Source organism: Tachysurus vachellii, chromosome 6, assembly GCF_030014155.1.
Source record: "Tachysurus vachellii isolate PV-2020 chromosome 6, HZAU_Pvac_v1, whole genome shotgun sequence".
Taxonomy (NCBI): Eukaryota; Metazoa; Chordata; class Actinopteri; order Siluriformes; family Bagridae; genus Tachysurus; species Tachysurus vachellii.
The window spans coordinates 20,211,368-20,493,919 of NC_083465.1; the positions used below are offsets into that span (position 1 = coordinate 20,211,368).

The 282,552-nt window shown below is 37.7% G+C and overlaps 13 protein-coding genes across 26 annotated transcripts; 6 read left to right on the forward strand and 7 right to left on the reverse strand.

Moving 5' to 3' along the window:
• Positions 1 to 3,867: 3,867 nt before the first annotated feature.
• On the reverse strand, positions 3,868 to 45,664 carry cpeb3 (cytoplasmic polyadenylation element binding protein 3). 7 transcript variants are annotated; one of them, XM_060872783.1, is made up of 11 exons: positions 45,532 to 45,664; positions 42,789 to 43,597; positions 37,114 to 37,267; positions 24,682 to 24,735; positions 20,785 to 20,808; positions 18,181 to 18,348; positions 16,707 to 16,796; positions 10,320 to 10,438; positions 10,091 to 10,205; positions 9,776 to 9,957; positions 3,868 to 7,166 (listed from the first exon to the last, which is right to left on the reverse strand). In XM_060872783.1, the coding sequence occupies exons 2-11, from the start codon at positions 43,584 to 43,586 to the stop codon at positions 6,939 to 6,941; spliced, it is 1,932 nt and encodes a 643-aa protein (XP_060728766.1). In that variant the 5' UTR covers positions 43,587 to 43,597; positions 45,532 to 45,664; the 3' UTR covers positions 3,868 to 6,938. The 7 variants fall into 7 exon arrangements, with proteins under 7 accessions (XP_060728766.1, XP_060728764.1, XP_060728767.1 ...); XM_060872781.1 differs by lacking the exon at positions 45,532 to 45,664 and adding an exon at positions 43,845 to 43,915; XM_060872784.1 differs by lacking the exon at positions 45,532 to 45,664 and adding an exon at positions 43,777 to 43,879.
• Positions 45,665 to 46,129: 465 nt separating this feature from the next.
• marchf5 (membrane-associated ring finger (C3HC4) 5) lies at positions 46,130 to 69,818 on the forward strand. Of its 2 annotated transcripts, none has more exons than XM_060872785.1 (6): positions 46,130 to 46,531; positions 60,082 to 60,284; positions 66,428 to 66,558; positions 66,662 to 66,845; positions 67,337 to 67,521; positions 67,898 to 69,818. In XM_060872785.1, the coding sequence occupies exons 1-6, from the start codon at positions 46,488 to 46,490 to the stop codon at positions 68,012 to 68,014; spliced, it is 864 nt and encodes a 287-aa protein (XP_060728768.1). In that variant the 5' UTR covers positions 46,130 to 46,487; the 3' UTR covers positions 68,015 to 69,818. The 2 variants fall into 2 exon arrangements, with proteins under 2 accessions (XP_060728768.1, XP_060728769.1); XM_060872786.1 differs by having other exon boundaries at positions 46,132 to 46,531; positions 67,355 to 67,521.
• A 1,068-nt stretch (positions 69,819 to 70,886) lies between these two features.
• Positions 70,887 to 92,457, reverse strand: ide (insulin-degrading enzyme). Of its 4 annotated transcripts, none has more exons than XM_060872776.1 (26): positions 92,300 to 92,440; positions 91,451 to 91,582; positions 90,951 to 91,124; positions 90,206 to 90,413; positions 88,556 to 88,725; positions 87,083 to 87,205; positions 85,760 to 85,872; positions 85,455 to 85,617; positions 85,169 to 85,261; positions 84,905 to 84,996; positions 84,465 to 84,545; positions 83,757 to 83,860; positions 82,031 to 82,133; positions 81,391 to 81,513; positions 81,070 to 81,152; positions 79,824 to 79,968; positions 77,400 to 77,510; positions 76,759 to 76,879; positions 76,021 to 76,112; positions 75,210 to 75,321; positions 74,613 to 74,780; positions 73,994 to 74,266; positions 73,785 to 73,846; positions 72,465 to 72,537; positions 72,300 to 72,367; positions 70,887 to 72,209 (listed from the first exon to the last, which is right to left on the reverse strand). In XM_060872776.1, the coding sequence occupies exons 3-26, from the start codon at positions 91,108 to 91,110 to the stop codon at positions 72,114 to 72,116; spliced, it is 2,937 nt and encodes a 978-aa protein (XP_060728759.1). In that variant the 5' UTR covers positions 91,111 to 91,124; positions 91,451 to 91,582; positions 92,300 to 92,440; the 3' UTR covers positions 70,887 to 72,113. The 4 variants fall into 4 exon arrangements, with proteins under 4 accessions (XP_060728759.1, XP_060728757.1, XP_060728756.1 ...); XM_060872774.1 differs by having other exon boundaries at positions 90,951 to 91,129; XM_060872773.1 differs by lacking the exon at positions 91,451 to 91,582 and having other exon boundaries at positions 90,951 to 91,129; positions 92,300 to 92,457.
• A 4,232-nt stretch (positions 92,458 to 96,689) lies between these two features.
• Positions 96,690 to 100,535, forward strand: dennd10 (DENN domain containing 10). The gene is made up of 9 exons (XM_060872788.1): positions 96,690 to 96,936; positions 97,030 to 97,226; positions 97,526 to 97,605; positions 97,687 to 97,835; positions 98,065 to 98,176; positions 98,641 to 98,741; positions 99,135 to 99,242; positions 99,383 to 99,477; positions 99,558 to 100,535. Exons 1-9 carry the CDS (start codon positions 96,888 to 96,890, stop codon positions 99,723 to 99,725), a joined length of 1,059 nt encoding a protein of 352 aa, XP_060728771.1. The 5' UTR covers positions 96,690 to 96,887; the 3' UTR covers positions 99,726 to 100,535.
• A 10-nt stretch (positions 100,536 to 100,545) lies between these two features.
• On the reverse strand, positions 100,546 to 106,391 carry sfxn4 (sideroflexin 4). The gene is made up of 14 exons (XM_060872789.1): positions 106,198 to 106,391; positions 106,030 to 106,095; positions 104,697 to 104,759; positions 104,542 to 104,568; positions 104,337 to 104,391; positions 104,163 to 104,188; positions 103,929 to 103,982; positions 103,775 to 103,837; positions 103,520 to 103,588; positions 103,335 to 103,425; positions 102,564 to 102,679; positions 102,323 to 102,408; positions 101,607 to 101,724; positions 100,546 to 100,925 (listed from the first exon to the last, which is right to left on the reverse strand). The coding sequence occupies exons 1-14, from the start codon at positions 106,234 to 106,236 to the stop codon at positions 100,848 to 100,850; spliced, it is 951 nt and encodes a 316-aa protein (XP_060728772.1). The 5' UTR covers positions 106,237 to 106,391; the 3' UTR covers positions 100,546 to 100,847.
• A 2-nt stretch (positions 106,392 to 106,393) lies between these two features.
• Positions 106,394 to 110,230, forward strand: prdx3 (peroxiredoxin 3). The gene is made up of 7 exons (XM_060872790.1): positions 106,394 to 106,510; positions 108,295 to 108,394; positions 108,508 to 108,649; positions 109,226 to 109,361; positions 109,517 to 109,620; positions 109,790 to 109,955; positions 110,038 to 110,230. Exons 1-7 carry the CDS (start codon positions 106,475 to 106,477, stop codon positions 110,086 to 110,088), a joined length of 735 nt encoding a protein of 244 aa, XP_060728773.1. The 5' UTR covers positions 106,394 to 106,474; the 3' UTR covers positions 110,089 to 110,230.
• A 373-nt stretch (positions 110,231 to 110,603) lies between these two features.
• Positions 110,604 to 129,258, reverse strand: tm9sf3 (transmembrane 9 superfamily member 3). Its single transcript, XM_060872787.1, has 15 exons — positions 129,054 to 129,258; positions 121,028 to 121,223; positions 119,314 to 119,436; positions 118,884 to 119,044; positions 118,609 to 118,686; positions 118,338 to 118,469; positions 117,728 to 117,894; positions 117,534 to 117,628; positions 117,104 to 117,234; positions 114,144 to 114,283; positions 113,965 to 114,033; positions 113,720 to 113,866; positions 112,670 to 112,753; positions 112,432 to 112,508; positions 110,604 to 112,334 (listed from the first exon to the last, which is right to left on the reverse strand). Exons 1-15 carry the CDS (start codon positions 129,147 to 129,149, stop codon positions 112,267 to 112,269), a joined length of 1,764 nt encoding a protein of 587 aa, XP_060728770.1. The 5' UTR covers positions 129,150 to 129,258; the 3' UTR covers positions 110,604 to 112,266.
• A 3,195-nt stretch (positions 129,259 to 132,453) lies between these two features.
• si:ch211-117n7.7 (Monoacylglycerol lipase ABHD12-like) lies at positions 132,454 to 139,955 on the reverse strand. Its single transcript, XM_060872792.1, has 13 exons — positions 139,741 to 139,955; positions 138,809 to 138,930; positions 138,624 to 138,723; positions 138,421 to 138,540; positions 137,075 to 137,105; positions 136,946 to 136,991; positions 136,249 to 136,378; positions 136,035 to 136,072; positions 134,511 to 134,593; positions 134,270 to 134,355; positions 134,082 to 134,160; positions 133,701 to 133,825; positions 132,454 to 133,375 (listed from the first exon to the last, which is right to left on the reverse strand). Exons 1-13 carry the CDS (start codon positions 139,821 to 139,823, stop codon positions 133,348 to 133,350), a joined length of 1,071 nt encoding a protein of 356 aa, XP_060728775.1. The 5' UTR covers positions 139,824 to 139,955; the 3' UTR covers positions 132,454 to 133,347.
• Positions 139,956 to 142,460: 2,505 nt separating this feature from the next.
• On the forward strand, positions 142,461 to 150,822 carry polr1b (RNA polymerase I subunit B). The gene is made up of 15 exons (XM_060872793.1): positions 142,461 to 142,676; positions 143,325 to 143,492; positions 143,584 to 143,730; positions 143,859 to 143,991; positions 144,708 to 144,844; positions 145,166 to 145,389; positions 145,534 to 145,705; positions 146,013 to 146,181; positions 146,278 to 146,559; positions 146,897 to 147,030; positions 147,368 to 147,538; positions 148,328 to 148,484; positions 148,592 to 148,788; positions 148,890 to 149,140; positions 149,310 to 150,822. Exons 1-15 carry the CDS (start codon positions 142,500 to 142,502, stop codon positions 150,190 to 150,192), a joined length of 3,402 nt encoding a protein of 1,133 aa, XP_060728776.1. The 5' UTR covers positions 142,461 to 142,499; the 3' UTR covers positions 150,193 to 150,822.
• nanp (N-acetylneuraminic acid phosphatase) lies at positions 150,791 to 152,597 on the reverse strand. The gene is made up of 2 exons (XM_060872794.1): positions 152,405 to 152,597; positions 150,791 to 151,541 (listed from the first exon to the last, which is right to left on the reverse strand). Exons 1-2 carry the CDS (start codon positions 152,492 to 152,494, stop codon positions 150,906 to 150,908), a joined length of 726 nt encoding a protein of 241 aa, XP_060728777.1. The 5' UTR covers positions 152,495 to 152,597; the 3' UTR covers positions 150,791 to 150,905.
• Positions 152,598 to 181,612: 29,015 nt separating this feature from the next.
• LOC132847483 (cytochrome P450 1B1) lies at positions 181,613 to 187,007 on the forward strand. Of its 2 annotated transcripts, XM_060872797.1 has the most exons (3): positions 181,613 to 181,893; positions 182,229 to 183,233; positions 184,248 to 187,007. In XM_060872797.1, exons 2-3 carry the CDS (start codon positions 182,230 to 182,232, stop codon positions 184,771 to 184,773), a joined length of 1,530 nt encoding a protein of 509 aa, XP_060728780.1. In that variant the 5' UTR covers positions 181,613 to 181,893; position 182,229; the 3' UTR covers positions 184,774 to 187,007. The 2 variants fall into 2 exon arrangements, with proteins under 2 accessions (XP_060728780.1, XP_060728779.1); XM_060872796.1 differs by having other exon boundaries at positions 181,613 to 183,233.
• A 4,015-nt stretch (positions 187,008 to 191,022) lies between these two features.
• On the reverse strand, positions 191,023 to 223,941 carry LOC132847484 (regulator of microtubule dynamics protein 2). 3 transcript variants are annotated; one of them, XM_060872799.1, is made up of 11 exons: positions 223,807 to 223,941; positions 219,721 to 220,143; positions 208,563 to 208,737; positions 207,019 to 207,121; positions 205,066 to 205,126; positions 197,862 to 197,937; positions 197,374 to 197,451; positions 194,715 to 194,813; positions 193,267 to 193,320; positions 193,090 to 193,170; positions 191,023 to 193,000 (listed from the first exon to the last, which is right to left on the reverse strand). In XM_060872799.1, exons 2-11 carry the CDS (start codon positions 220,140 to 220,142, stop codon positions 192,953 to 192,955), a joined length of 1,197 nt encoding a protein of 398 aa, XP_060728782.1. In that variant the 5' UTR covers position 220,143; positions 223,807 to 223,941; the 3' UTR covers positions 191,023 to 192,952. The 3 variants fall into 3 exon arrangements, with proteins under 3 accessions (XP_060728782.1, XP_060728781.1, XP_060728783.1); XM_060872798.1 differs by lacking the exon at positions 223,807 to 223,941 and adding an exon at positions 223,493 to 223,621; XM_060872800.1 differs by lacking the exon at positions 223,807 to 223,941 and adding an exon at positions 222,299 to 222,416.
• Positions 223,942 to 246,978: 23,037 nt separating this feature from the next.
• Positions 246,979 to 254,322, forward strand: cdc42ep3 (CDC42 effector protein (Rho GTPase binding) 3). Its single transcript, XM_060872801.1, has 2 exons — positions 246,979 to 247,246; positions 252,544 to 254,322. The coding sequence occupies exon 2, from the start codon at positions 252,767 to 252,769 to the stop codon at positions 253,736 to 253,738; it is 972 nt and encodes a 323-aa protein (XP_060728784.1). The 5' UTR covers positions 246,979 to 247,246; positions 252,544 to 252,766; the 3' UTR covers positions 253,739 to 254,322.
• Positions 254,323 to 282,552: the final 28,230 nt, after the last annotated feature.

Sequence of the window (282,552 nt, forward strand, 5' to 3'; positions counted from 1 at the left end):
GCACAAAGGAAGGTTGACCCTCCAATAAGCTACAGCAGAATAAGGTGAAGGTTCTGGAGGCCACCACACGTCTCCTGACCTCAATATCATTGAGCCACTTTGGGTAGATTTCAAACGTGCAGTTTGTGCAAGACAACCAAAATATTTACAGGAACTGGAGGCATTTTGCCAAGAAGAATGGGCAGCTATACCACCTCTGAGAATTAAGGACCTCAAGCACAATTATTATAAAAGACCGCATGCCATCATTGATGCTAATGGGGGCAATAGATGATATTAAGAAGTAAAGAAATGCAAACTTTTGAACAGGGATTATTTCCTTATTTTCATTTTGTTTTATTTGATGACTGTCATTCTGTTATGCCTTATATAGTAACCTGAGTCCTATAAGAAATAAATTTGTTTTGCCTTCTCACTCATGTTTTCACAATGGTACACATCTTACAAATTCTCCCGAGGTATGCAAACTTTTGAGCACAACTGTATACTAACCATGACATACTGGAAACACATCACGAGACTTATGTTATGTAGATTCTCTGATCGTCTAGCCATTGGATCTTTTCACTATGAAAACCGCTGCATAATATATCCCACCCTTTTACAGGTGGCGTCATTGGGTAATTATTTTACCAGGGATTTTAATGTTATGGCTGGGTGGTGTTCTAGATTATTGGTAAATAAGTGCTGTATGTGTGTATGGGAAGGATCAATGTGTACTCTGTTTAGATCATCTTTTAGTGGCGCCATTTCAATGCCTGGCTGCTCATGCTTTATCCCTTGAGACACATTTAATGTGGCACATTTAATCACTTATTTATTTATTTTTGTCCAATTCTTGATGCCTTGATATAAGGTTTAAATAGTTCTGTCTGGGGATTTACTGTATAATGGCCTGGAAGACTTTGTTTTCAGGAGTGAAGTCGTGGTTTTTTTTGTTTTGTTTTTTAATAGAAAAAGCCAGACTTTTAAACAATTTTCAAATGCACAGTGACCTCTGAAAATGTTAATTAGTGGTTAGTGTGTGTGGTTCAGCCTGCATTATACTAAATACACAAACATTATAAATTTATTTGTTAAAAATTTACATGATGCAAATAATCCATGTTGTGGTGTAGAAGGTATGTTCATGCAACAGAGTTACAGGAGAACACTGAGGCCATGCTAAAGATGAGCACACGTCGCAGCATCATACAACTATGTTTAATAAGATCTGCTTATTAGTACAGAAAAGAGGGAAATAATGAAGGTGGGAATTACAAACTCTGAAGCAAGTTGTAAGCAATAGCAGCGTTGCCCTCCATCTTTTTTTTTTTTTTTTAAAATCACAGTTTAGCTACAACATTAGACAAGCACATGTCCAAGTCAACAATCTCAAAATCTTGTCATGATCGAACCTGTCATTAGTTCAAATTAAAACATAAGTTAGAAAAAGAAACCAATCCTCCATGTATATAGTTATAGTTGTTGTTTTTTTTTTTTCAACATGACAGAGTGGGCTGCAGAACCACCCATGAAGAATGAACATGAAGCACAGGTGAATAAATAACTACCCAAATCTAGTACAGGAAATATATAGACATCTACAGAGAACAGTGTGAAACAGTCACCAGGACACGGCTTCGCTTTTTCTTCTCTTCGTTCCTCAGCAGCTGTTTAGTGACATTATTATATCTGAAGGTCCTTTTAGAACAAGGGGTACCAAGTGAGCGCAGTGAGCTAATGGTGAAATGATCAACAGTCGCAGTGAGAGCAAAAGAAATGTTCCAGGAGGATGACATTAGGAGGTTAGTATGCAAGCCTGGGTTTAGTAACAGACCAAAACAGATGGGTAGAAAAAAGGCAAGCTAGAGAGGACATTCGTTCTTATTTTGACTGTGACGCAGAAGAGATGACCGCAACACCAGAGCTGGAGCATTTACATCTGAAAATGGCGACTGGGTGTGTAAATATGTTTCAAATATTTATCTAAATTTGGTTAGACTGTCAGGGTGAGAGCGCAGGGTGAGCTGATGGCTGAAGAGCATTAAGAGGCTTTTCCTCAAGACCTCTGCAACCGTTCTGTTAGTAAAGCCTGGGTCACATTACATGATTTATTCACTCTTAGTGTTAAAATTGAGAGGGGTGAGATGGCCTGAATCATGTTTCAGGTCATCAAACCCCATATTAGATTTGACCACGAAATAAACCCCTTCAGATTATTCTCACAAATCAATGACGCCAGCTCTCAGAACCAGGAAATTTTCTGAATTCGCTCATTTGTCATGGTCTTTCATGCATGATGTCAGGGTTGGGTTTTTGAAATGAAACAGCGAGTCTTGCCCTACATTACTGTATAGTGAGCCTTAAATATTGCATGGTTCATAATTATGATTAATCACAGTACTCTGGAGAACTTGTCAGAAGGGGTCAGATTAGATTATATTATATTATATCTTGGCACAAAAAAAACTTGTGCTATTATCAGAACAAAAACTCAAGTCCCAATGAGCAACCTGTGCTGAGAGTCGAGAGTGAAACTGACTGTGTTCTCTTGGTCATATGTGGCATACACCCTTTCCCCTGTCAATCAATCACAGTGACACTAGCCAACTCTGGGAATTTGTGAGCTCACGTATGTGCTAGAGGGTAGATATCGGACTCCTAGGAGTGATACACTTGACTGAGAGGATGGTTTCTTGTGTCTCAGCAGAGGTACGTGTTCACCTTCACCCTCTCTACTTGGTACAGAGTGAGCGAGCTGGTGAGTGAAAATTAACAGGACCAGAAAGAAAATGGAAAACAATTTCGACTTGACTATGCTCTAATGTTGCCCAGGCTTTAAACACTGCCCTCTACTGTGTATATACACCAGTCTAGCTCCAGCTGGGAAGCAAATCTCCAGAGTATCTGTGAGTGAATGCTCTCAGAACGGTGTTGTGACTCTCTTCTGCCGCAGCCATATTGCTTAAAGTTCAGCAGTGGCAGCGACTCGAGCAGCAGTCGTTAAATCACTGTGCGGCTCCCATCGTATCACAACATTCAGCTCACATTCGCTCCTTTCTGCCATTTCGTTTTATTGCCCATTTAGTCGATACATTACCAAATCATTTTTCATTCCAAGCATCAGTTGCTAGTGAGAACTGTTTCCACCCCATACTTGAGATCGCTCTCACACTAATGTAAGCAACATCAGGGAGTTAACACAAAGCTTTGCATCAAAAATCTAGACACTAGTAACATTACAAAGGTTCTCAGCTTCATCAAACAAAAACAAAAAACAAAAAAAATATTTGTTTAAAGAATTAGCATCATAAAATTAATTTATTCCAAGTAAAAATACAAAATAATATTAAACGACATTGACCAGATATGAAAGTCTCCCCCAGAAATAGATCATATTAATGGTTGAGAAATAAGTCTGTAAAGAAATATGAAATTAAAAAAAAAAAAGAAGAAAAAATATGTAAATGTTTTAATTCCTTTCTTCTTTGCAAAAAATCTCTAAAAATAATGAAAATGTTTTTTCTCAGTATAAAGGCTACATTACCACTGGAAGGTACTAGCATGTAGAGTAGGTAAATACACAGTAGAAAATGATTTTAGTGAATCACAATGCAATGAAAATAAATCTGCAATAAAGATTTATGCCTCTTTTTCTTTTCATTTTTTTTTTTCTTTTTTACAAACAGTACAAACAGTATTGCACATTACAACAAAGAATCGAGGTTATAGCCTTAAAAAAATGGGACTAATTCAAGTCTTAGGTGAATAGAAGGCCGCCACGCTGCTGATGCACCTTGGGGGCTTTCGATCAAGTTACAGCTGAAACTGTTTGGATCTTTGTGAGTGTGCATTTTTTTTTTTTTTATTTAAAAAAAAAAAAAAAAAAAAAAAAAGAACAATCTTTCCTTTTTCTCCATTTAATCAAGAACCCTCAAAGATCAGTTTAGCTTAAATTAGATCAGGTTAACAAAGTAGGGCAATTTGCTTTTACAAAACAAACAGGCTACACTTAAGAAACATAAAAAAGCTTTTTGTTTAAAAAAAAAAAAAAATCACAAAAACAAAATAAATTTCGGTTCACTGGTCAGTAAATGACTGATTATAAACATACAAAACCAAGGGAAGTTTCGTCAGTTAACTTTTTAAGCACCTAATGGATGTTGACTTTTTTTTTTTGTAGAGTAGGATTTTGTATGAACTTTTTCTTTAAATTTCTTTTTATTTAACACTGTGGCGTGTGGGTGGCGAAGCGCTCTCTCCGTTTACGCCGTGTTAAGGTCGTCTCTCTACTTCAGCTGACTCTATAGTTATAAAGCTCTAGCTCCTTCAGTTGCAATTTTTTTTTTTTTTTTGTGTCTTTTTTTTTTTTCCAAAAAAATAAAATTAAACATAAAAGCAAATAAACATGACAAAAATAAAATTAACCATCTGTTAAATCATTTTCTTGCAAATTTAAATTAATATATATTTTGTTTTTGAATAAACTTACTTAGAAAATATTGATTTCTCTCCTATTATATTTCAAAATTGAGGTATTGCAAAAGATCACGTCAGTCAGAAAGCACACAATTTTCGATTTCTCTCTCTCTCTCGCTCGCTCTCTCTCTCAACAAAAAAATAGCTGACTGATAGCTAACCATCTAGATACAAAGAGTAGTGCATAACAAATGTCTATTACAGAAAACAACAGATCTAGAAAATCCTTCTGGGTTGGAAGGAAAATCACAAACCCCCAGAATTCACGTCCATAAGGATCCTCATTGCTATTCATGATTAGTTTTCTGTTGTTTTTTTTTTTTTTCCATCAGTAAAAAAAGTAGCTCTTGTTTACATAATTTTTTTTTCCCAAAAGCGAACAAAGTGTTCCATCCTAAAGGTGACGGTTTAGGATTAAAAACCCAGGCCACGATTGCTGCAGCCTTTTCCGGCGTGACGTACATCACTACAGGAAAATGGGACGGGACGATTTACGATTCGTTCCTTGAAACACCGCTCTCACTCTCAAGACTTTCACGGGCTTGTAAAACCCCATCTCGCTCTTATACGAATCACATCAGCAGCCAATACTTGTGTTCTCCTAAACTCCCACTCGTCCTCTCTCAAGCCCATACCGTAGTCTTAAAAAAAAATCCACCACGGTTATTAGCAGGTTGGTTCTAGTCTTCAAGCTTTGCAGGAAAATCTGTGTATATAGAGATATATAGATATATAAACGCAGCAAGCACACAATGTTCTGGTGATGTTAGTCCAATGTGCTGCAGTCACACTGTCTGTACTTTTTATGTGGGTCTTAGAGGGAAAAGCACACACACACACACACACACACACACACACACACACACACACACACACGTCACTGCAGTATTTTCTTTTTTGTCTACTAATCACTTCACTAGTCAGGCAGAAGCGATGAAGTCTGACGTGGTCTTTAGTTCTAGTGAATGCAGTTGGGAGTTTTTAGGGAAGGGGTCGTTTGTACACATCCTGTGTGAGTGAGAACTATTGAAAGTGTGTGTGTGTGTCAGTGTATACAAAACAGAGGGACAGGGAAGACTGTACGCAAGTGTGTGTGTGTCTACTGTCTACACTGAATATGAAGTTTTCACAGGACTTGTTAGACATCAAGAACAGTTAAAGCGAATCACAGTTCTAGGCATATACTCAAATCCAACTACATACTGTATAAAAAATTGCACAATTATAACAATCACTGAAAAAGAAAAATGTTCTTCACCTACTAGTCAGAGTTTTAAAGGCTTATCCTACATCTAGGCCTTAGAAATCAGAATTGCAGTTTAGTCGTCTGTTCATGCGTTTAGCTTTTGACGTGAGATGATCATCAAGGTAGAACACCACCGGCGAGTGAGATAAGCGCTCACCTCGGTCTCCTGCACGCTTTCCTGCTCCTCGTCTACCCATGTGCAAAATGGGCCAAGATGAATAATAGACTTGATACTGAAAATTCTATTGCATGCAGCGACCTGATTTGGATAAACATGCAGTTCAGGGGCGAATGCTGACCGCACCGAGGCCGACGCTCGCGCTCATGCCGGCCTGTTCACCTCCCAACCAGGCGCCGAACCGACTCTCATCCACTCCCCAGCCTGAATAAAGTACTATGGTATACATCTATATACCATGGATTTAGCAGCAAAAGCTATTGCAGCATTATATGTACATAACACTAAAAAAATAAGATTATTAAAAAAAAAATAAATAAAGGCCTAAATATTATATGCGAAGGAAATTAAATCTGATTGTGCACATGAGGTATTAACTGGACTATTTTCAAAATGGGAGCAAATAGGTGGACTCAAATTTTAGATTATTTTTTTTTTTTTAACTAAAGGTCGTCAAATATGATTTTCACCTTTGGTAATTTTGATCCCTCACATTTTCTACTCAGGGCAATGATACAGGTTTTCTGAAACAAGTGCATGCTCTGTTAAAAAAAAATACAAAATAAAAATAAAAAAAGGAATTATTTAGGCAGATATATAGATAGATAAAAAAACAAAAATATAATCTTTTTTTAAATATATATATATATATATATTTGCGTGTGTGTGTGTGTGTGTGTGTGTGTGTGTAGTCTCACTCTTGTCTAATAATGTCCTATTGGGAAACACTGACTGACTAAATCAAGAGGAAATTGAAGTAAACTTGAAAAAAGATCAGTATTGTCATGACCTAACTAACATCAAGTGTGTAGACGAATGCCAAAGTGCAAATTTCTGAGCAAAAAGACTCAAAATTCTTACTGAATGTTCACTAGCAGAGAGTATGATGGACAAAGATATTAAGAGCTGTGTTTTTTTTTTTTTAAATAAAGGATAAAAGAAGACCCATGTTTTCTTCAGTTGTAGTCGTGGTGACGGTGATGGTGGTGGTTAGTCGGTTTGAAGGGGATGATGGGAGTGAAGAAGTGGTGGGGAGGCTGAGTGACTCCTCCATCAGCTCCAGCGGAAGGAGACGTGGCGTGGTCGGTCTCCTCCCTCCTTCACCAGCGGTTTGTGGAACTCGCGGCCGGCGCGCGAGTGAATGCTGGCCCAGCAGTACTCACAGTAGTACTGCAGACACGTGACATTGGCACAGAAGAACGGGGCGAACTTGCCTCCGCAGCGTGCACCCTGGCATTCGTCACACATCTGATCATCCAGCACGTACGGCTTCACCTCCACCTGCAAGCAGCAGAGAGCAGTGTGAAAGGAAACAGGTATGGATTGTGAAGAATTTGTGCTTAAAAATGCTGTTTTATACCAAAAAAATAAATATGTACAGCCATGTTAGTGACTTTCCTCTTTCACATTTTAAACACAATGCCAAAGCACTGCCTCTCCAGCACATTCATGAAGACTAAAGAAAAAATATAAACATAAGAAAACTTAAATATAAGTTTATATTACTATTATTATTATTAGTAGTAGTACTATGATTGTTACTTTTAATACTAACAACCCCTAAAAAACAAGAACTTGTGTATGCGCTCTTGTTTTAGGGAATATTATTATTAGTAGTAGTATTGTTGTTATTATTGTTAGCTATTATTATTGTTGTTATTATTATTGTTGTTGTTATTGTTTTATTATTATTATTATTATTATTATTATTATTATTATTATTATTATTATTATAGCAATAATAGAAAAAAATGCCAACACATTTAGTTAATTTAGTTTAGCTGTGATGCTAAAATTTAAGTCTAATCTTGGCTTTTTTTAGTAAGAAATTAGTATTAAATTTAAACATTTTTATAAATATGACATATACAGTAATACTGTAATGTATATGTAATTGTTGTGCTGTTTCTTCTTTTATTTCTAACTTGAGATCAATTTAAAACAATGAAATCTTTACTTAAGCATTATTTCTGCACCCATTTAATTTAGGCACAAGCTGTCTCACTAGTAATATTATTAGTAATAATAACCAAATGTAAAATGATCAGTAGACTGTCCAACTCTATATGTAACTGCATACAGTATGGCTTATATTTGTCCTAAGACACGGTGATAACTACGAGCTGGTTTCACCTGTAAATGTTCTGCTAATGTATGAGGATGTGATGTGTGAGGAAAGATCATGAAGCACTTAGCCAGGATCACTGCAGTACATATTCATGTGAGAGGAGTGAAAAGCCTATTATTTATCTGCATTATAGATTCTGTGTAGCACATGTTCCAACTTTCAAAACTAAAGACTGAAAGTTTTGAATGAAGTATGAAGGAAGCCCAATTTTTGCGGTCACACCACTTCTGAAATCTGCTCTCCAACCTCTAATCCAATCCCTCTATAATTACAGGCTCAGAAACCAAAAAACTGTTATGATATGATTCCCAGACATGAACCTTGTTTCAATGTCACATCACTTGGCCAAATCAAATGTCATGGTCACCTTTGCGACACACAGCTGCGATAGTAATTACACCCAGCCTTTCCTTAAATATCATACCTCAAAGATTAAATTCAGCCCCTGAGGAGATGGATTAATGAGGAGAAGCAGATTATAATGTGCTGCTACACTGACCCTTAATACTGCATGTACTGTAGAATGAGAGTAACTTGCTGGTAGAAAGCCATAATACAGTGGAAATTAACACAAAAGTGTAAAAGCGGCCAGTAGGTGATCAGATACACACACACATAAATCAGAAGACATCATTACTGTATATGCATGCAAAGCTATAATTAGCCTGACTCTGTGTGTGTGTGTGTGTGTGTGTGTGTGTGTACAAAAGGTTGTCAGTCATCCAGGATCTGGTGGTCAAACTGATTACATGCCTGCTTCATGCTTTCCATTCGTAATGCTGGAATAGGAAATGATTGTGAGGTAATGAGAGTGTAGCAGATGCCTGAATAAGTGGCTCCACACACACACACCCACACACACGCACAGCCCACACACACACATGCATGCACCCACACACACACACACACGCATGCACCCACACACAGGGTCAAAGCATGATCATTGCCAGGGACACACCCCCAGCAGCACCACTGTATAACATCAACCCTCATAGTAACGTCATGAATTTTGAATATAAATTATACAATACAAATTCATTCATTCATTCATTCATTTTCTACCGCTTATCCGAACTACCTCGGGTCACGGGGAGCCTGTGCCTATCTCAGGCGTCATCGGGCATCAAGGCAGGATACACCCTGGACGGAGTGCCAACCCATCGCAGGGCACACACACACTCTCAATCACTCACGCAATCACACACTACGGACAATTTTCCAGAGATGCCAATCAACCTACCATGCATGTCTTTGGACCGGGGAGGAAACCGGAGTACCTGGAGGAAACCCCTGAGGCACGGGCAGAACATGCAAACTCCACACACACAAGGTGGAGGCGGGAATCGAACCCCGACCCTGGAGGTGTGAGGCGAACGTGCTAACCACTAAGCCACCGTGACCCCCACAATACAAATTATTTTGTCAAAATAATAAAATGTTGCCTGAAATGCACAACTGCTGATGATCACTACTCACACACATATCTCAGATTCTCTGAGGAAACTGGCTGGTTATGGGTTTGTAATGCTGAAGGTTGAGTGACTGGGCTGGTGTGTAGAAACATAAAGCTTTATGTTTGTATCAGTTCTTTTGTCCCATCAGTACATGAAGCTGTGTTTTATGTACAAAAAACACTCATACAACGTGTGATGTAATTCATAAACAAATAGAATACAATAAATGGTTTTCTGCTAGTTCTGAGAAATGACCTGAAAGTAGAATATTACTAGAGAAGATCAGCACAATGCACTCGAACACTCACCCGCTTGTCGATGTCGTTGTGCTGCAGCTGGACAAATCGAGCGCTGATGGCAGCAATGTAGCTCTGCTGGTTGGAGAAAGCCACTCGACCTGCTCCTTTCGGATACTTCAGCTCAGGGTCAGTATCAATGCCAGCATAGCACACCCCCCCATACAGCCGGTCCATAATCATCGCCAGCTCCACTACACACACATACAGAAAGTTTAAAAGTCAGCTCCCCATAGGTTGCATCATATCAGTTTATGGAAGCACAATATATCTATAAATATTTGAGTATAGAGACACATCTGGAGAAAATCAGACTCCTCCCCTAACCTGCGCGCAGAGGTCGAGGGACTCCTCCCACAAAGATGGTCTTTCGAGGGTCCAGAGGCTGAGAGCCGTCCATCACAAAGTCACTGTCGCTCAGATTCCATGGACGGATCTGTACCTGAACAACAGAGAGAGTCTGAGTGCCTGTACTGAGTACACACACAGACACATGTATACACACATACACGACACACATATACACACAAACACACTGTAAGTGATTTTAACTTACTGGTTTATCTTTAATGGTGGGACTGGAGACGCACAAATAGAGTTTCCCATCTTCCTCAATGCAGGCATCGATGAGAGCCTGAACTGAACTCTCTTCCTGGAATAGCAGGAAGGCATAACCTGTATAAGAAAGAAAGAACAGGAAAGAGAGAGAGAAGAAAAATGTAAGTTGTATTCAAATCCAAGAAAAAAATACTACTGAATTATTATTAATTACTTCCATTACAAGTACACTATATGTGCATGTATATTACCAAATATGATAGATAAAATAGAAACATGACCAGGAACAAGGAAGAGCGGAAGGAAAAAAAAATTGTCAAAAACTACTCGTATCTTTGTAGCCATCTTCCAGTTAAAAAGCTTGATTTGTAAGTGATCATGTCAATATTTAACAGCAAACCTCAGGCTCATGTGTATGGTGTAAAAGTGCAGAATGTGCAGGTTTGTGTTTATGGCAGACATGCGAGCGGAGGAATACACAACCGTCATGTTTTACTCTCCGCATTCCACAGCAGAAGCACCAGCAATGCAGAAACATCACAAGATCACTGTACTAAGAAAGAGGTGAGTGTGTGTGTGTGTGTGAGTGAGAGAGTGAGAGAGTGAGAGAGTAAGAGAGTGTGTGTAAGCACTTAAACAGTAGTGGATATGAGAGATTAAAATAAATAGAAAAGAAAGGATATTAAACATGTTTATTTATCATTTATAGTCTTGAGTAGCTGAAGGTGTTCAGTCAAGGCAGAGACCTGATGACAGTGGAGTTGATGCTTTCTTGTTAACTTGACAAGTTACGTTTTTTGGGAAGTTTATCTTTTGCCTTATGTTCAAGAAAGAGAATATGAGAGATGCTGGTTACAGCGTAAGTGTTTTTAGTTGCCATAATGCAAGGAAGAAGAAGGAAGAAGAAGAAGGAGGAGAAGAAGAAGAAGAAGAAGAAGGGAGGAGAAGAAGACTTTATTTTGTCACATATACATTACAGCACAGTGAAATTCTTTCTTTGCATATCCCAACTTTGTAGGTCAGAGCACATGGTCAGCTATGATACAGCACACATGGAGCAGAGAGGGACAAGGGCCCAGAGCCTTAACCACATGAACCACCTAAGTCTCACTGACATGTATCTGGGATATTAAATATTAAATGGAAATTATGGAAAATTTTCAACTGCATTTTTCTGTCCAAATCTTATAAAATTCCATAAAAGCTACATTCTGAACAACTCTTAAACCTGAGAGAGACAGAGAGAGAGAGAGAGAGAGAGAGAGAGAGAGAGAGAGAAAGAGAGACAGACAGACAGACAGAGTGAGTGAGCGAGACAGAGTGTGAGAGACACAGAAAGACAGAGAGAGAGCGAGAGAGAGACAGAGAGAGAGACAGAGAGAGAGTGAGACAGACGGAGAGAGAGAGAGAGAAATAATACAGAGAAAGTCAGACAGAGAGAGAGAGAGAGACTTTGGGTGTATGTAAGTGATTGTCCTCAAAAAGCTTGCAGTCTGAGAACGGGGATCATGGCCAAGGCAGCAGGGAGTCACTTGGGAAGAAAGGAACACCGTGTTCTGTCCAAACAAGAAAGGAGGCAGGAAGAAGAAATTAAATGAACACAAAATACATACAACTTTTAAATAAGTCAGTTGAAGAGTGACATGGACCCCAAAATCAGCCCAAAGCTCTAGTGTAAGAATTACACTAATATACAGAGAAGCAAAAGAAGGAAAGTAAAAAATAAAGAACAAGGGAGAAGGGAACAGAGCTGAAGAGAAGAGTCTATAAATAGAGAACATGTTTTTTATCTAATTCTCTCAAGTGGCGCAAGATAGTGTCCACCCTCAGCATGTCCAACTGCCCTGTGTGTGTGTGTGTGTGTGTGTGTTTGTGTGTGTGTGTTTAAGGCTATGGTAAAGCTTCTAAATGTGTGAACATGAAACCCACAGGCTATTTGGTAAGAGAGAACAGCTGTGCTACTGTGTGCAGGGTGGTTAGATGATCCACCACAGAGTCCCCTCTCTCTAACACACACACACAAACACACACACACACACACACACACACACACACGCTCATGCTCACACACACACACTCACGGCAGTGGCGTGTGCTTGAGATTTACAGCTTTAACACTCAAGAGCACACATTTGTACACATTAGAAGCACGACAGATTTTACATCGCTCTGGTTTTCTTAATACGTCAAAACACCAAAAAAAAAAAACAAAAAACAACAACAACAAAAAAAAAAAATCCACATTCAAATGTTCATGACTAAAACAAGCAAAGCATGTGTCCTGAAAATGATACTGTATGTGTAATAAGTCGTTTATTTTTACCAAGCCCCTAATGAGGGGACTTATTTCTGTGCAGGAATCTCTCATTCTAATTTACATGCAAAACAGTGAGTAAACTTTGTAAATAGGAAGCTAAACTATGCACAGATGTAGATGAGGGCTCTGCTCACTATAAACCTTTTCAGATTTATAGCATGGACGAAGAAGAACTGGAACTAACACACAAACACCACAAAGCAAAAAGCCCTTAAAGTCAGTATTCTGTGGCAGACAACCTGATCACACGACTGTTATAAAACACAGCCACGTTGACAAAGTACAGAGAGAGCAAGCATGGCCTGACTACACAAACAGGCTGATAATGAAAACATGGCTTCTATAAGAGGAGAGACAGCCAGTGGTGCAACAGGGACAGCGTCAGAGAGAGCTGCACTGTTAAAAAAGAAAAAGGAAAAAAAAATATTCCAGATTTAGTGGTAGTTCTTTACCATCTTAAACTGATATTCAAGCAACTCTGAGAATGTGTGACAGATCCTCTGCAGACTCTGCTTTGCTCTTGCCTTTGTTTCTATATGACGTTTTTTGTTATTTAAAAAAAATAGTTATTAATATTACTTTCATTAACATACATAAAGGTTCATTTAAAAAAATAATGCTAAAATGCAATATGCAAGTTTGCTCTTTCTATGATTTATTAATAAAAATACAAAACAAAATGTTAAAAATTAAAAAAGAAATATTATAAAATAAAGTATAAACATAAAGATATATTATTACATATCATTCTACTTGGGTTCACAAGGGAAGAAATTATACCTAGACAGACTAATGCAGAAAATTACATTCAAATTCAGTCTGTAATATCAAATAATTGAAATATAAAATTCATGTAAATGTTATACTGTCCTGTTTAAATAAAACTTATTTTAAACCCCTTATATATAAAAGTAGATTTTAATGTTGAAATAGATTTAATGTTGATCTTAATGTTGAAACACACACACACACACACACACACACAGAGAGGAAGTAACTCTAATCTAATGATCTGGGTGTGTAATGAACTGAGACGTTTAACACTGGAAACCCAAAGATAAAGATAAGTACTATGATAATGGCACACAGCTCTAAAGAAAGTTGTGGAAATGTTGCCATCTTTGCCAGTGCCTACAGACGCAACATATTGAGCTAAAACTGAAGTAGCCTGTTGTTAGTCTCACACCAGTCTGTGTATAGGGATAAAGTCAGTTAGCATTTTACTAAACACTGCCTTCTATTTCAAAAGTGATTTAAAATACACACACACACATATCTAAGAACCATATGGCAAGTTGGCTATTGCTTCTGCTCGAGTCCATAACCGTGAGTCAGTTGCACTGGAGTAGGTAGCTTGACGCAGGCACAGAGACAGAAGTGATTGTTTTACACTGCATGTCATAGATAAGTCTACAGGATCTTCCATTCGCTAAGCCTGCACTTTTTATTAAAAGAAGAGATTAATGACCGCTGGATGACTCCTACGTCTACATGGGACAGACTTTTGCAAGATACAAAGGGAATCAATGCTATTGCAGATTCTACACAGCTGTGCAATCTGCATATAATACAAACCTACACACACTGGTTACACAATCACTCTGACATAAAATAGTTTTAGTCAAAAAACAGAGGACACACTGCAAATCACTTGACGCAGAACTGGAAGATAAAAGTGTTTAAGGGAGTTAAAGATGAGGTACAAATCCATCACAGTGGACTAGCCTGCTGCTAGCCTCAGGAGGGCAGGGGAACACTTTCCTATCACACGCTTCCTGATCACATGACTCCACTACCAGGATGCTTTCTGTTTTCTCTATAGCTCCAAATACGCAGTTATTTTAGCCACATGATTTTGAATTCCTAAAAAGGAGCAATTGATGGAAAATAGAGATAGAAAGGAATGGGAACAGGAATTCTTTTCAGGCCTTCCCCAGATGCAGCACATTAGTATCAGGCTGAGGAATGCAAGTCACATCCAGGACTGTGTTAATAGTTTCCTTGATATGACACAGGGAGTGTTATGGCGCAGCTCTCTAAGAGATGACGTAGGTTCTGGCACATGAGCTGAGCTCTGATCATCTGGCCAAGCCAAACTCTCGCCCACTGAACCAATCACTCAAGGTACCCAGCACAAACAGTCCTGCTTACGGGCTACACCTGCAGTGTGCGTGTGTGTGTGTGTGTGTGTGTGTGTGTGTGTGTGTGTGTGTGTGTGTGTGTGTGTGTGTGTGTGTGTGTGCGCGCGTCTGGAAGACAGACAGCCTGTGTTTTGCCGTCTGAGCATGCTTGCCTAGTGCTGTCTGTGCATGCTACTGCCATAGCTTAAGCTTTCTTAATTCACAAGATTTATACAAGGAGCATTAATAACTGTGAGGGGAAAAAAAAAATCTGTCATTCCGTTTAAAAAATGAACATGAAGTGTTATATAATGTAAATAGTCTTATTTCCATTAAAATAGAATTCCTGTGATCTAGTTCCATATTCTGTTATCTGATCAGTGCAAATTTTGAACTCAATTCCGTTTTATTTATATAGCGCTTTTCATAATAGATGATGTCAAAAACAGAAACAAAGGTATGCACTGAAAAACTCGACATGAGAAAGAAACTTTAAGAGGAAGTCACAGAGTCAAAGAGAACCTTTCCTCTGTATAACACGATTACAGTTCATTAGTCTACCACAACTAGATGCCATGAAGTCAAGTATTTACATGACTTTACAATTTTTACATACTGAATGTCTCTTTAGTATGAGCATGATATATTTTTATATTTCATTAGTTCAGTACAACAATACAATACAATCTTTGTGCCATATAATTACTTCTGAGGTCTCTAAAATTTTTTGTAAGCTTCTGTAAAGATATGTGGGGACCCTGAGCTTCTTGTGGTTTAGAGGTACATTTGGGTCTGGGTACATTTGGATTCTTCACTCACTCATGGGGACCTGCTACCCTGCAGAGTTGAAATTTTTCCCTACTGATACGAAATTTTTCCCCACTTTAACGAGTGTTCAGCCAGTTGGGTTGAGGGAAGAACTAACAGAACATGATAGGTGGTACAGAGGACTGTAACTAAGAAGCCCAGGTGTAGAGAAACAGTAAGTTTAGGTGGTTCACTGTGTAGAGGGATAGCAGGTTTCGGAACAGATATGGGGATTATAGGCTTCCATAAGCTTCTTGCTGTGTAAACTGTCAGCATGCCCTGGAGAGGGGTAATAGTGTAGCTTGATGGCAGGCTCAAGCATTGTTCTGGTAGGTAACTATTTACAGGAAGAATAAGCTTTTGTGGGTAACATTACAAAATGTTAGGAGGCTCTGGTGGGTAATAGTGTAGATACATTGTTGGCTCATGTTGTAGAAGAACACAGTTTGGCAAGAGTGTAGAGGAATGGTAGGTTCTGGACGGTAACTGTCTAGAGATAGTAGAGGCTGGTGGGCTTCAGTGTACTGATGAGATAGACAGTTATGGGTAAAAATATAGAGGGACATCAAGGGGAGGGGAGGCTCTGTTGACTAATGGTGCAGAGCAAAAGAAGGATTGGGTAGATCAAGGTACAGAGGAACAATAGACTCTTGTAGTAACATTGTAAAGGAAAAGCAGGTTCTTGGGTACGAGTGTAGAGGATTGGTAGGCTGTGGTAGAGAATGCTATAGGGATAATAGGGTCTGGTGGGCAACAAAGTGCTGGGAAGGTAAATGGTGGTGGGTAAAGATGAAATTGGTGCAAGTTAACAGTTGGGAGGGACCCCCTGAGATCCCACTGTCCTGCACATTTTATTGTTTTCCCTCCTTTAACACACCCGATTCAACTAACCAGCTACTTACCCATACAACCTGAGTTAAAATGGGTATATTAGAGTAGGAAAAACAGAGTTTGGTCAACGTTGGTGTAAGAGGATGGCAGTGTGCAGGAAAGTTAAGATACAATGGCTATGGTCAAACATAACTGATGGATTTCTGCATCTGCTGAATATCATGCAGTTTATTACAGAGAGACCTTAAGGTCTGTTAGATGTTGGAATACAGTAGGCTCTAGTGGCAGCACATTATGTTTCAGTTCTTACCTTTGGGAGGAAAGTAGGATTTGCTTTCTGCTTTATGGGGCCAGTCAACCACCAGGTGTCCATAGCGACGGAAACTATTGGTGATCTCATCTATGTGGAGGGGAAAAAATAAAAGGAGAATTTAGGACAAAGCCCATGACTTAGACATCATAAAACAAACTATGGTATCTTATGAAGCCATGTCTGTGACATTGACATGCGTTAGACTTGTTCTAGTCACTCTGACCAAAGTTTAGTGTACCGATTGCGTGTTTAATAACAACCCGTGTTCTCTGTAGGCGCCTCCAGAACTCGGTGCCCTGTGTCACTATTCACACTGGTTGAGTGAAATGTATCACATCTGCTGTGTGTCTGAGAGTCTGCTTAAAAGTGTCAGCAAGAGCTAAGAGCTGACATGCACACATGCATACAAAATAGGACTAAAAGTGCTATCACTGATAAAAACATTCCACCAAAGAGAAGGGGATTATAAAATATATTCCCTTTTCCCATGCCCTTTAGTCTAATAGTATGTCCCAACACAATGCACAATGTTACCCTCAATGTGGTGCCAAGTCTCTGTCCCTTTTGGTACAGCAGATCTACTTAGAGCTGCCATGGTGTTTTGACCACTAGTGAAACTAAGGTCTTGCTGCCAGCTTGGGACCTAGTTGTTATTTAATAATGTATATGCTGAATTGTCTGCAATGTGAAAAGAATTAGCAAGAGACTTTGAAAGGTGTATAATAGGTGGGAAAGGAGTGAATGGAAGGCATCCCAACTCCCTCTGTACTAAGTTAGCTGAAACCAGCTAATGCAAATATAGTCAATTTGTTGCATCGTCTCTGCATACAAGCAGGTATTTAGGTGATTCATATGTCCTCTGGTGGTAAGTGGAAGTGTCAAACACTCAATTTAATTAGTTTTATTTATATAGCACTTTTAACAATGGACTACCAGAGGAAGAAACCTTGCAAGGAGACTCAAAAGGGAACCCATACTCACCTGTGTGAGCAGATATAAAATCTAGTTACAGGATCTGATGACTTTCTTTATTAAACTAATACCAGGCATGGTATACAACTGTCAGCTTAATGTAATTCATCCATTTTCTTTACTGCTTATCCTACACAGGGACCACGCAATCACACACACAAACACAGCATTCACACACTATGGACGATTTAGAGATGCCAACCAGCCTACAACACAGGACTTTGGACTAGGGTAGGAAACATGGTCAGATAGTTCATGTGGGTTGTTCTCATGTTTGGCACACCTTTGGCAGCTTGCCAGGTTGAGCTAATCTTACTTTTCCTTGATAAGTTTTTTTATAATGTCTACAGAGCAATTTAGAGAAAAACAATTAAACATCTACATAATAAATGTTATTTATATCTCTGCCCTCATAGGCTGACTATCATTTTCTATCATTTTCAAAGGGAAAAGATGAAAGTATTTTAAATGACGTAACAGTAGTTTGTATGCCAAATACCTTCATCGATGTCTGGAGGCAATCCACCAACAAAGACCTTTCTGGAATAGCGCTCCATCCTCTCACCGTTCTGACAGCGAGTGGGGGAGTTCAGCCCTGGAGTTAGAGACTGATCTCCATGAGCATCATCCAAAAAGCCATCCTCGAAAGGAAACAGTGATGAGCGACCTATACATATACAGAGAAAGGGAGACAAGAAGACCGAGACAGAGGAAGAAAGAAGGACAGGGAGCATAAAAGAAAGCATGTGAGGTTGAAAAAAGGTCAGAAAAAGAAAAAGAGTACATTGTGGTTGTTCATTTTCTTTGCAGTTAGTCCATTAAAGAAACAACCAATAAGGATAGTGTTATAACGTGCTAATGTCTTTCCAGAAATATACATTAATTTAGTGAAATTAAATTACACACAGACTCCTGATAAAGCTAGGTGAGATGCCAGTGTGCTGAATTATTGGATTTTTTATTTTTATTTGCATTTCATCTGGAACTGCTAGCTTTCAGATTCTGAATACGACATCAGAGTTCACAGCTGAAAAGCAGAGCAGAGAAAAAACCCAGTCCACTGAGATTTAGCAAGAAAATTACACTGTGGGTTGGGAAACTGGGTTTTGCCAGGAATTGATTAAACACTGCAGTGCTGGATAAAAGCAAATCACTAAATTAAATGAATAAAAGAAAAATCACAGCTGAGAGAACTGTCAAAAAAATAAAATAAAAACAAATACATACATACAGTGATTTATTAAATATAAATATATATTATATGAAATATAAAAACTTGCACAATTATGTAGACTACTTTAAGCATTATAGGATGAAACCCAGTCAAATCAGTGTGCTTTCATGGTCAACAAAACGTGTGTGTGTGTGTGTGTGTGTTTGTGTATATGTGTGTGCGCGATAGATTAAAATTTTAAGAAGATCTTGAAAATAATACCAAAAGTGTCATTAAGGGCCGCAAAAAAGCATCATTTCATTAGCAGCCTTTTGAAATTCTCCCACATGCAAATATTCACTCTTACAATATAAGAGTCCAAATGTTTTCTGTATCAAATATGGCTTTGGCATGATCCATTTAGTGTCACTACAGGTTCATCAGCTTGTTTTAATAGATTATAAGGATTACCCACATCCCACTACGCAGGAAAAGCAACATGGTATTTTTGCCCATACTCTGCAGCCCTAGTTGTGATTTACATTTACTATAATAAATGACTCAACAAGGGAAAATAAGTGAATAACCTCAAATAAGCTAATAGTCAGTCAAATTTACAAAAGAACTAACGACACGCCTCATTTATCGAGCTGGAAACGTACTGATTCATTTGTGACTCGTCGCATTTATACAAGAAATTTGATATTTCAGGAAAATCAGAAATTGTTTTTCTGTCCGCTTATACGTTTTGTTCATATTCTAAATTAACCAATGTCTAAAAATGAACATAAATTAAAGCAGCCATTCAGTTAATGTTTAATGTGCTGTATAATAAAAGGACGTGGTGCAATGTCTCAGTGTATAAAATGGATCTTTCACAACACTATTAGAGCCATTATTGGTGACCGATAACGCCGCAATGTGCCACATGATTATTAATGTGCTGCGGACTTCCTATGACAGCCGCCTGCTTTTCTAACATGGCATTGGGTGCGGTGCTAAGGATTTATGTCCAAAATTTGATGAGACATTATGCTTTGAATTTAAAGAACATTATAAGTAGCAGTTTCCTTGTGTGTTTTACTCGATGTCAGAAATCCCCAGGGTAAACTATATAAATATATATATATATTTTTTCTTCTTTTTCTTTTGCTTTTAGACCTTTTCATAAGCTGTAACATATTGTATATTATATGCCCTAAGGTTTGTGGACACCTGACCATCACATCCATACGTGGATCTTTCCCAAATTGTTTGCCACATAAGTTGTATGCTGTTGCAGTATAACTTTCCTTCAGTGGAAATAAGAGGCCCAAACCTATCCCACCATGCTAATGTCTCTGTGCACAAAGCAAGCTCCATAAAGACACGGTTTGGAGCGGAAGAACTCAAGTGTCCTGCACAGAGCTCTGGCCTCAACCCCACTGAACAACTTTGGGATGAACTGAAATGGTGACTGCACCCCAGACCTCCACATCAGTGCCTGATCTCGCTAAGTCTTCCCAGAAGAGTGGAGGTTATTATAATAGCAAAGGAAGGAATAAATCTCAACATATTCTACATATTAATATGAAGCACAGTGTTTTGGTGAGGTGTCCACAATCTTAATCATAATTTACGGGTAATTTACAGGTGATTGGCATTTATTGACATACACACCTGACAATGAAAATCAATGACTAAATCAATGACAATCAATGATTGTCCATTCATTTTCTCTTCTTAGAAACAAAACAAAATACTAAACACAAAAACCAGGAAAAACTATACTCATGACCCATGGAAATTACCAGTTAAGTTTCCTTCCCACACACATGATTGCATGTACTGACAATATTATAAACTATAATCCAGGGAAGGGCAGGAATGATTAAGGCATCATCCAACCACAGCACCCTGGTACACAGACAGCAAGCACAGATAGAAAGAGGAGAGAAAGCAGAGTGTTACCTCTTCTGCGACCATAACTCCTTGCTGTTTGGGGGCACAGAGGGGAAGAGAGGAAAACATATAGGGGATGGGGAGGAGAGAAAGAGGGATTAGAGAAGGAATGATGGAGAGAAAGAAACAGACAGGCAGAGAGGACAAGGAGAGAAACAGAGACATGGGTTTTGTGGGCAGACATTGGGAACAGTCACTAAGGCAACAGTGTGAGAGCACAGGCCCTAACACAGCTCTAACATTTTTGGCTAAGTGTATTTGGGTTGAGCTGAAACTCAGCTTGGCAAAAGTAGGGCTGGATAATTATCTATAATTTCCTTATGAGCCGAAAAGTTATCTCAGGAATGTAGTGGGGAATACGCTATTTACCCTCTTCTGCATACATGAGAGCACAGATACCCACAATAGTCTAGTGTCACTGTGACTCACATTTGAAGGAGAATGCCATCCCTCCCATACAGACAGCATTGCCTATTTCGCTCTCTTGGTGTCAAAGCCATCTATATCCGGGAGTTCATCTGGATTTAAATGCACGATCTCTGCACAACTTAGGAGCCCTGCTCAGGCAACCATTCCAGTAAACATGGCACTATTCCCCCTTATTAACTCAGAGCCCAGAGCCCATGCTACACCACATGACACCATGTGGGCACTTTTCCAAATTGAGTTTCTAGAGAAAAAAAATGGCCCAAATGCTCACTTGTAGTAAGAGGGAACACAACACCGAAACTAAAGCGACAAATTACAAACAAACTTTCAGCTGCTAGTGTGACCGTAGGGTCGGTGGTTTTGAACGATATTCTCAATGTGAGAAACAGAAACTTCTCTAAAGTAGCAACTAATTTATAAAAGAAGATTCAGCGTTCTATTTAGAAGCTATATTTAGCTATGATTTTCCATTAAATACTTTGGCAAGCATGTTTTGTCTATAACAATCTGAGCGGCTGAAGGCTTGCTTAGAGATGATATCAACACTGCCCCTATCTAAATAATAATTATTTCTCTAACTCAGCCCTATTGCATGAAATCTACCAAACTAGAGCAGTGAAGGCTAAGACATGCTTCCTGTAAGGCAGACTGCCTTCCTGTGGCCTTGATCGACATGGGAGAGAAGTTATGGTTATGTTCTCCTGGAATCTACTCATGGTTTTAGTCATAGTTGGTGCTGCCGGCTTTGAACTTGTGGTTTCCTGCCAATCAGATGAAACCTTAAACACACTCCCATTGGTTGATTTGCATTTCAGAAATTTTTTGCAAATTCTGTGAAAATGCTGGTGGTTAAGCCGTTGTGCTCTGGGCTGAGTTGACACTTTTTGGGCTGCTTGTTGTACTTACACATGGTCCACACGGTTGCACTAAATAAAGTTTGGCATTTTATCCTCCGTAGTACAAAATAACAAACACTTATTCTTTGAGCTGTGACACAAGGTAGTATTCAACTAGGTAGCGTTTCAAACTCTTTTCCCAATAGCTCTACTCCCTAACTCTATTAGCGTGTTAATAATGCATTAGTCATTTCTGTGCGAAGAATAGTGTGGCCCACATCATCCTGTTCGAGTGGTAGGAAGGGTGTTAGACTTGAGTAAATCTCACGCAGGGTCTCGTATAACAGAGCATCCAATGAGCTAAAGAATCTCTCAGCATGCTCTTTTATAAACACCCCCTCCTCAAAGCAAGGCCTCTAACGTCGCCCAATTGTGTGGCATTTTCACTGCAGGAGAATATACACTCCAAACTGGATCACCCCACATTTTGGCCTTTTTCATTTAAAGTGTCTGTGTGTGTTTAACTGCTAAGAGCAGACACAGGTTGCCTGATGAGAAGAGGTCAGGGAGTCTAGAGTGCCTAGCAACAAGAGGGAGACGGAAAAGTGTCCGAGAAAGAGATATGTGTCTTGTGAAACAATATTAAGCAAGCCGGTGAGAGTGAGAGTGTAAGGGAATGTGGTCCAAAGTTTAAGTGTTTCATAAATTGGTATTTGCTTCTGGCCAACTGGTAGAAGGTTAAGACAACAAACTGGTGAGCTCATCTCTTTGAGAATAACTGCTGACTCAATTTAAGGGGACTCTGTGAGAGAGTATTCTGTGGCGTGCTGAGGTTGAATTTGGCACGGTTTGAACAACAGTGACTGTGCAAGTCACAGGATGATTGATAGGAATTTAGAGATTTATTTATATATTTGCGTACACACTACACCCTAAGTGTTCTTGAAATGCAACTTAGCATGCTGATAATATCGCATGAGTGCTGTTCCAGATCATTCAACCATGCAATTATTTCTCTCTAAAATAACGGCTCTTCTGCTAATAGACATGTAGAATCACAACAATACAATTTGGAAATGTAGTTTAAATAGTATCATTGTACTCAGATATTTCGATGGATGGTAACCCCTTTTTTAAATGAAAATATTCACATTAATGAACTGTGGAGGGATTAAAATCCAGCCCGGCACGCCCAGACATGGTCCCATTACATACAGGCATGTGTTGTCATATTTGATTTACCTATATATCCATATCTATCAAGTTAAATCTATATCTAAGAGCTATCAGTTACTTTATATGCCTCTCTTGTAGTTAATAAGGCATTATTTGTCTTATTAACTACAAGAGAGGCATAGAAAGTAATGATAAAGTTTTGGTGTACCATCTTTTGTATCTTTAGTATACCGGAAATATAAATATATTGTATACGGTATTGTATATTTGGAGGTAAATAATATTGAATTTTATAAACCACCAATGACACTTGAATGCTTTACATGATTCACATCAAATGCACCTTCCTACATACTCACAGTGTTCATGCTTAAAAACGTGTCTCTAAATTCTACAAATAGTACAAATAAACACATTTTGTAATCTTTATGAGAACGTGAGAAACTCAATGGAGTATCCAATATTATATGCAGTTTCCTTAAGTCAATATGTGGTTGCAGGTTTCTACTTTAACCAAGTAGAAACTCATCAGACCATTACAGAAGTAAACTGCATGCAAGCTCCTGCTTAGCAGGAACGGAAGACTGCAGAATTTACATTATAGCAGTACAAATGCTACAAAAGCAATCAGAGCAAACAGCGGTCCATATGCTGTCTGTCCACAGGGTAATATTCCCTCTGAAAATGTCAGTAAGGGTCCTTCTGGAGGCACGGCAGTTATAGAAAAAGATTTGGCTCTGTGCTTACCCACTAAACATGAGCCCTAAACCAGACTGATGCAGCACCAGGCCACAAATATGCTCACTCTGCCTGACAGACACACAGACACACACACACACACACAGCACCGACAAACAGAAAACAGCAGACACCTACTGGGTGCCTCAGGCACTGTCATACATTCCAAACCCCATGCTAAAGCACGTCAAGCACACATGGGTGTGTTGATCAAAACCAGCCATTCTCTAGGAACCTTTCCACATGCTTAAGGCCGCGTCCCTCTCTGGAGGCCCCCTGCGGCTATGACACACCTGCTGAAGTGGGCAGAAGTGCGTAGTGTTTCAAGGCTGTTATTTCAGTGCACATGCATGCAGGCTCATTGCGCCTCTGCTCAGCTGGCACTGGTGCTCTTAAAGGACTTGGAAACAGAGCCACAAGCCAGTATCGTGAACTATGAGACACACAGCCGGGAGTTCAGGCTATGTAAAGGTCAAACAGACAGGGAAAAATGAGCCAGTCTTACAGCCAGCTGTTCTAAACAATAACTACTTGAAACTAAACAGGGAAACACACAACACCAGTATTTATAGACAGATCGTTTAAAATAGTCTATTTATAAGCATTTAGAGCAGATTTGCCATTATGATGAGTGCATACAACTATAATCACACAGACATTAATGAATACAGTAAACGTGTATTACAGTGACAGCACATATGTAGAATAAAGTACATTTATTACTCACTCAGTGGCATTATGTGTTCTGCTGCTGGGTGATGAAAGTTCAGGCCCATGCGTCCTGAGAAAACACACACACACAAAAAAAAAAAAGATGTGGTCAAATGGTCAATGCTTAGATAAAACACAGCAGAATCACAAATCACATGATACTATTAAACTATATAGTTTAACACTTACCTGACTACTACCGCTGTGTAATAAAATTATTCAAACTTTTTACTTCTCATATGTACACAGAAACAAAGTCAGACCAGGTTTATATCTAATATCCTCTATATTTCTTTCTAATGTCGGAAGAAATCCTCTAATATGTGCAGGTGTAGAGAGCTTGAGGATGGGTGTGTTTACAAAGAGCCCGAAACGAAAGGGTTTATGTGAAATTGCAAAAGACGTGCACATCTCTGAAATCTCATCACATGATGCTGCTCATGAGGCAAATGCTGACTAGTTGTGCAAGGAAGTACATCCGATAGCTGCTGGGACTGGAACAATACGCAGCCAGAATTCAACTAAATACAGTACGCGCTAAATAGACGTGACCACAGAACAACTGCTTATAAACTGCTTCCTGCAGAGAACAGTGTAGCGACAAGGTCAAGTGAAGTAGCAGTGAGTTTTTGTTTTTAAAAAGGCAGATTTAAAGGCTAATAGGGAAATCCTTTGTTGGGCAAATGCATTATTGCAGGAATATGTTAGAGAACAGCTAGTGAAATACTGTAGACTGTGCCTGCACATTCACAAAGGCTTTACGTTGAGTACAAGCGAGCCTTTAGTATAATTCAGCTGAGGCAAAGGCATAGGACTGTGCAGCATAAAGAGAGCTTCATAGCTCAGACAATGGAGAGGAGAATGCTGGGAATTTGACAGAGAATGCATTCTGTGCCTGGCTCAGCCACCCCAACCCCATTCCAGCCATTGAGAGAGATGTGCCATCTGTAGAAAGAATAAACATCTGCCTCTATCTCTTTATCCGTGTCTCTCTCACACACACACACACACACACACACACACACACACAATGGTGTGGTATCAAGCATTGCTCTGACAGTAAAGTGCATTATGGTTTGTTGTTGGATTGCTCACAACTCTCATCAAAGCTCTGCACTGTTGCCTCGCAGTTTCTGCCACAGTAAAGTGACAGAGTTACCAACACACCCTGTGGTGTCCTGTGAGATTCTCACAGAGACACCTGCAGCTTCAACAGGCTCTGACTGGATTGTATGCAAAACACAGTGTTGATAAGGCACCTGTGTGAATTTGCACAGTAGGGCCACTGTGACACAGGCGCTGCCTCAGACGAAGTCTTCGAGTCTCAGAGCATTTAACATGACAATTTTGACACTTGCAGCTCTCTCGCTCATCATACCGCAGGTTAAACTGACCTGCCGTAATAACTGCATTTTATCAATGGTACAGACTTTTACATCTATACAGCTACATCTCTGTAACAGGGCTGCATTATTTACTAAAACTTACCTAAAACATTTTGTAGAATGACCATTTTGTCTGCTTGATTTAGGAAAACCCATTTTAAAAACACACTCAATGTTTGGCTAGTATTTATTTTCTATTTATTATAAAGAAATTCAGTAAATGCATAAATATGCAGATTTCTTTTTTACAGTTTATTTTGTTTTTAATTGATCATACATTTTCCAAACACAAAAACTGACAGAACGTATCCTAAAACTTTTATAAGACTGAAGAAACCAGCACATATTATCTCTGGCCACTTTAATAGAAATGTCTCTACTCCTGATCTTTTATTCAACTATCCAATCAGCCAAATCAGGTGACAGCAGCGCAGTGGATAAAATCATGCAGATTTTATGTTGTCTGGTGTCTGATGGGCTGAGCAATTTTTTACAGTTGTTAACACTATAGTGATGATGAAGCAGGTCAAAGCACGATGACCAAACTGACTCAAGCTACCAAAAAATGCAAACAGTAACTCTTTACACTCATAGTGAGTATCTCTGAAAGCACAACACTTCACACAGGCTACAACAGTTCAGCTCAACTGCAACATAACAGATTATAATATAATAATTGTCTGAGGTAGGAATTTGCTTACTTACATACTAACACCTATAATAAGGCCTACATTTGTTCAGGTAATAACAATAAAAGATGACTATTATAGGATAACCGCAGAATACTGCGTGTCTCCAAACATGATATATGAAGGATTTCTCTCACTAGAATGACACATAGAAACCTACCTTCATGACAGCAAACGCCAGAGGGTTTTTTTTCCCCAACAATTCATTCTACAATCTTTGTTACCACATGTCTGCTCACCAACCATCGCTGAACACTGAATCACTATAACCACAATAAATCCTGTAAAACTGAACACCCAATCTTGCATCAATGGCAATCTGACTCTGAATGTAATAGTACTTATTGCTTCAACAGGACTGTAGATAAGTTTGGCATTCGCAGGCCAGGTTCAGGAAAAAACTGATTCTTCTGATTTTCCAATACATCCCCAATAAATCGAGTGCATCTGTTATTGCTCCGGTTTGTCCTAGATGCCTGCAGATCTACTGATCGTATCACACCGTCTATCATAATGAAGATGCTCTTAAACCCCATGGCTGAATCTGAGTTAATTACTCTGGGCCAACAGCTGAAGTGTTGAGAGTTAAGTTCAAATCTACTAGATTTGAGTTCAAATCTACAAAACTAGATTGTGTTTTATTTTATATTTAAAAGGTAGTGATTCATTTTCTAAAGCAGCATGGCTCCTTAACAGTTCCAGACGCAAAGTCTATATTAACGCGCTCATTCTCGTACATCTCCATACTAACAACTTACACAGGGACTTGTATGACCAATGCTGCAAACAAACAGATTAAAAACATGTAATTTTGTGTGAGGTGTGTATTTAATATTGAAGAAAGCGCTTTTATTTTCTTATTAACATTGAGAGAAAAAGGGACGACAAACAGTTTACAGCTGCTACAAAGTAAGTGGTAACAAGATCTTGTTTCGTGGACATGTACGTAAAACTATACATATAAAAACAGAACAATATAATTCTTTGCGTATATGTATAAAAAAGGCATCAGTGGTAAACTGCTGTGGAATGAGAGGAATGAAACACTTTGGGCTGTGCTGTTATTAGAAAACAAGTATAAGCTGTTTCCCAGTCAATAGCAAATGATGTCAAACACACGTTAATGTGTGTATGCAAATGCCCACACAACCAAGACCAATTTAAAAGACATCATCCAGTGTCAGCATCTGTTAGCCCCGCCCCTTTTCCACAACAATAGCAAAGATGGCAACTGTTGTGTGCATGAAAGTGTCTGACATTCCACACTTTGTTTATTTGGTTGAATAAAAGTTCATCACCCCGGTCCTGGAAGTGCACTGCTTCCTGTTGGAATTTTCAGTGTCAAGACACTATTCACACTATTTATACTATAAAATGGTGTAATATAGGTACATGTATGTGATCTGGGATGCACCTGTTGATTCATCTGGCATATAAATGCTGAAGAGGACCAGGACCAATGCAAACTCCATTCATCAGTTCCTGTGTTCCTGATTTTTACTTGTGGTCACATCTATCTATCTATCTATCTATCTATCTATCTATCTATCTATCTATCTATCTATCTATCTATCTATATACACACACACACACACACACACACACACACACACACACACACACACATTATATATATATAAAATAAATATCTCTAAAATTCATCTGGTTATGTTAGATATGTTCTGAACATTGGTGTGTCAGTGAGATTTCCTTTTCAGGCTCTGGGACTATGCTAATTTAGAGTTTCCTCTTCCTTCTTTGCCATTTGATCAGATTTCAACAGACATAAACGCCAACCTCTTTCATTTTGCATAATGCCCGTGACCATCAAAAAAATTTCCTGGATGTGGAAACAACAGTTAATGTATAACTTTTGAGGACCGAGTGTCAATGACCCTGTTCACTAGCTGTGTATGAAACCATGTCCATTACAAATATATAAATACACACCACTATATATACACTCATTATATATACACACACACAAAAGGGATGAGACAATAAGGCAGACCAAACAAACCTGCTGAATTGGGAGATGACAAACCTGTAATGGAGGGTTGACACATTAAATGTGACCTGAACTACCGTGATGGTGTCAGACACTGAATATACACTCTGATTAACTTAAAAACCATGAATTATTGCTTAGTATATGTGTGAGACTCCATAGTAGATGTAGACTCAATGGTAGACTCCAGCTACATAGTAATCTAATTAATACAGAAAAACAATAAACATTACTCAGTATGCGCTCACAATTTATTTCCATTTAGAATGGGTCCATAACCAACTCACTAACTCACCAGCAAAATAAATAAATAAATAAATAAATAAATAAGATGTGTTCAGAGTTACTTAAACGCCAAGCAGAAAGGTATGAAACGCCAAACCTGGCAATAGCATGCCAGAGAATGGCATTAACACTGCTAATGGAATGGAGCAACTGACTCTCCAGATTTTCCAACTCATCTCTAAAGTGCAGCTGTTATTCCTCAGTTTTATGCCAGTAAGCAAAAAGCCGTTCTTCGCTCTTACATCTGGGCCATAATGATGTTCTTAAATCTTGCTGAAAGGATCAGGCTAATTCATGCAGTTCACTCAAATCAAGAGCCTCAGTTAAGCTCTTCTTGAACAGGAAAACTCTGTAAATGAACTGAACTCTGATGTTCAGTAGTGAACAATCCAGTACATGATGAAACTGTGCATCACAAGTTTTATGAGCACATGTGCTAATGTGAAAGGCTTGATGTAAATATAATGTGAAATACATTTAATTTCTCAAACATGTGATGTCAAAACTTTCATAAATCCCCTTCATGATGGACTTCAACATTTTACCACAGCACTGGTAAATTACTGAATCAGAAGGCGTGGGTTAATTTTCTTTAGACCACAGCACAGCTGAATGCTTGAATCTGACTGGTCAGATGATGTGCATTATTTTTACATGAAAGCACAGAAGGGCACACAGAAGGTCAACACACACACACACACACATATATGTGTATGTAGAGAGAGAGAACAGAGCAAGTGATACCAAAAAGAGGGCATGATACTAAAACATAAGTTAGAACAGAAACTAAATTGTCTCTCAGATGTTCCACAAACATTAACTATAAACTGTTAAAATGTACAACATTTCAGTTGTCAAATGTCAGAATAACACCCTCCAGAATGTGCGTTTTCATTCAAATAATGGGCTTTGGGGGTAGAGTTAAGTAATGCCCCAGCTGTACAGTATTACTGTAGAACATTATGGTTTATCGTGATTTTTCTTATAATCTCAGTAGGTCTGACAATAATTCCTCATAATCTAAGCATAATTATAAATGGATTACAAAAACCTGTTTTTTTATATAACTCAAATAACTGTTGATATGATGAAGCTTTTTGTTAGGAAAGGATTGGCATGATGAAGTGGTTGTTGGTTCCAACAGAGAAGTTTGCACATTGCCAGTAACACGACAAATGTTCTTAATTTCAGGAAATAAAAAGAGCTGGTGAGGAACTAAATGTGTCTAGATGTTAAAACACGAGTGATAAACTCTGGATGTTCAATATTCTTACATGTAACTATAAATGGTTAAAAAAAAAAGCATGAGATGAAATGCATGAAAAATAAATGAAGAAAATTGCTGTAGTGCACAAGCAATAGCCATCTTCAGGACATGATGTTATGGGGAAAAATAATCTACTTTGTGGCTGTAATGGTGTGGATTATCTTCCTATAGCAAAACAGCCTGTTGTGTGTTATTACTTAAGTGTAAAACTGCAAATCTCTGGAAATGGTTGGATAAACACTATTTTTCCAAAACATTCTCTCAGTTTGTGTTTTGATGGATGTGGTGGAGAGTACTGCTGCCTAGAGTCATTTTAAAACACACACACACAAACAAAAAGTGACTTTCCCTGAGGGTCAGGACAATCTGACTCAAACGCTCATGTATGACGGTCAAAGCTGAAAGTCAAACTAGCCCAGATTTTTCACAAACGCTTCTTTTCCAGAGCTGAGCCGAACAGATTTAGGGACACAGCGTTCCACCTGGACACACCCTGCAGGGTTAGACAGCTGTGCTTAGTGCGGCACAAACGTTTGGCTCGAGCGATTTCATGACGTTGGTATTTGCTGATTAGTTTTACATTGAACTCGCCCCACCCCGTGTCATTTGCTTTCTCTTTCAGCGCTCACTGACAGCTCGGCTCCGAGAACATTCAATGGGCAATGAGATGAGCAATGGGTTTGATTAGCACTTGCACTAAAGAGTACAGATACTCATACATTTCAAAATCCTTCATATCCTTAGTGAAGGAAAAATACCTGCCAGATATCCAAGATGCATGAGGCCACTTCTGTTTGTCTCTATAGTTTTTCCTATTCTGTTTTAGCTCCACAATGAGAAAACAAAATGTACCTATTGAGAAAGTTTGACATGCATATCAAATTTGCACTGAACAAACTGGATTTTCAGCAGTGTGTGTTCACTTTCCGCACATTCATCTTCAGGCCGAGAAAAATTGGAACAATGTACTGTATCAACAAGAAGTCATCTTGACAAGTGTATGTTAATGAGCCTGTATTACTGGAAAAGGAAATACATTCAGTCTTTCTTTGGTAACGTGTTTTTAAGTCGCACTATTGCTGTGGTCAAAAAATAATTGGGAAAAGTCTCTGCTCAGAACCCTTAAAGAATTTCATCAACGACTCGACATGTCAGAGCTTATTTTCTAAGCAAGCACTGAGTAAGAAATAACTGCTTCAGTTAAACTCATTAGTCCTGGGGCAGAAGGTGGATCATGTGAGAGGCCGGTATGTGTGAGAAAGCGAGAGTGTGTACGCGCGTGTGTGTGAAAGTGCGAGTGTGTTGTTGTTGTGTGTAAAAACACAAGGCTGTGCGCATGTAAACACATGAGCCTCTGTACAAGGCATCTTTGTGTTTAGTAAAGAATCCTCCAACAGTGTGTCCCTGTTTGTGGCAGCAGTGAGACTTTAAGCCGAACCTCGTTGGGGGTTGACCATTGCCACAAGCGTGTTGGAAAAAAAAAGACTATGTTTGTTCAGGATTCCTCTCTTTAGCTGTTCTCCGCCCTCTTCTCCTCCTCCTCCTCTCGCACTCTGCCATTCAGAACATGAAATCCCTACACATTCCAGTTCAATCAGATTAATGTGTGAGAGCTCGATCACGAGAGATGGTGAGAATAAACCAACCCTTCTCCACCTCATACAGCCAAAACCTCTTAACACAAGAGGCTTCGTTCATCTTGGCACTTCAGCTGAAGGCCCACAGGACTGGACAAGCTAAAAAGACTCATTTTAGCTTTTTCCAGGCTTTAAGGAACAACATGGGTTTGTGTTACAAAAAGGACGGTTGTCAATGACAAGTTGACAGCCTCCCCCTCACATATTTTTATTTTTGGGTACCTACTCACAAGCCTTTTTTAGCAAACGTGGTTGGTTGGTTTTATTTGCCAAAATAAAGTCATTTAAAGTCGTTAGTCATTTAAACCACAGCACCCCTGACCAGAATAAAGCATTTAATGATGACTGTATGAATGTGTCACACAGCACCACACCAGTTCATGTCCAGTTCACTCCCATGTTAATGACCATCACCTTTATTTGTCCCTCAAATTCTGTAGGTCAAGATTTTCATTGGGTCTTTTGCACAGACTCGGTACTGATGGTTATATATGATTTCGTGTAGGTTTTAGTTTTTTGGGGTTTTTTTTGCTAACATGACCTGACAGAATTTCTGAGAGTAGTGTAAGTCTTATAAATAAGACATAGTAATAAGTTAGTCGGATGTTTTAGGTCACAAGCATAAAATATTTAGAATTCTGCTGTTAACTTTGACCAGTTGGCTAACACGAACTAATCTTATCAAAGCAATAGCCATCTAGCAAACTTAAAAAAAGGTCTGATTTTTTTGGAGATCTGGTTATAATATTTAAAGACCTTTGTTAAAAAAATACAACAAACAAACAAACAAAATCAATAGTGTTTATGATATTTATTTTAATGATAGCAAGACGGCTAATATTTGTCTGTGTAAAATCAAAGCGTTGTCATAGTTTGGGTTTTGGGGGAAAGAAAAAAAACACCCACTGGTCTGCACAGAGATCTTTCTTGACTAAGGGTGTGCAAAGGTATTCAAATAACCAAGAAGCCAGTATGTTAATACTGATATTTGTTATGCTCTATATCTCAAAAGAGTCTATTTATCTATAAAAAGAATCCACAGCTCGCAGATGATTTATAACGGCAGTGTCATGGTGTGCAAGTAACAGGAACTAAAAAGAAGTCTCTGGAGCATTATTTTTTTTTCCTCTCATGCAGGCAGGAGCGGGTGGTCAGATATTAACCGTGGACATAAATCAGGTACCTAGGGTATGCAGATTAAAACCTATTTTACATCAGGAGTGGCACTGAAGGCACAGCGCATCTCGGCTGCTTCACAATTCTATCCACAGTGTACTACTATAGAGTGAAGCATTCCTCCCTACAGTCATAGCTTTGTGAATTTTACCCAATTCTTCTACAGCACTGCTGTAGAGTCAAACGCTGACATTCAGGCAGCTTTTATACTGCTAGTTTGGTCTGAAACAGAGCACGAGTCACATGAAAATTTGGTGATGTGAAAGTTGTCATTCGGTCTGGGAAGCACACCGTGATACAGAACTCAATGAGGCCTGTAGGATGCGGTCTGCTGTATTCTGCTGTGATTCCTGAGCACTCGAGTCAACAGTTTGTTCAGGAATTAAAGTAACCTGCGTATGTGTTTTAGAGGATGTATAACAATAAGAAAATCACATATGAGTCACTCGTCTTCTCCGTGGACATTTTTGATAATGAATGATGAATGTAAATACACAGAGGTTCGATAGATTCAAGTGAGGGGCCTTGGAAACAATCACACTTGGATTCAGATGACATCCAACGTGCCCAGTGTGAAAACCACTGTTGTCAACAAAAAGTTTTCTGTTTATTATTCCTCTGTATTACGTCTGTCAGACACAAACCAGTGCACCGCCACAGACAATAGGAAAATTTCATTACAGTGGAAAAATGCCTCTTGATTATGCACTTGAAAAAGAGCTGACCTTTTCACACTGCTTTCTTAAATACGGCCTGTATAATAATGACCAGCAGGTGACAAATACTTTCAATGGAACCTGCCAAACATGGAGAGATGGTGGTAATGGAAAGCCCAAGGAGTTTCCCTTTCAGGGTAATTACAACTGTTTTTTTTTTTTTTTTTTTACATACATGTCACACACTAGGAAAGGAGTAAAATTTCAATTCCAGTTGAATTGTGTATACTTTTAACAATAGACATTAACCCAATGCAGGCTTTACTGAAACCTCTCGGTAGGTCCCTAATGAGAAAGCCAGAGGTGACCGTGGCAGGGAAAAAGTCCCTGGGAAAACATGAGGACGAAACCATTAGAGGAACCAGACATGAAAAGGAATTCTTCCTTTTCTAGTTGCCACTTGATAGCAGGATTATGAATCACAGTATAGTATAAATCACATGTAGATAGACATAGAAATTAAAACTTTGCTCATCACTGACAATTTCTAGCAAATCACATCATTTGTACCAATGGAAAGATCAATGGAAACAGCAAATATATCTTCTAAATAACCTAAGAACCCTCTACAATGCTGCCCTTGCGTATGGCACCTCCAGCATTAGAATAATCCCACGTCCTTCATAATCATTCAGTTTCTCTTCAACTAAGCCAAACAGTAAAACCAGCCACAAACACATTAAAAGGACTGGAAAAACAGCTCCATGAAACAGAAACAAAAGCTTATAGTGCACCAACTGCCTCTGTGGAAAAACCAACATAAAGTATACGGGCCACCAGAAACTACCAGAACAGCTTCAATGCACATTGATATAGTGTTTACACATTTCTGGAACTGCAACAGAGAACAAAGTCCACCCTCTTCCGAATTGATATACCCTCAGCTGGTATTTTAATGGTGATAGACAGTCTTATCTAAAATGTCATTCCAAAATCTCTGTTGGGGTTCAATTGGGTTTACAGCTGGTGACTATGAAGGCTATTGCATATGATTTCCAACACGGTCATCCTCCCATCAGAAGGGTTAAGTGATCAGTCAGACTAACTTTGTATTTATTTGTTATAATTCCTCCCTACAAGAGAATAAGTAGATCCAAACCATTGTAAAATACCCCAGACAGCATGTACACTGGGGTCCAAAAGTCTGAGAGCACTTGCGCTTCTATTCTGCATTCTTTTCTAATTTAATTGACAACAAATTTCATTACAAATGATCACTGACAACAATATAAATGAAAAAAAGAATCCGTAAAAGATTTCCATGAATTTCTTCTCACAAGGACAAAACCTTATGATCCATTTTAGACCAAATCCATCACTGTGTCGTCTGAACACGTACTTCTGTAGAAGAGATTAAGCATGAGGAAAATCTGTCCAATTGTGCAAAGCACTTAACATGGTCACCATCAGAAATTTAAATAAGAAACCAGAGATACATACAGGCTCTAGGATATTAAATATTCAGAATATGAAACACTTTCATTTTTAAATTTCAAAATTCTTACACATGTATATTTCCAATTTCAACTAAATGAAATTTAATCAACCCACTCTGATCAGGTAACTACGAACGTGTTAACTCTATATATACGCACACAGAATACAGCAATGAAGGGTCAAAGCCCCACAGGCGTGACCTGAATTGCAGCTGAAAAGGACGTTTTTAAGGAGAAACATTTTCTTGACAAACATTCTGCTTAAAATCTACTTCATCAAGAGGGCTCAGTGAGGCAAGAGCGCAGCAATAAGAGCATCACGAGGCTCATGAATGCCCATGTTGTTTCACACAGTGCTCTTCGAACGTGTGAAAGCAGCTTGCTCAAGATTTTGGCTTCACACTTAACAGTTTTGCCTTTTATTTGCATGACAAGAAGACTAAAAAAAAAAAATCTTCTCTCTCCCCAAGTGCTAATTCAAAGCCACACTTCAAATCAGACTTGAGTTATTCTGGATGCTCCAACTGCTGAATAATGGATAATATCAGTCCACGGTGCTCATGTTGATTAATATTTGCTGGTGTTGATAAATATTTTTTTTAAAAAAAGGGCCTAATCAACAGAAAGAAGTGCTGTTATTTAACAAATTAACCAAGAATAATGTATAATCGTTTCCATTCTTTTAACATACATGGAAGAGTCTTTGTTTCCAAGTACTTTGTCATCAAGTTTTCCGCAACAGGAAGACTTGCTGGGTTTTTTTTATACCTTATTCTTCAAGAAAGAAAAGGGGAAAAGGTTGTTGGAACAGCAGCAAATAACGTGATGTTCCATGAGATTAAATGTAACTATAAATGAATAAAAGTCAGTTCTTTCATTAATAAATACAAAAAATTGCCGAAAACATTTAAAACAATTCACAATGTGCTGTTATTGGAAATTATACAATTCAGCTCAATCATACAAGTCGACTAGTGTGACTGGCCGAGTGTCATTCCAAGAGTAGTTATATTTAGTTGACCGCACTGGTTATATTTAGTATAGCTGCAGTGGGACGATTCACTGAGTGTAACACTCTGCTCGTTTGTGTTCGCATGTAAAGTTTCACTTCCTAGTTCAAACATTTTTAATTATAGCTTAAGTATAATATTTCTTCGGATGAACAAGAAAAGGCAGAAGGAAATAGAAGCACCTTTAACAGGAAAGAACAAATGAATGTGAGGTAGCGAACAAGCTAGTTGACAGGCTATAAAGTGTGACTTCTACAGGCTCTAAGAGAAAATTAAACAATTCTTGCCTATCTCGTTTTCAAAATGTCATTTACTTTTTTTCATACCAGTTCTCATACCACTCTGTCATTGATTATTTCCTGTAAAAGAAGTCTCCTTTTATTCCTTAGAAAAGAGATAAAAAGTTTGCAGGGTATCTGAATTCCAGGTCTCTCAGTCTAAGCCTGGGGGAAGAGACATAAATGCATCAATCCATGACTTCTAGTACTATTGACACATACAGACTTCATTTCCTTTGTCTGCATTTGTCACACTGTAAGTCACAAGACCGATAATCGGCTCACATCAATGAACAGTCAGAGATTTTGTGCTTTGCGAAAACAAAAGGAGGCATTAAAACCGGATTAAATGAACAAAATGATGCCAACCAATTGTGAAAGATGGACACGCATACAAGCTGAACTTATGTAAATATTTCTGATTTTGCAGGTAAGGTGATGGTTAATTTACCAAATAAAGTCATATCACATAATGCAAAACAAAACCATGTCAATCAGAGATGATCTACCTGAAGCTTTAAAAAGAAGCAAAAGAAGCATGGGTGTATGAATATTCCTAACCTGCAAAATGATTCCTCCATACAATATCAGCGATAGTCATTGGTGGGCCCCCGACAGGGTGGTGTTTACCTTTGTCGTGGTCAGTCCTTATCATATCCATTAAGGAATTCTCCAAAGTTTGCAAGTTAAATGGATCAAAGGGCCGATTCCGGTCCTAAAAAGAAAAAAAGGGGTTAGATGTTTAGATAAATTACATCATCTTACTTTTCTCAAATCCATCAGTACTCAATAATCGTAATCGTTTCTCTTAGGATACTGTTTAAAAAAGTGTTAATGCATACAGGAAGAGCCGATCTAAAGGAGCCATATGCATTCAATGAAGGGGAAATGAAGTGAAGTGAATAAAGGGCAACGTAAATCAATTGTCCCTGAGGGCATGAGACCAAGAACAAGCACTCATCTGTCATAACTGGCAACAGTGCTGACATGTAAGTCTCAAACTCTCAAAACCATGTATGCCTTCAAGGAAATATGTGACAATAATGCATGGTCATGACATGTCTGAGCAGATAACCATTCCAGTATCGATGCCAAAGATGAGACACGCAAACCAGATCATATCCAAATGTATGAGTACAGCAATAGACAAATGTAGTAAGTCTATTCTAATTAATATTTCAATTTTATACTTGGGCCTGATGCTAACACACGTTGATAGCAAACTACAGACTGAAAAAGAAATCCGGTCATCAAGATGGCTGCTACAGTTTGTAGTTCTGCTTCTGTACTGTTTACAGGTAATTGTCTCTGAAACTGTGTGAATTTCAGCAAACAATTTGCAGTGATAAACTAGCTTTCTTTCTCTGTTGCAGGATGTTAGCAACATTAGCAATGTACCTCCAATGTGGTGACAAAATAAGACACAAATATTATACAAATTTCCTTTTTCTTTTTGTTTTTAGGAGAAATCCATAAACATAAAACACTGGAGGAACAAAACCTAACTGCTTGACAGATCTGGGCAGTTTTACCTCAGGGTATGAGTCTCCTCTAAAAAGCTACCTGCAATTCAATGCTAGCATTTCATGTTAGCATGAAATAAGAAATAAAGTTTGAGTTTAAAGTCGATGAACAAAATATATAATGGATTATTAGTCATTAAAATAATTTAATTTAATAATTTGATCCTTCTGACCGAATCGAAAATTTTACCACAACACAGAGTTAAAAGGAATCAATTAATCGATCACAAGAACCTTTTTTTTTACTTCTGACACAATTTTGCACAGACATTTCAATTTAATACGAAGTTTAATATGAAGATCGCTAGCTGTGCATCATGACTCTTCCACAACTAAAATGTCAGTGTGTTTTTCCATTTCACTTTGCAGTAGGAATCAGTTGTGCTACGAAACGGTTTTTAATCTATGCCTTGCCTCAACTCACACAGCGTTTGTTTTGCTCTGGTTAGGTTTGCTCTGAAAGGTAAGGAGAAATCAGGGTCATATTTGGGTTTGATTAAAATTTAATCGGCATGAGCAAAGTTTGTGTCATTCTGCAAACCCACACACACTACAGCTGATAAAGACTTCATGTTTTTGGTGCATATGTCATTTTTTATGTGCATGTGAATGGCAGTTTAAATATTTGAATATTATTCAAATAATGCCTTGAAAAATTCGAATAGTAATTTTGCCTTAAATAGCCATGTCTAATATTGATACTCTGTGTTGGACCAGTTTATCAGTAACTGTTATAAAACCCATGAGCTACATCTTATCTGAAATTGTAGAGCATGGATGGATAAGTGTGTCTGTGTGTGTGTGTGTGTGTGTGTGTGTGTGTGTGTGTGTGTGTGTGTGTGTGTGAGAGAGAGATAGAGAAAGAGCATCACCCTGCCCAGCAAACAGCAACCCAGTTTGCTCAACACCACAGCTATTGTCATGTAACTGACAGAGCCATTCAAAAAGTGTTATTTCCCCTCTCTGAGCTCAGATAGGAATCTGTCCACTTTGTACTAATCATCAGCGTTCAAAACGCTGAGCTTCTCACTTCAGTCAGGGGTTACAACACACAAACACACAGACACACACACACACACAGCCACACACACAGCCACACACACAGCCACACACAGCCACACACAGCCACACACAGCCACACACAGCCACACACACACACACAGCCACACACACACACAGCCACACACACACACACAGCCACACACACACAGCCAGCCATAGTGTCAGGAAACCCTGTTAATTAACTGATCTTGTTATCTTGACCTATGACTAGCATTTCCTTAAACATTTTCAGCTATTGAGTCATCCTAACACTTACATAAGCAGTAAAATGACACATGATCCATGTCAAACTGACAGCTCGGTGATAATGTCAGACTATGGGGAGAAAAAACATGAAAGGTAGCTTAAATTCACATGTCTTTTTATAACAAAGTATTCACACCCCTTGAGAATTTGCATCTCAAAACAGAGACACACCGCTGGGAGTTCCAGCAAATTTACATAGCCATTCTGCCTGGTTTGACTGTTGAAGATCAGACAAGCACCCGAATGTAAAATTCCACAGTATGGAGAGGTGAGTATGTGTCTGGGGTCTCAGCTGATGCTGAAACAACAGTATTTCCCACCGTTTCGAAATTCAGTCACAGTATACTGCTCTCTTACACCACAGTGCTGTTACTATTTCAAATCTGATTGCTCAGAAACTGTCGAGCCTGACAGGAATATCGGCTGCAAGGCTTTATTACTACGTCTACAGCATCAATGTGTATGCCATATAATCTGTGTACCCAAGTCTAACTAAGAAAAAATTAAAACTTATTTAACAAAGAAAAACACAGAATCTCTTTATGACAAGAGAAAGAAAGAAAGAAAGAAAGAAAGAAAGAAAGAAAGAAAGAAAGAAAGAAAGAAAAAGAAAGAAAGACTGTAGAGGGAAGGACTGTGTTTAGCTATTGTAAAGTGATAACAGGACTTGTTCCATAAACATTCCACAAAATTATATATATATATATATAAAAACTGGTCAAACATTCAATTTGCTAGCCAATAGAATAAACAAAACATTTGAGGATGTCTTATTCAAAGAAATAATTTACAGAAAAACATGTTGTAAACTGTAACTGTTAACTGTGATTATCTTATGATAAGCAGTAACCGGCTGTGTGTTACACCACAAAACAGTTAAATACTGCCATAACCTAGAATGTATGGGGAAGAAAAAATCTGAGAATATTCCTTGTCAATGATAATTAATCAACAAATCACTTTGCTAACAGTAAACAATTAATGTGCAGGTTTCTTTACAGGATCAAACTGGGTAGCGAGTTGTAGGATTATGTGACTAAAGGTCTGCAAAGCCATACTGAAATCAGGGAATGGGTGGAAGACACAGGGAAATGACAACACCAAGTCAATATGGCTTGGTGGATGTCCGTTGGAGATCTGGCCCAGTAGTTGGCTTGTGTAACTGCTTTCTGACTGTCCTTCCCCCTTTTCTGCCTTTTTTGTTGTTGCTTAATTTCATCACACCAGACTGCTGGACCGTCCCCTTTGACCTTGTGTAATCATTAGTCTACTTTGTAATGCCATGTCTATTGCTCTAAATCGTTTACTATTACCTCAATCTCAAATGGAGAAAAGGTGAGGTTCACTATTAAAAATATTTTTAAGAGTTGTAGGAAAACACCCCTTCTTTAGGGTAAGAAAGAGTATAGCTAACCGGGTCTAACCTGGTCACTTCATTGCTTTCTAATTTTCCATTAGAATCTACTTAATTGAGCTAAAAACACTTCTGTATTATTAAAAATACCAAGATCTAGAAATACTTCTCTCTAAATATGGATGGACTTTTCCATACTCCATGCCATTGCTAATTGAGCTCATGTATAACACTTCCTATATCCCAAAAAATATATATTTTAAATGGATAGTGTGGATTTTAAAACCTTATGGACATTTACATGACCCAAAACCCAAATGTATATAATCAGAATCAACCACCTAAGAAAATATAATCATTTCTGTATGTAGGGAATAAACATGTTAACATCCAGGCGCTGACCGATGCTGTGCACTAGCGTAAGTGCTAGGTATTCATCCAACACAGGCCGTCCTCATCGCTGTACACAAAAGATGATCTCACAGCATAATGAGACAAGAAAAGACAATTGAACTTTATAATCTGTTTCTTTTCCAGAGAAGTGCAACATAAATATTCTTGCTTTCTAAGCAGAATTGTGTTTAAACGAAACCTGTTCTGCCTTCCAGTTCATGTGCAAAACAACCAAACCCTGCATCACTGGTGAAGAAGGCACAACTCGCACAAGTCGTCACTGGAGACACAAGGCAGAACCTGTCGCTTGGTGGATAAGCACCTACATGACTCATCAGTTTTCTCTCTCTGCCGCAGTGCTGACCTTTTCCACTGGTGTAAAAGTGCAGCTACTCTGGGGTTAATCCATATATGGGAGAAGTACACAATACAGCACTAACACATTATAGGGAGGCTTAAATAAGAGTCTGAAACAAGATATGAGCCTTCAGGTATATAAATATAGTATATATTATACTTCAGTTTACAGTATACTGCATTATAAGCATGCATTATAACCGCCAAAGTGCTCATATCTTTTTTTTTTTTTGTAAAGTCCACAAGCTAAAGGGATGTTTTAAACATTTTTTTCCTGAACAAGCCACAAACTAGAAATTGACTTATCTATATTTAACTTTATTCCAGAATAACAGGGCCCAGTATTTCCATTCATGACAGCAGTGACAAACAGCTCAGACATGCCCAAGGGGCGGCGTCTGAATGTACCGCCCCCTTTACAATCCACCAATCAAATTCACGTGCTGGTACCTTTAAACGCCCCTGAGTGAGCTGGCAAAACAGCATGATGGAAATTAACCATTTACACTCACTGGTACAGCCTGTTTTTTATTAATCAATAAAGCATTTAAAAATTAATATGTATATAGAGAAAGCTATGACAGATGTCACGGGCTTGAAGGGAGGATAGAGGACGGGATTTGTGAAAATGATTTGCCCGGATGACGTGCATTCAAATTCATGTTGAAAAGGGTGCAAATGTATGGAAGAACTGGTGCTGGGTAGATTTTAAAGTGTTGTCATGAACATCAGACCTTCACTGAGACCCAGTGGAAAATGGTACTGATAAGAGAGAGAGAGAGACAGAGAGAGAGAGAGAGAGAGAGAGAGAGAGAGAGAGAGAGAGAGAGAGAGAGAGAGACAGACAGACAGACAGACAGACACAGAGAGAGAGAGAGAGAGAGAGAGAGAGAGAGAGAGAGAGAGAGAGACAGACAGACAGACAGACAGACAGACAGACAGAGAGAAAGAAAGAGGCCGGAATGGTTATTTGACCTTCGTGTAAAGGTTAGAGAGTTGTTGGCCATCTCTGAAGGTCAGACTCTATACCTATCAGTTCCTTATCAGCACAATAGGAATGATCATATATTACACATATAAACTAATAAAGAAACAACCCTGAAACATCACCATGAAACCAACCCTGTGAGTTTATTATAAACCCCACATCATTCTGCAGTGTGTGTGTCGCCCTGGTACATAATAAAGATAGACATTTACCTGAATAACAGGTCACACAGCAGAACCATCAGTAAGTATTACAGGCAGACATTTGGTGTTTAAAACCAGACAGAATGTGCAGACAACACAACAGTCCTCACCTGAAAAGGTAACATATTGTTGCCGTTGTCCGTCCTGAAGGCGTTGTCCTCCAGCCAGGGTTTGGGGGTAAGCGGGGCGGCTCTGGGGAACTTCGGCGGGGCGATGACATTAGTCGGGTAGGGCTTCTTCATCGGAGAGATGGGGTTAAGAGCCGAAGGCAGGCCGACACCGCCGGCCCTGCGCGGGTCCCGGCCGGCAGGCAGCCCGCTCCATGGGTTAGAGCCGGAGCTCCACACGGCGCTCTGCTGTGCGCTCCACGCCGAGGACGAGGAGGATGAGGACGGCGAGACCTTACTGTTCACCACGGCCTGGTGGCTGTATGCGTTCCGCTGAGGAAAAGCAGCCTGGTTGGGACTGACCGGAGATCTCCTCTGCTGCTGCTGCTGCTGCTGTGCCAAGCCGATCTGCGGAGAAAATCCGCCTCCGAACACCGGGTTGACGTGGTGCGGGAAGTTCTGAAACAGCATAGCGCCGTTTACCGAGGGGATTCCTTGGAAAAAACTATCGTCCGCCGTGTTCGCCGTCCCCGATGACCAAGTGCTGGCGAACGACGGAGACAAGGAGTTGCCACCGGCCTCCGGGAAGCTCAGCCCCGGCAGGATCGGTGATTCCATTGCTATTTTCTCTTTGCTGCTCTGGACCGAAGGCGCTTGGCTGCTCCCGCTCGACGGGCTGCTGCTGTCCTCGGAGATCACCGGCTCGCACGGTGACGGAGTCTCGACGCTCGCTGGGTCTTTCTGCTGCTGCTGCTGGTGAGGCTGAGCTTTGTTTTTGTCCATCAGTAAATCATCCTGCATGGCTTGCTGAGCTGCAAGAGGGAGAAACAGAGACGAGTTATTATTGAGGATATCGTACACCACCACATTCGGACTGCTGCGGTGTTTGGGAGATGAAAACGACCCGAGAGGGAGACTGTTATAGCCGCCGCCACTGCTGAGGAGAGCCGACTGTAAGGCGAACCCGTATTCACCCATTTAACACACTCACTCTCACACACAGGGACCGCTCCAAACCTCAATACACGAGAAAGGAGCTCTGAATGCACCGATATTCACCGATTTTTTTCGCCACGTCTCTTTTTTTTTTCCTCTCACCGGAACTCCAGACTGCAATGTGAAAGTGATTCTTGTTCCTGTTTTTCCCCCCGTGACCCCGCCCCTTTTTTATAAATTTGCATACGTCAATAAATATAGCCGCGTCCTTCAGCAAGGTTAAAGGGGACGCGCAACATTCTGCTCCTTTATCAGATACCACCTTAAAATCAAACAACCTTGTATTATCTTAATAAATCCTATTTTATACTCTATGGTAGTCTGGATTTTTTGAAACATTCATAGTTTATAGTATATGATCAATGTATAGCTATACATATATACATAGATCATATACTATAAGCTATTTATACTAGTGTAGGATTCAAGCATGGCGAGTCTTAAAATGGCTGTATAATGATCTAATCTTCACACATGACCTCAGTAAATCATTACAAACATTAACTATTTCCCTGGAGAGTGCTTTTGTTGCAGACGAATCTGGTTATATAACTTAAAACATCTACACATTAGTCATTCTACAGAGACAGGAACCATACAACTAGGTATTAATTCTATATACATATTAAGACTACAGCATTATGATCTACATAATGTTCACCTTTATCCTTTTTGCATTGTTTTTGTGGATTTGTTGTTTCATCTGTCGTTCGACATGTTCCCAAAACTTCATGTCTTTTCCGACACTCTGCATTTAAAAAGCAAGAGATGACAATTGAGGATTATTTGAATGCAGATATCTCTAGCTGAGTTACACTGTATGCTTGTTTAGCACAATATCTGAGCTTCAGACATATCACTGATCAACAAAGTCTCTATCTGTTATATAGTTTATGACAGTTTGTGTTTATGCTTTAATATTAATCAAATATACACCCTCAGGTACCTTTATTATGTAACATGTACCTGGTCAAAGTGCCCAGTAATATAGTTAAAGGTAAAATTGTGGTTTATTTTTGTGGCTAGTACCTCGGTAAGAAGAATAAGTACAGTTTAGTACCTTTTTTCTTTCCTGAGAGGAAATAATGAAGGGTTTAAATTTGCCTCATATGATACTGCTGCAGCAGATGGCTGACCAAAATAACCTGAAGCACTAAACTAGGCTGAGCCAAAATAGAAAGTACCCTATCGATTATTATGTGATATTAATGTGTAGATTAAAATATGACTGTAAAAAGATCTTCAAGTAGGCCAAGTGTGCTATGCGACACTTTTAGATCTGGACCAAGAGTGCCTTTTTCTCAGGAAAGGGTGGAATTTGAATATTACACAACAAAAGGTTGGGTTTTTAACTAGAATAAATGATTCTTTTCCATGTAATAGAAGTATGTACGAAGCAGCTGCATTTAATCCTGGTCTTCAAGCTGCTGCATAAGAACCGCCCATTCAAGGTCAACAGAGTGATCAATACAACTGGCAAGTGGGCAAAGTATAGGCTACAGTGTACACACACACACACACACACACACACACACACACACACACACACACACACACACACGTGCATGGCCTATGCGTCAAAGCTTCTACATCTCCATATATTTTAGGAGAGAATCATATACTATTGGGGCAATCGGAAGGGAGTCATGCATCCTGTTTCACTAATCAGACATCAAGCCACAAAAATATGCTACAAAAACATACATGCGTTTTTTTATTGCACTGGTAAACTACACGAAGCAGACTTTACCTTGTCGTTCACCTTTTTGGATTCTGTAAATAAGTCTATTTCTTTTTGCCTCGTCTGGCTATGGATAATGACAAACCTTTCTACGTTTCTACGGCGAGGTCGAGTCAGCAGTTGATCCAACAGCTGATTGACTGCGGCGCATGGACGGTGGACGAGGGATTATGGGAAATGTAGTTTTTTCGCCTTGTAACAACCAGAACAGTAAACACTGCAATATAGAGATCTAAAATAATTGTAAAGATTGAACAGTAAGCCTCAATAGCCACTCTCATAATTATTGCCACAATACAGAACGGATATTAAAATACACAGAAAACTATTATAAGCAATATAAAGCAGGTTATTAAGAATTTAACAATATAGTCTGCTATTCTATATAATGTTCAGCCAATTGCCTTGAATTCCAATTTCTTACCGCAGTACGAAGTGTTTTGTAGCCATATGTGTATCTTCATGGTTCTTGCCTTCTCTGCGTTAAAAGACAACCCAAACTTAATGTTTTAGCTACATGTATGTGTGAGGTATGAATTCAGACTACATATCCCAGAACACCTAGCGCGCCGTGCTTCTGTCACTCGCCGGTGTTGTGATTTGTTCACGCATGCGCAGTGCGTCTCCTATTTCAGCGCACAGTCAGGAGTTGTAAATGGAGTCAAGCGGTCATATTGACGCGATAACGCCAAGATCATATAAAGTATTAGTTGTGTGGTGCGAGAACGTTATCCGTGAGCTTTGGAGTAGTGATAGTGTGAGTTATTAGGTTATGTAAGAGTTTAGCATAGCGTTGTGCGTCCTAACGCAGCTAGTTAGCTAGCATAACTGCTACAGCGTAGCGAGGTGTTAGCTTAGCTTAGCCTAGCCTAGCTTAGCTTAGCTTAGCTTCCGCTATAACGCTTAACAGTTTGTAAGAAAGAAAAAAAAAACACGAATCCTGTGTGATATTAAAGGCTACAGCTATGGCAGAGGAGAACTCCGTTGCTATGCAACAAATGTTGGACAGGTATGTAAATTAACAACGTAAATTAAATCTAAGCACCTATTAGCTAAGTTAGCATGTTTTTAGCAATATTTTTTTAAGCACGCGCTTAATGACCGATTATAAGTTTGGCCGTTTTCTTTAGTTTTATTAAAACCCGTGAGACGTGTCCTTTATTTTGTAATGTATTTTCAATCTACCTGAAATGTTATAATTTGGACTTGCGATAGTGTGTACAGTCAGCGCATACAGTTGAGTGCAAAAGTTTACACACCCCTTAAGACAAAACTGGAGGCAACTAACTGTTACCCAAAAACTACGTGCAAGATTTCACAAATGTCTATTAAAGTAAGGGATATCAACTGCAAAACAACTCGGTGTATTTGTGAGAATTAACAACCGTTTACAAAAAGTTGTTAAAAAAAAATGTAACATTAAACCACTTGTTTAAAAATACAGTTGTCTTCTATTTAGTTGAAAGGATGTACAGAATTTTGCACCAAGCTGTCTGCGCTCTCTGGGTACCAGGTTTTTCAGGTGTTTAATGACCACAAGTACTAAAAATTTGTAAACAATCAAAACATCATCAGTTCAAAATTTGTACACAGATTGTTGTAGATGTTTTTGACGTTGAAGTTGTAATTGTAAGTTGACTGTACAGTTTTGGTTAAAAAGTAAATTAATAAGTTTTCCAAACCGATCATTTTATCTAAAAAGTATGTGCAGTCATTTTTTTTAGGGCACCAAATATATTTGGATTACAAACATAACATGACAATTGTTTTAATGTTATATGCAAAAAGCTGAAGTAAAAGTGTAAAGGGGGAAAAACAGAAAGATGATGTAACTAAACCAAAAAGATGATGGACAAAACGCTGTACATGTTCTGTTCTTTCGATGTATTGCCATCCTGTCCCCACACACCTGTCCTCAGGATACGAAGGATTAAATTGATTTATTCAGATTCACACTTTTTAGAATTTAAGTGTCGTTTTTGATGATATAAGACAGATGAAGATGATATAAGACAGAGTGATGAGAAAAAAAGAAACAATGTTTTATACGAGTAATGTTGGATGCCACTGGTAAGATTGTTAGAGTATCTATGAACAAATCTAGGTTCTTATATAATTCCTTCCTTTTCACTCACTCGCAGCTTTCCTCAATGGGCTCTCTGCTGCTTATATAACTGCTCTTCTAGAAAACTCCTGTCCCTATTTTTTCCTTAAGGTACACCTGTTCCACTATTTTTATTTTAAATTGCTTTTTTTATGGACTAGGTCATTCTGTTTGTAGTCTTCAGGGACGCATTTCTTCTTTTTTGTAGTTTTTGGGCTGTTTGTCACCACAGGAGTTAAAAATGTGCTGTGTATATAGAGCACACAATTATTTATCACCGTTATGTTTTTGCTGTTTGTCTAGCGTGTACAGTGTAGACAAGGCCTATTGAATTCTGGCATAGTTTAATGTTATAGATAAAGCAGTTGGAGGTTATCTCTACTGGCAACAACCTCAGTCAGACAAGCTTCAGCATCTTCTTTTGGTCTAGGCCTTGGGGCGATTTCAGACAGTTTTATGTAAGGACTAAAACACTTTTGGGTATTCTATAGGAAGTCTTTTAAGCCTTGTATAACACATCAAAATAAATTAATGAATAAGACATTATGCTTTTCAACTATTTATAGCTACAATTAAGGGTAGGTAGGTAAGTCAAATACCCTTTGAGATACACACTTCCCCTGCAGCTTCTAAAGCCCTGCTAGATAAATAATGGTGTCTAGTTGATAAAGTACAGCTCTATATTTTTGTAGCTTAAAAAATAACACCAGCATCACAGCAAGTTGATTAATCTCCTTCACTGACCGATAGCAACACAAAAGTTAGGTTATTGCTCCAAGATTGAGAGGGTTGTCTATTTGTATTCCGTGTTTATTAGGCCTGTAATTATTCCTCAGTTAAATTCAAGTATTTTATTTAAACTAATGATCATCAAGTATGTAGGAGCACATTAGATACGATTTATAGAGGTAGATACGCAGTTGTTTTTTCCCCTCCCTTACACCTGTTTTAAGCACAAGCCCAAACATGTGTATGATGTATTCACATCACATTGTGTTTTTTCTTTTTACCCCTTACACACCTGTCACACCTTTTCACCCTTTACACACCTGTCAAATGTGCAATGTTTTTTTTTTTTTAAGAGAAAAAATCATGTAAATGCATCAATATTATTTCAAAAGTTCACATTACTGTTCATTGCATAGTTTATAATAAGGTCATAACTCATGTTTTCATGGTTGCTTATTATGGATGCATTTATTTTTAAAGAAGGTTTAAAGACTATATTTGTAATTGCACCAAGACATTATTTTAAGTCCTTTTAAAGAATTCTTTTTTTTTTTTAACTAAAAAGTATTTTTTGCAAAAAGTATGGTAAGCTCATGTTATTGTTCTCTTAAGTCTTTTTAAGTCTTAAGTTGGCAGAATAATTGTGCTAGAACTTTAAACAGTGCATCTTTAGTCCAGACAACTGACTTGTAATCAGTGCCATTAAGGTATAAAATATTAGAAGCAAACAGACCTCTTATGGGTTACAGATTAGTTTTCATATTAAACTTGAGCTTGAGTCAGAAATGTATGTGTTTCTACAGTACATCATACCTCAGCCTTCTAGGCACTTGTGGAATTTAATTTCAAAGATAAATATCCGGCACAAACCTAACTCCACGGTGGTAAAGGTTTCATAGTAAGTGGACAGTTTAAAATGTACCCGAGATAAGCAACCCTGCAGCTACATTATTATCCAGTGCTCTGCTTGCTTGTTTGTCATCTCAGGTTGTTTAAATATAGCAGGCTTTTGGCAGTGTGGCTGTGACTCTGGTCATGTTGCAGCAACGAGTTATCGATTTGCTGCATGTCTTTTTAGCCTGTTGTGCTGCAAGGCTCTTCTGCGTCCTGACCTTGGCTGTGTGGTGGTGGGTTTTTTTTGTTTCTTTGTTTTTTTCCCCCCCCTTCTTCCTCTCTTCTTTCTTTTCCACTGAGAGTTGCATTTGCCTCACAGTCCATGCTCAGGTCCAGCTTGGGACTGGACAGAATGCACAAGCAGCCAAGTTTACTGTTAAAAGTCAAGGAAATCCAAGATTGTGTTTTAATTTGTTCATTACACAAGACTTTCTCTTTTTTGCTTTGTTTTATTGATTTGAGCCGCTTCACTTCTGCATTAAAAGGAAGCCAAATCCATGAGATTAGTGTAGTTGTGTCTGGCAGAGAATAGATAAAGAGACGGAGAGCATCTCTGGTATAATACTAAAATTAAACCGTGACCACAAAGTACTTAAGTAAATCGCTCTGTATGAGGAAACAGGGAAGAGCAAGAGAAGGAAGGATTAAGGACAGATCAAGTTTCAGCTTATTCCTTGCTTAACAGATAAGGCGTTTGTTTCTGTTTTTGTTTTCGAAGTAAGTGAATGATCATCTGATTTCATTTTGCTTTGGAATTTGTATCAGTAGCAAGTCGTACAGCTGTTTTATATGGAGCTCTCAGGATGGCCTACTGTTGGATAATTGGATATATTTGTGTTTTGTTGTGTACTGTGTATTTTTTTTTTTTTTTTTTTTTTTTTTTTTTCCATTTGTTTATTTAGACCAGCGCAAATTCAGTGAGATTTCGCAGGTCTGCTTTGTGCTTTTCTGTGCTTCATGCTCCTAAAAGTCTGGGGGAAAGTGAGTCGGAGTCAGTCAGAAAAATACCCCTGAAAGACAATCCCATGCTAGCCAACAACAAAAAAAAAAAAATGCAGCTTGTCATGTTATTGGAAAAAAAAAAACAAAAAAACATGACACCCTCTGTCCTAAAGACTTTCTAAAATAATCTTAATGTCTTAATATAAAACTTAGCTGTATTGGTTATGCTGTTTTCTAAATATATATAATGTCAGCTGTTCCTCTGCCTCTGCTCCAGGGCAGTTCTAGTTGTACTGCCTCATTGCTAACGCTTGCCACATGCAGCAACAGATAACAGCGTGGTGCTATATGTCATAGGCAGTGAGTGATCGGTTAATGTGTAATGGACTCTATCAGCTTAGGGCAGAAGGCTGAGAAGAGCTTTTATCAAGGCCTGCCACCCCCAGCTGCTTTCCTCCGCAATGCAGTCTTTCAGTTCTAGAAAAGTGAGAGCCACACTTGGATCCTCTCTGACCTTTCATAGCTGCTCTCGTCACTTACTGTCCTTCATTTTCTTTTATTTAGAAAGCCATCTATCGTAGTTTCGCTTTCTGTCCGCACTCCCTCTTAGTCACAGCGAAACACTGTTTTGTTTGCGGGCACAGGAAAGATACTTTGTCGTTAAGCCGCACGGGCCCGGTCTAGACGATGAACTCTAATTGATTTTTTAAAAATAAAAGGAAACGGTGCAAGGTGTTTTTTTTAAATATTAAAGGGATTTTTAGTTGTTGGGTTTTGCATTGCCTTCAGTGGTTTTTCTTCAGTAAACATTTTGGAAAACTAATATGGAACAAGAATCAGTATTTGTTCTACGCTTTATGCTTTACGCCAAAACCAACATAAATTGTATTGTTTTTTTTTTTTTAAAGAAGGAGCACAAATATCAGTACAAACATTAGTCTGTTTTGCTAGACCGTGTACATTCAGCAGGTTTTAGCTACTGAGTTGAGCCACTGAAAAGCATACATGATGTAAGAAATGATCAGGATGTAATTCCGGCCCAGGTGTGTCAGTAACAGCCCTGAGAAACCAGTTGGTTTCAACCGGCTATAAATAAGAAACAAACAAACAGAAGAAGAATAAAGAGCTAGAACAGATAAAGCATTGTATAATGTTTTAAACAAACCATGATTTTATTTACCATCTAGGTTTTCATGTCCAGCCACACTAAAAGTGGCCAGACAGGGATAACATCAGAGCACCGATAAATAAATCACAGTAAAACTTGCATTTGTATGGGTCATGCGTCCTGGCTGGTTTAAAAAACAAACAAAAAACCCCCTGTTCGACACTGCTCAGGCTGTATAATACGAAGATGTATTTTAGATAGAACTATACACCGTAAGCCAATGAGCTAATCTCATTCATTAATCTTTTTGTATTTGTAAAGAGATTTAACAATTTTTTTATTGGCAATAAATCATGAAGTAGTATGGAATTGAAGCCTTTTCTTCTTAGCACAGTATGCTGCGTTTTCTTATGACAGCCCAGTTGACGTTCTTGTTGGCTTTGCAGGTGGAACGTGATATGTAGTGGGTCTTGTGACACTCCCATGCGCTCGTGTGTGCAGGTTTTGGGGGTTGGGCCCTTCAGGAGAACACAGCTGTCTCTTCGAGTCAAATGTAGACAAATATCCAAGTTCAGATTTGCTTCCTTGACTGCAAATGAAAGTTCCATATCCCCCAAAAGCCCCCACCTAATAACCGAGGCAATCCTACAAGATGGTAGTTTCTGCAAGGAAGTTCTGTTCGTTAAATACCGTTATTGACATATGAAACACAGTGTTGTATTTTGGTGTGTACGCCTGATTAACCTGTGCTCTAGAGTCGAGTTTGCTTTAGGCATGTGAGATTGGATGAAATATCCCCATTATCCTACTGTGCCATTAATCTGCCAAGGAAAGAAGATGGGCAAACTTACATGACGTAGGTTGTGTTCATGTTACATTGTGACAGCAGCAAACAGTGGAAGCTGGTTTCAGGCCAGCTATGGCTGCTAATCACTAGAATAATCGTGCAGTCCTTTTTTAACCCATTAATTGGCCATAAGCAGGTTCAGCAATGGCTGCAAAACTAGTCAGGGCTGTAAGTACGTCTGACAAAGTTATTGGCTGTAACTAGACACGTTTAAAAAGATATTAACTACACATGCATTTTTGTCTGTGTGTCATACATATTGATTTCTTGCATAGCAAAGTCGCCTTAAAACACTTATGTTTAAGCTCTGATTCATGTTTTGCACGAGAAGACGTTGATGGCTTTATCTATTTGGCAGCACAGACAATGGATATTAAGAGGCATCCGAGAAAGATGTTTTGTTCCCTGTTCTGAAGTCAGACGGCAGCTACTGCGGTTCATTCAAAATAAGCTACAAATAAACCCAGTAATTAAAGACATCCTATATAATAATCACTTTCTAATGATCATTACCATTAATGTTACCGTAGCGTTAAGTTGACAGTAAATATTGTATCCTTTTAGATCATTTTTTAAGCTATAATGTAATCAATTAACAAATGTTAAATAGAAACCGTTCCAGTACCTGCTGGATTGTTGATTCTCATTATTAATAAACGAATGCTGTCTAGTGATGAACAGCTGTGTTTACTTTTCCACTGGGAACTCGATCCTGCTTTAAAGACGGAAGTCGCTATACAGTGCAACGGAAACCATTCCTTTATATTGAGGAATAGTAAGTGACTAGTAATGTTTGTTTCCTGTAATGTCATACAGGGTTATGAAGCACCATTGTATGGAACATCCAGCAGGTTCTCACAGTCACATGACTTCAGCTGTGTGAGAGAAGCCTTTGTCGAGGTGACTTGAATCCCTCTTTTTAAGAGCTACATCTAAATGGACTTGTACAAAAATGGCAAGCCATCAGTGGCATACATAATGACATGTCTGGTGTTCCCTGGATCAGTGCTTTCTGGATGTGATTTGTTTAAGCTTCTGTGGGGTTTTTATTCACATGATGAAACGTGGATCTTCACACCCATCAGTTGGCTGAAGGTATTTGGGTTGCTGTCCATTTCTTTGTTTGGCAAAGTTCTCAAATACTTAAAACACGTCGAAAAGATTACAAAGCCGCCTGCACGGTTGCCCGGGTCAAGTTCAAAGCGGACTTCAGACATAAATGCTTGTGGATTGTGTCTTTGCCTGAGGGGCATGTCGGAGAGGACAAGGGGTTTTAGGGAAGCTCTTTTGATTAGGTTCTGTATTGGTGTAGCATATATATATATGAAGTGGTTTTATTTATAGGTTGTGAGTTCAAATCCCACAACTGACAAAGAGCCACTGTTGAGCCCCAGAGAATGTTCCCTAAAGCTCAGCTGCTCAGATCTGTGGACTTGCTCAGATTTAAATCATGATTGAAAGCTTAAGATACACTCCCAGATTTCATTTGGTAGCACCATAATGCATTTGAAGATGAGCGTAGTGTTATGTGTTCATCAGGTGGAGCTTCTCTATCTGTGTAGTGTAACTTGGCTGCAGTCGGACAAAAAAAAAAAAAGGTGAGCAGGATCATTTTCCTGGCCCGAAGATGCTATCTAATGGACCCTTAGGGTTATATCCTGCATACTGAAATGTTAATGGTAACCCAAGGGTCTGGGATCTTAATTTTGAATGCCAGAGTGAGATTGCTCTTCTCAGTAACAAAGGTGATTGTAATGAGGTTTAGCATCACAACAGAAAGTAGAATTGTTCTTCAGTGGGAACCCACACACACACACACAGTCTGCTACATTGCTTATTTTAGAGGCTGTGGTTCTCAGTTCTTGCCACCTGATCCAAGACTTGAGAATGACAGCTGAATGTGTCAAAGGGGAAAACATGCCGAATCCTGTTGAATTATATAAAGCAAAATAACATTTAATTTGCTCTTATTAAAATGTTGCCACTGACTGTATGATACAGAAGATGGCCAATGGTATTCTGTTATGAGCCCCTGTTCCCTCATCCAGTGTGTTTTGGAAAAGTGGCAAGGTGTGGTGTAATAAAGCGTACTCAGGTTTTTGCCTATGGGGAATAAAGTGCTTGAAGTCGGTTCGAGATAAATTGAGGTTTTGTTGAGGGTTGAGTCCAGCACAGGTTGGTTTGTTTTCTCAAAAGCACCCATTAAACCTGCTTATTATCTGCTGAGTTAAATTTTTAAGCAGGGAAATCACCCAACACTACTGGATGCCTGCTTGCTACACACATTGAGAGAGGCAGAAACTTTTGAATTCTCAGTGGAGAAAAAAAAATCTTGAATTAACCTATTGAAAATGTGAAGTTAAGACTGATTTGTTCTGGCATTTGATTCAGAAAGTGACCTACAACATTGAAAGATCTGATGTTCTGTATTCACTCCAAAGCATGACCCAATCTTTAGCATTACCTAAACCGCCAATACGGCATCTGTGGACCTTCTGTTTTAAAGCTAAAAACATTTCATGCGTCAAACCGCACAGGTGTAATATTGCATTTATACAACGGTTCTGTAAACAAAAAATTGTTCCTTTTCTGATATTTTTGGCACAATATGACCAAATAGATTTTTTTAATTTTTACTTTTCTATTGGAAATACCTCCCAAAGAAGGCAGACTCACCAATAAGCTGCTGGCTAGCTAGCTAGCTCACAATGATTTGCTAATGATTTTTCACTGCTTCTTTTTTATCTTCCTCTCAGAAGTTGTATTCATGAAAAATTCATGGTTTATCTCTGATGTCGCTAACTGAACCCGGACTGTTGCTAGATTTGAAGTTTTACATTGAGAACACAGACAAGCAGGATAATAATGAATAAGAAGTTTCAGTGCTGATATTTGATAAAAACACACTCTTTAAACACTCAGAGTAAGGACCAGAACTAACTGTAGTAAAAAGCAGTTTACAAAAGTAATGACTTATGGAGCTTTGTAACGTTTCAACTTGAACTAGTTTTTGCAGTAAAAATTTAGCCCCTCACTCCATTTTAATGTTCCACACATTTTATTGGGGAAATGTGTCGGTGTTTCCAGAAAGAAAGAAGCAAACCTGTCATTTTAGGTAAATTTCTTCCAACCTGGTGATTTTTGAATAGGATTTCCCCAGGTCATACATGTCGTGTCATGCAGCAATATTCTAATAAACATGAACATTTTCTAGCATATTGCAGCATTTCTTTATCTCTGCTTTGAACACAGGAGATCATTAACTTTCTCTTCTCCTTCCTTGCCTTTCTATTTTCATTGTGTTGTAACAGATCCAGGTCTTGGGTAGAACACTGTGTACTGATCTGCTGCAGTAAAGCCAGGCTCAGATCCACAGCAGGAAGAGACGGTTCCCCTTTTCTGGCGATCTAAGGCTCGACTCAAGGCTTGTGTCGAAACGGATAAAGGCTTAGCTTTCAGGTCCATGTTGATGAGGAGAAGTTTGTTTTAGTTGCTCAGCTGGTCTTCAGATCATACTTTTTAGGCTGTAATTTGTAGTGAGTGGAAACCAGAGGACAGGCCATGTGTCTGTCCTGCTGTTTAACATTCTACAGATATCCCACAGTTCCCACAGCTATTAAAGTTGTAATTTCTGATTTAGCACAGTGGCCGTGACTCTAAGAAGAGCCGTTTCATTTTTATGTGGATTTTTTAATCTATGTCCATTATCCTGAGGCAAGACGTATAGTATCACAGGCTTTGTGACAAGCTTCAACTATACCATATTGCCTGGCTTTTTTTTTTTTTGGTAAAGCATTACCAGGCAACAGAATGCAACTGAATTGTGACAATCTTAAGTCTGGCTTAGACTTTATTATTCCAGCCAACTTTTAATATTATTACTCGATCAAGTTAGTAGCAACAAAACCTTAAAATGCGTTCATGTCATATTATATAATGAAGATTTCCTAATGATATGATATATACGATCACCCAAATGATCATGAGGTTCCCTTCTGAGTCTGGTTCCATTTAAGGTTTCTTCTTTACATCATCTCTTGTCACCGTCACCTCCGGCTCATTCGTTACGGATGCATGTCAGAAATATATAGTAACTGATTAACTTAATTGAATTAAAATCAAATTGATTATTCTTGTGATAAGATAATTATTGTGTTCTGCTTACACCAGGCATTGACTTTTGGACCTAGAATTTTTTAATTTTTTTACTACTAGAACTTTTATTAAACATCGTGTGTATCTGGTAATAAGGCTATTTTTCCTGTCCATTTCTGCTTGTGGCCTTCAGAGCATCGCAACAGAAGTCGGTCTGATTTTTTTGTTTGTTTATTAAAGTTTGTTATTTGTGTATTAAGTCAGTCGCTCGTGAACATGTTGATTTGTCCCACACCCAAAGAATTCCATTATATTTTGTGATTTTTGTCTGTGATTGCAAAATCCAACATTGTAGTGTAAAGCCAGCTTAACACTACCACATGTTTTCAGAACGAGAAACTGGAAAGTTCTGTAGTGGTCAACCGTTTCTCCAAAAAGGAGCCTAACCGTACAGTAAACAAACAAAAATGAAGGACCCTGAAGAAAATCCCAGAATGGAACAGGAAGAAAAAATGCCATATTCCTGGCAAAGCATTACGCAGAGAAGAGTTCTGTTGGTCAGGACTGAGGCAGTCTGGGCCGTACTTTTGTAACGAGAGGTGAAGTATGTTTTGTTGTAAAAACCTTGTCTACCTTGGCCGAGACTGAGGCATTTTCCCAGGCATTTATAATGCATGTAGATGCATGTAGACTTGATTTCTATTTTATATTTAATAAAAATGCCAGCTCATTGTAAAATTTCATTAGTCTTCATTCAATTTGGAACTTCTTTTAAGCTGGTTTTAGACCAGACCGCATGTCCAACATGCTGTCATGATAGTCATTGTGTGAAATGGGCTTTACACTTGTTAAAAGAATGTTGCGTGAATTGCAGCATGGGAACCGGAACACAAAAGAGCTTTTAAAATGGGGTCACTGGCCAAAAATGCTGAGAACCCCTCCCTCAAAGACTTGAAATAAATGGCTTTTCTCTGTATGTTTGTATTATGTCGTGTCCGTGTGTTCTCGGACAGAGGTTTGAGTTTCACGGAAGTGGATTGCATTTCCGTTCTTCTCTATCAGCGATCGTTATGAGGGAGGCAGAGTTACAGAAACAAAAGTAAGAGAAGCTTGGGGGACAAAAACCTTTCCATCGTTCCTCATTCTATATCTGTTAAAAGTTCAAATTTACCTGGTGGGTTTATTCATTTGGAGAGCTGTTTGTCTGAGAATTTCCCCGGTGATTTATAGTTCAGGACAGTGAGTACATGCATATCTCAGGTGACCTGAACTTTGGTATTTTCTCTTATTTAGTGGTGAATCCTGTTTCCCTATTTGAGAATCATTAGACGTCATTTACAGCTTTTCTTAATAATCTAAGGTTCTACAGAATGAATTTATGATGTTTTAGCAAGTGTGGTGTCGCCTTATGGCCTTTGGACCCAGCAGTACTAGAGGTTAATAGTTTGTCAGATAAGACTCAGGGTTGTTCTCCTAAGTTATTTGAGCAGCTATGCCATTCATGTTTAATTCAGAAGCACTGGATGGAAAGAATTACCCGAGAGAATGGTCGTGTGAGATGAAGAGCAGTGTCTGTCCTCCTGCCGCAGCACACACTGGGACGGGCAATACTGACAGAGGACCAGAGATTTGCCCTGCATTATTTATAGCAAGGCTGAGCTTTGAATTATAAATGGAGTAGTTTGCGATTGGGCTGCGGCATGTTTGACTCTCCACTAACATCCTGTAGCAGGCTGTTGCAACCTCAGTCCAATGTGAGTGAAGCGCATAGAGAGAAAGTAGACTCCCTGCTGACGAATGACCTGAGACTCTTTTATAGCTACACTGAAAAGCGTGTGTGTGTGTGTATATATGTATGTGCATACATAATATATAAATAAAAGGGTTTAAAATGGATTAAATCTAACATTAAATCTGTTGTCATTCATGCTGTTATTTTTAAACCTATCCAGCTATGTGTAATCATTAATTGAGATTTTTGGCATATCGGACGCTTTCCTCTTAATAGGGGTCGTGTGGGCGACATCCACGCTAGAGCTCAAAATAGCGTCCGTCTTATCGCTTATCAGCAGATGTCTCATTATTTACTCGGTTTCAAGTTTTCTGCTCCCGTGCGCTACAGTAATTATTGTTTCGCATAGATTGTTTGCACTCTGGAAATTAATCATTGTTTCAGTGGACCAGTGAAATACCAAATGCACAAGTTTCAGTGCAATTAAGGAAATGGGACTATAAATGTAAATGTGGGAACAAATATTAAAAAAGCTCTTGGGAAATCGGGGCTGTCTATCATTTGTTGACAGGTTATCGTCACGGTACAAACCCTTTTGCTGGCAATCAATAATGGAAATATAGAGGTACCTGGTTGGCCTTATTAAGTGTTTTATTTCCACATACAAAGGAAGGATGTGGTTGTAGATAGTCAGAATAGGATTGGATATGAATCAGTAGTGAAGCATGGTTGAATATTGATGCTTTCATTTTTCATTTTCTCTGTAAACCTCACTTTTTGTTGATAATAGTTCACTCAGGTGCTCGTGGTGGTTTACTTACTTGAGATTTTGTCCCATACCCAGTCGTAAATTTTACTACTCGGCACAATGGCCTTCTGTACCATTATCCAGGTTATGTGGTCAAATGTGTTATGGCTGAGTAATGTATAGATTAGGAAATAAAAAAACACGACCTAAAGTGGCAAGAAAATTGCATGCGAAGGACTTTAGCTCCGAGTTCCTCACACAACGTGGGAATTTGGGTTGGAAATGGTGCCTTTTGCATTTTACATTTTGCATTTTTTTGGCTGTGCTTTTGTCCTCATTTTGGTGGATTATTATATTTTTAATTGGATTGATGTTTGACCTCTATTCTTTGTTCAGAAGATGACAAAAAAATCTAATTTATTAAGTGGTAAACCACAGTACTTGCCACATATGCTTTGACGAGCTTAATGGGCTTTCCTTTGTTTTTCATTTCATCGAGTTTCTTTTTCTGATGCTGAGCTAATGATATTTTTTAACTTGTGCTTAGTCACTGACGCAGAATGCTGGGCTGTCCTTCCTTTGCTGCTCTGTAATGATTCTTGCTCTCATTCTGTCTTCTGTTTTTATTCTGCCTCCCTCCTTTCTTGCTCTTTTTTCCCTTCTTTTTTTAAACAGGCAGGTGTCAACGGTAGTCTTATTTTTACTGTTCCAATCACTCATTGAAGAAAAATTTTAAAAACTATTACGTGACATTTTTCCCCCTGGTTTTCTAAAGTGACTGCTGTACTGCTATAGCAGACCAACACCTTGGTTTTCTCTTTCTTGCATCGTTCTGAAACGAATGGTTGTGTATAAAGCTTGTAAAGAGGAACAGCTTTTCAAAAAGCTTTCAGACATTTCACAAATTAAAATGCAAACGTTGCTAAATGTTTTTGAATCATGTCCTTTATAATGTACTGTCAGGTCCAGGGTCAGGTTCTACTGGATTTTCAAGGTAATGTGCATCTGGAAAGGAGTCAAAATACCAACACACCAGCAAGACAGTACTTTTCCCTCTCCTCCCAAACTGGCTGTGTAGTGCTACAATTACACTTGGGTTTGTTCATAATAAATGCCGCTAGTGATTCACAGGCGTTTAAATTTTTCCTTTTCCAGTATTCGGTTGTTTAGGTCATATCTAGCTTCTACTAGCAGAAAATTACTGGTATAAACGTAAGTGTTTTATTATTTAGCAGAAAGCAGTGTTTAATAGTGCTATTATTACCGGATGTTCAGTTTGTCCTCTGGAGCTTTTTTGATGAATAGAAATTGTAACAGAATGTACGTTCCTCATTTTTCTTTCAACCTCTGTGTTGTACAGGAGTTGCTGGGTGTGTTTTGCCACAGATGAGGATGACCGCACTGCTGAGTGGGTGCGGCCGTGCCGATGCCGCGGCTCCACCAAGTGGGTGCATCAAACCTGCTTGCAGCGCTGGGTAGACGAGAAGCAGCGGGGCAACAGTACAGCACGTGTGGCCTGTCCTCAGTGCAATGCCGAGTACCTCATTGTCTTCCCCACGCTAGGTATGTGTAATGCTGCTACTGAGTTTTAACCTCTGATACCAACAAGCACAGGACACTTACATAAGGCTATCTATGACCTATCTGTCGAAGAGTCTTTGCAACCCTGAGATTTATTTTTTGCTTACGGGGGGAGATTAAGTGACTTTAATGATCAGAACCAGCAATCATGCCCAACAATTTTGCCATTTCACCCTGACTAAAGTCCTGTTCTAAATAACTTAATGTTAATCTTTTCCAGAGCTATAACCTTCGTTGTGATTCTTTATTAGGATGTTCAGTAGGAATCTGCAACAGGAATTTGGCCTCTGTCTAACTTCATATTTATATAAACACTGTCATAGATGATTATTCAGCAATGAATAAGATTTTTTTCCCCTTGGAATAAATTTTACACACAAAATCTTTATTTTTTCACCTATGAGACTCATAGCTATTTGGTGGCAAGGGAGAAAATGGTCATTCTTCATCTTAGGGCTGTGCTAAAAGTTTCAACTGTCAATTTGGAGACTCACGAACAAGACGTAAACCAAGACAAGCTGAATTCTTTTGATGGTGGAATGAAAGCATGGAAGCGCGAAGTCATTTCACCTTACAAGACTGGGGGAAGAATGTTTGAGAAATGTGTATAAAACACAGGTTCCAGGAAACATCTGAAAATAGAAAGAATAGACAAATCAAACCTATAGCCTACCAACTATTAAGAATAATTCCAGTGGCCACTGGAGATTACAACATGGCAGCATAGCACTGCACAATGAGATATTGCTATGTTATGAAGCCCTAATCCCATCCTCTATGGGTCCAGGGACTTTCCCACAGGGGGTCACTTAGTGATTAAAGAGGTCTGTGTGTGTGCTCCAGTGCTTCATTTCCTTATCCTTTGTGAGGAATGCTGTCCACATGGTGTAGCCTCCAATCCTCCTTTTTTTTTTCAACTTTAGTCAAAATGTGACTCTTCATGTTCTTCACTTCCTCTTTTCCTCGGGTGGCTTTTCCCTCATTTTCATTTGTCGTCTCAGTTCGATTCCTCAGCTAAGAGAGTTCATACTCAGAAACAGGGTGATGATCTCAGTATGTTTTTAGAAACAAGGAACCTTCCTAGGAAAGGGTCATCTTTTGTGTCTATGGTGAAGCTTGCTGACACAACAAGGTTATTAGCTGTCTCTGGCCCATATCAAACAACCAATATACCTGTCAACACATTCAAAATCCCCCTGTGTAGGAAACACAAAGGTGAACGTTTTTTCTGGTGGATTCTAGTTGAGTTGGAGCAGGAAATTATAAAGCTTCAGGCAAGGTTGCCTAATCCACCCCTGCTGCTCATTTTGAGGTTAGGGGCAGCTCTTATTGAGAGTGAGCCATGACCAAGAGATAGTGTGTGTCTGATGTGGCAGTAAACAGGCAGTGAGTTATTTATAGTGTGTTTGCTGTGCTGCCCGACATGATGTGCTGTATCTGCTGGGCGCAACTTACATCTTCATCGAATGCACAGTCTGGACTTTGTCACACTGTCTAACTATTTGTCTACCCAACTTTTTGTACCTGTCTTTCCTATTCCCTATGTCTCTCTCGCTCTCACACTTTCCATATGTGTCTTTTTCTCTTGTTCCTTGTCAATGTAAGTTTCTCTCTCTCCCTCTCTCCCTCTCTCTCCCCCTCCCCACCAAGGTCATAGGACTTTGTGTAAGGACCTGTTCTAATGAGTTAATAAAGGCCAGTTATCCACATTTATATTAGTCCTTTTCTTTCAAAAACACATTTATTTATGCAGTGGCGATGATTTTTGATGTATATCATCAACTAGAGACCTTTTAGATACAAATAGGAATTTTATTCTGTAGTGAGCAGATGTCATTTTGGAGTCTGCTTGTCAGTGATTTTTCTCTGTCTTTGTGCTTCTAAATGGATTGAATAATCTTCAGAAAGTCTTAATAAAACCCTTCTTTTTGTTCTTTCTCCATTTCCTCTGTTCTTGCCTACTGTCTGGCTGTGTCGGGCTCATGTTGGTTTATTTCTGGATAATGCTGTCTGTATCATTTCACCTCCTTGTCCGTGGCCAACTGTGAAATTGCACTGTATGTGTGCTTCATTCACCTTGCAAAAGAAAGAGGAAGGTGGGGAGAGGAAGGAGCCGGAATGGGCACAAAGACTACCTTGGTCTGTTTTTTTTTTGTTTTTTGTTTAAAGTTAAGCTTTCCCAATCCATTAAACACTTCCTTCTTCAAACATTCTGGCTTGAATGTCTACCAGTGAATATTTGATTTGGGACTTGAGCTGAATTTGAAGAAGGAGATTTCCTGTTGCTATGCAGGAGTACAAGTGGATGGACACACATGAAGGAAAAGGCAGCTTCACGTTTAATGAGAGAAGAGGCACGAGTCCTGACCTTAATTGTGTTATAATGTCTTTGATGAGGTCATTGTAAAGAAGAACGGATCTAGGAGCAGACAGTCTGACAGGGCTTCAACTTTGCTCAACCTATTTCCTTTTTAGCCACATGCTCTTGTAGGAAGGGAGGGCAAGAAAGAATGTCAGCAAACATCTCCATCTCCTGCTTAGTCACGATATGAAACTTCTCTCGCACTGACGAACCATTTAAAGCCTAAAACTTTGCTGATTGCATAGGTGTTGCTGATTTATTATTTTTAGGCTTAAAGTAAGCAAACACAGCTGACCTTACCGCTCAGAGTGCTGACAGGAAGAGAAAAGGCCGCAACCAGCTCTGTCAGCTTTATGCTTTATTACTGTTCCAACGATGCATGATGCATTAACTCTATGCTGAGCAAGAAATGACTGGACATGCAGCAGTTACTGAGCATATAAAATGTAGAGAATTTATATTTACTTCATTCTAAATCCTTTCATTTTTAAAATTTAAAATGGACCAAATGGACCTCAAACTATTGTAGAGTATTTCTTTTTACAGTGATGTTTTGAGTGCTGGTGTGTGTGTATGAGGAGTTGAACACTGGAGCGACACCCTGCAGCAGATCCTGGGATGTTTTCAGTCATTACACAGCAGTTTACACATACAGTTAAAGTGTACCTAACTCCACTTACCTGGCTACAAAAAGTACATTTTGTTCGCTTGAAGCTCAAAAACAGGCCACAGAAGAAAGCACCGTAATTCTAACTGCGTTAATGCATTTTAAAGGTACACTATACTTCCGAGTTTACTGGTTATCAAAGTGTGATGCATTAAACTTAACCAGAGAGCCTGTAATCATTTGTTATTTAGTTATTTTATTTAGGTTTTTTGTCGCACTGGTGGACTTTACTATAATTATCAAAAGTAATTATATTTGATTGAGTTCTGGGGAGAATTCACTTATACGAAGATATATGGCTGCAAAAAAAAGTGACCAAACTATTACTGTATACAGTTAAATAATCAACCTAATATTTAAACCTTTTGCAGTCAATACATTTCACACTTCCAACTATTTAATAACTTTGGCTCTAGGTTGTTGTTTTTTGTTTTGTTTTTAAGAGCCTGATTTGAAGTTCCACAATGTTCCTCTTTTGCTATTGACAGTTTCAAGCTGTACTGCGCAAGTCATCCATTGCTCGCGCCAGTCCGGATGAAGTCTTTGGCACGAGTCTGAATTAAAGGCCTAACACTGATGGGGATTCTTCAGTGAAACAAACGACTTTTCATTCTCAAATTTACGTTTAATTATGAGTTGCGTCACTCGACCATATTTTTTTTGGTCAGGTTGAGCTTAGGATTTATGTAAGACCAAGAAAAAAAAAGACACCGAGGTTTCATGTAGCTGTCGTCAGGTGGCCAACAACATGGACAAAATGTTTTTGTAGACAGCCAGCTGCTGGCTCAGAGTGGCTGGAAACAGTTATTCCATCAGGCCTGGAGCTCAGGGTAGCTCAATTTGCACCCACTTTTAAAAATTATCTTAATTATGGAATATGTGGCCGGCAGTAGAAAGAAATGGGTCAGCTTTTCCTTTTTCCAATAACCATTAGGGATGACTTCCACCCCCAGCCTCCCCACAGTGCCATGCTGTAATGCTTAGACAGGGAGAAAGATGTAGGGGTTCCGGCACTGTCATCAGAGACGGATGGATCTTCTAGTGAGGGATATTGATGAGCTTGGCACAGGCAGGTATGGCTTAAAGCAAGCACTGCCCTGCAAAGTGGCTGCATTGTTGATGTCTAAAACGCAAAGGCTCTCCAAGTTCAGAAATGCTTTATAAAAAAAAAAAAAACTCAAATTTAATCTCCTAAGTGCATTAACATTACAAATGGAGGACACTGTGTTAGCTTTGGGTGTTTAAGTGTCCATGTTTATCACTTTTCCCAATGTGTTTTTTTTTTTGGGCTCTTTGACCTTGTTGAATCACATGCTTTCAATAAGGTTTCCCAAGTTACAGTGCCAGTACCAATACATTAAGTGACTCATGGCAGTGGTTGGTTTATGTGACCACTCATGTTAAACGCTCATAATGAACCACTTAGACATGATAAATATGTTTGTGTTCTTACTCTGGCTGGCGGTGAGAATAGCTGTCATTGAAACTGTAGACAGGTCTTGGAAACCAGCTTTTTAATCCTGTAATGTGAACTTGTGCATGTGAGTAGAGTTGACACCGCAAGGCATTTTGTCACCATCGTAGGAGAAAAGAAGGATATGAACTGAAAGGGAGGCGCTCACCAGTGTCTGGAATGCTCAGTACTTTCCTTGCCAGTCTGCGGCGCCATGGCAACAGTGCCACACAGTTTGCTTTTTAAAGGGAAGGGAGCAGTCAGAGTTTCATTCAAACCAGTCTGCGTAAGATTAACAGCCCTGTCCTTTATTAAATCACACCATGTCCTTGCTTTCACTTGAGTTGAAATGATTCTTTTCTTTTTCTGCCTCAAATACATTATTTATTTATTTTTTAAATGTTCTGCTAAAATCTTAAACCCTTGAAGGTCAACTTCCAGTAGCCTTAGTGCTGTTTCCAGACACACTGTTTTTAAGCATATTAAGAGGTTATAAACGTGACAGCACGGAGGGAGGAAGTCAGGCATCCCGGTGGTAAAATGTTGTGTGTCTTATAAGCTGCTCAAGAATGTGAGTCAGAGAAGAATAGACAGAAAGTGAAAGATGTATAAAGTGAAGCTGTGAATTTATTAATGCTGAGATGAATGCATCCTTCCTTAATAAACTGCTGTAAAAGTGACTTTCTAGTCGGTGAGGTTCGTTGTAAACATGCATAAGGATAAATAGCAAAGTAATAATAGACAATCAAGGAGCAGCAGTCAATCAGCTTCAGCCTAGTTTCAGTCAGTGCCAGTAAACTGACATTCCGTGTGTGGAATTCACACAGAAGTATGCTTCATGGGTTTCCCCTATTGCTTTCATATTCAGTGATCACAATCTAATTAACTTAATGAATGGCAAATTTTTGTTTCTCTTTTTTTGGGTGTGTAGGAAATGTATTCAGACACACCTACTGTACAACCATTCACGGAGGACATGTTAATTAGCGCATTATTTCTGACCAGTGTGTTACAGCAGGGAAGCAGAAACTATGCAGGGCAGGGTTGCCAGAAATTGGTCTAAAGAATGTAGTAGTGAGAGTGTCTGATCACACGCTAGAGAACTTCTGCATCGTATTTTCATGTGAGCTGGTCGTCATCCTGGTAATCGCTTATTGCATAGTAATGTATAGCTTTAATGATAGCTGTGTTCTGTTCCCAACCCCAGTGCTGCAGGAAAAAGTTCAATTCTAATCAGATTTGTTTTTAATAGATTATGAAAGGACTGTGCAGCCCTGCTTCCTACCAGGGCTGGAGTTTGCAGAGTGAATAAGTTTAGCATCAGCTGGTAAACAAGGGAGAAGGGACTAATGAGGATGCACCAGAAATTGATCTGCTGCCCCCTGCTGGAGATGCAGCCCCTTGTATGCCCATGACTTCTGATTGTTCCTTTTCTCTTCCTTTAGTCCTTTATTCCTTTATTCAATACCAGTTGTGTTAAACCTGTGCTTTTTATACTGATGTAGTCGTTCTAAATCCTTTGTAATGAACACCTTAAAAATCCTGAAATGCTGTAACATGTATTTGTTGAGTTAAAGATCCTGAGGACTAAATAGATCTAACTTTGTCTCTGTCTTTGTCTCTCTCTGTCACTCCATATACAGGACCCATTGTGTATGTGCTGGATTTGGCAGACAGGCTTATTTCCAAAGCATGCCCATTCGCTGCAGCTGGCATCATGGTGGGCTCCATCTATTGGACTGCGGTCACATATGGAGCAGTCACAGTAATGCAGGTACACACACACACACACACACACACACCTGTTAAATTTCATGTTCAAGAAAAAGTGTACAATTTGATGGCTAACTTTTTTTTTTTTTTTTCCCCCCCAAAAGGTGGTTGGCCATAAGGAAGGGCTGGACGTGATGGAGAGGGCTGATCCGCTGTTCCTCCTTATCGGACTGCCCACCATCCCAGTCATGCTCATTCTGGGAAAGATGATACGCTGGGAGGACTATGTGCTGCGTCTGTGGAGGAAGTATTCTAACAAGCTGCAGATCCTCAACAGCATCTTCCCTGGTTAGAGTCCCATCCATGTCTGTTGTGTTTTGGGTGTCTGCTTTAGAGTTTTCTTGCCCTAGTTTACAGGATGTCTGTGCACTGTATCGGGGAGAGTGCTGTACCCGAAAATGCTGCTCTGGACTGAAAGATTAATAACTCATCTATTTATACTAATCACCTGAGAGCAGCTGGGTGAAGAAAAAAAAAAACTGGAAAATAAGTGGAATTACTGTTGATTTTCTGATGACAGCAGCTCATATAGTGTCTATTCCTCTGTCCTAGTATTTATAAAATGTCAGTGGTCATGTTTCCACCAGATGGAAAAACATGCTGTTACTGTAATGTGGTATAATTAAACTTACTAGATGTCAGCACTTTACTTACTCACATGTACTTATGATTAGACAAATTGTCTGACATACTATGACATTTTCAAACACAGCATTATAATTAGCGCTATCTGTAAATCCATCCTCCTGCTGTTGATGCCTTATTTATTTTGAATCCAGACCACCCATGTTTTGTAGGGATTGGATGTCCAGTTCCCAGAATCCCTGCCGAGGCAAGTCCGTTAGCCGATCACGTATCAGCCACTCGGATCCTGTGTGGAGCGCTGGTGTTCCCCACCATCGCCACCATCGTAGGCAAGCTCATGTTTAGCCGTGTCAACTCCAACCTGCAGAGGACCATCCTGGTAGGCTGCAAACCTTTATTTTTAAAACGCTAAGGATGATTGAAATGTGTTTGAGTCTCAAAGATTTTGTCCATGAGAATTAAGGAGGGGCAGCAAGGCATATAAAAGGACAGCATAAGATACTTGGGGAAATTTTCCCCACACATACAGCATGTGAGGAAATGCAGTTACAGGAAAATATTCTACTTCATGGGGCTAACAGTAATAATGCCATGTGGCAGGTGTATTATGCCACCCCATGGTTGATTATTGTTCTTTATCAGTGACCATGTCATGTAGTATGATTGCATCTGTACAGGTCATTGGTTAGACAACGTGTGTGCAAAAATGTCTCAAATTCAATCATAGTGCATCACGATGCTTCCTCTTTCTGCAGGGTGGCATTGCATTTGTGGCCATTAAAGGTGCGTTTAAGGTGTACTTTAAACAGCAGCAGTACCTTCGCCAGGCCCATCGCAAGATCCTCAACTTTCCAGAGCAGGAAGAAGCCTGAGGGACAAAGAGCGAATGTCCGCAGCCCTTTAAGACACAGATCTCCATGCCATCTGCACCATGTTGTGTGTGTGTATGTGTGTGTCGGTGTGCGTGCATGCTGTGGAGCGAATACAGACGTCTGCTGCTGGAACAAGCTTAAACCTGGTTGCTACAACTTAAGAAATGTGTATTTGAGAGTAGGGGAGTGGACATAGGGACGAACGTTGCAGCACCCCAAAGCATTTCTGATTCACGCAAGCTGTTCGGTTTTGTCTCTCCCTGAGAATGTGATTATTTTTACTCTCTTCCATCTGTATGTACAAGTAAAGATTCAGATTCTTCTCATGTTATAATCAGAGCTGGCAGAGGTTCCTTCTTTTCTGTATTTTATAGGTTGTAGTATTTTTAAGTTAAGAACATGTTGAATTCTAAGAGTTTTATGTGAATAAATGACTGATTTTTTTTTTATAAATACTATGATTTTGAGATGGATTAGAAATATTGCCTTTTGGTGACTACTCTTTCAGAGCTGACATTACATGCTGCTACAAATATAAATGTATACAATCAGAGACACTGATTTACTCACCCTACTTTATATTTTAATGGAGATCATTTGGGTTTCTGGATCTACATTTATTCTAGTCTGAGACAAGAATTTTAACCTACTATGTATTTGCAGTTCAGACTAGTATTAACACGCATCCAGATCCCTGTCTCGGTTGTAAAACGATGAGGTGCTACGGGAGTATCATCTACACCATGACTAATGCAAAATCTTTCTATAAGCTTGAAAAGCCTCTATCAGTTTGGTACAATAATGAAGTTAAGAAGAATTGATTTGAAAATGAATTTTCTTGACCATCCCGAGAACGTGCTCACCACAAAAAGGTCAAAAATTTCTTTAAAAAAAAAAAAAGTCTCCAAACTGACTAATTTCTTGCTCTGTTTAACGGTCTAAAAGAAAATGACCCACTGAATAAGATTACTCGGTGATCATCAACAAGTGGTTTTCAAAATCTAACTTCCGGAAAAGCCATTATCTCTGATCACTGTCTCATCCTTCACTCATTCTTAATGAGCCCCACTACATTTAATCCATTTCATCCACAGTAAGCCTGAGACTTTCCCTCTGATGTGGTGACCAGGTCACTTTCTCCTGAAATGTCTCCAAACGAATAGAGAATAAATAAGATGAGCGTCTATGGTTAACTACAGGGAACATTGCCTGAGTGCTTTATAATAATGGAAGGTGTGTGATGGTTATCATGACTAACAGATGGATCGATTTAAGTGACTTTCTGTCCATGTGATCACTCCTAAGTAACTGCATTTATGATCGCCCTTTGTATAAGAAACTTGGTCAGAACTAAGAGATGTAAGTGTATTACATTTAAAAAAAAAGTGAGGGATTTTATTTCCTTGGGAAAATCGCATGTAAATAACAACTGACTGCAGTGTGAAGGACGACAGCGTTGTGCTCAGCTTTTTCAATGCAGTAAACTTCAGCCTTTAATGCGGAGTAGCTACCGTGGCAGGTTTTAATATAGTGCCAGACACAGCTTTTGTTATACACTCAATACAACCAATGTAATTCAGAAAACATGTCAAAATTGTTCATGCACATGAAAGGAAAAAAGCTTGATGAAAGCCCCAGGCTTATCTTTACCCAAATGGTTACTGCCATTTTCAGCCAATAATCAATTAATCACTGTGTCTAACCAGTGCTTTGAATATATTAGAAAACTCACTATAAACACATGACTTGTATATACAGATATTGCTTCTGGTCGATTTGTCAATAAATGTATTTTTCCACTGCTTGACTGACTTATGGGCCTTTTTTTAAAAGTTTAAATCCCAAATGAAAATGCCAAATATCCAAAACCAGTTTCCTGTGATGGTGCACTTTTTGAAATGTGTTTAACACTGTACAATTTAACATCTATAATCTTTAACAAGAAGCAACCCGGAATTCATTTGATAAGTTTTAATTGTACACCAGTCTCACAATAGCATTCACTAGAGCTCAAACATCGCCTGTTCTAAAGGGGTTATAATGTTACTTCACAGCAATTCTTTTAATTCATTTAATTTGTCATCACTCATTTTTCCTTATTGAACATCTAAATACGTGCGCTTCGAAACTTCATTAGTTAGCTGTAAAAACAATGCGTCTAATTTGTTTAAAAAGGAGCCATTCCCATATAGCAATTTTGGTGCACAAAAAAAAAGTGCATTGGATAAAGTAGCTGTTTTAAAGTGAACTACTATACATTTGGTTGATTATCTAACTAGAATGATGAGATACCACTGTTTCTTACTCGTAGTGGATATGATTATGATCCATGAAGGAATAAAACTACACCAGCACAGTTATTTTCTAGTAAATGCAGCATTATAGTAACAGGCCTGAGTGTTCTAGAGGTCTAAAATAAACCTGGTTTTGCCATAGACAGAAAACGACAGTGCAGTGGTTAGGCTTAGCAAGGCTAGGCGAGACCTGAGAGATGCTCATCTACCACCACCTTCACCATGCAGAGGAACCCGATGCAGATAAAAAGCTCTGAAGTGCTTTCTAACATTCCAACATCACCGACCTGATTGAGACTTAACGGCATGTTCAGGCCGTCGACCCTGCAATATCGCTCTTAACGCGAGGTGCTTATTTCTGCCAGCGAGAACCGGCATGATGAGCGTCACATCTGAAACCTTGTTTTCATAATGAGCTGAAAGCTGAAACCAAAGCTAAACCTATTGAGTGATTTTCTCTGACACACAAACACCACACCAACTACAGAAAAGGTAGAGTCATTAAACTTTGCATCTTTTGGCTTCATAATCACAAAAAGATAATGCTCAGTTCTCAAGAAACTTTAACAAAATGAAAATTATATTTAAAAATGATTTATTAAAGTTCTCCTTCAACTTCAAACAAAATAAAAAGCCATAACAATCACTTTGAGTATGATCCTTAAGAAAGCAATCTAATAAAACTGCTCCATGCCCATCTACTCAGTAGCCTAAAACAGCTCCTCCAAATCATTTAACTAGCGAAAATAAAATACCAGATTTTTAAAAACCTGTTCACTGGATTTAAAATATTTTTTACTTAAGGCCAAAATATTTCTGGTACAGAAACCATGTGTAGACAGTTTGTTGCATGAGCATCTTCAAACTCAAAGTGAAACAGTTCTGGGGAAAATGGGCTCAATGGGTTCAACATTCTAGCAATTAAAAACGATTTCTCTATTTACCCAAAATCTGACAACGCCAATATCAGCATTTTTATGAACTGCACTGTTTTAACTATCAAAGCATAATAAATTGATATCTCCAGGCTTAGCAAATAAACATGTAGCAGAATAGCTAATAAGAGACACTGTGCTGTTTGTAGTGTTCTAAAGCTGAAGGAGGCGTTCAAATGACCACACACACACCGTGTTACTGTGGTGCTGTAAGAAATCAGAAAGCGGCAAAACCGTCAACAGATCGGTGATGACTTTTACGTGACTAGATTAAGGTAAGGCAAAATGTGCAGCTTGATAAATTGAACAAAACAATTCTGAAACCTCTTCCATTAATATATTTGTAAAAGTAATAAATAGAATAAAAAATGCAAAATATCGAATTGAATTCAAGCATGCAAATGGAAAATAATCAGTGCTTTTCCAAGATTCTGGGTAAATAAGAAAAAAAAAAGATTGCTAAAATGTTGACTCTCTCTTCAAAAAGCACAGTAAAGATGATATATCCAACATGTTTTAAATGAAAAATTTAACCCTTTTATAATGAGGCAAACACAAATGTAAAATGTCCCTGTGGTCAGCACTCAACACCTACATGAACTATTCCTGATTAATCAAATCATTTTTGTAATCTCTAAAACAGCTGTGTGTGTAAAGTGATTTTAAATAGCTCCTCAGTGACCAGGCTGTAAGTGTACAGTGTAGCCAACACGATGACTCGACACTGCTACACCTCAGCCAAGTCACACACACACGCACACAAACACACACACACAAACACGACACAGTCAGAAGACAGTGTTACTGGCTCTAAACTCAAGAGTGCTGTGTGTCTAGATCAAACCCAGTAATGCACTGCAAGTGGTGTGATCACAGTTTGGCAGCCATGAAGTTGATGTGAGGTTTAGCGAGAGGGAAAAGAGGCAGACTCCTCTTAAACTCGGTCATGTCCTGGACCACCACAGGCTGAAAACACAAAAAATACAGAATATATCAGTGCAGGAACAGAAATTTGACTACACGCACATATGAGTGCTGTTGATTGAAGTGTGTTACCTGAGGCAGAGAAGGAGCAGGAGCGAGATTGACGTCATTCTGAGCTGGGAACTCTCCCACCACTGGACCTGGCATTAGAACAAGCAGCAATATATTGAGCATTCCAAATGTTATCCATCCACATGGGCAACACTATTCTATGCACAAACTTGGGCAAGTACTTACAGGAGTCCATCTCCCGAGACAGCACATGCACAGACACCTTGTGCCTCTTATGAGCATCAATAGACAAAAGATCCTGTAGAGCAAGATCAGGAAAGGGGAACAGTGAGAACTTGATGTCAGGGATGCCGCCTTCAATTCTAATACTTATTAGTACCTATATGGCACAATATAATCTTCAAATCTACTTAAACAATGGATTCGTTCAGTATTTAACTACAAAATCTAATTATTTAATCTGCTGCATACAATGATAATGCTATATAAATCCTACAAGTGTTCAAGCACATGTTCTTGAGATTCATTATGTACATTGTTCCTATTGCTGAAGCTGGTCATTGGTGTTGAGGATCTTGACCTATAATTCCCCATAATTTTAGATTTTGGTTGGTGTCTTTTGCCCCTTTTCCACCGAGGCAGTTTGAGTGCTGGTTCGGAGCCTAATTTAGAACCAGTTCTTTCTTTTTCGACAGCCAAAGCACCGGCTCTGAACCAGGAAAAGTGGTTCTTAAGTAGCACCAAAACGTTGCTGGTCTAAACTTAAGAACCGCTTGTGTCAGGGGCTGGGGGCGGGGCTGGGGGCGGGGCTACTGTTAGTGCCTTTGATAATGTAAATTATCAGCACACATGATAGTAGGTAGCTACATGCTAAGGCTAACTTTTTTCTGTGTTAGACAAAATAACGTTATGTACTTTCTCGATTACAATCTCCGTTTATACAAATTACATGGAGCTGCACGTACACATTGGATTCGCCGCGTTTGGATGCCAATGTAGGTTCACAAAGCCATGAGCATTAACAGTAATGCAACATCCGCCATTGTTGTTGTTGTGTTTGCTGCGCTAACGTTGCTGGGAAACGTGACACGTATACAGTGACGTCAGACTCGGCTCTGTGATGCTCTCTAACCGATGGAAAGGCAAACCGGTTCTTAGAAGGTTCGCCAGTAGAACCAACTTTGAACCAGTACCAGTGCTAGCTCTGAACCAGCACCCGGTTCCTTTTGGTGGAAAAGGGGTGCCAAACCATGTCTTCATGCCATACTAGACTGCTACATCCAATGTGATGATCCCTGCACTCTGGCTGGGGACAGAGCATCGTATGCCTACCCCTTAAATGGCTAGCATAACTTCGTCCCTTATCAATGGAACCAGCTTGCAAAGAGAAGAATGTTTGTTCGGCTCCTCAGAGTGTGAGCAGCAATTCAAACAGAAGAAGCCTGTGTAACCTGGTTTAGCCTTGAATTTCTCAGTGTTAGAGAAAACTGGATACGACTAAAATGTATGAAATCTGGGCATTTGTCAGAAATACGAGAGACTTGCCTTGTAGAACTGCATAATGTTGTCCTTCGTTAACGTCTTCAGATAGGCAACTTCAATATTATCTGTGTGGGAGAGTATACTGTTAATCCTCTTAAGAGATCTTTGCCTCATTAGCAATTGCTTGTTAAGCTTAAAACTCAGTTTTGGGGAACACTCCATATCAGTGTGTGTCTAATTGAACACAGAACAGCCGAGTGTTTGCTGCTCACCCCTGTCGAAGTTGTACTGCTGGGATATGATCTCGCCCCAGTACTTAGCGCATTCAGCCGCCAGCTTCTTGGGCTTGTCGAGACGACGGATGGCCAGGGCCTGAATGTGCTTGTGGAAGGCTTCGTCGCTCATCTCCTCAACATTCTTCTCCATAGTCTTGAGAAAGGCCTCCACTCGTGACTCGAGGTAATGAGGGGCTTTCTCTGACTGGATGATGAAACGGAGCCCCTGCACACCATTAGCCCTACGTGGACCACTGAACACAATGTAGCCTGATGGAAGAGAAAGACTGAGCTCAGTGGGATGTTGGAAAAAACATAGTTATCAAAAAGAAATAGCTGGACTATGGATTCAAACTGGGATGGACAGACAGAAAAACACAATCCAAAAAAAAAAATCCACCTAAATAGTCACAATCTTTATAAAGAAAAGCATCACAGAGACCAATAATGTTCTGTTAGAATTTATTTCAAAACCATTTTCGTACATTAAGCATCTAAGGTAAGTTGGGCCCTAGGCATTGTTTGTGCTGACTAAAAAGATAACAGTGTCAAAAGAGGATTTTTCTTGCCTTTTAATATTACAAACATATGCTGGTGTTGTGTGTGCGCAACGTACCGAGCTGTTCCTTGGTGCGCAGTGTATTGAAGCAGGGCTCGTGGATAATCTGACAAAAGAGCTCTAACAACATATTGTCATGTGTGGTCTGCATGTCCGTCTGGTAGTAAATCTCTATACCACAGTTATTATGGACCTCGTTCCTCTGCTGGTACACGTACCAACCACCTGATAACCACAGAGAACTGGACTTAGACAAGGAGTCATGACAAACACATATAAAAACACGGACCTCTTGTACACACACACACACATGAACTGAAGCAATATTCATGACAACACCTTAAATGATTCAAGGATCCAGTTAAATAAAATCTATAATAAGCAATTATTGAACTACTACAAAATTATTTTCGTGAAACAAACCAATTAAAGAGCTGGAAAATGTGCAATTCAGACTGTGTATGCTAAAGAAATGTGTGTGGTGCAGCTGATTTTGACTTTGGAGCTTAGAGGGGGGGCGACACAGCTGCAGGACACGTAAGTATTAGGCAGTAATTCTAGAAATGTAGGCGAGGGTTGCATGCATGTGCTGCTGTGAGGTTATATAAAGAGTGTGTGTGATGTGCGTAGGGAAAGAAACGTCCCGGAACTTACCATCAGGCACCTGCACCTCCCTGTAGCGAATCAGCTGGCTTGGGAGGAGGGGCTTGGTGTGAGCATGCTCGATTAGCGTGTCCTCCAGCATCTGCATCATACTGAGCGCAGACTACAAAAACAAGCACAGAAGGAGAAAATTGCTCACAAGCTACTGAACGTCCAAATGCATCCATATATAGTAACTGATCAAATTACTGCTTGCTACCAAGATCAGCTCATACAATTACCAAGTGGTTTGCTGTAAATAATTTAGTTACTGAAATAAAGAATCCATTAATCTATGAACCATCTGTATACCATTTCAGATTTTCCTATTCTATAAACCTCTCGCTTCTAGTTTGATGATATAGTTTGTAGACACCCGTTTTCTTCTTGGCGATAAAGTATGGGAGACATTTCAGATGTCGACATTCGGTGATTTGCGTAGCCAGACGGTTCAAATTAGACCATAATAAGTCAGTTTTATTCACCACTAATATTAGCCAGAGCAGGTTCTGTAACTCGGTTTCCCGTTGTTTGTCATATTAGATATGATGAGCTTGATGAGAACACAAACTGAGCTCACATTTCACACTTTGACACTGTGCTTAAATTAAAGAGCGATTTAGACTCAGCCACCCAAGTTATTCATCATTAAACATCTGGTTTGTGCTCTATTGCATTTCAGCATTGCAGCTCTACACATATTTATTTTTTAGATCAGCGGTGAGTGCCACATTTCAGGAGACTTTCTGCCAGGAAGTGAAAAGCTGCCTTGTTCTTTTTACTTACACACACACACACTTACTTTCAGAGGTTTCAAACCAACCTGTTTGGTGATGTTGCCATGCAGCAGGGCTTCAATATGTAACCGTGACAACAGCTGAGGTATAAAGGCCTTGAGGCGGAGCAAAGTGACATCTGAAATAAATTCAGATGTGCAATAAATCACCAAGTCTTTCTCAGATATTATTTTGGCAAAGCAGCAAAATAAGTGTCATTACTTTGGACACAGACACGGCTTAAAAAATGATAAACCTTTTTCAGCCATACGCACATCACACACACACACACAGAGTAGAATGACCACTCTAAATTCACACAGCGTCTGACCTAGATTCAGGCAGACCCAGGTGACTGACGCTGCGCAAGATGAGCAATCAAGACACAAGACACAGGAAGAGCTCATATAACCGGAGAAGAAAATGAGAATCATGGTACAAATGGATAGTAGTATTGACAACATATGGGCAGAAGACACTGACGGAGAGGGGAGGAGAAATCTGATCTTGTCTCACAGCTAAGGAAATCATGAGAGCAAAGGGAACAGGAGAAATGGAGAATAATCATAAGAATCAGTAATGTGTAACATCTGCTTCTAAATCTAAAACTGCCCCATAGGCTTGCACAGTGCATGGGACTGTCCAGAGTTTGTAAGAGCAATTTTACGGTTCCTTGTCTTGTGCCTTGTGGAAGTCAAAGGCAAGTAATAACTGTGTCTTGTAATCAACAATTCATCCTTGCCAGCATACGTGTGCAACTGTTAGTGTGCATGGATATAACTCACCATCCAGCGCTTCTTTAAGCTCGTCTTTAGTCCATGCCACCTCAGTCATGAGCAGCCTAAGGTAGTACATGGCATGCTGGTGAGGCTGCTCTGCCCGGAAATTATTCAGAGACCTCATATACTGCAAAAAGAACAAAAAATTCCTTTAAAAAAAAAAAAAATACAAAACCAAAACGGATCCCTTAGACAAAACAATTATGTATTAGATTGTAAAATAAGATTGAAAGGGTATTACAGGATTTCAATTTCTACAGTTAAAAACAGGTGAATCCGTTAAATAACAAGGTCAGGATTTAGTAATCTCACTAACTGAGAAATCCATTTTGCATGCTTTACAAACATAATTAAAATACAGTGTAAGAAAATTACAAAAATCATCTTCAGTTTAAGCTGGAATAAATGCCATTACAGCCAATATAATGTGGGCACAAAATGGAAATGATAATTGGTAGGCACAGACAATATTGGGAACCTTCTGTCTGGCTTATTTTGGCAGGAAAACATTTTCCAAAGGGGTTATAGCAGGTTATAGCACTTGTGTGTCTTCCATGATAACCATTTGCCACACTTAAGAGATAATGGGCCACATGCTCATTTACGATTTGGAAGGGTTTTATTTGTAAGATGTAGGCACTGCTCACCGCCTCCTTGATGATGTCAAAGCGTTTCTCGTCAATCTCAAATGTGGCAATTTTCTCAATGATCTTCTTCAGCAGGATGTGCTGCTTGTCACTGTAGCCCTTTACTGAGAGCTGTAGTACAGAGACAGAATGTTACAGCAGAAATTCATACCAAAGTGTGCGCATGTGTGTGCAGGGGAGAGTGTAGGAGCACTGCTCAGCATGGCACTACGAGATGAACACCGCTAACGTGAAACTAGCTGTGACACCTGACAAACCCCAGTCTAGCACATGGTCTGGAAAACTGTTAATTTACATTTTATTTAGCAAAATGCCAACTTACATGGAGTTGGCCTCAACCAACTGCTGAGGAAGTGGGGACATACTCATAGTTACTCAGATGATACCACTACTGATACTGAATATTTAAAGGCAGTAAAAGAAAAGCATGCAAGGCACAGGGTAATACTTTATTTCCACGCCACCTGCATAGGACTGGCTTAAACCACACAGCATTTCGAGCTAAATTGCAACAAGAAATCACACTTGACATCAGTCAGACATGCTCAAGCTGAAACAGTGTCTCTGTAGTATATTCATAAGGACTGACCACCACTATAATTATATTGATGTGGCCTGCATAATAGTTCCATGTGCAGAGTTTGGAAGTTTATCAACGAGGCAACCTACTGGAACACAATATGCTGCAATTTCTACAAGTATGGCAACAAGCCAGTGAGCCATCATAAGCGCAGAACAATCTGAGCACTTGTATGCTTTCCCCCCAGTACTCCACACTGGTCTCTAAAATATCATTAGCATAATTAGTACCAAAACCGTAATATGGAGTATCAAAACAACAAATGTGCAGCAGTTCTTTGTTGATGACAAAGGTCAGAGGAGAAGAGAGCCAGACTCAACTGAGCTGACAAGAAGGCTATGGTAACTCTAATATAGATATCATGTCAGGAAATGTTTTAGAACATAATGACCATTTTTCAGACACAGCCACCATGTTCTAATAAATATTATCCATAACCAACTCTAAAGACTTCCAGAAGTAAAAGTAAACACATTAAAATGGCAGACAATGTGGGAAGACTGCTATAATTAGCAGGTTACATTCATTAAGCAAATGAACATCCGCTGGCTTTCAAGGTTGTTCTAATAGGCATGTTGCACTGCAAGTTGTCTGTAAACAAGGATGCTGTACATCGGCCTGTCAAACTACGATACAAGATATAAATAAGGTAAGCTTGTATGCAGGGGAGACATCATCATAAATACAGCTGGCAATATACACACACCTTGTGCAGTGTTAGTGTTTCACCACTTTCCTTTTATGCACTGACAAAGACATAAAGGATTTGGAAAATCAATTTAGCACACCTCCAAGCTTCAAGCATCCCTAAATCTTGCCCTGCCACACGAGATGGGTTAGTTGGCGTGCCATACTTACAAGGATGGCATTCTTTCCTGAGGCTATGCCATAGCTCAGCCCTGCCAGTCGGGCTGCACATGTATACTCTTTTAAATCATCCTTCAACAACCTGAGAAATAGGTACGTCATGTTGCAGTGCAGGGGATCTGTATATAGGTAGCGGCTAACAAAAAAAAAAAAAAGTTTATTGGACAATGGTGACATGAAAAGAACAAAACAGAACCGAAACAGACAGTGATTGGGGGGGGAAACATGTCTCGAGTATGTATATGCAGCCTCAACACTGGCAGAGCCAACAGGGGCTAATCCACAAACTACCTTCCACCACGCAGGTTCTCAACACCAATCCTGCAGTACTTCCTCTTGTGCATCTTTTAAGGTTTACCCTTCTATGAAAACTAGTAATTCAACTAATCGTGTAATTAAGATTAAGACGCACTTTGTAAAAGCCCCATATGTCTTTCTGAACTTCCAAATAGCTAGTCTGCTTGTAGCTCGTGTTTATCAGGGACAAAAAAAAATATCACCATCTGGATTTCCAGTCTCATATTTTGACAGTAGCCAAAACCAAAATAACAAAGAATGTTTTGTGAATCTGTGTAGGTAGCCAAGTAGGTACACAGAGGGTAAGTGGTTAAAATGGTCAGATTTTTGTATGGCAGTACTAAGAAAGCATTTTATAATGGAATGTGACCTCTATTCGAATCTGATTCGAATAACACATTTATATAATCAGTTTCAGCCAATCAGGAACAGTCAACTTAACAGAAATCCCAACTCATACCAGATCTCAAACATGATGCACTAAATGTATACCTTTATGCATAAATACTGACACCAGCCATCTTCATAAAACTACTAAACCACCATCTGGCTTTCTGGACAGTGCTTTGTGAGAGGAGAGAAGGGGCAGATTGCAGTGTACATCTGGGAAATATAATGGTGGTATGATGGTCATGGATGAAGTTGGAAATGCGGTCAACGAGGATAATTTGGATACTTACATACATCCCATAGATGGTATTTTGGAGGTCATAGTTCAAGCCAGCTAGCTCGGCTGCATATGCATACTCGTTGAGGGAGTCCTTGAGAAGTTCAAGGTACAAATATGCCATGTTACAGTGCAACGGGTCCACATAGGCAAAAGGGCTGTGGAGACAACAGCATTGAATAAACCAAAACATATCAGGTTTGTGCATCACTTAGGGCCTTTTTACACCTGGTCACTTCATGGGTTTTCTCTGATCCGATAGCTATCTGATTTGTTAAAACTGTTCCATTTACATTAGGCCACATAAATGCGTCTTGGCAAATCGGATATCAATCCGATCTTTCTACTCCCGCCCAAAATGCACATATATTTGACCTCATTTCCGGGGTAATTGAAATGGAACATGCTTTGGTGTATGCAGTTTTCAGAATGCAATCAAAAAGAAGACGAAAAACCTTGTTATGACGGTTATGCTACAAAAACCAGCATTTACTGTTTGCTGCATTTTCGCTAGTGGCAGCAGTGCATTTTAAGGCCCAACGAGATACCTGGGTGAAAGATCACTTGCGAATGACGTACTTCTGTTTGGGAGGAGTATAGCGCTGACGTATGTGGCTTGAACAACCACATTCATTTACACCTGTCCAGTTTCATCTGAAATGCGTCCCAGACCTCCTCCTGAAGTGGTTTGAACGATCGGATTTATATCCGTCTCGAAAACGTTTCAGAGGGCATTTAGACCTGGTCTTTTTACTATCGGATAGCTATCCGATCACAGAAAACGCATGAAGTGACCAGGTATAAAAAGCCCCTTAAACACCCTAGTAATGAACGCTAGACTTCTGCATTCCACCTGCAGCCTTGCAGCAACACCTGGAACTAAAGAATCTGCACAAAAATGGAAAGGGTTAATAAGAAAAGATGTTGCAAGATGCATTTATGCTCAAGAGGATTTCATAAAATACTGAATCCTGAAATACGAAGCACTGAATATAAATTATGCAGCCATTAATAAAGGGATTAACTAAACGGATTAACACAATTATAGAGGCCCAGGGCAGTTTCCACCCCCTTCACCAAATACACTGCGAAATTAAAGTGATACAGATTAAATTGCAATGACAGATTTATCTCCCATTGAGAAATTATTAAAAAAAACAAAGTGTCGACCAGCAGCTTCAGCATGCAATGATGACAAAGCTGTGAATAAAATAACAGTTATGTCTTAAATGCCAACTAGTGATACACTAAGTACTTACCTAAAGAATTCAAAGTTTAGACAGGCCTTAGGCAGGAAAAATTTATCATCCTGTTTGAACCACACTTTACTCATTGCAGTATCCTAAAGAAAGAGAACACATTTTCAGTACAGGTTGCACTGCAGTCAGACAGCACTGGTATACAAACAAAAGCACTGGTATACACACAATGGAAACCTTTTCTAGATTTTAATGCTTTTATTATTGCTACAGAAAGAGTTGATTCAGAATTTTACTGGAAGCGAGGAGAGTGAAACCATCAGAATAGAAATAAAGGTTTTGGAAAGCAGTTTAACACTGGAATTTGAGGAGGAAGAAAACCTTTATTAAAGTGGGATAAGATGGAGAGTCCTTCTCAAGAGGGTAAATTTCAAAGTTGGTGGGGATGAACTCATTCTTCATTGGCAGTTTGAACTTTCCGTTGAGATCAGCATTTTGCCAATTCTGGAACGGAACAATAAAATCAATGAAAACATTGGTGTGTGTGTGTGTGTGTGTGTGTGTGTGTGTGAGAGTGTGTGAGAGTGTGTGTGAGTGTGTGTGAGTGTGTGTGAGTGTGTGTGAGAGTGTGTGAGAGTGTGAGAGAGTGTGAGAGAGTGTGTGAGAGTGTGTGAGAGTGTGTGAGAGTGAGTGAGTGAGAGTGAGTGAGAGTGAGTGAGAGTGAGTGAGAGTGAGTGAGAGAGAGTGAGTGAGAGTGAGTGAGAGTGAGTGAGAGTGAGTGAGAGTGTGTGAGAGTGTGTGAGAGTGAGTGAGAGTGAGTGAGAGTGAGTGAGAGTGAGTGAGAGTGTGTGAGAGTGTGTGAGAGTGTGTGAGAGTGTGTGAGTGAGTGAGAGTGTGTGAGAGTGTGTGAGAGTGTGTGAGAGAGTGGGTGGGTGGGTGAGAAGTATTTTGGTTTTTCAAATCAGTACAAAAATACATAGTTTAAAATGTTCCCAATTGCAATCCAAGAGGAGAGACTCACCTTAATGGCCTCATCAGATATAGATTCCTGCTTGTACTGTGTTCCATACCACTCTTCTGTCTTGTCAGTCTGTCCTTCAAATGACTTGGAGACCACAGCGACCCTGAAGAGGAACAGTAATAGACAGACATAAATACCTGTTCTACAATCAAACCATTCTCAGTTTACAGACACTGACACTTCTCATCTCACACAGCCTCCCTGAGGCTGGAGAACTCTGCTTTTAGCAAATTTGCTCTATAATAAATGGGTCTTAAAATCAGGATTATTACATTACATGTGGGAAGCTTAAGTTTCCAGTGAACCTTCAATTTGGAGTACCAAGACAGGGATCGATGCTCTGTATCTGGACAGAAATGTGCTAGAGCAATTGGTGCCGCTCTGATCGATGGAGGACTTTCAGAACAATGACCCCGCTATTCTGAGTCACCACAATCAATCATGTGCATGAGAGAGCCCAAAATAGTCTCTAGACCTGAGTGGAGACTATGAATCCAGCTTTAAGTCCAAAGCCCCTTCTACTGGAAAAATGAAAAGATTGGAACTCAGTCTTGTGATGTTCAAATGGCAATAATGTTTAGTAATGCACTAGATACCAGCAACCTGCCTATATATGTTCACTCCATGGCTGTTGGATTTCTACCATAAACAACTTTCACAAGACTTGAAACTGAGCCCAATGAACCATAATAATCAAAGCTGCCTTTTAATAAACATAACTGCTAAACCAATTAGGAGCCTGGACAAGTCATTTATACACACAACTGGATTTCCAGACAAACACGCTTTGTATCAGCTTCTGTCTGGTAACTAAACTATATAAATGTTCCATCATAATACTGACAGAGGTTGATATGAGGTTGAGGTTGATGACGTCAGGTTGATAGTTTACAGGATCATCAACCTCTGCAGATGACAAGCAGATGTACCCAAGCACTGAATGGAGAATGTGTTAAGATGATAACTGCTCCAGCTGAAATCTCCACACCACACAATAGGAGAGCACAACGAGGCAGCCATGTGTAGCGCCATCTTGGATAGTTTTATATAGTTTAAATCTGTAAATTTATTCTTTCATCTTCGGTAATATTGAGAACGTATACAAAAACGAGACCTGTATAAAAAAAAAAAAAAAGCCAACATTCTCTGAAATACATGCAATAAGACAAAAGCCATATTTTGATTCACACTATGGAACAGCTCAATTTTCAGTCTACAGCCGAATACACAAGGCTCCCCTTGTCAGAAAAGTTCGATAAAAAAAGTCGTTTCCTTTTTAAACACACATACGCTGTAGCAAATTCAAAGTAATAACCAGCCACAGTATTGTGTTGCCCCTGAGCAACATGGCAAGAAGAAAAACAGTTCACTGACATTCAGATTAAAAGAGTTCAAATGTGAAGATGCTTCTTTGAAGTAAGGCAAGGAATCTGTCCAAAGCCTGGGCAAGCTCAATCACTCCCTAAGAGGCAGACTTTTTTTGCCTGACCTCCTTTTCAGGTCATGAATTGTACCCAAGAAATAAATTCAATATTTTTCACCAGACTTGCTTCCCGTTGAAGGGCTGAGAGTTAAGCTAGAAATGATTCAGTAGGGTTAGTGTCATAAGGACATGTTATCTCAATAATGACAAACATTTGTCAATCTGTTTAATAATTACCTAAAGTGAAACTGTACCACTGACACACCTTTATATATATACACTGAATATATGTCTTTGACTGACCTGACATTCTCTGGTCTCAACTTATCCAGCACCATCTCTATAAGGTCTGGTCTGAAGTCCTCCAACATATACTCTGCAGCAAGAACCTCCTCCAATGGATAATACTGGAAGACACATGGACAGTTGTAAGAATTCACAGTAGACGGATGTAGAGTGACACTACTCAATCAATTCTGGCAACAATGCATAAATAATGTTCTGAGCCTGATGCCATACCAAGTGCAAGATGCACCATTGCAATGTTACTCAGACTAGTAACGTGGGCCCTCGACAGAATAATACATAACTTAATGATTCCTTCGAGATTAAAAAATAAAATAAAATACTGGTCCAGTTATGATGAATCATAAAGATTATGATGAGCACTGAGAAAACTATACAGTTATGATAAGCTGTTTTGGAAATACATAAGGAAACATACGCTCCACTTAAAATTGCTTGCCACATGGGATTGAGATGATGTTTTTGAAATCTTAATGAGACTGCTTACATTAATCAAGGGAAATGTGATCAGCTGGCCCGGTTAATACATGCTTTCAGTACACCATCTGTTATCCAAATAAATGTGTGACGTTTTCTCAATAGTGTGAAAGACAATAATAATAAAATAAGCAGGCAGCAAGCAAATGACGTCAATAGCTGAAAATGACATAATGGTGATGGACCCTTCAAACTTCTGACAGCTTTAGAGCTGAAGAAAGAACCTACGTGCAAAAGTCCAGCTACTTTAGATGTGTATCCACGTGGGCGTTCTTTATCCTTGAATCTGAAGGCCACTGTGTTCAAATCCTGAACAGAAAAACAAAATTGGAATGAAGGTATTTAAAATAGAAATGTATTAATTTTCACACTACCCATACTTTAGGCATTATTGGCAGCGTTACTTCACTTGACTTGATCTTTAAGACTTAAGTGGACTTTGTGTTTAAAAAAGGAGAAGACTAAAAGCATTAAAACCTTTTTTTAAACCTCTAGTAACCACCAGGGATAAAGAGACTCACCAGGAAGAGACCTGAAGAATCAACATACCTTATGACTAACTATAAAGGTTTTTAGTGTGATATTAGAATTATAGAATTAGAAAAAGGTGCGGGGTCATGCAATTTCTGCTCATGTTTTCTAAGTGACTTTCCAGATATCTGGCCTACCTTGCATTCCTGGAAAACCCACTCCTGAGGGCCCTCTGTACGCAGCTTTTGAATATACTGGAACATATGAAAGATGATGTCCTCTACATGCACTGAAAACAAAAGATAGAAACAATGAGCTGCACTTAAACCTACACATGCATTCTGATCTCTGACTTACACGAGGTGAGTTAAGGAGTTCCAGTATGCCAGATATTACACTGAACACCACAGAACACTACACAGCAACACAATTCATTTATTGTGATTACTCCCTGTGCTTACATAGGCCTTCTTCGGTTAAATCCACATTAATGATGAAGAACATGAACCCTCTGGCTCCCTCTTTCTGGCCTCCAACTAAAGTATTTACCCAACCTTTAATTAAAAGGTTTGGTAAAAAGGGATTAAAAAAAAGCAAAGCAGATATTATGTTATACAAAAAAAGTATTTATTATGTAAATATATGTCTTATATAGTGTTATAGTTACATAGCATTATAGTAATATACTACTTGCTGTAAGATGGTATATTCTGTAGAGAAGTTTATCAGTTCTATCCAGATCCTTACCTTTAGATTTCAGCTCAGACAGCAGGCTCCCTGGACCCTCATGCCCTATCAAATGGCCTAAATAATGGCCAGGGTTTGATTTATAGTACTTCTGTAGGTCAGGGATAGGGAAAGTAACGTAGAGGTTCCGGATGTCCTTAATCGGAACGACCTTGTAAAATTGCTACAGAAGACAATATACAAACCACATTCACACAAAACAAAAGGGTTTATCGTAAAACATTCACAGTTTAGTTGAAATGTCTTTTAGATAGTTAGTGGTTGGTGATAAACGTGATGAAATGGTGCCATGTGCTTCTCCTCACCCTAAGATGCTCTTCCTGGAAGGGATGCTGTGGGAATTCAGGGATAGGCACAGATTTGTTCTCCACCTCTCCAAAGAGTTTAACAACCATAGACTCCAAGTCATCCAGAGATTCTAGTTTAAATAAAAAATAATTTAAAAAAAAATAAAAAGAAGGGGGAAGAAATTAAATGTCCAGGTTTAATAGTGATGGTTAACAAACAAACAAACAAACAAACACGTGCAGTGTAATTCTCTCTTCAAGTGGTCTGCAAAGTCTCTTCACTTTACACTAAAAAAGTATACAACAACCAAAAAAATTCAATATTATATTAAACAAAACAAAAATAAACAAATATTGCACTGGCTCACTGTAGAGAAAAGCTGATGTCATACCACCTAAACCAGTGAAGTAACAATTAGGCTGAAATCATTACTACAGCAAATAAACACACCAGCAAAATTTCCAACAATCCCAAATTAATTCAGATAATAAATGTCAGGAAACTGTAACAAGAAAATCCCATTAAGTGTAGAAAATGTTTTAGTTTTTTTGCTCAGAAACAACCGTCAGGAAAGAAGACTTACAAAAAAAAAAAAAGAAGAAAAAGAAAGAAAGAAAAACTTCCAACTTTCCACAAGAGCGAAGCCAAACTGCCGCTCTGGAGAAAGTGAACTCGCTGATGCTGTTTGAAACCTTTAGAAATGTGCGCTTCAAAGCAGTGCTTAATTTGTAAAACATGAGGTATGAGAACTCCAAGGGAGAAGTCATCCAGCAAGTAGAAGGAGGGAAAACATCGCAGAACAAAAAACCCATAAAATCAGTGCACCAAGCAAGTGCTGAATGCCATAGGATTAAAGAGGTAGGTTTGATGATTGTGCTACAAATGAGGAACTGGGGAACAAAAAGATTTCCAAAGTAAATGCTTCACAGTATGAGCTCAACTTATTGAGTTTTGCCCATTCAATAACAGACAGTTGGCAGTTTGTGTCCTTTAGAAAAAACAAACAAATTCTCAGACATCATACAGGTGTCAATTTAGGTTTTACAGGTCACTTTGTATTTGTATTTTTGGAACAGAGGTTACAAAGAACGATAATAAAGAATATTAAAGTTTGTTTTTTTTGTCATTATAGTTTATTAAAAAAAAACAAATCGGAGGCATAAAATCCTTTATTCTACTCGGTTAGGTTTGGGCGACCAAAACCTCCATGTGTTCAGTGGTTCAACAAAGTACTTTATGATTTATTCACCACTGACCTGAATAAATCCACCAAACACAATATAAGGATGGCAGGTAGAAATCTACATTCTCTAGCAAGGTGACTGTGTAAACTGGCTTACCTCTCCCGAGAACAGAAAGTCCCATCAGGTTGGAAGAATAATACGTGGAGTGGAATTTCAACAGCTCTTGACGGATGTCAACTCCTTTCTGGGATGGCCATGTTTCCAGAGTCAGCTTATTGCCTATAAAAATCATGTGTGAAATTCAGCCAGTTATTTATCTCCTAAACAAACAGGCCAAACAGACTAACACACATACACACACAGGCAAGACATTTCTTTTCTTAAAGGTATGACCTACCTTATGAAAAGCTCAAGACTGCCACCATCTGGCTAATTTAGGCAGTTATATCCATAAAAACCATTAAAACATTCATTATACATAAATTATCATTAATCTGATTTCAATATTTCAGAAACATTCATTCAAAGTATTACACAAACATTTTTGCAATTGCTGTCAACGGTTTGACCTGTTCTTCCTTCACAAAAAATGTATATTCCACTAAACTGAAATCTGTGTAAAAGGTATTTGCACATTCAGTGATAGCCTCTTGACAATCTTTAAAAACCTTTAAATAAGTGTTATGTTATGGTATTTTAGTATTTCAACCTCTTTTTTTGTGTAAAAGCATTGGAACATTTACCAACTTTCTTAATACTTTTCACCTGTATGTAAATTGTTTCTGCAATTTCTGGAGCTCGCTCCCAAGAATTTCACTCACCAAGGCACATGTGCTGTGGTGATGTGACAATAAAAGTGACTTGACTTGACTTTCGATAGACAAGACACTAGGCATGAGAATTTCATTGTCTCACAGATCGCCATACAATATACTGACGAGATGAATTTTTGCCCATATCATGTAGCACAATATATATCCATTTAATATTCATCCTGAGCTCTATCTCCACTTGCCAAATAAGTGACAGAAGCAGAAGCAGCAGAGTACATAGCAAAATGTGTGCGAGTTAGAACATACCTGCCTCAAAACTTGCTTACATAACAGCCCAAAAAACCATTTGGAACATGATGACTTGGAAAAATGATACCAAAACGGCCTGTAAAACACTACTTCTCAAATGCTTCACACTATCCAGAATTTACAGTAGCTCTGTAGTGCAGCCATCCAAAGATCAGTTAGCATAAACCACCATGTAGTACAGGTGCTCTGGATTCTACTGCACACAGCTCGACTGTGGTCTGTACAATTAGACTGGTAAGTGTGGCATGCTTGATCATTAAATATAAGTGTCAGACAGCAGTAGGAGCTGTGATGACACTATATTATTTAGCCAAATTATTTATGGCACAATCTACCATCAAACAATCTTTCAAATAAAAAAAATAAAAAATGCTAATATTAGGAAAAAAATTACACTTTAAAATATTACAAACTACCGTTCTTGCAACACATTGTACTAATATGCCTGTGATTCAATAATGCGTGCAAACTTTTCGTCTTGTGTAGCCTACATCAGGATGTGTCTTCTATCATGAGTTTAGTGTAACACCTCATGCTTGCATGATACCTGTTCCGAATTTGCTGAAAGGATGACTGGGGCTCCCAGTGGCCTTCTCCAGCTGAAATAATCTCCATGCATCGTTCATCAGGTTCTTCTCATGTTCAGAGTCCACAGCATTTACTTCACGGTCTTTACAGCTCTCGTCAAAGAGAGGACACAGAAAGAACTGAGCAAACCTAAACAGAAAAACTACGATAAGCAAAAGCACAAAAACGCAGACCAGAGAGACCTTCAAGTATGTAGAGAGCTACTGATGTATAAACTATTTTAATCATTCATTTATATTGACATTTATTCTGCAAACTATAAACAAATAAAAGTTCATGTAGAGAACAGCATTATCAATTATATCTAGGGAACAAAATATCAGTATTATTCATGCTTAATGGATTACTGATGAGATAAAATGACACTAATATAATTACAAAATTATTATTATTATTAATAATAATAATAATAATATTATATAGAAGCACTGCTGTGATTTTTTTCTGTTGTCTCAGTTTACAGAGCACCTTAGAACCAAAGGGAATACTCAGAATCTATGGAAGCTCCTTTGAGACTTTTGACTTCAGCCAAGGGGAGCAAGTGCTACACAAGACACATCTGCTCCTGTTCAGGTTTATTTAAATGGTATTAAACACAATTGGTTAGTCATACTTGCTTACTCTAAAGTGCTGATATTTATTTCTGGGCTACAGCAGTGTTTGCTTTATCCCTAATATCTGAAAATATTTCTTTAACAAATGATACGACCTGTTTTACGTATATGAAATTATAAAAGGTACAATGACTAGCTAAAATGTTCCATTATCAGTGTAAATATCCAACAGTCAGTTCATATTACATTGAAATCAGGATTGTTTTAAAACTGAACCAGGCTATAGAAAAAGCACTTTGCACTGAAAACCCTAGTTCAATAAAACCTTCATGTGATGTGCAAGAACAAACATTACATTGTTCTGTGCTGTATTTGCCCTAGAGCTGTGGTTTCAAAAACACTCATGTGCAGTTCAAATACATTCAAATAAACTTAGGTTATGCAAAAAGACTAAAATCCAACTGCCATGCAAATGGAATAAGACCTTCTGAGATGCTAGAATAGAGAAAGTCAGCTTATTTTGAAAAGTAAATAAATAAGCAAACAAAATAAAACCCAAAGCAGGTGACATTGGGGGAGGGAAAATGCAACTGACATAAGTACAGTAGATTAATAATTAATAATAATTAATTTGAGAATTAAAATCGTTAATTTCCTGTTTTGAGTCCAAACAGGAAATTTTGAGTCCAAACAGAAAAAATATGATAAAATTTACACTTGTTATATTTACTCAAAGTTGTACATCCATTTTTAAGTGCAAAAGGAAACTATATTTTGGCTTTAGGAAGTCTACCCGGACAGCAACATGATTCTCCCTGGAATAAGTAATCACACACCACAGGCAAAAGACACCTGATCTCAAATCTCAATCCACAGAGGAACAGTTTCCCACCTAGGGTCTGTCAAAGTCTTTCAGTATCATTTTAACCTAACACACATGAAGATACATTATTCTAAAGTGAAATATAGAATGACATGACAAGGCAGGAGCAGTAATGCTTTACTGCTCTTGCTCTGCTCGTTTGTCCGCTGGAGTCGGTCCTCCTTACTCTTACCTATCCAGCGCTCCTTGCAGATGTTCATGGGATACATCAAAGTAGTAGTTGGTGTGCTCGCCACTGGTGAAAGCGTTGGAGCTCCCAGCATGTTCACTCAGGAACTGACTGTACTCATTCTCTTTGGGATATTTTTTCGTGCCCAAAAACAGCATGTGCTCACAAAAATGAGCCAGACCAGCAATGTTTGAAGGATCCGACAATGAGCCTGATAAAGATGTAGAGCACAGATGACGTGAGAAAAACAAAAAAATGTTAGAAGAAAGCCTTGTGGCAGCAGTGGAATAAATACGTCTTGAATAGATTTTAATTTTAGAAATAAAAGGTATCTGATGTAAATGGGAAAACCTAACATTATTTAGTGTTTCTATTTGTATGTTTGTAGCTGAGCTACAAATGGTATGAACGGTAAAGAGCAAAAATACAAACCTAGTGTTAAACATTCCGTTTCTATGAACATGAACGTTTTTTTTTAACATAAAGATTATCAAAATGGATTATAATGAAAATAAATTCAACTTTTATGGAAGTGTGAATAAACAAACTCTTGGTCAGTGCCACTGTAACTGAGCTATTTTGTAATACAAGAAAACATAACACGGAGTACAGGTTCGGTCATAAAAGTGTGGCACTGTATTTATCATCGGATATAATGTGAATGAATGATTTAAGCAACTCTTGTGTTCTCTGTTAATGTCTGACTTTATACAAGCCAGATTTTGAATCTTGGTCTCGATCTCTTTACCTATGTGGACATCGAGCGCTGCTGATGACTTGTCTGTAGTGGGATCACTGATCAGGATTGCTTTGAGGCCGTTACTGAACTCCAGTCCTCTGTACTCCCGCTTGTCTTCTGGAGAGCGAATGATGTCGCTCACCACCCTCGTTACTGCCGGGTCACTCATTCTGTCTTTCAAAGCTACACTGACAAAACAAAACATCGGTGCAGTGTTCACATTAGATACGCCACATACTGGCTGAAATGTCAGCAACATTATGTTCACTTAGATTTACAGCATTGTCAAATTCTCTGCCAAACAAACGTCTCCAAGTGCTGGATAGCAATGATAATCTGTTAGTAACAAGCTTAAACTCAATGGGGTTTTAGTCTACGTCAATACAGACTTCGTAGATTAAAATCTATTCTACTGAGTAAGTCTTTATGTTCTTCACTTGAATGATACATCAATCTAAGCCATAATGGTAAGGAAGGTTTCCCAAAACGGTGTTGAATAAAGTAGAAACCTGTGTAAAAGTGCAGAAGAGATTTAAAGGGTGGCTGTACGGTGGCCAAACTGCAATGCAGTCTCAGACACTGTAGTATCAGTTGAGCAACACTTCCTAGGCACACCTTATCCAGTTTTTTTAGGTTTGCGTCTGTCAAAAGCATAAAAACTAGTTTAGCACATAAAGTAGGTTATGTAAACAATTTAAATAACAAAAGATCTTGTTTTAACCTGTTACCGTTGGTACATAAGTATGAGTCAAGTTCTTTGGATCTCTCTGAAGTGAACTGTTCATTAATTTTGTTTCAAAGTGTTATTGTTCAGAAACTATACCAATGTTTGAAATATTAATTTGACAGAATATTACTGTGATGAAATGATAATGAGCTCTAATTACAGGAAAGGTTTTTCAGAGTATAATGTGTGGCACCAGCCACATTTTATAATTTATATTGTATAAAATTACAAGCGTCAAAAATCAGTAGTTTACATTTCAATGTAGAGCTTCAGTACCGGCTTTAAGAACTAGACTGAGCTAACTCATTTAGCTAGCTAGCTAACTGACTGAACAACAACTAACGAACCAAATTTCACTAATTCGCGAGTAACGTTAATAACTGGATTATTATTATTATAAACGTGTAGTTTAGTGTGTTTAAAAACAAAAATATATAATACAAACATATCCAGTGTGTAGTCTACACAAAGTTAGCCAGTTAGCAAACAAGCTAAGAGCTTTTAGCGTGCTAGCAAACTCGGCTTAGCTTAGCCGCCGGACACAGTACAATGACTGTCACAATGATAACGGAGTTTAAAATACACATTAAACACAACAAATTAAACACAACACAAGACACACACGACTTACCTGACAGTCTGAAAATGTGAAATGTGTGTTAAAACGGATAAAGGTCTCGTTATCTGGATTACCCGGCTAATACATTGCAGCATACTTCAGTGCTCGATAACAAATACGCGTATAAACCATGAATTCGGTTCAATCCCAAACCGCCGTCTAATCGCTACACGAGCGCACTACATAGGGTATAAGTGACTGGCATTGAGGACCGATGTAGTGCACTTTGGTGCTAAGAAGGATTCATTTGGGAGCCAATCAGACTAGAGTGGCTCAGGTTTCGCCAAGGTAAAGCCTGGATAAAAAAGTATAATATGAGCAGTGGAATGGATTTGTGAGTTATTTATATTAAAATGAATACTACATGTAAATATGTAAATATGTAGGCGTATTAGTGTTTTTCCGTTTAAAGTGCGTTTAACACATTCGTCACTACACTTGAACTTCCTGACTTGCACCTGTACACCTCGCTTTGTTGTGACTTTCCGGATGTACGTCACAGGAATAACCGCCATTTTATATCTATTAAAAAAAATTGTAGTTCACTATACCCCCTGCCATGTGTCAGTGGATCACCAGGAAACAGCAGGTGAGACTTGGAGGTTTTACCTCCAGTATTCAGACAGTCAGCACTGGAGCTCCTCAGGGATGTGTCCTCTCCCCACTGCTATTCTCCCTCTAAACCAGTAACTGCACTTTAAGTGGACCAACTGTTAATCTCCTGAAATTTGCAGATGATACTACGCTCATCGGTCTCATCCAGGATGGTGATGAGTCTGCATGCCAGCAGGAGGTGAAGCGGCTGGTGCTATGGTGCAGTCAGAACAGCCTAGAGCAGCAGTGTCCAATCTTATCCGGAAAGGGTCGGTGTGGGTGCAGGTTTTCATTCCAAACAAGCAGAAGCCACACCAGAGTCTATTAAAAGCCAAGAACAACTGATTAAACAGGTGTGGCTTCTGCTTGGTTGGAATGAAAACCTGCACCCACATCGGCCCTTTGTGTATAAGATTGGACACCGCTGGCCTACAGGTAAACACCCTTAGGAAAGACCCCTGAACACTACTCCCAATCACAATATCCAACAGCCCTGTGTCATCTTTGGAGTCCTTCAAGTTTCTGGGCACTACCATTTCCCAAGACCTGAAATGGGAGTGCAACATGAATTTATGTTGCACTCCCATTTCAGGTCTTGGGAAATGGTAGTACATCCTCTGCTGGGCCTTTTTGATGATAGAGTTTTATCATCAAAAAGGCCCAGCAGAGGATGTACTTTCTACATCAATTAAGGAAGTATGATATGCCACAGGAGCTGTTGATGCAGTTCTACACTGCAGTCATTGAATCTGTACTGTGCAACTCCATCACCATCTGGTTTGGAGCAGCAAACAGGACAGGAATAGACTGCAACGCTCAGTAAAAACAGCAGAAAAAATAATTGGTGCCCCCTGCCCACTCCCCAGGACTTGTACCATACAAGGACCAGAAAACGGCAGGAAAAATCACCACTGACCCTTCACACTCTGGACACAACCTCTTTCAGCTCCTCCCTTCTGGAAGGCACTATAGAACTTTGTTTCAGGAACAGTTTCTCTCCCCAGGAAATCACCCTGACTCAGAACTCACCATAATTATATTCCCTGCTTCATATCTATAAGTACTGCATTATCAGAACTGTTAGTCATCACATCATCCATATACGTTACACACACTACTGCTGCTGAATATTGTACAAAAAGCATAATATTGCACAGTACAATTATTATTTTCTGTATCCCTATTTAATACCCGTATTGTCTATATTGACTCACATCGTCTGTATTGTCTTGTATAGTCTGTTTTGTCTTGGCTTGTCTTGCCTGTTCTTGTCTTGTATAGTCCAAGCTAAATGTATAGTATAGTGTTAGTTATGTCTGTACTTTTGAGAATCACAAACAGCTGGAAACAAATTCCTTGTGTGTGTGAACACACTTGGCCAATAAACCTGATTCTGATTCTGATTCTGATATATATGTACACACACGCACACACATAGTTTAACGATATTACAAACATTACATTTTTTTGCAAACATTAACTACCTTAACATGAAAGCATATGTATGTTTCACAACAAACTTAATTTCACCTAATATAGTATTGAAACAGCCCTTACAGAGCAACATGATTTAAAAATGTATTAAAAAACATGTGGAACTAACTCTAGAGAAATGTTATGTGCTTGCACCAAACTCTCCCCCAAAAGCTGGAATTAGACTAACATCACCTGCCATGATAACTATAGTAGTGAACCAGTGCTGCTCTATTAATTTATGGAGACCTAAAAAAAAAAATGCAGTAAATGTAAAATAAAATGGCATGGCTTGTTTGACTGACAACCTAACAATACTCATCACTGTATTGTATAGCCAAAACAAACACATGCACAGGTGTGCAAACAGCTGGATAGAAAAAGGACATTGGCTTCATTTATGGATTAAATAACAGGTTCTAGAACAACAGCTTTATGTGTAATATACAACCAAACAAATCCCCATCAAATATTCAGAAATTCTGCTTTAAACAAACATAATAATAGATTAAATATACTGTATATACAGGCATTATATATGTATATAAAATAGTGTGCCTTGTCATCATTTATTCCTTACACATTCTGTCCTCTTTTATAACAGTCAGATTTGACAGAATTTTTTTATATCACTTCTGACATTTGTTGGTTTTATATTAATGTTTATTTTAATGTGTTTACAGTAACAACTTGCATAGAAACCCATACATTAGATACTCCAGATTAACTTATTAAAACATTTATATTCATTAACATGGTAAAGGTTTCTGTGTTTTTTGAAGTTGCATTTGTTTTTGTTTTATTATCTTCACAAGGGCACACTGGTGAGGGAATAACTGTTAACGGTTGATATACCTTATGTGATAAGAGGACAACATTCCAACAACATTAAGCATAATTATCCATAAATGTACATGTTGTTCTAAAAATATTAAAAAAACCTGAATAAATAAAAAACTGTCTGTAAATCGCTGTGGTATAAAACACTTTAGGATATGTTATATTTAATTAATCAAATTCAGGGTCTTCACACTGAGCAACATTACAGTACATCATCCTGTAATTATAAATATTTAAGACAGCACGTTCTGTTTTGTTCCATTCATTAATTACTTAAGGAAATTGGCATTAAGCCCTCAGTACCAGGAAATGTTATCTGATTATTAATTAAGTTGACAGCTCTGCAATATTGCTGATGAAATAATTATCGAATTGTGCTGATTTGAGAAACTAAGCTATATGTTGATTATCAATTACTTGAATAGCTAAATACACATTAAACTGCTTATCATTAGCGGTTATTATCAGACTGCTGATAATATACTCATGCCATATACTTGAACAACATAGTAAGCAATACACCTTTTAATTATTTACTGAATGAATAATCACTCAGCATCACTTTGGAATAGTCTTCCTGATAGTGTTCGGGGCTCAGAAACACGTAAAGAGGAGATGTGAACTCCATGTGGTCTTTGACAACAATCTCCTCATCAATACATCATTTATCAGACTGTATATTTATAATCACACCCTCCGGTGTCACCCACATGAGGATGAGGTTCCCCTCTGAGTCTGGTTTCTCTCAAGGTTTCTTCCTTTACCGTTTAAGGGAGTTTTTCCTCACCACAGTCACCTGAATCACCTCAGACTTGCTCATTAGAGATAAATACAAACACATTTAAATATATCTAATATTAATCTTGAATTTTGTATTCTAATCTTTATATTATTCTTAGTAATAATAACCTTTTGTTCTATGTTTATGTTCTGTAAAGCTGCTTTGAGACAATGTCAATTGTAAAAGGCGCTATACAAATACATTTAAATTGAATTGAATCACATACAGGCTGCTTCACAACTTTCTAGGCTCTTTGAGAAAGCAGCCTTTATAGGCTCTCTTCCCAAGCTCTTATAAAATCATAGTCCAGTCCCCTTACTCAGGGGCCCTGAGGAGCCACCTCCAAAATTTACTTGGTGATACATCAAACCATATAATAAAAGTATATGATTGATTTATATGATCTTGTGATTGTTATTATGGGAACTTATGATTGTGTCATTGTGTCGGGACAAAAACTTGTATGATTAACTGATTAATTACTCAGGGTAAAACATTTCTATAGAAGAGAGATAGGAACTTGATGGGAATAACAGAGACAGAATGGACGCTTATAACACCACCAGCCCACTAGGGGGCAGAATCGTTACAATATGACCGGTTAATATGAAAAAAAAGTGGATGTGTACCAAACACCTATATAAGTGCACCTTCTAGGGTGCGATAGAGCTGATTTTGCACCATATCTAGTGCACTAGGTATTAAATTAGTACGCGTTTGAGCTTTAACATCTGATTTCAATACAAATCGCACAATATCGGTACAGTTAGAGGGTGTTTGTGGTGGAAGACAAACTAAACTAAACATTAGGCTGTGTCTGTAATAAGGCTGTGGATAATACACGTATTAATGTATGAGTTTGTTGTTGATTAACTTCACTTGACTGAGTTTTTCCCTGCTTGAGACACGGATATGATGGCAGTGTCTGATACTCAGCTGATGTTGAGCATCGGATTGATCGGTAAGAGCCGACTCTCAAATACCGGCTCTCTGACAGTATTGTTTTTAGACTTTTTCCCCAGTTGCATCTGATGATCTGCTCTGTTCTTCTCAGAGAAGGACGTGAACGCAGACACACTGTGGGTCTGGTGCTTCCCTGCAGTCAGCACCGATCTGCGTGAGGTCTTAATGCGGAAGAGTTGTTTGTGCCGCGACTCTCCGGAGCTTCACGCCTTCGTGTTCGGTCAGTACCACAGGAACTGGTACTACCTCACCACCACTGAGGTCCAGGAGCCCACCGCCCTCAGCAAGGTGCACAGCTCACTTTACGGTATTGTTGTAGGAAAAGTAGGAAAATATCGCGCATAATAAGATGGTACATCCGCCGCAACTAATCGGTTCTTTGCTTGTGATTCTTCGGTTGAATCGATTCGAAGGAGTCGAATGTATTGGCAAAGTTTTGTCTCTTGTTTTTTTGTTTTGTTTTTAAATACAGTGTGCTTATGTTATTATTATTATTATTATTATTAGTAGTAGTAGTAGTAGTAGTAGTAGTAGTGTTGTTATTATTATTCTTATTGTTATTGTTATCATTATTATTATTTTCCTAGGTTACACATTTCTCTATAGTTATTACAGCAAAGGATTTCAACCCTGAAAAGTATGCTGCATTCAGCCGAGTTCTGTGTAGGTAAGGTGTATAGTTTGAACATTTATCTCGCTTACAATGTTTTCTATACGTCTGTAACACGTTTGTCTATACGTTCATCAGGATGTACATGAAACACGGCAGTCCAGTGAAGATGATGGAAGGTTACATTGCTGTCCTAACAAAGGGCATCTGTCAAAGTGATGAGAACGGCTCCTTCCTCATCAAAGACTATGATGTCAGAAAAGCTTATTTGGCTGGATCCGTTAAAGGTAAGATATGAGGTTTTCAGTTAGGAAATCCAGTATTTCTTAAGTATACTGCATATAATAAATATTGTTGTTGTTTCTCTCATTATTTGTGAGGCCCTTAATACAGAACATTTATAAGTCGCACATCTGAATATAAGTTTGTGACTTAATGATTTGTTTGGAAAATGTCAGATAGGGTTGAATTCATGGTTTAGGTCAAAGTGACTGTTTTTTTTTGTGACTAATCCAGATGTGGTGTCTCAGTTTGGAATGGAGACCATCATCCTGTACACTGCACTGATGCTGAAGAGAAGGATTGTTATCTACCATCCTCGTGTTGAGGCTCTGCTAGAGTTCACAAGGTGCTCGTTATGATGATAGTGCTACAGTACTTTTAAGATTCCCAGTTTATATTATTTTACATATGTATTGAAATTGCATCATATTTTACAAGCACTATTGATTACTTTGATTTAACAAGCAGTGGATCGAACTCATTCCAATTATCACGTTTGTAGATATTGGTTCTATAGGATTTATTCAACCATGCATAAGACAGCAAAGCCATCTTACTATCCCTCAGTGACGTGCAGACTAAATGGGTGTGAATTTGATCATAGGCATGAAATTTGGGTTCTTTGCATGGGTTTGTTAAAATTGACACCTTATGAATATCAAGCGTTTGTAATGCAATATGTGGAAAATACAAAATCAAATACAATTACAATTCGAAAAAGTGAAAAACAGACAAATCGTTGAAATTTAGTCCTTCCTGTCCAAAAGATTACTTTTTTTTTTTACTTTAAGTTTTTACTTTTAACACCAGAGCACTTCCAGCCCTGACATGGCATAGGAAAGACTGGTCTATTCTCCACCCTTATGTCCATCTGGAGGACAGAGAGTTGGACAACCTCCAATTATGCACAGGTAAAGACAAGGCAAAGCTGAACAACAGGAAAATGTTTGCCCCATCTTAAGGAGATTGCAAGTTCAAATGCCAAAGTTGCCACAGCCTCAGGTAGCTGTCATATGATCGGGGCTACATGAATGAGCATTGTAAGAATATGACATGTCCATGGTAGAACAGGTGATGCTATTTTTCTTTAAATTGTACTTGTATTGGTTTCTATATTCTCAGCTGTTGAATATTGTTTGTATAGTTTGAGCCATTGTGGTTATTTACACCCCTGATGGTCTCTCCATTATCAAATAAATCCAATTAATAAGCTTATTTTACAGAAACCTCTGCCTCCAATTAAATTACCCACAAAAGTCTAATAAATCCTTTCCTTTCCTTCCCCTTGCTTTGTGTGCACTCAGGGTATGTTGCAGGCTTTGTGAATCCTGAGGTTATCAACAGATCAGATCTTTTTGACGTTTTTGTGAATCTTCCAGACAGCGAGATCACCATAGCTCAACATGCAAAAGGCAGGACTGTCAAAACTGAAACTGTTATTCATGACAAATACACTATTCTGTTCATTCTGATTTGGAATAATGGGTGTGATTTTGAATATAATGCAGTATACATACATCAGCTCCATTAAGAAATGCTGTTCTTTTTGCAGAGGCCATGGCGATGGGAAAACTACATAAGGAGATCGGTCACTTGATTGTTCAGTCGGCGGAGGACACTGATCACACTGATGCTCAAGTAATCAAGGTAAGGTACTAATATGGGGAGGACAGCAAGAAAAAACTGTAGTTAATATTAAGAGTCTTTAATCTTTTGTCTTTAATTAGGATATCTCTGTAAAGACTAAGGAAATCCTTAGTAACTTGGTGTCCCTTGCTGAGGAAGGGGACAACGCAAAGTTGACGCTGGACACACTGAAGCGGCGGCAGTTTCCTCCGGCAACCGAGAACTTCCTCTTCCACCTAGCTGCAGCTGAGCAGCTTCTGAAAATCTAAATAATCTAAGTCTCCTATGAACCAACAAGACCTAGAAGAGCCTAACGAAAGAAATCACTGTGTGATCAAATGATATATTAACGCGTGTAAATGAGTAAAACAGAAAGATTTTGATAGAGATTTTATGACGTTCTAGACATGTTCATTGACAAGACTATTATTATGTATACTACTGTTTAGCCACTCTTTTATTTCCAGGAATTTTCTTCTTAGGAAGCACTTAAAATTTACTTTATAAATATACAGGTATGGATGAATACTTTTACATTTGTACACATTTTTACGCTTTAAACTTTAACACAGTCAAAATGGAGCGTATTTTGTTGTAGTACTTAGTTTTGAAAATTTAGATTTCAATATTTTTATGCCAAAATAAATAGAATAATGTTTAATGTGTATAAGTACAAAACACAATTTTGCTGCCACTGAAAATTATTTGGTTGTAATTCAGTTGCAAACAAGTGTTAAAATGTATGTCTGTGTGTTTTAAAAGAAATGTTACCAGAAATCTGTTAGCACTAGTTGAAGATCACATAGGAAAAACACACGAGTTTCTAAAGCAGGGTTCATTTGTTTTTTTTCTTGCCCTACATCAGTTCCATGGTCATTAGTCATAAGTGTTTTTGTGCCAAAATATTATATGCACTTTTCATACATGTTCACATGCAATGTTTTCTCAAACGGTGCTGTCTGTTGATTATATATGCCTGATTTCTAATGCCATAAAAGGCCCAGTGTAAAGTGAAATAATTCAATGATAACACTTTGTAATAGAAACCCATTAAAGCATTAAATGATATTAAATCAAAACATGCGTCTCTTCTAATTGTCAAATGTTATGGTTTTATTAACTACAACTTGTATGGTGTTATTGTGGTTGGCGGTGCTGAGATTCAGTGTCACAGCAGATAAAACTAATGTTTTTTCTTTCCCTCTTTATGGCATTAATCCTCATCTGCTCAGCATTACACGTGCATTGTATCCTGTCAAGATAAATGTAACTGTGGTGTTTTATGCTTTAAATTGAGCAGCAGGAATAAAGGCATCAGGATACGACCACACTGCTTTCTTTTGTTGTGTTGGGTAGTGAATAGGTAGTGATGCTAATGCATCAGGTGACATTTAGAGTCCTCTGTGGTAATACAGCTCCACATCACCTGTTAAAATTTGCAGCTCCTTTTCTACGTTCTCCTTTTTAATCTAAAATAAGAACCAAAATAAAAAGTGACATTTAGTATATTGAAAAAACAAAACCAGTGATCAATATTGGAATTGTACTTGTAAAGTATTGAATAGATGTTTGTACCGGCACTGTGATCCCATGGGAAAAGTAGATGGATTTGAGATAAGAAGCTCAGCAGACAAATAATATCCATGCTCATTAACATGGGAGCAGACTGGATGTTTGGGCATGGGTCATATGTTCATTCTTTCATCTTCAGTAAATATTTTATTTCAATTACGTATAGCGATTAAATACCAGATTTTGGGAAATAGCTTAAAATAACTTCTAGATTTGATCAAACTTTCTGCAGGAGATTATAAATTAAACTCTGAACACCTATAGTATAATCCAGCCTTTAGTATAATTTGTCTGTACACAGAAGGTGTATAGAAGCCCATAAGCTGGTAACACCATCAGATGCCATTATTGAGAGTGACTCACAATCTCATTTTATACAACTGATCGATTGAGGGTTAGGAGCCTGGCTCAGGGGCCCAACAGCAGCAGCGGCTTGGTGGACATGGGACTCAAACTCACAACCTTCCAATCAAGGGTCAAACACCATAACCACTAAGCTACCACATCCCCCTATTTACCTGTGCAACATATCAGTGTAGAATGGTGTACCAACTATCCTGACAGTTTTGTATAATTACCTTGCCAAGTTGTGGAAACAGACTGAAGGACACAGGGATCATCAAACCAAGGACAATGGCAGTGCTCATGTGTCTAACAGGAGCAAACATCACTGGGTTCATTTTGGCTAACTTTCCCCTGAGAACAAAAAAAGACATACATTTAAGCAGATTCATCCAAGACATAGAGTGAATGGGCTCTGATTAAAATACACTATATATGGCCAAAGGTTGTGGATAATTGACCATCGCACATGTATGCGATTAGAACTGCTGCTACAAAATGGGAAGCACACAACTGTTTTTGTATGTTGTAGCGGATTAATTTCACTGGAACAAATAATCCCAAACATGTTCCAGAATGTCAGTGCCCCTGTGTACAAGACAAGCTCTATGAAGACAACGTTTACTGGTATGCTGTTAAGAACCTGAGTGACCTTTCCAATGCTCTGACCTAAACCCTGCCGAACACTTTGGGATAAACTGGTACAACAACTACATACCAGGCATCAGTACCTGATTTCACAGTTTTTGTACCTGAATTAGCACAAACCTCCACATCCATGCTCCAAAATGTAGTGGAAAGCCTTCCCAAAAGAGTGGAGGATATTATAACAATAAAGGGGACAAAATCTGGAATGGGATGTTCAAAAAGTGTATGTGTGATGGTAAGGTGACCACATACACAGTAGATTTTGGCGTATCTACTGAAGTAAGAGTAATGAGTTAGTTGTTACCTCTTGAGAAGGAGCACCATTAGATTAGGAACAAGTGCAGTGGTACCAAAAAGTGTTGCTCGAGATATGGCGGTCTCCTTTACAGCCTGAAACAGAGGAAATGGTTAAAGAACTGTAGTGTAGAATGTCTAAAGTATTTCTGGCATTTTGTGTGCATGTCAAATACATCAGACCTCCAGACCACCATAAAAAAATCGACATTGAATCGAACTAAAAACTTGTCACTCCTGAAATATCCCACCTTGTATCCAGCTTCCCTTGACACACCAACTGGATTCCCACTGGAGTCAAAGACTTTTATTCCATTCTCTGATTCTTCACTTCTCACCACAAAGACACTGAAGGCAGCCAAACATGCTAGAGTATATATCAGTTTACTATAATTATTATGTACACGTTTAAATTGAATGTCACTACATATTAAACCCGATATTGTGTTTATATGTAAACATTTTATAAATTTATACCTGATTTTTTTTGTCATAAATTAAACAAATTATGTAAATGTAAAATATACATAAAAATGTAAAAAATAATTTACACAGCAGAAGAAAAATTTATTTGAAAAAAATGCATACAACGGATAGGATAATGGCGTAGAACTGAAACTGTTTTATAATATAAATTTGATCAGACCTTTGACCATACGCACTATGCTGTGCTGTTTACATGACTGATTAAATAATCTGAACTGCTGAAATACAATAATGGTTACATTATGGGTTTGGATGTAAATACTAGTCAGGAACATCTGCTTATTTATAAAATTATCCAATCAGCCGATCCTGTTGTAGCACCTCAGTGCATTAACTCATATAAATAGTCAGTAAAAGTCAAAGCTTTTACTGATGGTCACATCAAACTTCAGAATTGGGGGGAAAATAATCTCAGTGACTTTGACCAGGGTCATTCTTCGATGAGTTGAAGAAGTGAAACAGGAGCAGAAAACCACTGTGAATAAGTGCTAGTATAACAGAAAAAAGGAGAGGATGCAGTAAACTGCTTTACTGACCTGACAGAGGAACAGGCAGCACTGACCTACAGAAGGCCTGAGCTGAGCTACTGCTGACTGCCAGACGCTTGATTATAATTTGAGGAAGGGCCTAAAAAGGTAGGCATCAAAGAGATGGAGTTTCTGTGACTTTTAAACAGATTGGCTGTAAAAGGTCTAGGATTAATAACTAAAGAAAGTTTCACCCCTGCAAATGTTGAATATGCCACTGTTCCAGTGATAAGAAGAGACTGTTTCGTTGAGAGCTTGTTCTCCTTAACACAGTAAAAAAAAAAAACATTAGGTTCTGTTCCATAAGAACCGTGTCCAAATAAGTCATTCTAATTCATTATAGGAAACCTGACAAAATTCCATTAGGATATATGAGGGATACATTATTATGGATTATTGGGATGAGGAGGTGCAGGTGTATGAAGGGGAAAACAAATAGTCTTAATTACCGGTGTGGCTGTTGCATTTCTGTTGGCGTAGTTGAAACCTGCACAGTAGCCGTGCAACAGTAACTGCAGACGGGGGTTAAAAGATACCTTCAGTCATAAAAAGAGCATGAAGGATTCAAATAACTATAGAGAGTCAATAGTTAAACAGCATTACCTGCCAAAATAAGGCAGGAGTCACTCCTTTATGTGGCATTAAACTTGCAATAACCTATAGGACAGAAAAAAAATAATGAATTAGACCTTTAATAATATATTTTTAAAAAAGTGATATTAATGTAAAATTTATGTCCAATTATGTAAATGATGTAAATGTAATTAGTTTTAAACAAACACTGAAACCAGTGTCACATGTAACCAGTTTAGTAGCCTTTTTTTTTTTAATACTCACAAAAGGAGCTGATACAGGCAGAAAAGCTGAAAATCAAGATTACAGAAACTGTTATAAGATCATGACAGGGATTCAGTAAATATAGAACCTCTAAAGAATAAAAATACATACAAATTTTTCCATTTTGGACATTCACATTGCCTAGTATTAATAACAACTGTGAGTGATTGTTACCTTGCGGACGTAAAACAGTGGAAATTGGCTCTCCGGTATCGGCGTGCACCGAGCACTAGGAGGGACAACATATGGGTCATAGTGAATATGGAATGCCTGTTTTTTATTTCTTAATCTACTTAATTTCTGTGAGGGATTACTCTGACAAATAAAAATGACTCAAACATAGAACATGATCATAGTACAGGAAGCAATAGCAGCTTACAAGAGAAAGCTTCCAGGCATTGATGACCTAAGGGGAAAAAAACAGAGATAAATGTAGAGAAAAGGCAAGAATAAAAATCAATAAAAATAAATAAATAAATATATAAATTAATGAATAAAAAGCCCTAATTCTCATAGTAAAGAGCCTATAGCTACCTTTTCATCTTTTAGCTGATTTCCATCCCTTCTGATCAGAGAACGAGCATTATTAATTTCAACCTAAAATCAAGAACACTTGTGAACACAAGGAGTTAAATAAGTTCATAATTCATCACTTTATAATTTTGTGTACTATATAATACAGTGAAGTAAATTCATTTGTTATTCTTTCTTGCTTGATCAGCCATTTTACCTTTGAGGTTTATTATTCTTGTTTGGAATTTAGAACTTAAACTCACAACCTTCAGAGCAGTAGCTCTATATGCTATTATACAGAAAAAGGGTGCTAATGCATTACATATACAGAAGAATGTACATTTTCTATGTTTAGAAGCTGCACCTTCAGAACAACTTAGGTGAAAGCACCAGTTCTGAATATCAGGCCATTTAATGACATAAGCAACCGCAAATAAATGTCCTTTTGAACAATGGAACTATAGTCGTAGATTAAAGCCATGCATGAATGGTGGACATTTATAAAGGCAATAAATGGTGTGCTAGTTTTTTTTCCACTTATCTGATGTTATGTAAAGACCTCTAAATACATTTCACTGTTAGACCTTGTCGAAATATGGCACACATAGTGTCTGATGGAACACACAGTGTCTGATGGAACACACAGTGTCTGATGGAACACACAGTGTCTGATGGAACACACAGTGTCTGATGGAACACACAGTGTCTGATGGAACACACAGTGTCTGATGGAACACACAGTGTCTGATGGAACACACAGTGTCTGATGGAACACACAGTGTCTGATGGAACACACAGTGTCTGATGGAACACACAGTGTCTGATGGAACACACAGTGTCTGATGGAACACACAGTGTCTGATGGAACACACAGTGTCTGATGGAACACACAGTGTCTGATGGAACACACAGTGTCTGATGGAACACACAGTGTCTGATGGAACACACAGTGTCTGATGGCACACACAGTGTCTGATGGAACACACAGTGTCTGATGGAACACACAGTGTCTGATGGAACACACAGTGTCTGATGGCACACACAGTGTCTGATGGCACACACAGTGTCTGATGGAACACACAGTGTCTGATGGAACACACAGTGTCTGATGGAACACACAGTGTCTGATGGAACACACAGTGTCTGATGGAACACACAGTGTCTGATGGAACACACAGTGTCTGATGGAACACACACTGTCTGATGGAACACACACTGTCTGATGGAACACACACTGTCTGATGGAACACACACTGTCTGATGGAACACACACTGTCTGATGGAACACACACTGTCTGATGGAACACACAGTGTCTGATGGAACACACAGTTTCTGATTGGATCCTATACTCACATCAGAGGACAGGATAGAGCTGGGATCAAGAATATTCAACCAGATGCGAAGTCTGCTCAGGAAAGTCTGTATAATATTGCATGAAATAGATCGTCATAGATGTTAGAAAATAATCTAAGTTAAGTTATAATCAATGCATATTATTACTGCAGTGCACATGTAAATCACCTTCCCGTTGTTTTGCCAGTATTCCAAATTGGGGTCCATTTAAATGATTACAACGTGTTTGTTTAATTTAAGTTAAAATATTTGCCGTAGTAGAAAAACGTAAATGATTTGAACCATATAGCGATGGAGGTCATTTATACAACACATGTCTACATGCAGCATGAGAGCGCTCGAGACTTCCGTATGAGGCACGTGACGTTACGTAAACGCAGGACGAACTGCGCAGTCACTGCGCGCTTTTGACGTTCAAACTGCAGCACCTTTGCACACTTTCAAGATGGCGGCCACCGTTGGAAGACTTCTTCGTACATCTGTGAGTTTTGAGTTTGGCGAAGACCAGCGTGTTCAGACGGCTTACAAGATTTACACTCGGATAATTTGCGGTTTTTACTGTAACTCAGTATAACCTTAACGTTACTGCAGCTGTATATTACATCGTTACCCGCTTTCTGACCTTCTCTTCACTTTGCACCCGCTTTCTGACCTTCTCTTCACTCTGCACCCACTTTCTGACCTTCTCTTCACTCTGCACCCGCTTTCTGACCTTCTCATCACTCTGCACCCGCTTTCTGACCTTCTCATCACTCTGCACCCGCTTTCTTACCTTCTCTTCACTCTGCACCCGCTTTCTGACAGCGTCACACACAATAATTATAGCTGCACAAACTGTCTTCTGTAGTCATTAAAACGCTAAGGTTTCATGTTCGTTATGGGTTTTTTAATTTATTATGTATAATCTACACATCAAGTTTGTTATATTAAATACACAACGTTTATATTTTGCACGATTTACCAAAACCTCCCATATATCACAATCAGTTTTAAAGGATATTTCCAAAAAAAATCTGTTTATATTATAATTTTAGTAAATATTTGATTCGTTTTAAATAAAACACATTTTTAGGTAAATTTCGGGGTGCCCAAAAATCTCTATAAATGGGGAATATATATATATCTCAAACTATTATATATATATATATATATATATATATATATATATATATATATATATATAAATCCAATCAGTAAAAAAATCCAATCCAAAACCTTATTTACAAAACATTGTTTACATGTTTTTTTTTTAAAAACACATGCAATATTAACTCTTTATGCATTTGTATGCCTTTTTATTTGCACTTTGAGTGCATTTCATTAAATTATCTTTGTCCTGTTATATTCATTTTTTAAATGAAGATATTTAATATAATATAAACTAAAATTTGGAAGACGTAGTGCTGTAAAGTCTTAATTTCCTCTGTGTATGGAGACTTTTGGCAAGCCCTGTATATATAAATGCATTCAGTTCTTTCTCTGTGTAGCTTCTGATTAATGTAATTAATCAGATATAATATTAACAGAATTTAAAACAATGGTACCGTGACTCCCATAGCACTGTTAAGCTGCTATTTATATGTAATATGTTCATGAATATCTCATTTTATTATTATTATTTCTTTTTTTCATATTTGCATGACAGGATATGGAAACTATCTCGCTGATGTTAAACTTGAACACTTTGCAAGTGTTCTGACCCCCACCCACTTTCCAAAACCGAAGTAACGCCCTTGAATGCAAACACAGATAAAGTTATGGTGTTGAGAGTTCTGGTTAACATGTCCAGGTTAAGAATTACATCAAACCTTAATCACCAGTCCCTGAATACCTTTTTCCTCATTATGTGGTGTATAGACATGAACTAAATTCAAGAATAGTTGGAAAAAAAAGTTCAGCTCGTGATTGTTTTTGTGCTGTTTCTTTTCCTCTTCGAACTCTTCAGTGAACTTTGCAACTTATTTGTTTGCACAATATTGGAGCTGAACTTGTTTTTTACAATGTACAGTATGCACACTGGTCGGCACCTTGTGTTCTTCGGTCTTAGTGTTTTGTTTTGTCTGTCTGCACTGTCTTTTGTCTTCCACTGTTTACGCACTTTGCACTTGTGTCTAGGACAACTTACTTTCAGTCCTTAGCTGAGTGTTGTTCTATGTAGCTCTGTCTTGTTTTATGTAGCACCATGGTCCTGGAGGATCGTTGTCAGCGATTTATGGTTGAAACGACAATAAAGGCTAATTGATTTGACTTGATATCTACCTACAGGCAAGCAAAGTAGCATTGAGTGCACTGAGGAGTGGATCTTCAGTAACCGCAGCTCCGTCTGGGATCAGAGCTGCTGCACAGAGAGCCTGCTTCTCTACCAGTAAAAAAAAACATGTTTTTTACCATGTAAAAAAATATTTAGCACACAATTTAGATGAACTAAAAATAAAATACGATAATAACATTAGCTACTTTATGTACTCCAAACTCCAGGTACTGCTAAATGGGCTGCAGCAGTTACCCAGCATGCTCCGCACTTCAAGGGCACAGCTGTCCACAACGGAGAATTCAAAGAGATCAGCCTTGATACCTACAAGGGCAAATACCTGGTTCTGTTTTTCTACCCCCTCGATTTGTAAGTGTCTTGGTGAAATGGTGTGTTATTTACAGGTTTATGAATCACTGTATTGTATTTGCACTGCCTTTGTCAGTGTGTGTTGTGAATGGACTGGTAAAACCGTAATAACAGATGTAAGATTTAAGTTGTTTCACTCAGACGTCGTATTGTAATCCTTATTTATTCAGTAATGATCAACCATGGGGTGCTGGTTCCACTATTTTATTTGTTTATAATTGTGTTAATTGGTACAGAATGTTCATGGGACAGGTTACATATATTCTAACCACTATGAACAAGTTTCCTCACCAGTCATACATCTTTTTATTTTGTTGTTAATTTTGTTAGTTATCGACTGATCACTGATGGACACTTGAGTGCCAAACTGTTTGTGGGTTTGCAGTAGATAAAAAATACTTATGGTTTGTATACTGTACCATCTCTAATGTTTCTTTGAGCTGTCCATGTGGTTTCATCCTCCACAGCAGCAAGTAACAAAAACCAGAAGCAGGGAGTCAGGGACCAGCTAGAAGCAGCGAATCGGGATGAAATAATACACACATGACTTAATGCTCTTGTTGTTCTTTTTTGCAGTACATTTGTCTGCCCTACAGAAATCATCGCATTCAGTGATAAGGCTAACGAATTCCATGATATCAACTGTGAGGTGGTGGGTGTGTCTGTGGACTCTCACTTTACACACTTGGCTTGGACCAACACTCCTCGAAAGGTAGAAACATTCAGCCACTGTGACACTAATCAGAGTATCAGAATAATGCACTTTTCATTAGAGAACACTGTGTCCAAGTGAGCTACAGGAGAAAGCTAACTGAACAAAGGGATGATCCCTGGTTGAACTTTGGCCTCTTTCTTGTTTGCCTATAGAGTGGAGGATTGGGAAAAATCCATATCCCCTTGCTGGCTGATCTCAACAAACAGGTCTCCAGAGACTACGGAGTCCTCCTGGAGGGTGCAGGAATCGCACTGAGGTATTTTAATTATACTTGTTAAATAAATTGTATTGAACTACTAATTGTATGATTTTGATACTTCCAGTGTATATGGCCACAAATGTACACACACATTGTGTCTGTTGACCACTTAGAAATATGACCAAATTTAAGATGCTTTCCAGTAAATGAATCTATCCCTATCTAGAGGGCTGTTTATCATCGATCCCAACGGCATTGTCAAACACATGAGCATCAATGACCTTCCAGTAGGCCGCTCTGTTGAGGAGACCCTGCGCCTCGTTAGGGCTTTCCAGTTTGTGGAGAGTCATGGAGAGGTTTGCCCGGCCAGCTGGACCCCAAAATCACCCACAGTAAGCATTTGACAAAGATTTGAAATCTCTACAAAAACTGTTTTATGCATAAATTTTTATATACGGTTTCTTTGCATTCCAGATAAAGCCGACTCCAGATGGGTCCAAGGAATACTTTGAAAAAGTCAACTGAATGGAACTCTAGTCAAAGTTAGAGCGTACAAAAATAACGCACTTCATATTTGTGAAAATCAGTTCAGTGATCTGTATAAAACGTGAGCCCATTTGTTAGTGTTGTTGCTATGCATACAAATAAAATAAAATAAAAATTGTTATTGCTGTGTCACTGCAGTTTTTCAAAAAGCTGACATTACTTATTTTATTACAATTTCTGGTCAGGAGACATTAAATCAGACCCTATAGGCAAGGTGACATTTTCGTAGTCTTGAACTGTCGAGTTTAGGTGAGCAGCAGCTTTACCTTCTAGTCATTTTCATTTGACCTTTGTCAATACTGCATTTCCACCCGTGGAACATTTGTGTACAAGATGAGGCACGGTTTCTGAAATTCTTAAACCAGCTCATTTGCCACCAGTCACTGCACTGCTGCCTCATAATTGCATGAAGGTGAACAGGTGTTTCCAAATCATTTGAGAGTGGAACAGAGGGGAAAAAAAGAAATTTATGTACCCAAAATATGGATCAAGTCTTGAATTCAAACTATGTCTATGTAACCTCTGTACATAAACAGTTTTTATTTTGTTTTTTATTTTTACAACAAGTATAGCATGTTTAAAATGTCTTTTTAGACATCACAAGGTTCATGACATGAGGGGCCAGAGATCATCTGGCACTTGAGGGGATTAGAAAAAAAAAGGCTTTGCCACGTCTCACATCTTTTGTTACATACTGTATACAGCAGAACGAAAAACACGAGCTTCGTCAGAGTGCTCCTGCGGAACTTCCTGTAGTTAGAAAAACATCAAAATCAAATAAAGTACAATAACGTCACCCTTTAACATATGCTCGCAAAAACCGTGCATGTGTCCAACGTTCACAATGCTGCCTGTGGTAATGGATGGGGAATTTAGCACGAGGGAGAATTTTGCTCTTCTGGACATAGCGAGCCATTTAAAGCTTTAAATCATAAATAAACAACTAAAACGCATATATGATGATAGTTATTTTTCTCTACAAGCAGCCAGAAAGTTCTTTTTTAACCGTTACACAAAACATATTTTGAGCATGTGTCAGGAATCAAAGAGCAAAGAAAAAGTCAAAGAAAGCTGGTACAAACAGAACTGGTTTATGCAGCAAGATGAAAACGTCATGCACTAAACAGGCAAGAAGTAACAATGCCACCCACCCCGAGCTCACAAAATAAAAAGGAGAAAAGACAAAATCATTCAACTGAACCTCTTTTTTTTAAAAAAAACAAAATAGTGTAATAAATCTGTACAACCAAAATACATTTTGGAATCTACTTCTACAGTTACATTATTAAGGTTATATACAGGTTTACCCCATCCATTTATTATCTTCACACTCAGACTTCATTTAAATCCCAACATTAAAAGTAAGACTAAACTGGAAAACACAAGACCACTTCAAAACAACCAAATTTAAAAACATCCACACTTGCTGCAGATGATTGGACCATACATTAATCTAAGACCTGGATCAAGAACTGGGTGATTTATGCCTCATTTTTATCTTGTATAATAATCTGAACCATGTAGTGTCAAGTGAAAAACTGTGGTTTGTTTAGTCTGGTGGCAGAAAAGCTATTAACCAATTTTTTTTCCCATCTATGCTCTTGGTGATTGGAAACAAGTGTTTTAAAAGATGACGACGACGACATCGCTCAACTTAACAATGCAAAACAGACAGTAGGAGCAGGTACACTATCGCAACCCTCCAATTTTCACCTACAACCAAACAAAGGCTCTCCATACACTTTGGCCTCTTCACTGAAGAGAGCTAGACTACTCCATCGATAAAGGTCTACGTTCGCTCATGCTGGGTGGGACAGAGTTATTGGAGAACAACCAAAGACTCTTTTTTAAAAAAAACAAAACAAAACAAAAACAAAAAAAAAAACCTACACATTTGCTCCAGAAAAAATAAATGAAACAGTTAATTAAAAATAAAAATAAAACTCACTTTTATTTAATCTTACATTATATGCCTGTGTGCACACAACCTTGCAACCTTGAATTTGCTGAGAAAATGGAAAACTAGATTTATACAAGATAAGATCACAATCTCTTCTTGCAAAAAAAAAAAAAAAAAAAAAAAAAAAAAAGGGAAAAACGACTCGTGTCCACCAGTGCTGGGAAATGTCAGCCGATTACACGGATGCTGTTGAGTCGCTAGTCAATCTTCACGTTTGTGTAGATCTTTCTCACAAAGGCACTTGTTCCCATGTATCCAATGGCTCCTGGAAAATTGACACAAAAATTAATAATAAGTAAAACTAGTTGCAGGCTTAAATAGCTGAAGGAAATAAACTGTCTAAATTAATCGGTGGTACGTACCACACATTATACCCAAAGCAGTACTGAACACCGCCATGTAGCCGAAATAGAATGATGTCTGAAACAAACCATACATCCTACAGAGGAACAGACAACACAATCAGTCAAACGTGGCAGTTTGTATGATTACCAGCACATGGGAGAAATGTATGGCTGTGTTTTTGGTAGATTTACTTCATTTAATTAGCTAAGTCACTGAGCTGAGATATAAAAAAAAATAAATAAAAGTCAAACTTACTTTGTTTTGAAGAAATAGTAGTAAAAGGAATACATGTAAACATAAACTGCTGTGGAAGCAGCAGAAAGAAAGCTTGTCCACTGCCTGCAAAAAAGAATGAAAAAAATATTCAGTCAGTTTTCAAGCCATTACTTGTTTTATTCTGAATAATTTCTTACTTTGGGACAAACGAAATTCATCTGTTTAGTCAGTCGAATATAATGCAAGACTGATGAAAAGATATTCCTGCTGCACTATGGTCAGGATCGTGAGCAAGCAAATCCTGAAGATGCCACAGCCGTCTGTTGCTGGGAGCAGACAGAGCAGAATTTGGCTGTGTAGGATGGTGTCCTCCCTCTTAGTGACACTAGCTAATTGTAAGAGTATGTGCAGGAGAGGGATGTGCTACTGTGTGAAGCAATATAAGCAGATAATTAAAATGATGTTTTGCTTCCTATAAATCATATGAAGCCAGCCACTGTGTTTGGTATTTGATGGGAGAGGGCGGACCAGGGAGTAGGAATTGTCAGGGGACCGAATTGGAGAGAATGGGGAGGAAAATCTCCCACCCAACTGTTCCCTCACCCAAAATACAACTCTAATGGGGGTGGGGAAAAAAATTATAAAAATTGTTATAATACTATAACAATATAGTATCCTTCGGGTTCTCCCGTTTTTGGGGTAAACACAGCAGATTGTCCGATCCGCATGTTTTGATTTTGGTACAGGTTTTACTCCTGTTACCCCTCCTGGTGCAACACTATAATTTTTTCCCAGGCTTTTGACCAGCACTGAGATTTAACCCCTCAATGCATGGGTTAGTTCCCTGCTTGGGAATCAAACTCAGGCCACGGTTGAGAGCACAGGATCCTGCCGCTGGACCACCAGGAACAGAAATGCTACAGCTAGTAATGTATTTTTTTTTTAAAAAAAGTTCAGAAAATTTCCAGAAAATAGCATATTAAAAATAAGAAACGAGTTGATCTAATAAACCTGTATTGATGCATACTTTAATAGAGTGGTAATCTGTCCTCTGGTTAATAGAAATGTACATGTTGTTCATTCCCTCACCATCTGTAGTCTTCAGCATTGAGGAGGAAGTAGGTACAAACGATGGTCACGCACACGGTCACGATGCACAAGATTACCAACACGAGCATCATGAATCCATACACATAATAAATCTTGTAGGCCCAAAATGAGGTGAAAATAAAGTACCTGCAAAAAGGAGAAAGCAGGAAAAACAACTGCAATTGGAATTGTGCATTCGGCATGGAAAAAAGGAAAAACAAAGATGGAGGAATTAAAATACTTACATCTCAATGAATATAGACCCGAATGGCAGGATGCCACCCAGACACACGATGACCGCAGGTTCCATGAACCTGATAACGAAAAACACACACACACACAATGTACATAAATATTTTAGAAGTTGTATTCTGCCCCCACACAAAACCCCATAAACCTGTCTAATTAGAAAAGTAAGATATACCATTTCTTCTCTGGGATGGGCCTGGGCACGGCGTTGACCCTGCAGGGAAAGTTGGGCTGTCCTGAGAGATTCCGGCCCAGGATCGTACCCACCAAATTTAGAGGCAGGATGACGAAAAAGCAGATGCAGCAAACTGCAACCTGGAAAAGAGTTCAAAGAGTTCAGACTCTTCTACTCTATAAATGATCTTTATTAGCCAATGCTGACCTCAATTATTTGTCATAAATACACAGATTTGATCACGCAAGGTCTCTATTAAGATACATAAAGAGACGGGATCATCTGTCTATAAAATCTCAAAATTACAGCAAATGAATATGCTTCACAAGATTTGGTGTTAAATCAAATAAATCAAGAACAAAGTGGTGCAATGTGGCTTTACTTAAACTGTTCCTACTACCAACTACAATCTGAACAGTTTGTCTGTCTGTTTTTTTAATTAGCTAACCACACAAGTCCCTTATGTGTACATATACACGCTGTTTTGGACTGTGCTCAACAGATGTGGCTACTGCTTGATTGTAATGAAAACTTGCACACCTTTCCGGATGAGGCTATACACCTGTGATGTGGAAGTAACTGTCTAACCAGATTATATCTTACTCTCATGTCTGACATGCAAGCTTTAGACCAACAAAGTGTCTACATCAATGTAACTTATTGAGGACTTAATGCACATCACCAATCACTCAACATAAAACATTTGACTACATAGAAAATGGCTTCACACTACATCAAACTGTCTTCACACTACATCACTAACATGGGCCTGTTCTATACAAGTTAAACTACATTTAGTTGTATGTCTCATGATATAAGAATCATTGGGACTTTTTACACCTGGTCACTTCATGCGTTTTCTGTGATCGGATAGCTATCCGATAGTAAAAAGACCAGGTCTAAATGCCCTCTGAAACGTTTTCGAGACAGATATAAATCCGATCGTTCAAACCACTTCAGGAGGAGGTCTGGGACGCATTTCAGATGAAACTGGACAGGTGTAAATGAATGTGGTTGTTCAAGCCACATACGTCAGCGCTATACTCCTCCCAAACAGAAGTACGTCATTCGCAAGTGATCTTTCACCCAGGTATCTCGTTGGGTCTTAAAATGCACTGCTGCCGCTAGCGAAAATGCAGCAAACAGTAAATGCTGGTTTTTGTAGCATAACCGTCATAACAAGGTTTTTCGTCTTCTTTTTGATTGCATTCTGAAAACCGCATACACCAAAGCATGTTCCATTTCAATTACCCCGGAAATGAGCTCAAATATATGTGCATTTTCTGTGGGAGTAGAAAGATCGGATTGATATCCGATTCGCCAAGACGCATTTATGTGGCCTAATGTAAATGGAACAGTTTTAACAAATCAGATAGCTATCAGATCAGAGAAAACCCATGAAGTGACCAGGTGTAAAAATGCCCTTTGGAGTTCTCTAAGAACATTAAGTATTCATATATCCTGAATAGTTGCAGACTTCTCGATATACATGCTTCCATTAGGGAACATCATTAGAAGACATGGGATTAGTTTCCATTGCTATGCTGATGACACACAGTTATACATCTCATCAAAACCAGATGAAATAGCTAAATTGTCCAAATTAACTCAGTGCCTTAGTGAGATAAAAGACTGGATGAGCTGTAATTTTCTGATGTTAAACTCTGATAAGAAAGAAATACTAATTCTAGGTCCAAAAACCAGTACACAGAAACTCCCAAAATTTAACTTCCAATTAGAGGGATGTACTGTTACTAGTAGCTCGACAGTGAAAGACCTGGGTGTTATATTAGACAGTAACTTGTCCTTTGAAAATCATGTCGCCCAAACCACAAAAACAGCCTTCTTTCACCTTAGAAATATTGCCAAGCTGAGAAACATTCTGTCTGTATCTGATGCTGAGAAGCTAGTTAGAAGCTAGTCTAACACGTTACAATCCTTCACGCCCTCTGAGATCACAAAGCTCAGGACTTCTGGTAGTTCCCAGAATATCCAAGTCTACTAAAGGCGGTAGAGCGTTTTCTTATTTAGCTCCCTGATAGTGTTCGGGGCTCAGACACACTCTCTCAGTTTAAATGTAGATTAAAAACTCATCTCTTTAGTCAGGCGTACACATAACACATCCCGTTATATTATATTGTGCACTATTACACTAGACTTGCACTTTTTTATGAACAGCACATATTTTAATCCCTCTGCACTGCTCTTCTCTTTTTCAACCCATGCCGAGACACCCAGACATTGTACCATCTCCGATCGTCCTCCGTGCCATGAAGTTTTTGGACCTCCGCTGAGATGAGGCCGACTCTGTGAGTATCCTGAGACATCTACAGATCCACCAGCTCCAGTCAGACTCTGTGATACTAAGAGGAGATCTGAACTCCATGTGATCCCTACACCAATACAACACTTGTCTGACTGTATATTTGTAATCACACCATCTAGTGTCACCCACATGAGGAAGGGTTCCCCTTTGAGTCTTGTTCCTCTCAAGGTTTCTTCCTTTACCAATTAAGAGCGTTTTTCCTTGCCACTGCTGCCTGAATCACCTCAGACTTGCTCATTGGGGATAAATACATATACATACATACGTACATACACACTGTGAACCATATATATTTTGATTTTTTTTATATTAACTCTTTATATTTCTCCTTATGTTTATCTTCTGTTCTATGTTTATGTTCTGTAAAGCTGCTTTGAGACAATGTCCATTGTAAAAAGCGCTATACAAATAAACTTGAATTGAATTGAACTTCAATCAATATCCAGGTCGCAGGTTGAAAGACGTCAGAAGGCAATGAGTATTAAAAAGAATGGTTACATCATTACTTTGACCTTTGCAAATCAATTGCTTACTTTAGTTTACTGACCCATCAGGTGACTGAATGGGCTTGTATTATAGAGGGATATATTGAGATATGAAAGAAATAAATGCATGAAGCTTGTTAAAAACTCACCATGGTGCCAAATGGGATGGCTCTGGAGGCGTGGTAGTAGATAGCAATGAAGTTGATAAAGAAAGCTGTGCCACAAACCATAGCAGGAATCAGGAACGCTCCAATAAACATCTGCTTTATCCATCTCCTCCCTGTTCAAGCACAGAGGGAACCACCACATGGCTGAGCAAACACACTCGCATAACAAAAATGGAAACATTATTATGGAGTTATTTGAACACTTTCAGTCATTGGCATTAAGGTTATGCTATGTGCAGTACTGTTGCATATGAGGATAAAAATCTCTGTGTTTCTCATGCCTATGTAACAGTATCTCTGTTTGTCCTCTCTTTAAAAGAGAGTTCATTAAGACCTGCAGTAATATCTAAAAGAGGTCGTGTCTGCACTTTGAACAGAATTAAACATTTTATAATAGTTAGGATACTCTTACCCCCTTGTTTGGCATACAGGCTTCCCCCAAAGTAACCATTTACTGGGGAAGTGGCAGCATACACAAATATAGCTGTGCTCAGCATCGAACCTCTCCTACAAGAAGAAGAAGGAAACAGAAAAAAAAGCTCATCAGCAACATTCATTTGCCTGTTAAATCATTCAGGAACAACTACAAGTGTCCTTGAGACTTACTCAGTGTACAAATCCTCAAGCATGGCCACAATGATAACAATGAGGGACACGGAGAAGATCTGGCAACCAGAGCCAATCAGGGAGGAGAAGATCAGAGGGTGACTGGAAGGTCTGAACACATCACCATGGACTTGCTTCCAGCCGTACTCGTCCCCGAGATCTCGGTCCTGCATACATTAGATGAGAGAGAGAGAGCTGTTCCTTTACTTCACCCCCAACATGTAGTGTCTCACAAACATGAAAACCTGAGTTTTTTTTTCTTCTTAGAAGCAAAAAAATAAAAAATAAAATAAGGATGGTAAGAGAACTGATACAACACAAGTGGTAACACAAATGAACTTCATAAATGTTCCAGAAAATTACACAGAACCATAAACCATGAGACACAGTTTTTTAAATAAAACAAAAAAGAACTCATTAGTGGCTGTGGTATCAGAGCAAAAAAACCACTTCAGGACATCCTTTTATCAAATAATGAACAATAGGGTCAGACCACACAGTCTTTGATTATTTTCCTATAACTGCATGAACTATTATGTTTTACTCCTTACTCATTTCTTTAATCCATCACTACACAAAGTGTAGAGATACTGTAGTTTACTGAACTCACCATATCATCCATTTCCTCCTCTTTGCTGTATCTGGCATAGTCTTTCCTCAGCGTCCTCATCAAGATCATAGACACCAAGCCCACCAGGAAGATCACCATCATGAAGGAGTTAAATATGGAGAACCAGTGAATCTGTTATTGGGGGGGAAAAAAGCCTTTCCAAATCTTTCTCTATTAAGGACCAGAGTATTTGTTATCCACAAGCTCAAGAAAAATCTCCAGACAAGTAACACCTTAAATAAAATATACTTATTTGTACAGATTTGCTTACTCTGTGTTGAAAGAAGGATGGATCGAGGTATTTGTCAAAACGGTCTTCAAATTTCACGTCAGACTTTTTCCACTTTACCTACAGTAAACAAAAAAAGAGACAAAAGCTTGTTCAATACTTAATATACTTAATATTCAGTGCTATGATTGTATAATATATGGCATTTACATTTCTGGCATTTAGCAGAATGGCATGTAGTTTATATAGTCATGTCACAGTCAAGTACATGTGCTGCAGGTACAGAATGGAGAGGTCTGTGGTGTAAAAGTGCTCACTGAGTAAGACATGGCGATTCTCGTGTTCGGCACAAGCTTGACTTTGCCCTCGCTGGTCAAGTTAACGTCTACAATTCTGTTACCGTTGAAGCCAATTTCCAGCTTCTTGTAAGTCCAGAGGTAATGGTCTTCCCCGTTCTCATCTGCCTCACCAACAATCCCTGAGATCCAATCAGCAAAGTAATTTTACAAAACAGGTAGCAATATACTGTTACTAAATTTCTGAAACATTAATAAGATAGTAAGATGACTATAGTAAATGTACAATAAGAAATTTCAACAGAATTATAGAAAAAAATAATCAGAAATATTTAAACACAGACTCCTAATAAAATGAAAACTAGTGAGATCTCCCAAGAGAGTTTAGTGGTAATGAATCCCAAGGCTTTTCATGAAGCTTTGCCAAGCACAGGATTCCTGGTCCACTCACCCCAGATAGGCAGGTCGTCAATGTACATTTGGTACCAGTAGTGGTTCTTGATGGCGTAGACAAAGGCGTCTCTCTTAGCTTTGTCCAGCTCAATTTCACAGTATGTCGTCTGCATCACTTCGTCTGAAAAAAAATAATAAAAAATTCAGTTTGTTTTTCAACAACAAAAATATAAATTTCTCTTGCACAGAATTCTTCCATTGAAGGAATTTCTCAGCTGGACATTACACTGAATAGATATTACACATTGTATTAAACAGTCAGAATATCTGCATTTTCAATATTAGCTGAATATCTGTGGAGCTAAAACCAGTATCTAGTGCCCCTTTTCCACCGAGGCAGTTTGAGTGCTGGCTCGAAGCTTTCTTTTTCGACAGCCAAAGCACCGGCTCTGAACCAGGAAAAGTGGTTCTTAAGTAGCACCAAAACGTTGCTGGTCTAGACTTAAGAACCACTTGTGTCAGGGGCTGTGGGCGGGGCTAATGTTAGCGCCTTTGATAATGTACCTTAAGTACACTCATGTTTAATACACTTTTACTTTACTGCACTATGATCAATTATCAGCACACATGATAGTAGGTAGCTACATGCTAAGGCTAACTTTTTTCTGTGTTAATGATAAAATAATGTTACGTACTTTCTCGATTACAACCTCCGTTTATACAAATTACATGGAGTTGCACGTACACATTGGGCTCGCTGCATTTAGATACCAATGTAGGTTCACAAAGCCATGAGCATTAACAGTAAAGCAACATCCGCCATTGTTGTTGTGTTTGCCGCTGCTGTGTGAACGTTGCTGGGAAACGTGACACGTATACAGTGACGTCAGACTCGGCTCTGTGATGGCTCTCTAGCCCATGGAAAGGCAAACCGGTTCTTATATAGGTATAGGACAGCATTTACTATGGTGTGGCAGAGGTTCACTTTATCATGATGTACTCAGGTGTTTGCTTGTGCAGTTTAGATTTGATTAGACTGGTCTGACCAGCATGAGTTAACTGACAGACTAACAGCAAAGTTTAAAATGTTGATAGATTCAATGACTATGAATGTTCGTCAGAATATAACAATGAGATGACACTTAGAAAAGTTTATCACAAAACAATTAGAAATGCCTCCTCAAAACTTCCTTTCAGTCATTGATCCTACATATCAGGTAAAACAAGAACATCAGCATTTCATTTGGCTAATTTAGCTAAAAAACAGAGCATTTACAAATATCAGCTAATACCTGCTGTGAAAGCTCACCACATTTCATTCCATAAAGTTAATTACCCAGAAAGACACATGATTGAGAGTAAATGCTAATGATGCTAATGTTACTAAGCTATCTAGAAATTAACTATTACATAGCTAGAAGTAGCTAGCTAGATGGCATGACAATGTCAGCTAGTTAATTTAAATGAAGCATTAAGCTAACATTAGCCAAATATGCAAACTAAGTATCAATAACTGATAACTTTTATATATACACAAACGTGTGTATGTATATGTACATACTTACACATAACGTGTGTGTATATGCTATAGTCAGTGGTGTTTCCACACACATACTACGAACTTCTCCACTATTGCAGAAACAGATGAAAATGCTACCTACCATCTTCCACATACATTAGCTCACAGATGTGCACGATTGTTTAGTGATGCTCTGACTGACGAGCAGAATAACAATTTATTCATGATGGTCAACAAAAAAAACTTTGGGTACCTTTAAACTTAATGTCTAGGCCGCTGAACTCCAGTTCAACTCCCTGCAGAGCTTCTCCCAGGGTCTCATGGTAGTGGCTGATGGTCTTTTTGGAGCCCACGCAGAAAGGAAGGGAGAAATATTTATACGTTTCCTGCCTGTTGTGATATGGCCCCACTGTGTTCATCCATAGAACCACCTCCTCTTTATCGTCGTACTAAAAAAAAAAAAAACAAGAAATTAATTAGCTTTATATATTCATTTTGACACGAGTTTAACAGCATTCAAAGTTGTATTATCTTACTATTGATCATACGATAATATTCTCACTATTCATTAAAGTAATAACTAATAGGTTTACATCATTAGTCCATCTAGATTTGGTCACGGTATTACAGCTTCCATGATATAAAGTGCACACACACACATTTACACACAAGTATTTTTGGCTTGCTTTCAAGTTTTGAGCATTTTATTCTCCAAATGTGCTAACCAGTAACACCCCTTTGACAAACAGCTCAAGAAGCATGTGCGTCACACTGACTGTCACACCTAGAAGAGTCAAATGACACATCAAGACCTCTTGCATTACATTACTGCTTTGGCTTTATACATCTCTTACCATCCCACTGTCAAGAACAATGAGAATGAAAATGAGCAGGAATAAAGTCGTTTACAGCATTTGGCACACACTCATAAGTACTGTGTAATCCTATTAAACAGATAGGTCAGGATATGAAGTACAAACAAAAAAAAATCTAGATTGTTCAGTGATGTTGGAGGACTTCTGTAATTATTATGATAGCATGGATAGATTTGCATTGGACAAGAGATCTCTGTTTAAATGAAAGAAGGAAGTACACATCACACTTACTTCAGTAGGTCACACACTGATAACATATATGACTATCACATCTATATGACATCCCATTTCAAAGCCTATGAGCCTTAACAATGGTCCCATATCCTGAACAACAGATCATCAACTCTCCACTAAATTTTGGCACTATGCATCAGTTAGGAGTGTTCTCCTGGTATCCAATAAACCCAGATTCATCCATCATACTGCCAGATACTGAAGCGTAATTCATTACACCAGAGAACATGTTTCCACTGCTACAGATTACAGGTTAACATGCTTTACACCTTTCCAGCCGGCATTTCATATGTCGCAGCAATCTTTTGGTGCAGATGCTCAGCCATGGGATCTGATATATAGATACAAAGCTCCTGATGTACAGTTCTTGCTTCCAGATGCAGTTAGGAAAGCTGTAGCGGGTGATTCGAGAGAGGTGATTTTTTTTACTTCCTACACACTTCACTACCCCATGAATCCGCTCTGTGATTGTGTGGTCTACTACTTCTTGGCACCTTGTGACAACCATGTTTAAATTCACCGAGCTTCAGTATGACTAATTCTACTGCCAATGTTGCTCTATGAAGATGATTTTGTGCTTGATTTAATGGATGTGTAGCAATGGATGTGTATGAAACTCCTGCAATTCAGAGGGGACCCACATACTTCTGAGATTGTTCCTTTGAATGTTTTTATACTGCATAAAAGTACTGGACATCTTATACAACCATGTCGATTTGGACATATACGTTGACTGGGGTTATTTCAACAGAAGGCAAATTTTACGGAAGGCAAAATGTGGTCTAATCTTTCCAGGGTCGTGTACACTCCTGCTAAGACCCCGGTGGAGAGGATAAAGTGGCATCACATGGTACAACAAAAACATGTTTCTTTGGAGAAAAGGTAGGTTTTCAGTTTCTGCTTGATTATCAAAAGGCTTGCTGGAACAAAAAGCCACAGGAGCAGGAGGCATATAGTTGTAACAAAAAAAATGGGTTCAGGTTGTTTAAATAAATCACATCACTGCCTTCAGCAAAAGTGGCACTGATTATCCAAGACTTGATACTCCATTCAGATTTCCAACAAATCACATTAATAGTTCATTGAGAAGGCATCAAAGCATTGCTACAAACAGGAAGAGGAAGCTTTATGCATATTCACAAATTTACATTACATGATGTATTGGACAAAAAGAAGAAGAAAGAAGGAACAAACAAACAAACAAACAAACAAACGTCAGCTTACAGCCTTTCAGGTTGTCACACAGTTCAAACCTGTCACACTGGATATGCAGAGCAGAGTACACAATGACAGGCAGTGTAAAATCGACCACCAGAAAAACAAGTAATACCACATTTTATAAAACTAAATAGAGATGGTACCAATCTGACGCGCGCACAGACAGACCGACCGACCGCCCGCCGCGCGCACAGACAGACCGACCGACCGCCCGCCGCGCGCACAGACAGACCGACCGACCGCCCGCCGCGCGCACAGACAGACCGACCGACCGCCCGCCGCGCTCACAGACAGACCGACCGACCGCCCGACGCGCGCACAGACAGACCGACCGACCGCCGCGCGCACAGACAGACCGACCGACCGCCCGACGCGCGCACAGACAGACCGACCGACCGCCGCGCGCACAGACGGACCGACCGACCGACCGCCGCGCGCACAGACGGACCGACCGACCGACCGCCGCGCGCACAGACAGACCGACCGACCGCCCGCCGCGCGCACAGACAGACCGACCGACCGACCGCCGCGCGCACAGACGGACAGGCAGACCGCCGCGCGCACAGACGGACAGGCAGACCGCCGCGCGGACAGGCAGACCGCCGCGCGCACAGACGGACCGAGGCGCGCACAGACGGACCGACCGACCGCCGCGCGCACAGACGGACCGACCGACCGCCGCGCGCACAGACGGACCGACCGACCGCCGCGCGCACAGTCGGACAGACCGACCGCCGCGCGCACAGTCGGACAGACCGACCGCCGCGCGCACAGTCGGACAGACCGACCGCCGCGCGCACAGTCGGACAGACCGACCGCCGCGCGCACAGTCGGACAGACCGACCGCCGCGCGCACAGTCGGACAGACCGACCGCCGCGCGCACAGTCGGACAGACCGACCGCCGCGCGCACAGTCGGACAGACCGACCGCCGCGCGCACAGTCGGACAGACCGACCGCCGCGCGCACAGTCGGACAGACCGACCGCCGCGCGCACAGTCGGACAGACCGACCGCCGCGCGCACAGTCGGACAGACCGACCGCCGCGCGCACAGTCGGACAGACCGACCGCCGCGCGCACAGTCGGACAGACCGACCGCCGCGCGCACAGTCGGACAGACCGACCGCCGCGCGCACAGTCGGACAGACCGACCGCCGCGCGCACAGTCGGACAGACCGACCGCCGCGCGCACAGTCGGACAGACCGACCGCCGCGCGCACAGTCGGACAGACCGACCGCCGCGCGCACAGTCGGACAGACCGACCGCCGCGCGCACAGTCGGACAGACCGACCGCCGCGCGCACAGTCGGACAGACCGACCGCCGCGCGCACAGTCGGACAGACCGACCGCCGCGCGCACAGTCGGACAGACCGACCGCCGCGCGCACAGTCGGACAGACCGACCGCCGCGCGCACAGTCGGACAGACCGACCGCCGCGCGCACAGTCGGACAGACCGACCGCCGCGCGCACAGTCGGACAGACCGACCGCCGCGCGCACAGTCGGACAGACCGACCGCCGCGCGCACAGTCGGACAGACCGACCGCCGCGCGCACAGTCGGACAGACCGACCGCCGCGCGCACAGACGGACAGGCCGACCGCCGCGCGCACAGACGGACAGGCCGACCGCCGCGCGCACAGACGGACAGGCCGAGGCGAGGCGCGCACAGACGGACCGACCGAGGCGAGGCGCGCACAGACGGACCGAGGCGCGCACAGACCGACCGAGGCGCGCACAGACGGACAGACCGACCGACCGAGGCGCGCACAGACGGACAGACCGACCGAGGCGCGCACAGACGGACAGACCGACCGACCGAGGCGCGCACAGACGGACAGACCGACCGACCGAGGCGCGCACAGACGGACAGACCGACCGACCGAGGCGCGCACAGACGGACAGACCGACCGACCGAGGCGCGCACAGACGGACAGACCGACCGACCGAGGCGCGCACAGACGGACAGACCGACCGACCGAGGCGCGCACAGACGGACAGACCGACCGACCGAGGCGCGCACAGACAGACAGACAGACCGACCGAGGCGCGCACAGACGGACAGACCGACCGACCGAGGCGCGCACAGACGGACAGACCGACCGACCGAGGCGCGCACAGACAGACAGACAGACCGACCGAGGCGCGCACAGACAGACAGACAGACCGACCGAGGCGCGCACAGACAGACAGACAGACCGACCGAGGCGCGCACAGACAGACAGACAGACCGACCGAGGCGCGCACAGACAGACAGACAGACCGACCGAGGCGCGCACAGACAGACAGACAGACCGACCGAGGCGCGCACAGACAGACAGACAGACCGACCGACCGAGGCGCGCACAGACAGACAGACCGACCGAGGCGCGCACAGACAGACAGACCGACCGAGGCGCGCACAGACAGACAGACCGACCGAGGCGCGCACAGACAGACAGACCGACCGAGGCGCGCGCGCACAGACAGACGCGCGCACAGACAGACGCGCGCACAGACAGACGCGCGCACAGACAGGCAGACAGACAGACGCGTGCACAGACAGACAGGCAGACAGACGCATGCACAGACAGACAGACAGACGCGTGCACAGACAGACAGACAGATGCGTGCACAGACAGACAGACGCAACTGTGCGGTTTTGCTGTAAATGCTAATTAAATTTAAATGCTAATTATAATTATACCAATAATTCAGTTAGGATGAATCTGGACAAAGCATGACATATATCCATGGCCTTGTTCTTTAAAACCGAGGCAAGAATCAACAATTTGTTTTTAATTACAAATTTAAACTTATAAATTTGGTTTGTTCAGCCAACCACATAACCATTAATGCTTAATTACATGGTGTAGATACAATATTTTAGGAGTACAACAGAGTCATCAAAATAAATTGAAATTTAGAAAAAGGTATGCTTAATGAAAGACACAAATTGTTAAAATTTTGGGGTAAAGATCAACTCAACTATGAAAGGACTGTTCAGGAACTGCTTTACATGCAACATGGTCCTGCCATGTCAACTACACAGTGCTGTAGAGCTACAGGATCTAAGCTCAAAAAAAAAAATCTGTTTTTAAGAAGAGCAGCCAAACCAGACCTAAATAAGATCAACAAAAATAAATCAACAACCTGTGGTGTCAGACCCAGCAAGCCAAGCTGATAGCACACAATCAATATTGACCCAACTCGACCCCACAGCTTGAATTGCACTACGGACAGGAGCACACAGAATTATGGGATTAGTAAGAGACTGACTGCCTGGACAAATTTACCAAATGAGAAGAGAATTGGATAGTTCAGGCCAAGTACAAGAACTTCTAATCTCCACGAAAACGTGTGGAGAACCGTAAGTCTTCATGTCATCAGTAATGTGCCGTGTTAGTGTCTTAGATTGACCTAGGAATTCTTTATACTCTGAATAAAAAGTGTTTATACATATGGAACTCTACTCTTTCATAATTAAAGGACTAAAAAGACATTTCTGCATAAACTTTGCATGTTATTAAAGCCTGTGCAGCTTCCTTGACAGGACTCGATCTCTCTGACGTTCTGACAATGACTGATCTTGAGATAGATAGAGATAGGGCGTAGCCACAAACAGAGTACTCTCTGGTCCACATTTTTGCAGCAGTTCCTTTCAAATTTTTGATGCAGAACATCAATTATTTTGTCACGTCCAGATATATTGTTAAGTCTGTTTCACTAAATAGATTCTGGCACACAACATGAAGTCAAAAACCTTGAGAGGAATCAGACTCAAAAAGGAAGAGAACCTCAGACTTTTCCCACATTTGTATTGTTATGCTAAATTTTAATAGAAGCTATCATCAGGGAAACTTTAAACAGCATGTTTCATGAACTTGGTTGAAAAAGAAAGAAAAATGTGCTACAAGATGAAATGCTGCTGATAATAAATAAAGTTTTCTTTCTACACACTGGAACGTGACATTTCTAAACCAACATGCTGCTTGCTAATCGAGGAAGACTACATGCAACACGTGAGTTAAGCAAATGCGTGCCAGCAAAAGACAAAATAATAAAATACTTCAAATAAAAAAAGGAAACCGTTTGCAGGATATCTGGATGTGTGTCCTCCAGTGACTTTAGGTCAATTAAATACAGACAAGAACCTCTAAGTCAATTGTAATCTTCTAGATAACTTCAAGGTCAGTGTGAGAATGAACTGCATCACCTAAAAGGACAACCATCAGTCTAAGACCATGAATCCATAATAAAGACACATGTACTGTAAGGAAGACGGGCATACTAGTTATCAAAAAAAAAAAAAATAAAACCCTTTACACACCACTGCAAAACATACCAGCTCTGGGAAGGACTCCCTATTCTTCTATCATTTACATGCTCACAAACACCTCTTAAAGTCTTCATTGTTATTATGACTTGAACCTGCAGATCTGGCTCTCTGTGTAGTTTTTCACATATTCTTTGCGAGTTTCTGCGAGGTTCTCTGCTTTCTTCATGTCTCAAAAACATTCTGGCAGGTTAACTACTTATATGCTTATATCCCTGTGGACAAGTGGACAAGAGTGTGAAGGAAGCTCTGTGATGAACTGGTGTCCCCTCATTGGGACAGGCTCAGAAACTAATGTTCCTCTAGTCTGATTAGTGAAGTGCCAGAAGATTTGACAGACAGATGTGTGTTTATTCACTGCTTCAAGTACAAAACAGACGTTTTCCCAAGTGTCAAATCTCAATCATTTTTAACTATTGTCTTATTTAGCACCATGAATTAATTAATGCTGGTCAAAGTTAATCACACACAAAAAAGTAAATGCTGTTACATTTAAGTGATATTGATCTGTAAGAAAATAATTTGATCTGATACAGCTGGACCCTAATACATTTTAAATAAACATTTCTGCTGTAAGGTGTTAGACAAAAAACAGCCTTGAATCCTGATGCAAACGTGAAAGCAAGTAAAGACTCATTTTTTTCATGTGTAAGAAGATACTCATGGATAACGTGCAGTCTTTGAGCCACAGCGACACAATTAGTTATTTGTTAAGGTGTAACTATAAACTTCTTAGTGAAGAACACACAGTGTGCAGAGTACTGAGGATAAGGGACCTTATGACAGGTACACAGAAAAGCACCATGACAAGGTGGTGAATCTCTCTAAATCAAGTTACTAATGAAAATATATATACACATATCTTTTATTGTAATATCTTTCAGATGATAATTGACAAGCTTTACCACACAAAACCCATACACTGTGACCAGTTGTATATGACATTAACTGTTGTGTTTGAGAAGAAGTTGTCAGCTTGGGATTTATGTCCTATGACAGGCCTGAACCAAACCGGATATGTCTGTGTACACAGTCGGGCATATTAAACAGCATGCTAACCTTAGACTAGCTAAAACTAATTGTCCACTTTAGTGAGTAAGATATACCCTTACACTAGTACAAAAACTTTAGTGTTTATCAAAATGTTTGTGCGCGCGCGCATACATACACATATTTATGTATATAATCAAAATGTTTGTGCGCGCGCATATATAGCTATTTGTGTAGCGTACATTTACCAAACTTACAGCCCAAATAACTCCTTTCTCCCTTTATAAGCGGACTAACATTAGTGTATGACACGGTTTATACACCCTATGCAGTGCCTAACGTCTTACAATAACGGCTTATTCAGGACTCGGCCTCTAGACCACGTAGCTACGGCTGCGCTAGCTAGCTTGCTAATTAGCTAACTACTTGGCTTTAGCATTAGCATCATAAGAAGAATGAGCTGTTATATAATTTGTCTGAATCGCGGTAACATGACACTCGCATCTTTTGTTAGATAAAGACTCGTATACGGATCTGAGACAGCGGATTAATCAGGGAGTTTTGATTAAAACCCAATATGCTGATGAGTCAAAGCGTCGGGCTAAAGGAACACCGCATAAGGCTTTCGGCCCGAAATCATTTCCTTACCATATGATCATGTTCATCCGCACAAGCCGGCAACAGTACACTTATAACAGGGAGTAACACCAGCGCCGCACACTTCCACCTGGACGACCTCATCATTTTCAGGGAAAGTTCTCCGTTTTTGGGATATTAGCCTTTTTAAGCTATCCCACCTTCCTTCTTCCTGGTTCTATGACAGTGGTCGTCTCAGGATGTTCTATACGGATATGTCGTAAAGTGTTTGTCGAGGAGTCATCAAGGTCGGCTCTGATTGGTTAGAAATTCTCACGTGGAGAATTTCAACCAATGATGTAATGTCGCGCTGAGCTGGCGGTGAGCTTTGTAACACGGCTGAAGCGGCGTTCCGCCACCTTCAGCCACGTCATCTGTGAGAAAATACACACACACACACACACACACACACACACACACACACACACATTAAAGTGTAATTATTCAATCGAAAAAATACCGGTTAAGCTTGTAAAATTTCATAAACAAACTCTTATGGCATGGACACTGGCCTATAACCATAACATTTCACCTAGGAGATATATTTGGAACAAAAAAGACATCCTTTTTTTTTTTAAATACTGGGTTGAAAACAATATTATATTAGTTTAGTATTAATATTATATTATATTAGTATATTAGTCAGCTTTTAAATAATGATGGAAATTTATTGACAATTTTTGAATAGATTTAAAATACCAGTTAGACCTAAAGAATTTGCTGTTGTAATGGATGCAATTCCCCAAAAAGTATTGATCCTTCTGAGGAATGCATTACAGGAGGAAGATCTAAATTTTACAGATATCAAGGGTAAAATATTTGTTGGTAATACAAATATTGAACAAAATAGAGTCACAAATAACTATATTAGGTATATACTTAATAATATTGTTCATCCTCCAGCTCATTTTTTTCTGGTCTTCTGTGTTTGGGGATGTGAATTGGCGTAAAGCTTGGCGAACAGTGGATAAATTCTATGTTAATAATAAAGTAAAAGAAGTCTCTTTTAAAGTAATGCATATAATATACCCAGTAAAACATGTGCTGGAACGTTTTAAATTAGATATTGATTACTCCTGTCATTTCTGTAAAGGTGAAAAGGAAAATATTTTACATTTGTTTTTCCATTGCATGCATACAAAAATATTTTGGATTGAGGTGGAGAATTTCATTATGAAAAAATTGAACTTTGAATTGCAGTTGAGTGGACTCGATACAATGATACACTTTAATTATCATGGGATTGAAAAAGAGAAGGCATATTTCATACATTGTTAATATTAATGAGAAAAGTTCACATTCATAAAATGAAATGGTCTGACTCCAAACCAAATTTTCTTTGCTTTAAAAATTATTTCAAGCTCTATTGTTCGGTTTTGTGTAATTGTCGAAGAAAAAAGGCAATTCGAGCTTATAATATTGTAAGCAGATATGATGTATAGGGTAGCACCCTTTTCCTTTTGTTTGTTATAATTTTGTTCTTGTCCTCTGGCATTGTTGTTATTTTGCTTTTATTTTAGTTGCTGTGTATTTGTACTTTAAAGAATATATCTTATTGTATGTGGGTTTATGGCATTAATAAAAAAAAAATAACACACACACACAAACACACACAGACACACACACACACACACACACACAGTACTGTGCAAAAGTTTCAGGCAGGTGTGGAAAAAAATGCTGTAAACAAAAAATGCTTTCGTTAAACATTTATTTTCATAAATGAACAAAATGCAGTGAATGAACAAAAGAGAAATCTAAATCAAATCAATATTTGGTGTGACCACCCTTTGCCTTCAAAACAGCAGCAATTCTTCTAGATACACGTGCACACAGTTTTTGAAGGAACTCGGCTGGTAGGTTGTTCAAAACATCTTGGAGAACTAACCACAGATCTTCTGTGGATGTAGGCTCTCACATCCTTCTGTCTCTTCATGTAATCCCAGACACACTCGATGATGTTGAGATCAGGGCTCTGTGAAGGCCATGCCATCACTTCCAGTACTTCCTGTTCTTCTTTACGCTGAAGATAGTTCTTAATGACTTTGGCTGTATGTTTGGGGTCGTTGTCCTGCTGCAGAATTAATTTGGGGCCAATCATGCACCTCCCTGATGGTATTGCATGATGGATAAGTATCTGCCTGAAAACACCATTAATCCTGACCAAATCTCCAACTCCATTTGCAGAAATGCAGCCCCAAATGTTCAAGGAACCTCCACCATGCTTCACTGTTGCCTGCAGACACACCATTTTTCTGCACCCCAGTTCCTATGTTTTCGTGCATACTTGAGTTGCTTGGCCTTGTTCCCACGTCGGAGGCACGTTTTTTTGGCTACAACTCTTTCATGAAGACCACTTCTGGCCAGACTTCTCCAAACAGTAGATGGGTGTACCTGGGTCCCACTGGTTTCTGCCAGTTCTGTGCTGATGGCACTACTGGACATCTTCTGATTTCAAAGGGTAATAAGCTTGATGTGTCTTTCATCTGCTGCTCTAAGTTTCCTTGGCTGACCACTGTGTCTACCATCCTCAATGTTGCCCGTTTCTTTGTGCTTCTTCAAAAGAGCTTGAACAGCACATCTTGAAACCCCAGTCTGCTTTGAAATCTTTGTCTGGGAGAGACCTTGTTGATGCAGTATAACTACCTTGTGTCTTGTTGCTGTGCTCAATCTTGCCATGACATGAAACTGTCTTTCACAACCTCACATTGGTAGCAGAGATTGGCTGTTCCTCGCCCAGTTTTAAGCCTCCTACACAGCTGTTTCTGTTTCAGTTCATGACTGGATTTCAACCTACGTGTGACCTTGATGACCATTAACACCTGTTTGGTATAATTGGTTGATCATACACCTGACTATAATCCTACAAAATCCCTGACTTTGTGCAAGTGTACCTATAAGAATTGATGCTGGTTTGAAGGCAAAATGTAGTAACACTAAATATCGATTTGATTTAGATTTTTCTTTTGTTTGCTCACTTTGCATTTTGTAAATTGGCAGAAATAAACACTCATTATTTATATTTCTGAAAGCATTCTTTGTTTACAGCATTTTTTCACACCTGCCTGAAACATTTGCACAGTACTGTATATGTATATATATATATATATAAGAAGTGAATACAGAGAAAGGAAAAAACAAAAGAATCAGAGGATCCTATTAATATTTCAATTACAATATAAATAATCTTTCTTTTATTACAAATGGCAAATTACATATCTTTCATCAACGCTACTATTTACACAAAAAAGAGAAGGATCATAGTCAGGTACTACAATATTTATTCTTCATCACCATTAGTTGTATCATCATAATCATCATCATCATCAGGGTCTTTTTGGCTATGTCTATTTCCCTTACAACACAAATTATCTGTACATTATTATCTTCACAAAGAACAGAAGAAGCATAATCATGTAGTTTAATGTTTATTTTTTGTTTACATCATCATAATCTTTTTTTTAGATCCTATGACCATTTCCCTTACAATACAAAATATCTGTGCATCATTATTTACCCAAAGATCTGAAGAATCATAATCAGGTAGTTTATGGTTTATTTTTTTTTACACATCTTTATTACCAGTGTCATCATCAGGGTCTTATTGGATCCTATGGCTGTTAACTTTACAATACAAAAAAAATCATCAGCATCATTATCAGGGTCCTTTAAATTGAATTCTAAGTTTATTAATAAATTCCCTGTAGTATTTATTTTGACCTTTTTTAAGGCAGTATTCATATTACAAGGCATTATCATAAAGATATCATAAAGATACAGACAGAAGAGAAAGATCTGTTTTTCACACAATACATAGACATTTCTATATTTTCTTTACCAGAATTGGAAAAAGTTTTTATGAAAAGATCACACGGTTAGAAATCACACAGTTAGTTGTTGCCCACCATAAGCTTCTGGATGACTTCCATTATGTCAGTGCACCTATAATTGATTTGTAGCCACACAACAGCGGTGGCTTTCGCACATTTCTAAGAATTCTTCAGTGTCTTAGGATTGAGTGTACACTCATTCTTTCAATCTGCTTTTCTATTTCATTCAAGCTAATCTAAAACCAACCGCGAACACTGGGAAATATGGACTGTTTCTGCTCTCTAGAAACTGCTGGTTAGAAAGAAGTGTGAGAGAGAGAGAGAGAGAGAGAGAGGTATCTATACTTTTGAATGAGTGACTTCTAACTAAACTGATTTAAACATGAACACATCACTAAAGTTAAAAAGAGATAGTAAAACATAAGTGAAGATGAGATGTGCAGGTTTAACTTTGTCCCGCCATGGAAGCCTTCAGATTACTTTGCAACAGACTGCACAAACTCCCTGTAATGGAAATACTGGCATTAGTTCACTAATCATTGTACCACATCACTGCTGAATTCTTTAATCAGATTGTTAGGAAGGTGGTGATTAATTTTCTATAACAAGACAAGTCACAATTTAAATTAATGCATTAGAGTAGACAAAAGAGCGAGTCAAAGTCTGGAAAATGTACTGTAGAAGTCAACTGATGTTGTATGTAGCAAACTCTAGAACAGTAAGCAACTTTGCATTTACATTTACAGCATTTGGCAGGCACAGTTATTACTTTGCAGTGATAATCAATAATAACTGCCATATAACAATATTCATAAACTGATTTATTTACCGTATATAATTTGGCAATGCAGGGTCCCTATAAAGCCCATTATGAAGATATCCATGGGATCCATCAAATGCAACCAGTTGTACTTTTTCCTCTGACTTCATTGCACTTTTAGCAGTGTTGTAAAGCTAAACAGAGAAATATGTCTTATGACTGTCTATACTCAGAACATAAAACAATTTCAAGATTCAAGATTTTTATTTGTCACAAACACAATTATATAGAGCATATATAACCAGCAGTGAAATGTGAGTCAGGTCTGCTCCATAGACAGTGCAATTATTAAAAAATACAACACAGATGAAAATATACATAAATATAGCTATGAAAGAATGAAATAAAATACACATAGTCAAATTATAATGATAAACATTTTTGTCATACTTCCTCAGCCATCCAGAAAGGAGCCATGTGATCATCTTTAGAGTGAAGGATCATAAGAGGTGTCCTCATTTTTTTTAAGCTAGAGTAAAATAAAATATTCTCATTTAGCATGGTATACATTTTGAAGTCTACTGTTTTTTGTTTTCTTTTTTGTTTTAAATGTTTAAATTTGACAGTACACTACTTACTTTTCAACATTGGACAGGTCAAGTTTATTTGCTTCAATTGAGTCTAGGGAAAAGTAGTACTGTATATATGGAAATCTCCAGTAATACTAAGAAAGAAAAGAATACAGTGGGCATGCTGGTTTTTATGATATATCCACAAGCACAGACGTATGCATTTCTAAACTACTGCAGTGCACTTGCCTTATAGTCCATACTTTTTTTTAAATCACAAAGAAATGTGAAAGACCCAGAATTTACCTACCCAGGTGAAAGGATGGGGTTGACCTTTTTGCAATTTTCCAGCTGTGAAAGCACCTTCAAGTATCACTGCATCAACAGGGTTTCCTGGGGAAACAGACCTGTGATGAACTTTGAACTATAATATTAGTATTATGTTACGTTTTAAGTTAAAGCACATTTGGTAACTAATGTAATTCTAATACAGCAACTTGGGTAACGAAATATATGTTTTTGTCTTTTAGGAATAGAGAGGTTTTACAGATTTCTAAACTAAATCAATGAGAGGGAAGTCGTTGCCTAATGGTTAGAGAGTTTGACTCCTAACCCTAAGGTTGTGGGTTCGAGTCTCGGGCCGGCCACGACTGAGGTGCCCTTGAACAAGGCACCAAACCCCTCAACTGCTCCCCGGGCGCCGCAGCATAAATGGCTGCCCACTACTCCGGGTGTGTGTTCGCAGTGTGTGTGTGTGTTCACTGCTGTGTGTGCACTTTGGATGGGTTAAATGCAGAGAATGAATTCTGAGTATGGGCCGTATGTCACTTCACTTCACTAAATTATTAAGTATATGACAACCTTACAACACTTCTGGGAGAGCCATCATAACAAGTATAGTGGATAGTAAGCACAGATAAGATGATGATTTGAGTCTCTCTTCCCTCTATCACAGACAATTACACAGCAAAGCTAACAGCATACGGCACACACCCCTCACACACTCTTCACCCATCCTGCTGTCTGGAAAATGACCAGACTGTGTAACTCTGTCTTTGTTCTATGCAGAACCAGGGTCCTGGAGAAACGCTGTCTCTTTTACTATGTACTGTGTCAACTATATATGGTTGAAATGACAATAAAAGCTTCATGACTAGACTTGACTTGAGTCTGCAATTATCACAGTCACTGCCTTTCTAATGCAAAGAGGTAAAGCTGTGACTTTAAGATTTCACCCACAATAAAGTCTTCAGGAATAAGACTTGAGTAAGTCAAGAAAACAAGCTATTTTTGTTCAAGAATTCAAGAGAAATTAAGGGAATTATTTAGCTGCTATACACTGAACAAAAAAATGATTAGTTCAACATAATAAATTATAGTCAGAATTTCCATTTAGATGTGTAAAACATGTCAAATAAAATAGTTAGTTAAATAATGTCTGGTTTATTTTATGTACATTTACCTTAATTATATTTAAGTATGTAATATAAGAGAGCAAACCCTTTTCCAGCATGCTATAATTATAAAGATTGTAAGTGCCATTGATGTTGATGTGTCAAGTTGCTGTGGCATAAAAAAGGCTGTAATAATAAATTTAGTATATGCTGGGTCTCATCACATGGAAGCTGATTATGTTCCAAATATTATGACATCTGCAATGTAATTTTAGTTACAAAATAAATAAATAAATAAATAAATATTTTTTTTAAACAATATTTAGTTTAATATATGTATTTTTCTTATGTCTTGTATACGATTTGGCTAGTTTTAAACTTCTGGCACTGATATTTTCAACTCTAGACATTGCAAGTATTTTTCTGTCATTTTTTTTTACCTTTCTCTTGAAGTATCACTGCAATGCCTGATGACACACTGTAAATACAAAGTATGTGACCATAAATAAAATAAATGGTTTGAAAGATGATATAAGCTGGAATGCAGAACATCCATCCATTTTATGTACTGCTTATTATACACAGAGAATCCCAATTCAAGCATAATAACCACTAAGCCAACTTGCCCCAATAAGGTAGGACATCAGAACTCACGCAGTGCCAAGAGAGTGACCCCAAATGAAGACCGGGCTGTCCTTGCTGCGTGCCCGTACCCAGTGGTACAAATAAAGTGCATCAGTGGTCAGTCCATCCTGAGTGGGCTCTCCGGTGGAATCCCCAAATCCTAGAAGAATAATAAATTAAATAATTTAACTGAATAAGGAATAATAGTATTAAAGATCAAATGTAAAAATATTCTGTATTTAAATCCTAAATATTTGAAAAGAGGAGCATGTTATATATAATACATGCTATGTTTAGGACCACAGTGACACATTTCAGTTTCATGGAGCATTACAAGTCTTGCAGTTTTGTAACAGTTCTTCAAATAATTAAAAGTAAATGTAAAACAAAGTAGCATGCATTTTTAAAGATAATCAGAGGAAAATAAATATCCAGGTGAACGAGCTCCCGATAAAGAAACTGTCATGCACCTTTGATATAGTTAGGTTTTGTTTAAAACATATTTTGCAATAACAAAATGAATTTTTCCAGCCATCTGAAATGGCCTAATAATGATTGCTCTTATTGTACACTCATGATTAATAAGGAAAAAAAAAAAAAAGTGCTAAACGGAAATACAATTTTTAAATATATTAATGCTGCAATCACAAGCCGTACATCAAGGTATATGTTACATTGTTTACCTTTATTAACATATGCGCATGAGATAGGACCTGATGTAACCCACCTCTGTAATCTATAACCACAGCATGATATCCAAGAGAACTTAACACCTGCAACAATATGAGAAACAGATTCATGGTACTAATGTTCTGTGGATTTGATATTTAACAGTGAATATATTGTTGCTACTCACATTGGCAACTCCCACGCGATGTGGAGCTGCTCTGTTTAAATACAGACAAATATGCAGTCAACAAAATAATACTTAGAACTCTGATAAAACATTTATAATGTTTAGGCCTCACTTCACACTCTTACAAACTGAAGGCATGAGGAAACATCACACTGATTTTCTATGCTGCAAAATGTTTTTCTTCTTTTTTTAAAATGATGGAGCAAAAATCAATACAGCAAAGTGTAATATTTCATCTGTCTGATTTTAATTAGGGGGGCACGGTGGCTTAGTGGTTAGCACATTCGCCTCACACCTCCAGGGTTGGGGGTTCGATTCCCGCCTCCGCCTTGTGTGTGTGGAGTTTGCATGTTCTCCCTGTGCCTCCCTGTGCCTCGGGGTTTCCTCCGGGTACTCCGGTTTCCTCCCCGGTCCAAAGACATGCATGGTAGGTTGATTGGCATCTCTGGAAAATTGTAATTGTAATTGTAATTGTAATTGCGTGAGTGAATGAGAGTGTGTGTGTGCCCAGTGATGGGTTGGCACTCCGTCCAGGGTGTATCCTGCCTTGATGCCCAATGATGCCTGAGATAGGCACAGGCTCCCCGTGACCCGAGAGTAGTTTGGATAAGGTAGAAAATGAGTGAGAGTGAGTGAGTGAGTGAGTGATTTTAATTAGTTAAAGAATACTCTAAAGGGTAAAAATTATTAGGTTAAGCCCAATGGGTTAAGCGATAATATGGAGTTGGAACTTAGAATAAAAACTTGGAACTTAGAATAACACAATATATATAATATAATATAATAATAATATACAATGACCAAATAATAAACAAAATGTTTCAGAAAGCCTTGAATGTACTTTTCTCAGTCAAGACATGATCAATTGTATTTGCCTCGTTAGCAGGTCTTCTACATTGTTGTGAGAATAACCCTCTGAATCAAGACTGTTATGTATTAAACTGCTCTCACATTAGACATTTTATATAAAACAGCCTAACTAGCTGGAAATGTGAGCTGTTTTTTTTTTTTAAATAACTGCATACGACCAGTCTTAATTGGGATGTCACATTACTTACTGGTGAATCTCCCAAAAATAGAAATGCTGTATTTTTCTGTTACTTTACAAACCTTGAATATTGGCAATTAAATATTTTCCAGTCAGCATGTCAGAAAATTTCTCATATGCACATTAATGAGACTCAAAGCTTAATTATACAGTAGCAGTATGTTTTAAAATCATCCACCTTCCATCTGCCTTGCAGCCTACTAAAGTAGATGTGTGCCGTTTGTGAGCTGCAGGTATTTCAACCCTTTGAACACAGGATTTGTTACACAAATGTTCAAGATTCTATAGATGATCCCACCTGTTACCGGTATTACCATGGAAGTAGATGAAAACAGGGGAACCATCCCCTAAAGACTGCTCATACCACTCCAAACCTTTACCTTGAGACTCCTTCCACTTTTGCTCAGGAACCGTGAGCCTAAAGAGGTATCATGGACAGTGAGAACAAAACATTGGACAGTCCCAAAAGTATAGGTCATATTTACAAAATGCACAACTGACCATACTCCTAGTGTCACTCCTTCTTCTGAGGTCAGGTACATATTGACGGTGTGATTGAGGCCAAGATCAGAGGGACGGCTCAGGTCAACAAAATACGTTACTGAAGAGAAATAAATAACGTTAAAGATTCAATAAATTGCACAAGTGAAGATCTATAATATCTAACTGAGGGGCAATGTTCGCACCTGCATGTTTATAAACCAGGTATTGCATGACACTGGGAAACAATCGCAGAACAAATGGCGTGGTCACATACAGAGTGCAAAGAGCTATCAGTGCCCTTTTCACCCACACCCACCATGATGACCTGAAAACGACACAAATGAGACAAAAAGTCTATCACAAAAATAAACACTAACTACAAAAACTACAGTACATACATAAGTACACACACCATTTATAAAGGTAAGACTACACACCATATTGATCCATCTAGACAAAAAGTGCTGAATCATTGTACATAGTATGGGGAAATAAGGGAGAGAAATATGTTGGCATTTGAAAACATTTGATTAGTCAAAAACACATTTTGATTAACCTTTTTGACCACCCGATTACAGAAGACAACTTTAGTGTAGTGATTTTAATGATTTCGCAGGCATTTAACTGCAGCAAGTACTTTAAATAAAAAATTACTATAATATCTCACATAGTATAAAATAACACAGTTTGATCATACTAGGATTTGAATGCAAGCAATCAAAAAATCAATGCCTAAAAGACTGTCACAATCTTTAGCTTGCATTTATTTAAAGCAACCTTTTAGTGTGAGTTAATACAGTTGTATGGTGCTTGAATCAGTGCAAGATAGCTGAGATTGTTGTACTGACTCAGTAGTTACAGTGGAGGTTGTGTGTTGTGCTGTGGAACCAGATGCCAGTATATTGATGTAAAATATTAATGTTCAGTTTGTTTGTTTTGTATCATGAGGACATTTATACAATATCTTAATTACCCAAAGGACTTATTTATGTCTAGCTGGTACACATGGACAATGAGTGACCATTAGATATTTTTTATTAGTAGATTTATGTACATTAAGGTATGACTTGGAATTATTTACCAAACAGAAGTATTGTAGAGCAAAAGAAGGACAATCTGGAATAATGACACCTACCTGGTTTGTACCTGAACCTTATTTTTAACCCCTTTCTCCTCATTTCGTTTGGATGCAACAGACTCATCAACTCTTCTTCTCATCTTGGAACGAATATAAAGAATAATTCCCCTGAAGAATTCCCCCTTTACTGCACACTACTATAGCTACTGTAATGTTTTTTTATCCATGAACAATTTGACTACGTTTAAAACCGCCCACTGCCGTAAATAATGAACCCTGGGTTCGCAAACCGAGGCAAAGTCCTCCGAGATCATATTATATATCTATACACTAGATGTCGCCTTGGGGTCCTAAAAAATGCGTCAAAACCGCCGCCATCTTTGTACAGGGCTCTTGTACTTCAAATGCATGCACGATGCCGGTCTTCTGTGCTGCATTTGGATGTTCAAACGAAAGAAATCTAAAAAAACAGACAACAAGGGTTTACATTTCACAAGTGAGAATGTGTTTTATGATATTGAATGTTAGTAAATTATATTTTTTCTTCCGTTGGTTTGTTTTAGTCCTTTATTAACGACCGCAGCTAATCCATGCTAGTTACCCATTAGTTTTTGACAGGAAAACAGACAATGTTTGTAGATTCCGAAGCTCTTAATAAGGACATTAAAAATTGACCCATGCTTTTTTTGCTTAAAGGTGAAAAGACCCAACTTTATGTATGTTTTGTAAGATTCCCTTATCTGTCAAACATATTTTATTATTATTGTCCTGGACTTAACACAAGCAGAATGCTCTTTTATCAAGTTACTTCACTTAAGGACATATTTAATGACATTATGCCTGAAAAGGGTTTGGAAGGGGTTGGTTTTTTTTAATCTTATGTTAATTAAAAAAAATGTATAATACAACTTGCTGTTTATATTTGTTTTGTTTTTATTGTATTTATATGATATTTGTTTTTTGTAATTGAATTTCTGCCATGAAAATAGCTTTTGATTGCTGACATGGTATTAAATAAAATAATCAGAATCTGAATCTGTTTGTAGATTCCCAAGTGATAAACAGAGACGTCAGTCATGGACAAGTTGCAGGGATACCTGGCAGAGAACTTCAATTGGTCACTCAACACCAGCTCCATCAGCAAGAAACTTCTTCTTATGAAGGATGAGGACATCTCCCTCCACTCATCTTGACCATTAAAAACATTCTGAGCAGCTGCATCACTGTCTGGTTTGGGAATTGCAGCATCCCAGACTGCAAGACCTCGAGCGGATATCGGAAAAGGTGCCCAAGCATTTGGGCCCACACAGTCAGACTACACACTCTTCCAATATACATCCACATATACAGCACCACCCATATCAAACTTTTTACATGTTGTTCTGCACACTGTTTTTGCTCTTTGCACATGCTGTCTTGCACATTTCAGTCGATTGCTGTTTTTCACAATACATTACAATACCTCATGTAACTGGTGTGAAGTGTTAATTCCAGTATTTCTGCACATGTACAATAGAACATACAGTATGTACACTGATCTGCACTTTTTTGTGTATTGTCTTTTGTCCTGCACTATTTGCACCAGGTTGCACAGATGCATTTTATGTGGCTAGGACTAACTTACTAAGTCCTTAGCTCTGTCTTTGTTCTATGTAGCACCCTGATTGTGGAGAAACTTTGTCTTATTTCACTGTGTACTGCAACAGCAATATATGATTGAAATGACAATAAAAGCTTCTTGACTTAACGACTTGAGACTGTGTAACAGTTTCTTTTATCAAAATTCAGTGCTGTTATTATAAGAGTACGTATGCTTACAAAAATTCTCTTCCTCTTACTGTTTACAAATCCTCTAATTCGCACAATGCTAAATACAATACAAATTCAGTGCTAATTTATGTATCTGTCCTGTATTGTTTTGCATTGTCTGACTTGTTTTGCACTGTTATGCACTTTATGTTTCTAGGACAACTTAGCCTTTAGTCCTTAGCTCTGTGTTTTACAGTATGTAGCTCTGTATCTTATGTGGCTCTTTGTTGTTTTATGTACCATGGTCCTGGAGAAACGTTTTATTTCACTACATACTGCATCAGCTATGTATATAGTTGAAATGACAGTAAAAGCTTCTTGAATCTTGACTTGAATCTTGACTTGAATCTTGACTTCAGGACCGATCAAGGTGCGCAGTAGAGATGTAAATGTACATCTAGATAACTTCCTTAGGTAAATTTTGTTTTGTAGAGTCCTATAATCATTTACCGCTGTTTTGAAAGGAGACAGATTAGGCCACATGCATTCACACCTATGGTCGGTGCTGCTTTTGTGTATTGTCTTTTAGTGTTTTGTATCGTTTGTTTGCACTGTATTTTGTCTTGCACTGTTTGCACCAGGTTGGACAGATGCACTTAATGTGGCTAGGATTAACTTACTAAGTCCTTATAGCTCTGTGATGTTCTATGTAGCGTCAGCTATATATGGTTGAAATGACAATAAAATCTTCTTGACATGACTTGACATGGGCAGTTTTGGTGAGCAAATTCTGTAGTGTACATGCAGCATGCTTATGGGAACTGGGAGGAAACCAGGAAACCCAGATGAAACCCTTGTATTGACATAGGGAATATGTGCATGTATATTTTTTCATTCCCTTTTTTCGTTACATTTAATTAAATGGATTTGTTGTGCTACTTCGACAGAATATATCTAAGCATAACAAACGCAACAGAAAATGCGTATGTTTGAGCTTTTATTTTGAAACGGAAGTTGCGTAGCTGGGGCAAGTTTCTGCGTTGCACATGTGAGGAAAGCATGCGAATATGGATCACGCTCAGAAGTGGAGCGTTTTACCAACTGCTCCGAGTTTAAAACACCTCACAGAGGCAGGATTTGGGCTTCCTAAAGAGAAACAGCACGAAGCTGTACAGGATTTAGTGAAAGCGCACATCGAGTCGTTTGACCAAGCGGTTACTGATGGACTGTGCCGAGTGGTTCAGGTCAGTGCTGTGGGGCTCACGTGGTGCAGGCCATCAACAACACTGGCATATAAATAACCTTTATCTGTTTTACCATCATCATACACAGACTCTCTTAGATGGACAACTGCAAGTGTTGTCTTATTGCATTACTGTAGCTCACACATTGTGAACACTGCCTTGCATTTTCATTTCTTTGCTGTAACTCACTGATCTAACTCATTTAACAGTCAAGAACTGATGTAATGGGGTTTATAGCAGGGAAAACACTCATGTCCTTTTTATATATGACATGTTTTTTATATTTGCATTAAATAATGTATTCATGCGTCCTCAATAAATATAATCAGAATATTTGTATCTTATTTAGTTAGGCATGTTTGGTGTGTGTGTGTGTGTATGTATGTATGTATGTATGTATGTATGTATGTATGTATGTGTGTGTGTGTGTGTGTGTGTGTGTGTGTGTGTGTGTGTGTGTATATATATATATATATATATATATATATATATATATATATATATATATATGTATGTATGTATGTATGTATGTATGTATGTATTTGTATGTATATACGTGTGTATATACATATATATATATATATATATATATATATATATATCCTTCTGAAAGTTGACCACCTCAGTTTTCACCTTGTCTCTCCTTAGGCCATTCCTCCACTGGAGTTCCTGTACAAGGGGGACAGAATCAGCCTGTCATTTGTGGAAGCTGCTATACACAAGCCCGTTGTTGGCAAAGGCGGGATCTGCAAGGATCTCCATGTGTATCCTGCTGAGTGTAGAGGAAGGAGGTGCACGTACAGAGGAAAATTAGTGGTAGGTCATTGCACAATAAACCCAAATACCTCAGCATGGTTGAGTTACAGACATGATCTCCTCTTTATGTTACCTGTGTTTATGCCTGCAGGCGGATGTCAGTTGGTCAGTCAATGGGATCCCTAAAGGAATTATTAAGCAATCGTTAGGACAGGTACCCATGATGGTGAAATCCAAACTGTGTAATCTCCATGGACTCTCGCCTAAAGAGCTAATAGAGCACCATGAAGAAGCAGAGGTGAAAAAACTAAGATTTTAACTTTTTAAAACCTACAAATAGAAGTGGTGTAATTCCTGGAGAGAACCACATTTCTCCTGTGTATGCATATGGTGCTTGCTTAATCTTTCTCCACATTTGTCCTGTAGGAAATGGGAGGCTACTTTATAGTGAACGGCATCGAGAAGGTGATCCGCATGCTTATCATGCCAAGGAGGAACTACCCCATCGCCTTGTCAAGACCAAAGTTTAAAAGTAGAGGACAAGGCTACACTCAGTACGGTGAGTATTAACATTGTGCTAACATGGAACTAAATGCAAAAGTTTGCATTCCCTCACTATGAAATGTATATGACCTTTACATAATTTATACTAACAAAATATTGGGTGTGATTTCACAAATTGTAGGGAAAAGAGTCTCAGTCTTTCTGAATGTGATGTATATTCTTTAATAACTGATCCATTTCCTTTTGGCTTTCAGCTTTTTTTTTTTGCAAAGTTTTTTCTACTTTACTTTGGATTTTTATATTGATGATATCTTGATACTTTGACAGTTTGATCTCCTAGGATTTTCACAAGCAACAATCTCTAGAGGTTTTATAAAAAAACGGTGTGGAAAATCACACTGAGCTCTAAGGTCTGTGGGTGGAAGCACCATGATGTTAAGAGAGGTCCTCACCATCTCTTAACAAGGTGTTTCAACCTGATGACCCTCAGAATGCAGTATGTCCTGAGAATATATTTGAGTAAACTTTAAAGACTGATGTGTGTGAAATTCACTGATCAACAGTATTTGAAAAAAATGTCAGTTTTTCAGAAAAAATTTTTCTTCCTTCTGATGTTTGATGGGAAAATGAATCAAAGCCTCTTGACCTGAATCCGCATGATTGTATGCGTTGTGCTGCAGCCTCATCATTGGCTGTTTGGAATTGGTGCATAATTATGCAGGTGTACAGATGTTCTACAGAGACATAAAATAATAAGTACCATGTTTTTAGCAATTTCAGTGCATTGCGTGAGAGAACAACATACATCCATTAACATGAACCTTCACTACCTGGATAATGGAACGGTCATGCTGAACTTCATTTATCAGAAAGAGCTGTTTTTCCTTCCTCTGGGCTTCGCTCTTAAGGTAATTCTGAAAAATACGCTATTTGTGGGCTATGTTCACATTACCAGGCTGAAGTGACGTAGATCTAAATTTGGGTCATTTGCACTTATGAATGCGAGCTATTAAGATATTCAGAAATAAAGAGATCAGTTTTGGGGGAAAAAAAATTGTACAAAGAAGCATATAATGTAAATGTAATGATATTCTTCCCTTAGACCTAGGGAATATATTCTGTTATGAGAGTGTCTCAAAGTGTCCAGATAATGGATTCCTCTATAAAGCTTTGTATGAAGCTGTAGTAAATTATATATAATGTATATATGTAATGTCTATGGCTCACAGGCCTTAGTGGACTTCTCAGACTACCAGATCTACCAGGAGCTAATAAAGGGCAGAGAGGAGAACTCCTTCTTTAAGAGCTGTGTGTCTGAGATGCTGCGCTTGGTGATGGAAGAGGGCTGTACTACCAGAGGGAAGGTGCTTGACTATCTAGGAGAACGCTTTCGGGTCAAGCTGAACTTGCCTGAGTGGTACACACATGAGCAGTGTGCTAGATTTCTCATGGAGTAAGTCCTTTTTTTAATTAGTCATAAACTGAAATGTTAGTCATTTAAATAACAAGAAGTAGTTAATGAATGAATGAATGAATGAAGTAGATTTGTTTTCTGCTACCTATAGTCTGAAATATTTTTTTTTCCATTTGCCCACAGCGAGTGTTTGTGCATTCACCTGAAGTCTGACACTGAGAAGTTCTACATGCTTTGTCTGATGACACGAAAGTTGTTTGCTTTTGCCAAACAGGAGTGTATGGAGGAGAATCCAGACAGTCTGATGTGTCAGGAGGTCCTCACACCTGGGCAGCTTTTTCTCATGTTCCTGAAGGTGAGCTTTGAGCCTGTGTCGCCTGTAGCCTCGGCTTCCTGCTCTAGGCTTACAGGTTTGAAACCCAGCAGTGGTGTTCAGCAGATATTATGGTGTTATTCCTATTATACTAATTTGATCATATAACGTGTGAGTGTATATAGTGCCTACTAATGTTTTATCCTTTAATATCCAGCAGAGATTTATTAATGTACACTGTAGCCTCAGCTTTGTCAAATGGTATAAGACGTTACTAAAACAGGGATACCTCTATCGATTGCCTTCTTGTACACCCCACTTATAATGTGTAATTATTTGTATTTTTCAGGAGAAAATGATGGGTTGGATGGTTTCTGTGAAACTGGCCTTGGATAAAAGAGGCCAGCGATTCGGAGCATTGACCTCAGATAACCTGGCTAAAATTTTCAACATGGGCACTGACCTCACCAAAGCCTTTGAGTACCTGCTGGCTACAGGAAACCTTGTCTCCAAGACCGGTATCATTATGTAATACTCAAAAGTGAAAGTCTGGGCTTGCTGAACTATTTCTCATTTGTATAAGATGCTGGTTTACACACCTTTCTGTCTCTTAGGTCTGGGTATGCTGCAGGCCAGTGGTCTGTGTGTGGTGGCTGACAAGCTCAACTTCATTCGATATTTGTCCCACTTCCGGTGTGTGCACAGAGGAGCAGCCTTCGCCAAGATGAGGACCACAGCAGTGAGAAAGCTTTTACCTGAGTCTTGGGGCTTTCTGTGTCCTGTGCACACACCTGATGGAGCACCATGTGGTCTAATGAACCACCTAACAACCCACTGTGAGATTGTGGCTCCTGTTCACCCCACTACTACAATCCCTGCCTTGCTCTGCACACTAGGTAATCAACAGTGTGGTCATATTTTCTCCAGTGTCTTTTTTGTTTTCCTTCCTATGGGGACAATCAAGAGATGAGCTGATGCAAGATTTCATTTCTTCTTACTCATCGATTTGAAGCAGCACATAGTTCTAATGCTTAATTAGTTTCCTTTATTTTATTAATTTACATATAAGGATATCTATTTAATACAAATGGACATTTTCAACAAAATAGTAAATCATTATGTACAAATTAAAAGTTAGGATTTTCCTTGAGATTTAAAAATAGGGACTTTTCTTTCGAACTTTATTCACCTCTGATTTACTGATCTTAAAGTGAGTCTTTCTCTCTTCATCAGGTGTTACTCCAGTGGATGGAACTCCTGGTCAGCCGTACTCCTGCTGCTATCCTGTCATACTGGATGGCACCATGATCGGTTGGGTTGAGAAAGATCTCGCACCCGCTCTTGTTGATTCTCTCCGCAGGTTCAAGGTTAGTATCACTTTCCCCCCAGTCAGTACCATCATACAGTCACCATAACTGAAACCTGTTAATATTATTGTTATTATTATTAACAACAACAATAATAATAATAATCCGTTTTGGGTTATGGACACATTTTTTGTGCTGGTGTCTTAAGAAATTGACCTAAACATCTAAATTGTTCACTTTAGTATTCAGAATATACTTTAATAATATGTTGTTTTGTTTTGAGTGGAAATACACTGGTGAGAATTTTGGCTTAATTGATCATTTATGGTGCAAGTTCTAATTCTTTAAAGGCTTAAATAGGTTTTTTTGGTCAAATTGTTTTCTATTTCTTCTTAAGGTGCTGAAGGAGAAAAAGATTCCTCCATGGACTGAAATTGTGCTAGTTCCTCAAACGGGTAAAGCAAGCTTGTACCCAAGCCTGTATCTGTTCACCACACCATGTCGCATGGTGCGACCGGTCCGCAACCTCGCCTTGGGAAAAGAGGAGCTCATTGGCACCTTCGAACAGGTCCATCAACATTGTCAATCTCACATCGGTTATAATTGATCACCAGCTTTATGTAGTGATAAGCTTTACAGGCATCATTCATCCACCAAGCACCAGTAAGAAATAAAACACAACAGGCTGTGTTAGTATAAAAAATGGTCAAGGTGGAGTGATGTGTCTTGGTGTGATTTTATTGATTTTTCTACCTCTAATGCCATGTCCTAACGTGTTTTATTCTTGTTATACCACAGCAGTTTGCCAAAGAGTACAGTTTGATCCATTTATAGCTGCATTTAATGTTGGGGAACATCCACAAGACAAGATAGTTCCTTTTGCTATAGCAACTGAAACAGTTGTTCCTTTAACACCTCTGTTAAATAAATAAAAAATGCAGCTTATCATGTTAAATAGAACCTGGAAAGTGAAAGCTGTTTGTCCTGAAGACTTCCATAAATGTTAAATAAATGTCTCTTCACAGGACACTATCAGTGTTTAGACCTAGATCTTTGCTAAATAACATATTTTAGTCTGTATATCATTAGCCTTACATTATGTGAAGCATCAAGCCCATGTTACCATAGAAATAGTAACTTATTAGGAAGTGTGTTGAATTACAGCCATGGTCAAGTAAGAGCTTCTGTTTACAGCCATGGTCTATTGAAAGAGCTTCTGTTACAGAAAAAGAATCAATGCCTTCTGACCAATCAGAATAGAGTATTTAATACAGAAGTGCATGTATAACTGATATGAAGTGTACAACATTTATAATGGAAGCACAAGGTATTGAGTCAACGTTTTATGTTGTTTCAGATTTACCTGAATGTGGGGATATTTGAGGATGAGATTGAGCATGGCGTCACCACCCATCAGGAACTCTTCCCCCACAGTATGCTCAGTGTGGTGGCCAGCTTCATCCCCTTCTCAGACCATAATCAGAGTCCAAGGAACATGTACCAGTGCCAGATGGGTAAGTTGCTCACATACCTTGTGATTATGCTGTAGTGTTCCAACTAAATGTCCAATGATTGATGTGTAAAAAAATGTCCCAATTTTCCCTCTCACCTTTGTGTGCAGGTAAACAGACTATGGGTTTCCCTCTGCACTCGTATCAGGATCGCTCGGATAATAAACTTTACCGTTTACAGACCCCCCAGAGTCCACTGGTCCGTCCTCTCATGTACGACCACTACAACGTAGACAACTATCCCATTGGCACGAACGCTATAGTGGCTGTGATCTCTTACACTGGCTATGACATGGAAGATGCAATGGTCGGCACTGATTGTCTTTCATTGTAATAGTGCTGATCATTTTTTGGTAGATTTGTACTTGGTTGCATGTGTTTATCTAAATTTATGTATATCTTGTCCAGATTGTGAACAAGTCTTCATGGGAACGTGGTTTTGCCCATGGCTCTGTCTATAAGACTGAGATCGTGGACCTGTCCTTGAAGGCCAAAGGTGAGGACAGCATGGTGTTTGGGATTAAACCAGGTGACCCGAAGGTGTCTGGCAGGTTGGATGCAGATGGATTGCCACCTATAGGATCCAAGCTAAATTACGGAGACCCTTTTTACAGCTACATCAACCTCAACACAGGCCAGAGCTATGTTACCTTCTACAAGTATGTTATCACTATCATTTACTGTGAATTGAAATGTCTTTACATTGCCAGTTATCATGCAGTTATTTCTGCCTCACTGGAAAGCTGGAAAAAAAAAAAACTTTGTTAATGCAATTGCAATGTACAATAAAAACAATGTAATCTCTGCTTCGATCCATGTTTCTCATAGGAGTCAGGAGAGTTGTGTAGTGGACAACATCAAAGCATGCAGCAATGATGCAGGAACAGGCCGCTTCAAGCGTGTGTGCATTACTATGCGAGTACCACGCAACCCCACCATTGGAGACAAGTTTGCCAGCAGGCATGGTCAGAAGGGTATCCTGAGTCGCCTGTGGCCGGCTGAGGACATGCCTTTCAGTGAGAGTGGCATGACCCCTGACATTCTGTTCAACCCGCATGGCTTTCCATCACGCATGACCATCGGCATGCTGATCGAGAGCATGGCGGGCAAATCTGCAGCAATGCACGGCCTGTGCCATGACGCCACGCCGTTCACCTTCTCTGAGAAGAATTCGGCTCTGGAACATTTTGGCACCCTGCTGAAGGCGGCGGGTTACAATTATTACGGCACAGAGCGTCTCTACTCAGGACTGAGCGGACTGGAACTGGAGGCTGACATCTTTGTAGGTGTGGTTTATTACCAGCGTCTGCGCCACATGGTCTCAGACAAGTTTCAGGTGAGGACGACGGGTGCGAGGGACAAAGTAACCAATCAGCCGGTTGGAGGGAGGAACGTGCAAGGTGGCATCCGCTTTGGAGAGATGGAGCGCGATGCCCTGCTGGCCCATGGCTCATCCTTCCTGCTGCACGATCGGCTGTTTAACTGCTCGGACCGATCCATAGCTCAGGTGTGCGTGCGCTGTGGCAGTTTGCTATCTCCACTGCTGGAGAAGCCGCCCCCGCACTGGTCAGCCACACGACATCGGAACACTATCTGCTCACTGTGCAAGAAGAGCGACGCCATCGACACAGTGGCTGTCCCCTATGTGTTCCGCTACTTTGTGGCTGAACTGGCGGCAATGAACATTAAAATTAAACTAGATGTGAAGTAGATTTCTGTTTGGTATTTAAATATGCAGCATCAATTATTATTATTCTCATGGATCATAATTACAGACTAATTATGACTAAAGTGCTCTTCACACTTTTTATGTGCAGACAGTTTATTTGTCAGTGTTGGCAACTGATATAATGCTATTTTTATATTGAGACTTCATAGAGATGTTTTCTTTTTATGGATTGTTTTAAGAGTCAAGTGGACTCTGGCTTCTTCAAAAACATTATCTGAACAATATAACAATAGTGTACACTGCTGTATGCTAAGAAACATGTGATTGCAGGTGGATACTATGGGGGGGGGGATATCAATTTGTGATACTTAGATATACTCACTATACAAAATATAACACAATATATTCACCTGAGGAAAAGCAGCAGTAAAATAAGAATATAAATTGATTGTCTATTTCTTTATTCAAAAATGACCTGAACAAGAGGAAGAATTAAACTGTTGTTAAGGAGGAGAGAAGTATTATCTAAGCACCTGCTAATCAAGTATAGGGAGCAAAATGACATGGAAAAAAAAGGTATTGAGACATTATTGATATATCACATCTCCCCAAAAACTGTGAGATTATAATAATAAAATGATTATTAAAAAATGTGAATCATTTTTCATACAACTCCACGAGTTTGTTTATTCAAAATCATTTATAAAATTCACATAATTATAAATAAATATTTCTATTGCCTTAGCTTAAAAATATCATTTCAGTTTAGCTAAAACATCAGGCAAATCCAGCACAGAGGAAATGGTGTAATCAGGAATCACACTGTTCTCTAAAAGAACGTCTTTGCTATTATTAATCCACACTGTAGCTCGAACCCCTGCATCAATCCCACCCTGGATATCTGTGTCCAGTGAATCTCCCACCATGATGCACTCCTGTGGCTTCACTCCTAGCAGCTTGAAGCAGTGTGTGAAAATAGAGACTGCAGGTTTCTGCTCAGTATGTTCTCCTCCTACCACCACAGCACTGAAGAGACCCTCACATCTCACTGCCTCCAGCTTCCCCCTCTGTGTCTGTGCATCTCCGTTAGTCAGCAACAGCAGTTTGAATGAGTGTTTGAGCTCTTGCAGCAAGGCTAAAACCTCAGGAGATAATGCTAGAGCCTGCAGACGTGTGGTTTTCCAAGTGTAGTAGCAGTCTGAGGCCAGAGCACGGCCGGGATCTACACTTTGTGCTTCCTGCAGGGCCTCGTGCCAGTGATTTATCCGAACATCATCAATCGTTATGCCTGCAGATGGGTCAAACCTTTCTTCACGAAGTTTATGGGCAAACCGCTTACATATATCGCTGCTGTTTGTGTCCTTCAGCTTACTTCTCAACAGCTCACAAACCTGTCAGATTTATAATATACTTTTTAGTAAGTGATGCTAATATTTAGACAATTAAAACTTTAGGATGAAGACTACTTTTTTATTAGGGCTGGTCAAAATTGCAAAATTGCCCTTTCTTTTATTATTTCTAATATTCTTTAGAAAAACAGAAAGGTTTCACCAGGTTGTTTTGTATAGAGTAAAAGCCGCAATGCTATTTTGTAAATAACTTTTTGAAATTTTGTTCACTTTCTTCATGCTACATATAACAGACCTAGAAAAATTGCTAAAAGAATTCTGAAGATTCTACTGTAAATATAATGAAAATCAGACCAGAAATAACAAATGAGTTTCTCCACATCCTGCCTGCCTGTCTTTTCCCCATGTTGTCTTCAGCTGAATACATTTACTAATAAATTGACAATTTATTATCAATATTAAGCAGGAAAGCACAGTGATCAGAAATCAGTCAATCTTATTTTACGTACATTGTGCATTTCTCATACCCTCCCTGTCCACTTTATTATTAACACCTGTAATTTAATTCTGCTGCAGCAGACCTATGCTAAAAAATCATGTAAATACAGGTCAAGAGTTTCATCACCAAACATCAGCATGAAATAATAATAATAAATTACACAAAAAATAATAGGTAATAGGTAAAATAAAGAACATCTTTTATGCAAATCATATAACTGTATAATATACCAAAAAAGAAAAATTAACCTAATCAGCAAAAAAGCACAACGTAGAATCCATAAACAAAATATATATAAAATGATTAGATTTTAAATATATGCTACTAATATGCAATACTGCTATTTAATTGTTATTATTTAATCTGGTGTAATTCGGTGTCACTTGTTTTCATTCCCCAATCCCACCTTGTGTAAAGCAAGCTGTCCTGCTCCTGCTGTGTCCACCAGAGTGTTGTCCAGATCAAACAGTATTGCTGATATTCCGCCTTTCTCCATGTCGAGCAGGGAATATTCACAGCCTGTATGTATTATTACTAATAAAAATATAACATCCAGGAAGCGGATCTACAGAGGTAACGTCAGCAGGACATACCATTTAAATTTTGGTTCCGGGTGTTTGTGTGAGTCCGGACAGTTTGAGAGGAACACAAGTTGTGCAAGTGAATGTTGTGTGAAATGGTGTTAAGATTTTAGCTCTAGCTCCTTTATCTTTCTTTTTCTTTTATATTTATTATATATTATTGACATGTTTACATTCCGTTACACGTATACTCTCACATTATATACATATTTGTGTATATTTATGTATCTATATAAACATTGACAGACTTATTTACACCTATTAATCATTCACAGTGACTGACTTATTTATTACTACCTCCTTGACTGCAATTCTTTTGTTATTTACATTCTTGAAATTGCACAAATTAGACGTGAATTGCCCTGTTTCATTTCAGTATAGTGAGAATAAAGGAATCTTGAATCTTTGAATCTTTCAGGTTGGGTCATGTATATGTGTATATATGTATATGTGTATATATGCATATTTGTATATGTGTATATATGTATATGTGTATATATGTATATATGCATATGTGTATATATGCATATGTGTGTATATGCATATTTGTATATATGTATATATGTATATGTGTATATATGTATATTTGTATATATCTATATGTGTATATGTGTATATGTGTATATATGTATATGTGTATATATGTGTGTGTATATAATTTTCAAGTATCAAGGAAGGTTCTTTCCAGAACATGTGGTACATGAAAGGGAATGAAACTAAGTACTGAGGTCCCAGTGACAGCAGCCAAAATATACAACTTAGTGATAGAAGAAAAAAACAAAACCCATAAATATATAACTGTATAAGAGTGTAAACATACAACAATGAAAGACTGAAAAACAGTATGACCTTTCAGAGCAGTTTCATTCCTTTTTTTCCCACCTTGTACTCTCAGTACCACTTATCCTCCTAATTCTCAACAGACACTTTAACAGACACTTTGCACTTTAACAACATATAACATTCTATATTCATATTCATTCCATTTATAGCACATCACTCTACTATATGTGGATCTAATCACTGTATTTGGATACGATTTCTTTTTCTTTTGCAATTTTCCACCATATTTTCCTATATATGCTATATGTTCTATTTTATTTAATTGCATTGTATTTGTATCTTATTTGTATTTTTTACCTTTGTATTATTTCCATTATTTTCTGACTTGTAAAAAGAACAGTTGTAAAAAAAAACAAAAACAAACAAACAAAAAAAACCCATTTCACTACATATCATGCTGTGTATGATATTGTATGAGACATTTCAATTTTAATTTGAGTACATGATATGGCCAGTATCATCTGACCATTACACACATCTGTTTATTGAACATATTATTCCAAAAACATGGGACCAATATATAGTTGGTTATTCACTAGATATTGGAGCATGGTTGTGGGGAGCATTACTGAGGTTGGGTGAGGGAGCCTGGGTGCATTCAGCGTTCCAATTCATCTCAGTGGGGTTGCAGTCAGGGCTCTGTGAAGCCTACAGAAGTGCTTCTAAACCAACATTGACAAATCATGTCCTTTTTCAACCTCATTTTGTGCTCAGGGGCAAAGCTCAAACACGTTTGGACTAATCAAGCCAAGTTCCCGTGAAGGGAAGTCATAAATAATTATAAAACATAAAATGACATTGTGGATAATCACATGCTTCCAAATTTATGTCGAGTTTGAGGAAAGCCCAAATTTGGTGCTTTCCTTAAAAAACTCACATACTGATTCAGATACTGATACACATATACCAAATCCACATACTGATTACCATGTAGTGTACATCTAACCATTTGTGTCTATTCTTGCATTCATCACCTAAAGAGCAATGTCTGCTCTTATGATTTAATTTTCTCCTTTTTCTAGATTTTTCTCTTTTTTGGTGGGGTATTATATTAGAAGTGTGCTTTAAATACTTCAGGGTAATTAGATACCCTTTGAAATATAGTGCCCCTTGGAGTTGCATTACATGTTTATGACCACTAAAGGGTGCCAAGTCATTATATTTAGGGCTAGATAGCCTAAAACACAAATAAACATATTTGCTATTTAAACTCATTATCACCACTTATGTCCTGATAAAAGACACACAGCTTGCTAATGATCCAGAATTAGGTTGCCATCTGCAGCATAAGTGTAATTTCAGGATTCTGTGTGGTGTTCCACAGAGGAGAAACAAGTTAGAGGATTCTGCTTTTACTAGCCAGGCATTTTTAAAAAGAATGAAATGAAAGTAGTAAGTAAGTAGAAGGATTGGATTAATTTGACTGAAACAAGGTGTTCTTTATTAACCTATGAAGAACTGAACTGCTGAACCTGAGTTTAGTCCACATCTCTCCTGCAGGCATGCATCTAATGTAATAATGTTACTCTTAAATAATTGCACGCTTATATGGCAAAATCTGCCATATAAGAGAAATCTGCCATAAAAACTCATATACTGTATGAAAGAATGAAGAACAATAAATAAAAAAAATAAAATAAAATATAATAAAATAAAATAAATAAATAATAAATAAATAAATAAATAGATATATAAATGTGCATACAAAATTAGAGCCTATATCAGTGAACAATGATGGGGGAAATTAGGCCACTGCAAGTTTCTGATTCTTTCCTTGAGAGCCTGTACTTTATGTACTTTATGTAAGCTGAACCTCACCTGGTAGCGTGCTTGCACACCTGGCCAGGTGCCAAAGGTTTACACGCAAATATGTATCAGTACATACTGCACTCATAGTGACAACTCAGGTCATTTCTCACGCACAAATATACTGCTCATAGCCCAGATGCCAAGCCCTGTGAAAGCTATTCTGTCATAATGCCAGTGACTTTTAGACATGTTCTGCAAACCTTGGTTTCAGGAAACAGGGAGTGTGAGAGCAGTTGTTAACCTATTTTCTGCTAAAAAACCCTGCCTCCTGAGGTACTGGATCCTGCAGATAAATGCAAATAGCTGTACTTTTCACTCTACAATTTTCTTTAATTGATATGTTCAAAAGTCATATGTACATATAAATACATATGTTCATATTACTCAGTGGGGGAAACGTTTGATATTTTTGATATTTTTCTGCATGCTCTCCAGGCAGACGCTACGTTTTCTGCTTTTCATCTTGGTGGGTGGCCGGAGCTGCAAGCACGCTATCTGGTAATGTTTCTCAGCTATCACAACCAACACCTGTCACATGATGTTCAGATGCCTCAGATATATATGAAACCCTAAACATATGAGGAAACTCAAACAACAGGACCAAATATCACATCTTGGGTTTGTGCGTCTTCAGCTCACACTGAATGCCTTTTGGTTTAGCAAGATGAATGGTCAATAAAATAATAAAAAAAATCAGTAAAAAAGACAGAAACTAAATTATTGATACTTGAGTATCACACAGGCGTACCTGTCACTAATATATACTAATAAATGTTGTTGAAGATGTCTTTCGGTTGCTCCCTGTTCAAAGACGTCACAGCGTCTGATCACAATATTTGTTTTAGGCACAGGTTTTATGTTGGATGCCAATCCTGAAGCAGCACTCTCATTTTATCCAGGCTTGGGACCAGCACTGAGAGTTTGTTAGTTGGTACATAGATATTATTCTGTGAATACACAAACATGCACCTGACATCAATCTATATCAGTTATTGTGAGATTTAAAGATCCGACCTATATTTGTGAACATAGCTTGCACTTTTGAAAAAGATTTCTTCCTTACATAGAGAATTCAGCCTATGTGGAAGCATGCAGTGAGCCTACTGCACCTTTTATGTTTCCTTTACAGCTGGCTACTGAGTCTATCTGATTTGTTATTATATGCATGTTGAGACCTGTGTGCGATACATTGCTTAATCTGAGCATGAGTGATAAGAGATGGTTTTCAATATGGGTGTCAATAAGAGGCTTTTTGGGCATTTGAGGTGAATAATGGAATGATATGTTTGTTTTGTTTCATTGTTAGTCACTCAGTCTCTTGTTTGTCTGATACTTTAGGCAATGAAAGAGTGTTTTAAAAAAGGAGGTCCAAGATGAAGTCTTGTGGTCATAATAACTTCCAGGGACAGGAAACGTTCCTGTTTTGATGAAGGCCTGGATGAAGTGCTGACAGGTGGCCAGTGAGGCCGTCTTACCCATTAGTCCGTACAGCATCTGTCACAACTGAGTGATTCACATTTCTGAACACACAGAGTGTGTGAGTGAATTTTCTGGTGTATATTAAAAGAATTTAGAATATCAGGTAAATAAATCAATGACCATTAAGCGGTCTTTATACTTAACTTCTGCTTGCGGTTATAGTCAGAGATTTTGGTTGTTGAATTAACTTCACATTTCCAACAAAAATAATCTATTTTCTTTGCAATCTGTTTAAGACAAGGGCTCCAAACACATTCATGTATGCTAATTTATGCTACTAAGCCTAAATTCTATTTAAAGCAACATACACTGATCTTGTGAACACTTGCCCAACACCTGTATCACAGTGTCATTATTGCCTTCAAATACACATAGTGCTGCATTTCAACGTAATTTAATTGATTAAATAATTAATTATTATTATTATTGTTAGTAGTAGTAGTGATGTTCTACTTATTTGTATAAACCTTTAATATAATGGTTTAAAAAGCTGCATCAGGTTACAAATGTTATAAGATATAATGTTATTCTATATATATATATATATATATATATATATATAGAATAACATTATATCTTATAACATTTGTAACCTGATGCAGCTTTTTAAACCATTATATTAAAGGTTTATACAAATAAGTCTCATTAGATATAGTCTCAAATAATATCTCATTAGATATATATATATATATATATATATATATATATATATCTAATGAGATTTAAAAGAAAAGACAAGCACACCATCGTAACTTTCATCTTCTCCTAAAACTTCACAACACCCTGTTAATGAGTTATGGATTAAATCATAAATTGGATTAAATCAGGGATTTTGTGAACAGATAGAAAATAATGGTTCCTTTAGTGTTAATTATTTAGGTTTTTTGTTGTAGAAGTACAGACAGCAGACCGTCATAAAGCAAAGATAAATGATAACATGAAAAATGCTATTGTTTATTTTTAGGAGCAACAATTTCTTCATAATTGAGGTTTTCATATGAATCATCAGTGCCCAGTAGCATCTTGATAGTAGTAACTGAGTATAAATGAGTACTGGTACAGTAAGAATGTCTTTATTGTATAATTTGTATTGCTGGCACTAGGTGGACGATTAGCCGAGATTAGCCAAAGATTTCATTTGTGGTACACACCATACCAACAAGGTTTAGCTTTCAGGGCTGGAGCGATCATCAGAAACATGCAAGTACAGATACATCACCAACTGGATCAACTCAGAACTGTTTGTGAATGCAATTTTACAGTGAATAAACCCAGGAATAGGAAACAGATGTCAAAGGACAAAATGCCAAAGGTCAAAATACTTTAAATAACATGCTTCATTTTGATTTTATAGATGCCGGAAAGAGCAACTCCCTTCTCCGTGTTAGTATATTAGAGAACCCTATTTGTACCAGCCATGTCAATAGTCAGTAGTCATGAATTCAGACCCTGAATTCAGCTGTTAATGACCCTGAACACTCACAATGCATTTGTGAGGCTAGAAAAGATTTGTGCCAATAACATTCTCATTACAAATAAAGATATTATCAAACGTGTCATCAGGTGGTTTAAGGGAAAATTATACCAGGGTAGTGGTGATAGAGGATTTACAGTCACTGAGCTCAAAAGCATTACCATTCAACTCATGACAGTTCAGTGAAAAACCACAATGGTGTTAAATAGCAGGAGTGGTTTGCTCTTAACTTCCATAAACTTTTATTTTATTAAGCATATAGTTTGTTGGTATTTTTAGCAAAAAATGCTGTGGTGACAACATTCATGATTGCGTCATGACTGACGAGTTTTTGTTGTGAAATTACAATATATTTGTTGTCACCCAAACATCTCATGATTATTACACTGCAGAAATTAACATATTTCCTTTTTCCAACATTTGTTTCCTCCTTTTTGGCTCATGACTCATGCATACATTAATAACCAAAATGAAGTAAATATGGAAATCATTGATAGCATACAAAGTATGTTTAGTATAAATATTCATTCATTCATTTTCTACCGCTTATCCGAACTACCTCGGGTCACGGGGAGCCTGTGCCTATCTCAGGCGTCATTGGGCATCAAGGCAGGATACACCCTGGACGGAGTGCCAACCCATCACAGGGCACACACACACTCTCATTCACTCACACAATCACACACTACGGACAATTTTCCAGAGATACCAATCAACCTACCATGCATGTCTTTGGACCGGGGGAGGAAACCGGAGTACCCGGAGGAAACCCCCGAGGCACGGGGAGAACATGCAAACTCCACACACACAAGGTGGAGGCGGGAATCGAACCCCCAACCCTGGAGGTGTGAGGCGAACGTGCTAACCACTAAGCCACCGTGCCCCCCTTTAGTATAAATAGATTAACTTAAACAAATAAAGCACTAGTCACATTATATTTAGAAGGAAACCAATGAGTGTTTATCTAACTAGTTGAATACTGGCAATGAAGATGTAATGCTTTTGTCAATTGTCAGAACTTGATAACCTAATTTCACACTTACTACTATATCATGTGTTCAGTTATGACTAATGACATTATGGAGAATAATAGAGCACTCATCTTTACAAAGATTAGGTCATTTCCACAAATGCTAATATGCTAGGGTTTTTTGTCTTCATAATGACATCAGTTCAACATGTCATGCTATTACTTCAGAACTAGTCAGCCACCATAAAGACAAAAACAGGAGAAGAACGTGGAAAATAATTGTATACAGTATGTCCATAATGAGACTAAAAGCTGTTCTCATGTTCTTATTTTTGGCCATGACCTCAGGTTGCATGGGTCTGAGAGATTATGATGTGCTGTGTTTAGTTACCAGGGTTTAGTTAGATTGTGGGTTTTGAAAGCCACACGTTGTCGTGTTTCTGGAAGTCACGCAATTCAGTCTATGTTAAAACATATGACCTATATGCCTTAAATCACAAATGTGGTACTTGAAGGTAAACTGCAGTAACACATCTATGCACAATGTGTTAAATTTTTTGTATTTTGCAGTAGCATCATATTTTTTTGATAAGTAACAGTGTAAACAACTGAAATGAATTAGGATAGACAAACCTGTCATCACTGATATGCTGAAGGTTTCTGTGAGATTTATGTAAGGAGTCTGCAGTGTCAGTTATTTGTAACAGTCAGTAAGTTTTCTATCATGGGAAAGGCTTCAGGACATAGCACCGAGCACATGATATCATGAGAAGCTGTATTTGCTTGTCTTATCTTTGTTCACTTCAAGATTTAAAAAAAAAAGGAAGACTGTTAAAGGAATGGCTGTGTATGATGATATAATGTAACCGATAAAAGGAACAAGCTTTTTTAGGAGATTTTCCATATTAAAACATAATTTAAGTTACTGTCATTCACTAATATTTTAAGATATTACAATTTCTGGTAAAGAGCTGTGGTATTTATGATGTATTATTATTGGACAAGAACTTTCTTATGAATGTATTATTACAACTTTCAAGAATGTATTATTATTGGACAAGAATCTTCTTGGAACTATCCAGTCATTGATTATTTTCCTGTAACTGCATGCCCTGTCACGCTATTCCTTGCACAGAGAATTAATTACCTTTATTTGCATCTTTAAGGCATCAAATTAACAATGCTCATAATTAATGGCAATAAATCAATAATTGTATGACTATTTATATATCTAGTCAGGATGTTGGTTTGTAAAATTATTCTGGTCACAGAATAATGGAGCTTTAATATGTGTAATAAGTGTAGTACGAGTAAGAATGAGTGTGCATGTAAAATAAATGGAGAAAGGCAAAGAAGGGAATTTTAGCCTGCCATTTTGAGTCTTTGACCGATCAGAAACAAAGACCCTGGTCAAAAGAGCACAACAGTGATAACGTTTCTGATGACAGATGGCTTGTCAGCCTCCTACCTCACTCACCAGAATGATGGAAACATGACCTACCACCTCCTCCTATGTGTGGTCAAAGTGTAGCAGTTGTACAAAGAAGCCATTGATCCATGTGCATCATGATAAGTTTTCTTTTTAAGGAAGTAACATTTGTTTTATCTGAGAAAGGAAGTGATTCAAGAGCTATTTCTGGTTTATTTACTAGCATGAGATTTTGAGTCTGTGACGTTTTTGTGGTCATTTCATTTGCATATTTTTCTAAGCATTCCACAGTGCTGATGCAATATACAGCTTTCTACATAGGTACCAGATGCCTAGGGATGTAATAAAGACAATTAGAATAAGAATTAGACAATTAAAGACAAGGTATTTGCATGAGCCATTTTTAGAGAGTACATGTTGAAAGCATGAAGCGTGTGTTTGCATTACACTAAATACTTCAGAAACCTCAGATTTGAGGTTTGAACAGTGACAGTGTACTACATGTTACTGGATTTGAAATCAAGCATAGATTATTGTCTCATTTAAATTTGTAGTAATAACAGGATTTTGGTATATGGCATGCACTCTTATCCAAACCTCCAAAGTTGAGATATGCAAAGAAAGAATGTGAATGTGCTGTAATGTATATGTGACAAAATAAAGGTTTCTTCTTCTTCTTCTTCTTCTTCTTCTTCTTCTTCTAAATGTATAATTTTTTATCTAATAAAACTGTCTTGTGCTTAAACTGAGAAATAACCTCTGTATTAAAATCTTTAAATATCATGTCTCATTGTTGTCCCTTGCATGTCAATACTTTTTAATATTTGAACAAGCATGAACGCACAAATCCTTCTGGCAATATGCCAAGTAATACAGTCAAAACACAAGACATTCAATTTCATGTACTCCTCCTTTGTGACAGGTCCTGTTCTTTTCATTGATTCTCTCTAACCTAGACACAATACTGCTGTTTTAGCTAATCTGTGAATGAAAGTCAAATCTGACACAAAAACAAATCTGTAGCACACATTTTCATCTTTTCCTCAATTTGTGTACCATGTGTCATTTTCCCAAAATATCATACAATACTGAGAATAGAGACAGACAAAATTACACTATAGCAATATACTTAAGCAATTAAATTCTCTCAGCTTTGTATTTGATTTAAAAAACACCAGAACAACAAACCACAGCAAATGCCAGTGCAACAAAACACAGCAAATACAAAATCACACAGTCTCTAACAAACAGAGCAATACAGTCATCACCAGGCGATGAGGCTCAAAGACTTCCCAAAACAAATAAAATATGTGTCCAAGCTCCTTTGTACTCATTCTGATTAGATAATGTAGTGCTGTTAAAATCCCTCTGTCTGGACACTTACAAAACAGTTTGTTTTGGTTATGTTGCACAATATAATCTTGTGAAGAAATGAGATAATCCAATGAGGTCAGAGGAGAATAGTCCAAGTGGATTGAGCTGCAAGGATGGTTATAGTTACCCAAATAATACCAACTCTATACAACCAGTGTGAGCTGAAAAGCATCTCATAATGCAACAAGTGGATCCTTGGAGGGGATGGGCTACAACTTTAGAGTAAGTTCCACCACTTTAAAGTGAGATCAGGAGTCTGTGGATACAGCTGGTATTTATCAATTGTGCTGATTGAATAATTGCACTCAAACTGTGTTTGGATTTAAACCTGATCTGGGTTTGGTTTAAAGCAATTACTTATTTTTCATTTTCTTTTCTGAGTTAAAAGAAATCCTTTTATTAAGCTCTTGGAACATGGGAAAACACGGCACAAATTCCAGAATTAGCACTGTGTCTTAATTCTGGCTACTCGGTCCATCAAACTTAGCTAAATAACCCAACTGCAGAGGTGCCAAGAACTGTTTTCATCCTGCTAATGCAGTTATTTTTTTTGTTTGTACCTGCATGTACAGGTGCAACAAACAAACTTGCAGCCTAATTTAGACAAAGATGAATGACCGAACACTGGAAAGACACTGCATAGTGCTGTATGATCATGTTAATTAATGTGGATTTTCTGTATCTTTTGAGCTTCATATCTGATCGTTCTCTATACCCTGATGAAAGAAAAACTTCCTCCTTGCACAGGATCTGCAGGTTCAATGCATAACTTTTGGTCTCAATCAGATACCATGTGAGATTTCCTGGCCAGCTTTTTTTTTGCTTAGTAATAGTATACCTTCTATTAGTATCTGTTTACAACACATAATGTATTCATTCAGAATAATGCATTTGTATTTATCTAATCCCTAATTTAAATCAAGGAGGACTCAAAAAGCATTTAATAAACTAAAATAAATCAGATCAGTAGGGAAACTTATGTGGCCCTGTAGGGATTTTTTGAAACACTGAAGAGAGTGTGAAAATAACAAAGGAAGTCCAGAAGTGTAAATCCAGACCTAAGGGTACTTGGCATATTAACATTAATTAGTAACCTATAAACAAAAGCAAAACAAAGGTTTGTCACTACGTCCCAACAAAAGTGTTACACTCTAAATTGGTGCATCCTATTTAACAGCATTTAGATGTGTCAGTACTGACATTAAGCAGTTGATAATTACAGAACACTATTTGTCATTATGTTGATCCTGTGGGAGGGATATTTTTGGGTCATGACAGAAAATCTAAAAATATATTATATGATATTAAGAAAACACAGTGCAGCCATAATAGACACTGCAGTAAAATAAACCTACTTGATCAACCTAGTTGACCCACTTGATCACTTCAGGCTCAAGTGATGTCTTTAAAAAAGCTGGCAAAAATAACACAGGTCGAAATTTATGTAATACCGAGGTTTCTTTCTCATCTCTGGATTATGTCATGTATATACCTGGTTTGTGCTATGGTAACCACTATTTATTTACACAAAGACTTTCACATGTTAAAGCCCTCTGTCTGCTTTCTTAGCAAAGGCACTTAGCAAGTCTATTCAGTATTCAGCATGAGAATAACGCTAATACACTGGAGATGTGAGACATTTCGTCTGTGTGTTTTTAGGATATGAGACAGTCTGACTCCTGTGTTCAAAGGAGCTGAACTGCCAACCACTGATATATAAATTAGATAATGTTTAAATACAGAAGATAACAGGTAACATGGTGTATTGCTAACAAAAGGCTTAAATTTTCTGCAGGAAGTTTCTACTGATTTTCTAAAGCTACTTATTTTCCAAAGCACTTTTTTTATACACCACATACAGTATCTAATACACTGTGAGAGAAAATAAGGATATCCCAGACCTGTAAAAGACATGCAGGGTAATTGTATAAAATCACAATAACAAATGTGTCTAAATACTTATTTCTCCTACTGAAACTACTATATGAGATACCCTCATATAGTACCCTTTTACACTCTGGCCTTCATGTAAAACCAAATTGCCCTGAATGAATAAAAATAAAGATATTGGAGCTGCACTGTTATTTCTCATTTCTGTCATATTTCTGTTATATTTCTCATTTCTGTCACGGACACAAAATAACATATCTTTTCCAACTGCTGCTCATGCTGAATCTCAGATATTGGGGTTATGGGCTATCTGTCCACTTCTCTAGTGATGAGCTCATAGACTAGACACAATTTCCTCTTACCCACTACTTTCTGAGCAGTTTTGCTCTCTTTAACAGCCACCGACATCTGTCACATCATTGGGATTCAAACTCATGATCTTGCAACAATAAGTTGAAAGTTTTCCTGCTGTGCCACATTTCATGCTCATTTCTGCTTATGTTTTGTTGTGAGCCTGTCTAGAAAAGGTCTTTCGGAGGGCTAAAAAGAAATAAAGATTCATTTGCAAAGATGTGCATATTATATATAATTTCATATAATAAATTCAATAAAAAAATTAATATGGTGTATTCATGAAATTTCTACAGTATTTCATTTCATTATGTAAAACAAATTTAATATTGTGCTAACAAAAAGACAGGTACACAACAGAACTAGAAATAAACAACGACTTACTGTATTTTCTAGGCTAAATGTAACATATAGGAATTTTATTCCTCTTAAACCACAGCAATTTGGCAAGGCTATTTTCTTTATCCAGTTATTGTTTGCGAAAATTCTAGTTATCACTTTCAGGAATTCTCTCTTTTTTCCTCTTGAAATTAACTGAAAAATAAATAATAATAATAATAATAATAATAATAATAATAATAATAATAATAATAATAATAATTATATATATAATATATAATATATATATATATATATATATATATATATATATATATATATATATATATATATATATATATATATATATATATATATATTCATCTTGTCATGCAATCAATGACCTCTGTCCTGACAAACTACCCATTTTGGAAAACTTAAAGTTACCTCTAACTGTAACAAAACAATGACCCTGTAGATTTCTCTCAGAACTGCTAAATGAGCATCTCCTCACAGATCATTTTCATCATATCAGAAACTTTACTTACAATTCTTTACTCTTGTAACTAAATGCCTTTCTTGTTAGTTCAACTGTATTTACTGAATAATTCATCAGAGTGAAAAATATGCTTTACAGAATAACAACCCAAGACTGTAGCTGATAAATTTCATGTCATCATACAGTATTTAAGCATATATTATGGCAGCATCAACTTATTTTTAATTGTAATGCCAATAACAACTGTATATCACTCCTTGAGTTGAACACAACATAATGTACACAAACTAGATTTAGAAAATAAAACAACAACAATAGATTATTGAAGCCAAGCTATTATTACATTTATACCTTTTATCTATTATTTGTGGAAAACCTAAAACAGGCTATTTACTGGAAAGGTTTTTTTGTCTAAATGCACACTAATAAAAGTGAAATTCAGTGATTTAATGTAAATATTTAACAATAATAAGTAAGGTGCAAGGCCTCCCCTGTGCTCTTTCGGGGTTCAAGGGTTCAATAATGTTTATGTCTGGTGGTTGAGGAGGTCGTAGAATACACATTTTTGACTGCAGTTTCGAGATACTAATCTTGATTATTTTAGTCATGTGTATGGTTCTATTACCATCTTAGGAATGGGATCATTGTAAGGAAACAGTGCTGCACAAAAGACTGCACCTGGTCCTCATATTGCCATTACTAAGCAATCATCAGACTACCACAAAGTTTCTGCCCTCACTAATAAAGATCCACCTCCATGTTTGACGGTTGGCAACTGTGGGTTGAAGGCAACTTTTGGCTTTGTTTAAATATACAGTAAACACATCCAGATGTAGGGACAAAGTGGTAAAAGATGACTCAGACTTTAATAATTGTTTTCCATTACTCTGTAGTACAGGTTCCATCCATATATCTTCTACTACCGCTTATCCGAGTAGTACAGGTTAATGTTCTTTATTTGTCAGTACAAACAGCATTATTTTGCAGCTGACTGAAAGGTGGTTGTTTTCACATCAAAATCTATGTTTTTAATCATTTATGGTACCAATGTGTCAATAACATGACACGCTTAGCCTACTAGTTTTCTTGCTCTTCAGTCACACATACTGAAGTTATACATAGTCAGAGGTTGTAATTTAGAGAATTATGATGTCAATTAAATTTCCACCTATTGTGACTCACTTACATCCCTTATCTGTGTAAAAGATGGAACCAGGATGCGATATTCCAGGAGAAGGCAAACTGGTTGAAAATTGAGAATGGTTGGAATGGCCTTATTCCAAATTTCTGAACAAAGTCTAGTACATCCCACAGATGATTAAAATCCAGCAACATGTGGTACCACACTGTGTCTTGAAAAATTTACATTTACATTTACATCATTTGGCAGATGCCCTTATCCAAAGCGACGTTAGTTTAGCAGATCATAGTTAGTTTAGCAGCACAAGAAGTACACATTTGACAGGTGGTTTCAATGTTATGGCTGATTGGTATAAGGCTAATAATAGCTTAATTTGGTGTTCAATCAGATTAAATTAATTACATGAAGGAAAACTTGAAGAATTGATAAAGAAATATTAGATAGATTAAGTTATAAAGATTGAGTTATAAGGTTGTATAAATGGTATAAAAAGACTTAATTCTACCGACCCTTAATCCTGTTAATCTATCTATCAAAACAAGCTAGCTCCATTTTCTAGGTGCAAATTTATGAGGAAAGAAGCAACAGCAACTCCTCCCTCTCCTTTTTTTGTCTTTCTTCTCACACAAACACTTTTTTTCAACTCCCTCCCTCTCCTTCATGGGTCTTTCGTGAGAAGACAGTCGAACAGGGAGCAGCTGGGGTGGAGTCTGTGGTGTGCTGCAACAATAAATGTACAATGGCTCATCTTTCTAACTCTACATGTCCACTGACAAAGAAACCACAACAAAGCTGTAAAGTAGTGTGGTATGAGTAACTTAATAGCTTTTGTCATGTGACGCTTGGAATATATTTGGTAATCTTCTGAATGCCTGCCCTCACTTATGAAAATAAAGTTTAGATACAATACTGAATACTATGTACTTTTACATGTAATCCATTTAAATATTTTTCAAATTAAAATAATTATCTTACATATCAGAGAACTTTGCAAGCATTATCATTATCATTACAATAAATTAAGCATTCCAATAAACACAATACAATTCATGTGACGTACACTTTCTATTAAGATGCAAATATTAAATCTATATGAATCATGTGTTAATGTTTCAAAAATTATGACAATTGTCTTGTCTTTATTCTTGTTACTTAAATGGTATGAAAAAACTAATTTTCCAAAAGCAACAAATGATATCCTGTACATACTGTCTATTACAGTGTAGTAGATGTGGTAGATTGTTATTTAGAGATTTTTCAAGAAAGCCACAAATGTTGGGGTTTGCCTTGAAGAGGACTACGCTTCAATCAGTGCAGACCAAGTTTGGATTATTAGAAACAAGCACTGAGTTAATCCGCAAAAGATGGTTAAGAAACTGACACTTACAGACATGCACAGACCCAGACTCACAAACACACACAGTGTAAATAGATGACACATCTTTACAACATTTATAGCAATAAGTTCCAAGGTCTGTAGCGTGTGTAGAGTTAATGCATTCCAGTTTTATTCTACCACATTTATTGTGCTTCGGTAAATGCAGTGAATAAAGTATTGAGGGTTGGCTGCACATGAACAACTATTGATGCACTTGCAGCATGTAGTGACATCTGAGAGTGTTTGTAGGTTGAACAGGGACAGTGTGGGTGGCGTACGTGTATGCGTGCGAGAAGCAAAAGATTGTAGAGAGCTCACGTGTTCCTTCCTTCCCACCTGGCCAATCCAGTTTGGCATGCTTCATTGACAATGATACATCTTCCATTACTAGGTTACATAAGTCCGTGTAAACTACAAAGAATGTGACAGGTCTGCTAATACATACACATTTTCAAGTTCTCTGCTTTCTTTTTCTCTGAGACACACACACTTGTTCCCCCTCCCTCTTCTCTCTCACACATACACACAGCTTTTATCAATGGAAAGAAGAGAAATGTTCCTGTCATTCATAAAACACCTCTGAATGAAAAGAGGTGAGAGCCCATAGACTTTTTAAAAACCCTGCTCATGTGGACCTAAGCATGAAAGCTAGGTCATGACTGAGGCTAACAATCTTGCTTGCTTCCATCTTGCTGTTTAGTCTTTCAATAGAATAATGTTTAGACACAGTAACAGTGGAATCTAGAGAAAACTTGTGAAATTTTTATTCGACATTGACTGGATGTATAAGTATCCACCATGTTGGGACAATTCTTGCTAAAACCACCTTCTCTATGAGCTGTGCACATCTCCATATATTTTTTTTTTTTGTAAATTGTTTTCCTTTGTAAATTGCTTATGCTCTGTCAAATGAGCTTTGAATGATTGGTTTTAAAGCACTCCAGTGTAGCTTTGACAGTATGCTTACATATAATGTCTAGATGGAAGGTAAACATCCATCCCAGTGTCAAGTTTATTGCAGATTGGAACATGAATAGAAGAGTCCATATAGCTTCTTTTCAAAATTAGACTCTATCTCACCAATGTTCTGATAAACCTAGCTGTATAAAGTCTGGTCTATGGTTATCCTGTAAACAGATTATTTTGAGTTATGAAATACAGAGATACTCATTACTTCTTCATTGCTTCTCTGACCCTCCTTTCCTGGTCACTGACTATTGTTGGACAACCTTCTCTAATCACAGTTTCTTATTTTTTATATCCTTTTTTTAACAATCGTATTGTTTTTAAAGGTACTTTTTTCAAGGTATTCCAGGTAGCTTGGAATATACAACTCTGAGGATCTGACCTTTACTCATCACATCCAGAGTCAGAGGTGCTAAGCCAGTTAATAGTTGTACCCTCTATGACTGTTAGGGGACTTCCTTCTCTGTATAACATCTACCCCATTTGATGTAGTAGAAGAGCCACTAAAATCCTCAAGGACGCCACAAAGACTATGTCTGTTCAGCCTGCTGCACTCAGACAAGTGTTTTTGTAGTGTCAAGTCAAGTCAAGTCAAGTCAAAAAGCTTTTATTGTCATTTCAATCATATATAGCTGTTGCAGTGAAATACACAGTGAAATGAGACAACGTTTCTCCAGGACCATGGTGCTACATAAACAAAGACAGAGCTAAGGACTTAGTAAGTAGTCCTAGCCACATAAAGTGCATTTGTGCAACCTGGTGTAAACAGTGCAAGACAAAAGACAAAAAAGACAGTGCAGGACAAAAGACAGGGCAAAAAAAAATACAAGACACAAAAGACATAAGACAATATACAAAAACAGTGTCAACCAGTGTAAATACTGTATGGTCAATCAATATTAGGTGTGTGGAAATACTAGAATGAACACATTAGTATTATAGCATGAGGTAATGTAAAGTATTGCGCAAAACAGCAAATGACTGAAATATGAGACAGCGTGTGCAAAGAGCAAAAAGAGTGTGCAAAACAGAAGGTAAACAGTTTGATATGATGGTGCTGTAGACATGGATGTAAATTGGAAGTGTGTATTTGGTGTAGGTCATTGCAGTTCATACAGTTGATTGTGTGTATGTGTGTGTATTGTGCTCGGTACAGTTCAGTTACAGTATATGATTACTGGAATTGAAAATCTCAGGAAGAGCTTTATCCCTCAGGCCATTAGACCCCTCAACATGGATATGTCCACCATACAGATCCCTCAGACTTCATAAAGGCTCTCTTTTCACTATGTGCTCCACTGACACGCTTGTTGAACTTGTTGTACTTGTTGTAACATTTTTGTAACTTTTTTGGCAAAAATAAAGTAGAAGTAGGCCAGGGTTGGGTTTGTCTGTATGTGACAAATAAATAACATCTTGGTCTCTTAAGCTGTTAATCCATTAATAATTTAGTGCTCTGTTTGGAAACTAGGGGTGTAAAACAATGCCATGTATTCGATTAGTGATCCAAATCGGTGGGCAGCCAAAACTGAACCCTACCATGAAACTTACCATGATGTCTCCAGAAACATTGCAAGGCACTGGAAAAAAACAAGCAGTAAAATGCAGAACTGTCAGTATCTTCTGTAAATGTTGGCTGTCGGCCAAATCACTTGAGTTCATAACTGGTCTTAGTCAGCGATGTCCAGAAGCCATTGCATCATACTGTAAGAATAAATGCTAAGAATAAATGAATAAATGGCCAAATGCTGTAAATGCACCATGCAGCATTGCACATTAATATGAATTAATGTATTCTTTCTTTGTCCTGCAAGCTTCAAATCTGACTGCTTGCTAGCAACTGCATGAAAAACTAAAAATCCATAGTCATGCATAATTTTTTTGCATCCTTTGATTTATTGCACAACTTACATCTCAGTTGCCCTATGAAGGTGCATCCTATATATGTATTTGTTTAGAAAATGTTAGCAGTCCATTCATAAATAATGTAGAATTAAATAGGATTGTAATATTGCAGGATTTTGGTTATAACTATCATGAAAACCAAACAGTAAGACATGTTTTCATGTGCCATTTCATGTGCCCTTTCACAATCAGTGTATATGTTGTGAACAAAAAAAAAGCAAGAAAAAATGTAAAAAGTGTTACGCCATTTCAGATACCAAGGTACCTTAACTGGCTCTAAAAGAACTACTGAAAATAAGCAGGATCCTGTGATGAGGTGAATCAGGGTAGCTCTCTGTTGCTCTGTGTTCTTGGTTCATTTAAAAGCATAATATTTTTTAAACCACTGTGGGTTGCAATGCTAATCCCTTTCACTCTAATTACGTCTGTGATCTGTCTACAATAAACTCTATGTGAGAAGCTGGGACATCCTGGCTATGTTGTGGCAACACAGAGAGCATCATGGTTGAGCAGTTCTGCTTCTCACATCTCACAGTCTGTTTGGCTTTTGTGTGTGAGGAGGTTCTATGAGGATTTTAAAGCCAGTGAAGCTGAACCCTCATTAGTGGTAGTCAATGAAGTGAATAACATTCACAAATACTTTGGAGGGAGTAAAAGATTTCCAAATCAAAGAGTCTTTCCACATGTAATATCTCTCTCTCTCTCTCTCTCTCTCTCTCTCTCTCTCTCTCTCTCTCTCTCTCTCTCTCTCTCTCTCTATATCTATATATATATATATATCTCTCTCTATATATATATATATATATCTATCTATATATATCTCTATATATATATAAGATAAGAAACTTCTGGTGCAGTCAATGCAGACACAGTATATATAGAAACTGCCACCAAAGTACCAAAGTATCTTATCTCACATAATAGCACATTTGTAATAGATCATATCCTCCAGAAAGTCAAATAATGGCTTGTCTAAAATTAGAAATGGGAGAATAATTGGCTAGAATGTTTCCTTGTTGGCTAGACACACAATATCCGTGACAGGCCGCATACAGTCTCATTAGAAATTGATACATGACTGATGGTGAAATTTGCTCATTTTCCTTTTCAAAATCCCCCGCATCTCCTCCGAAGTATATAGAGCTCCCTTCCTCCTCTTCTTCCTGTGTGCTGTTTATTTTGGAGCCAGACTTCCCATTGCCCTCCAGAAGCCATCTATTTATTATTGTGGAGAAAGGGGACATGGGTGGAGAGGAAGGAGCTTGTTTTCACTGGGAATGCTGGGAAACCTGGGAATATGCCGGTTTAGATGATCGTACGTGCCTGCATGCGTGTTGGCAGGAATATTCTGTGCTATACTATACCTGATATTTAAAGGTCTTAAAAGGTCCAACATTTCTCCTTGAAGATCAATAAAATATATCTATTTATACAGTGGGATCCAAAAGACTGAGAGTACTAGTGTAGATGCTTCTCTGTTATATTCTATTCCTATTTATTCGTATCATTTTCAATACAAATTATATTATTTGCATAAATTTATTTGGAAAACAGAATATTAGAAAGATTTACATAATTTTTAGAGTTTCATGGTATTTGGTACATCCCTTTTTGAGCTGGCATGGACACCACAATTTTTTGCAAAACCTTATAATCCATTTTAGATCAAATCCCTCCGAGTGTTGTTTGAAAACATGCTTCAGTTAAAGTATTAGGATGAGGAAAATCTGACCTTTTGTGCATAGTATTTAACATGGTCACTATCACTAACTTCTCTTACATTTAAATAGGAACATAGAAATAGTGCAGAAGCTTAAATATCACATTAAACATTACGTTTTTTGTTTTAAATTTGATTTAAATTCTAAAATCTTTATTTTTATATTTTAAAAGTTTATTTCCAATTGTAAATGAAATAATATCCCAGATTTTCACTATGGAATCAGATTTTTGGATGCCTCTGTATAGATATCTATATGTAAAAATAAAGCTTTTGGTATTAGACAAAAAAGAGAAATATTGTTTCAATTGTGGAAACTAGACACTCACATCATGATATGATCATGTATTTATATTCTACGATGGACCCCCACCTAATTACTTTACATCACTTTGTAGTTGTGTGACCAACCAAAGATCATTCCCTGCTCAGTTTCAGTCACGTGTGTGTCAGGTATGAATGGCTTATTAGTAACAACAAAAAGCCCAAAGGAAATGGTACAAATTCTTCAGTGAACAATACACTCGAATGATTAGCTGTAGGGGACTTTCACCACAGAGGTGTTTCAGTTTTAGGGGATTTCTCTTGTACCTTCAGCTTTTTTTCATTTCTATAAATACATTTTGTCACGCTATGTCCTTTAAATAGATTTATGTGTGCCATGTATTCATTTGACTTTGTTCATCTCAAATATTGTTTGAAAAATACAAATCCTCTCTTCATCTTCTAAATTAAGGACCATGTGTTGTCCTTCAGTATAACTTTTACCAAATGTTCATATATTAACAAGTCTTTATGATCTTAAAAATGTATTCATTAACCAAAGTTAAAATATGAATCAAATATTCATTAAAACATTAGGTATTCAACATAGGGATATGAAGATGAATATTCTCAAATCTGAATCTTTTTAAATAAGGAAATTTACACATTGCCTTTTTGGATTTACTTTATACTGTAACTGTTCTTTTTTCATATTAAAATGTATCAATTAAAATTGATATAAAAAAATATCAAATGCAGCATTGCTGATATTAACAAGCATTTCAGAACTGCGATATGAGCAATGTGTACTGTATGGTGCATGAAGAAGACCGGCATGTATACTATACTATACTATACTATACTATACTATACTATACTATACTATACTATACTATACTATACTATACTGTACTATAGAGCTGGTGAAATTTATAGAAAATCAGACAAGGTTTGGAAGTAAGTACCAAAGGGGCATTTCAGTATTATTGTTTGTAAATTCAGTGCAGCTGAAGGAACTGACACAGCTATTTTTGGAGAGTATTATTTAGCATTATTTGCCTCACAGGCACTGAGTTTCACACATGTGCCTCAGGTAATGTAAGAAATGAAAACTTGTTAGTTCACTGAACAAATTTTCTTCCTGTTCTGACATTTCCGCAGTTGTGCTGGCCTTGCATGAAATAGCTTCTATGGAGGCTGATACCACTCAAGCATGGCTGTCAATCATCATTACCTGCTTGTGAAAAGACTGCATCTGGGTTACAGATTGAGAGGGCAGCATTTTCTTTGAGTTTCGGCTGACCTCTGATCTCTAGCAGAGGGACTGGGTAAACACAGGGGGGCTTAGGAGATGAGCACCAGTAACATTTTCTGTGCTCCTGGGAGTCAGTCTGATGAGGCTTTTGCAGGCAGGAGTTTAGTTTTTATTTTAGTAAACTGAAATAGACATGGAAATCTGGAATGGCACATTTGAAATTGTTCAACAATTTCTGTACCCAATATGATAATAGAAAAGCATTAAAGAAAGTGACTGGTTGGACATGATTTAATGTGAAACGTTACAGACATTGAAAACACTGAATGTTTTAGATTCTAAAGAGTTAGATTACATTAACAAATTAACCTGGAACTGCATGGTTATTTCTAAAGTTAGTTTTATTTTTAATCTTAAAGCATTATTTTTTGCATGGAGTTAGGCTTAACTTCAGGTTAAACAAGTCAGTCACAGACCTGGTGTGCTTATCATGTGGTTTTATTATTTATCAGGAAAAAAGTAGCAGGTTCTTTAACTTTGCATTTTCTGTCATCTGAAACAGGACCAAACGCAACTAGGGCCCAGACATTGTTTTTGTTTTACTTCATTCCTAAAATCTGTACTGTATGTTCCAGATAATATTGGAAATGCAATGGACATTCTTAATATCATTCTTAAAAGAGGTCTGATGTATTTGTTGCCATTGTATTTTTATGCTTAAGTTTATTATATGTTTTATTATTTGTGTTAATTTCCACAGAACTTTTGTTGTTCATAATTGTAGATTATTATGTTAGTGTACTTCATCATGAATATTTCAGTAATGTTTAATAATTTTGATCTTGAACTAGAAAAGTACTATAAATACGGATTATTATTTTTTTCCCGTGGTAACATTACCCACTTTAATGTACTGCATCATTATGCTTTCTTTTAAACTGTGTACCCAGTGTCCACAGACGACAATGGCACTGAGGCTACTAGATATAAAAAGAGTTCATGTGATGGGAAATAGGGGCTACGGCTACAGCTTCCCAAACTGAAAGCGCACTCGTGCGATTGATCACGTACCACCATATGACTATGCTCCCATTCTTTCCAAAGCCTTCTTCTTGCTCCAAAGGTTCCCTCCACCCCTCCGCTATAAAAAAAAGAGAAATTTCGACACCAATGCAGTATTCCAGGGAAAATGCCATCTTGGGGTCAGAAAAAAAGGGAGACGCCTTCACGGGCTACTGACTACGCTTTGGCAAGGGCCTCTGCAACAGTTGGCTAGACAAAGAAAAAAAGGAAATGGCCTGATAGAGAGACGTCCAAAGGCCACAAGGCCATTAGGATAGCTGAAAAGGGTTTTTATTATTTTCTGGGAAATGTGGGGGTTTTTGTGGAATAAGCTGACATTTGGAGTCACTGAGTGACAAGAACCAGGGCTCTGTTTTAGTGCTAATTGGTGTTATGTTTATAGTCCTGAATTTTATAGGCACTTTTCCCAAATCAATGTACAATTGAATGGAGACAGGACAAAATTCAATTCTCAAGCTGAACACTTTATGGACTGGCAGATTTAGACCCTTTCATATTTCAATCATCGTATAAAGAAGCAGTGTGTCTGCTCAGGACAAAATTGTATTTATAAAGACTACTGTCCAGTAAATGCTGAGCTTTTTTTTTCTAAGCAAAAACCATCCATAATGTTCCCACTCACTCCTACTGAAGCCATAGTTTCGATTCACTCTCACTCATTTTCTATTGCTTATCCGAACTACCTCGGGTCACGCCCCCGCCTCCGCCTTGTGTGTGTGGAGTTTGCATGTTCTGCCCGTGCCTCAGGGGTTTCCTCCGGGTACTCCGGTTTCCTCCCCGGTCCAAAGACATGCATGGTAGGTTGATTGGCATCTCTGGAAAATTGTCCTTAGTGTGTGATTGCGTGAGTGAATGAGAGTGTGTCCACTCCGTCCAGGGTGTATCCTGCCTTGATGCCCCATGACGCCTGAGATAGGCACAGGCTCCCCGTGACCCGAGGTAGTTCGGATAAGCGATAGAAAATGAGTGAGTGAGTGAGAACATAAAGATTAATATAATACAAAATTCAAGATTAATATTGGATATTTAAATGTGTTTGTATTACACATTGTATTAATAGATCTGGTGGGTGCAACAGTGATGTATTAAAAGCTTGTCCAAGGAGTGTTAATCTTCTATTAATTAAAACAAAACATACCTGAATCTGTCATAGGATCTCCTTGAAGTTGTGGATTAATGAAGCTCTATCAGAGGTGCAGCTACTGCCTACTATGGTCATTTTCATGCAGGCCGTGCTGTCTACCAATAACAGTTTACAGTGTGTTAGTGCAGTGACATCCCAAAAATATCCACTAAGTATAATAATGAATGATGAAGCACATTGTTAATATTTAATTGGCACATTGAATGATATATTAGAAGCACTGTTCTTCCTACTGTATGAAGTCTTAAAGTAACTGCACGTGATGTACAGTCACATGAGACAGCTAACAAATTAGTTTAAGAAATGCAAGCAGATATTTAATATGGATGTAACCAAAGATAAATACATTACTTAAGAAGAACAGAAGAAGTATTTTAAACAGATATGAATATAAATACAAATATCATGTGCACTACTTTGTTTTTTTTTCTTCAGGTTTAAATCTAATACATTATCAGGCTTAAACAGATAGTCACATTGCATCACACTTCTATAGCATAATACACTGAATCATTTAATAAACTTTAAAGATTATAAAGCATTACATTAAAGGTCTCTGTTGAATCCCCTTAATTAATGAGGCTCTTCAGTGATTCTACAATTAGGAGTACAGTTAAAATGTCATAATGTCTAACACTCATATATAAGTGTAGCAGAGCAGCACCAAAGATGTAAAATACTGTAAGAATAACTTGTAAATGCATTAAAACATATCTTAATATGTTTAAAATGAATACATATAGGCAAAGAAATTCAATTATTTAATTCATTTTCTCATTGGTAATGCCATGATTGAAAGACGTGGCTTCATGTGCCAGTTTGGTTTAGATTTAACCCAGAGATATAATCTAGTTGTACGCCTACTAAAAATTCAAAATAAGGCACAATAAATCTTGACCATACTGTCAGAGGAGCATATTTTTTACTAAGAACACTATCACTATCAAACAACATGCATATTATTCTATTTATTTATGTAATTATTTCTGTAATTTTTATCAGTTTAATTCCCTTATTTTCTTTCTTTAATTTGTTCTCTGAGAATCTTGACTGAAATTTCATTTATTTTTGCATTTGGAGGGAAATAATCATTCAGGGACTTTCATATCAGAGCCTCCCAAACATTTAGCCTGTTAAGTGCACTACAGAAAAAACAGATCCAGCTCTACAAGACTGAATTTCTCAAAGCTCAGGAAAAAGGATTCATGAAATACATAAACAGCTTTTGCATTCTATAAAGTTAGTTGGATAAATGTTAAACTATTTCAAATAAAAACTGACAATTATAATAAACAATAAACAATTAGTAGAGTAGCTATATAGATTATTGCTAGGATTAAACTAAAACCTCTGAAAAATATTATATAATATTTCTTTAGTAGCTACCTTGAAATCACTGGTCAGAGAATGGGTGTAATTATCTGCATAATAAAAACTGACGCCAAGAAGATATAAATACTTTAATCAACAAAAAAATATATATTCAGAAGTGAGTGCACATTCTTTATTTAAAAAACTGATGATCATGTCAGAGTCAGTTTATTAAAAGTATATGCATAGAGGTGTATTGGTGTTAATTTAACATTGTGTCTTTCTTCATTTTGAGATAAAGACTTAGAAGCTAGGTCTAATTCAGACAAAATGCATTAGCCAGATAAATACAGTAGGCAGACATAAATAAATACAGTAGTACATACATAAATACAGTAGGCAGATAAATACTTTTCTATATTGTTTGTTTTGTCCCACATTCTTCCAATCACGTCAACTGAAGGAATGTAAAATATCAAGTACCTTCAAGTACCTCCACCTTTAGACATTACACAGTGATTTTGTTAAATTATTGCACTGCAGGATGCTGACATGCAGTAAGCAGAGTGAGGCATCTGTGTAAAACTGTGTAAAGTACACATCATTCACCACTGATGCTTTATTGTGTGACAAGCTCACATGACTGCTAGCAAATATGTGAAAAATGTAAATGTTCTTAAAAAGATAACTTGAACTAAGCCTTGAATCATTCAAGAGAGCATTAGTCTGATATGCATTAAGTGTACTGTTGACATAGCTGACATATAGGCTACAGTAAATCAGATAAACATCCTGTACAAGTGTGGTGAACAGAAAAGCATTTCAGAATACACTACTATAGCAATAGTGATTTTCTTCAGACTAGGATTTCTTTTAATTCTTAAATTCATGATACAACAAGAGTTAAGTTTCCTCAAGGGTCCCAGATTTTGTGGCTTTAACTCATTAATTTATGTTCACAAACATAAATTTCAAAGACCTTGCTGATGATAAATCATGGTCAGGAAAGCGTGGTCATAACTCAAATAAGTGCTCTTTTACAAATGCTAAATAAAAAATCATTACAGAATGCACAACGCATCAAACCTTGAGGTGGATGAGTCAAAAACTCGAAGGCAGCATAATGGAATAAGGAAAATAATGCACTTCCAAATGACTAGAGAGTATGGTAAAACATATCATTTGGTGCTGTTTACTCAACATCTCCTAAAGATTAATTTAATGTTTTTCAGTCTACATTTAGCAGAGGTCTACAGGGCTGGTTGATGATTACTTTAGGATTCCCTTGAAATGCTACAAATCTTATAGAAGGTTTTGGTGGTTCTGCACTATACCAGACAATCCTATCCTAAGAAAAGTATTCATTGTTGAGCATGTTAGAATTCTAGGTGTAACAGACAAGTTCAAATGCATAATAAAAGGGACTCTCTTTCTGCAAAGCTAAATGAGACGGCCAAGTTTGACAGGTCCAATGCCATGGTTTGTACCACCTCAGGAAATTACAGGTTTTTGTTAAGGGGCACATGATTGCCATGATGATGATGATGATGATGATGATGATGATGATGATGATGATGACGACGACGACGATGAAGGTGATGATTATTTTTGCTGTTGTTGTTGTCGTTGTTGTTATACCAAATATGGTTCAGTCAAAAATAGCATTGCAAGACTTTTCTTATTTTTTAAACCTTATCATCTTTCTATCTTTATTCATATACTTTTAACTCGTGCGTGTCTAAAATTTTGCCAGTATTTGTCACAAAGCATACAACTGCGTGCCAACATGCAGTGTTAAAATTCAACCATATCTTATTCTAACCTGTTGAAAACTTGGTTAATATCCATGTTGTTGTTTGTTAAAGGCATGCAAATATACTTCACCTAATCTGAAGTTTATGTAACTTAAATTACTAACATTCTTGCTGTCGCGTCCTAATTGCTTATGTTTGCATTACGTATGGCGCTGAATAAATAAATAATCTTTTTAAAATGGTGCTGTTGCGTATTGTGACTCTGACAGATTTATTTATAGCCGTAAAGCCAAATAAATAATTTAAAACATAACGTCTTATAACTAGAGACGATGTTTTGGAAAATTATAAGTTACCTAGTGACGTTTTAAAAAGAATACCAAATTACCATTTTAAAACAATTTAATACTTTTTATATCCTTTAAAGAAAATATTTGAATTAAAAATGATTTATTATTAAAAATTGTATTTGTCTCTTTTCGTCTCCATAAGTCACGTAACTGATTCCTGCGCTAAATGGTGATCTTGGTTGAGCGCATGCGCTGTCCGTGGTACTGAAGGACAGCTGCTGTGGAGTTTTCCGCCGATTACGCTGTTACACATTAACCTGTAATTATACACTACCCAGATTTAATAGCTAAGGTAGACGCTAAATCTAACAAGTCATATATAGACTATTACTCTAAGTTTATTTCTATGTAAAAAAAGTACTATATATAATTATCAAAAACCTTAACAATATAGGTGAGTTTTGCTGCATGTGTTGAACTATTAATTCCCAAAAAATGTACTCTGACAAGAATAAATGGATAGTGTCCTCCTAGTGGCAAAATGTAGGATGTCCGTCGTGTCTATTTATCGTTTTAAAAGCAATTTTCGATTTGAACATGTTTATTCATAGTTCTTCATTATTTCATGATTTCTTCATTGTGAATATTGTAATAGCCTTTTGTACTTCAGGTAAAAGGTTGACCTCATTCCTACAGCAACACTTCACTATATACACTACAGTCATACAGTATGTGTATATATATATATATATATATATATATATTTATATATATAAATATATATGTGTATGTATATATATATATATATATATATATATATATATATATATATATATATATATATATATATATATATAGTATATATGTAACATTCTCAAGAGTAATAACCTCAAAACTTTGAAAAATGATACTCTATGCTTAGTTTCAATACATCAAGAATATATTATTATTATTATTATTATTATTATTATTATTATTATTATTATTATTATTACAATCAACAGTGCTCTAAATGCCCAATGCTGGGCATTCATGAGTGAAATGAGTGGTTAATATTAATAGGTCCAAGCTGTGCCAAGAAAACTTTTCCCACACCATTACACCACGTCCACCAGCCTGGACTGTTCAAAGCTGGTTTGGTTCATGAAATCCTGCTGTTGTTGCTACATTTTGACCGTATACCATCTGTAAGCCTCTGTAGAAACAGATTCATCAGACTAGGCCACTTTTGGTGTCTGTGCTCACTGCAGCATCAGCTTTCTGTTCTTGGATGACAGAAGTGGAATCTGATGTACTTTTCTGCTGTTGAAGCACATCCACCTCAAGGTTCGGCATGTGTATTCTGAAATGCGTTTCTGTTCACCACACTCGTACAGGGTGTTTATCTGAGTTACTGTAGCCTATATGTTAGCTTTTACCAGTCTGACCATTCTTTGTTGACCTTTCTCATCAACAAGGTGTTTCTGAGTAAACTATAGAGACTGTAGAGCTTGAAATGAAATATTCAAACTTTCCCATCTGGCACCAACAACCATGACAATGTCAAAATCATAGAGATCACATCCATTATGGTGGTTCATGTGAACATTCCCCAAAGCTGCTGGACCATATAAGATTCTATGGATCGCTGCCACAAATAATTTCCATAAAATGTGGTAGATAACTGATGATGAGCCAAAGTACTTTTGGATAAAAAAATGTATAGATAGAATTATGGATTTGCTTATTTATGTTGTGTTTCTGAACACAGACACTGTATTTCAATTCAGTTTGTTTCTTATATAAAAATTGGGACAACAGAATGCACTATTGTGATTCCTAACTCATCTATTTTGAGCAAATACGTGATTCCTGAGTTGTTGATTTATAAAATATTCAAAACACATGTTCCCCTCTGTTTAGACTGTCAATACAACGTATTTCTTTCTTTCGAGTACACAAACATCATGTCTATTCTACAAACGAGTAAAATACACTTACATTTAATAGTAATTACAATTAAACTTAAATCATCTGTGCACATTGTAATTGATTAATTATATATGAAATCTGGGTGCATTGTGTATAAATTTCCAAAGTTCAGCTCAAAATAGTGTGTTTTAAAGTCTATTTATTCATGTCCACTAGTTTTTACGAGTTGAACTTAAGAGCTAAAAGGCTTTATTGTGCTAGCGCTGCTGTACCAGAAGTCCTGCGTTGCTGAGTGACGCTGCTTTCACACACAGAACATGCTGCTAACTTTCACGGAGCCAGCATCCAACCCACGTTGCCAGATCATGTACATTTACTCGGAGTTAAAATTCCTGACGTTGTAGTGGGAAACTGCATAAAAAGGTGGATGGGCTAACCGGAGAATTACAGTCTACTTTGGTTTAAACAGGTTTCACACCGTGATTGGGTCAGGTCCTTCGAACTGGCAACTTCAGTTTCTTTGATTTTTCTGTGTGAGAGTGTGGATTTGTGGAATGAGCGAGCGAAGCCGAGGGGAGGAGGAGGAGGTGTATGGTACATAAGGTATAGCCAATTCACTCAGCTCCCGTCTGCGTTATTGGAGGGAGCTACGAACTGCGCGTCTAAGGGACTGTGCGCCGTATCTAAATAAGTGTACTGATGTTTCGAAGTATTGACTTAACCTTAAACGGTTTTTCTTTTTGCTATATATCAAGGGTTTGTATATAATTTGATATGGTAATACTACAGTGCGTTCTGACTGGCATGTTTCTTTTCATAAAAGCATTGAGTGAAACTTGAACATCGCGTCTTCGTGATCACTCTGTTCCTAAAAAGACATTTGCTTTTCCCACGCATTTAAAATTATAACAGCAGGCAAAAACATGCTTATAATTAGCATAAAATTTGTCTGATTTGTAAAATGGATTTCTGTTTTGGAGCCACTTTACACACCAGTTAATGCATCATATAGATGTCAAATACAACAAGGTTTGTGAAATATTAGAAACACATTTTGATTTATTGATTTCTTTTTATTGTTAAAAACGTAGAATGGCTTTTCCAGAAATTATACCAGACTTTCCCCAGCTGTCGATGGAGAACATTTTGCTGATTTGGCTTGCAATTTTGATCGCAGTCCACTTGCTCACTGATTTGGTGCGCCACTGGAGCGTGCGGACTTTACCGGGCCCTTTTCCGTGGCCGATCGTAGGTAATGCGGCGCAAATGGGAAGCTCCCCGCACATCTACTTCACGCGCATGGCGCGGAACTACGGCGACGTGTTCCAGATCAAGCTTGGCAACAGGTCCGTTGTGGTGCTTAACGGCGACTCAATCCGACAAGCGCTCGTGCACAAGGGTGTAGATTTCGCAGGCAGGCCTGATTTCGCCTCGTTCCGCTTCGTCTCTGGTGGTCGAAGCATGGCATTCGGCAATTACAGCGACTGGTGGAAGGTGCACCGACGAGTTGCGCATGCCACCGTACGCAAGTTCACCTCGGCTAACCAGGATACCAACGCCATCGAGAACCACGTCGTGGCAGAATTCAAAGAACTGATCTCGTTGTTTATGCGCGAAACGAGCGCGCATGGCTATTTTGAACCCCACCACTACCTTCTGATGTCCATGGCAAACATTTTTAGCGCACTGTGCTTCGGGAAACGCTATTCGTACAACGACGCCGAGTTTCAGCAGGTGGTCGGGCGCAACGACAAGTTCACAAAGACGGTGGGCGCTGGCAGCATTGTGGACGTTATGCCTTGGCTTCAGTTCTTTCCCAACCCCATCAAAACACTGTTTGATCAGTTCAAGGAACTCAACGCAGAGTTCTATGATTTCATTCTGGCCAAAGTTGTTGAGCACCGGAAGACCATGGAGCCGAGCATCGTCCGGGACATGACAGACTCGCTCATCATGACGCTAGAACGCGGCATAACGGGGGCTCCCGGGGTCTTATTGGATGAGAAGTACGTGACCCCGACCATCGGTGATATATTCGGGGCGAGCCAAGACACCACATCCACTGCACTGCAATGGATTGTTCTACTGCTCGTGAGGTATTTCTCATTCATTTGTTTATTATTTGTATTATTTGAAGGCATATTATAGAAGGAAATCTTCTATATCTTTCGCGCACTTTACACTTTACAGAATTTATCTTAAAAGTGCAAGTGATCTGTATATTTAAACAATATACGGTAAAAGTAAATAAACTAGCCAGCACTTTTATCGAGTCGCCAAATAAAAATGAGATTTTTTTGCACGTTTTGCAGCAGACTGCACGTGTTAGTGCGCACCAAACATATTTAATAAGTAACCAGAGGAGGAGGCTACAGAACGCATACGGACTGAAATAAGAGCTCGCCAATCATAGAGATACGAACAGGACACAGTAGAGCAGTATTCATCAGACATACTCATAGTATTGCACTTCTTATGTATGTATGTATGTATGTATGTATGTATGTATGTATGTATGTATGTGCGTATGCATGTATGTGTGTGTGTATGTATGTATGTATGTATGTATGTATGTATGTATGTATGTATATATTTCTTCGGATACATATCCATGTTATTGAATATTGCAGAGTTTTGGGAACACGTATAGATTTAGTTTGAACCTAATATCTATATTAATATAATACTCCACAAGGAGAGGGTTTAGTACCACTACAATAGGCCCACCATGCTGAATGTGCCATTTTTATGTATTATTAATTATTATTTCTAATATTTATTATAGAAAATGATTTTTCTATTGGAACACAGCACATTAGAATTTTATCGAGCTGTTTAATTCGTAAGCTGAGGGTTTTGAGTTAAATCAATTACTTTGGTCAGGATTTAGATGTTACATTAACCACTGAGTTATATACTACTGTGTGTGGTTCTATTTTAATTCACATCATACTTTTTTGAATTTTAATACCAAACGTGGTTCTACCCTTTTCCCCATGTATTTGTTCTGTAATAAAGTAGAAAACAATCCTACTTTGTATCTACAAATTTCTATAAAACAAATAAAATGTTATGCCATATAATATTGTCTGATTCACCCAATTCTGTAGGTATCCGGATATTCAGAAGAAACTTCAAGAGGAAGTGGACAAAGTCGTGGGAAGGAATCGTTTACCTTCCATCCAGGACCGACCACATGTCCCATATGTAATGGCTTTCATCTATGAGATGATGCGGTTCACCAGTTTTATCCCGATGACAATCCCCCACAGCACAACCACAGACACCACCATTAATGGATATCCAATTCCCAAAGGCACCGTGGTTTTCATCAACCAGTGGTCCCTGAACCATGACCCTGAAAAGTGGGATCAGCCTGAGATCTTCAACCCACTACGCTTCCTTGATGAGGAAGGGGAACTAAATAAAGATGTGACTGGCAATGTCTCAATCTTCTCTATGGGAAAGAGGAGGTGTATTGGAGAAGAACTGTCCAAAATACAGCTCTTCCTCTTCACAACCCTACTGACACATCAGTGCCATTTTACAGTCGATAAACAGCCCACTATGGACTGCATGTATGGGCTAACCCTGAAGCCCAACCCATTCCAAATAGCAGTAACTCTGCGTGACTGATTGTACTGGATGGACCACATCTTCATGAGCAGGAAGTGCACAAAATCATTTAAAAGCTCTATTGTTTAAAATTGACATTACAACCAGCATAGTTTAACTGTGTAACCATGTTCAAAATCTGCCATAGGTGTGATCAGCCAATCCAGTGAGCCCTTGAATAGATTTTGAACCATTCTGTATAACCATTTTTGTTAAACTTCAAGAAATGTGTTCAAAGATAAATAATCTGAAATACAAAAAAAAACCCATATAAAATAGGTATAAATGAACTAATAACAAAAATATTTTCTGGATCATTAAAATTCAGGAAATTTGATAATTCACGTAGCTGCCTCCATTTCATGGTTTTAGATCCTTGTAGTAATTTAGCCAACAAGGTTGTGCTAAACCTAACCCTAGCTTGTCAGTATGAAGACTGACTGTTTCACATGGAACACAGGGCGGCGTTGAAGGATTTATTCTTTTTTGAATAGGACTCAAAAAGGGACCATAGTATTTCTTTGAGGCTGTTAGTATGGTTTCAATATCACTAGATTGAGATGGGAGCTTAACTTGACTTCAGGCTTCCAGTCAATGCTTTCAGCCCTACACTTTTTCTCCAAAGTCTTCATTCTGGTGATGTAGACAAAGTAAAAACATCAAGCAAACAAAAAGTCGTTGTGGGTGAATGAATTAAAACACGGGCATTAGGACATGGCATCAATTTACTAATCAATACAATGCACATTTTACTCCCCTACAAACATTAGGGAAACATAACCAATATTTCCTCTCAAACCTTTTGCCTACAGTTTTAACTAGGCTAAATAATTTAATTCATGAAAAATGAAGGCGGCTTATAGAACAATGAACAATGAAGCAGATCACTGTTATCAGGTAATACCTACTGTATGTGTATGAGAACATGTTAATATATTTACGAAATAACTACACTCAGGCAACCCTTTCTGATGTAAAGTTTAAGTTGAATGACTGACATTCAGATAGTTGTGGACATTAAGGCACTGACAAAATTCAGTTCAGTCAATAACCTCATATTCTCAGTATCTAAGGAGGCTAGTGCATATATTCAAGCTATATGTTTAGTTCTACATATTACATTTATTCCTTCTTGTTTTTGTTCGAGTTAGTAACCGTTTTTATTTTGTGCTTTGTTATATATTATTATTTGCAGAACATTATTAAACACACACATGCACGCGCGCACACACACACACACACACACACACACACACACACACACACACACACACACTTAGATAACTGTTGTAGCAGATTCATTTTAATTAAATATTCATATATTTATATGATTTATAGAAAGGATGGCCTATTTTTTGTTTGTTTCACAAGGCTGATTGTTATGGATGTTATGGGGTCTGGAAGGGTTCTTGCACTGCCAGACTGAGGAGCAACGTCTACCCCGTAACAATCAGCCTTGTGAAACAAACAATCTGTAAGCCAATAGCCCTTGATTTTTTGATTGCTGTTGATAAGTTGTTGCTGGGAGATGCAGTAAATGTGTATGGTCTTGATACTCCTGCAGTAGAAGTATGGTCTTGATACTCCTGCAGTTCATGCAGGGAGCAGGAGCTTTGCCACCTTTTGTGAGGTCTATGATAAGCTACTTGGTCTTATTGGTGTTGACCACCAAGTGGTTTTGATGGCAGTAGTGAAGAGCACTATATAACACAACAGTGAGGATAATCTGGCACAGGTGTTTGACAGAGCTGAGATCTGGTGACTGTGGAGGCCATATGTTTAACATACAATAAACATGATCAGACAAAATCCATAACAATAAAGAGCTATGGGTTTTTATTTTAATTTGCTACCGATCTATAGTTAGGAACTCAATACTCTTTGTTTTCACTGTAATTGAATTTAAAGTTATGTTTTAAATAGGTTGATCTATATGTTTTAATAAGCTTAAGCTAGGGTCCATAGTACAGCATTTTTTGCTCACTGAAAAAAGCTAGTTATTTGAGTGTGCTTGAGGCTACATGTGCAGTAGATTTCTTAGAAATGTAGTAATGAATCCAACAAATAGGATTCATATTACATGGTACTTTTTTAGTCCCCATACTGAGAGACTTCAGTTCTCTAATGTTCACTGACTTGTAGTTTAATGATGCCTCAAATATTCTACTGAATTTATCACACTTGCTTGTTTTTACAGATAATACCAGACAGGCTCCATTGGGTTTATTCTATCTGAAAAATTATTTAGTTATTATTTATTATTTTTGTTAATTTTTTGGTTTCTTTGTTAACATACAAATACTTCTCTGTAATGTTCACTTATGTATATATGTTTAATGTTTTTCATTACATGTGTACTAAAATATTAATTGATTCATTTTGCTAAAATTTTGTATCATGATATTGTTTATTGGTTCATTCAGAATTCTCACTTTAGAAATGAATTTTTTTTCTTACTGTAAGCTCAGACATTTGTCTGCTCTGAAAATTCCACATATGTAAAGTGAATAGTGTTAATTGGTAAAGCAATTTATATTATGAGCTTTTCTGTACATTCTGTAACTTTTTACTGTATATGATCATAGGATGATATACATATTCAAAATTATGTTGCTGTATGAAACGTTTATGTGATAGCAGGCAGTGTAGCTGCCTCACAGCTCCAGGGTCCCTGAGTGTATCCTGAGCTTTTGTCTGTATGGAAACAAAAACATAGCAGGAGGTGAACTAATCTAAATGACCCCTATGTGTGATAGGTGCATGCTGCCCTATGATAGAGTGGCCGCTCATCTAGGGTGTATTCCCTACTCACACTTTTGGGAGTAGATAGAGCCAACATCCACTATGAGCCTTACAAATATAAAATGGTTAAAACATTCATTCATTCATCTTCTACCGCTTATCCGAACTACCTCGGGTCACGGGGAGCCTGTGCCTATCTCAGGCGTCATTGGGCATCAAGGCAGGATACACCCTGGATGGAGTGCCAACCCATCGCAGGGCGTGGTTAAAACAATTATGAACAAAAACTTAATCATTCTTATATATGTTTTATTTTCTTTTGTTCACCTTAGTATTTACAATTTCTTAAGTGGTCATCCTGTTTCACTGAGGTATAAATATGATAATTCACTTTATACACATCATTCCTTAACATAAGAAGGAACTGATATTGTAGGAAGGTTTGAAAGATAAAAATTGTTGGATATTCCAGCAGGTCACTGATCAAAAACATGCATCCAGATTCGTAGGAGACTTAGGAGTATCCAGAGTGATTAAGTATTAAGAAATGGTCTCAGATTCTTTACTCTGTATTCTTGGTCTCATTAAGGTTTTTAATAAGGTCACTGAAAAATTAATTTTTTTTAATTACAAACCAAAAAAAATCCAGGCAATATCTAGAGCTGTCTCTGTATGTATGTGCACTTATTAGTAATAATGACACTATTTATAAGCAGGCATATCGAGTGTAGTGAAAAAGAAAAGGGAAGCGTTTAGGACAGACCTCTCCCTGCACTGCAGCTTATCTCCTCTCCCAGAACATCCTGTTCTTGATCAGCCAGAGACTTCCAGCCAGGCTGCCAGTCCTCAGTGCGTGACAACTGCAGATAGAACCAACTGATTACTGATACATCAACACCACCATGTCTCGACCTCAATGCTAAACTTAAAAAAAAGGTAAATGTAAAGGCCTTACTTGCTCTAAGATTATATACACATATTGCACAAGAGAGCAGACATGACTATCTCTAGATAAAAAAAGCACACATGGAGGAGGACATGAAAGACAGACCTAGTATCTGATACAATATCATAACCCTAAAACTCCTGTGTTCATTCATTCCCACAATGCAATGCAGGGCCTGCTCTTGGGTTTGTGTACAAGAAGGCACACCTCTCACACGTATACACACATCCTTGCATAAGCAGTCTTTTCTGTGCATCAAGGCTACACTAATACAGTAATACCACTAATGTGAGTGCTTAAGACATACAGTACATCAAAATCACAACCTATTTTTGTTATAACAATTAACAGTAGAACACATATGGTTTATTGTCCTTTACTTCTTTTTTGTTATTAAAGTTATTATTATTCTGTGTTATTCACATCACTATTAACCATCCAGGGGGGCACGGTGGCTTAGTGGTTAGCACGTTCACCTCACACCGCCAGGGTTGGGGGTTCGATTCCCGCCTCCACCTTGTGTGTGTGGAGTTTGCATGTTCTCCCCGTGCCTCGGGGGTTTCCTCCGGGTACTCCGGTTTCCTCCCCCGGTCCAAAGACATGCATGGTAGGTTGATTGGCATCTCTGGAAAATTGTCCGTAGTGTGTGATTGCGTGAGTGAATGAGAGTGTGTGTGCCCTGCGATGGGTTGGCACTCCGTCCAGGGTGTATCCTGCCTTGATGCCCGATGACGCCTGAGATAGGTACAGGCTCCCCGTGACACGAGGTAGTTCAGATAAGCGGTAGAAGATGAATGAATGAATATTACCCATCCAAGCCATTATCCTATTAGTCAACCATGTGGCATCAGCGCAATGCATAAAATCATACAAACACATCAAGTGTTTCAGTTAATGTTCACATAAGACATCAGTCAGAGGCTCAACAAAGTTGAAGAGATGAAAATTGGACCAGGTCCAGTTTTGGTGAGGCTGTGCACACTGTACCTCCAGATTCCTGCTCACGGCCATCAGAAGTTGAGCCTGGTGCAGTCTTCTGTTGTATCCAGCTCAGTGTTTGATGTGCTCTGCTTCCTGAGGTGTTTTCTTCTTCACCACAGTTGTAAAGCGCAGGCTATTTGAGTTACCGTAGCCTTCTCTGATCTCTCTAATCAGCAAGGCATTTGTGCCCACAGAAAAGCCACTCACTGCATGTTTTATTGCCTTTTACTCCTCGTTGTAATTTTTCCATCAGCTGTTTCTGAAATACTAACACCATCTGGCATCAACCTTGCTATTGTAAAAATCACCAAGATCTCCTTTTTTGTGATTCTGTTTGTTATGAACCGTAATTGAAGCTTCTGACCTGCTTGGTTATAGATATACCTGTCATGTTCTTGTAACATTGTCTGCAGGATACGCACAGGAACTTGAGAAACAGTATCAGAGCTCTTTATCGGTAACAGACCTGTATTAATAAACCCCCTACTGTTTCTATTACTCTCTTTAAGTACACAGATGCAATATGATTCCATTAAAGGAAGCACATTCGTGACAGTGACCCTGCAACTGCTTAAGCTCAGGAACTGTTTCCCTTATATGCATATTGGTTGATTCTGGAAAACTGTGCAATGTTTATTTTAATAGAAATATATCATTTATAAATATGAAATGAAACATTACAAACTTCAAAAAAGAACATTTATCTAAAATGATTGTACATTTTAACAAGTATTTTCGTAAGATGAAATACCGTTTATTGCATTTTTTTGTTTTCTTTTGATTTAACTACTCCCTTGACAACTATCACTATGAAATTCGAAAACATTTATCTACACTGTTTAGGGGGGCACAGTGGCTTAGTGGTTAGCATGTTCGCCTCACACCACCAGGGTTGGGGGTTCGATTCCCCCCTCTGCCTTGTGTGTGTGGAGTTTGCATGTTCTCCCCATGCCTCAGGGGTTTCATCCGGGTACTCCGGTTTCCTCCCCGTTCCAAAGACATGCATGGTAGGTTGATTGGCATCTCTGGAAAATTGTCCGTAGTGTGATTGTGTGAGTGAATGAGAGTGTGTGTGTGTGTGTGTGCCCCGCGATGGGTTGGCACTCCGTCCAGGGTGTATCCTGCCTTGATGCCCGATGACGCCTGAGATAGGCACAGGCTCCCCGTGACCCGAGGTAGTTCGGATAAGCGGTAGAAAATGAGTGAGTGAGTGAGAGTTCAAAATGTACAATCATTTATATAACCTTTATCGAGTGCATAACTGTAGTCTTGGATGGACAGTGTGAAGGAAGGCCAGGGTTGGACACTGATTAACTCTGCCTTTTGAAGTAGTGTGTATACATGCAGCCACTTAGGGAAAGTAGCTGTGCAGAGGTGAACAGGTCACTTCCCTTTGGAGCTGACTGCTAGGCAATGATGGTCTCAAGTCAGCATGCTCTGTAATTACTTCCTGTTCCAGATGTCCATTGCGTGACAGAGAGAGAGAGAGAGAAAACATTAGCCTTCTCTTCGTGCATTAGTTTCTATGTATAATTTTCAGCTTATTCTTGATTTTCAGAAATAGCTAGGACTTTAAAAACACTTCTGTTCTACAAGAGACATTCATCAGACCTTCCTTCTGGAGGGAAGGACAGAGATTATTTATTGTTATCATCAAGACAACTGATTGCAAATGATTCAAACCTGTTACCAATCGCAGCCCTGGAAGTTACAGTACAGAGAGAATAATCCAGATACATTTTACCATTTTAGTGAGGGTCATATATTTCACATTCTAATCACATAATATTTATACCAAAACACATTTGGTAGATCAAAGCAATGTAAAACAACAATATTTAGTATTTTTATATATTCTGTGTGTAAAATTATAATATGGAGAATATGGCACTTTAACTCTAGACTTGCACAGCACAGTGCCACTTTATACACACCATACTGCACATGGACACTTTAAGGACAGTCATTAAAACCATACACATTTATGTATATACATTATTTTTTCACATATATTTTCATATTTTATATAGTTTTTATATAGTTTATACTTTTTATTTATCTACCTCCTTTTTGGTTTTATTTTTTTTATCCCTAATTGCATTCCTTTTATGTTTGAATACTGGACAGATGCAAAAAGCATTTCACTGCATGTCGTACTCTGTATGTATGTGTATGTGAAATAAATTTTGATTTGATTTGATTTTTAACTCAATAATACGAGCAGCTACTATTTCACAGATTACACATAATAATTCAAAGTTCATAAAGAATAAACTACAATGAATAATATATTGATGTTGCTGACAAACTACAACACAAACCCTTAACAACAAATTAATAACAAAAACAAAACAAAACAAAAAACCCAGGACGGACATGGGTGCTATATTTTCTTTTGGTTTCTTTGGTTGGGCTGAAACATATACAAAAACTAAAAAAAGTAAGTAATCATTCTTACAAAAACATCCAAACAAATCTCATGGGCATCATCTAAACAATACATTTTAACATCCAGTTTAACACCCATTATACATTTCAGTTTTTGACAGAGGCCTGCATTCTTTTTCATCCATTCTGTTAGTGGAATAGACTAGCTGTAAAAACAGCTGGTTTTAATTAGACATAGGTATAGAGGATTGGGATTACATTAACCTACATTAACATATTCAGGATTAGTTTTATAGTTTAACATACTTCCTATACTAAGAAGTGGGAGCATATGACATCTCTCATATTTAAGTACAAAGAATCTCTAAATCAAGATCAGAAGCATTTCATTAACATTCTAGATTTCACATTTTATGATTTTAATAAATTTTTAATAAATTCTTGAATCAGTAATCAGTTTACTCAAGAATGATGTAAAACGACATTTACTTACTAACATTTACCAGTACATATAAAAATCCGCTATATGCCCTCCATCCCCCCGCAAAAAAAAAAAAAAATTCTAAATGTATGTTTTTCCAAAGAACAAATATGAAAACCACTTTCCAATCGTGTGAAAATGTACTGAAAATAGACAAGAAAGAGGAGAAATTGTGCAAAACAACATGTAATGTAATGGATTGGATTGCAATGAACACTGGTCATGGTATCAAGAACAGAGGAAAGCTCTTACACGTCTGGGATGGCTAGCTAAAGAATAAAATATTTGTTTGCTACTATATGGGTGCTTTTCATTTATGACTTTTTGTAGTAAAATGGCATATGTCACAAACTATGAGGCAACATATTGTGCTCCAGATTATCGCTCATTCATTTCCAGTCAGCATAAAGATGGGAGAAGTGAAACTTGATCTGTGACAGATTAAAGCATGACATGCTGCCTCATAGTTTGTGCCATATGTCGTGATGCAGCTTATCACTGGTCAAAGTTTAGTTGTCTTTAATAGTAATAGTCATTTACATTCAGCAGAAAAATTTAAGTCAGAGTCAAAATAACAGTCATACGGTCACAACTTGAGCCATCACCACAACTGTGGCCTAAATGTAGAGAAGACATGAAGAGTGTTTTGATTCTGTTTCTGATTAAAGAGACAAGAGAAGAGAGTCCAGCTCCTTTTGTGCTTCCTCGTCCTGTCACAGACACACAAAGATGAAGAAAATTTAAGGCAAACATTTTCACAAACCAAAAAGATGAGACTGTATGCACTCTATTAACCCACGTCTCTAGTTATTATTTTCATATCGGATGCAGCGTCACACATCATCTTGGCTTGGTTCTTCTGGCCCAGGTCTTTATAGCACTAAAATCAATGGAGAAAAACAATTCACATTACCATTGTTGATGCAAAAACATGATAATGTGATAAATGTGAAGATCTTTGTCTCTGATCTTTTACCTTTGCTAAAAACACATAGTTGAATTTAGAGTATCTTGGACAGATCTCCTCTGCCTGTGAAAGAACAAAACAGGTTTTTACAGAATAATACTAAATATTCTAAAAATAATAACATCAAGAAATTAGTAAATGTTACTTTTGGCACTTTGTAACATACTTATTTGAATTTAGAGTTTGCAAATGAAAGTTTTTTTGGCTCTCTTGCATTTGGTTCCTTGGGTAAAGCAGTGCAAATGAAAAAAATGAAAAACATACTTGCACCTAAATAACTAAGGATTTTATGTCTTTTTTATAAGCTCCATAAGGATTTTATGTCTTTAATGAGTTAAAAACCAATAATGAGTGTGACAAACCACCACTTGCCAGTTCATCAAAAAAAAACCCATCTCATCTACATTTACATCAATTTAATCATGGCATGAAATAAAAACTACAGCATCCACGTGTAGTCCTCTAAATAAGCTTGAAATGTTTCCCTGACTTTTCAAATCACTGTCATTCAAACCATCACTTATGCCAGTAAACAGGTAGGTTTGTCTAACAAATAATACCCCCTCTGTTGGCTGAACACTGGTCAAGAAATACAAATCCAGATCTTCATAGTTGCATGAAAAGGATCTCCTCCTTCAGCCCAGTCTTACAAAGGATCTTCTCATACAGTTCAAGCTTAAACAGCCCTAGTCGCTGTGAGCTGGTCGGCAACCTCTTTTAGTCGCATGAGAAGATTTTCAGCCAGAACCTGTTTCTCGGTGCTGAAGCTCTGTTTTTGTAGCTAACTACAGCCAGGGGATGTTGTATAACTCCACAGGATGTGTTTAATAGAATATGAGACAGCTCTTGGCCTCCAGGCACAATGCAACAAGTTACAACATACGCCACTTAAATCAAAATTGATGGGTGAGATATACAAGATGATGAAGAGGCATGCAAGTAAGTGTCTTGGACAGGAATGATTTTATTTCTTTATATAAACATATGAAATATTGGAACACAGAATAAAACCTGTTAAAATACCCTAGGTTTCATCTTTAACTGGGTGCAAAAGCAATGCACGGGTAAACAAAAGGGCTCTGTGCTCCCACACAAGGCAGATGGTAGAAAGATCCATAAACTCAATGAGAATTTATGTTATATTAACTGTATATAACAGCAACAGTGACTTATGTTTCTACATTTTAACTTAGATATTAGAAATAACTTATTAGCTACATTTATGTAAATTGCTATACTCTGTACAGATGCAACTCTGTCTACTGTATTTAAAATGATATCAATTATTTTGTATTTAATGGTATTAGAAATAATAAGTAACAATTTAAACTTTTAAACTTTGACTTTATGCATTAAATATTTAAACAAAAACAAATTTTAAAGAATCTTTTAGAAAAATCTTCTGGACTACGGTGAATTTCAACTCATGGAGTTTCCACTCAGCGAGTGCGGCCTACCTTGAGGAAGTTATGCATGGCATCGTGGACTGTTGCATTCGGAGGCTCTCCAAACAATGTAGCAGCAATTTTCCTCTCAATCCATGTACACTGGGCCACCTGTTTGGCCACACACACGCACGCACAAACACACACACACACTTTGTTTAAGCTCATTTTCAAGAAAAATCCAGCACTGAAACTGTTATTTCTTTGTTCTCTGTAAGAAGGTGCAAAATAAGGTGTACAGATATATATCAGGTTTAACACTAGATCTTTGTTCAACAGCAATACTGTGCAAATTGATGTTAGACAGCAGTAAATACAGCAAATACATCCAGCCTTTTACTCTATATGCAGAATGGATTAAAAAAAAGGCTCCACACCCCTGTTAAAATTACAGGGATTAGTGATGCAAACAAAATCAAGATAAATCATGTCAGAAATTTTCCCACCTTTAATGTGATATTAACACCCAACACAACACAAGTGGGAAAACAGCTAGATATGTTTTGCAAACTATTTTGCAATAACCTGGGTGCATTAGTGTGGACAACCTTTTATAATGGGTCATTTAACTAGGCTCAGAAAAAAACTCAGATCAAATCACATTCAAAATTCAATTCAATGTTCAAAACGTAATTGTCATACACCTGTCATTAATAAAGTGATTCTGATTAACTGATTCTGTAGGATTTCCTTGCCATCGTCTTGGTTTCATTTGTCTGTAGAAGCCATGCTATGCAAAGAGCTTACAAGAATGTACATGATCCCACTGTAGAAAATGATCAATCAGGACAGGGCTACAAATTCCCATGAAACCTGCTGAAGGCCATCATCAAAAAGAAAAAGGGAATAAAATAGGGCATCAAAATGACATTTCCAAGAACAGTACAAAATGAAAAGTGTTCAAGGATGCTGCCATGAGACATCTTGCAACATTAATGAAGCTGCAGGAATATCTTGGCATGTACTGGTCACATCCTGCATGTATAAACAATCTCGAATTCTTCACATGTCTGGACCATGGGGTTGGGTAGTTATGCTAAAACCCGTTTTCATAAAGAAAAAACACCCAAGCCTACCTAAATCTTGCCAAACCCATGTGGGAAAATGTGCTAGGTAGAACATTTTGGGGAAAATCCCAAAAGATTTGTTTACCAAAGAACACCACATACTGTAAAGCATGGTGGTGGTGGCATTATGCTATGTGGATGCTTCTCTTCAGTTGGGATTGCTGCTTAAGTGAAGATAAAGGGAATCTTGGATAGCTACATATACCAATCTTTTTAAGAAGAAACCTTGCAGAACTCTGTTAGACAGCAAAAATAAAAAGTTCAACATTTTGGAATGACCAGAGAGGTCCGAATCTTATCAAAAACCTGTAGAATTGAAAAGGGCTGGACTAAAGACGTAATTTAATAATCTGTAGCAAGGAATTGAAATTGGAGAAAAAAATGCTAGTCAAAGCTGTGCTAAGCTAACTTTAACCCAAAGTGCTGCATTACAAGCAAAAGGTGCTTTAACAAAGTATTACTGAAGGACAGTAAGCACACAACATGTCAAGAGGATTTTTATTGTAATTTCGACCACATATAGCTGATGTAGCACGCAATGAAATAAAACAAAGTTCATTTCATTCAGAACCTGGTGATACATAAAGACACAGAGCTACATAAGATAACACACAACTGTAGGCTAAAGAGTAAAAAGAAATTAGCCTATTAACCAGGTTATTGCATTTTTCCCTATTTGTGCGGTTATAATAAAACGGCACCACCTGAAGTGTGGTATTCCACTCATACCACTGCGGTTTGCTGAAGATAACATTTTTTTATTTGTTAATGAATGACACAATTCTAACCACTTTTAACCATCCAATATGCCATTTCTAATCTGTCTGCTGCTCATAAAAAGCAAAAATAGCAAAGAATAAATTAACTTATTTATGGCTTTCAGGTTTTCATGCTTCGGCTTGCACTTAAAGGTTGCAGAGCAATTAAATCTCCCAGGCAGAAGGAATCCAAGGAATTATGCACAATGCTTCAAAACAATAGTTGCAAGCACTGAATTTTGACCTTGTCAGTATTACATGAGTGAAGAAAAGGTGAAGAATGGCATGAAGAATTGATTGATATACTTCCACTTCAACCTCTTATTTCCACTTACTGTCAAAGAACATTGTCAAGACACATTGCTTCCTGTTATTGCTTATGTTACAACAGCTGTAGTCTGTTCCTCAGCAGACTCTCTTGTTTTCTCAATCTTGAAATTAATAAACAAAAAAGCAGCTTGTCCTCTTAATGATAAAACAGAAAGTGCAAACTCCTCTGTCGTGAAGACTCTCCTATGTCAGGATACTTATTGACTTTTACAAAGCAGTGATGCTGACAGACTACATTCTGCATGTTACACGAACCACTCTTAACAGAAAACTTTAGTAATACAAGTAAAAAAAAAATGTAATTTCTAAAACACAAAATATGAAAGTGGTATAATCGTGTACTGGTCCCACAACAACTGCAAAAGAAAAACCCTTCCCTTCTTTCATGTACTTTCTTATATGGGATTTCTTCTGGACCTGATTCAACTCATTCAAGGACAACATACATAGACAGGTAAGACAAACAAACTCAGTGGTAACAAACAGTAATAGTGTGGATAAAATTTCTTTACTCACAGCATAGCACCAGCGGCCCAGCAGATAATAAGACAGTGGATCCTTTGGCTTCAGCTCAATGGCTTTATCCAAATGGTCCTGTTTATTTAGGAAAGACAAAGAGATCCATTACTTTACATTACGTGACTTATTTATTCCTGCTCCCAAGTACGTCTACAATTCCACCTCACAAACATGCAAACAATTACAAACATACTGAACCACTCACTCTGGCCTGTCAATCAGACCCTGTACAACACTTTAGCACATCACCTCAGTCTAGTCCTGTCTCTTTGTAGCTTATTCTGTGTTACTGTTTAAAAGATTATGTGGGGAAAGTAGAGCTCACAGTTACCTGGCACATTTATGGATGTTTTCATAATATTCTGACAAAATACACATCATCTACTGAAAGTTAGATGCCCACTATATAAAAAAATTGCTTGCTAATATAACTACAGATAAAGCTATTAATACAAAGCTGTTAGAAATTGTGTTTTTAGATTTACCTTGAAGAGATAACCATTCTTTATCTTATTCTGGATAGATTCATATTCTGATAGAAGTCCACATAGTATAGCATACCTATGGACACAAAAGGAAAGGCGGATTCTTAATAAAAGTCCCTAACTGTACCCTCACCCCCACGCCCCAACCCACAGATTAATTATAAATCACTTCCCATTAATAATCTGTTTGACAAGCATGAAGTAAATACATTTCACATGAATCTCCTTCACTGGAGATGGTTGTACTCCATGAGTCCATCAAGTGCAAGGCTTGAAAGAGCATGACTGCCTAGTTAGTGTTTTTTTTTGTGTACGTGTACATGCACATGCTCAATGGCACGCTTAAAGAACATTTTGAGAGGGAGGTATGAGTTGATCAAAGCTTCACCACCACAGCAAAGTAAATCCTGCTGGTAGCCCCAATCAAAGAGTACATCCTGAGCATGAACGCCGTTTAAACAGAGGATCAAGCGATGAAAACACTGTCAGTCACCAAAATGGTGGTGGCAAGCATAGGGGACGCAATTTCTATAAATATATGTGTTTGCATGTATGTACATGTGAGAGATAGTGTCAGCCTGTGTATGTTGGTGAAGGTGGTCCTGTGCTGAGGTCAGATTTCTGCTCAGAAGAATCTTTTTTTTTTTTTTTTGGCAGAAGGTCTCTGGGTTGGTCACCCTACCATCCTTTGTGACCTTCACTTGAATATGACATGCTGTTAATAATCAGCCTGCTGCTACAAAAACAAAAACAGTAAAGAATAAACAAGCTTATCTGCTGGTTTCAAGTTTCCATTCTTAAGCTTGCAGGAAAGGTTGCAGAGCTGTTAAATCTCCCAGTCAAAATCTTCACCAATAATGTTCATTTATTATATTAGATGATTTATTATCTCAGATATCAGAGCTGGGGGGGGCACGGTGGCTTAGTGGTTAGCACGTTCACCTCACACCTCCAGGGTTGGGGGTTCGATTCCCACCTCCACCTTGTGTGTGTGGAGTTTGCATGTTCTCCCCGTGCCTCGGGGGTTTCCTCCGGGTACTCCGGTTTCCTCCCCCGGTCCAAAGACATGCATGGTAGGTTGATTGGCATCTCTGGAAAATTGTCCGTAGTGTGTGATTGCGTGAGTGAATGAGAGTGTGTGTGTGCCCTGTGATGGGTTGGCACTCCGTCCAGGGTGTATCCTGCCTTGATGCCCGATGACGCCTGAGATAGGCACAGGCTCCCCGTGACCCGAGGTAGTTCGGATAAGCGGTAGAAGATGAATGAATGAATGAATGATATCAGAGCTCACTCTTGTGCTACTTTTTTTTTTAACCTTTTCAGCATTACATAAGTGAAGAAAACTTAAAGGATTACTTAAAATTTTTTATTGTTTATTTAGCGTTAGATAAAAACCCTAGTGCCGTTTTTCACATCTACATTTATCCACATAAGTCCAAACTTAAATATATAAATATACAAAAAGAAAATATACAATTTGTTTATGATATATAAATAAAACAAAGAAGGATATATAAATAAAACAACAACAAATAATTTTTACAGCTCTCACAATATTTCTGTCATCAACCGCTGTTATTGTAAACTGTGTTTCTGGGCAGGATGAACAAACAGTGCACTGTCCAATAAATAGTTAGAAATTTTTCTCTAAATAAAACTCGTATGCACACACACCAATTAGTATCAATCTTTTAGTAGTCAAACAAAAATAGATGTAGTATAAACCAGAATATTTGTAGAATGTTCATAAAACAAATGAACCCATCAACTAGATAATTGCATGGATGAATAATGTGTAGCGGTATCATGATTCATTGCTAATAAATTTGGAAGGAAGTCAGAAGGTAAGATAATAGCAAGACACATAGCATGATTACTAAATGATTACTAATACAGCCTCCGATAACAGAATGTACAGGTGTGAAGAAGAAAGACTATTGCTCAACAATCCTAAGGATAATTTAGTTTTTAGCTTTTTTCTCTTATTAGTATGTGAAGTGCTCATAACGAACAACAGCACATAGTTTTCATGTTCTGGCAATGCCTGTAGAGGTGTGTGCTGACCTAAAGGTGTCTGAGCTAAATGCAAAATGTCTTCTGACTGTCTAAATGCATCACAGGTTTGGCACATGCCTGACCTAGGAATCTGGGGATTCCCTCTAAATACAAATTGTGGGCAAACATCATTCTAACTCAATACATTCTGTGGTTACTTTAACATTAATAAAGTCTTTGATCATGTTTTTTTAAGCAAAATCAATTTTGTTAAGATAAACAGCAATTTCATCGCTGTCCTTCAAACTGTATTGTGAAGAAGAGAAAAACATACTGTTCAACAGCATTGATAAATGTCTAGCCATTAATTCATAAGCTGTTTCACCATATCAGTGATTACAAGCACGTTTTAACAGCAATGTACAAGTTCCTGTGAATGTTTTTATGCTCTGTGTATTTTAGAAAATGGGGAGTTTTACACATAACGCTCTCACAAGTTTACACAGAATGGTGTGAAAAACAAAAAACATTCAGTAAAAGAAATTACACACACAATATACAATATGGCAAACCTAAAAATGGACCACAAATAAAAGTGCTCTAATTACAACACCATTCACCTGGTTTGGATGAACAAATCCTTAAATTAAAGCCAAATGTGAGCTTATATCCATTATTTAATTTCAACTCCAATATTCTGTGGAACACAGATAAAATGACCGCATATTTGCCTGACTTTATTTGACACAGTCACACTCACTCACATGATGTACTAAATTGGGTGAAAACTGTACTTCTATGTACTTCTAAATTGTGTGAAATTTGTAGAAATTACAGAAATATTTATAATAATATCCCAAGATTTCAGGGTTCAAAAATATTTAGGGTTTGAGTATCGGGCAAGAGAAATTAGAATACTATAACAGGTTTGAAGTGGTTTTTAAAGCCAGAGGTGTTTTGTCTCAGTTTTTCTGCCAGATGCTTACAGTTGGGCCCATACTTACTGTACTTGCTTATTGATGTAATTTTCCCTCTGTACCACCTTAATAGATTAGAAATGAAGCCATGAAAATGTGACTGAAGTGCAGATTAACCTGTACCAGAACGATGGAAAGAGAAGAGTTTAAATAAGGAAAGGAAAGGCCCATGATACAAAGCATACCACATCATCTGTCAAACATGGTAGGGGCAGTGTTACAGTGTTACAGCATCAGCATGAATGGCTGCCATTGGAAGTGAGTCACTGCTGTTTATTTATCATGTGCCTGCTGAGAAACATAGATAGATGATTTCTGAAGTGTAAGATTTCTGTACTAATTTATAATGAAACGTTCTGGTCAAATTGAGTCAAATACTGCAAAAAACTGATGGACAGCATTTTATAGTACAGATGGATAAGCTAAACATACCACAATGCAACCCAAGAGCTTCTTAAGGCAAAGAAATGTAATGGTCTTCAGTTGAAAGAACTGAGACACTGTTATTCTAAGTTGCCACTTGAGAGTCTAACCCCTATAAGTTCCTATATTTTCCCCCATGGACTTACACATACACATGCTCATAAAGGTGGAGAGTGACATAAGCGATAAAGCGTGTGAACCAGTAATAAGAATGGATGAATGACAATGGAGCGGTTACTGCCAATAAGTTAAGCAAACCTCTGTCATTCAAAACACCATGTGATAACAAAGAGGATTAAGAACAAACTGGTGAATGGAGAGAGGAAGATTCATTAAACCTCTACTCTAAAACTCAGTTAGACCTGCAGGAAAGGATTCTAACTAACTTTCTATGTACACAAGTATTTCCCCATACTTGGCCTTAGGCTCAAACTGAAACAGCTCACACAGGTATTCTCGACCACTTCCATTCAAGGACAACTAGTGTGTTGTATTTGTCAGTAAGGTGACAAATATATTGTGCAAAGGCAAGTTGTCAGGTATAACACTAGGATAAGTGTTCCAACATCTTATTTCCCTTTCAGAAGGATTCTTAGAAACCCCCTTTCACAGGAGTATTAAGGCACAGTAGTGCATCATTAACAAAACCCACCTGCCTGCAGTACAAACTCCTCTATTGCATATTACAGCTAAAAAGTGTTCTATTACTCTTGAGATTTCTGTTGAGGATTTCCTGTTAATCCTGTGCTAAGGAGAAAATGGTGGCACCCAACACAGTGGGATTTAAATAGTCTAAATTCAGTTACATGGATAAGAAAAAGGATAAAGAAAAATCTTTATAATAACTTGGAATATCAGGGTGTGAGCCATCACATTTCCCAAATGTCAACAGAAATTAAATAGACATGCAAACTTACTCACACACGCACGCATGCACACACAGTAGTTTTAGGTCAAACACATCATCCATCCCAGGTTGGAACTTCTTGGTGTGTGAAATATTACTTGGAAAAGATCAAAAATACTTGGTGGAGAGCTACTGTAAATCCAAAAATGTCTCTGATTGTGTCTGAGCTCGAAAGGGCTCTTTGACAGAGGGAAGTATTTTCTTTCCTCTGGGTGAATCAGGCCAATACAGTACTACAGTCCTGAATATTTCACTTTGTACCCTTGTATCCATGTAGCATGCTGTAGATTTATAATGAACATTGTGTACCACAGTCATCAATGTGCCAGATACAAAAAAAACACAGTATAATTTGATCATACATGCTGTTGGTATGCTATCTGTTCAACAAAAACTAAGAACTAGACCACACGGCGGCTCAATATAAAAATGAATCCGTCTATTTAACACCTAGTTACCACATCTTTTAAGCATGTTTTATTCCCAAAGCTATCTTAAAGATGTCTGTCATCACAAATTCTGCTTAAGCCTCTTGAGCTGTGTGTTTATTGGGAAATTTTGCTTTCAATCGTTCAGTGGTGAAACCAGAGAAACTGAATGACTTTATGTAATCCAAGTGTTTACAGACTCAATTCATAAATTTGGAGCGATGAATGCTCAAGTTAAGGCATGAGGTAGGATTTGCCTTAAGAATGAAGCATTCACAGCTCTGCAGATACAGATATCTGTCTCCTGCCACAACAAAAAATACAACACAGCGCATATCGTACCATACTGCGATAAAAGATCATGGTGACTGCTCCTTTTATCTGAAGTGAGGACTGTTCAGTTTTACCTAAAGCACTTATTATTACTGAATTTATTACTTATCAGAAGTTTAATGTGCTTTTAAACATGAATCAAAACATTCACTTCTCGACAGTCTCTAGCTATCTCAAATCGTTATCACATCTCATTTAAAAATTGTCTTAGTCCCATAAATACATATATGTTTCTTCAAACAGACACTACAAGCTATGTAATTAAATCTTGTAAACATGCAGCAGTAAAACTCCTGATTAAAAAACGTGACCTTGACCACAGTCAGCAGGCCATCAAACCTCCTCTTTATCTCCAAAATCCTACAAAACGGTTAGAATGCAGCAGTTAAACTCAAACACTCCACAGAAATAACATTCATGAACTCCATCAGTCAGGATTTTGGCTTCATTGTAACACAGAGACAGTACTGTTTTGACACGACCAATCATACAATTCTCTTTGATAGACCTGAAAAACGCTCTCTACTGGCTCAGGTCATAGTTGACTGATTATCATTTTATGGATGCAAATGGTGATTTCTCTATGCAAACTGAGGTAAAGCTGGTTCCACAAGTTTCTGTTTTTGACCCATTGTTTTTGTCGCCTGAGTCACCTCAGCCTTCTCATTATAGATAAATTCAAATACTTTTAAATATATCTAATATTAATCTTGAACTTTTGTACTGTATTAATCTTTATATTATTCTTTATATTAACCTTTTGTTCTATGTTTATGTTCTGTAAAGCTGCTTTGAGACAATGTCAATTGTTAAAAGTGCTACACAAATAAATTTGAATTGAATTGAATTGATTTTACTCTATTTATGCTACTTCTTGGTAATGATCAGAAACATGGTATTACCTTCCACTGTTATGCTGATGGCACACAGTTGAGCCAGATGATAGACACCAGTTTTACAGACAATTTGATTAATGTGTAAAGTCAGACACAACACATTAGACAGTGGATGCTTATTAACTTCATTCAGCACTTCATTTTGATATAACAGAAGTACTTGTACTGGGACCACATGTAGTTAGAAGAAAGTGTTCTGGTTACACAATAACTCTAGACGGACAGCCTTTCAGTTACATCATGTGCAGCAGTAACTAGCTCTTACCTTTGTTACTTCTAGGTAGGACATTCATAATGCCTTGTACACGATGTACCAATAGGTGCATAATATGCGGTACTCCAATTAGGTCCAGAATGCAGCAGACTGAGACCTTACTGGAAGATATGATCACCCCATTACACTGCATTGCCTACCTTTTATACGTAATTATATAAAATACTCCTATTGAAGTACTGTATTAAGCACTGAATGGACTTTCACCACAGTTCCCAGATTTTGGTCTATTTCCATTGTAGAGTACAGGCTCTTTGTAGGTACCTCAAATAGTGTAAGCTACAGCAGGGGTCAGAACTTTCTCTTACAAAATCCCGCAGCTATGGAACAGCAGTCAGGACTCAGAAACAGTGTCAGTGTTAATGTTTATCCTTAAATCATATTTGCTTAGTCAAGCCTTTTGTGAAGTTTTTCTTTTCTTGTATTATAATACAGGGGACATAAGAGTATTTACACATACAGTATACGCATGAACATATATACAGTACAGTAAGGAATTTAATTTTCAGACTTACTGGAACATGGTAAACATTACTGAAGGGTTAATAAAAATACTCATGTGTTAATAAAAAACTCCGACACTGGTCTACTGTGTGTACTGTGTTGGCCTAGAAGACAGTTTTACCTTTAGGTTGAGCTTGGAGAAGAAGCCTAGAGAAGATGTTTTAGGAAAAGGCTTTTTGATATGTTAACAGTCAGGGGCCGAAAATTGAAAGAATACCACCTGAGTATGTACACGAATGAAGCTTCAATAAAAACAATTCCGTTTTTCTAACTGTTTATCTGCTTGCACCTATTAAGGAGAAAAATACTAACAAATCCATCATGACACAAAAATGCTACATCATACTCACTGTGTACAATCTGCCCCACATACTGTAGAATTATCTTAGTGTTTAAAACAACTTAATTATTACTCACTAGATAGGTACATATCTATTTTTTTGATAGATGCAGCTATAAACACTTACCACTGATGACTTTCAGCACACATCGGATTCAGCGAAATGGCTAGTTCTCCGATTTGCTTTCCTATAATGAAACAGTGATTAGCTATTAGTTATTCATAAAACACAACAAAAGAGTTCAACCACTGCTAAAATCTGAATGAATACCATGGTAATAACTTAACCATTGCATTGTGAGTTCAAATCCCAGCCCTGCCAAGCTGCCAATGCTGGACTATTGAAAAAGTTCAAAAAGTACAACTGCTCAGTTGTTTAAATGTCATGCAACGAAATTCTCATGCAATGCAAACTTTTATTTCTAAGCTACACAATAGTAATGTAAAATGTCGTGTGCTAGTTAGAGAGCATTAACACATTTGTGGCTGTCATTATATATGTACAGACAAAAATTCATCATACATCATAGCTTTGAGGTTGATTTTAAGAAATTAGATTTACTAGATAAATTGGGTCTCTAGTTGAATTTCAATTGCAGACCATCTACCAGCTGTTTTACCCCTAAAAACTTTGACCTCTCCATTGTTCTATGCAAAAATAACTACATTCTAAATGCTACGAGTCATGAAGAGATTCTAAAAAGTCGTTTTTTTTTGGCCCCCCTTGTTAATGGTTTGCTATAAAAGCATTCAACCTGAGTCCACAATAGTGCTTGATTTTCTTGAAACCTATACCAGAGTAATGTCGGACTCCCTCTGATTCCAGCTTTGCTATTAATGCATAGAAACCAGCCAAGTGTTGATCCTTCCATCTGCCACTGGACTGTTTGATTCCTTGTCTGGCTGGGACATTTCCAGTCAGAAACCCCATCAAGCTCATGTTTCTCAGACTCACAAGTGGAACAACAGAAGCTCATTTGCCTGCCATTGCGAGATCATGAGATCCTGGTGGTTACATTCATCTGTGGGACATTCATCCAACTCAGGGACCTGTGAGCTCAGATATGCATAAGGCACTTTTCACTGAGCATGTTATTCTGCCCTGAAAGTCAGTTTGAACATAGGCACATTGCTGGCTTCATGTCTTGAGCCTTAGTCCCCCCCTGACTGGTAGGTGGTGGGTTATCAATGAGTGGTGATAACTGGTTACAAAATTCAGGAAATTATGGTTAAAAATCCAAAAATCATACAAGAAATACATTAGGACTCTTTAATGCTGTGTCCTCTCTCTCCTACTCTATTCCTTGTACACAATTTGAGAGATTTGCAGATGGCACAACCTTTTAACAACAATAGAAAATCTATCTACAGGAGAGAAATAGTTTGTCTGGTTATGTGGTGTAATTAAAAAAAACAAACAAACATGGACATCCAAATACAAAACACAACAGAAATGGTGAAATTTTATAAGAACTCATCTGTCCATGAAAATCATCAACTATGATGCAGCTAAGGTGTAGTGATCTGAAATTCCTAGGCACCAGCATATCCTAAGATATTAAATAAGTAATAAATATAATCATATAAACCTCATTTGCAAATGCTTTTTCTACAAAAGTTGAACAAATTCAACACCCCTCAAAGATTCTGTCTCGGTGCCACAGACCATCAAGAGCAGGTTAATAACTGTATGCTTCAGATCAGCCTCCTTCTGCTTAAAGACCCGATTGTAGTGAATTGTGTGCATAGCAGCAGCAGCTCTGAATTTAGGAGATTCATTAAATAAGGGCTGAAAAGAGAACTGATCATGGATCCGAAAGCCTCACTTCAGGTAACCAGTATCGTTCCATCAGAACCAGTACCACATGACATCTCATCAATTCAAAATGATAGTCAGTATTAACAAGTCACCAATAACCAATAAGCACAGCTGACCTTCTGTCAGTATATAGTGTTGTATGTGCATGTGGACCGGTGTTTGCATTGTAATGTATGTAAACCTGTGAGCTTGTAAATGTTACAAATGAATTGATTATGGTTCTGAATTTTACAATATATAGGGTAAATGAAAAATTCGTACCTGTTTCGGCATATATCTTCTTCTCTTGAAGGTCTCCAGCCAGGTCATGAGCATCAGCATAGGCTCTTGTTAGGCGCCATAGGTACTGCCACTTCTGTTCATACTGATTCAGAAAATAACTTCAGTTGACTCCTCAACAACTACAACTATATCATATCATGTGTATGACCTCATCTTTAACCATGTACTTTTAATCTAATTCCTTGAAGGCTACATGTAGTAATATGTGCTCAGCAATTATTCCTACAGATGCAAAGCAGAGGAAAAATAACAGAACACAATGTTAAGAGTCCAGACTAAAATTAAAAAGTTGATTAAAGACATGTACATAAATACATAAATATGACACATTTGTCACAAATTACATAAAAGACTTAAAAACACTGTAAAGCAAATATATATTCTTACAAATGTGTTTCCTTGCTTTGGTTGTTTTGTTCTGAATTAAATTTTTTATTTCAAAATGGTTGGCATGCCTCTTAAAACCAGATTTCTATTTATTCTGTCTGTCCAAATATAAGCCATGTATAAAAAAACATGCAGCATATTACCCACAGTTATCTTGTGCCCTTTGAGTGGGGTTCATTTAATATTTTGATTTGATTATTCACTAAAACATTAGGAAAAAATATACGCTTGATATGCACCACCAAACAAAAAGTATTTGAACATGCAGGGGTATTTTTTATGTTTTTGTTTTTCAGTTTATGAACGAATGGAATTTAAATAAGGACAATATCTAAATATTCTCTCAATGTCTCTCATTATAATGGGACTAATTTATTAAAGAGAATGTTTGTTTGGTGACGCAGTTAATGTAAGGCACTCTAAAACTATGTTCGTTTCAGTATACAGTTGATATTAAATAGCATTATTAGATTGATCCTGACTGACCTATATAAATTACATTTAGATATTGTTTTCCCTCAAGAGGCCTCCTTTTATTTGAACCCATTTATTTAACCTAAATGGTTAATTTAATATTTAAACAAAAGTTATACTTTGGCAATACATATGCTTCGCATAAATACCATAAAATAATGAATTTTAGTATAATAAAAATTCACAAATGTGAGCTAGAAATGCATATCAGATACAGAAATACACACTGTACACAAAAGCTTTTCAAATGATTATGTACCTCGATGAATGTGATTAAGCATAAATCCAGATCATCAGATTTTGACTAAACTTTAAGGTTACTGTATTTTGTGCTTCATGTTCGAGAATAAAATTCATCTCACATTTCGGAATAAGAACTCTAGGGTGCAGAAGTGTCAAACCCGAATGTGTCTCAGTGCACATCATGGAACAGTGAGAAATTGATTTGACAAACTGATTTTAGAGAGATTCTATCTAATTCATTCTGTGACTGGCTATGCAATTAAGAGAAAGAATTAGCCAGAATCTCTCTAGACACTTATGACATCCTTACCTTTGCTTTGAAGGGGAAGCGTAACCAAGTATTAAAAAAGAAATTAAACCAGAGACTAATTATTTTGTCTGAAGAGCTTATAAGAAATATGTATGTTGGTAAGATCTACCTCTTCTTTCTTCTCAAGAAGAGCAGACAAGCCTTCTTTCTTTTCAGCTCCGTTACGCGCATGCAGCCCATCCGCTCTCTGTAACAGAACCGTGAGCTCATCCAGCGGCTCTACACCTTTGCGACCCTCTTCACTCTCACCCTCATCTTCAGTGTCAGTCAGTGCTGTGATATATCTAAATAAAATAAAATAAAATCACAAGAATGAAATAGGTCTTGATATAGAAAATGTAGACTATGTTCAAGGTCAAGGGATTCTAAAAAGTGACTGACAGATGATCTTTCACATTACATGAGAAGGAGCAGCTTTAAGGCCAACTGCCAACAGTAAACCCCACATTCACTGAGCAACCTTTAATTTACTCTTTGAGCTTAAATGAGTTGTGAAGAACCTCAGTGTCACTCAGTGTATTTTGAAGTTTGTATTTAATGTTTATATTGCTGTGTGGCAATGCCTGGCAGTCAAGGAACATTTCTTGCTTTCAGCAATAATCAACTTTTATAGGTTTGCAATTATAAAAATACAAACATGATAACAACATTATCCTGTTCAGCAGAAAATATTCTGCATGAGCCAACATGGTGAATCACAGATAATGTGTTGCTTTTTTACTGTCTGCTAGCTAAAAACACTGGTATGTTCTGTCTTATGTGATTTCTCTCCACAACCTCTAGGAAGGGCAGGAACTCAAAATCCCATCTTAACAAAAGTTTTTTTTTTTTTTTTTAAAGAAAATGTCAAACAGCTTCAGCCAGACTGATTTATGCTTAATGATTACATGCAAAACAACCACAAGTTCATTTAAAAAGAAAGTATGTTGGTTAATAGTTTATAGCTGCCAGCTGCATCAAAAAGACTCTCTTACATGTTACAACTGATTTTCTGGGTAAGGGTTTTCTGGGAAAAAAAAAAGAAAGAGACTTGTTTATTACGGTCACGTAATAAACTGACTGTGAAGTGTCAGAGCGGGCCATGCAAACAGAGGCACCTCCAGGTACTGTACATATACAATATACATATTGAAACTACGATGCCTCACACATAAGGCATAGCCATGACTTGAAATGAAACTCCAATGTCCCCAAGGTGAGCAGAGAGAATAAAAAATGCAGTTATGATGACTTCTTGTTTTATTACTATTGCTAATTAAATGACAACTATAACCATGCACAGTTCTACCTTGTGCTTCTTTTGTGATTCTAACATAAAAAAGGGCTAAAATTACTGAATTCCTGAAGTGCTACAGTATATTCCCATTTAGATCAATTTTTATAAATGTTTAACATGTCCTCTTCTTAGAAAAGTTTCAAGGAAAAAGACATATTCCTCCTGCCTTCACACTGATGTTTGCTGAAGATCACTATTTTCCCCGACCCAAAGACAATAGTTATAATCTATAAGATCCAAGGCTGAAATTCACACTTCTGTACAACATATTACTCTGTACAATGATATTCATACATCAGGAATCTGAGATGGCCAAAAGTAAACATTATAACATTACCACAGCAGGAGTAAGTGAATGCTGAAAGGATGTATACTGCCCCAACACTTTGAAGGAGTTTCAGCAGCTCTGCTTCTGAGGTCAGTGACTTTTCCGTCACTTAGCACGTACTTGAACGGCATCCAAGGATTCCAGTATTCAAAGTTGAGTTTTGGAAGTGGTCATGAAAAGGCCCTGTTGTGCCTTGACTTTGTTTGTTCATTCAAATGTCTACCAGTTGACTCATTCATCAGCAAAGCCTGGCTAGTTTTTTTTTTTCCAGCTCCATACTGTTGCTTGTTCTCCCAATTACTTAGAGATCAGCACATTCCTGCTCTGCAACGCCTGATACGCTACAAGCCAAACAAAAAAAAACTTTTCTGCTCATCATCCTGTGCTGTTTATAGAGGTCGACTGAACATTGATGACAAATAGCCCTTCATGTGCTGATAACATAAATCAAAAATTTACTGTTTTCTTTTTACCTCTATGTTGAACTTTAATATCTTCAAAAGACTGAAGACAGCTGGAAGTGTTGGGAAGGAGGGAGTTGAGATGTTGAAATGCTGAAATGAACGAATATTCGCACACTAAACATAGTGATGGTTTGTTTCTCTTAAAATCCCATAATTACCCATAATTAATATAGTTTACAATTTTACAGATGTGTTACAGAGCAAATGTCTTAGGTTACATAAAAAAGTTGTCTTGAAACTTTATGTTTTCTGCTTTCTAAAATAATGTCATGTTTTAAAGAGGGTATATTACTTACTTAAGTAACTTAATATATAGTACTCATGAAGTGAAAATGGATGTTTTAGTGTCCCTGTCCATTACAGTTATGGACACCAATGCAATCTTACATCTAGTATATACTAATAGTATATACTTAAATAATAAATGTTTAGTTAACTGGTTATTGACAGGAGTAGTTAAAAAGGTTGTACATCATGTTTAACCAAATGCAATTTTAAAGGCAGAAGATGGTCAAACCAAATACAGATTTGATTTGATTTCAATTTTTTCTATTAAGTGCTATTTTTTTCCTTAGTTGTTCAGAAATTCTTGGCCTCCTAGTGCAGGCTCCAGACTACTAACAAATTAAACTGAAGCTTACTCCACATTTTAGATACACGGGGCACTGATAATCTCCGACTTAACCGCTTTCAGAGAGGAAAAATTGTCAAACCAAAAGCCTTTAAAATAACCCTTGGTGTTGTTGCCATCCCAACAGCTTCTGGACCTGCATGAATTAAGGTGATCTCATTCACATCAACCCCCTAGAGTATACAGACAATGGCTCAGTGTGCCTGGATACGTATAAACAGTCTCTGTGCCTCTTAAACACTACTCAAATCTATTCAGGCCTAAAGTTGAGCAACCTTTCACTACCAAAAAGCAAAATTACTTTACTTCATAAAAACCAACCCCACCATCTCTCATCGATTCTTCCCACAGTTCTTATTATTTTCCCTGGAGTCTCTGATGATATCATCATCTACCCTGGTATTGAACAGATGCCACTTGTTGGCTGCCGTGTTGCATGAGTAAGACATCGAGGATGGCACTGAACCAGGTGGCAGATGTAACAATTAACGTGCTTCATTTTTTCCTGCCTTAAAATTTGATCCCCTTCTCTCCATCAAGCTGTCTGTTTTCCAGCCTGTCACCCGCACAGTCTGCTTAAAGATGACAATAGGAAGGGATCAGTAATACATAGATGATGCAATGTTTCAGGAGAAAGATTTTTTTAACAAATGAAGTCTCTGACAGTGATGAAAGAAAACAAGAAGGACTCTATTAAACTGAGTACCTGCCAAAACAAACAAGCCATTTCCTAACCAATGACTTCTTCTGCTACTACTTTTCTTCCATCTTCTTGCCTATGAGTATCAACCTAATTTGTAATAAAATGTAGTTGTCTTACTGAAATGCTCAATTGAGTGAAGTAATTAAAAGAAAATACAGAAATAAAAAAAGTGAGGGTTGCTAACAATTATCTTTCTCTAACACATTCATTCTTTTGAAAGAGTAGCAGAAGAGCCTTTGTAGTGACCTCTACAATAAACAAAAACAGACAACACAGTCTTGATATGTGGTGGGTTAATAGGGGATTACTGAATGGAAGCACAAGATGGTGATTTGAAAAGGAAGCAGAGTACATCATCTACATAAACACTGACGACAGGGAAAGATGAGGGAGCCTAAACTTGGCAAACAATCATCTCCTGAACCCATGTATCATCCTGTCAGTTGCTGGGTGAACAAAACATATTTCAAGCCATAAGGATTAGTCCTATTAAAACAAAGTTACACGATATCAAGTGAACAACTCTTAAATAACACTATGAAAAATACACAAGGATGACAGGCTAATCAGATTCACAGTTCAGTTTAAAAATTATGAATGAAATTTGAACATCACTGCTTAAGAGTTTCATTAGTACTGCAAACATCATACACACACACACACACACACACACACACCAAGCAGTATGAACACACAGTATTTTCATGAACTAAAGGTAATTCTTTTCCCTTCACAGTGCCCAGAATGATCTAACAAGTCTGGGCCTACATAAACAATATTCCTAAATCAACACTTCTTAAGGATAAATTGTTCAAATGTGATAGTTAAAATGTCCCTAAGCAACAAAAGACAGCTATGACGTGTGTGCTCGGCACAGTCAAAGGGATTACAAGTTTCTACATGATACGTGGTAAATATAAGGTTCTCACAGCTTGTCAGCCCCCTGCAGTCATTGACGGGTTTGCACGCTCACAGGAACACAAGGGAACTGAAGAGCAGCAATAAACAATGGACACTGTGGAGTAAGAAAAGGTTTCCCTGAGTCTCAGATCTAAAACTCTACCATGACATGATTCCTGTTCACTAGTGGTATTTAAATAAGCTATAAAACACAATAAAGGGTGCTGTTGTAGGAAAAAAGAATTGTATTCCTCTTATGCCACAGCATTTTTTTTAAAAAAACAAATCATTGAGTTTATCCAGAAGTGTTAACTCAGTGATAAAGATGTAGTACTACTGCTCGTTTAAATCCCAGGCGCCCTAAAATGCCATGGCTAGGCCCATAACCCTCAACTGGACAGTTGTATAAAGTCACTTTGGTTTAGAGTTTCTGACAAATTAGGTAAATGTGTCCATTTATTGTAATGAGAAACATCAAAGCTCAAAGTCCTGACGACCGTCCAAATTCAGAAAACTTGAAGTTACAGCCTTAACTCTGACTGTTCTTATTTTTACATTTCTGAATATGTGATGTGTTTACCATAAACGTCCCAATGCAGATGTTACTATACAAATGATAACGTATTAGAACAAGCACTACTGTGGCAGCCACTGTTATAGAAAATGAATGCACCCAACAGCACTGTATCTCCATTCTTGGTGAGAGTAAAGAATAAAGTGGATACAACACCACAATAACTGTTAAAGAAATCCTGCATACAGGCAAAATAAAAACAAACAAAATTTGTGATTCCATAAATCCTTGAAATAGGTAGCAAGCTCAAATGCAAAAACCTTTCCAAATACTTAAAACAACAAGCCATTATTGGTGTTTAAAAAGATAATCCTTAAAACAAAACAGGAGTGAGGGTGAACGATCATGGACATGTTATATATAGAAAAGCAAATAGAAGAGCTTGAAGGAATAATGAATAGTGAGACTGGATAAAGCTTGTAAATACTTCATTTTGAAATCTAATCTACTTTTCTAGTCTTGTGTGGTGGAGATATAATGGTAGATTATAGATCAATAACCACAGATAAAGAGTCAAGGACAGATAATGATGGCATATTGAATGTCTGTTTCAGAATTTGTGTGTATATATGTGTTTGTGTTTTTGCTGATGGTCTCCTTGTTTTTCACTCACCCAGGAATATTCCCACATGAGTATTTTATGGAAGCATGCAATGTTAATCAATCCTTCAGTTTGACAGACAGGATAAGTATCTTGTACTCTCGGCACACATGTGCATCCTTAGCCAGCATGTACCAAAACCCAACATCAAAAGCAACTATCCCTTTTCTATAGTGCCGCATACTTAGGAGTATATACTCACTGGCCACTTTATTTCCCCCCATTATTCATGCATCAGCTAATCATCTTGTACATCTCGTCAGCTTGTGCAGTGTATGAACTATGCAAATTTATTATAACGTTTGAGTCAAACATCGGAAAGAGGGAAAATAAGATCTGAGTGACTTTAATTGTTGCATGGCTAGTATTCATGAAACTGCTGATCACCTGTAATTTTCATGCATTACAGTCTTTAGAGTTCAAACGGTGCCAAATATAAATAACATCCAGGGAACGATGACACTGCAGATAGAAATGCTATGCTGATGAGAGAGACGAATGACATGAGATTCCCAGTGCTTTGCTTCCACATGACTGGCTGATTGGATAATTGCATGAAAGTGCAGGTATTCCTGATAAAGTGGTCAGTAACTGTATCTCTAATAAATACTGTTTAGATTCTCTTAAAAATGACAGCAAATTCCACAGTATTCCCAGAGTATTGTAGCACTGCTCCTACTCTGGAAGTGCTGTAACTTAAGGACTCCTTAAGCAGGATCAGGTATAGTAGGGATTCCTGGAAAGGCCTGAAAGACAAAGAAAGCTGTGGAAATGGATGCAGGGATTAAGAGAGTGGATGCAGCTGGGTTGGGCCTTTGCCAGCAAAGGGGCCTCGGGGAGAGGAATTTCTTAATCCTCCACAATCCCACAGTGAGCAAAAGTGATCTTTAATTAGACAGGCTGCTAGACACATGTCTGATGTCTGTGCTGCTGCTTTATAACTACACAGTAAAAGAAAAGATGGGCTTCCATAAAATTCAAGGGGAGCTGTGAGTCAGTTCTAGCTGGTGATGTTCTCGGTTTGTTGCCCTCTGCTGGGGGAAAACATAATTAAGCTTCAATTAAGCAAATTTCCTAATAACTACTGACTTCCACTCTGCAGAATCCATTCTGCTGCTACCATCATGGGTTCCATCATCAATAAAGACTAGTGAGTCTGTTTAAGAAACGGCCATTCAAGCACAAGCCACGACACTACCTTCACTGTGCATGACTGATGAGCTTGTATGTTTTGGATAATAAGCAGCTCCTTTCTTTCTCCAAACATTGACCTTTTTACCGCTTCAGTAGAAGTGAATCTTGATTTTACAACTTTTGTGGTGCATCTCTGTACTTCATTGTGAATTCCAATCTGTCCTTTGGATGCTTACTGCCGGTATGTGTTTGCATCATGTTCTTTGGTCTCTATATTTCTGCTCTTAAAGTATTCTTCAGACAGTGGATTGTGATACCTTGTTTACCTGTTTTTGGATTTTACTTCACAGCTGTCACAGTGGTTCAGTAATCAACTGCTGCTGTTTTTCAACTAGATATAAACAACAGTAGATGGAGTCTGAAATTCTGATCCAGCCTCTCATTTTATAGAATAAAAAAAATAAAATAAATAAATAATAGGTATTGCCGTTCCAATACTTTCGAAGCAGACACTATATGCAATAAAAAAATCCTATGGAAACAAGTATCTGAAATGGTGTCTATAAACAGTTCTTTGTAGCTTTTTCTGACTCTTTTATTCTTACATACTACATTTGAAACACGTTTAAATTGTTTAAATTGTCACGCTTGATACAAGCACAAAAGAAAACATTCAGGTGGAAGGTTTAAGTATTTTTTTTAACACTATCCACAGGATGGATCCCTCCACCCAATACCAGGTTTTAGTGTTTAAATTGAGCACTTAAACATGAGTCTAGAGAAAAGGAGGAAATGGAAGACGTGTTGATATAAAGTCAAATCAAGTGAAGCCTAGACAAGCTCCTGCAATACTCTCATTGCTGAGTATGCCACCAAAATATCCTGCCTCCACACACACACACACACACACTCATGCATGCACGAACAGACAAACACACCTTATCCATTTACTCTCCTTACACACTCATTCTTTTCAAAGTGTCAGAACATTCCATATTCAAGCAATCATCCAGCCACACACCTGTACACCATTTAATACTTCATAAACAGTTTACTTTTGAAACTTCTTTCCACTTGCCACATGTCTCACATCCCACATTACAGGCACTGATCTGCCTAAATGATCAAATCTTTGTAGGTAGAACATCTGCAGTGTCTTTTGCATCAGAGGCCACATGTTTATCTTTGATCCAACAAAAAATCAAAATCACAATTTTCAAATTTGTGAAAATTGAATGTGTGATTTGTAAAATTGAATCTCTTTTGATAAAAGATGAATGTGAAAAATTGCTACAGAAACACACAGAACCAAATGAATCTAGTTATATACTGTAGAAAGAAAAATCTATCACTATTAAAGTCCCCATGTCATGGCTCAACAATTTGGTTCTGTATTATGAAACACTCAGTATTACAGTGTTACACACAGTTAAAAAGGAACCGATGAACCACAATTGCTTCTACACAAGACTATCATGGACGAGTCTTTAAATTCTTTTTAATTTATTGTTAATTTGATTTTGTTGCTATTTTTTGAGAATGTGAAAATATTTCCAAAACATTTCTTTGTATTTGTTTCCTGAAATACTACTACATTGTTATTCATAATGCTCTAAAACACAGAGGCACTTAATGAACTACTGCATCTCCAATGAGACTGACGCCTCAAACGATGGGAGTCAAGGTGTTGAAATATCAATTCTTACAAATTGCTGCACGAGTCTTCAGAGTCCCAACTCTTCAAACTAATTTAATCCCAGTGGGTGCTGAGATTAATGTTTTGCTGAGGAAGCAAAACATGTTACAGATTTGTGGCAAATACTTAAGGCCTTGGGTTATCAACAAGTAGATTGTGAGTTGTCATTTTAAATCCCGGCACTGGCAAACTGCCACTGTTGGACCCGTAAGCAAGACCATTAACTTTAATCTGCTCAAATGAAATGTTTGCCGTGTTGGAACTGCAAAATGAATAACTTTAACACTTTCACTTTGGTATCAACTGTACAACAGTTCATGTGATTGAAAGTGCATATAAAAATTCCCAAGCATGTGCTGCAGTGACTGTAAGCCATAAAAATAACAGATAGTGTAACTGGATATTAAAAACATATGCTTTAGTAATATACACAATTTAAAGTGTAGCAGCTTCATAATAGCAATCCATACACCTCTGAGGATCTATAATCATCTATCACTTGTATCTTGTCTTTTATTATGTAATCACCCAACCTGCAAACACTGACATCTTTTGACACAAGTTCAGATGATTGTTAAGGTGTTTACTGAAAGAAATTTGGACGTCATATAGAATTGCACTGTTCGGAAAAAAAGTTGTTTATTCACTCACCGTCTTCTTCCTTGAGAACAAACACACAACAGGTTTTTTAACCTCCATCAAATCATCCCACAGTCATGTGACCTTTAAATTTAAATAGACACGACAACTTCCATGGCTCTTACACGTCTGTTCATTATACTACTCTACCTTTGGTAAATCCGTTCTCTGGTTTGGTTTATTACATGTACAGTACATCCTAAATAATTGGTGGCCCCCTGCCCACTCTCCAGGACTTGTACGACACAAGAACCAGAAACCGGGCAGGAAAAATCACCACTGACCCTTCGCACTCTGGACACAACCTCTTTCAGCTTCTCCCTTCTGGCAGGCGCTACAGAACTTTGCTTACTAAAACTGCCAGACACAGGAACAGTTTCTTTCCCCAGGCAATCAACAATATAATTATATTCACTGCTTCATATCTATTAGTACTGCATTATCAGGACTGTCAGTCATCAAATCATCTGTATATATTACACACACTACTGCTGCTATATATCGTTCATATTCTATATTCATATTTAATACTCATTCTGTCTATATTGTATATCATCGTCTGCATTGTTGTCTTGTATAGTTTGTATAGTACTATAGTGTTATTTATGTCTGTACTTTTGAGAGTCACAAACAGCTGGAACCAAATTCCTTGTGTGTGTCAATGCACTTGGCCAATAAACCTGATTCTGATGTGTTGAGTGTCCTGTTCAGGTGTCCACATACTTTTGGCCATGTATATTCTGATTTCAAATCTCTTTGTTTTAAATAAGTATCTATTGTTATTTGGGGAATTAATATCTGGATGAACTGGGTGGTACTGTTAATAATGACATACATTTAACGTTCTATTAGAATATGCAGATTTTAGCTTTTCCAGATCTTAGATTTTAAAATATTAGGAAGGGCTACACAGGATTAGAAAAATCCAACTGAAATTTGGGCATAGAAGCCTTTATTATCGCCACATATACATTACAGCACAATGGAAATTTTTTTTTCGCATATCCTAACTGAGGAGGCTGAGGTTGGCGCACAGGGGAAGCTAAGATACAGCGCCCAGTAGCAGGGAGGGTTAACAGCCTTGCTCAATTGCCCAGAATTGGCAGCTTGGCAGTACTGGGGCTTGAACCCCTACCTTCCGATCAACAATCCATACCCATAACCACTTCAGCCACTACTGCCCATACTGGAGACTTTTCAGCTATTTAAAATTGAATAAATTCTCTTAATCAAGCTGGCCATTGTGCATAGTGAAGTAAAACACCAACTTATAAAGACAGTGTGTGGACATCAAAGCATACAGAGTTTATTTACATTTATTACGCCTTCAACCTGAGAGACTTACATACATATTATATTATACAACTGTGGGGGCTTGGGCCAGGGGTGGCATGAACACATGGCGTGATTCTGAAATGGAGCCTGAGGTTCTTAAACCCTTTTCCATCTACAGCAAATTAGAAGGAACTATTAGACAAAAATGCAGAATCAAATAATCCTCCGTCATCAAAAATTTGTTATTTTCAAACAAATGCTTTATGAAAAGACGTCTGTTGTTTAAGTTATTTTGTTCTGACATGAGATCAAGGAATTAGAGGTGAGGTTGAATGAGGCTGATTGAGCCTGCAGTACAAGATTATGCACGCACACACAAGTACATACACACACATATACAAACATACACACACACACACACACACACACACACACACACACACACACACACACACACACACACACACACACACACACACATATATATATATATATATATATATATATATATATATATATATAAAAAACACACAAAACAAACATATACACACAAACACATGTAAATAAAAACAAACACATAAATATACATGCATGTGCAAGTGCCACACACACACATACATACACACACACACACACACACACACACACACACACACACACCCTTTCTCACACCGCAGGCATTGCTTCATACCTGCCATTTTGCAGTATTTGTGATAACAGAACATGAAAGTGCAGAAGAGTTGAAAATGGGAAAAATGTAAACATCGACGTGATTAACAGACAGGAGAGGGAAAGACAGGCAATTCAGCACTTGTCGACATCCAGAAAGCATCATTACCCGCCTTGAATTAGAGTCAAAGGAACTGCCTTTGGGAACATTTCCGTGTTCTGTTGACTTTTGAACAGCCACAGTGTGGAAACGTCATTAAAATGAAACAAATCAGACTGATAAATCCGACTAAATATTGATCGTGTCCTGCTCTTATGTACTATAATTCAGTGCACAATACACTTATATACACTCAGAAACTGATCTAAACACTCACCCTCCTTCACTTTCTGCTTCCTCTGAGCTTTGCACCTGTGCTCTGGACACACCGCTGGTTCTCTTTCTCCTTGTAGGTGTGCTTCTATTCAGTGGGCTTGTCCTATGACTCCGCCCTGTTAACTCATCTCTGATGTGGTCCTGCAGGTGTGGAAGAGCATTCTTCAGGGCCTTCACCTCCTCTTTCAGCTCTGACACACACTGAATCAGAGCTCCGAGGTGATCCAGCACCTCTGTCTGGCTTGCTTGCAATGCCAAACCACCTCCAAGCTGGTCCGAGTTTCTGCTGCTTGAAAGATAATATGTACTTGCCCCTGCTTCCCCCACCATGGCTTTCCGGCTCTGGTACCAAAACGCTGCCAAGCTGATCCCTGCTGCACCAGCCAGAACCCCCAGAGCCAGGACCTTGCCATCCTGAGCCATCCTGCAAGAATGAACACAAACTTTGAAAACAATACTACAAACACAACTAATAAGATGTACTGATGAACAAATAGGATGTAGAGATGAACAAACTAATGGGATGTATAGATGAAAAAACAAAAATGACATTTTTGTGAATCTTGTGAAATTATTCAGCAATAACACATCAGATAATAAATGGCTGGTAGGGTTATGAGACAAATGAAATTTAACTTAAACTGATCTGCTAATTTGCACTTTAGATTACCTTTACTCTATCATTATTTTTAGATTATTATTATCTATCATTTATTATCATGTTCTGTCCCTTCTTTTTATTACCTTTCTTTCCGTCTTAACTTTTATCTTACTTTCATTGGTCCCTTTGTTCTTCATTCTGCATTGTTCTTTCATCCTTTCTTTTTTCAAATTTTTGTGTTGTTGTTCCTTTCATCTATCTTTATTTTGTAATGTATTTCTTCTTTCTTTATATTTTTTGTCTTTCCTTTTCGTTCTCATTCTTTTTTCTCAGTTTTCTCTCTCATTATTTTTATTCTTTTTTCATTCTCTTTTCTCATTTTTTCTAATTCTTTCTTTCTTTCTTTCTTTCTTTCTTTCTTTCTTTCTTTCTTTCTTTCTTTCTTTCTGTCTTTTATCCTTGATTCATTCCTGATTTCCTGTCCCTCTGTTAAAGGGAAGCTTTGAAGATGACCAGATAGATCCAGAGATGATGTCACAAATATATAGTGACATTCACTTATCAACTGAGTTTTTCAAAAAAAAAAAAAAGAAAAAGAAAAAAGTACATGTAGTGTCAAAAAATATAGGTGGTGAAAAAGTTTCTTACTGGCTACAAACAATTAATAAAATCTGTGGTTGTCACACATACAGATGAATATTAAGAGATATACAGAGATACATACTGTACATACAGAGATATAATATTAAGACTGCTCATTTGATAAAAGTATAAAAAAGGTAGCCAGCTGGCAAATGCAAGAGGTTTTGTAAGCAGAACTGCTCAATATGTGAAAAGGCATTTATTTATTTTATTTATTTTTATAACAAATCAAAACCACTGTGATTTCTAGACTATAATGAAAACTCTTGTTTCCAGTGGGCTTTGGGGGAAAAAATCTTTGCAAATTTGAAAAAATTGTGAAGTATTTTCTAGGCATGTTTCTTTAACAGAATGTGACTTCTGCTTACTAGAGCTGAGATTTTTCTGGGAGAAAATGAATGGCACACGCTTCCATTTACTCTGGTAATCTATGTATTATTGATAGCATGACAGCAAATCTCTAAAACTTGCTAATTAGGGATAAATACAAACACATTTATATATATATATATATATATATATATATATATATATATATATATATATATATATATATATCTAATATTAATCTTGAATTTTTGTATTATATAAAACTTTATATTATTCTTTATAATAACCTTTTGTTCTATGTTTATGTTCTGTAAAGCTGCTTTGAGACAATGTCAATTGGAAAAAAAATAAAATAAATAATAATAATAATAATAATAATAATAATAATAATAATAATAATACAAATAAATCTGAATTGAATTGAACTGAATTAAAACTACATGGTAGACTATAATGGCAAGTTGAAACGAACTGGAAACCCCAGTAGTTTTGTGTTATATATTTTAACCCTTATAATCTAATTTATTTTTGAGATTCCATCATCATAACTCTCCTCATCACTCCCTTTTTTACTCCCTATTAGAATCCATTCCTTGTTTCCCACAGAACTCAGCTTCTAATAAACACTGTTGAGATAAACAGAGTATAAAAGCAACCGCAGCAACATGAAATAAAAGAATATGAACGCAAGCTGTTATCGCAGTTTTGGGAACTTAATACCAAGAAATACAGCAGATATAACACCAAGTTAACAAATCTTGTTTTCCTTACAATAATAATGATAATAAAAAAGTAACATACAACACTGACATGTTCTTAGTATTGTAAAAACAGCGAGATAACTACATAGCTAGCTGTCTAGCACAATAACATTAGAACTCCGACAGAGGATTAGCTCTAATGCGACTGAAATGACACGTGAATAGCTCCTTTCCTGAAATACACTGCAAATTTAATCAGACGTTAAAATAAAAGTAAAATAAACTGATTACAAACAGATTCTTACTGCTAGCCAACTCTCCTGGTTTTGACAGTCCACGTTGCAACATTAACAACAATCCGGGCGGCGCGAGCAGGTTTCAAAACGAAGGTTCCGCGAAACGAACGTCACCTTTCTTCATTACACAATTCATGTTGCTAACTGTAGGCTAAAGAAGGTTTATTTTTCCGTTTATTTTCATTTACTTTCCAGCATTTAGCAGACACCCTTATCCAGTGCGATTTACATGATCTCATTTTTATACAACTGAGCAATTGAGAGTTAAGGGCCTTGCTCAGGGGCCCAACAGTGGCAGCATAGTGTACCTGGGATTTGAACTCACAACCATCTGATTGGTAGCCCAACACCTTAACCACCTTTGTTAAATTGATAGTGAAATTGATATACCACTGCCTTATTTCCTACGTCCAATGACTACACCTACATACATTTTATGAGGACCATGAAATGAACATCTACATACATTTTAGCTGAAATAATATAATGGATTTTTTTTTAAATAGTGCTATACATATATTTACAACCAAAGCTGCTCCCTGTGAACCAGTCACCATAATTACACACTGGATTAGTGTTTAACTGCAATAATAACAATAACAAAGTATTTAAACAACATGTGCAATAACAGAAATCTTGAAAAACGTGAAATATTACCTGTGTGCAATATGTCTGTTAGCATAACTACTTACTCGTGGTCTATTTTTTCCTTCTTTGTATTTATACATTGTGTTGTGTATATACTGCATATTATATTATGTCTTTTATTTTTATTTATATATATTTGCATTTCTTTCTCTTTGCTGCTGTAACAGAGAAATTTCTCCATTGTGGGACGAATAAAGATATATCTTATCTTATCTTATCTTATATATCACAGTCCTCAAGTCTTTTGCAGTCAGAGACCTCATACCATAATATTTTGGCTATACAATGACTGTTTAATGGAGCTGTTTCTAAACTTTCCATGCTGAGAACACCTGTTATTAAAATGAACACAATCATTATTAGTTTCAGGTTAACATTTATAAACCCCGCCTGTTTTGGAGTTTTTAATAAAACCCGGTTCACGTCAAGCACCCAGAGAAACAGGCTACTAAACTTGTAGAACTCAAACACACATAAAATCTCTAATAATATTGGATTATTTTCTGAACCCACTATATGAACCATGGCTATAAAGGACTAATAATACAAACTCACAGTAAAAGATGCAGAATTTCAGTCCCTGTATCCATGAAAATGATTCTTTTTTTAAGCTGGTCACCTAAGAAAACAATTAGTGTTCACTAGAAGATGATTAAAATATGAACGCTAAATCTCATTCAACCGTAATTATCAAAGGTAACAAGCAAAGCAAAAAGCCAAAGTTCATCACAGTCACTCATTAACTGGTGTGTAAGTCAGTTAAGGGTGACTGAAATAGTCAAATAAGGATTTTGTGAATATAACACAAACAAAAACATAAAAGATTTGGTTTTAAAAGAAAACCAAATAAATACAAAAAAAAAACTTACTTGAGTTAAGCAGAAGACTGTGGTTATGTTCTTATCTCTGTTATCCAAGTGTGCTGGACTGTGGTTGATACACATATAATCTGATCAACCTTGAACTGTCTTGCTGACATTTCCAGCAAGGCTGCTCTAGCTGATGGCCAGATTCTGATTTTAGTCTGTTGGAGTTTAATATTAACTAGGGTGGACTCTTTTTTAAAAAGATGTGTTTAGGACAACATGGGTTATAGAGTCATGTCTGTAAAATATTGGAACAGCAAAGCCAAATATTTAGTTTTTTTAATTAATTTATTTTTTTTGGTACACATAAAACATTTAGGTTTGAGATCAGAAGATGAATATGAAATTTGCTGATATTCTGATATTTACATCTAGATCAGGAGACAAAAGATGAAATTCGGATCTACTGTCTGGTAATCATAGCTTGATTATCTCAAACCCTTCACTGTATAGCAAAATAATAAACAAATTGTCATCATAATAATTTGTCTGGGCCAAATTTCACTCTTCACTTGCAGTTCAGATCTGCACAATAATATAATAATAATAATATAAATGAACTAACATAACATAATATAAAAATCTTGCACGGGCATGAGGAAATTACATTTTTTAGTAAAGTAAAATGCAGTTACATCTAAATTATATATTCTTAGTCATAGTCTTCAAAAATGCAATTACTCAAGAAACATCCATACTCAAAAATAAAACTGTATCAAAGCCAACCTTATTTGTAGATTGTAAAGAAGTGTTAGTTACTTACTCGCTCCACTTCAAAACACACAGACGGAAAGATAAAACAGTAAAACAAAAAAGCAACAGGTCATTGCATCATTAGCGTCCATCTGTCACAGCACGCACAGTGTGATCTCATCATTACAATAATCTAGTCACTCCAGTTATTTTACCTATACTGAAGCTTCAGAATCTACTAGATTCTAATTATCACTACACAATGAGTAACTGCTAAAACATAATCATTGTTCCCTGTTACTTTATATTTGACAGGAAAAAAAACTTGGATTTCATGATAAATGGACACTCTGATAATGTTTAATCATTATGTTAAACCAAACATCCCTTTTAACAAAATGTGCTTCAAGTGTGAATGCAACATCAGCGTCAGGTTTGTAATTTTACATGCACTCTTCATGAAAGAGGATTAAGAGTGCATGTAAAATTACAAACCTCTTTAATGAAGAACATTCACATTTCAGCAATGAAATAGCACCTATTTATAGAAAGATCTACCGAATGGTTTATCTCCTGAAAAGGTGAGATAAGGATAACATAACCCCCATGGAGGGGGAAGGAGCTCCCTTGGCGCCTCTGTGAAGGCTACGTGCAGTTTCTTTGACATCCTTCTCTCTTAAAGAACTCGGTATTGTTCCAAGCCCACATGCTGGAAGCTCTCCATTTGGAAATATGTTGCACGTAGACACTCAAACACCCACACAGCTAAAGAAAACAGAGATTCTGAGTTTTTTAGGGCTAACCCAACAACCAATAGAAGAGACGAGGTGATGTCAGTCATGCAGCCAGCCATGGCCTTGCTTTGTTCAGGTCAAAGCCTGCAGATTACACATCATCCTAAAGGTAGAGACAATTTCCAAGCCTGGCAGCTGCACCAAGCCTCACGCTTCGGTACAAAACAAACACACATACAAACACACATACACAAAACCAACATACTGTGACTCATCTCATTTAAGCACTCAACACATGAAACACCTAAATTTATATGTAAAGAGGTGGCTAAAATCAGCCATGCTTATCGCAACATCAGAAAAAGACCACAGAGCTTGAGTATGAATAGAAATACTGGATAGAGTGATTAAGATTAAAATAGAGGTACTCAACATGTTCAACTGCAAGACATTAAATAAAAGCATACTGTAGATAGGAAAAACCTTTGTGACTAATAAATTCTGTGAAACAGTACAATAAATGAGTACAATTTACAATAAAAAAGTACAATTTACTTAGAATGTCAGTGTTCAATTTTAGAGCACCAGACTACAGAAAAATGTTTGCTGGAGAGACAGCGTTATCTTTTGGATACAGGCATTTCTATACAGACTCTAGACTTTCTCTAGGCGTTCCCTGACTTTCTTTAGAAATACAGATGATGCTGAATGCTACAAAAAAATTGATGTGAAACATGATTTGTTTTTCTGTTTATCTGGAATTTAAATGTTCAACTTGTTGGGATTTGTGGTGTATGGTGATGGGAATTTGGCTCAGCTCACTAATAAGAGCAGATATTTTTACACCCAAATGGCACATTGCTCATTTTTGACCTCCTCTTATAGTCATCGCAACCTGTAATGTTTAGAGTAACAGTGGTGTCACCTGCAAACGTGCAGTGAATACAAATGGGGTGAAGACAGTTGAGCCCACATAATCCGTGGCAGAGAGCACACAATGTTTCTCCTTATCTCCTATACGATATGATAAATATATTTTTCTATGCAAACACTATTCTGGAGGAAAATAGAATAGCATTCTGAACAGAGTTCAGAATGCTAGTTGTGCTATGAAACTATAAACTATGAAAATACTGAAACATACTATGGCAACCAGGAGAAGTCAAAACAACTGGCGACATCATAGCAGAGCGTCTGGTGACAGTAAGCTATAAAATCACTGTGTCAGTGTAGCAGAAGGCCTGCTTGTGATTAATCTAAAATACTTCTACAGAAATCACAAAGATCTAAGTATAGCACTGAGATAGCTAAAACAGCTCTTCAGGGTTCCAGTAAATGAAGCTTGACGAGTTTAAACATATGATAGGTTCATACTGAATGTCAGAGTGAAGTCAGTATCAATCGGGATGCGGGTCCAGACCAGAAGGGATGTACAGTAGTCTTTGATATGTTTGAGAACCATATTTTCAAAACATTTCAATATGATCAGGGTAAGTGCTACTGGGTGGTAGTCACTGTGGCATGTCAGTGCGGATTTCTGAGCTAATGCCTTTAACCAGCTCAATATCACCAACCTAATTCAAACCGCAAGATAGAGTTAAGTTTGTAGCTAAAAATGAAATTCAAAAGTTTGAGATTTACACACGGGATTTGTGTTTAAAACTCTCACAGCATTGCTTATTTAGCACCCTAAAAATGAGATATATAGTTAATGATTAGAGGTCAAACTCCAGGAATGCTTACCTGACCTGTTAAAAATAGTTCACATTCATGAACACAGCACTACAAAATCAGTCCTCTTACTTTCGCACAGTAGGGATTTGCAGGTGTGTGGTGTAATGCACGCATTTGCATTTTTTGAATTCTCTGGAGAACTCTGAAATATGAAAAATGAATGGCATTTATGATAAAACATTTACTGTAACTGTGAGACTGATATGGGATAAGGTCTATCTGCCTGATAAGATTGTCTGTATTGATGTTCTACTGTGATCCGGATTTAGTGTTCAAGTGAGTACAATTTAGGAGCAACACTGCCCCCTAATTCATTATGGTTTATACTGTTGGTTAGAATTGTAAAGGTTTGTGTTGGGATTCAAGGTCTCTAGAGCTATTTTAGAGGTGGACAGAGTACTTAGGAATATTGTATACTGTATATTCAAGGAGGAGATTAACTTACATTGTACTGAGTAACGATGAACGATGAATTAAATAAATTTAGAGCAATGAAGATTTTGCAGTCAAAATAAGTGGCTTTAACAATGATAAGAATTGCACTTGGAAAACATATAGAACTATAATTATTTCCAGTTTATTTAACCTTTTTGCCACATTAGCTAAAAATTGTAGTGCACCATGTAAAAAGGGAATTAATAAAGATAGCGATTCATTTTGTACAGTATGCATCAAGTTACGTAAAAATGAATAGCATGTATTTATAGGAACAACCTTGACAAAACATTAGCTGTACATGTTGGTTCTGTACACATAGTAACAGGGAGGAATAGTTTTGAAAGATATGTCTATATTGAATACACATGATGGAAGGAAAAGTTTGTACACCACTGATAAAATGGCAGGTTTTTGTGAAGTAAAAAAAAAATCAAATCAAGATAAATCACAACAAAATACATTTCATTTGAAATTTCAAATCATACAAACAAATTGGAAAGCCTCCTGGTGGTCCAATGGTTCGATTCCCCAGTGACAACTTGATCCACTGTGACAACCCGAACAGGGAGCAGCCGATAAAACAACAAATAAAGAAAAGGGGGGAAAGAAACAGTTTTAAATAAAACAGGGAAAATAAAAAACTTACAAAAACCTTGTTGCATAAAGCACAGCTCTAAAACGGTGATTTATTGAAGCACCTTTGGATTTTATTACACCGCTTAGTCTTTTAGGGTAAGAGTCCAGCAGCATGGCACATCTTGACTTGGCAATATTTTCTGACTCTTTCTTACAAAAACTTTCTAGATCCATTGAATTGCAAGGGCATCACCTGGGCACAGCCTGCTTCAGGTCACCTCACAGATTTTTTTATTTGGATTCAGTTCTCACTGAATATTGTGTTCTCACTTGACCAATCAAAAACACTGATCTGTAAGTTAAGATTTATATTTGAATGTATGAATGGATGTATGAATGGGTTCACTGTTGACCTGAAGGTGAAATTCCTCTTACTTGTTTGCTATCAGAGTACGATAATATTGACCTGTATTTGTAGCTATTCATGTTTCCACCGTATAAAAGTTTTCTTCTGGCAGAAGAAAAACAGCTAAGCATGATGCTCCCAACATCATGCTGCACTTTGCATATGGTGATCTTTTGGTGATGTGATTTTTTGCACATACCTTTTCAATCAGACCATAACATATTGTCTCACATGGTTAGGGGTGACATATTTGAGTTTGGATGTTTTTTGTGAGACAGAGCTTACAGTATGTTTGTCTTCCCTACCCCATAGCCCAGATGTGTAAAGAATATGAGAAATTGTTGTCCCATGCAGGGAGTAATGAGCACTCATCAAATATTCCTGAAGTTCTTGACCTTTTATAAAATCTTATATTAATTAGAATAAATTCTAATTAATCTAATTAACCCCCCCCCCACCCACCCACCCGTTTTCCCCCTAAAAAACATATTTTTTTTGTACATAATTTTAGTTGTTGTAATTTCACATTATGGAAATGGAAATAGTTCTTTATTTACATTTGTTTCTCATTACAAAAACCTTCCATATAATTAGGGGTACGTAGAATTTTTATATTCATTGTATATGTTACTACAGTTGCAGCAAATCTTAACATGGAACCAAATGTTTAAAAATGTAAACTTTTTTGGAGATATATATGCACCTATCCTCACCATGACCCTGTGCCCTCATGATGATCTAAGAGCTTGCATGTGCCACCGTGGCTACCATTCTACGTGACACTCGGCAGTGGCCTTGCATACCATACCCAGAAGATAAATATCAGGCTTAGACCAATCCAGGTGTTTGTTTTGTGTCTGTGTAGTTTAAATACTCCTCACCAACTCTGACACGTACACTTCTGTTGCTGATACAGCTGAGGATGACTGGCACGTGCAAGTATAAACGTCAGGGAAGTATGATTTATCCTACTGACTAAAGATTAAATCAGATTTTTTCCCATCAAAAAAACAAATAGCTATTTATAAGCTATGTAGTAATACGTAGAGCTGCTACGAAACTTCCTGGCTCAAGTACAAATTAAAACACTGGTACAGCTTTAAACGATTCACATAAGAAAAAAAGGAAGGATAAAAATACAATAAAAGGTGAGAAAGAAACCAGTCTACACAACAACACACACTGATATTGGGTACTGATGGATATTAGTTGTCTGTCACCAAAGAATAGAAATAAGTAAGAAAATATCAATTAAATCTAGTTAAGAACAGCTAAATCTCAAGCATTAACTAACATTAAAAATGTAATTTTTTACAAGATTCTACTCTGTTTAATTCAGTTGTGTTCATTTTTATAGCATTTTTAACAAAGTTTGAGAAATATATAGATTTTATATAGGGATCATTTCCCTTCTATAACGGTACTATATGGCCAAAAAGCATTTGTGTAACCAGGAAATTCATTATAGGTTTAACATGAAGTCTATTTTGGTAAAGTTATGGACTGTTCGCTGATGGATACATTGAGTACAAAACTGCTGGTAATTTCAGTCCTAAAGTCATCATGGCATAGTAGTTCAAAGCCATTGGTGCAAAAATGATTGTATCAGTTGCAGTACAAAGCCATCTTTATTGTTTGTAAGTGGTACCATCTACAGCCTGTCTACAGTATGTATGTTTCCACAGGATGAGAACCCCAAACAGCACAACATCACAAAGAACCATTCAAGCCCAGAGAGCAGAGGGAACAGGATCAATATAATAATTTTAATAGGCAATAATATAAACATGCTAATAATATAATGCTAGAATCAAATTGTCACAATACAAACTGGCAAAATAATACCAACTGACTTTTGTAGAAATGAATATTTGGTCGTTTGCACAAGAGATCATTTATTTAAGGGAACATTTGTGAACAGGAATCACTTAGGGGTTTTTGTTTTTCCCCTACATAATGGTTTATGACAGTATATACATAAAAAAAAAGTCACATCCACTACACTTTAGATTTCTATAATAATATAATGGGACACAACATAGATGACTGTTTAGGCATCAAAAATTAAAGGACTGTACTGAAAGAATGGGCACTTTTGTGATGTACCTGTATACTATAGCAGTCTCTTGTGAAAATTAATCTGATTAATGAGCTTGATTAATAAACCTGGACTCTTAGAAACTCGAATATTGGTCACAAGTTCAGATGTAAATCCTCCACACACGTGGCTGTGACGACTTGTAGCGCATATCATTATTTACCAGCAGATGGCGCTTGAATTATTGCCACTGGAACATCACATTATCTCACCTCTGTGGCGTGAAATGGTTTAACCTCTAATGTCTTATAATCAATTTCTGTGTTAATTATATTACATTTAGAAGTATGTATAATAAAGAAAGAAAACAATAAAAAAAAGGATGAAATGTCCTTCAAAACAACCAATGCACGTTTCAGATAAATGACTTAAAACATCAATAGATTCAGTACTTAGAAAACAGCATAAATTATAATTGATAAGATGCTTAAATACTTAAAATACTTTAGACATATTATTCTGTGTATCAGCTTGTCTTGATGTCCCACAACATTCAATTCCAGGTAAGCATTCACCCTTAGGAACAATTTGGAATATTCCTTATGCAACAGGATTTTATTTTTCTTTTCTTTGATTGCCCGTTTTCAATTGATTGACAAAGTCACTTCAAAAAAATAATCAAATTGTTATACATGTTTATTAATAGTTCAATTATTTGAAATTTGAATTGCAATTGAAATGAATAGAATAGAAATGATTCTTTTCATTTCAAAATCTAAGACTTGTGAGATGTAATATAATATCTGAAGCCTCTCACCTCAGAATTAATAAATAAATGACAGATGAATGCTTGACCTTGATTTCTTAAATTCATTATTGATTAAAAAATGATTTAAAACAAATCTTTAAATGATACAGTGGTTGAATGGCACAGCAATCATGGAACAACCCACTGACTGTCCTAATATTACAGAAAGGTTGAATGTAACCATGTCATACAGTATAAAAAGTATACACTGGGCCTATGTTTGAAACAAATCATTGTATAGATCATGGTTTTGTAAAGCTTTAGTCATTTCGCAGTCATGTCTTCAATCTTTGAAGCTAAATGGTGTTCAGACTGTGATTACAATAAACACTAGCTTTAACAACCAGAAAATATTCATATGACTCAAATATGTGGATGGATGCAACCTCTGTAGCATGAAATCATGTCTAGCCAAGACATAAACAATATGACTAATTTAAAATAAGCCATTTGGTTTAATTATGTACAATAACTGTGGTTCCTGAGCCTGCAGACTGCATCATGCAACATCATGTCTCAAGCTGTTTCTGCAACAACAAACACATAGTCTGAAGCATTTAGAACTTTTCATACAAGCTTTTGCATCGTGTCTTTCCAAATGAGAAAAATGTGTTTACATTTATAGGCTAAGAAGTGGAAAGACAGAAGCTGTGGTCTTTAAATAATTTTCCTTTCAGGAGGTGCAAAAATTCATCATTCAGCCAAAAGGATCTTGTTTGCACATCCTAAGGAATTTGGACTGAGGAGAATATGAGAATAAATTGTTAAGGCTAGAATTAAAAGCCTTAGCACCCACACCCTCACAATCCTGATCTCGCACTAGTGCTTGTTGCTGAACTTTAAGAGTAACAAAGGGCAAGTGACAATATAAAACACACACACACACACACACACACACACACACACACACACACACACACACACACACACACTAGATGATTATTTACCTTCTAATTAAAATGTTCTTTGTGATGAAGCTATGACGACTCTGATGACCATACCAACCTTACCAAGTTATGGATTGACTGCTGACGGTTACTAATGATTGGAGACTCCTCCCTAAATAACCATCTGCTCACATAACCCATTATCAAATGAACATTTTTTTAGCTTACTAAAAGTGAAACTTAATATTCATGACAGAGCTAGTGATAGTTGGAGTTATATCAGAATTAATCATCACTTTCTGACCAATAAGAACTGACCATACAACAGCTCTGTGTACGAGTCTTTTAATATTGCTGTATGGTTTAGGAGTGCACACTTGCTTGTGTATTGCTCCATGCTGAGGACAGAGGAGCCTGTTTCCTTATGCATGCCAGTGGTCAGCCTTCTGCCTACACACCCTTTGCTATTTCAGTCTCTCTCCCTCTCCCTCTGCCCTGGCACCCCCCTCCCCCACCCCCACCCTTTTCCAGCTGCATGGGCTAATAGGGAAAGTAAAGGGAAATAAACCAAGAAAGAGAAAAGAAGGGGTGATTCTAAGAAGTGTAAAAGCTAAAAATACTTTAACGGTATCTTTATAGTAGGCAGACTTTAAATGTCTTTCTTCTACTGTGAGCACAAGTAAGTAAACTAACACAGTAAGTAAAAGATGTGAAAAGTTCAGGAAGTAGTCACTGGATTAAAACAAGTCATACGAAAGAGCAACAACTTTGTGGTACTCTACAGTATGCAGGCTTCAAGGAGAACATTGTGAAGCATCTGGTATGTTTTATATGGACACGAGCCACTGAATGAAATCAAAGGGACTGTAACGTGCATATGCATTCAAAGGAGCTTGATGGCTGTTAAAGTGATTTCATGTGGCATACACTGTCTTTCATGCAGTGTTTTTAAGGAAGGCGAGAACACTTGCATAACACATGAGCATTCTTGTATGTACAACGATGGTAAGGATGGCTGGAGGAAGAACTCAGACTGACCTGCTCTTCTATTTTACAGGCAGGAGGACACACAGGTCTTAACACTTACTGCAATTCTAGACAATACACACGAGGCATGATTGATCTATTACTGTAAATGGGAGCGATTGATTAATAGCTAAATGTGTGAGCACAGGCACATGATACTGAACATGCAGATAGTGTACAGTCATAGATGGAAACACATGCAATTTTTATACACTGTGGTTCAAACACATAAACATGCATAACTTTCATAACTTTGGCATAATAAAACATGACACACACACACACACACATATATACACACATTAGCTACCCTTTATGGAATCTGAATTCTGGATCTGGAATTCTGATCCTAATAATATTTTCGCTTCTCCCTCTTTTTATTCTCCTTTAATGTCCATGGACAGACTAGCCACTGTGGCTCCAGCTTGACAGATAAGTGGACACAGCTGGACAGTGGGGACAAGTGGACACAGACTGTCTAATGATTTACTCTCAGCTCAGTGACAGGCTGAAGAGCAAGCACCCGTCAACCTGCTGCTCTCTGGGCAAGAAACTTGAACCACATGGAAGTACGGGAGATCCCCTTTCAATAGCCACATTTGAGGAACACACCAGGCGGAATCTTTCCCACTCCAAATGAACAGGGATCTTGTGGTCAAAGTAGTCTTTTATGTTTTACAAAGATATAAACCACAAAAAGCCTGGGGTATAGGCTAAACAGTGCTATCAGTCCTTAGTAATGATCAGTTGTGATTTTTTTTTCTTTTTACTCTCTACATAAGAGATACAGTCCAGGACATATATTTGCCTTACAAAAGTTTCAGTAACATGATATATTCATGTTCACACACATTGTATATACCAATATACACAAACCAAGGTGTTTATGACAGAAACAATGTTGCTGTATAGAGTCATATATTTTAAATATACTCACATTAAACATTGTGAACATACAGATGGTCAGAAGTTAACAATTGCTTCCTCTAATACATTATCCTTTCAGTAATAACAGCTTATTCACAGGGACATGTATGGCTAATAATAAACTGCTTTAAAACCAGTAGGTTGATTTAACATTTACAGAAGGAGTCAGTGCTCTGGACAGGACAGAAGAATTGGTAACATGACAACAGAGAGAGAGAGAGAGAGAGAGAGAGAGAGAGAGAGAGAGAGAGAGAGAGAGAGAGAGAGAGAGAGAGAATAATGGTAGGCTGGTAATAAACAGTTTTATAATGCGATTGATAATGGAAAATTGTTTTGTGGATGTTTCACAGCATTAAATGCAAATGTAAATCTGTGAGAACTATGAAACTGGCAAATTGTCAATTTTATTGAGTATAATAGGTATAAAACACTTTAGGATGCCCTATTTTTGGAAAATAATGAATGTATTGGATGATTTTGGTATGTGTTATTTACAAGAAAAGAACTACTTAAATAAAGATAGTTTCAATAGATTTCACTGAACTATATGACAGGGCCTAAGTATGATAAAGAATAGGAGATAATTCCTCATAAGATACCTAATAGCTGAAAAATTATTTAGAATAACCAGATGGTTATTAGAAAATAATTCATTGTAATTCAGTTTCAATCTAATAACACATATTTAAATTAAATTCAATTTATTTGTACAGCGCTTTTAACAGTTCACATTGTCTCAAAGCATCTTTATAGAAGTATAAAAACAAAAGAAAAAAAGACTTTACTTAAAATAAACTTTTTGATTTGAAATAATTACCCACTTTATACAACACACTTATTGGTTAATTTTGTTCATATCCATTGGACCTTTAAAATGTTACTCAAAATATGAGCTCTGTTCCAAGTTCTGTTGGAAACTAAATATCAAACAATGCAATTGTGTATCATGCAAAGTGTATGTACTTAACACAATAAATGCTGAAAAACTTTAAAGTACACACTGTAAGTTATTTGATGTCTGTGAGATTAAGGGAGGTTGAAAAGGATGAAGTTGTGTTGATGTGATGGCTTAGTTACTATCTGCTGGTGCAGGTCGCTGAGTGGAACAATGCAAGAAAAAAGAAGCATGTCAGGCACTAGGAATGCTGTGCTTGTAAATTCATAAACATTAGAAAGAATGCCTTGACCACGGCTGTTTTGCTCTTATGGAAGGAACTCAAACCGCAGCACTCAAGAGGACCACAAACATGGAAATGAATCCCTGTGATAGAGCAGCTTGCTAAAAATTATTCTAACGGCTGCCGTGGCAAGAAAACCTCCTATCTGTCATCATCAGACTCTCGGGACAGTAGCAATTGATTGTCTGAGCTTCTGTGTAATGGAAATGTTTGAGAGAGATGTAGTTACTTGTTTGATGAGTTTAAAATTGGTCCAGGTTAAGCTGAGGGCAAATTTAATAGTCAGGTTTCGGTTTCACTGTAAAGAATGAAAATGACCGTCAGTTGTATTGTCTGTCTACATTGTTATCTACAGGCTTAAGTTTTCATTATTGGGAATACTCAATGATTTATTTTTTTTTACAAAAAATGCTGCTTGACCTGGTGGTTTCCCAAAAACTTTCACATTACAGATACAGGTCAAGTGATTCAGTTCGCATCAACCATCAGAATAAAGAAAAAGGTGATCTCTGTGACTTTGATCATGGCATGGTTGTTGGTACCAGATGGGCTGCTTTAAGTATTTGAGAAACTGCTCATCTCCAGGGAATTTCACACAATAATACCAGGTGATCAGCAGTTTCTGAAATACTTTGACCAGCCTATCTTGCACCAACAATATAGTTATAAATATAATGCATTACCCAAATTTGTTTAATTAAAAAAACACTGTATATAATTGTATACTTAATTTGTTTTCGGTTCCTATGAATTCAGTTGTTGTCCATAACCATATTATCTTTCTTTGTCATATTCAGCACTTAGATGAGTAATTACGGATGTCTACAAGATGTAAAACAAGTGTGAACATGTGGATAAATTAAGCTCACTGCTGAGTGTGTTGTGTGATATATTTGAACACAACTCATAAATAAATATTACATGTCTATAATATTACACATTCATTATGTGATGATAGAAGGCATGTCTTTTATCCTTTTACCTACCTTTACATTTTAACTCGGTACTTTCATAAAAGAGGAGAAGTGCTCAAAGGCAAACTTTGCGGGCTCCGTTGTGGAGGTTTCATGTCACAAAAACCCATTATAACCCCTTGGTCGTACATTGTAAGTTAATTGCAAGGGTGCTGATACATGTTTAAATAAAACTTTAAAATGTTTGAGCTCAAAACTACACTGTTAACAATACTATTAGAAGGCACTAATAACTTATCTTTCACAGCATCTATCTTTTTCACAGCATCTATCTATCTACACAATCATTTAATAGCTTCATTTGAAGATAACAGTGTGTAGTGGCACATTTGACGGTACAGTGTGTAGCATAGTCCCTGAGTCCCAGAGTCATTGATGGTACATTGTTTAGAATAGCTGACTCACAACTCCAGAGACCCTGCTTGAACCCTAGAGCTTGGATTACTATCCCAGTGTAATTTCTGTTCATGTTCTCCCCATGTCCGTGTGGGTTTCCTCCAAGTTCTCTGGTTTCCTCTCACCTCCCGAAACCATGCGCCTTTTATGACACTTCTGTGCATGTCATCTGTCCCAGCGCTAATTTAGTCTTACAGAGAAAGAGGTTCTTTTGAACTCTTGAAAAAGTATGCTTCTTGGAAACATTGCCGCAAGGAAAATATCTTGTCTTAATGGAGTTATACTGTAACATGGATATCAAATGAAGTACCTTGTAATGCACACCTGGGGCAATAGTACAGTACAGTGTGTATCATGTTTTTCATCATAGGTTGTTAAGTGGACTATGAACGGTTAGAACTCAAAACCAAAACTGTGCTGTAAGAAACATGCAATATAATTTCCAAATCCACAGAAACTGACTAACTGTGTAATTTAAATAAAGATGAAGGATTTTGACAAACCCTAAAGTTATTTTAGGCTTGTGATATCAAATTATATAATGGCCGTTATATTATGTGTGGCTGGGCACTTTTGTTCATCATTTGTCTTATGTGAGAATTCTTTATCCCACACACAAGGTCAGAACAACTGTACACGTCCCAAGCCAATTCCTGTACACACACTCAACTGCCCAGCAATGTGCCATATGTTTCATCTACTCTGCATACTCTGTGGAACAATATAGCCCAAACCAAAGTATCTGTGGCATGTACCATTCCTATCCTTCCACACTCACTCACTCACCACACACACACACATACACCTACACACACTCAGGGTCTGTATTAAACCAATCATTGAAACTCATGAAGATAAAGACGATGTTATTGGTGATTGAGCAGCAAAATTACGCACTTCTTAAAAATTGGCATCAATTTACGCAAGCCTTTGCGCCTTCATATTATACCCCTATTTACTTCAAGCATATTCTGTGCTTCAAAACAAATGCTGGCTTGAAATGGCTCATTAAGACTTCATTTCCCAAATGTTGCAGAATGTAAACCTGTGTTACAAAGATTACAAAGATAGCCCTCTTCCTTTCCTAAGGCCTATGCTGGGATTTTTGTGTTTATAAAAAGTAGAATAGTATCACAAATAATCCCCTGTCTGACGCCACAGATACAAAACAGATGTACACGAAAGAAGCATATCAATGTCTGTGCTTATTTTTCTCTCCTTTATCAGTCTGACAAACTGAAAAAAATGACAACTCAGGAATTTAAAACATTTCCCACTTTAAAATGGGTTGATGTTTTGTTAGTCATATTAATAGGACTTTTCCTTTCCAGACTGTCAACATTCTCGAGAATAAGGACCATCAGGGTATATTTGTAAGATCAAGTCTAGAAGGTTCCACAGCTGTTAATGAAGTGTTTAGTCGAAGCTGAAGTTAAGACCAATAAGCCTAGTATTGGAGCAACAGAAGTGTTAGACAGTTTGCTTTTAAAGTGTCACTATAATACCATTACACAGGATCAGGAAAGTATAAGGGGAAAAAGAGAAAACAAGTCTAAATATAGTGTTTAAATATCTGCAGCAAGCATTTAAATCCAACAACTGATCAAGTAAACTTCCTGAAGGGCTAAGGTAGAGAACAAGATTAAGTAATGAAGATATACACAATTTGATAGGACCCTGGTCCATCGCATGACACCAGCAGACATTCACACACTTATTTAGACCCAAGGGCAATTCAACCCACAGAGAGGAAACCAAAGAACTTGGAGGAAATTCAAAAAAATATGATCTAAGTAACTTTGACCATGGCATGGCTGTTGACGCCAGACAGGCTGGTTTGAGTATTTCAGATACTGCTGATCTCTTGGGGTTTTAATACACAATAGTCTCTAGAGTTTTCACAGAATTGTGTGAAAAACAACAAACATCATGTGAGCAGTTCTGTTGGTGGAAGTGCTTTGTTTATGAGTGAGGTCATATGAAAGAGAGAACAGGATACAATGACCCAAATAATCACTCTTTACAACAGTGCTGAGCAGAAAACCAGTTCAGAACACATAAAAGATCAAACCATGAAGTGGAAAGGCTTACAACAGGAGAAGACTACTTAAGTTCCACTTCAGTCAACCAAGAACAGGAGTCTAAGGCTTCAGTGATCAGAGATTCACCCACACTGGACAGTAGAAGATTGGAAAGATCCAGTGAATTTTAACCGTTTAACTGTCCAGGTTGGTTGAACCTGTGACCAATGTAACCTCAGGTTACATGAAGCAACTTGCCCGTACCTGCATGATTTTATGCATTACACTGCTGTCGGTGTATAATGCAGTACCATGCTGTTGACAGTCTGGAAAATTATCTAAAAAGCCACAGGTCTGCTGACGTTTCTTAAACTAATCTCTTGGTCTGTGGAATGGTATTTACTGACCATACTGATAAGAAGAGGAGGATCTTCCGGATTCCTAAAAGGGAGTGACAGACAGTGTCCCCTTGAGGGGTCTTTCTACAAATAAGTAATTAAGCATACAATGATAAAATCTTCTGGGATACTTGTTCATTACATTGGAATTACAATAGCGGAAATGGAGACAATTTATTTTACAGCCCCCTAAATTCTTTGGTTTAGTTTGTATGTGGTACAAACTGTGCAACATGAAAAAAGTTGATTTGCTTTGAAAATTTTCTTAAGGTGACGAAGCCAGGTATGTTGCCGCACCATGTTTAGGTTTGTGTAGCCACAACACTTGGCACAACACAACTAAGTACTGCTTATCCTACACAGGGTCACGATGAACACCATGGACAAGGTGGCAACTCATCGCATGACACAAGCACAAACACAGGCATTCACGCACCACATAAAAATTTGGAGATGCTAATCATGGCATGTCTTTGGATTCGAGGAGGAAACCCCCGAAGCATAGAGAGAACATGCAAAGTCTGTACACACACAGCATAGAGTTGGAAATTGAATGCCCAGTCCCAAGGTGTGAGACAAACATGCTAATGACTAAGCCACAATGCTATCAAAACAGACTCATTCATTTTATCTCCCTAAATTCATAAATATAACAAAGGCGCACACTAATATAATGAGTAGTTCATTATTATTCTATTATAACTGGATTGGTACAGTCAGCTAAATAATTTACCATTAGATTACTGTAGGTCATAGAATCTCTTAAGCACACATACCTGTCACATTACAGTTTCCATGTTCATTCTCCTGGCTCTAAGCCTTTCCCTAAAGTAATGCCATGTTTATCTCTTAGTCATTTACTGTATTTGCTCATTGGACAATCTAATTAGAAATCTAATAAGTCTGATCTAATCCAGTTATAAATGTGCCTAAGCCAAGCTGGTACGAATCAGGAATAAACAGGATGCTGCTGTGCTACTCATCTTCATTTTACTCCTTTAGCAGTGAGTCATTGAAATACAACTTCTTCTCTTCTGTCTGAGACATTGTCTCTTACTGTCATAATGGCACATTTCATATCTGCTACTGATTTCTTACATATCTCACAAAAGATATAGTTTCTGTTCCTGCATTTTAGGGTGAGGTCTCATGTTTGACTGATGGCTAAACCTAGCACTTCTATATCACCATCTGGGTATTAAAAATATATATTCAATATATGGCCAAAAATTTGTCAACACCTGACAAACACACTCATACAGTATGTGGTTTAGCAAACTGTTGCAACACAATAGGAAACACATTCTAAAAAGTTCTTTCAGAATGTCTTTGATTGCTGTAGCATTGCATATTCTTTTCACTGGAAATAAGATGCCCAAACCTGTTCCAGCATGACAAGTCAGGACCATGAAGACATGTGTTGCCAAGGTTGGTGGAAGAATAGATATATAAATGTAACCTACAAAACAATTATTTCATGCACTGTGTATGAATATGAGTGTATATTCTTCTACACTGGAACTTCATGCCAGCTATTTGCCTTTGGACATAATATAAGTATAAATTGGCTCACGTCAGTGCTTTGGGTTGGCCTCAGTGTGACTTCTTTTCTGTGGCTCTTCTACTCTGTACCATTTCCACTCTGTAATAAGGGCCAAGTGTGCTGCCTGTTCTCAGCAAATAAATAGCTGTGTTCTGCAGCTGTCCTCCAGGGCAACTCTGACGCTGGTTCTTTGGGCCAACCACAATCTGATTACAAGACAGAGGGGTCTGTGGAAGAGGTTACAAGAATTCTTTTGAGAAGTTGACTCCCTCCATAATTGGTCTTTTTCTATTTGTCTAAGTACATCAGATTTCATCAAGTCATCCTATACAGTAACAAGCAGAGTGATGATGCACTTTTTTAACGAAGACCGACTCTTCTACGTCTTTAATCGGTCTTTCTTAAAGTTACGACTAACCAAACGCTGCCTATTTTTTTTCATGTCAAAGGGGTCCAAAGTGCACAGTCCATCAGCCTGGGTTAATTTAGGTGCATTTCTGAAGGGAAATTAGAAAATGCTGCGCTCATGCCTGCTGTCAGCTAAAAATTTATTAGTGCATTAAGGGAGTGTGTTTCTAAAGGAGTCCTGGTGATAAGCACAGATGGCACTTTCAGTGATTAAGTAGGACATTTTTTCAAAACTGGATTTATGGAAAGCAGAAATGGACAGAGCATTTTACTCAAGGATATTAACTTTCATAAGAACAAAAAAAGGCAGTACACTTTATCACATGAAGTAAAAACTTTCATTACCAGAGACAGAGCTGAAACTAACACTTTATTTCCACTGACTCAATTGGCTACAAATTTTGTGTTAGTTTAAAAATACTTGTGCTAACAAGATAACACATGTTCTGTCACACTTAGCCACATAACGGTGCCTCTGGTGGTGCTAGAGTATGTGCAAGATTTGGATTTTTTTTTTTTTCAGACAGATATTCTACATGAACAGGGACCATATTTACTGCATTGATATTAGCCATAATTCCCTGTCAGTCTGAAGAGAAGTATATTTAATAAAAGCATTTAGACAGACATTTCATAGATTATAGGAAGTATATGTTTAAAAAAAATGCATCGCAAAGTGTGTGTAGCGTGGATATTTTCATCTCTAATTGGAAAGCAGGTGTAATGAATTAAATAGTGTAACTACGTATCACAAAAACACAGCATACAAATCTCATAAGTGTGTAAATTTATTTGTTCTACTATGAAAAAAACAAATCATATTAATCATATAATGTTCCAAGAACTATATGACACCTTCATGAGCACAATTTCATGTTGCTTTTCCCAGCATGTGGAAAACACTGTAGAACAATTTTTATAGATTTTTCCATTCAGTCTAACGTCATTGAGTTTTTATTGTGTTTTAACTTGACAAAAGCAGTGATTAAGTAATTTGGTTGTCCACTGGAATTAGTTTGGGTTGTAAGAGTCAAATCCTGTCTTGCAAGTCTTGCTTTTGGTTTTCTGTATTGAATTGGACTTGCCTTGGATTTATTGCCATTTGTACTTGGATGTGTCATAGTCTTGGCTGTTCTTCTTGCTAAATATGGCCTTAGCGCTTCGAAAAATGTTTGTAAAAATGTTAATGTTGTCTTCTAATGGTAACTCAATTATGTGCATATGGTCCAGAAAGCTTTAGTAGGATTCTAGATAATTCTTGAGATAATTTGGAAATTTGGTCTGGCTTATATGAAACTAAAGTAGAAAGGATTTGTTAGTTTTATTCTGTCCTGACTTGTTCATGGCTAGTTATAGACTACAATCCTAGAATTAGCCTTTATAAGTGTTTTTATGATTTTTATGTCAACTGTCATATGCATATGTTATATGCCCATATGAACTCTTGAAATAAACTGTTACATAGGAAAAGAAAATTGCAAATACCTACAATTTATATATTATTTAATGACTAATTTCATCCCTCCTGCTTCAGGATAGTTTCAGACAAATCTCATTACTAGGTTAGTTTCTTCCCAAGTATGACTATAAAACTGAAAGAAATGACTGGCTTTGACAGAAGAAGTGTTAATTAAACAGAAATGGACATTGTAAGGATTTGCATAAATTCTGACCCAAGCAGATCAAAAGAAAGGCAAACTTATTACTGCCGTTATGCACTGCTTTTATGTAAGACCAGCTTTACTATGTGAAAGTCTAGACTTTACTGTCAAAATAAATCTTAACCTCCTGAGACCCGTATGCTACTGTTGTGTACATTACAATTTCTACTGACTGTTTCTCTTAATTCGTAGCTGATAACTATAAATTTAATCAGTGTTTTCAAGGAAGCAGTTTGGCAAAAGAATTATACCTAACAGTCCTCATATAAGGTTGGTACAATAAATATATATAGACAATGAAGTGTGAGAAAATGTTATGTCCTCATATGAGGACTTTCGGGTCTCAAGAGGTTAAATAGAAAACTAAAATACATCTGAAATAATACCAGAAAACACTAACACATTGACACATTGCATTCTGGAATGGCAAGTTGTTTTCTCTGCTTAACCAAAAGGAAACTCCTTAAAAACTGGGAAAATGTAGTTATTCCTTATGCCACAGTTTGAAAACATGACATTTTAGCAGATGAAAACACACAGTGTCAGCCTTAGATGACACAGACATTCCTGGCTGTGGGTCACAAGTTTGAACAGTGTTTTACTGTATATTTGTTTACACTGCTCTAGCTAAAGTGGTACACAGCCTGGCTGAAAACTGTATTAAATGGTTTTAGTAGATGCAGTAAAACAGTCAAGACAGCATCTTTTTATCAGACAATTTATTTATATATTCTGTATATGTCAAAGAGAATAATAGCTTTTTCGGAAGAACAAGTTGTTCTGGGTGTGTAGTGGAAAGCTTTAAACATATTATTGAACTTTTTCTAGGCACTGTACTGTATTTTATTTAAAACCATGTGCTTTCCACATGCCTCAGTGAGATCACTCTTTGCACATCCACCCCCAGGGCCAAAGTGCTCCCATTCAGAAAGCTGTTTAGATGTTACCAAACGACGCCTGATTCGGTTAATTAGTGGGTGGCTCAACTTTAGCCCACCAGTCAGAACAACCAGCCTGAAGAAACACAGTCAGCCTCTTTTACGCATTAGAGGACTAAATGTGTTGCAGAGCAGCAGATAAATGGATTATGGAGCGTCTGTGTGAGGAGTGAGTTCAGGGCAAGAAGAGATTTATATGTTTTTTTATGATTGTCAAATGCTGACACGGCAAGCACAGAACTTTAAACAAACTTGCAAGAACACGCCAGAAGCTACCTGTTTTTACAACCACTCATGCACACACACAACCACTCATGTATACACTCTCTGTGTCTCTGAGGCACACACACAACCACTCACATATACACACTCTGTGTCTCTGAGGCACACACACAACCACTCACATATACACACTCTGTGTCTCTGAGGCACACACACAACCACTCACATATACACACTCTGTACCTCTGAGGCACACACACAACCACTGACTTATACTTTACATACTCTGTGTCTCTGAGGCACACACACAACCACTGACTTATACATACTCTGTGTCTCTGAGGCACACACAACCACTCACATATACACACTCTGTACCTCTGAGGCACACACACAACCACTGACTTATACTGTACATACTCTGTGTCTCTGAGGCACACACACAACCACTCACATATACACACTCTGTGTCTCTGAGGCACACACAACCACTGACTTATACATACTCTGTGTTTCTGAGGCACACACAACCACTCACATATACATACTCTGTGTCTCTGAGGCACACACAACCACTCACATATACCCACTCTGTACCTCTGAGGCACACACACACAACCACTGACTTATACTGTACATACTCTGTGTCTCTGAGGCACACACACAACCGCTCACATATACACACTCTGTACCTCTAAGGCACACACACAACCACTCACATATACCCACTCTGTACCTCTGAGGCACACACACAACCACTCACATATACCCACTCTGTAACTCTGAGGCACACACACAACCACTGACTTATACATACTCTGTGTCTCTGAGGCACACACACACAACCACTCACATATACATACTCTGTGTCTCTGAGGCACACACAACCACTCACATATACACACTCTGTACCTCTGAGCCACACACACAACCACTGATCTATTCATACTCTGTGTCTCTGAGGCACACACACAACCACTCACATATACCCACTCTGTACCTCTGAGGCACACACACAACCACTGACTTATACATACTCTGTGTCTCTGAGGCACACACACAACCACTCACATATACATACTCTGTGTCTCTGAGGCACACACAACCACTCACATATACACACTCTGTGTCTCTGAGGCACACACAACCACTGACTTATACTGTACATACTCTGTGTCTCTGAGGCACACACACAACCGCTCACATATACACACTCTGTACCTCTAAGGCACACACACAACCACTCACATATACCCACTCTGTACCTCTGAGGCACACACACAACCACTCACATATACCCACTCTGTAACTCTGAGGCACACACACAACCACTGACTTATACATACTCTGTGTCTCTGAGGCACACACACACAACCACTCACATATACATACTCTGTGTCTCTGAGGCACACACAACCACTCACATATACACACTCTGTACCTCTGAGCCACACACACAACCACTGATCTATTCATACTCTGTGTCTCTGAGGCACACACACAACCACTGACTTATACTGTACATACTCTGTGTCTCTGAGGCACACACACAACCGCTCACATATACACACTCTGTACCTCTAAAGCACACACACAACCACTGACTTATACATACTCTGTGTCTCTGAGGCACACACAACCACTCACATATACCCACTCTGTGTCTCTGAGGCACACACACACAACCACTCACATATGCATACTCTGTGTCTCTGAGGCACACACAACCACTCACATATACACACTCTGTACCTCTGAGGCACACACACACAACCACTGACTTATACTGTACATACTCTGTGTCTCTGAGGCACACACACAACCGCTCACATATACACACTCTGTACCTCTAAGGCACACACACAACCACTGACTTATTCATACTCTGTGTCTCTGAGGCACACACACAACCACTCACATATACACACTCTGTGTCTCTGAGGCACACACAACCACTGACTTATACATACTCTGTGTTTCTGAGGCACACACAACCACTCACTTATACACACACACACACACACACACACACACACACACACACACACAAAATCACTCACTTATACACACTATGCGCCTTTGAGGCACATACTGTACATTCACAAGCACTCACACACTGGTTCAGACACATAGGTAGACAGATGAACCGTTTTTATCTCTCACCTCTCTTCCTCATGCTGCAATATCACTGCAGAGCAATAATTGTTGCCAAGGAAACCTGCAATAGGGGAAATGTGTAAAGTGATAATTCTTCAGCAAACCTGATGTGCATTTTTCCTAGGAGCACTCAGGAAGAGATATTTACAGTAAACAGGCACAGTAAACATGCTTGTCCTTTAAGAAAAAAACACAGTAGGGAAGAGGCTGTAAAATCTAAAGCGATTCCCACAAGAGCAGCCCTGTGGTGTGCTGTCGTGCATGTTGTCTGAAGGGCAATTCAATGAAAACAAATGTTTTCTGTTGTAATGAGACCAACAAGGCTGCACTGCATCGCTTACACATGGTTTAAATGGGCCCTGTTGTGCTCTTTGTCATGTGCTCTCTTTTTCTCTCTCTGTATGTGTATGTGTGTATGTGTGTGTAGTAAGAGGCAAACCTAAATGAATCATAAAAAAGCTAGAGAAAGTATGTACACAAGAATGGGAGGAAAATGCCCAAAGATCATTGGTGCATAGCTTAATGTGTATGTATTTTGGGAGGGAAGCAAGACAGAAATAGTGCTGATAGTCACTGACAGAGAAAGTACACAAAACACATACATCTCATAGCAAGGGAGTGCACAATTTCTGTTAGATTTACAGTGAGGATTAATCCATTAATCTTAATGTAAAAGGGTGAGGAGGAGAGAGCAACCAATCAAGAAAAGGGAGGGTAGAGATTACGTGAGAAACACAGGGAGGCAAAGGAGAGCATGAAAAAAGGGTGATTGAGAGCCAGCATCTCTTAATAGGGCATTTACAGCTCCACACTTTCTCCACATAGCTTATAACGTAACTGTCCATTCTGGATGTAGCAGCAATTCTAGGAAGCTGAGAAACCACAGAAATAGAGGCAAAGGGATATTTAGACAGAGAGAGAGAGAGACAGAGAGAGAGAGAGAGAGAGAGAGAGAGAGAGAGAGACAGAGACAGGTGCTGCTGGAGCAGAGAGCAGGAAGGAGGAGGAGATTTCTCCTCGAGCATAACGCAGCAGAAGAGAGAAGCCGCACACAGTTACTCAGAGGAATTCCTAAACAGCTGTCCGGTAGACCTCCTGCCTGTGAAGAACAGACATCCAGAGCAAAGAGACGGAAAGACAGAGTGAGAGACAGTGAGGAAGATAAAACCGCTGTAGACTACACTACACAGATGTCATTTGGGGCATTAAAATTTCACAAGACAAGCTACTACTTCTGCAAGAAGAACTAAGACGTTCATCTTAAGAAAATAAATACACAGGTAAAAAAAATATTAAGCTGTGAATTGAATTATAGGGACAAATTATTCTGACAATATATAACATGCATAGTATTTTAAAGGTATTGTTAAGGTGACATTTACATGTTGTATTATACAGCTTCTATTCTTTAGTTTCTTTTTAAATTTGAGTTAGTAGTTATAAGATGTTAGATGTTATAAGATGTATTAGTAAATTGTGCTACAAAATTTTAGAACACTAAATGCTTATGGTTTATGGGTTATGACTGTTTAGCAGCCTGCTCATTTGAGACTCGAAGGAAATTAAGGGGGCGTGTGATTTTCGGTAAAGAGAAAAAGAATTCAGTAAATTATTCCATTAAATTATTTCATGCATGCCACATGCCAGACTATGTTGAATAGGTTTTGTGTTTGTAGGATTTTTTTTACTATGTTCTTAGAGTAATGTGAAAGAAATGACACACAAGTGCAAGATGGACAGAAGGACCCGAGCATGTGCCCACAACAAGAGATAAAGCACAGCAAAGGCAACCTGATACTTTTTTGCCACTGCAGCAAACACTTTCCCACTCAGTCGACACACTAACCACAATAACCAAAGAACTGCTATTGAGCGGCAGCCAGAAGAACTTGGAGAGTTCTTCCAGCTGTTTTGACGTCCCCTTTGTGTATTTCAGCCCTCTCATTTCATCTTCGGCACGCGGTGAGCCAAAGACAACATGGGGGCTGAGAACAGAAGGATAGGTGGACAGCAGGGGAGGGAAAAAAATAAAGAAAGAGAGAATAACAGATGAGGTTGAAACAAGAAGAATACTTGCTCCACCCTGCCTGTCTCAGAAGACTCAGAACTCTTTAGCCCTCAGGCCTCGAAAGGAAGCGCCTAGCCTGAAGTATAATTACAGCTCCCTTTATGTTACAAACTGGCAAGCCAAACTGGAGGAATGCTGAGTGAAGGCTGCCATTAGCCTATGTGCTATCAGCCTTTAATCTCTTTTATTACAGGGTGCAAAAGATGGGGTCTTCTGACTATTTTGGATATAGGAATGTTTAAGGTTAAGGGTCGGTATAGAGAGACAGTTTGGTCACTCCAGTGAAATGCTAGTCATTCAATTCCTCAGAAACGAATCAGCTGTATGTGTCTAGCATAAGATTATCTCAGTGCACAGTTGGGATGGATCTTAAATACAGCATCAGCAACAACAACTGCAGAGCTCCATTCAGAGACCACATTTTCAGCCAAAAAAGGCCACGGCTAAAATAGGCTAGAGCTACATTCAGAGACAACACGGTTATGGGCACTAAATTAACGGCTGTCCTCGAAATGCACCTCTACATACAGTAAGCTGAAACTGCTGAATGTTATTGTTGCACTTGTTTAGCTGAGAGCACGCTCATATTCGCTCATATAATAATAAGTGGACCCACATTCTCTGGCAAAGATTTATTTACCAAGAACAAATTAGAAGATGACATAAGTCAACACAAGGACCCTAACTTACTGTCTCACTAGTCCCCATTAAGACCCCTCTCTTTGTAACTGCCACATCTCCATAATTAAACAGCACCCTCTTTGTGTCTGAAGTGGGTACAGGCTTTGGTTTTCACTCAGCCAGCAGGATCAGAGATACACTGATGACCTGCTGGCATTCAGGCCTTATGCACCATTGTGGATGATTGAGATAGTACAGCAATAACACCTCTGAAGAGACTGTGTGACAGAAGGGGGTGGGAAGATAGAAAGGAAATCCATAGTTATATCTGAAGGTTGAGGACATGGACACAGCCATGTGGGTGGCAGAGTGGCAGCTGTGACTTGAAATATGCCCTGCTAGCTGTATACCCATTCAACTCATGTTGATTAAATCATGCACAATAGAAATGCATGGTAATATATAAACTAAATAATGAAGCTTTAATGATAAATAAATTAGTACCAGTTTATTGACCAGTTAAAAATATTTTTTTTTTATGAAGCTTAAAAACTACTTTGTTTAGGTAATAATCTTTGCAAGGCAAAGATTATATGCCTTGCAAATACAGTAATGATTGCACTGAACCTCCCTGCTAACCTTTTAATATTGGTTTTAATTTTCAATTAAAAAAAAAATTTACACCTTAAAGCTTAACAAAAGTTCATAAATGTATCAAAGCTTTCTCAAAGTAAGTTTATATAGCTTTAGGTTCTCCTATAGCATCCTATAGTGGTTCTAATTAGAACTCTTTTTTTGTATGGTCTAATAATGTTGAAGGTCAAACTGAATTCCTTAAGGATTATGTAAAGTGTAGTAATAAATGCAGTAATGAATGATTATATGGTTGAATGAACAAAGGAACAAATTAGATATTCTATCAATATCTATCAGTATTAGATAATCTATTAATGCAACTGTAAGGTCCTGTACATAACTAGGATGTTCCAAGTGTGCTCTTGCCCTCTATTTGCAATTACATGTCTTAAAAAGATGACCAAAGACAGGCTGCCTCCTCCTCTTTCCATATTTTTTGAAACCAGTTCAGAATATTTGTAAAAATGACACTGTAGTATAGTATGGTGTTTAGTCTAAAAACCACACAGTAATAAAAGGGAAGCATTCACTAATACAGTGCATAGGTATTATATTTTGGTTGCTGTTATTTTAAAAACATCTTGGGAACCACATTAAATTTAAATACTGCTTCAGCCTTACAGTCTTTGAAATCTCAGACAGGGTTTCTTGAAGCACAGATGGAATGTGTAGTTATTTGTGAAATTCCTCATGTGAAACTTGAGCACAGGGTCCTGATTCCCAACCAAAGTGTTAGATTTGCTCCACATGACATGTCTTGAAATCAAATCCCACCACAAAGAGTATTACTGTATTTACTGACACGCATCCTTCACTGTATTTGCCCCTTGCATGGCTGTTTCAGCTCAAAGCACTAACACTGAGCTGAAAGCACTAACCATTTCCTCATGGAAAAATAACGCATGATGTGTACATTTTCTTAAAGACATTTTGAATCAGCAAGTCTTCCAGGGTGTGAGAGCCTGTGAGTGATCAATAAGCTAATAGTGCTAATAGGTGTAATGACATTCTCCTGTCTCAGCACTTCAGACAGAGCTCTCTGATTAATCCCTCTCTTTTCGCACATACACAGAAAGGCTTAAACACACAGAGCTCCTATTAGAAAAGAATGTGGATGCTGATCACGGGTGGGGAGAGGGTGCTTGTGGCACGCGACAGGCTAGATTGTTGGTGTGAATCCAATTTGCTTTCTCGATGGAGTGTGCGCATCGAGTCAAGGTCAGAATTCAGAGTTAAATAAATATAATGGACGTTGAAAGGATTATCACAGAGACTAAGCAAAAGACAAAGAAGACAGTTAGAGATAAGTAAACAGCCAGTGCAATGAGTAGTTTAGCTAGTTTAACTGTGACGCTAACAGTTTTCACACTTCTCTTTTCCCTGCACATGTTTGCATTTCACACAAACTCATAATCTCTTCCACCACACATTTACTTTGTCATATAATATAATTACAGTAATTTTAGGCTAGGACAGCAAGAATACTAACACACATTCAATAGTCTACACACACACACACACACACACACACACACATTTCTTATCCATCCATAAAGCTTAGAGAAACTATATTTAGATCTCTGGATGTTAGTCAAATTAGGTTTAGGCTATTTGTGTTGAAAGGCATCAGCATCTAAAAATGTCTTTAAAGACATGTGGACACTTTACCCTCTGGACTATTCAAACACACACACGCGCACACACACACACACACACACACACACACACACACTTAAGTTGAGTAGGCTAAAAAGAACAATGGTACTCATTCAGTCTATGTAGGAAGAAATAGCAGTCATTGTCTAAGTACCATTCATTTTCCCTACACAAAGTACTGTGATGTTGTGTACATGCACTGTAAATTGTTAGCATTTTACCAGAGTCAAGTCATATATCCTGAGGAAATGGAATTTGTGCTGTTTTGTAAACAGATTGGAATTTCTGCTGTTTTGTCTTCTTTGGCTGCCACTTGCTGTGTTCAGGGCAGAGAGAACACAACGCTGAAGCTTGTAGTGTCTTATTTCAGCAAAAGCTTAATACACTATTTTATTTGTAATCACACAGAAAATTGGATCGCTGATAAAATGTCCAGGTCTGAGCAACGTTGCTTTTAGTGGCATCTGTTCATAGCTGAAGGTGTTTTTCGGCTTGAGGTCTCAGTGGCAAGAAAATGTACTGAGCTGTGCTGCTAAAAGAATGTGGATGTTTTTTCAGTTGTACGGACTGGTGCGAACTTGGCCCAGCCACTACTTTTGTGATAGCTTGCAGTCTGTCAGTGAGGGTCAGCGCTTAGAGGTTTCTCAAAAGTAAATATGTCTATAAATGGGCAAGTAGTCTGCCTCTCTTTCTCTCTCTTGCTCTCTCTCCTGCCCTCCGTTCTCTCTCTCTCTCACTCTCCTCATCTAGAATATATCCACTTTAAATGCTCTTAAACCTTGCTCTTTTTGCATACATCATACTTAAAGTATAGTTTAGCACATAAAGTCTTTTAAGGAATATCGCAACTCTGTAGAAATATAGGTTTTCTCTGCTTCACTCTGTGTGCATGGCAGTACGGTAGCTTTCTTTCCTGAGTCATTCTCACACTGATCCTTCTAAAGCCATCTCCTCGCTTAGACCAATGTGGAATCCAGCTGGTCTATATTAGCACATACTAAACAGGAGCCAGACTCAGTTTGATCCAACGACAGCTTGGGCCTCTCACCATTCATGTCTTTCTGGTTTTTATACTGATCTGAGATCAGGAGTATGATGAAGTCATTTTGGGGGGCTATCCTCTGTGGCACACAGTGTTCTTCCCCTCACCAGGGGCTTTGCTATGAATTTGGTAAAGTGATATCTTTGTTGGGCGGCTTCATGATAGATGCTATATATCATCAGTGACAAACTGCTAAGACTGAGAGGACTAGTCTATAAAAATGTCAACTTGTGCATGAGGGCATTACTTGAAAACTGAATGGAATGCAAAGTAAAACTTCTCAGCTTTGTTCATTACACACATACTACTTTACAGAAGACAGATCCCTTTTGTTTTCTTGACTGAAACTATACACATTAAAAAAGATGAGATTGGAAGGTGCACTCTTTGTGTTCTACATAGATCCTTAAAGAGTTCCCTTAAAAGAACCAGTAAGGAACCCAAAATACATCTTGATACAAAAGACTATATTATTAATATAAAAAAGCAAAACATTCTGCAAAAAATATTTAAAAGATAAAAAATCATTTTAAATGTTTCTCTGTTTTCTCTAGGTCAAAGACATTCCATCTGGCCAAGTAAGACCAAAGCAGCCCAACAGTGAGGCCTGAGGACACTGTCACTGTATATCTACAATTATCAAGTGTCTGAGAATGTAACTCCTTTCATTTTCTGGGGAGAACTCAGATCAGCATCAGTTCTGCATCATAGGATTACAGGGTTCAAAGACATCTCCCTTTCTTCTTTCTCTTCTCTCACGGATTTTACTGTTCTGAAATGCCGGCCAAAACTCCCATTTACCTAAAATCCAACAACAGCAAGAAAGGAAAGAAATGTCGCCTTAGAGATATTCTGTCCCCAGACATGATAAGTCCTCCACTGGGAGACTTCCGCCATACTGTCCACATTGGTAAAGGGGGATTGTGTGACACCTTTGGCGACATGACCTTCCTTCAGGGCAAATTTGAGCTGCTTCCTGGGAAGAGTGGCCTGATTCGTCCACAATATGGTGCCCATGGCGAGTTTATGCGAGCTAACAGCGCATCTGATGCATCCTACATTGAAACTCCTTCACCAATCCTGAAGAATGCTATCTCCCTTCCTACTATTGGGGGGAGCCAGGCACTGACCCTGCCTCATATCACTTCCACAATGTTACCCATGACCCGAGACTCTCTGGACGACCCACCCACTCCACCTGCCAGCTCAGAGGGGATAGATGACCTTGAGATCCTGCAAATGGAGAACCTTCTTCAGTCCATAACTATCTTCAGACATGATCCCAGTCCTGTTTTGGAGGAGGTTACTGAGAAATCCTTATTTCCTATCGACTTTATGGAGAAATCACTGGAAAAGAATACCCCCATTCCCCAATACACCTCTGAGAATAATGATACTGAAAAGTCATTAATGTCTATCTTCATCAATGGCAATCACAATGAAAATGGCAACAGCAATAGGAGTAGCAAATGCAAAGACAATGGAATCAACAATGGCTATAATGACAAGAACAGTGATATCTTTCAGTATGAAAAAGAGCTGGCCAGCATGAATGGAGATTGGGAAAATAGAGATAGTGGCGTAGAGGAAGGACGCATTTTTGACTTTGACTTTGAGCTTTCTAAAAGCAAGAGTTTGTCTCAGGAGTCTGTGAACCACAAAACTGGGTCTCTGCTGTCTCTTGAACTGGACTTGGGCCCTTCTATCTTGGACGACATACTCAATATCATGGGTAAGCCTGAGTCTTGAACTGTGCCTCTATGCAGAGGCAGGAAGAGAAAAGAAAGACTTGCCAGTCAAATTATTTTTTGGTATTCTACATAGGAGCAAAGGAACTAAAAAGGCAAGGATGCCTTAGCGATATTTCTCTCAGTATATTTTTATCCTCAACTTCAACTTTCTGTGCTTAACCAATGTTGTTTCTCTTGTAGGCCATAAGAGATGCATGCTTTATCAAATTTAGGGAAGCTACAGAGAGATATCATGCCTTTTTAATGTCACCATCATTTTAAGAACTAAAACTGTTTGGTGTGTTCATCAGTTCCATCACAGGTGTAAATAAAGACAGGACATTTTACTGTATGCTGTAGTTCACTAATGCACAATGTTACATGTTATGTAATAATGTAATGAAATTTCTCTAAGAGATTTACTGTACAGCTATGTGAATTATCTCCAAACTTTATCACAACCCCTCTGCCCTCACCCCCACCCTGTACAGATATTATATTTATACTGACTCTGTCATTAACTGTGCTACAAAAGCATCAAATCATATACCTATGTTTTTACTGTGTGGAGATACAATATAAAATAAATGAGTAAATAAGTAACTTTTTGATATGTCCCATTTGGTTATCTTTTAGGAAATGCTTTGATCTATGAATTATACATATTTATGAAAATTAAGGAATGCTACAGATGTGGAAGCAATGAGAATATGGAGCACACCCACCTTTTTCCCTCATCTCTGACATTCTTCTCATTCACCCAGAATGCCCTGCATTGGGATCAGAGGTGGGTGAACAGTGCAGTCGTTTCTACAGACAGACGCCTGCACCGTTTGTCTACAAGTTGCTTGGTCAGAGAGAAGAGAAGGACTTATCATTCCCTACATTCCACTGAAGCAGCACAAGTGCATAGGGCAGGTCATAAATAAACATCCTGGTCCCTGACAAAGGGCCACGATCTTTAGTTGAGGCGAGGATTGTAAAAGCTACCAGTCCAAAAGCAAAGAGTTTTTGGACTGGTTCCAAAAGCAACCTGTAATTAAGAGTTGTCACAAAGTTAATGCTGAAGTACAAGTATTACAATCAGTCAAGTATAATTAACATATCTAGAGTTGCCTGGCATTCATTTGTGGCTTGTATTCGTTTGTGATAAACATATTTAAATAAATTTCAGCTGCTTTCACCTGTGTGAAATGTAGCTGTAATTACAATTATCCTAATGGCACTTGCTTGGTCCTAAAATCTCATGAAAGGTTTATTTGTTAGTTGCTTTAGGTTATTTTTATATCCACCTTTTAATCCATCAAAACTAAATAAGCAGTCCTCAAATGCCCCTGATTTCTATCTTTAATGCAATTAGCTAGTTTTGGTGCAATCCAAAGCCTCCTGTGAATGAGAACAGAAATAACCAGGCGATATTCTCAGCCATGGTTCTTCTTGCTACATTCCATCTGATTTCTCCTGATGGTTGAGAACTCAAGTCATATGTTAAACATTATTTGTGTGTTTTTCGCGTTGCACTGGATTCTAGTGAACAGATGTGGATTTAACTCCTTTATTTTAAGAAACCACAATACATGTCTAAACAAGGCAAATTATTAATTTATATGTTGTATGCTTTGTATGACTTTAGTAAAGTACATTCTTTAAGTCAAACTAAGTCCGTTGGAATATTCACTTTTTGTCAAAAAAAAAAAACCCACAGGTATGTAGGTATGACTTTTTGAACCCTGAAAACCTTGTTATAGAGGTAATAACCATGTGTGTGCCTACAGTGATATGGCATTAGACTAATGACAGCATTGTCAGCTCTGTTATACTCCAGAGCATTTGCCCTTGATAGATCTTTTGGACATCACTCATGTACATTTACATGTGTATAAACATATTGTTTTCAGATTCAGGTAGATTATACACAATTTCTGAGTACCAACTCATCTTAATCAACAGACCATGTATTATATAGTATATATTTATCACTAAATACCTGTTATTTTCCTTTTTTTTTCTGTTTTTTTTTTTTTAAATGTTTTCCTTTGAAAGATCATTATGGCTCCAGTTCAGACTAAAAGCAGCTGGCAGCCAGTTTTAGTAGTACAGAAAGTGTGCATCATTGTGTATGTAAGGCATTTATACAAACCAATCATGTATTTATGTATATTTTAGGGTTGCCGCTGTGAGACCTATATGAAGAGAGCTGCCAAAAGAAAAGGCTTAAGAAACCACTTGTAATTTTAGTTCGATTTTATTTTACAGCACCTTCAAGTTTTTTTTCTTATATCAATAGTCTTTCGTTTTTGTCTTCTTCTTCTTCTTCTTCTTCTTCTTCTTCTTCTTATTATTATTATTATTATTATTATTATTATTATTATTATTATTATTATTGTTGTTGTTGTTGTTGTTATTTTAACATATTTTAACTTTTTTTGTTGTTATTGCTGGAAACACATAAGGTTAAGAACCTTAAGAACTTTCCAATTAATGCATTAGCTGTGTGTTCAGGAGGTTCACAACTGTCCTTAACTGTGACCATTCAACACAATATAAATGAAAAACTACTACTTATTCTCTGTCTATAACTACTTTTCCTGTCCTATAACAACAGTAAAGCAGCGGCTAACATACAAGAGACGTGCTGAGTCCGATAGACAAAACGACAAGTCATTATCAGCTGCCCAAATCTATGCTTATGCTTTAAATATCCTTAGAATATGACTGCAGATAATCAGGGTGATTGATGTGCTACCACATTCTCTGTTTTCTTATTAAAACCAGGTCTATATCCTCATATGAGCAGAACTATGCATGAACCAACAGAGACATTCTATGATTTCTACGGTCAGATTCTTGGGTGATGTCTGTGCTATTGGTGCTGGAGGAATAACATTCCTCCAGTGTGATGAATTTCATCATATGATTATCATGCATTTTATTTGAGCTTGAGTGAAGAGATCCAGATATCAAGTGCCATATTTTCATTGTAATATTATGTTAACATATTTATTTTGCAGTAAATCTCAGCAAAGCATGTTGTCTATTCAAAATGCTCACTAGCAGAAAATAAAGTCCAAAACCTCAGGGTTCAAAAGCGCAAATCATATTTATAACCAAACCAAAAAAATAACTTTTTAGTGTGTACTCAGCTTGACTCAATCGGAACATCCACATTCCTTGCTGACACCATGGTATGAAGCCTACAATATATTCCCAGGGAGAAAGTATTAGGAGTAATCCTTGAACTGTTATTAAACGTCTCTTATGCCAAGGCCACACAATGCTGCACTATAAACTTCTCATTTCAGGGATTTGGTGAATCTACGTCTAGCCCCCTTCTAATGTTATTCTTCCAGCACTAATGGCACAGACATCACCCGAGAATCTGACCGTAGAAATCATAGAATGTCAATATGCTCCAAGGGCTCTGTACAGTACAGTAGGTGCAAGCATAGTTCTGTTTATATGAGGATATCGACCGAAAGAAGAAAACATAGAATGTGGTAGCACGTTAAGCACCCTGGTTTTTTGCAGTCATAATCTGAGAACATTTAAACATAATCTGAGAACATTTGAAAGGAAATGTAGTTATAGATAGAGAAGCTAGCCAGCTGATTTGGCCTGGAACTGACATAGAAATTGTACAAATTCTAACTATAAGCTAGAATAAATTCTAGCTATTGTGTCAATTGACCTATGTTTTAATCTAGCTAGCTGTAAATTGACACATATAGGCAAACTTGCGCTTTATGGTAATGATAAGATTTGTTACTGACTGTAGCTAACTGTATCTGTTACTGTTATAGCCATGAATTTATCCCTTTATGTTTAGGTACACAATTCTCCACTTATTTAATATATATTTTTTACTTCCATTATGATACTGACTTTAACAGTGTGACTCAAATGAAGTTCAAATGATTTCTCTATGACACTGAACTATCATAATATAACTTATATCTTGCTAATATATTTTCTAGCTAGCTACCTCTCCGTCCTGGGTTTGTGAGCAAGTATGAAATTGTTCACTGAAGGAATGATTCAGGTGTGGTACAAAAAAAGGTAAAATTGTTTAAAATATATTTATGTTTATTCAGTAACTCAGCATGATGCTTTAATACATGTACATCTGCATATCACATACCTTTGATTCAAAATTCATGAACACTTACAAGTAATCAGTTTAACAAGAAATTTTGTTTTTTTCTGTTCTTTCAATTCCTTCATGACTTAGAGCCCCTGTAAGGTAATTTTCATATAAATCTCTTATGGATTAATCCAAACAAGCACAAGAGAACAGGACAAACCTACTACGAACGATTTATTTTTCTTCATTGCCTGTATTCCTGTCCAGAGTATGTGCTGTGTTTTATAGTGACTGCAGTATATATCAGAGTGAAGACTGTATTTATCTTAGAATAAATCTGGTGAGATATCATTTAATTTTGTTTCTGTTTTATTATATATAAAAGGTATGTCAAATCCACTCAGTATTTTTGTGATCACCTGAGAGGCCATATGATTTTTATGTTATGTTTTATCATATTTTTTCTGAACCTGTATCAGTAAGCAATGTTTATTTTTATTTTAAAAAATTAATTCGCTCATTCCACAGCTTTTATTATTATTAATATTAAACACCAGAAAAATTTCTGAGGCTTTCTGTATAAAAAGCTGATCCTCTATATTAACGTTTCCACCCACAAACTCACTCGCTCTGTGAGTTGTGTGTAAAGTGCTAAGCCATGCAATTAAGTCTATATGTTTAAATACATTTTTGTACAATATGTTATTTTTGGTGGGGCACGGTGGCTTAGTGGTTAGCACGTTTGCCTCACACCTCCAGGGTTGGTGGTTCGATTCCCGCCTCCACCTTGTGTGTGTGGAGTTTGCATGTTCTCCCCGTGCCTCAGGGGTTTCCTCCAGGTACTCCGGTTTCCTCCCCCGGTCCAAAGACATGCATGATAGGTTGATTGGCATCTGTGGAAAATTGTCCATAGTGTGTGATTGCGTGAGTGAATGAGAGTGTGTGTGTGTGTGCCCTGCGATGGGTTGGCACTCTGTCCAGGGTGTATCCTGCCTTGATGCCCGATGACACCTGAGAGAGGCTCAGGCTCCCCGTGACCCAAGGTAGTTTGGATAAGGGGTAGAAACTGAATGAATGAATGTTATTTATGGCTATTCAGGGTACACATAAATATGTAGTTTATGTACAGTTTTACTGTCATCGTTCAGTTTTTTTAAGGCAACTTCCTATCTTTTATGTTTCATTGACATCACTATGTTTTGGGCATTCTATACATGAAGGCGAAATTTAATACTATTTCAGTGGGAAAATGATGTGCCATGAGAACAGTCCAAATTAATATTATTTGTAAACTTATATGGGCCAAGTGGAATGAGGTAGTGGGCTGTTTCACCTACACTCCATGAGTTTGACACGTCTAATATATGTCTAGTACATGCATCCAAGAATAACTTCCTCATGCTGTCTCATAATTCCTCCTGTAAAATAATGGTCTGAGGAAAAATCACACTGTATGGAAGGCAGTTTTAAGAAGACCAATCCTTTATATATATATATATATATATATATATATATATATATATATATATATATATATATATATATATATATATACATACATATAAATATATATATATATATATATATATGGTGCGTCTATATATAGATAGACATACAGACAGACAGATAGATAGATAGATAGATAGATAGATAGATAGATAGATAGATAGATAGATAGATAGATATTGGCAGTTGATACTGACTTGTCATTCTGTCCTTAGATAGATAGACATCACAATGAAATGTCCAGCAACATATGAAGAAAGACAGCCATCCCTCTTCTTTTCCTGGAATAAGGTGAAACTCTCAGGTTTCTGATGAATATGCTTTGGCCCATGTTCCAGGATTGCCAAAGAAAGCATAACTCAAACTGGAGGAATTTCTACAACTGTCCCAGAGCAGGGCTCAGAATATTGTGTCTCACAGACCCTGAGCTTTAACACAACAAGCTCTCACCATTTTGAGACAGCACCCACAAACAGCTTGGGAGCCTGGAGGCAAGTTTTACAAAGACATGTTCTATTTCTATTAAGAGGGTTCATGGTACAGGGCAGGCATATTTCTATTTTACTTCTTGTTGGTGTTGAGGAGCCTGCTGCATAAAACTACTGGCCCAAAAGGGAGGACAAGAGGAAGTGCTGCATACATAGCTCTGCTTGAAAGAATGAATGTCATTCTCTACATGGAGAATTATAAAGAGATACATTTCTGAAAAGGGAATGGTGTTGGTTAACATGTGGATAATGGAGTTTTGGCAAGAGAGGTGCTTTCACTAAATGTTGCTGGATCGAGTGTACTGATTGAGTGGGCCAAGTCCGTAGACTAGGTCCCACTTGTGTAAATTGTTCAAGGCTGAAAGAATGAAAGGGTTATTTGACTTTTTCCAATAAAAATAAAAGTAAGACAAAACAATATTTCTAGAATTTTTTTTTCCTCAAAACTGCTGAAAATGCTTTAATTAAATCACATTATTATTTGCTGATCATAAAATAAGGGAACAAAAAGATAAAAACATGAAATGGAATCAAAACACAAAATGCTGCATAGTGATAGAGCTAATGAAAGGGAAAATGACTGTACATTGATAGAGTACATATCCATGCTCATTACTGTTTGTTAGTTATTTCCATGCACCCTGTATCTCTAGAAGTTGATGACACTGTAAAGGGCTCAGGCCGCTTTCTTACAACAGTCACATCACAGACATTGTGACAGAGAACAGATGAGACATTGTGTATTCAGCAATCCAAAGAAGTCGCTCACTGCTAAATTCCCAAGAAGAAACCCCCGCCGTCTAAAAACAATGATTTCATTCCATTCCAGAGTGTACACTCAAGATTCTCCAGGTGTTCACTATATAGTTGATGTTTCTTTGCTTTCTAAATTAAGTCCACTGAGAATCTTGTCTAAAAGAGAAACATTCTACTGTAGGGATCTATACAGAACCTTAAAGGGTTTTCCAAAGGGATAAGCATGAATGAATGAATGAATTACATGAATGAATGAATGTAATCAAGGCTTACTTGGCTTGTTCCTTTGGCATGAATGCCATTTCCATCCCATGAAATGAAAACTGTTTAGCTTATCATAACTATATAATTTGTTATTTAAGTAGGAAATGTACCTTAATTTGAGGCCTAAATTTAACCCTCTATGTTGGTTCTTTGTCTTTTTAGAGATGGTTCTATTTAAAATCTCTTTAAGCCACTAAGAACCAACAACTGTTCAATAATGATTAACACATTGTAGTTTATATAATTTGATATAATCTCGGTGTTAATTCAATAACTCTTTGTAGCAATGATTGTAACAAACATCACAAAAAAAATTAATATTAGTGCCCACAAATCTTGCTGTGCAAAATCTTCCTCATTTACATTTTCCTCCTCTTTATATAAGCAGATCATGCATGCATTTGTGTATATTTGTAAACTACTTGCATTTCATTTGTGGTTCCGATATACTGTACAGGACAGTGTGTCTGAGTGTGAATTGTCTAAACTGTGTTAGTGTGTCAACCAGCAAGATTGTTTACGTGTAGGCTGGAGAATTTCTAAAGCTGCTTACCAAGTGAATATAAATTTATTCAAATAAGGAGGCTAGGTGAAAAGCCTCTCTGTCATGTCCTATGCCACTGCACTCACCACCCTGCATATTTTTTTCCAAACCTGAGATGTAACAGTCTGTTATGTATTGTACATTCACTGTATGCTGTAGTGCAGTACAAAACTATACTCCAATGAATATGGGTCAAACATAGTTACAGCCATCTTGATGACTTACAGTGCAATATGGTTTTTAGTAACAATTGCCAACTAATTACATTTAGATGCGATATATCCAGAGGTTAAATTGGGCAGCGTATGCAGCATACTGGAGGGCTGGTAACTTTGATTTATGGCAAAAAGCTTCAAGCTCATGTCCAATCATTGATGGATATCTAAATCATAGAACAACATTCATGGTTTAATTTATTTTCATTTTTCAAAAAGCATGCAATTATATAAAATGTCTTTTTATGCTGTAGCATTAGAATCTCTCTTCACTGGAAATTCCCCGGGCCCCAAACTTATTCCAGCACTTGTACACAAAGCAAGGTCCATGAAGACATGGTGTGCCAACAATGATGTAATAGAACTTCAGTGCGTGCACAGAGCCGTGACCTCAACCTGATTGAACACCTTTGATATAAACAAGACTCCTCACCCAACATCAGTCCCTGATATCACTAATACGCTTATGGCTGAATGGACAAATCCCCACAGCCACATTCCAAATTATAGTGGGAAGCCATCCTAGAAGAATGTAGGGAATAAATTGTATGGGTTGTTCAATAGCATGTGATGGTCAGGTGTCTACAAGCATTTGGCCAAATAGGGTAGGAGATTATTGAAGCAAAATAGGTCCATTATTTTAGTTTAAATGCTTTACTGGATCTTGTATGTTTTCTGGAAATGTTTAATATTTGGACATTTTTATGTAATTTGTGATGGAAAAAAAACTGACAGAATATAAGAATATAATTTTAGCATTTAGAAAATACTAAAACACTGAAAAGTCTGGTCATGTAATTATGTTTTGTTAACTACAATATACAGAAGAAATGTTTAAATCTCCTTTCCCTAACAGTGAACTGCATATAACACACTTAACAGCACTATTTCTATGAAAGAAGAGGTCCTCAACATTAAAATACCATCTACACACAGAGACACTCCATTTTTAGGTTAACCCTTCTTTTCCACTTCTTATAAGTTCCAGTGTATTTCAAGTATAAACACAGTGTTGCATTTCCAAAGACGACTAGAAGATGCCTTAGAAGATCCATTAGACTTTATCTTAAACTAAAAATTATCTTAAATATTTACATTTTAGGTTACTTTTTAATAGAAAATGTTGTAAGAGTCATGGAATGAATGATTATAGATATGTTTGATTTCAGGGGAATACTGCCACACTCTGTTATAAGGAAGGAAGAACCATTTGTTGCAGACCACTATAATAATATTCTGTATTATTTAACTTGAATCAAAGACCTACACAGACCAGTAATAAATATATGAAACCCTGAGTTTTCAAATAATGAGGCTTAAGTCAGCAATACTTTCCAGTTATTATGGCCAGTTACGAAACCTGCTCACTTTTTACCTTTTATGGCCAAGTGTTCTCTCTGTACTCTGTCTTTCTCTTTCCATCTGTCTCAGGTTCTCTCTGTCTTTCTCCTTGCCCTTTTATCATATGCCAGCCGGTCTCTGCCACTGTCACAGTCTGATGTTTTTATAAGCGGTCATATTGCTGTCATGCGGTCACATATGAAGGAAGATTCTAGCAGGTTGCTCTTGGCGTTCCATCAGTGAACAGCGACAGCTGGTAGAGTTTCCCATTATGTTTTGTTTACAGTGAGCTTTCACACATTCATTCATTCCCTTACAGCTTTTAAAGGAACAAGACACACAAGTGTAAACCTTTGTTTATGTTACAAGTGTGTGTGCTTAAGGGTTGTTTCTTTCATTCACTAAATATAAGAGAAGAGTTCTCACCTTATAAGTGTCTAAGCAGCACTTCTACATTGAAGTTTACAGGAACCTTCTAGATTTTGACCATTTTAAGTTTGGTTCCCTGACTGTAATCTATGTAACAACACAACAATGACATCAAATAGACTCTTTAAGCATGATATTTGGACACAGCAGTGTAAAGTTGTATTTATATTATGCACTATGTGTAATATCTACTTACATACATATACTTAGTTTTTTAGTATGTGTTGTGAAATGCCTACAACATCAAAGTAAATATCCACCCTGAATGAATAGCAATATTATTGATCAATATCTGACCTTCAGTTGTGCAAATAGTTTATAGTATATGTTGTAGAAACCATGGTTCCTAAAGTGTGAACCTTCATGGAGATATCAACATCAGTGCCACTGTGTTGTCCTTTTACAGATCATTAAGCCAACTTGCCAAGCCTGTGCCTTTACTCAGCACCATGTGTCATATAGAAACATTACAACCTGAGTCCAACATTTACTGTCTTCACCATTTCTATTAAAATACCTCCAGAGTCCCAGATTCAATCCAGGGCTCAGGTTACTGTCTGTGTGGAATTAACATGCATGTTCTTCCCATGACTGTGAGGGTTTTCTCTGGATTCTCCGGTTTCCTCCCAGCCCACAAAAACATGCCAGCAGGGTGACTGGTTAAGAAAAATCAGATCCTAGCTGTGAATCTGTTTGTGTGTGTGTGTGTGTGTGTGTGTGTGGTCCCCAGCAACTGCATATTCCCATCTCATCCCTAGTGTTCCTACGGTGCACTTCCTGGAATGGGCTTTGGAGCAACTGCAACACTGAATGAATGTCTCTGGAAAATGGTGAGTGAGAAAAGCAGCTCTTGCCTTATTGTGTTTAGGTGCTAAAGGCAATCACGTTTTCTTATGCTGAAAGATTTTTCTCACATAAATGACCATCATAACTGATAACGATGCCCCCATGTAATATCAGTGTAGCACACACCCACTAACTTCACACAGCAACTGCAAAACACACCACAAATATTATAATATAAACATGTTTAATGTATTTCAGTGTGGCACATACACAATATATTAATTTAGCTTTATTATATAAAATGTAGATATCTAGACATTGTTTGATGATCCAATTTTCCTTATTGTAATATCTGCCTGCTTTTTATGAACTGTTTTTAAAAAAAATGAGATTATTTATATAAAAAATTCCAGTTAATATTACGCATTACATGTGACCTTTTCCTTAATGCTCCAAAGCTCACTTATCTACACAGTTTACTCTACGTTTACACAGCTCTTATTTAGAAAGGAAGTAGTTTATACAATATGCCATCAGGCTGGTTTCTGTCGTAGTCTAGAAGTTTAGATGACAGGCACAATATTAAAACATTCAATGCAGTTTTTGCTGTTTTGCAATTTTTTTTAAAAAGACCAAGGCCAACAGCCTATCAGCTTAAGCCATCAATATGTTTACAAACAAACAAAGCCTGAACCCTAGGCTGACAACAAACAGACTGATAATAATAATAATAATAATAATAATAATAATAATAATAATAATAATAGTAATAATAATAATAATACTGTGATACCTCGAGATACGAGTTTAATTCGTTCCGTGACTTTGCTCGTATCTCAAATTGCTCGTATCTCAAATTGCTCGTATCTCAAAGCAATTTTCCCCATTTAAATTAATTGAAATCCCATTAATCCGTTCCAGCTCGCAAAATTCCACTCCAGTTGTTTTGTTTATGTGTTTTGAATCTGAAAAATGTACAGTACCTGTATTTATAAATGACAAATATTGTATAAAATCATACAGTAATACAAGAGAATGTTAAAAAAATAAACTGGTTTTACTTTACGGAAGATGCGCACGGAGAGGGAGGAATAAACAGGGAAGAATAAACAGGCGGAGGAGTTACTACAGTGAATTTCTTAATGCTACAGTACTTTACACTTACATAGAACTTAACTAAACTTCATTTAGAGCGGGGAGAGCAGCAACTAGAAAATAGAATAGACCCCCGTATAACAGAACCATTAATCATGCATATAATTAAAAATAGGAAAGGAAAATAATAAATGGATAAATAAATAACAAAATAATTAGAGAGAGGGAGAGAGAGAGAAAAATTCTGTGGAGATTTATGACGTAAACTGGTCGTGGACAGCTGATTAACAGCTGATGCACGCTTGACGACGTGGCCTGCCAGAACGATGCTTGATATCTCTTAACTTAACTGAACTTAATTGCTACAATTTCTGTTTTCTTTACATTAATTTTTTCTTCATCGCTTTTCTCTTCACTTGTTTTTGCCTTTTTTGTCACTCTTTCCTCACTAACATCTGCCGGTCGTTTTAATAAAAACCTGTCCGGTCGGCATATCAGATGCGGTGTAGTCGCACAAGTTCAATTGTTTAACGGATCCAACGATTAAAACAGATCCAAAAATTACAGATCCGCAGATGGTCGGCACCTCACGCAGCGCCTTTGAGACTCTCCATAGGAAATGAATGACTTCCTGTTTATCGGCCGTCGTTTGTCGTGTGCAGTGGAAAGGCGGCTTTAACCGAGTGAATCACGGGAAGCTGAGGCGGGTGAAACAGAGCACACGTGGTTGTTGGGGATCTTTGTTTCGGCGGCGGCTCGGATGCTCGTATCTCAAAAATTCGCTCGTATCTCAAGCCAAAAATTTGGTCGAATCACAGCTCGTATCTCAAAAAATTCGTATTTCAAAACACTCGTATCTTGAGGTATCACTGTAATAATAATAATAATAATAATAATAATAATAATAATAATAATAATAATAATGCCCAATTGAACCATTGACAAAGGTTGTATTGAATTGTGTACTGAATTCGGGTTTTTTTTGTACAGTACTGAAAAAGATACAATTGAATAATTTAGTATTCATTAACTATAGCCTACTCCGGTTTCCTCCCCCGGTCCAAAGACATGCATGGTAGGTTCATTGGCATCTCTGGAAAATTGTCCCTAGCGTGTGAGTGAATGAGTGTGTGTGTGCCCTGCGATGGGTTGGCACTCTGTCCAGGGTGTATCCTGCCTTGATGCCCGATGACCCCTGAGATAGGCACAGGCTTCCCGTGACCCGAGGTAGTTCGGATAAGCGGTAGAAGATGAATGAATGATTGAATGAATAACTATAGCCTGAATGAGGCCCTGAATTTAGAAACCATACCCAGAAACTATAACGTGTAAGATGCACTGCAGCATGCATCCATTCCTGATTAAACTGTCATCAGTCTGATATTTTGTCTCTACATTTACTATACAATTTTGCTATTTGTTTTTCACTTCAATTCAATCTCATTTGTATAATACATTCAGCCATATACTCTGTCACAAAGCAGTTCTGCAGAAATCTGGGATTTTTGGTCCTTAATAAGCAACCAAATACTATTAATATTCATTTACTGTAGCTTGACTGTATTGTTTCAGCAGAGTTGCTCAGTTGGTTTCCATGTGCCTGTTTTAAATGTCATGTGACGTTACCATCTGCCTTCTACATCTGCAGCATGAAGAATGCATTTACTACAAGACACACCCTGGGTATTTTCTACAAAGTCTGTGGTCAATAAACCCTGACCTCATTAAAGTCAAGGGTCAAGGCTGACACTAACCCTAAGACCTCAGTTGCAGCTAGGTATGCAACTTGGTATGCAACTACGGTCATATAGTAATCTACAACTAGGCATATCCCCTTGGAGATTGAAGTATCCTATCATGTTGGTAAGACATATCAATGTACAGAAGAATGTTATGGGTGGGTGAATGTATTTTGTTGTTATAATCAGCATCTCAGTTAAATCAAGTGGATTATTAAATGTTTAGATCAGGGCTGAGTTTCTAAAAAAGCATTCCAACAAAAGATTGGTGGAATAATAATAATAATAACCTTTATTTTCTATAGCGCCTTTAAAAGAACATCTCAAAGCACTTTACAAAAGCAAAATAAAATCAACAAAATTACACACATAATATAAAGATTAAAATTAAAGCAACAAAAATAGACAATAAAATAGGCACTATGTAAAATTACAATTAGTCAAATTAAAAGCTACCCTAAAAAAATAAGTTTTAAGCAGAGATTTAAAAGTACCAAGAGATGTTGCTTGCCTTATCTCAGTTGGTAATGAATTCCACAGTTTTGGAGCTAGTGAAGAGAAGGCCCTATCTCCCATCGATTTTAAACGGGTTAAAGGAACAGTTAAAAGACCAGTTTCAGAAGAACGAAGATTGAATATAAGGAATTAAAAGATCAGCCAAATATTGAGGAGCTAACCCGTGTAAGGCCTTGTAGGTAAGTATCAGAATCTTAAAATCAACCCTAAACCTAACGGGGAGCCAGTGCAAGGACTCCAAAACGGGAGTAATGTGATCTTTTAACTTTGTTCTAGTAAGTATTCTCGCCCTACAGTAAGTATTTTGCACTGCATGTAATTTATTTAAGGTAGCTTTAGACACCCCAGCCAACAAGGCATTGCAGTAATCGATACAGGAAAACAAAAAAGTGTTGATCAGTCTCTCAGCAACAGAAAATGACAGAATTAGACGCAATCTGGCAATATTTCGGAGATGGAAGAACGAAGTTTTAACCGTATTTGAATGACTGGTATCGCTAATGAGAAGGCCCTAGGTGATGGTCAGAAGAAAAACACTCTGAGATGATATGAAACTGTGAGAAAAAGAGATCCTCATCTGGATGACACCAGATTCTAAATAATACCTTTTATAAGTGTATACTATATACTTTAAATGTGCAATTGTGTAACTAGGAACTTATGATATTATGATCAGTTAATGAATTTGAAGATCATGAATATGAACTGTACAACACTTTTGGGAAAACAAAAACATTAGACTCAGTTCTGTAATTTTAGCATGACCTGTCAGTTTGTCTAATTATATTCATTCATTCATTCATTCTTCCATGTCTTATTCGTCACCATGTTATTAGTCACTATGTACAGATATTCACACAGATGACAAATTAATCTAGCTAATCCATCTATTTGATTTTTTTTTTTCATTTAATCTAAGTGCAAACTTGACATGTAAATAACCCCATAAAAAAGCTGGCCTTAAGGATCGACCCACTGTAAAAAGGTTACTCTGGCACTTTTGACAGACTGGAAAATTCCACACTCGTGAGTATAATGTTTCATTAGTCTAATGTGTGACCTAAGCACAAGTTTAACAGCGTTAAGATCAGAAAGATCTGTGGGTGGCATGAACCATAACCAGAGGCTTCAATGTACATTTTACACAAGACTAAATTGAAACCAGTTATTCTTAGGTTAGATGCTTGCTTGGTATACAGTTGACGTAGACAGTTTAAGTTCTCATACATGTGCCTATAATTAGTCATTAACACTTCATTATCACTGTCTTCCTTACAAGAATCTTTTTTTAACTTCATCAGTGGTAGAACCAGTTCATGCTCAGTTACAAAGTCAGGCATAGGTGAGACAGGGTCTGAACAGTAACAGCAAGGTCAGTTTTTCTTATCTTCCAACCCTTATTGTTCTTAATATGATGCCCAAAATGAAATCAGGGTTAATAGATCAGTGCTACTGTTGAGTCCTTGGGCAAAGATACACTAATATATATATATATATATATATATATATATATATATATATATATATATATATATATATATATTTACTTACTTTCACCTATAGGCCTTTATTAAAATGTCTTAAAGACAAAAGAAATGTCTACTTCAACATGTCTGAATCATGGACTAGTATTAGAAAATTTATATATACTAATTTAGCAGTGTAGATATGTGTATACTAAGTGCATGTAATTATATATATATATATATATATATATGTATATATATATATATATATATATATATATATATATATATATATATACATATATATATATATATAATATTTATTTCAACTTTTGGTCCCTTGAACCGAAATCAAGCTATTAAAAAGCATATATATATATTTTTAGGTTTCGATTAACCTTTTGTGTGCAAACTGCTAATTTAGGCCATTTATGAGTTGATTGCATGCCAGCCATTCATTACAAAGACCCAATAGCAGCAAAGGCAGCAGTCACCAAAGATTTGTCACATGTCTGGTTCACCATCATTCAGGGCTACTGGGTGCCAAGCCTTTCACAAAAGAATTTTAATTAGCAGTAAGAAAACTAAAGTCTCTTAAAAAACAGAAACTGGTTAAAAGAGAAACAATTTCTACTGTTCATGTGTCAGTTTGTCTGACAGACATAGCTGATGAGAGTGGCTTGAGGATGTTTTACAAACACATATATTTTACTTCTGTGAAGCTTTGCAAGTAAAACAAAGCAAAACGAGTCTAAAAGTCTAAAATACATTGGATTTTATTGAGAAAATTAACAATTCATCTGACATGCAAGGTTTGTGCTGCATGTGCTCTGATTACAGCAATACTGATTTTTGTTACATGGTGGAAAACTATCCAATTTATCAATAGCTTTTGTTTATGAACACAATATTTGTAGGACCCTTTAAATCTACTTTAATGCAAGAGTCTCCCCATGGGAACGTACCTTGGGGACACCAGGCACATGTATATTTCCAGGAGGTTAATCAAAGATGAACTCAATTAAAGGTAATGAGAAAATAAGATAAATTCTTGTATTAGTATTGGGCTTCACTAGCAATGCCAAACTTTCTCCAGCCACAGAACTCAAATAAACCTTAAAATTATAATACAACAAACTAAAAGCAAGAAAATAAAACCTATTCTTTGCATATTAAATAACCATTTAACTGAATGTCACCAAATAATACGTCTTACCAATATAACAGCCTTGTGTGTTTTCATTTTACAGCTGTGGGACACCTTAAAATTTGATGCTCTAGCGCCACCTAATGGTGTGTTTATTGTAGCACATTATAGACCTTTAAAATGATACAGGGAAGCTTTAAAATTATTGTGGATTATATGCTGAACACAGTTTTTAGATACAAAATGGACTTTTCTTTATGAGCATACACTAGGTCAATCACTATCACAATCTGCACCTGTTGGTTTGATTCCTTGAATGTTCTTGAACCCAGTTCACTTTGTGGCTGAACCCAGGATACTTGCCTAAGGTTCTCAACTTATATACAATATATCTCAACTTTCCTACCATTCTACCATCACATATCATTATACAAGGAGAATTTCATCATCATGGGCACTACTTAAAAGTGTACCGGGGGAACACACTACAGCCATGTCTATAGAAATTACATCACCACTCTGTGATGATTAAAATAATCATATCTAAACACCCAACTGGGGAGTCCTTGGGTGAGTTGGTAGCATCATCAACCCAGCTGGAACACTGCAGGGAGGTTTCAGGGATGAATAGTCCTTGACCTTAATAGCAAATACAACTTCATATGGCCAACATGTGGCTTTGTGTTACAGTCCCAGCATGCACACCCACACACACTCAAAAGTATGTGTCCAGGTGTTAAAACAGCACCTCAGGAGGTTATCAAGTGTTTACAGACCCACATTGAATGCATAACTAACATTGTTGCTGCTTTATATTTAATAAAAAATGAATACAATATATATACCCATATACAAAATACCTGCATTATTGTACAGATTATCTGAATAGACCATGACAACATAGTAAGCATCAATAGTTTTCTGCATAAGAGTGTTACATGCCCATAGATAAATCTATTTAATTGGTTATATAATATATTAATTTTACATCTGAACCTAGGTTTTGAAATATGAGTGCATGTTTTGTGTGATTGTACAGTATTGCTGCCAGTTAACATTTGCTCTAAAGCACCATCTACTGCCAGTTAAGATAATAAAACACAAGTAGGAGCACAATATAGCACTGTAGCAAAACCTCACTCCCGTGTAGATTAATCAAATAGTTATCACAACCCCTATACAGAACAACATGCTGTTTGGTTTTAAGGTTTTCAAGATTAAGTAAATTAATGTGCATTCTGAAGTGAAGGAAATAAACATATGTTAATGAAGCCGGAAACAAGGACTTACTGTCAGTGACTGTAAACTGATTCACTGATTCACTGATTCATAATTAAATCAATTTTGAGTGGCATTAGTAAAACAGCCATTATACCAGAACAAAGAGCTCATTAAAAATGTCAAAACACAGATGTATTTAATGATAGATAACCATCATTATTCATTATTCATGTGTCCATCACCTACAGTATTCAGCAAATTTGTTTAAGAGCCCCTGTCTACTTTGTTATTTTTAAATACAGTTAATGCAAATTAGGGAGAAATTGTGGTTATATAGATAGCTTTTGTTTACAGAATAAATACAAATGTGAGATTTATGCATTTGAAATAAAGCTCTCAAACATCTAAAAAATATTTAATAACTAGACTTTATATCACTATTCACAGGTGAAGTACCTGAGCCTTTTCACTCACAACTTTTGCATGACTTTGAAACTAAATAAAGTATATTGATCTTTTCGCCCTTGCTGCTTGTCTTTGTTAGAATCAGAATCAAGACTTAATTAACTGTGACCTGCTTGCCTGAGTCGCAGTACCTGACCTGCATTCCTAAAAACATATGAATCAATAAATCTACTATGGGGTGAATCTGCCCGATCATACTGTGTGATTTCACAAAAGCTTGGCATTTGTTCATTCAAAGATCAATGAATTATATACCTGTTTTGTTCAAATAATGGCATTCACAAGTATGTCACATATTATATGTTGAATATGATAAATTACTGTATGCTTTCTGAGGCCCTTGAATTGAAGTTACACACAACAACTGCAGCCTACTTCTTGATCCACATCTGGTGATGTTTAAATACATTATACTAATTGTTTCTAACGAGCAGTTTTGTGAGGGTGCAATAGAAAAATGTAGTCTGCGTCATGGGTATTCATGAATTAACTCAAATAGGAGTAAATACCTAGAGGCATCATTACATGAGCTGTGAAAACTACTGCTAATTGGTCAAATTCTTGGCTTGTAAATTCTAAGCAGGACTGAGAGTTTACTATTATACATACAGGTGATAATGTTTTTTTATAAAACCCTTAAGCACACACTGTTCTTTGGCATTGAATGAAGTATAATGAAAATACATTCATCCATGCTTTCTAAAAATAACATAAAAGTCTATTTTGAGCTAATATAATATCTTTTTCACTAAAATATCTGTGGTGTACTGCAGATAATCTCTCTTTTTTTCTTATTAAAATCTAATCTAATCTAAATTCATTGATTTGGTGTAATTCATTATGAACACACAGATTATATATATATATATATATATATATGTGTGTGTGTGTGTGTGTGTATATATATATATACAGTTGAGGCCAAAATTATTAGCCCCCTTATGAAATTAGACAAAACTCTTGATTTCTCCATGGAAATGACCATTAACAACAAGTGTTTTATAGTGTGTTTGTTTCCAAAATAACAAAGACAAAATCTCCACTAAGTTTGATTAGGATATTTAATTGAAATAGTGAGTTGAAACAAGAAAGGGCAAAAATGAAACGTCCAAAATTATTAGCCCCCGGTCATTAATAGTCAATAGTGAACCCTTTCTGAGCCACAACTGACAACAACCTCTTAGAGTAGTTCTTTACTAGGTTGGCACAGGTTTCCTGAGGGATTTTAGCCCATTCTTCCATTGCAAATTGCTCCAGCTGGTCCAAATTACGTGGTTTCCGAGCATGGACATTCACTTTGAGCACTCGCCACAGATTCTCAATAGGATTGAGGTCTGGGCTCTGTGCGGGCCACTCCAGGACCTTTGTTTTGGTATCCTTCAGGAACTGTTGGACCAATTTCGATGTATGCTTTGGGTCATTGTCTTGTTGGAAGACCCAGCGACGACCTAAGGCTAGACTACGAGCAGATTTCTGCATATTATCCCTCAAAATGTCAACATAATTTTCTTTTTTCATGATGCCATGCACCCGAACAAGGCTCCCTGTGCCTGAAGCTGCAAAACAGCCCCACAGCATGATGCTCCCACCACCATGTTTAACTGTGGGAACTGTGTTCTTAGGGTTGAAGGCCTCACCCTTTCTTCGCCAAACATAAGCAACATCCATGTGCCCAAACAGTTCCAGTTTAGTCTCATCAGACCAAAGCACAGACTCCCAAAACTCATCTTTACCTTTCAAATGTTCACGGGCAAACCTCAGTCTAGCTGTGATGTGCCGCTGTTTGAGTAAAGGGGTTCTTCTGGGACGATGGCCCTGAAGCCCACCACGATGAAGAGCCCTCACAACTGTGTTCCTTGAAACATCAACTCCAGAAGAGGCCAGGTCAGCAACAATCATCTTGGCAGATGTCTGGGGCATCTTGCTGATATCTCTGACTATTTTCCTCTCCAGGGTTCTTGAAATCTTGCGCTTACGACCACGCCCAGGTTTGTTTCTTACAGAATTTGTCTCCTTGTACTTGGCAATGATGCAACGTACGCCGGTTCTAGACACTGTGAAAAGCTTGGAAATGGCAGTATAGCCTTCCCCCTTATCATGAGCCTCCACTATCTTCTTTCTGAGCTCAAGACTGATTTCCTTTGTCTTTGGCATGGTGAGTAAAAGTAGTCTCTCCCAATAATGTGTTCAAGTGCCCTGTTCCTTGGAGTCCTTTAATGCTGATTGAATGCCCAGGTGTTGTTAGGAAGCCAATTGACTGCACAGGTGTGGTTTGAAAGCTGATTGATTAATTAGGTGTGTTTTGAAAGCTGATTGATTAATTGGGTGTGTTTTGAAAGCAAATATTCACAAGGGGCTAATATTTTTGACCACCCCATTTTCACTATATTTGATTATAAAGCAAGCCTAAAAATGTATTTTATATTCCAAAATGTACCAAAAGCTACTAAATAGCACTGGCGAATGTTTGATTATATCAAGTTTTATCAATGCTGCAAACATTGGAAAGATCTTTAGGAAAATGTTCCAAAATTCCTGGGGGGATAATAATTTTGGCCTCAACTGTATATATATACCAATTGACCAATTGAAAAGACCTAAATACAGGTCAACAGACTGAATGTTTACCATAAAATTCTTTTTTTTTTATTTATTTATTTTCTCAGTCTAATCTAGTGCCTATTGATCTGAATAGATATGCTGAATATGCTGTAATTATTCTCATATGCGGAGTATGATGTAATTATTCTTATTGTTCAATTATTTATCTTGAAGCCTGTTGCTATAATTCATAGCAACAGGCTTCAAGATAAATAATTGAACAATAAGAATAATTAAAGCATTTTTTTTTTAATTAAGCCTTAAACGCTTTAATTATTCTTATTGTTCAATTATTTATCTTGAAGCCTGTTGCTATGAATTATACAGTAACTACAGTAAAAAATAATAGGAAACATGCGGAAACAAGCATAAGAGAAAGTAAGTCTGACATGATTAACTAATTCACATGATTGGCTGATTGGATAAATAATGACATGAATAAATAGATGTTCGGGTGTTCCTAATAAAGTGCTCATTGAGTGTACATTTTATGCATACTGTATAGGCTACTTATAACAGACAGGGCTCTCAAGTTTTGAAGACAGGCAAGCGTGACAAAAAAATAAAAATAAAAAAGGCGTGAGAAATACAATGTGTGGCGGGAGAGCGTGAAAACTGTTTGTGGTGTTCTGCCCCCCACAGCTGGAGTTACTAATCTTTTTACTTCCAGTTAGATGATTTCCATGATTGCTATTAGTTATATTTGATGTACAAATATGCATGTACTTTAGTCAAGACAGAAGATTAACAAAAATGTGCAATCCTTTACAGCAACCTTTGTGCATGTTTTGGATAAACAGTGATAAAACGTACAGAGATGCATCCACAGCACTTAGAATACATATAATCATTAAAATACAGACTTCAAAAATCTATTATTGGCTATGAAAAATGCACATCTTTTTTTTGTATCATTCACACAGCAAACGACGGAGACAAATGACTCAAGTGCAGGAGACATGAGAACATGAGAACAGGCTCTTGGAAGAACATTGGTAACTGGAAACACACAGCTGGTGAACAGTGCGGGTACAGAAAAAACTTTGAGTATTGGGACACACACATTATTACACACACACACACACACACAAAGCAGTAGAACTGTGTCATGGTCAATTAGAGCAAAGAATAAGAGAAAATTTTCTAAAATGCAAACACTAGTTAAATATATACATATATTTAACTATAACCTTTGTAATTGTATGTTCTTTAGGAAATGTTAAAAAGATTTCTAAATATTCATAGTGACATTTGAGTGTCAGCAAGAATCAATGGCAAGGTGTACAAGACAGTACTGAGAGCAGCTATGCTGTATTGGTTAGAGAGGTTGCAAAGATGAGGATGTTGAGGTTCTCTTTAGGATTTAGGAGTGACGAAGATAAACAGGATTAGGAATAAGCACATCAGAGGTTGGCTGTTTTGGAGACAAGGACAGAGAGGCTCGATTGAGAGTTTTTGGACGTGTGCAGATGAGGGAGATGGTTATATTGGTAGAAGGATGTTGGAGAGGTAAGAGGTCAAGAGGAAGGATAAAGAGGAGATATATGGATGTCTTGAAAGAGGACATGAAGGTAATTGGTGCGAGAGTAAAGGATGCCATGGATAGAGTTAGGTGGAAACAGATGATTCGCTGATATTTGGTTAAATCTTGCATTGTTCATAATAAATTATAGTAAACCTCTTTGCTGACTTCTAGAGACAAAACATAACATATACAATAAGCAGGAGGCTAGAATAAGAAATGAACTGAGCATTAATAGGGACCAGACAGAAACAAAACACAAAGACTGTGGCAGCAGGGCATGTGCAGTACATCTGAGTATAATGATTGGAACAATAATATATGGCCTTTGTATCTTGCTGTGAGCTGTTAATACCAGAAAGAAAGTCAAAGTCTGTCTGAAGCCAAGTCTTACTGAGCCAGTGCACAGAGTATTCCTTCAGATATTTTTTTTTAGTTTTATCTTCTGAATTGGAGCCTCCATGCTGAAAAGCAACAAGAGAAATAAAGAGAAAGCATAATAAACAGTCACATTTATTTCCCTTACACCTGCCTCCAGTCCTCAGTTGTTTCAAACTATCTGAAGTATCACAAACACATCAGAAATAGATAAAAAGGATGACAGGATGTATTGAAATGCTCTCTGTGCAGAAAAACATTACACACTAAAATCTCTATCTTTATATGCAGTCTGGAATTTTTATCTGCAAAATAGTAAAAGGTGTTAATAATCAGGAGAGAGCGTTTTGCTTGTACCTCCAAAGATGGCTCTGTGATGGCTGTTTATATCTGTATCATTTTTATATGCTTTTATAACATCTTGATAAAATACACTGCATTATTATTATTGTGTTAGTGTTATCAAGGTTTTCATTAAGGTTTTCCACACACACACACACACACACACACACACACACACACACACACACACACACACTCAGATAATAATAATGAAAAAAATGTTTAAGGTTAGTTTCCTTTATTTGTGCATTAGCTTAGTAGTGTGTCCGTTAGCTTCGTAGGTTGTCTGTGTAACCTTGGACATTATTATTATTTCAAATATGTTAAATTATTTTTCTTATCTCCTTCAACATAGAAGTATATGGTAAGCAGATTGGATACAAAGACAGGGTTACACTGGGTAATTGGGTCACAGCTTTCTCCTTCCTTTCAAATTCCTCCCTCCCGCTACAGAAATGTGAGCCACTGCATACATTACTGTTCATTCACATGCTTCAGAGAGAGACAAGAGGATTAGAGAAGCCTCTTTGAAGTCATAAAAAACATGAACTCTAATTTTGTGACAAAATTAATATAGATTAGGCAACATTAAACAAATATGGATTTTTAGACTTCTACTCTTATTATCACTGATTATAATGAACAATAAATAATAACGTTCTAGAGAGCTGTTAATTTATTTGGTAAACTATATCAAGTGCTTATGGTACTGGCTGCGGTTTGGATATATACAAGGTTTGATATAATACACAAAACAAGAAATATTCTAAAAAATGACAAGAGTATGTTGTGCGTGATCAGGTTTCAATTTTCTGGTATCCTCTTGCATTCTCTATAAATGATATATTTATTTATTTAAATATCATAAGTGAGTTAAGTATTCGTAGTCTTCATGAATAGCTTCATAATCAGTTTTCACTAATATGTTCATGTGCTTTTCTTCTCTCTGTTGTAAAATAGCAAAGTGATCTAGTATTGAATAGATGTTCTACAAATGAAAACATTAAAATTGTTTCTAGGGCCCAGGTGGGAAATATTATATTCGTTACATGTCACTTTGTGTGCCTTAGATAATTAGCACTAATACAGGGATGAGCAAAGCAGCACAAATAGGAAGGAAGAGAGAGTTAGAGACAGTCAGTTGTTTTACCGAGCGTCACACACAGCAAACAACTCATAAATGATTCAGCAGAAGCACTAAGATTGTCCTGGCTGATCACAGCACAGACTCAGACAGTCTGAGAACAGCTGTAAATGAAAACGCAAGTAGTGTTTAACATTTACTTATGTGTGTTCCTTGTCAAACACTGCAACACTGGGAATGTAATAAAATAAATACATTGAGACAGCAGTGAAATTTCATGTTGCAAGTCAAAACCACAGCGATATAGTGTTACTGCAGTAAGAACACAGTCATCAAAGGTTTTGTTATCATGCAGGATTTTAATTCTTCATGATCAGATTCTGTTCAAGGTTTCATAGAGGCAAAGCAAAGCAAATGATTTCAAGCATTAAACACTTTTCCCCTGGGGTGAGCGTCAATCTGTTAGCTCTGACTGTGCAAAGCAATGTGCAAATGATCACAGCTGATGTTGAGACAAATTCTGAATTTTAATGGGGCTGTTTAATTATGTAGAATAATCCATGACAGCAAAACCAGAGAAGAGATTGATTGAATAATAAAGGAAGAATGTACTAATAGGGAACAGCCAGAAATGTCAGCATAAAATTGTTAATGTCTTACTAAAGCTGGGGTGCAATAACAGAGCAATAACAGTGATACCAATTAAAAAGATTATAATGAATTGTTTTAAAGACCAAAGGTAACAGCTGGAATATAAAGATCAGATTCGGACAATTTAAAGAACTGTATTGGGGAAATTGTATTGGAAAACTGTAGATGAAATGAGGATAAATATGACCTCATGCAGATATTGCACCAAAAGTCATTCCAAAGTTGATTAGCAAGCAAAACATATCACAATGGCACTAAAGAACTCATTCTTTTATATTACACCAATTTCACAGCTGCTCTAGAAATCTATATAAAACCATTTCTTACATTGCTTAAGATTACAAATGTTTCCCTTTTTAATTAATCTTCCACATGATTAACTACCCTGTTGTATTCGTGCAGTAAATAGAAAGGAAGTATCTAAATATATGCAACATCAGATTTTTGACAGCAATGATTTAAAACTAATAAATAAACACTAACTAAATTTCCTCCTCATTACTAACATTTTTCATGATAAGCTTTCACACAGATGGATTGGGAATTGTATTGCCTGTGGTTCATTTATATTCCTTATAGGCTTCAATATGAAATTTCTGGACAAAATAAAAGTGAAGCAGCAGAGACAGAAAAAGTGATGGGTTCAAAAGGTTAGGGGTTCAATAAGCCCCAATACTGCCAAGCTGCCACTGCTGTGCCCTTGAGCACAGCCCTTAACCCTCTCTACTTCAGGGATGTTCAAGTTCAAGTTCAAGTTAGCTTTATTGTCATTCCACTACATGTTGAGACATGCAGTGGAACGGGATGTCGTGTCTCACAGGTCAACGGTGCAACATGCATACAGACATAAAACATAAAACAACAACGAAGCAGGGGGCAGGTACGGACTATGCCATCAGTACAAACAATACACTCAAGTAATAAATATAAATATGTGGACTACACAATGCTTCCCTTGATATTGTACATGTGCAACAGGAGGCATTCAAAGTCAAGCAGCTGGTAGCGGGCTAGTGCAAGATGCAATGTGCAACACAAGCATGTAAACATGTGTATTGTCTGTGGGTTTTGTACACCGTTTTAGTTTTGATGTGCCAGTGTGCTAATGTGCCAGTGTGCTAATGCTGTGGTGATGTGTAATGTTGTTTAATGGCTGATCCTGTGCTCTTACCACAGCTTCCTTACAAGCCGGGATATGCAGAGAAAGGAATTTCATTGTGCTATAATGTATATTTCCTTCTTCTTAGAAGGAAAATGATGAATAGAATAATAAAATGGAGATGTGAATAAAGCCCAATATGGGATGGCATAGCAGTAAAATTCAGGGCTGGATATTTATGAATCAGTCATACTGTTCTTAAACAAGCTATATCCTCTTATCTTAAATGACTTTTGAGACACAATAGAACCTATACCCAAACCTTTTCATTGTAAGCTTCAGGCCTCTTTTAGGATGACTTTTTATAACAACATTTTGTTAAAACAACAGCAACATTATGCTATGTATAATAAGGTCCATTTCTTTGTATTCTTCACCAAAAGCCCAGTTCTAGACTTGCACAGCTCCAGTGCAAAATGTATTTTGTAATCATGTATTCTCTTCTGTTCCTGTTCCCAAGCTACATCTGCTGTTTCTTCTCACGACAGTTTACATACATGGGCACATTCATAGGGAAGTAATTCATGCAATTATCCAGTCAGCCAACTATACACATATCTGTCACATACACGACCATACACAGTAGTGAAATGCTCTCACCTGGCCTCCTCCAACACTTACAGTACCTGTTGTCAATATGAGCCAGTGCTGGCAATTTTCTCCAAGAGGAATCATCTTGCTTTTGTTGCATTTTCCCTTGATTTTACAGTTCTCATCTTTACAGTTTTTACTCTCCTACTTCTAAACCACACATTTTCCATACTGACCTTTATTACAATTCTTCACACATTTCCCTCATTTCTTTTCTGCTGTGTTAAACCCAGAATAAAATTAATGCACATTAACTGAGTACCAGCAATGTGATTTACTAACCCTTAGACTTAAGCCACTTAAAATTAAATTTGGCTTCATATTAGACAATGCATCATTAAAAGGAAACTGTGAGCAATAAGTAAGTTTTTCATTAACATGTACCTTATTAACATAATGCACACTCAAGTCTACACACATTCTTTTAGCTTGGATATCCAAGCTAAAGGAAACATTTAGAGAAAGTAAAAATCTCATTTAAGGGATTCAAGGTGGAGCAGTCGGTAGCCGAGCCCTTCGCACCGAGGTTAAATGCAAAGATAGAACAAAGGAATTATTTAACTCATTTACATTTTGTTTCATTCACCTGTTTACCCACAATACAGAGGGAGTTAATGTTAGGAATCTTTGTCATCAGAGCCGTTTCTGAACATTTAGGAGTCAAAAAAACCATCACAGTTTGCTTCTATGCCACCAGGGCCGGCCCTGGCCAATTTGCTGCCCTAAGCAAGATTTCACCTGGTGCCCCCGGAATCACAGACAATTGTGTTCCGATCATTTTGTTCATAAACTTACACAGAAACAAACTGCACAGCTTTGTCCTTTCATTCATTCATCTTCTACCGCTTATCCGAACTACCTCGGGTCACGGGGAGCCTGTGCCTATCTCAGGCGTCATCGGGCATCAAGGCAGGATACACCCTGGACGGAGTGCCAACCCATCACAGGGCACACACACTCTCATTCACTCATGCAATCACACACTAGGGACAATTTTCCAGAGATGCCAATCAACCTACCTACCATGCATGTCTTTGGACCGGGGGAGGAAACCGGAGTACCCGGAGGAAACCCCCGAGGCACGGGGAGAACATGCAAACTCCACACACACAAGGTGGAGGCGGGAATCGAACCCCGACCCTGGAGGTGTGAGGCGAACGTGCTAACCACTAAGCCACCGTGCCCCCCAGCTTTGTCCTGTTTTTCTTTATTTTGAAAATATTTTGGAAACACACACAAACTATATAAAAAAAAACTATATTACGGAGACCTTTCTTTCCTTGCCTTTCTTACAGCAATAAAATATGTATAATAAATATATAAATAAAATACTTCTCAGGTAATAAAATATATATACATATATATTAATAAAAATAATAATTTGGGCGCCCGGGCGCCCCTAGTGGTGGGCGGCGCCCTTAGCATTTGCCTATTCTGCCTATGTGCAGGGCCGGCCCTGTATGCCACAGTGGACCAGCACCAACCAGCACAGATACAACAAACATGGAAGCACTTTCTCACAAACCTCACTTTTTTATTCATCATATTATCTGACAAAATAATATAGATTATACCACATCAACTTATTTAAAAAATATCTGAAACTCCATGGAATACCAAATGGGTGTCTTAACAAATAAACTTTGTTTAACTAAAAAGAAGACTTTAATCTGATATCTTCTACAGTATGGATGTGTATTTGGTTGTGCATTCTCCACCATTTTTACTGCCCAATTTAGTCTAAACTTTATACAGGCTAAATTTAATTGATACATAAAGTGTAAGCATGACTTTAACAGCCATGATTTTTTTATTAGTACTAAGTGGCATGCTGGACCATTGTTTTGTTTGCTAGTCAAAGTTAGAAAAAGTGTTTATTGCTTGAGCCACCCGAGTTCAAACCAAGCACACAGATCAATGTGTTTCGGTGTCAGTTCTCACCCCCTGCTCGACCTCCCGCCTGACCCCCAGCAAACATACAGTACCATGATACCCTCTATGGCCCTACAAAACTCTATTACAGTTAATTGAGCAGACTGAACCTTCACTGACTCCAACAGTCATGTTGTTTTACACATCTTTCATTACATTTAAATATTTAATTAGTGTTCAATCATGTATCAATTATGTAAGGCTTCCAGTGATATCCACTTTAAAATAACTCTGTGGCATAAGACTTATAAGTAAGGAATAACACAAGATAGTTCTGTTTCCAGCTGATGCCATTAAACACAGCATCCTCCTCAGCTATGCTCTCTCTCTCTCTCTCTCTCTCTCTCTCAGAAACAATTTATTATTATGTCATTTATTATTATTAGTCTTAGATTATGTTTAGCATCCGTTGTAAATGTCTCTGTGTATGAGCTGTTACTATAGAAACAATAATATATTAGAATGATCACATTAATATTAACCTAACACACGTCATCTCTTAGTCGTAACTATA

Excerpts from the sequence above, each read along its gene's own strand:
- nanp (XM_060872794.1), bottom strand. The coding sequence starts at position 152,494 with ATGGAGAAAGGCGGAATATCAGCAATACTGTTTGATCTGGACAACACT. Across the intron at positions 151,542-152,404 it reads GACAGCTTGCTTTACACAAG|GTTTGTGAGCTGTTGAGAAG; the intron begins GTGGGATTGGGG and ends TAAATCTGACAG.
- dennd10 (XM_060872788.1), top strand. The coding sequence starts at position 96,888 with ATGATGGCAGTGTCTGATACTCAGCTGATGTTGAGCATCGGATTGATC. Across the intron at positions 96,937-97,029 it reads GTTGAGCATCGGATTGATCG|AGAAGGACGTGAACGCAGAC; the intron begins GTAAGAGCCGAC and ends TGTTCTTCTCAG. Across the intron at positions 97,227-97,525 it reads AGCCCACCGCCCTCAGCAAG|GTTACACATTTCTCTATAGT; the intron begins GTGCACAGCTCA and ends TTATTTTCCTAG.
- LOC132847483 (XM_060872796.1), top strand. The coding sequence starts at position 182,230 with ATGGCTTTTCCAGAAATTATACCAGACTTTCCCCAGCTGTCGATGGAG. Across the intron at positions 183,234-184,247 it reads ATTGTTCTACTGCTCGTGAG|GTATCCGGATATTCAGAAGA; the intron begins GTATTTCTCATT and ends CCAATTCTGTAG.
- polr1b (XM_060872793.1), top strand. The coding sequence starts at position 142,500 with ATGGATCACGCTCAGAAGTGGAGCGTTTTACCAACTGCTCCGAGTTTA. Across the intron at positions 146,182-146,277 it reads AAACCTTGTCTCCAAGACCG|GTCTGGGTATGCTGCAGGCC; the intron begins GTATCATTATGT and ends TCTGTCTCTTAG. Across the intron at positions 147,031-147,367 it reads ATTCTCTCCGCAGGTTCAAG|GTGCTGAAGGAGAAAAAGAT; the intron begins GTTAGTATCACT and ends TTTCTTCTTAAG.
- marchf5 (XM_060872785.1), top strand. The coding sequence starts at position 46,488 with ATGGCAGAGGAGAACTCCGTTGCTATGCAACAAATGTTGGACAG. Across the intron at positions 66,559-66,661 it reads GAGCAGTCACAGTAATGCAG|GTGGTTGGCCATAAGGAAGG; the intron begins GTACACACACAC and ends CCCCCCCAAAAG. Across the intron at positions 67,522-67,897 it reads ACCTGCAGAGGACCATCCTG|GGTGGCATTGCATTTGTGGC; the intron begins GTAGGCTGCAAA and ends CTCTTTCTGCAG.
- prdx3 (XM_060872790.1), top strand. The coding sequence starts at position 106,475 with ATGGCGGCCACCGTTGGAAGACTTCTTCGTACATCT. Across the intron at positions 108,395-108,507 it reads GAGAGCCTGCTTCTCTACCA|GTACTGCTAAATGGGCTGCA; the intron begins GTAAAAAAAAAC and ends TCCAAACTCCAG. Across the intron at positions 109,956-110,037 it reads GGACCCCAAAATCACCCACA|ATAAAGCCGACTCCAGATGG; the intron begins GTAAGCATTTGA and ends TTTGCATTCCAG.
- LOC132847484 (XM_060872798.1), bottom strand. The coding sequence starts at position 223,527 with ATGGATACAGGGACTGAAATTCTGCATCTTTTACT. Across the intron at positions 207,122-208,562 it reads TTCTTGAGAAGAAAGAAGAG|TATGAACAGAAGTGGCAGTA; the intron begins GTAGATCTTACC and ends TTTCTGAATCAG. Across the intron at positions 197,938-205,065 it reads TGTGCTGAAAGTCATCAGTG|GTATGCTATACTATGTGGAC; the intron begins GTAAGTGTTTAT and ends TTGTGTCCATAG.
- ide (XM_060872773.1), bottom strand. The coding sequence starts at position 92,382 with ATGCTGCAATGTATTAGCCGGGTAATCCAGATAACGAGACCTTTATCC. Across the intron at positions 91,130-92,299 it reads TCACATTTTCAGACTGTCAG|TGTAGCTTTGAAAGACAGAA; the intron begins GTAAGTCGTGTG and ends TTGTTTTGTCAG. Across the intron at positions 72,368-72,464 it reads GTCTCGGGAGATGGACTCCT|GTCCAGTGGTGGGAGAGTTC; the intron begins GTAAGTACTTGC and ends TTCTAATGCCAG.
- tm9sf3 (XM_060872787.1), bottom strand. The coding sequence starts at position 129,149 with ATGATGAGGTCGTCCAGGTGGAAGTGTGCGGCGCTGGTGTTACTCCCT. Across the intron at positions 117,895-118,337 it reads AGGAGGAAATGGATGATATG|GACCGAGATCTCGGGGACGA; the intron begins GTGAGTTCAGTA and ends TAATGTATGCAG. Across the intron at positions 117,235-117,533 it reads CCTGTATGCCAAACAAGGGG|GGAGGAGATGGATAAAGCAG; the intron begins GTAAGAGTATCC and ends GTGCTTGAACAG.
- cdc42ep3 (XM_060872801.1), top strand. The coding sequence starts at position 252,767 with ATGCCGGCCAAAACTCCCATTTACCTAAAATCCAACAACAGCAAGAAA.
- si:ch211-117n7.7 (XM_060872792.1), bottom strand. The coding sequence starts at position 139,823 with ATGAGAAGAAGAGTTGATGAGTCTGTTGCATCCAAACGAAATGAGGAG. Across the intron at positions 137,106-138,420 it reads CATGGTAATACCGGTAACAG|AGCAGCTCCACATCGCGTGG; the intron begins GTGGGATCATCT and ends GTATTTAAACAG. Across the intron at positions 133,826-134,081 it reads CTTTCTGGATGGCTGAGGAA|CTTTACAACACTGCTAAAAG; the intron begins GTATGACAAAAA and ends TTCTCTGTTTAG.
- cpeb3 (XM_060872777.1), bottom strand. The coding sequence starts at position 43,763 with ATGGGTGAATACGGGTTCGCCTTACAGTCGGCTCTCCTCAGCAGTGGC. Across the intron at positions 37,268-42,788 it reads ACAATATGTTACCTTTTCAG|GACCGGAATCGGCCCTTTGA; the intron begins GTGAGGACTGTT and ends TTTTCTTTTTAG. Across the intron at positions 9,958-10,090 it reads CCCTCGACCTCTGCGCGCAG|TGGAGCTGGCGATGATTATG; the intron begins GTTAGGGGAGGA and ends ATGTGTGTGTAG.
- sfxn4 (XM_060872789.1), bottom strand. The coding sequence starts at position 106,236 with ATGGACCCCAATTTGGAATACTGGCAAAACAACGGGAAG. Across the intron at positions 104,569-104,696 it reads ATCAGCTAAAAGATGAAAAG|GTCATCAATGCCTGGAAGCT; the intron begins GTAGCTATAGGC and ends TTTTCCCCTTAG. Across the intron at positions 103,983-104,162 it reads TGCCTGTATCAGCTCCTTTT|GTTATTGCAAGTTTAATGCC; the intron begins GTGAGTATTAAA and ends TCTGTCCTATAG.